At 37.7% G+C, this 237,437-nt stretch overlaps 27 protein-coding genes and 6 long non-coding RNA genes across 51 annotated transcripts in view; 15 read left to right on the forward strand and 18 right to left on the reverse strand.

Moving 5' to 3' along the window:
• stnB (stoned B) overlaps positions 1–3,886 on the forward strand; it is an 81,110-nt gene extending 77,224 nt beyond the window's left edge. Inside the window, 1 exon segment of the mRNA XM_065302769.1 lies at positions 3,870–3,886. Coding sequence (XP_065158841.1) covers positions 3,870–3,886 — 17 coding nt within the window.
• A 24,756-nt stretch (positions 3,887–28,642) lies between these two features.
• LOC135792018 (odorant receptor 46a-like) lies at positions 28,643–31,270 on the forward strand. Its single transcript, XM_065302642.1, has 4 exons — positions 28,643–29,342; positions 29,648–29,752; positions 30,017–30,172; positions 30,231–31,270. Exons 1-4 carry the CDS (start codon positions 28,701–28,703, stop codon positions 30,282–30,284), a joined length of 957 nt encoding a protein of 318 aa, XP_065158714.1. The 5' UTR covers positions 28,643–28,700; the 3' UTR covers positions 30,285–31,270.
• Positions 31,271–51,338: 20,068 nt separating this feature from the next.
• Positions 51,339–62,075, forward strand: ovo (transcriptional regulator ovo). 3 transcript variants are annotated; one of them, XM_065302851.1, is made up of 5 exons: positions 51,339–51,820; positions 58,011–59,680; positions 59,799–60,108; positions 60,176–60,459; positions 60,558–62,075. In XM_065302851.1, exons 1-5 carry the CDS (start codon positions 51,679–51,681, stop codon positions 60,558–60,560), a joined length of 2,409 nt encoding a protein of 802 aa, XP_065158923.1. In that variant the 5' UTR covers positions 51,339–51,678; the 3' UTR covers positions 60,561–62,075. The 3 variants fall into 3 exon arrangements, with proteins under 3 accessions (XP_065158923.1, XP_065158922.1, XP_065158924.1); XM_065302850.1 differs by having other exon boundaries at positions 60,176–62,075; XM_065302852.1 differs by having other exon boundaries at positions 58,011–59,611; positions 60,176–62,075.
• A 464-nt stretch (positions 62,076–62,539) lies between these two features.
• Positions 62,540–66,911, forward strand: eIF5 (eukaryotic translation initiation factor 5). Of its 2 annotated transcripts, XM_065302404.1 has the most exons (7): positions 62,540–62,824; positions 62,995–63,137; positions 64,536–64,626; positions 64,709–65,066; positions 65,127–65,308; positions 65,375–65,660; positions 65,728–66,911. In XM_065302404.1, the coding sequence occupies exons 4-7, from the start codon at positions 64,962–64,964 to the stop codon at positions 66,457–66,459; spliced, it is 1,305 nt and encodes a 434-aa protein (XP_065158476.1). In that variant the 5' UTR covers positions 62,540–62,824; positions 62,995–63,137; positions 64,536–64,626; positions 64,709–64,961; the 3' UTR covers positions 66,460–66,911. The 2 variants fall into 2 exon arrangements, with proteins under 2 accessions (XP_065158476.1, XP_065158477.1); XM_065302405.1 differs by lacking the exons at positions 62,540–62,824; positions 62,995–63,137 and adding an exon at positions 63,866–64,372.
• On the reverse strand, positions 66,908–68,536 carry LOC135791849 (uncharacterized). The gene is made up of 2 exons (XR_010548143.1): positions 67,156–68,536; positions 66,908–67,100 (listed from the first exon to the last, which is right to left on the reverse strand). It is a non-coding gene; the product is annotated as an uncharacterized lncRNA (long non-coding RNA).
• Positions 68,537–69,592: 1,056 nt separating this feature from the next.
• LOC135791845 (ring finger protein goliath) lies at positions 69,593–84,555 on the reverse strand. Of its 2 annotated transcripts, none has more exons than XM_065302403.1 (9): positions 83,963–84,555; positions 81,927–82,464; positions 75,893–76,022; positions 74,132–74,249; positions 73,548–73,619; positions 72,033–72,115; positions 71,844–71,940; positions 71,566–71,745; positions 69,593–71,337 (listed from the first exon to the last, which is right to left on the reverse strand). In XM_065302403.1, the coding sequence occupies exons 2-9, from the start codon at positions 82,453–82,455 to the stop codon at positions 71,017–71,019; spliced, it is 1,530 nt and encodes a 509-aa protein (XP_065158475.1). In that variant the 5' UTR covers positions 82,456–82,464; positions 83,963–84,555; the 3' UTR covers positions 69,593–71,016. The 2 variants fall into 2 exon arrangements, with proteins under 2 accessions (XP_065158475.1, XP_065158474.1); XM_065302402.1 differs by having other exon boundaries at positions 71,832–71,940.
• A 187-nt stretch (positions 84,556–84,742) lies between these two features.
• On the reverse strand, positions 84,743–96,850 carry Pfas (phosphoribosylformylglycinamidine synthase). Its single transcript, XM_065302398.1, has 4 exons — positions 96,580–96,850; positions 87,870–88,974; positions 86,015–87,810; positions 84,743–85,953 (listed from the first exon to the last, which is right to left on the reverse strand). Exons 2-4 carry the CDS (start codon positions 88,930–88,932, stop codon positions 84,898–84,900), a joined length of 3,915 nt encoding a protein of 1,304 aa, XP_065158470.1. The 5' UTR covers positions 88,933–88,974; positions 96,580–96,850; the 3' UTR covers positions 84,743–84,897.
• Positions 90,012–91,171, reverse strand: LOC135791848 (AN1-type zinc finger protein 2A-like). Its single transcript, XM_065302406.1, has 2 exons — positions 91,011–91,171; positions 90,012–90,934 (listed from the first exon to the last, which is right to left on the reverse strand). The coding sequence occupies exons 1-2, from the start codon at positions 91,063–91,065 to the stop codon at positions 90,264–90,266; spliced, it is 726 nt and encodes a 241-aa protein (XP_065158478.1). The 5' UTR covers positions 91,066–91,171; the 3' UTR covers positions 90,012–90,263.
• Positions 91,292–97,108, forward strand: Mtmr6 (Myotubularin related protein 6). 2 transcript variants are annotated; one of them, XM_065302401.1, is made up of 6 exons: positions 91,292–91,930; positions 93,537–93,650; positions 94,211–94,531; positions 94,668–95,801; positions 95,855–96,148; positions 96,212–97,108. In XM_065302401.1, exons 1-6 carry the CDS (start codon positions 91,907–91,909, stop codon positions 96,359–96,361), a joined length of 2,037 nt encoding a protein of 678 aa, XP_065158473.1. In that variant the 5' UTR covers positions 91,292–91,906; the 3' UTR covers positions 96,362–97,108. The 2 variants fall into 2 exon arrangements, with proteins under 2 accessions (XP_065158473.1, XP_065158472.1); XM_065302400.1 differs by lacking the exon at positions 91,292–91,930 and adding an exon at positions 91,949–93,229.
• Positions 97,029–103,756, reverse strand: LOC135792155 (uncharacterized). The gene is given in 23 exon segments (XM_065302771.1): positions 97,029–97,165; positions 97,227–97,335; positions 97,391–97,450; positions 97,453–97,716; positions 97,778–97,877; positions 98,024–98,226; positions 98,283–98,451; positions 98,512–98,669; positions 98,963–99,159; positions 99,223–99,299; positions 99,371–99,659; positions 99,767–100,058; positions 100,818–100,882; positions 100,961–101,069; positions 101,124–101,450; positions 101,510–101,609; positions 101,680–101,882; positions 101,946–102,114; positions 102,182–102,387; positions 102,636–102,832; positions 102,896–102,972; positions 103,033–103,321; positions 103,396–103,756. Coding segments are annotated over 23 exon segments (3,981 nt in total). The 5' UTR covers positions 103,646–103,756; the 3' UTR covers positions 97,029–97,094.
• Positions 103,757–104,055: 299 nt separating this feature from the next.
• Positions 104,056–106,591, reverse strand: LOC135792156 (nose resistant to fluoxetine protein 6-like). The gene is made up of 10 exons (XM_065302772.1): positions 106,483–106,591; positions 106,124–106,409; positions 105,727–106,054; positions 105,387–105,574; positions 105,147–105,315; positions 104,891–105,087; positions 104,737–104,836; positions 104,357–104,683; positions 104,184–104,292; positions 104,056–104,123 (listed from the first exon to the last, which is right to left on the reverse strand). Coding segments are annotated over exons 1-10 (1,773 nt in total). The 5' UTR covers positions 106,484–106,591.
• An 872-nt stretch (positions 106,592–107,463) lies between these two features.
• LOC135792157 (uncharacterized) lies at positions 107,464–114,047 on the reverse strand. The gene is made up of 21 exons (XM_065302773.1): positions 113,759–114,047; positions 113,385–113,700; positions 113,249–113,325; positions 112,990–113,183; positions 112,549–112,757; positions 112,315–112,483; positions 112,072–112,265; positions 111,594–112,017; positions 111,423–111,531; positions 111,290–111,366; positions 110,001–110,232; positions 109,660–109,945; positions 109,538–109,614; positions 109,279–109,475; positions 108,877–109,082; positions 108,648–108,816; positions 108,386–108,588; positions 108,225–108,324; positions 107,832–108,158; positions 107,665–107,773; positions 107,464–107,594 (listed from the first exon to the last, which is right to left on the reverse strand). The coding sequence occupies exons 1-21, from the start codon at positions 113,991–113,993 to the stop codon at positions 107,527–107,529; spliced, it is 3,978 nt and encodes a 1,325-aa protein (XP_065158845.1). The 5' UTR covers positions 113,994–114,047; the 3' UTR covers positions 107,464–107,526.
• Positions 114,048–114,611: 564 nt separating this feature from the next.
• LOC135791843 (voltage-dependent calcium channel subunit alpha-2/delta-3-like) lies at positions 114,612–119,578 on the reverse strand. The gene is given in 14 exon segments (XM_065302399.1): positions 114,612–115,456; positions 115,526–115,662; positions 115,734–116,166; positions 116,169–116,324; positions 116,398–116,577; positions 116,637–116,711; positions 116,768–116,923; positions 117,046–117,332; positions 117,389–117,713; positions 117,777–118,174; positions 118,241–118,550; positions 118,612–118,763; positions 118,766–118,932; positions 119,376–119,578. Coding segments are annotated over 14 exon segments (3,636 nt in total). The 5' UTR covers positions 119,507–119,578; the 3' UTR covers positions 114,612–114,727.
• A 4,104-nt stretch (positions 119,579–123,682) lies between these two features.
• On the forward strand, positions 123,683–124,469 carry LOC135792891 (uncharacterized). Its single transcript, XR_010548485.1, has 5 exons — positions 123,683–123,767; positions 123,833–123,918; positions 123,994–124,064; positions 124,128–124,255; positions 124,347–124,469. It is a non-coding gene; the product is annotated as an uncharacterized lncRNA (long non-coding RNA).
• A 3,680-nt stretch (positions 124,470–128,149) lies between these two features.
• LOC135792387 (uncharacterized) lies at positions 128,150–129,827 on the reverse strand. 3 transcript variants are annotated; one of them, XR_010548294.1, is made up of 6 exons: positions 129,687–129,827; positions 129,088–129,620; positions 128,844–129,002; positions 128,604–128,784; positions 128,221–128,412; positions 128,150–128,161 (listed from the first exon to the last, which is right to left on the reverse strand). It is a non-coding gene; the product is annotated as an uncharacterized lncRNA (long non-coding RNA). The 3 variants fall into 3 exon arrangements; XR_010548296.1 differs by having other exon boundaries at positions 129,088–129,615; positions 129,687–129,821; XR_010548295.1 differs by having other exon boundaries at positions 129,088–129,640; positions 129,687–129,814.
• On the forward strand, positions 129,506–130,123 carry LOC135792388 (uncharacterized). Its single transcript, XR_010548297.1, has 3 exons — positions 129,506–129,645; positions 129,711–129,875; positions 130,038–130,123. It is a non-coding gene; the product is annotated as an uncharacterized lncRNA (long non-coding RNA).
• Positions 130,124–131,572: 1,449 nt separating this feature from the next.
• LOC135792389 (uncharacterized) lies at positions 131,573–133,899 on the forward strand. 3 transcript variants are annotated; one of them, XR_010548299.1, is made up of 7 exons: positions 131,573–131,637; positions 131,750–131,805; positions 131,914–131,965; positions 132,078–132,129; positions 132,242–132,293; positions 132,406–132,461; positions 133,868–133,899. It is a non-coding gene; the product is annotated as an uncharacterized lncRNA (long non-coding RNA). The 3 variants fall into 3 exon arrangements; XR_010548298.1 differs by lacking the exon at positions 133,868–133,899 and adding an exon at positions 132,570–132,622; XR_010548300.1 differs by lacking the exon at positions 133,868–133,899 and adding an exon at positions 132,570–132,622 and having other exon boundaries at positions 132,406–132,457.
• Positions 133,900–136,775: 2,876 nt separating this feature from the next.
• Positions 136,776–138,655, reverse strand: LOC135791937 (uncharacterized). The gene is made up of 2 exons (XR_010548157.1): positions 137,888–138,655; positions 136,776–137,377 (listed from the first exon to the last, which is right to left on the reverse strand). It is a non-coding gene; the product is annotated as an uncharacterized lncRNA (long non-coding RNA).
• Positions 138,656–141,466: 2,811 nt separating this feature from the next.
• Positions 141,467–159,712, reverse strand: Nadsyn (NAD synthetase). 6 transcript variants are annotated; one of them, XM_065302428.1, is made up of 8 exons: positions 159,662–159,712; positions 144,266–144,419; positions 143,955–144,210; positions 143,505–143,900; positions 143,242–143,445; positions 142,270–143,189; positions 142,062–142,209; positions 141,467–142,005 (listed from the first exon to the last, which is right to left on the reverse strand). In XM_065302428.1, the coding sequence occupies exons 2-8, from the start codon at positions 144,409–144,411 to the stop codon at positions 141,913–141,915; spliced, it is 2,163 nt and encodes a 720-aa protein (XP_065158500.1). In that variant the 5' UTR covers positions 144,412–144,419; positions 159,662–159,712; the 3' UTR covers positions 141,467–141,912. The 6 variants fall into 6 exon arrangements, with proteins under 6 accessions (XP_065158500.1, XP_065158499.1, XP_065158503.1 ...); XM_065302427.1 differs by having other exon boundaries at positions 142,062–143,189; XM_065302431.1 differs by lacking the exon at positions 159,662–159,712 and adding an exon at positions 147,759–147,898 and having other exon boundaries at positions 142,062–143,189.
• Positions 145,661–148,755, forward strand: Nna1 (Nna1 carboxypeptidase). Its single transcript, XM_065302434.1, has 10 exons — positions 145,661–145,969; positions 146,164–146,444; positions 146,501–146,653; positions 146,710–147,083; positions 147,145–147,403; positions 147,469–147,749; positions 147,805–147,964; positions 148,044–148,271; positions 148,334–148,425; positions 148,484–148,755. Exons 1-10 carry the CDS (start codon positions 145,942–145,944, stop codon positions 148,725–148,727), a joined length of 2,100 nt encoding a protein of 699 aa, XP_065158506.1. The 5' UTR covers positions 145,661–145,941; the 3' UTR covers positions 148,728–148,755.
• On the forward strand, positions 148,792–149,871 carry LOC135791871 (uncharacterized). Its single transcript, XM_065302435.1, is given in 5 exon segments — positions 148,792–148,878; positions 148,880–149,047; positions 149,100–149,240; positions 149,293–149,430; positions 149,487–149,871. Coding segments are annotated over 5 exon segments (714 nt in total). The 5' UTR covers positions 148,792–148,810; the 3' UTR covers positions 149,686–149,871.
• Positions 159,713–160,473: 761 nt separating the features above from the next.
• sty (sprouty signaling antagonist) lies at positions 160,474–180,512 on the reverse strand. Of its 2 annotated transcripts, XM_065302446.1 has the most exons (3): positions 179,710–180,512; positions 172,819–172,874; positions 160,474–163,232 (listed from the first exon to the last, which is right to left on the reverse strand). In XM_065302446.1, the coding sequence occupies exon 3, from the start codon at positions 163,172–163,174 to the stop codon at positions 162,245–162,247; it is 930 nt and encodes a 309-aa protein (XP_065158518.1). In that variant the 5' UTR covers positions 163,175–163,232; positions 172,819–172,874; positions 179,710–180,512; the 3' UTR covers positions 160,474–162,244. The 2 variants fall into 2 exon arrangements, with proteins under 2 accessions (XP_065158518.1, XP_065158519.1); XM_065302447.1 differs by lacking the exons at positions 172,819–172,874; positions 179,710–180,512 and adding an exon at positions 165,058–165,499.
• Positions 180,513–184,752: 4,240 nt separating this feature from the next.
• On the reverse strand, positions 184,753–192,310 carry eIF5B (eukaryotic translation initiation factor 5B). The gene is given in 12 exon segments (XM_065303251.1): positions 184,753–185,077; positions 186,635–186,796; positions 186,857–187,160; positions 187,547–187,623; positions 188,588–188,851; positions 188,912–189,171; positions 189,231–190,229; positions 190,290–190,460; positions 190,463–191,098; positions 191,159–191,535; positions 191,598–191,672; positions 191,761–192,310. Coding segments are annotated over 12 exon segments (3,480 nt in total). The 5' UTR covers positions 191,808–192,310; the 3' UTR covers positions 184,753–184,969.
• A 540-nt stretch (positions 192,311–192,850) lies between these two features.
• On the forward strand, positions 192,851–196,937 carry LOC135792598 (neurotactin-like). Its single transcript, XM_065303252.1, is given in 6 exon segments — positions 192,851–193,134; positions 193,898–194,196; positions 194,254–194,371; positions 194,440–194,522; positions 194,525–195,485; positions 195,488–196,937. Coding segments are annotated over 5 exon segments (2,250 nt in total). The 5' UTR covers positions 192,851–193,134; positions 193,898–193,911; the 3' UTR covers positions 196,291–196,937.
• A 6-nt stretch (positions 196,938–196,943) lies between these two features.
• Positions 196,944–199,064, reverse strand: LOC135792599 (cytochrome P450 302a1, mitochondrial-like). The gene is made up of 6 exons (XM_065303253.1): positions 198,932–199,064; positions 198,611–198,868; positions 198,314–198,551; positions 197,447–198,252; positions 197,182–197,384; positions 196,944–197,108 (listed from the first exon to the last, which is right to left on the reverse strand). The coding sequence occupies exons 1-6, from the start codon at positions 199,056–199,058 to the stop codon at positions 196,998–197,000; spliced, it is 1,743 nt and encodes a 580-aa protein (XP_065159325.1). The 5' UTR covers positions 199,059–199,064; the 3' UTR covers positions 196,944–196,997.
• Positions 199,065–199,109: 45 nt separating this feature from the next.
• On the reverse strand, positions 199,110–200,902 carry LOC135792602 (KICSTOR subunit 2-like). Its single transcript, XM_065303255.1, has 7 exons — positions 200,763–200,902; positions 200,562–200,708; positions 200,350–200,498; positions 199,994–200,270; positions 199,755–199,936; positions 199,580–199,697; positions 199,110–199,509 (listed from the first exon to the last, which is right to left on the reverse strand). Exons 1-7 carry the CDS (start codon positions 200,841–200,843, stop codon positions 199,243–199,245), a joined length of 1,221 nt encoding a protein of 406 aa, XP_065159327.1. The 5' UTR covers positions 200,844–200,902; the 3' UTR covers positions 199,110–199,242.
• Positions 200,903–201,041: 139 nt separating this feature from the next.
• Positions 201,042–202,785, forward strand: LOC135792600 (probable ATP-dependent RNA helicase DDX49). The gene is given in 5 exon segments (XM_065303254.1): positions 201,042–201,181; positions 201,303–201,689; positions 201,803–201,898; positions 201,901–202,476; positions 202,535–202,785. Coding segments are annotated over 5 exon segments (1,350 nt in total). The 5' UTR covers positions 201,042–201,114; the 3' UTR covers positions 202,759–202,785.
• Positions 202,786–202,787: 2 nt separating this feature from the next.
• On the reverse strand, positions 202,788–204,154 carry LOC135792604 (proline-rich proteoglycan 2-like). The gene is made up of 2 exons (XM_065303260.1): positions 203,372–204,154; positions 202,788–203,018 (listed from the first exon to the last, which is right to left on the reverse strand). The coding sequence occupies exon 1, from the start codon at positions 204,013–204,015 to the stop codon at positions 203,392–203,394; it is 624 nt and encodes a 207-aa protein (XP_065159332.1). The 5' UTR covers positions 204,016–204,154; the 3' UTR covers positions 202,788–203,018; positions 203,372–203,391.
• RpS19a (Ribosomal protein S19a) lies at positions 202,923–204,619 on the forward strand. 2 transcript variants are annotated; one of them, XM_065303261.1, is made up of 3 exons: positions 202,923–203,002; positions 203,235–203,310; positions 204,179–204,619. In XM_065303261.1, the coding sequence occupies exons 2-3, from the start codon at positions 203,240–203,242 to the stop codon at positions 204,567–204,569; spliced, it is 462 nt and encodes a 153-aa protein (XP_065159333.1). In that variant the 5' UTR covers positions 202,923–203,002; positions 203,235–203,239; the 3' UTR covers positions 204,570–204,619. The 2 variants fall into 2 exon arrangements, with proteins under 2 accessions (XP_065159333.1, XP_065159334.1); XM_065303262.1 differs by having other exon boundaries at positions 202,966–203,075.
• Positions 204,620–204,922: 303 nt separating this feature from the next.
• On the reverse strand, positions 204,923–206,683 carry LOC135792603 (upstream transcription factor usf). 3 transcript variants are annotated; one of them, XM_065303256.1, is made up of 4 exons: positions 206,475–206,683; positions 206,084–206,250; positions 205,773–206,023; positions 204,923–205,716 (listed from the first exon to the last, which is right to left on the reverse strand). In XM_065303256.1, exons 1-4 carry the CDS (start codon positions 206,546–206,548, stop codon positions 205,363–205,365), a joined length of 846 nt encoding a protein of 281 aa, XP_065159328.1. In that variant the 5' UTR covers positions 206,549–206,683; the 3' UTR covers positions 204,923–205,362. The 3 variants fall into 3 exon arrangements, with proteins under 3 accessions (XP_065159328.1, XP_065159329.1, XP_065159330.1); XM_065303257.1 differs by having other exon boundaries at positions 206,520–206,682; XM_065303258.1 differs by lacking the exon at positions 206,475–206,683 and adding an exon at positions 206,324–206,447.
• A 1,055-nt stretch (positions 206,684–207,738) lies between these two features.
• Positions 207,739–211,454, forward strand: LOC135792480 (mucin-2). Its single transcript, XM_065303128.1, is given in 3 exon segments — positions 207,739–207,916; positions 208,959–210,500; positions 210,503–211,454. Coding segments are annotated over 3 exon segments (2,250 nt in total). The 5' UTR covers positions 207,739–207,895; the 3' UTR covers positions 211,190–211,454.
• A 54-nt stretch (positions 211,455–211,508) lies between these two features.
• On the forward strand, positions 211,509–218,743 carry fs(1)N (female sterile (1) Nasrat). The gene is given in 14 exon segments (XM_065303213.1): positions 211,509–211,683; positions 211,746–211,925; positions 212,177–212,331; positions 212,594–212,760; positions 212,825–213,527; positions 213,587–214,229; positions 214,286–214,545; positions 214,609–214,711; positions 214,773–214,927; positions 214,988–215,944; positions 216,002–216,201; positions 216,204–217,377; positions 217,431–218,240; positions 218,292–218,743. Coding segments are annotated over 14 exon segments (5,967 nt in total). The 5' UTR covers positions 211,509–211,571; the 3' UTR covers positions 218,640–218,743.
• A 162-nt stretch (positions 218,744–218,905) lies between these two features.
• On the reverse strand, positions 218,906–222,835 carry LOC135791860 (kinesin-like protein KIF6). The gene is made up of 10 exons (XM_065302419.1): positions 222,480–222,835; positions 222,327–222,420; positions 222,098–222,264; positions 221,898–222,045; positions 221,722–221,828; positions 221,532–221,648; positions 221,163–221,294; positions 220,430–220,814; positions 220,118–220,382; positions 218,906–219,873 (listed from the first exon to the last, which is right to left on the reverse strand). Exons 2-10 carry the CDS (start codon positions 222,393–222,395, stop codon positions 218,945–218,947), a joined length of 2,319 nt encoding a protein of 772 aa, XP_065158491.1. The 5' UTR covers positions 222,396–222,420; positions 222,480–222,835; the 3' UTR covers positions 218,906–218,944.
• Positions 222,836–237,437: the final 14,602 nt, after the last annotated feature.

Genomic DNA, 237,437 nt, shown 5'->3' on the forward strand with positions numbered 1-237,437 from the left:
AGTTACGTATTGCTCAACATCTTGTTTAAAGATTTGCTGTATGAATGAGAAACGCGTAATTGCGAAAATAAATAGATATAAATTGCTACACCTTTGCTAGAATGCGTCAATACAAATAAAAAGAGAAATATTTTTTAAAATTTGTGACGGTGCAACAGCCAATTAGTAAATAGCACAATTAAAAATGACAAATATTTGAAAGCGTCGTTGCTCTTTCTGATGAATTTGTATAAATTCACTTACAGAGCAAAAGAGAAACTGTGAAGTCAATTTGTAAACGAATACTTTATTATAAATTTCTTAATATAAAATGTTAAAATTGTTCTATTTGTATGAGTTATAATTATTCGATTAAAAGAATTAACATTACATAAAATGTAAATAATAATTTTGTTTTAACGCTATATTTTCAATGATTGCAAAATATATTTGCATGCCTTTCCAATTCAAAATGACATAGTGATGTAGATATTGATGAAATTAGTGAAACTGCCAAAGTGTCTACATGGCAAGCATTTTACAAGATATATTTTCCTCTGATACTGTAGATGAAAATAATAATTTTTACAAACTTAAAAAAACACAAAAATAGTACAACAAACCCAACGGTCAACGGTAAATGATGAGAAATTTCTTCAGATAACGTAAACGACAGAAAAGTATATGAACATTATTCACTATTATTTCTATCCTTCTTATTGGATCGATTATAAAACCGATAAAGAAACCTACCAAACGACCCGTTTACTCAACAAAAACTCCAACAAAAAAGCCACAAAACTCCTTATAGTCCAACAAAACCAACCTGATTTATGCACCAAGTTATCCAGCTTGGTATGTTAACGCTACTTTTCCTGCTCTTACAAAACAAAACTAACAAGAATTTAAAAAATCAGTAATATTTAAAACCAACCCAACCACATGTATGTTCAGAAAAAATCGTAAATAATTTTGATTTTATTGCAATTTTATCAACACTTATTTTTGCGGTATTTAGTTCGATGTCAAAATGGAAATACTTCATTGAAACTGCTCTTCAAATACGATTATCTGATACACGTGCCTTCAAATGCATATGTGAAAAAAAAGGCGTTAGGACAAATTCGACAGCTTCTTGACAAATATACACATTTTATAGTTAAGTCATTTAAGCTATATAATTGATTCTTTTATAAATAATTTAAAAGCTGCAATTTTGCAATGAAAACTTTTGTTTTTCTATGACGTGAGTAAAACTACTCAGTACTATCGATTTCATGTAATAACAAACTATGCATGTAGCGTCAGAAAAAACACTATCCAAGGTATAAATAATAATAATTCATGCCATTTATCAATTGACATGTATAAATCCAACTTGAACAACGCCAATTCGATAAAAACTGCATTCCTAAGCTTTAAATAATTTGCAGTTTATCGTCAATCACGACAATGACAAATTTGTATAAAACCAAGTAAATTTCTAAACAAGTCATTGAATTAAACTTCTGATCATCAAGTGAAGTATTTTCTCAATTTGTAGTATGTGCACTTTTAGTGCTTATTTTTTTATGCATCTATGAAAGCCATAAAATGTACCTCACAAAAGGTACCAAAATATATAAAAATAAAAAATTGAAATAAAAAATAAAAATTAAATTATTATAATTATAGCCCAATTCAGCGAAAGTAATCGAAGAAAACAAGTATTTAGCAAAAAAAGCAAGAAAAGTGCTAAAAATAAGCAAGGGCAATGTCAAATGATTTGTGAAGGGTGCAGATCCACCACCACAGGAAAAAATGTAAACTAAGTGTAAGTAATTAATTAATTTTAATTCAATAATGAATAAAAAATAAATTTTAATAAATAAAAATTTAATAGATCCTGACGGTTCATGGTCCTACATAATTCAAGTTGATAACAATTTCGCTTCATTCACATTACTACAATAGATCCACAGGATTTTCTGGCGATTTTCAACCCGCATCTTAACTTGACCTGGATGACAAATATGCTTGATTATCAGCGTCTTTAATTTAACTGGAATATCTTTTATTAGTAGATACAACCAGGAACATTTTAAGCATCTTCCCAAATATTGGTTTACAATTACTAAACGGTTCATTGGACATAATGGACTATTTACACTTCAAAGTAATTTATTACTGATAATTCATTATGAATATGGTTGCTAGATTTGCTTTCCAAGTTGATGGCTTCCTGAAATCATTACGAGAAAAAGGAACCCTAACTGGTTTTCTTCCTTGGAAATCTCACAGTTTTCAATGTTTTTAACATCAAACTTTGGTTTCTATATGAATAGTTCTGTATCAATGGATGGTTTCAACACATTTATACAACCTATTGTCGGCATTGGAAAATTCCGCACACACAAATCATGAAAGCAACATCGGTGAGTATTGAATATATGGAGTAAATTGACTATCGGTACAGGTAGGTTACATTTTTTGTTGGTTTGGGAAGAATTACCATCGATATAAACAATTTAATCCGCGCTGCAATTAGACACTCAATCAGATTCAAGTATCAGTATTGGGAGTAGTTTGATTAGACGCAGTTGGAGCTCTAGGATCGTTGTTCAATATAATAAGAGGAACGATTCATATTGGAAGGAGGTGCAGGTTTCATATTTCAACAGGAAGCAACAGACATAATGGTTTCCTGATTAATTTCAGCAATGAAACTGGAAATTATAGTAAATTATAATGCAACACATAATACACTTGGGTTTTACAATGGTAACCTTAAATTAGTGCTAATTGCGAGATGGTAATAATGGAATGTTTATGATTTTTGAATGAGACCTCTTCGGCGGGTTTTGATTGTAAATTCAACTGGGTATGGTAAACTTTTGGTTGATATTGAAGTTGACTCTGTTTTGATGGTGATAATTTGGATCTTGCTATCACGTTTTGCTATTTATGCAAAATTATTGAAAGAAAATGAAGAGATTAATCAGGTAGATGATTTGTCGTTTTGATTTTAAAGCATATTTGAATGCATATTATTTAGAAGGTAATGATTATTTTGAGAATGAGAGGGATGCTGAGTTGCAAAAGTGGAATTAGAAATTTTTGGTGATTTATTCGCTTTTATAAAGTCATAATGGCGCTGGATTATTTGCTAAAGTTGAGTTTCTATTATGTTTAATGCTGTGTATGGCGATAATGTGATTGGATTGAATTTTGCGCAATTGATGATACAATATATACGCAATTGACGCGAAGAACCGTGAAATTTTCCGTAAGAAACTTATGAAAGAAGTTTATGCTAGAGTGCAAAGTATAAAGCTGAGTAAAGGTTTTACTAAATATATTTTTAGTGGATTATTCAAAGGCTGTATCAAAGGATCTTTTCAATTTAATAACGGTTTTGTCAGGATCTGTTGGATTGGCGGAAAATGTTAAAATTGATAATTGATTGTTGAGAAAATTAATAAACATAAATATACACAAATAATTTTAAATATTTCTTCCTATCAATGAAATATTAATTCTAAAAATTTCCAATAGTGCGTTTTTATAAAATTAATAGTTAATATACGAGTAGAAAATACAAATTTATTTTATTTATTATTATTATTTCAGCAATAAATATCTGATTCATAATAAATTATTATAACTAATATTATAAATACGAATGTTTGACTGAGTTTGACTGCAATGTTAGATGAATTTTTGGATCTTGGAGAATAACGTAGACTTATTTGAATTTTAAATTACGGTTTAGTTAAAATATCTATATCAGGACTCGGTAACTAGATGTGAATGTGGAAATTAACCACTAATTGCCGCAAAATTACCAAATATTAGTATACGACGTAGACCCTACGTGCACAACGTTAAACTAACTATTTTTTGTATTGCAGTATACATTTCTTATTAGCCAGTAAATAAGTAAATAACACTCATGTAATTATAACAATTATTTAAATTATACCTTAATTATCCTTTTTTAAATACCTGATAAAACTGTTCTTCATTACGATTTATTTGAAAAACCGTCATAATATATTTACGTTCATTCTATAATTACAAAATACAAAAGAATTTAAAATAAATTGTTATAAAATCATCGTTAAGTGCTGATTTCTAGAATATTCCATATAAATTATCGTCTTGAAATATTGGAATTGCAGAATATTAATAACCAGACGTTATTAGCTGTTGAATTCGAATCACCTTGAGTATCAGTGCAAATTCTTCCATATAACTAAACTTCCCTCCAACAAACACTAAAAAACCAAATTCTTTTTTGTCATATGAAGCGTTAAACATGAGAATGGTGGGCAATTATTACAAACCGAGCGTAATGGCGCTGAATTATGCAAAAATATGTAAAATTCAAATCTGAAACATTACAAAATTCAGCCATGCGCGCCTTTTAACATTGATTACGCTATATAAATCTGAAAAAACAATGAATAACTCGTAGTTGACAGGCCAAAACCATGAGGGGCAATCACGCTGATATGTTCGGTGCTATTCTTGGCCATTGCATCTGCCAAACTAGGTACCACACACAAAAACAAATACAACTAAATAAAAATATTTTTTAATAAAATAAATTATTAGTAGATCAGCAATGCACCACCGTCTATGCCAGATGCAAAGCCAACCCAACGTGAACAACGATGGCAGCTTTGTAATCTACATGAGCGAAGATGTAATCTATTTCTATATGATCCAGTACAACGCTTTTGTAGTCGTCAACATCAAACTGCGTCTTGTAATCGTCATTGACGGCAACAACGGAACCACATAACATCTTTAAACCCCCGACACAGGTTTTGGTATCATAACCAACATCAGAAATAATCCGGTGTTTTGCCTTCACACAAAATTTGCAAATTTTCGACATCACTACCTGCATCAACAGTGGTGACTACTCAGTTGTCGTACAGATAATCGAGTATGTTTATCAATACAGTTAAGGTTGTTGGCGGTAACATCGATACCACTGAAATTGTACGCAGATTCCACTGTTATTCTTCGTGATTACTCTACAACCACAGACTTCACCCAATGGGTCTCCTACGGGAACAGACTGAGGTTGTGCAATTCTTATCAGAGCAATACACAGGTTGCCGAAATTTTATTTATTCAAATTGTTTGAAAGTCCTTGAATACACAGTTAGATAGAGGTCCTGTTATGTATCTGATTGTTGCTACAGAGGTCTTATGAAATCAATGATCGATTACTAATTGAATTCAACAACTTTTGCTTTCATTTCAATCGTGCGCGTACTCTGTATGGAAGGTTTGATAGTTATCTGATGAAGAATATTATTTGATTCTTGTCTCTCAGCAAACGCAAACTACTGAAATTACGATTGAGCAGTATAGGAACCTGACATGGGTGATCAACGGGTGGGTACCACCTATGAAACCCTCCAGATTGCTTTGAATGCATACGCAGAACAAACCGTTGTACAGACTTATGTTAGTACCATCAGTGTTAATGAAACCCATAGCTACGTGGCATACAACAGCATGCGTGAAGGTACCTGGATTTGTTCAGGGATCACCTACAGCCAACAACACTACGTTCAGGTGACAGCGAGTTACCATGATGGTTACATGGGTATTTTTGATCCTTCACAGGATTATACTATAGTTTTCTAAGTACTAATAAGTTTGGCACGATTAATTACAAAACTGGAAATGGTTTCGTATTATTGATGGATTCACTCAATCAGCTGCTTATCTTGTGGCTAATAGTGAAGAAATAATTATTGCGTTTGCTGAAGGCCGTTACATTGATGGGTTTAAGAGAGTGAAGGAATTAACCGAAAATACTGAAATTGAAGAAAATGCGTCTTTCAATGCCACGTTGTTCTTCATTGCTTTGAAAATGGAATTCCTATGAAAATATGTTGAGCCAAGAGCAGTTGGATGGTTCCAGGCAGATTTTTGCACAGCTTGCTTTACGAGCAGTTATCGGAGTTGACTTTGAGAATGGTTTTGGTATAAGTAACAGTGCTGTTGTTATGCTAGCTGGACCTAACACAAAATTCTTCCAAGACGGTTTTGTTGCTTTGTTAAGTCGCATGTTCTACTTTGAAATTGCCGGCGGACCTTTCTATAGAATCTGTTATGCTGGTATATTGGAAAATATTCATAAGAACTTCAGCGAACAGTTGTTTATGAATACCTATCAGGTTACGCTGTATGTGAAGAAGGAAAATAAGTCGAAGGAGGATATTAGTGATTTCATGGAGTCCTTTGTACGCTTGAGTACTGAACCAACTATTGATGTAACTACAGAACAGTTTACCAGAGACGGTTCTATCAATTAAAACATTCAATGTTATGTTAAAACTGTGTAGATATTAATCATATGAGCATTATAAAATAAAAGACACATCCGATTTTTTAAAACAGCATTTAAAATTGATATATGTATTCTTTCAGTTGATCTTATTTGTTCTAGCATGCAAAGAACGCAGGCAATTCTTTCCATGCGCTGATAAGCCATCACAAAAACAACAAATACAACAATCCATTGGATCGAATTGTAAATCCAGTTTAACACACCTGCACAATTTTATTGAAAACGTGCCTGCTAGCGTCCTCTGTCTACAAGATACTTAATAACAATTCTTTTAAATATAAACAAACATTTTAAAGATAACTTACATGACGCAGTGTTTTTTTAATTGTTGTCGGTTATGTTGCATGATTTAGGATTTTTCGATGTGTTACCGTTTATTTGTTGTAAGATTATATAATATTTGTGGGTATTACTTACAGTTAAAAATAAAACAGTAACATAACTGGTAAAAACGCTTGTATTTCGTAAAATATTTTGCTTCAAATGATTATGCAATCATAGATTAAACACAAATATATCCAACAGAAAGGATAAACACAAGTTTTAAGATAAACATTAGCAAACCGCCATTTAGAATAAAGTGGACAATTGGTGTTAGATCTGGTAAGACATTATTCACAGTGTTTCCGATTCCTGATGGAATCAATTTGTTCGGAATTTCCTTCAGAAATATTATCAGATTATCAATTGGTCCACTAATAAAATAGATAAGACCTGACGAGGAACTATTAAGGGTGTGTAAAAATATCTGATAGACCCTGTAAAGTCTCACACGACTCAGTAAAATTAGTTTTCTTGCTTAGTAAAGTCTGAAGATCTAGGGAGCTTCCTGTCCAACTTAACGATGTTTGCAATATTCTGTAGGTTCTGTAGACGTATTGAAAAGTTGTGTTAGATTGAGAAGATTAGTTAGGTTTCCAAATGGAAGACCGGTAGGCCAGTTCCATTCCCCGCGAGGTTTTTTTGTAAAACGTCAACGGAAACAGCCTGGAAGGTTAGTCCAGTCAGGTTACCCAGCGGTAACTTATCAATCAGGGATACTGCAGGGGTCTTGAAGGTTGGCAATTCGGTGACCTTTTTGAAATATTACTGGCTTGAGTTCAAATTTCCTGACTGTTAAATCTCCTCCACCTCCTAAAAGTCCAGTAGCCAAGCCAAGAAGATCGCCAGCTTGAGTCCAAGGATTTATATGGGTAAACTGTCAAGACCTGGTATACTCCCGTACCTACGAGTATATCAAACTTAAGCATACAGAACTATAAATGTGATATATATTTTGATTTACCTAAAGACCTTGAACTGTCCCAAAATTTGTGTAAATTGAGTCCAGATTGTAATGGTAGACCCTCAAGGCTACCACCTCTAACAAATCAGTTAATTTGCCCAATAGATCAGTTATCATTGTCAGGTTACTTAAAGGTAAATTTTCAAGGTTAATGAGGTCTTCTAAACGGTATACCACCTCCTCAGCTCCTGACAAAGCTGAAAATGTTTAATATTGTAAAAAGTAAAATCATTGAAGCCAATAAAACTCACATAACAGGTCAGTAAGAGTTCCAACCAGTGCTGTTGCTTGAGTAAGGTTACTTAGTGGTAAGTCTCAATATCTCAGCACCTCTAAATTAATTAAATTTTAAGCAAATTTTTTATTGGTTTTAGTTTTAAAAATTGAAAAGACCTAATAAATCTGTGAGTTATTCCAAGAACTTGTGTTGCCTGCATTGGAGTTACTCACTGGAAGATCACTTAAATCAGGGCAGAAGCTGCGTTTCCTACCAAATAAAGGCAACTGCTATTAGAGATTGATACGGAAAAAATAGCCAATTTAGTATAATTTACCAAGTACGCAGGAAACTGATTGAATAATGTAGTTACTGGAAGTCAGGTTACTTAAAAGGTAATCCATCTAATCCTGGTACTCCACTGTAAATATCAAATTTTTAAACTTTGTTATTAAAACTTCAAAGTTTAGATTAATTATTCTATTACCGAGTAAAAGATGGTATAGTATTAGAAGTAACGTGGTAGCCTGTGACAAAGTTACTTGTTAGCGGTATTCAAAATGGTAATCCGCTACTCCCTCCTCCAGAAGCAAATCTCCCAGAGACCACCTAAACCACCAGTTAAATTACAGAGACCTCTAACCCGCAGTTAGGGTGCTGTGGTGGCGAAGCCACCAGTACCACCGAGCAAATCAAGCTAACAACATCAAGACCTTTAAAATTCAACATATAAAAATTAAAAATATATTTAAATAATTATATTAGTATTTAGTTTACCAGGTATATCTCCATTTCCTCTATGAGGATTCCTCCAATAAAGATCCAAAAGGATTACCCCCACTAATCAAATCAGTCAAGTTCCCAAAGAAGTAGAGTAGCTTCACTATCAACATATTATTTTGTCCCAAGGCTAACAATGAATTTGGCTTCATCAGAAGGAATTCAAACCCCTGTCCTAACAATCCAGGTACATAATCTCTCCTGTTGCTAAACCCAATGCTATGTATGTTTTGAAGACGTCATTGCTCAAAGACACTGTCAGAATAGTTGTCCTGGGGTTAATTGAGTAAACCCAGTATACTGCTGAGATCTTGTGCATTTGTTACACAGTTGGAGCAGAACAAAGCGCCCGAAAGGCAAAGAAATATTGCTCCAAAGAATAGCGTTTTCATTTTGAAGGTGTACGTGCTTCAAATGACTTCTATTTGTTATTTAGAATTATAATTTATACAAAAATTGTATAACGTGATATATGTCCCTATTAGAGATATAAACCTGATAACGTTAATATTTTAATTACTGTATCTTATATTTTTTAAATGTGCATAAACGGGAAATAGTATGTGTTTTGGGGCGTTTGCATTTTGGAGAGTTTTTCGGCGGAGAAGGCATTTGACGATCTGTACCCACTTTTATCACCAATTGCATTTCCTTCGGCTGAATGTATATCAATATGATGATACAGCAACCAGTATCCTATATAAGAAATAATAAAACAGTGATTATAGTATTTAATATGATTATGAGTAAATATGGATTATTTACCACCAACGTTAGTATGTAGAACGTATAATGGGTATAGCCACCTTTAGGTACGGCGGTATCTTTGGGAGGATTAACAAAGTTTCTTTTTTTCAGTTGACCTTCTTTATCTAGATTAATTACTTATTTCTTACAAGATTTCTACCAGAGTTCACCCCAACCTAAGGCTTTGCAAATGTGTAACCATGAAGATATATGATTTGATTAGAGTGTTGCAGCATGGTCCTGAATTTAAAGTTCCATAAAACATAAAATTCAATATAGCATTTTTTTTGGTACCTATAATATTACTGTAATAACAATTTAGACAAATATTTGTAAAATAAAACACGTACCGTATAAATATGAGGGCATTGACAGAAATTGGTCTCACAACTACTATTTACCTCCCAATGTTTTTTCATTTGCAAAATGCTTTTTGATTAAATTTCAAGAGTAACCCTGGAGCAAGAGGAACATCATACTCATGTGTATAAGTTATATTAGTTTTTGAAATTGTAGCGTACGTGATTGATAGTTTTCATCAGCTAAAATCAAATTTCCATAAACATCATATTAAAATGAGTTTTAATGTAAATTTTACCTTATTTAAATCCATGTGGAAGGAATATCTATGTTTTGCTGGATAGTCTATACTGCTCTCTGTATCTAGAAACATAAAAGGCACCTGTAGGAATTTTTGAAGAAATTCAAGATGAATCTACTTTGTGTATTATTTGGATTCCTTTGAATGTAATAACTTTTATTTTGAATATCACCTTAGCATTAGCAATGCTAACTGGTTAGCAGATCACAAGTATTTGTATGAATGCGTTGGTTTTAGAATTTTTAATAAGAAATTTTATTTACTAACCACACAGTTGGGTACTGAGTAGCATATGTAGGGAAAAGTACTATTAGGAGCTACATCCAACGACCCTTCATAATGGTAGAAGCATGAAATAAGTGACTTGATAGGAACATTGAAGATATATCCACTTTAAAATCTTATGTAATAAGTGGAGTTTAGTTGATCTGCTTTCAGGATAAAGTCAAAACGTTCACCCGGAGTTGCCACAAATTGAATCAACTAAAAATTTGATTTTAAAATATTCATTATTTCAAATCCTAATCAACTTGATATGCAAATATACATGAAAAGGTTCCCAAATCTTCTAGAATCAGTAAAGGAAATGATTGTCATTTTTATGTATTTGATCAATAGAGATCTCAATTGGTAGTCGTAGAAAGCAACTTAACGAACAGCACGAAAATCTGTAACGAAATCCCTAAACCAGAAATAAAATTGAAAAAATAAGAAGAAAAAGAGCATGAAAATATTTTACACTGACGGTAAATTAGCTAAGGGTGTCGTAGTAATGGCCTTATTAGATTATTATCACAAACCGTGACACAAAGACCAAGGAATCTTAATTTTTTCTCCTCTAAAAATAAAGGTCCGAAACTTACTAAATTAAGGACGATGTAGTCCAATCCTGTAATCTAATCATCGCGGGAGATGTAGGTCAAAGTCATAGAGTTTACATGGTGATTATTCTTTTTATGTCGAATTAATCATTGGGCGCAGAAGCTTTCCATCACCACACATTGCATTTCTAAAAGTACCAAAATTTAGAAATTTAAAAAATTAAAAATACTTTAAAACTATATCTATAGCATACCAGGTAGGGAAATGCCCACTACATAGTTTCCATAATTAGCCGCAGTAAATATATATGCCAAAGTTATTATTATATAAAATAGGACATTAGCATGAAATCATCAGCACGCCATCCATATATTTATCTTTAACCATGTATTGACCATTACCCAATGAATTTGTAGTAAGATGCACCATCTATAAGATTATTCTCGACACTTGGATGACTATTTTATCTCCCTGAAGCATACCTCAATTTACTGGATATGAGTAATTTTCAGTTTTATACACTCACAGTACATTTTACTTGCAAAGCAATGATGCAATCCGGACGATAACAATCAGTGATGGAAATATTATTTGGCAATCAAAACATGCTTTGCCTATCGAAAAGAAAGTTTCAACGTTAAAATTGAAGAAATACCGTTTAATCTTTCCATCACATTGACGATACAGTGCTCCATCGATATATCCACGTGGTATAGTTGACGGTTTTGTGGAATAAGTTGGCTTTAAAAAGTTCAAATTTTTGGTTCTTGTAGGTTTTCTGATTGTACGAATAATATTGGTGAAATAATAATACAATAGAATCAAGTGGATACGCCATCATCATTTTGAATTTATTATCAACTGCAGTTTCAGTATTCACAAAATTGCAAATACATATTATATCTAGTAATGATTACTTTAATTACGGGGAAATGTTAAATATTTAGGAAATTTAGTACATTTTTAAATTATTTTTGTTTCCTAGTAAAAATAACAGCCACGTGTGCATGAAACAGTTAGAATGTTATGTATTTCTGCCAAAATAATATTATTGACTATTATCTTTAGCCACACCCTCTATGTCCACAGGAAAGAATTAATAATAGGGATGGTATAATTTGGTTGCCTACTATAATTTGGTGAACTTCCTGCATAAGGTTGGTGCAATCAAAACTACTAAATATGAACGCAAACAAGTTTTATTTTTATTTATTTTTATTTATTTGACCGGTAGCAACGAACAATGTAACAAAACAAATTGATTTAATATCTGGCCATTCGTCGCATCTTGAAGTGCACTTCAGGCACCGGCATTTCCGAGTTCTTCCAACTTAACCAATAATATCCATACCCTCACTAGCATGTACATCATCATGACAATGCATCAGCCAATAACCAATACTGTCGGCTTTGAATCGAACACCGTGTAACTACCCCAGGTACAGTCACTATCCTTAAAGGTGGATTGGACAAAGTTTCATTCAGCAGACCAATGATCCACACAAGACTCCATCAAGCGTTAGATTTCTATCAATTTCTCCCTGGTGCCCAGAACCCTGAAATGAGTAGCCGAAGATGGATTGATGCAGAGTTAGGAGCGTCATCTTGATCAAAAGAGTTCGATGAAGACAAATTCTACAATAAAGTTACTTAGGAACCCAAAGAAAATTATTACAATATAGTATTTGAAATTATTAAAGAAAATAAACTTTGGTAATTACCGAAATGACGTGAGGACATTCACAGAAAGTACCTTCACAAAGTTCCTGTTGCGTACCGTGTCGGCATTGCAGAAAGCCCCCGGTTAACTTCGAATCGAGCGGGTAAAAGCGGAACGTCCAAGTTTTATGATATACGGTTGAATTGAGTAGTGTACGGGCATCAAAAGTGGGATCAACTAAAGTTTCATAATATTAGTTGCATTTACTAAAATTTAAAAAAAAAATTTAAAATAAATATTTACCTTGATTTCGAAAGCATAATATGGATATTCAAGTGAATACAGGATGGTCTAAAACCGCTCATATTCACAGTGATATAATATCTGAAGACATTTGAGTGTTCAAATTACATTTTCCCAATGGTTCCTACTGGTAAAACCTTGATGAATACTCTGCCATTTGTCGATATCCAGTGCATTAGCAATACTAACTGGATTATAAAATAGAAATTTATAAAATTTAAAATAATAATCAAATTTAAATTAATCTTCTATCTTTTTATACTGACCACTCCAACTGAAGTTGGGCCGATGTAGTATAAGTAGGGTACCTTCCAGTTATAGCTCATTCGAGATCCTTCATAATTCTTCAACAAATCGTAGCGACAGTAAATGTACTTTTTAAGACGTCTACAAGTCAAGAAACCTTGACTCTGATATAATAAGTAGACAATAGCTTGATTAGCATACAGACAAAAATCAAATCTTTCACCAGGAACCTTTTTTGACACGAATGAATCCAATTATGGAACAGACAATCAGCAATGAATTAAGAAAATTAAAATTGTTTTATGGTCTGCTTCATACCTTCAAATGGATCCAAATCATTAGAATCAGTAGAAATAATCAACATCTTGTGTCCATCGATGGAGAACTCAAGAGACAATCAAAGAATCCCAGGTTAATAAAACGTGAATCTGCTCTGAATCCCTCGTTGAACAAAAATTAGCCGTTGGAGTGTTTGCAGATTGAAGTTGATTGGAAGCCATAACCATTGCACCAAGATACCCGTAGGTTCCAGCCAATCACCCAAGAAGTATTGCTTCCAAAAACCTCCAATCTAAGACGATCGTTCCAAATGGTAACCTGATCACATGAAAGGAGAGATCAAAATCGTACATATATCCTCCAACGGTAGTTATCCATAGAGCTTGCTGACGATCATAGCACCATAAAACACCATCACCACGTTGTATTTAATAAAAAAACTATTTTAACATTAAACCAAATCGCTAAATTTTTGTTTTTAAACCTACCAACAAGGAGAGAATGCCACCAATAAAAATTCACAGGATTATCAGCCCAAAACTCATAAGTGAAGTTATTGTTGTAGTGGATGGGAGACATTGTAAATCTATGAACACCATCCATATATTTATCTCTTCACCATGTGTTGACCATGCCAATGGATGGTGGTACCTCGCCGTCCATAAGATTATTCTGTAGGTAAAAACCATCACTTCATCACCTTCATGTACCATTGCTGACCAGGGAGTTGACGGTTGACCAACATGACAGTAAGCAGTACGTCTGTTCCACCAGCAACAATAATAACCAGGTCGGTAAAGCAAATCGTGATAAAACAGTTGGCAGTTGTGTAACAGGTTTTTGCTCATTGTATAAATGTCTCCAAATCAAAGCTGAAGAAATACTTCTTGTGGAACCATCGTAATGGACGATTGCGCATCTTCTGCCATCGATGTATCCTCGGGGGATTGATTTGGTTTGAAGAGCTTTTATATTCTTTTGCTTTGTTTTCCTCTCCAGGGTGGTTGAAGGTGGTATGTTGTTTATTTTTTACTTTTTTCACTGATTTTTCCTTTGATTTAGCTTTCATTTTATTTTTACCTTTACCGGATGTTATTGGCTGAACTTATGTCAACCCAAAGTAATATGATGCAACAGAGCAAGAAACCTTTGAAAAGCATGTATGAGACGTAGCTTTTCAGGCGCCTGAATGAAAATCAGCACCGCTTTAATATATATATGCTCGTCAGGAAAAATCGAAGTGCGGTATCGCTACGGCTAATTTCCCCGCAATTTCAAGTGAACATAGCGTACATATTTCTAAAAGTTTTTCAAATATGTTTGTTTTTTGACAGCCGATTAACTCGTATTTTAGAAAATGATAGTGGAAAATGCAACTTTGGCACATTAATTTCGATCAGAATTTGAGGGTAATACTTGCAACAATGTATTTCAAGTGGTTAATCATTTGATAACACACGTAGCGCGCACCGGTTTTATGGAAAATATGTTTTGGAAGTTACTACGCGCGCAATCGCACAAATGTACTTTTTATCAGTTGGAAAATAAATCACATGAAACATCATGTAAACTTTCTCCTTGCAGGCATAATGTGGGAAAATGGTTTTGATTTTGTTTAGCCTCACAAATTTGTCAAAATGTTTCCAAGTTGATTAATTTATTATTGTTGACTGTATTTTCTTATCAAAAGCGTTATTTCTTAGAAGTTGCTTATCGTTGGATAATTTCTGACGAATTCAATAATTTCTTGTAAGGCACGGTAAAGTACCTCCTCGTACATGTTCTATGGAACTATGTTGGTTTGGTAAATTTTTGAATACTTTAAATTGTTAAATTGTTTGGTTGCTATTATAAACGATATTTATGGAAGTAATCTTTTTTAATCATCTTATTTAAAAATTGGGGCAGACATTTATTTATTTATTTGAATCCCAAGTTTAATGCACTCAGTTGGGAAACAATAAAAGTAGAATCATAAAATATTATAGCTGAGATAATAATGATATTGAAGTTAATATTCTTTAATTATATTTAATAAACAATAATCTTTAATTTTGAAGTAAAAGTACCAATTTAAATTACAGCTCTAGATAAAAATTGCTTTTTTAAAATTTGATTGCAATTGTTTCAAACGTTTTACGAATTTATTATTTTAAAGAAACAAAAGGTAAATAAAAATAAAATAATTATACACAATAATTGTGAAGCGTATTTCTGGATATCCAACTTGTTTTACTTAAATTGAAAGAATTCTACAAATTGTAAAAGTTACTATTTTCTAAATCCATAACTTTAATTGACAATTTCTACTTACCTCCTATTGACTTACAAACTGACTGACTGTGTATAAACAAACTTACCTTTATGCAAAATTCATCAAATTTTAAAAACTTTACCCTTTGTTTGTTGTTGCATATGGTACTACAGCACCATAATAATGTGAAACATAAATTGCCCATAGCTACACCATAAACACATTTTATTTACGATTTCATAATAGCTGAAACAATTTTGGTATAGTTTTTTATACCAACAACGTTAACAGAATCTTTATTATTTTATTAAACAGGGCCACTCACTAATGGGAAATTTGGTGGTGGTTGAATAATGGTGCCATCACCTTTATTACTAACCCATTCCTTCCATTGCGTGCACATCAATATGACAATGTAAGAACCAAAACTCCGAAATTTTCTCCCAATAAAAATAATTCATTCTAACATTAAAATAAAATGATATCTCACCGGATTATTTGGTAAATAAAACGAACAATAGTTGCACCACCTCTTGGCACAATACTTACTGTAGTCCTTTTCAATGGAGGATTACAGTTGCGAGGAAGACTACCATGATTCATCATAAAGCCTGACGCGTTAGATTGGGACCTATTTCACTATAATGAAATCAAATAGCGAAACTAAAAACCATGGAGATGCATTGGATGAATAGCTGGTGCAGTCGTCTCTTGATCCATTTCATCAAACATTACCAACTCCACTACTTCATTCAAATTAACTTCTAAGACATGAGACATTCACAGAAGTCCCTCTCTGCAATTGCGATTCATCGTTGTTTCAGCAGTACAGATATTCGTATTCCCAAGATAAAATTCTGTATTTGTCATCAAATTAAAACTGAAAGTGTCAAGGTAAGATGAACCAATTGAGGAGGCAGTGGACTCTCTGGTTTATAACTTATTAAAACTATAAATAAAGCTGATCTGTGATTACAGGATGATCAATTCCACTCATGCTCCAAAGAGATGAAGAATCTTCTTACGTTGTTAGTATTAAGCCCATTGATTGTTCTGAGAGATCTTAATCTATTTCTCCATGGTAATAAATCGGCATTTCCGGGACCAGTGGGATTCAAAACCTATAAAAAATTAAATTTTAAATTTAAAAAAATTGACTGTGTTATTTTGTACCACGAATTGCGGTTATTAGTAGTATTGTAGTAGGGTACAGTACCGTGCACCAAGAGGTTCAAGCTAGATCCATCATACGTCAAAGTAGCCAACTGGTAAGTCTGTAACCTTCACAGAGTAGGTTCCTTCACACGGGATCCACAAGTGTTAACCGGCTTGATTAGCGTTGACAAAGAAGTCAAATCTTTTCCAGAGTTAAACCGACAACAGGAATCCACTTCCACAGGTTGGACATCTTGACCATCGCTGGAGATACCAGTTAATTCTTATGAAGGTTCAATGTTACCTCAAAGGACAATCGAAGAAGTTAGCGTTGACTCAATCAAAACGATGAATATTTTCTGAAAACCATAAATTCAATTGAAATTAAAATTTATGTTATGTTTTTGGCGTGAATAAACCTACCCCTGCGGACAATAAATTAGCCATTGGTGTCCCCTGATATTATCATCATTCATCCGGTCACCGTAAACTTACTATTAATAAGGATACCAGTAGGTTCCAGGAACTCCATTTTAGCGTAGGGCTTGAAAACATCCATTCTCCCGCGATTATTCCAACTGTGATAATCATGCAGGTAGCCCATCCGTGGTAAGTATTAAAGTAAGGATTATTGCAGGTGCCCAAGGATAATCATTGGACCAAAATGACCACATCACCACGCATCTGCCAATATCAGAAATTTATTAATACATTTTCAATACCTTGATGACCAACTACCCTGATGAGAATGCCACCAGTGGTACCAGGTGTAGCAGCAATAAACTCATAAGTCATATTATTCTTAGCTAAAATCGGACATTGAGTAACAAATGGCACACCATCCATATATTGAAATCTTCATATTGTCCATGCCAATGAATATCAGCCTCCAGTTCCATTTTATTTTCCACTAGAACCCCAATTACGATCACCTTCATGCTTCAATACAGGTCCCGAATCTGACGATTGACAGAGGTGACTACTGACGAATTCCACCACCAACCATACAATCAGGCCGGAAACAATCGGTGAATAATTGATGGGCAATTGAAACATGCCTTTACCCATGGTGTACATTGTCTCTACCGGAAGTGGGAGAAGAAGCAATTTCGTAGTTCTCCCCATTGCAGCTGCGACGACAATCCACACCGGCGAACCATCCACGTGGAGGTGACCTCAAACCGTGGACCTTGACTTGAATTTCCACTACATTTGTAATAAACAAGTTATACAGGAATGTTCGTAAACTCCAACCGAACCCATCTTGATCGATTGATAGAACGCGTTTGATACGTGTTTTTATACTTTTTTGAAACAAACATGGTTGCGACACATTGATAAACTGTGATAATGGCCGATAAGGTTTGCAAAATTTGCAAAAATTTGAAATTCACAAACTTCTCAAACGCTGCCGTCACGGCGTGTGTTTGCTTTGTAAAATTTAATACGAGAAGGTGCTGTTCAATTTCAGGATAATTTGTTAAATATTCAAAAATACCCAAAAATTATTTTTTCAAGGGCAATGTTTATTCATGTTAGTGTAATTCTCTCGTTAATAATATTTTTGGTGATAAATCACAATTGTAGATATTGTATTGCCATCACTTTTAAGTAGTACTGGTACTAATTATTGCTTACTTTAATTGGCAATTTTAAAGTGCATTTACTTGTAACAACTTTTTGTTTACCATTACATTAGTTTCATTGACAGACATATTTTATGTGCATAAAATATATACTATATTCATATATTTGCCTAGTTAATTCAGTTCTAAATATGATAAATTAAAAATGCACAAAATTGCTGATAAGATTCACTGAATTTAGCTATTGTTTATTTTCATTGCACAAATATTTTTGTGCTACTAACTGCGCAAAATATTAAATATTTAAAAAATATTTTTAAAAACAAAAAAACATGAAAATTTCATTAATTTGACTTATTTTTCTTATAAATTTCTAATTGTCAAATACTCTGCCTAATAATTATAGGATCACCTGTACAGTGCTCACAATATATTATGTAAACATCAGTGAATAGAATTTTAATTTAAAAATATTAATTTTATGGTTGTATTTAGAGGAATTAATAAATATTTGATATTCTTGATAAAGTAATATATTTACAACAAATAAATCCTTAAATTAGGTTAATTTAAAATGTTTAATATAAACAATCTTTGCACTAAACATTTTATAATTTGTTTTTTACAAATAATTCATGTCCCTTTTCTACGAGTAATTTTTGATTGAACTATGTTCTCATAACTGCGACATTTTGGAAAAATCTTGTGGCACAGGTTTCATGTCTTGATTGAGCCAACTTGAAAAACCATTCGCATACCATCATCGGCGTGATATCAACGTGACAATGGAAAAATCCAAAAACCTAAATTATTTACAAAAGTTAAATTAATAAACTAAATAATTTAATCAAGATTTCAAAATATTACCTGGATTATCAGTCTTAAACGTAATACAGTATAGCCTCCACGTGGAATTAAGGAATAGTGTCCTTCTTGCCAGGGATCCTTAACTTCTTATGATCAAAACCGTTTATCTAAGCTTTCAATATCTGCTCGAAGTTTACCTCTAAGGTGCTTCTCATACAATGGACATTTAAACCAAAACCGCAGTAGATGCATAGGATGATGAGTTTGACGAACACCATTGTCATAAATCACAAGTTCCACCACTTTATTTATCGGCAACTATTAAAATAATATAAAAATAAAATAAAAACTTAATCTCAACTTAATCTTTTAGATTTTTTACTTACTTCAACAACATGTGTAATGGCAATACTTTGGTACAATTCTATTCGCAGACGCAGTTTCATTATTACAAAAAATCTTTCTTAGAGAACGAATACCTTTCTGACAATAACGGAAACTGAGAGTCTTTTTGTATCCGGGTCATCATTCATTTCCGAGTAACTATTCTCAAGATTCAGAAACATTATAAAATCCATAATAGGGATACCTGTAAGAAGTTGGATTCTCCACCGGGATTAAAGTGATAACTTGATGTATCTCCGAATAAATATTTCTGGGTTTTAACTCGTTCTCCATTGGTTCATAGTGCCAATTGATTAACAAGAAGTGTTCCAGGTTCATTCTGCGAGAGGATTTAAAAGCTTTAAAAATAAAAATACAAATAAAAAGTTAGGTTATATTAGGTTAGAATTCATATAATCACATACTAAGCCCAGTTTGCAGCATTTCATAATTTGGAATTGCCGTGGTTGGTCGATCATTAGTGAATTTGCATATTTCAAGATGGCACCTTGGAATAAACCTTCAACGTCACACATTTCTAAACCTTTGACACGCATCCAATAAGCATCCTCGGTTTGATTTGCTTCCAGGATTACATCGTAACGTTCACTAAAGGAATATATTGAAGCAATCCAATTAAACAAAAACAAAAATATTAATAATAATATTAATATTCTAATATCTTCAATAAATAGAAGAAGAAGAAAAACATAAAAATAATCACTTACCCGTTTGTGGTTGAACATCATGCCCTATCAATTACTCGATAACAGGTATTGTGGTTGTCAAAACTTACAGTGAATGGACAATCAAAGAATTCAGCACACAAATCTGAATCTGTAACGTTTACCCTAAAAATATTTATAATCAATACTAAAAATAGATAAATTTTACCTTTAATTTAATTACTTTCAACAGTAAACTCTGCAATGGGTAGCCTATCATCTACTAACAAAATCCATGTAATCCAAGTCCATTAATAAGAATGCCATCTGGTGTCAGAGGTTGCCACCATGCACAAAAATCACTCATAAGATTCAATCTGAGTCTCCAGTCCAATCAGTAACGAAACTTGATGTTGTGTTAAATCCTCATCATATAAACTAGCATGAGGGGTCTTTAGCTTTGGTACGTTTACAAATTAACATACTAAACATACTATCACCTTTTGCATTTAAAAAATAGCAATATAACAATAAAAATAACACGTTAATATTAAATTTTAAAAAAAATTTAAATTATTACTTCATGCGAATGCCAAAATGTGTTCCTGCCACAGCAGCTTGCAGACGATAGGTAAAATTACATATTGGATAACACAGGACATTGCGTCACAAAGGGTACGCCATCCATGTAAGGATTTTCTTGGTTGTGTTGACCATGCCAATGAATCGTTGTGGATCATATCATTCATCATGATATTTCCAAGAGGACTTCTCATTGTATCGTTTAAACACACCTTGAAAATAAAAGTTACTGTTTAATTTTACAAGGTTTAATTAAATAGATTTTAGTTTAGTATATGTTAGGCTTAGCTACCCCATAGACCTGAAACTGACGGTTTACTGCACAATATTCCGTTTATCTGCCAGCGACGATGCAACTTCGTCGATACCAGTCTTTCACGACGCTGACAGCCATAAATACGCCATAAAGCGTCCAGGATGTAGTGTTTCAACTTGAAATGGTATTTTACATGTCATTGAAGTACCATCGTACCCCTCTTTACGGATGTATCGGGTTGAGTATTTTGCATAGGTACCAACTGTACTAAATAAAATTAAATAATTATTCAACTTAGAAGCATAAATAAATCATTTTAATTATTATTATTTATTTTATTACCACCACGTTGATATGATGATAAACCTACCAAAATCATTTTATTTGAGTTTCGCCTTGCTGCTTGATTAAACGTTTGTTCTTCCTTTTCTGAGTTAACGCCAATTACTGTAATACACCAAAGTAAATTACAACTTGTATTTATATACAAATTTGGAAATAGAATTTATCATTATGAATTGACAGCAATCGTTCACAAAAGGCGCTGCAAATATTTTGGTGAAATGTTCACTATTTAAAACCAAGTGAATTGGTATGTGAATTACGGTAAATATCTGGTGTATACCGCCCATATTACAAATTGGTGATAATGAAATGTCACAATGATAAGAAATCATTGGTGTTTTGCAAATAAAAAATTTTAAAAAGGAAATGAAAATAAACAATACAGAAAATTCCACTGTCATTTTCTTCACTTTTGAAAATGCAATTTTATGATAATTTATATTTAAATATAATTTTTATAAACAGAAACTACATAGGAATTAAATTAAATTAAAGTAGGAATGTTTTTTAATTGTTTTTGTTAGTATAACTATGGTAGGTAGGAAATTGATTAAGAACTAGTTTAATTTGTTTATTACTAAAATAACGGAAAATAATATAAAAACTGTAAAAATATTTTTGTTTAATTTTACCTGACATTGTTATACTATTGTAATTTGCTTAAAACCACTATTATATAATACTTTATTAGATACCTACCATATAATTAACTGCAATAGTAGGCAATTTTTGTCGATTAGCACAAAAGTCATAATTTTATAATTTTCACAGACATAAATAATATTTCACCATACTACCTGCCAAGTTGTTTGACTTGAACAATAAATTACACTTTTGTGTAGAGAACATAATTAAAAATCATCAGGAAGCCCATGCAACACAACGCAGCGCAACATTGGTACAAATTAAATGACTACTGATGCAGAAGCTCTTCGCCTTCTTTCGGCAGCATCGCTTTTCCATCCCATCCCAGGTTTCCTTTATTTCTTCATTTTTATTGTTGTTCCAATGCTCGATGGTATGGCGCCGCAGCACGTCCGTGGCTTAATAAGCTTAATCAATGTTTTACCTTCTTCCTTTTGGGTAGGTATATGGTTTCATTGTAGGAAACATGTTAGGTTTTTAAATTTTAGCATGACTTCCCATAATATAACAAGAATAAAACTTAGATTTATGCTCTAAATCAGCAGTAAAATTGTTATTAAAATAGAAAACAACAGTCAAAGGTCAGTAACTTGAGCTATAAAAATGGTTTATGCAAAATGCACAAAATAAGTAATATTATTTATGACTTAAGGTATCAAAAAATTGTAAAATATACCTTTATAAAAAACGGATTTTTGAGAGAAAAGGGATGAAGCACAACGAATTGTTGATTATGGAAGATTGGAAAATTCTCTATCAGATAAAAATATAAAATAATTATATTTCCAACAGTAAATGGTCAAAAAACGCCACTAAAATTACTAAAAAGTGACATTTTTTCAATTCCTGCCCAATTTATTCAATCGCGAATATCTCGTAAACTAAAAAGAGATAAATAAGATCTGATTGCAAAGGTTTTAATCTACTAATTATTCTCTAAGATAGCATAGTTAAAACGGAAATCTGAGAGATGAAATTTTCTATCTTAAGAAAAATTGCTGCAGTTTGGATACTTTTTTTTGGCGATTTTTGATAATAAGTATCCCTTCAACTAATAGCAATAGCAACCAACAAATTGTTGATTATGAAAGATTAGAAAATTCTCTATCAGATAAAAATATAATATAATTATATTTCCTACAGTAAAAGGTCGAAAAATGCCACTAAAAGTACTAAAAAGTGACATTTTTCCATTTTTGCCCATTTTATTCAATCGCGAATATCTCGTAAACTAAAAGGGATAAATAAGATCTGATCGAAGCGTTTTAATCTACGAACTATTCTCTATAAGATAACATAGTTAAAACGGAAATCTGAATGATGAAATTTTCATTCTTAAGAAAAAATTGCCAAGGGGGGGTGCTTGATACTTTTTTTCGACGATTTTTGAAAGTAAATATCACTTCAACTAAAAGCGATAGCAACCAACAAATTGCTGATTATGAAAGATTGGAAAATTCTCTATCAGATAAAAATATAATATAATTATATTTCCAACAGTTAAAGGTCAAAAAATGCCACTAAAAGTACTAAAAAGTGACATTTTTCAATTTTTGCCCATTTTTTTCAATCGCGAATATCTCGTAAACTAAAAGAGATAAATAAGATCTGATCGCTTGATAATTTTTATCGACGATTTTCAATACTTGATACCTCTTAAACTAAAAGAGATAACAACAAACAAATTTAAAAATTTTTTAATTTAAATAAAAATAATAACATGTTTCTCTAAATATTTCACAATGTACATACTAAGTATAAAAGAATGTGTTTTTAAACATAATTCTGCTATTTTAGTATTCAGCTATTTTCTACCCAGCAGTGACAAATTCCAAAGCAATAAATGTTTAAAAATATGCATCTACATAACCATTCTGCATTTACGTCGCTTGACAAATGAATTATTAAGACTTGTTTGTCTACTGCCGCTCAAAAATCCCAGGTTATCAATAACAAAAAAGCATAAACAGTAAAACATTAAAGTATGTAAAATAAAGTTGTAAATTTTAGCACTGGCTTGACACTCGACAGTCCTATGCCAATATGTACATATTTAAATATGAAATTCAATTCGCACAGCGTTCGAGTGATTCCCACGCTCGCCGGAATTGAAAAAATCGACACCGACGCACGGAAAACGCGTAGAAACACGTATTCTACATTCATACAAACTTGATACATATTGGTATGGATATAGTGGCTCATGAGATCCCACAAAAGATAAATCAACACATACTAAGAGTTTAAATAAAAAATTTAAATTATTTTTGGATAAATATTCAAATTGAAGTTTTTGTGATGAAAAAAAAATTGTTAAATCACTCAGTATAAAAGGTGTAGTATAATTGGTGGATACGGTTTGTGAAGTAACGCACCATGGGGTAGAAAAATCTCGTCTAGCCACTGATGCTAGACTAGAGGGTGGAAGATTAGACCGTTGCTATTGTTAACGGCTCGAATCGAGTTTAAAGGCACCTTACCCCAGTAAAATTACCACGCAGGTAGAAAAATTCAAAAGTTTCAGTTATAACTTGATTTATTCTACATAAACCAAAAGTTTGGTTATGTTTTTAATAAAACCACACAATAAAAAATTAAATTTTAAGGTTAAAACATGTTTTAATGCTTTATTTACCACCTAAACCTAAAATAATTCAATTATTACTTTTTATATTATTTTATACAACAAGGAAGAACTCTATTTGAACTCATGTGGAACGGATGCAGTGATATTCGAGATGACTTGCATTCTGAAAACCAACTGCAACATAACGTGCGAAAACCTAAACCTATAGTCCTCTGAACCTACATCTCGCTGATGTAGATCAAAGGAATTCGCACGGAATTCGCATCCCACCTACGAAGAGTCCAACGGCGGAACAATTCCATCTGATACCGACCTCATAGATCAACAGCTTGGACGCATCCGAGCGCAAACTAAATACCCCGCAAAGTTTTCGCTTTATTTACGTCAAATTCCCACAAATGTAGGTAGGAAATCAATATATTGAATGTGGATTTGTGGGCACGATCTTGAATGACACTTAAAACTTCCTGATGTTTCAAATTTATGATAAATTGATTTTTTGTTGTTTGAAAAAAAAAATATCAATTGGAAATAAATATTTCTATATTTAAATTTTTACAACGTTTACAATGTTAATAATATTCCCAATAATTGCCCTGTAAAAGTGTCATAAAGTCATAAATAAATTGCAATGTTGCATAATATTACAAAAGACATTCCGAAAGATTTATGATTATAATAAATAATGATGACGTAAAAACCGAAAACGAAGTCACTAAGAGTGAAGCCAAAAGCAACGAAGATCGAAAACGTGAACAGTTACACGAAACAAAACAAGTATTTGTTTAACAATTAGATAGTTGTAGACATGGTATCGCCATCTACATGTCCGTCACTAAACTACATTCGAAGAAACACAATAAGATACAATGCAAATCTTACTGTTTTTTTGTTGTGTTTATTTATATTCGATTCTCTTGTACTATAACTTTGATTTCTTTGCGTGTTTCGCACATTAGATAAATTATCCACAGCCAAAGCAAGTCATGCCAAACAAATAAGCGATAACGGTTTATCTTTTCGATTATTTATTCTTTATATTTTTCGCTTGTTTGCACCTTGCGTTTGCTTTACAAGAATATAAACTAAAGTAATTTCTAGACATGTTCAACAAGTCGAATAATATCAATCATAAAATGTCACTCTAATTTCACTGTTTTGGTTATTAATTTGAAGTTAATTTATTATACAGTTATAAATCAGTTTCACTATTTGTCTTCAGTTATAAACTCCGCAGAAACGCGAAGATGAAATGAAGATTCATCTCGTGTGCTCCTTGTGTGCCTTTTTACCGTTTTCGTCGAAACCGAAAAAAACGTTTCACTTTTCTCAAATTCATTACACGCAACTTCAACTGAAGATCAACATTTGGCTAAAAATTCTCCGAATTTCATTCTCACCGAGGCATTAACATCAAATATTAATGTATTTATTTCTATTGCTTTAATTCTAATTAAGATTTGATTGGAATGCTTGCGTGCCTGCGCATTAACTTGAACTTCCTTCGAAGTTTGTTTATTCGTTGTTCTTGCAAGCCGTTGAACTTTCATTCGCCGCTCGAAGGCGCTAACAATTTCCATGTGAAACAGCGTTTAATTAACAAGCCAGCCGAAAACGTTATTAAAACGTGAATTCGAGCAGGCGGCTTGGCGATTTTTGTGCAAGGCGGAAGGCCAACGAACAGCGACGACCGTGAAAGATTACGATTTCATCGCCGAATTTACGCGCAACAACAACAACAACAAAAAACCGAACATCTAATACATTGTGTGCACAATTTATAGAGTGTAGTAATATGCGCCATATTGTTATTCGTGAGAAACGAGCGCTTGGGTTTTTTTCGGGGCGCTTCGCAAAGTGCAAGTAACGCGTCGTAATAACACGTAACGAGGCATAATAATGTAATTTACGATTGGTCGTAAATTATTAATAGATATTTTGGCGGTTCGATGACTTCAAACATTTCCAGTGCAAAGACTTTAAAACGTTTTATATCTATCTATACTTCATTATTGAGGTTATGTTTAGAGTTACAAAGTTTGTTAGGTTATGAGGGTTATAAGTGAATAACTTTTTCCTTCTCTCTATGTGTTTAACGATTTGACATTCGACGTTGAGAATGAACATCGCGTTGGCAACATCCGCGCACTTAGCATTAACATTGAAACGCGCGGATTCGTGGTCTCGCTCGCGCGCAGGAGTGGAGTATAAGGTCAATGACTGTAAGTTACCTGGACACCGAGTTCCCTCCTGCTCGAATCCACACAGCGTCGGCCGCGGCCACGCCATGGCATTAGTATTATGCATGATGATGTGACGGTTCGCGTTACACAACCGCGACTGGTGAATTCGTAATAGCCGCGAGAGTTTCAAGATGGCCGCCGCGAATGCCAATGCCATGTTGGTTGCGCGCGCGCGTTAGACATTCGTGGAAATCAAAGTCAAAGTCAAAGCGAAACACGACTGATTATCTTTGCAAAGCCGGCAAATCACGAAAAACAAAATTGATTTTACGTTTATTAAGTTAAGTTAAGTCAATAGATAATAGTTATATTGTTAAACACTTACTTTTTAGAAAAACAGCGTTGTAGAGGTGATTGTTTCATGAATATTAACAGATTACTATATTTTTATATGATGTGCATTCTTTTATCTGGGAAATTTTTATATGTTTGATTTAAAAATAAAATTTATTGATGGGTTTTGTTTATTTTTGTCTGCAAAGGTCTTTTACATGCAATTAAGTATAATTAACGTGTTGTAACTTTGAGGTTAATGTTTTTGCTATAATTTAGAAGAGTTAAGCAATAAAATTCAATATTTAGACAAATTCTAACAAAAATGATAATTCTCTATGAATTTCTTTAAAAAAATTTAATCTATTGATTAGATTACACTTTCAATTGTAGATAAACTTATTTTCTATACTTAGCATAACCTCATTTGGAAATAGAATTAAGATAGGCAACCAACAATCCTCGCCAATCCTCAGCTATTATCCGCTAAATACAATTCAGTTATTTTGATAAAATTTTAATTGGCAAGCTCCAAAATACATTCTGACGTGTTTGATTGACAATCAAGACGGCCTTCAGGTGCAACATGTTCTTTAAGATGACGCGCATGGCGAGACCGATCCACTTCACAGTCGGCAACTTCTCGCCTTTGACACTTTCCACCATTGTTACGGTAAATTCGTGTTTTGCCTCGTATCAACTGTTATTATAACCGAAAGCGTGTGATTTGCACTTAATCAAACTGAAAACAAAAGGATAAAATATGCATTAAATCCCCTGGAAATTCTGCAACCAAATATACACTCAACACATTCGTCAATAAATTATAATAAAATATAATTGCACATATGCTGCATATAACAAGCTGTGCATATATAATAGCCTGTATTAAAATCAACTACAAGAAAAGAAAAGAACTGCAAATCAGTGTAAATTATATTTTATAATAATAATAGGTTGATATAACAGATGTTATAACGAAAATGCACTTTTTACAATCAGCCTGGAATAGCATACAATGCAAAATACACAACGAGCAAACAATACCCGAAGTAAACATGGAGATTAAACTGTAATCATAACATGCAGGCGAAGACAAAATGTAGATAGTTTCATTTTCCATGCAAATAAGCATGGGGAGTGTCTCTGAATTGGTTGGCAACACTGCAAAAAGTAGCGTACACTTAGTCCTGACTGTAAAAACAGTCATTGTGTTTCTCCATCGGTGTTCACCGTAATTTGCACCTCGTTGAGACGATAAAAAATTGATTCGCGTAAGTAGCTTATATAAAAACACCTCGCACAAAGATTTTTCTGTTAAACAAAATGTCGCAAAAGAATTATTTCGATCTGAACATAAGAATTCTCAAATTCAGCGGAATGTGGGTGCCATCCGCTGATAAACCACTTTTATATCGAAAGTTAATATTTATCTACAATTTTTTTCATATTTTTTATCCGGTTGTCTTTTTTACGATCTTGGAGTTTTTGATTTTACCAACAACAGCGAAAGATTTAAATAATTTAATGAAAAATCTTAATATGGCGATTAATCACTTCTTCACTGGGGCGAAAATAGTCACATGGTTCTATTACAGAAAAGATATTCTGAGAATCATTGATATTTTGCATGAAAATTCACTCATGTACGAATCTTTCGAAGATTTCAACCCGGAGGATATTGTTAAAGCAGATAAGAAAATTCTTGATAGATTTACACTTGGATTTGGAGCTCTGGCTGGTTTTTCAGCATTCACAGCTCTTCTAAGATGCTATGTTATACTTTTATTCGATTATGAAGATCAGTATATCTATGAAGTTGATTCTTTCAATGTTACAAAACCGATTTATAACCAAAACTTACCTTACTACAGTTATATATTCTGGGATCATCAGAAAAATAGATGGAACTTTGCTTGCGCCGTGTTGTTTCAGTGTTATCCTGTATTTTTCTATGGAATGATTGTTACTGGGTTTGATTCACTCTACGTAGGGATAATAAGCAAAATAAGTTGTCAAATAAAAATTCTTAACGAAGCGTTTAAAACTGTACGGCCACGTTGTCTAAGACGCTTGGGACTTCCGATTACTTCTTCGGGTGATGTGCTCAGAGAGGTGGATTGGGTCAATCGTGAACTGAACAAAGAGTTGACTAGAAATACGAGGTCTTTGCAAATTGTTTTGTCAATTTGTGAAAAAATGGAAGAAATTTTTACTTATGCTGTGCTGGTGCAAGTTATGGTGTCGCTACTTGTGTTTTGTTCTTGTTTATACTTAATATCTACGGTAAATAATTTTATTTTTTATTTTTTATTTTAATTTTGAGATTTAAACATTTTTTTCTACTTACACCCATTTTTTCACGATTTTGAGACACAAAAACTGGTAGTTTAAACACTGATAATCAAAGCCGGGTCAAAAGTAGTTTAGTCACGGGCTTTAGTCACGGGGTGAAGCTTGCGTGTGCACACATTTCCCAAAATTAAAAAATTAAAACTCAATAAACTAAAATATTTAAATCTGAAAACCGAAACTTACACAAAATGAATTATTTAATTATTTAATAAATAATTTTGAATATTTTTCCTTAGATGCCGATAACAGATAAACGCGTAATCGTTGAAAGTATCTTCATGCTCGCAATTGAAATGCAACTTTACATGTATTGTTATTTTGGTAACCATGTCACAACAAGGGTGAGTTTTACCATATTAATCCCCATGCTAACCTTCTACGGAGCCAACAATTCATTAAAACTTAATTAGTTACTTTTCTATATCAGTGAAAACGTAAAACTTCAGCAAACCTTCATTAGGCGTTTTCCCACATGAAAAAACCAACAAAATATAATTGATTATGCAGCGCGATTGATATTGACTCCATAGAAGGTCATGCACATGCACCATGAACTTGCACATAATAATAAAGCTGCCATTTTTGGTCTTGCTTCTTCTAATTAGAGTGATGAGATCTCCCTGGCCTTATTCGAGGGCGACTGGTTGTCAACCGACGCGGCATTTAAGCGCAGCATGCTCATCACTATGACACGGGTGCAAAAACCAATCACGTTGACTATTGGAGGATTTTCGCCTTTGACTTTAGCCACATTTGTTACCGTAAATTACATTAAACATTAAAATATTACCTAAAAACTAACAAAACTTTTATTTTTAGATTGGCAGAGCTTCGTATTCGTTTTTCGCAGTGATAAAAAATGCAAACATTTAAATTAGTTCATTGCTAAAATATGTATTGTATAATTTAACGTTTTTATTCGCATTGAAAGAGATTGTCACGGTCAAGGTCTCGGCGAGCTAAGCTTCTTTCTGTATCGCTATCTTTGTTGGTTGTTCCACCAGTTTTGCACTTCCACTTCGTCCGATGGCGAACCGGTAATGCAATAATACCATCTATTATTCAACATCCAACGAAGCGCAATGCGCAAACACACATTGCACACGCAAATGTTCAATGGATATCCCCTAGCATTTCTTTATGTAAGTACATACTCTTTGCCATTGTGGCAAACAACAGAAAACACGCAATTCGCATTAAACACTAAACACAAACAAGCTTTACATAACCTAACCTAACCTACAACTAGAAGCAGGTATAAAAATTGCGCAGACGGAAAGAAAACCGTAAATACAACTGGTAACAAAAGATGGCCGACGTACGACAAACGCCAAATGTCAAACAAGATGTTTAATGTCCAACATCGTCCAAAACTCAACACTCAACACGTTCCTCTACTGAAAGATGTTTTATTGTTGCTTAATGTAAAACTTTCAGGGAGTAAAGAACGAATTACGATTACCTACGTTTGCGTTTTGCGGAAACAGCAGTCGTGTTAAACGTAAATCTAAACGTTAAATGAGCAAATGTTGTACTGATTGCACGCAAGAACTTACCTGACGTCTGAGTTGTCATGAAACACAACAAAAGTTGAATCTAGTAGAAGTTGAGGACAAGCGACACAGCTGTAGCCTCCGCTATGGTTCGCTAATGACATTTTACTTGTTCACTTCTGTGCGTGTTCGCTTAAAACATCATTTAAAGACTTACTGGATACTTTATTTTTTGCTTTGTTGCTGGTTTTTATGGTTAACGCCGTTGCGCCGTTGTTTTCATCGTCATGTGTTTGTTCAACTTTTGTTGTACGTTTAATTGTTGTCGTTAACAACATCAACAAACTTACGAGTTGTTGAACTTAAAATTGTAAAGCCTAGGCAGATAAATTGTATTTTAACGAATATAAATTGAGAATTCTATTAAAAAATTATGTATTCAAATCAAGATCAACATTTTCAGCATCATTAGAGTTGAGTAATCCACATTATAAGTGTATAACCATGAAATCTACTCGATTCGATTTTTACGGCCACTTAAATCGCTTCTAATCACATAGTAGATGCTAAACTTTGCCGCATTCAAATGAGAACATTATATATTCATCACATTATGAAATATCGATCAACAAGCAGGTGGAAATGGAAATGGAAAAATTCTTTCAAATTATTTGCAATGCAAAAAAAAAAAAAAGCATCAACCGAATGTTTCGTGTTTTGTTCGTATTCGTAAATGTCAACCATTAACAGTTATTCTAATTACTCGTACACCAGATGCTTATATAACTTTTGTGGTTTTCATAGTTATTAGCAATAATTAATTATTAATCTGCGCGTTTTTCATCTAGTGGATATTTATTACTCTTTGTCAGAGGAATACAATTTCCTAGTTAGAGTGTAATTAAAAAATTCTGCAGACATTCCGCAAAATGATTAAATTAAGTAATAAAGTATGCTTTACAGTTAATCTGGAATAAATCAATCATTATTTTTGCATGTGATTTGAAGGTTTGAATTTGATGATTCACATTTGTGTGTGATGTTTGTGATGAATAAAAACTAACGAGCACGAATCGAAAACGGGAAAAAAGTGAAAAAGAGTGAAATCATCGAAAACAAGAACGAATCGCCTCGAATATCTACGGCCAGCGCGCGCTCGCATAACTGATGTAATACTTTTTCTATTTTATTTTAATTTCTCGGTGTACGGTGGCTGTCTCGCGATGACGCGACCGCGAAGAGATGAGAAGAAAGTCCAATTGAACTTTGTTGCTGAGGATTAATAACCGTACTGTTTGTAAAACTGTACTGATATTAAATCTTTCACAAGAAAATAGATTTAACCAAGATTAATGAAGACGCCATGTTAATTCTGTCAAATATTTATAGGCTATGATGTTAAAAACATGTCAAAAATACGTTTTGTGGTTTAAAACCTTTAGAAACAAGAAAATAGAAGAATAAAAGTACAAAGGCACGATACCAATGCACAAATCAAACAACTGCTTAGATTTTCTGTGTTTGCTGTGCCGCCTTGCCTATCATTCCGAATGCAAAGTAAAAACGTTTCGAACATTTTTGATGCCAGATTGTGGCTTCTTCGCATAGCCTCGAGTACTGATGGTTCAAACCCGACCAGTTCCAACGTTCGCAACGTCTGCAATGCACGCGAGGAGGCCATAACGGGGATATCGGCGCGTTACTAACCAAGCGACCCAAGAACCAAGAACTAACCAACAGCAACAATACTCGAGATGGGCGAATTCGTGTAAAACGGCGATGTGCGTGCCTTCAGTACTCAACCACTCGAATATTTGATTCACGTCGAGGCGAAACACATAAATTGTATGATGGTCAACAGATGAATGATGTGTTTGATTTCGTTTTAGGTCGACAGGCAAACAAATTCTAAGTAAAATTCAAATATTTTTATAGTGATGAATATAAACATTTTATATTTTTTAGTGTTGCGTTTTTTACTTTCTTCAAATTGAATAATTGCCTAGAAAACGAAAGGGTTTCTTTTATGTTGTTGGTGGTAGGTCGTAAAAAGATGTTATTGAATGGTGTGCGCCTTCTCGGCATTAATTCTTTTCACATTTTAAGCAATGAGCAGTAAAATTTTAACCACCGAGCAGTTTAACCCTTTAGGGGACCGCTTTATGCCATTTTTACGATGCGAAACGTCAGTAAAGTGTCAATAAAAACAAAATAATTAAAAACACAAGCAGTAAAATAACAAAAATTATATTTGAGACTTTTTTGTTCTGTTGTATCGCATTGCATAGATATTTTAAATAAACTTAAGTCATTTCTAAGATTAAACTAACCTCAAAACAAGAAAATTGTGTTAATCATTAATTATCTGTCTAATATTTTATTTTTTACTATTTATTTTGATTATTGAGTTTGATTTTTTTGTGTTTTTCTTAAGAATTAACCCTTTACCAGGTGTATGAATCAATAATCATGTTAAAAATGATTAATTATAAATTCTAACCTTAAAAACAACTTCAACGCACATGTCTTTACCCAAACAAAAAACTAAAATGACTTTCAATCGATCCCCATAAAGAAATTCACTTTTAAGCTCTATTTCGCCCCTTTGTCTGCCTAAATGTATTCATTCTAATCCACACTATGGACGGATGTGGACCACAACCACAAAAAACTTCCGAACGCAGTAGAAATAAAGAAAAACCGAAAACATCTCAAGGAAGACCTTGAACACGTCCAAAGAAACGAAAGTAAACTAAAAATAAAATAAAAAATAGAAGGGTTGGTTTTAATGGTAGTCGTTGGCATGGTTGGCATGGTTGTGATTGAGTCAGCTGCAAGCCGATGTGCTGGGGTGTGGGAAAAACACACAGGTGGCACCATCATAGCCCACATCCACTCGTCAGCATCTTACCTGTGTGAGATTTTCGGCATCACACATGATTATCATCGAGGGGGAGTATGGTACTCGTATAGTACCTTCAAATACGGTGCAAAGGAAGCGCAACCGGTGCGAAACAAACGAAAACGGACGCTGGCAGACAAAACATTTGATCGGGAACGTGTGAATATTTTTTTCGGATGTTTCACAATCGATTATTAGCAAAAAAAATTGGAATTTGAATAATTATTTAGGAAAATATAAAAATAACAAAAAATTGTTTCTTTTTAAAAGTAAAAATGCATGTAAAATATTTATTCAACTCTTGTATTGTTATTTTATGCTTTAAATCAATGTTTTGTTTATATTTTACTTTATTTCGATAAAAATTGATTAAAACTGTCAAAAATATATCAGTTACCTTTCAAATCCTTTTATTCATCAATAAAACTCTTTCTGTTTCTTGTAAAATTTGATTTTTACCAACAAATCAATAAAATTTTAATCATTTTTTGCCAAATAAAAAAAAACTAGCAAAAACTATTTCCTTCCACAAATAAAAATGTAAGTAAAATATTTTTTCAACCCTTCTTTTGTTATTTTAAGCCTTAGATCAATACTATTCCTTGCTCTAGTTATCTATAATCTTACAAAAATATGTTTTGTCCGTTTTCAACTTTCATTTCTATAAAATTTTATTGAATCTGTCAAAAATCTACCTGCTACCGTTCAATTCCCATTATTCATCAATAAAACTCTTTCCGTTCCTTGTTAAGTCTTTTGTATAATGTTTCATAGACACCAGTTGTGTGATGTGCCAAAATTCGCAGTTGCCTCACTTTTTTCTATGAGAATCTGAAAATTTTGAAGTTTCTGTGATGAAAAGTGAAAGGGTGTTTTTTCTTCTTTTGTTGCGCTTCCTTTGTAGTAACAGACTTTAAAATCCCTCATGGCCCATATTTGTGCCGATATATATGTGAGGGTGTGTTCTTACCTTCGAAAGGTCGAAAAAGGATCGAAGGAGGTGCTTATGACGCCGCGTAGCCTAATTTTAAGAGTGCTCAAAGTGTTGCTACATCCTCTCGCTCTTAAAGGTTTTATTTTTAAGTTTAAAGCATTTTATACCAGAGAGTAGAGTTGCTAAAGTGTGGGAACTGATTGATGGGGCATGTGGCATCCGCTGGGAAGTCGGAAACTTCCTTGAAAATAAAAAATAAAACAAAATTCAAAAAGGGTTTCTAATTTCTAAAAATTCTAATAAATTCACCTAAGTGATAAATGTTGTTGTTTGTCATCCGGCTTGTTTGCTTCTGTTGTTATTGTCCTCTGATAATTCTATTACGCTGGTGTTTTAGTGAATTAGAGCGCGACGAATTGAATTCGCACTTTACACGCTCCATGACGATAAGTTCAACAAGATGGCGATGCATGCAGCTGTCGCCGCCATTAGCTAATCATCACATAAGCGCGTTCGTCCGATTGACAATGACCGAACGAGTTTATCAACTTAACTCACCTTCGAGCATAGAGCGGAAACTCAAGGATGCACATTTTTCATCAGCATGCACAACCTAACGCAACTGCATCTACATAATTTCCAACGTGTCTCAACATAACATAATTTAGGAAGGCTTAAGTCATAGAAAGCTCATAAAATGCATATTAATCCACAGGTATTACGTAACCGTAAATTGCGCATAAATTTCCATCCGTATAGAAATGTGGAGAAAATTCAATAAGAGGAATTTCTATGGAAATTTAATGCTAATCAATCGGATAATGAGTCAAACTTATGCTTTAGTTCAGATTGTTTAATGGGCGCAATTTATTCTTCCTTATTGCGTCGTATATAACGATTTTTAGTGTGCAAGGTAGTTTAAAGACGATTTTTAAGTAAATATCTACGTATTCACAGCGAGAAGACGAGAGTACAAGTACATATGTACTTCCTGTTTTTGAAAACTATGCACGTCGAACACTCGGCGTCGTCGATACTTACGCGTATTATTGGCGTGTCTTTATTTTATTATGTTATTATGTTATTGAAAACTGTTCAAGTTGCCGAAGACGGACCGGATGCCATGCGCAAGGATTTCCTGCTTGTTATTTAAATCGTTTGATTCTTTAATAATAATTTTTACCTTTACAAATCAAGTATTAAGCGATCAAACATATGGCAATACAAAAAAACACTGAATTAATATGAAATTATTGCAAATGGACGGATTTTAAGGTTATTAAAGTATCATAACCTTAAAAATTTATTTGACAGGACGGATAGCGCATATTTTGTAATTTCCGAATGATTTTTTGAATAGTTTGGTTCCGTTAGGGTAAATAATCAAAAGTAGGGTTATATCACGTGGGTAAAATGACAGAATTGTTTAGTAGTTAATATTTTAGGTTATGTAAACGTCAATAGGTTATAAAATGGTGATTTTGCGCTAGTTATCATTACAAATGTTAATGAAAAAGTTTAAAAGTGACTTTTTACTTAAAAAATAGAATTTAAATAGGTATGCAACCGAATTTTCACATAAACTCAAAAATTTTAAATTTAAATAAATTCTTGGGTGAAATTTGCATGTTTTTCTATCTAATTACATTTTATGACTTATTACATGCAGTAGTAATTAAAGAAAATATTGAAATGCTGAATTCAGAAGCGCAGTAATGAATGAACACCGTGTGTTTACAGTTGGTCGGAAAAACCTTCTTAATTTCGCATTGTTTAAGCTCGTTTCCAGCGTGTTTTCTTGCCGACTCTGGCGGTGACTTCAACGAACCGCACGTTCGCCGGCCACCGCACAAACAAACGCGCATAACGAACTTGGGCATGTTCGCGTACACGAATGCGGCGAATGTTCGCGTAATTAAATAGCAAACAACAATTTATACAGGGCGAATGCGTAAAAACCACAAACAAATAAATCTAAAGTAAATTATTAATATATTATATTATTTTTCAATGGAAAATATTACTTTGTGGTGTATTACGTGGTTATTTTGCATTGATGAATTTATTTGTTAATAAAAATCGCGCGATTTGCAAATGATGAGGTTTTCGTGGTGCGCCGTGGCGTGGAATTGCGGCTCCTCTCGTGTCGAACGGGTTTGTTTCACTAGGCAACGTGAGGTCGTTGAATCCGTGGCCGTGGCCAGGCAGCCATGGCCCTCACCGTCACCGTCGCCATCGCCGTCGCCGCCTCTCTCGTGCGACGCAACGGCGTATAACGCGCGCGCCATGCACAGCTAGCCAAGAGCAACCAGCGTCGGCGATGAAAACGAAAGACGCGCGCGAGAAGACGCCAGAAAAAGAAGGTGAAGAAACGAAAAGGAACGGAACGATTGCGCAATCGCAAACACGCAAATACTCGTACATCAACCCGAAATATCCACAAAATATATTAACTCATCAACATTCTTAATAAACAAATTAATCAAAAGTAAAGTTTCAATCCTTTTCATACAAAAAAATCTAATTTATATAAAAACATAACCTATATAACCATAAGTTATTAAATACGTGAAAATATTAATTTTGACAATTGACAGCTGTCAAATGAACAAAAAATGTCCGCAAAAGCAGTTTCCATGTGCAAATGTTATTTTTTTAAATTCTTGATGCTTAAGAATGGTAAACAGGATGACTGCATGAAGCCGCCACACGCACATGCTAATGTGAAACGGTGGAAGGATGAAAAACGCTCTTGAACTTTATGTAGGCCAAGCGTTACGTAGCTTAACGCCGTTCGCTCGCGTGGCACTTCTCGGCGCTGGCGAGGCGCGCACAAAACCATAATCCAAGAATTGACTTAAGTCAAATTTCCGTCATCGCTAAAAATCACGAGCGCAGAATTTTGCAGGCATTGTTTTATGATTTACGCTCAAATATATTAAATTAAGAGAATAATTATAGGTTATATATTCGTTTAAGACAGGTTAAAAGTTAATTAAGTTAATTTATTTAAATTTAATAGTTTTCACAGTTTACAACCTTTATTAACGTTAGAATTGATTACTAGTTGATTTAATGATGTTGGAAGTGCTTGCATGAAAGGAAATTAGTGATAAAGTCATAAAGTCACTTGTGTTACAAAAATTACAGTGATTAATTACTTTGTACCTTGATTATGGGATAATTACACATTCTAAGGTAAATTTTTATGTTTTATAGAAGAAATGTTGTAATTTTTTAATCAAAACATTAAAAAATTGATTTTTGAAGATTTATAGAAAAATTAAAAATAAATTCAAAAATCAACTAAAGCCTTAATGCATTTATAACAGTTCCGTCGTCATCGATTTGTTATTCCACAAATAATACGCGTGCACTTGTAGTCTTTGACTTTACATCAACGCTTGACATTAACAGCATTACATTAGACAAATATGGGCGGCGCAAAACGTAAAACGCACTCTGGAATGAGGAAAATCGAAATTATGTAAGTGCCGGCTGGACATGCGAGATAATTAACTATCGGCGTAATAAATGGCTAATAAATACTTCCAGCAACACAACTGCAAGCTGAAAAGGTCAGCACTTGGCACTTTTAAGCATTATTCCAATCCACACACATTGACATTCAACATTCACAACAAACAAGAAGAGAATAATAATCAGCCCGGCAATAATAAAAGTGTAACTGTTATACTTATGTAATCACACGTTTGGTTTGCAAGTGCTTCTCAACTTCTGCATGATCTCAGATCTAATTTTGAAGTACATAAAATATGAACGCTCGTAAAATCGATCGTAAAAATTTATTCACTGTTGAAAAGTGTTTGCAACACTTGGAAATGTCTTTATCTTGAGTTGAATCTTTGGAAAACAGAAAATTACTATTTTCATGCACTTAGAAGATAAAAGTTAGAAGTTAAAAAGATAAAAGGAAATCGGTAGAGATAAATTTATCACGTTTCATCCGGATTGCGCTATTTTTATTACTATTATTGTAATTCTGTTATTATGCAAATTTGCAATGCATGCTCCATGAACAGTTAGACATTTATGTTGGATTTATAGACGCTTTGAGGATATCAGAGTAGTTTTTCACTCTGCCGCCTTGTCTTTATCACAATTTTAACACTTTTCAATGTCTTATAATAATATAAATTGAGTAGACATCACGCAGAGAAGAAAATTACAAATCTAGTCATAAATTTCAACTGATAGTGGAGCAAAATGTCAGGAAATATTAACATATTATGATTAGAAACGTAAAACAGATTTTTTTGCATGAAAATATACAAAAATCATGCAAATTATTAATTAAAACGTGATTGCAATGATTATTAGGTCAAGTTAAGTCTTGAAAAATTAATAATTGGATGAGTAATGCTTTAAACTTTGATTTCCGTAAGAGGGCGACACTGTGGCGACAAATTTAAACGCTCAATTAGTGTTAAACCTCGTCGGTGGTAAATATTATGAGTTAATCAATTAATCACTTCAATATCTCAAGTGACTCCAGACATAACTGTAGTTTCCACTAAGAAAAATCAATATTTATCATCATAACCTCAAAAATAAATGATCTAACCTATTTTTCCTATTTTTGCAACTTGCACTAAATCATAATTAGCATCGAGCCAGTTATGCGCCAGATAAACAATTATAAATCAAATCGCATGCACCGCCCGAGAGCAGATGCCAAACGCAAATTATTATTCATTATTCCTCGTTATCTAACCGGCGGAGACTCAAACAAGAACCAAATCAAGAACAGTTCCTTCTTGGCATAGCTCCTGCATCAACTCTGCAAGCCTGCAAATGATTACTTCATTTGCTTAAAGTTATTTATAACTTACACAAGTTACATGATGATTACCGCCGGTATCTATGCATGCAATAATAATTATTCACGAATCGTGATATGAAATAATAATAAGTGTTTAAACTCGTGCAAAATATCGATTAATTAATGCGCGAGATCAACTGACAAATAGAAAATTGAAAGATCAACTCGTCGATTAGACGCAGACGCATGTTACATTACTAACAGGATCGTAGTCAATATATCCATTACCTTCCATCGCTCGGTACTGCTGAGTAATTAGTTTTAATGTTTAAATGTTTATCGAAAAGCAATCCGGTGTGCCTTGGATGTTGATGAATTGATTCGACTTCCTGTCTTAATTAATCTTTTGCTACTCCTCGCTTATTCAAATATTTCATTTATTTTACTGCTTAATATTCACAAGCTGAAATCGATTACAGCGTTAACCGTAGGATGTCATTTTTGATTTGACATGGCGAATGCGAATAGAATGTAATTTGAGGTTATGTGGTGACTGAAAATAATTTGTAGATTATAGAAAAACCGCAAGTACATTCCGCACGCTGTTTTAGATGAATTCTAACAAGAATCAAAGCAGATAATATAGATTATATGATTAGACGATGAAACAAGAGAAAAGCGTGTTATTGAACTTTGTGTGTGTGTGGAACGTGCATAACTTGACGTGCTTCGTGGTCATCGTTATGATTATTACGTTTTCTATATGTCTTACTTTCAGATGATCGAATCTATAATGATATACATCGAGAATTACGGAAATGATTGTAAAGTATTTCAGAATGCCATCTAGTGGTCAGATATTGAATTAAATTTGCATAGGTTATTCTAACCTATGATTTACAATAATATTTTAGGTTATGCTTTGTAATCTTGTTGATTATTAATAATGTCATTTTGTTTCGAATGATGTAATTAACTGAAACAAGTCATAATGTCATGTTCGAATGCGTTTAGTTATTCCTTCGTCGTATTTCGCTTGTCGTGACTTTCGAGCGTGGCAACAAAAATGAGCAAAATTTTAAGCGCTACGGTGCGTCGAGTTCCTGCACGTTTTTTCGCGCTTTTGCCTCTTCGCATTTTTCTAGCAGCCATTATATTATTCTAAGCTGGTGCGCTTCGTGGCTTCGTAATAGCAAATTATGTGCTGCGAGCGTGTTCATTGTGTTTCCATGCTCCGTGCGCAAGGATTATAATAGACGACGTAATATTACAGCACACAAGCGAAACAGCAAAAGAACAGCAAGAACAATGACCTTGAATAGAGTGCTTTGATGAAGAAGAAAAAAATGTTTAAACAAGAACCTATACAAGCGGATAACATAACGACGAAAGGAAGTGTTTTTAACATCCGCCATCTTGATGCGTGAGTTTATAAGATGGCGGATGGTGTGGGCCGCCATTTGAGTCATTCGCCTGAATGACTAAAAGGAAAATGATGAATGTCGGGCCAAGATGGCGTCGGTCAGCACGGCGTCCGACTAGTCGTCGACTAGAGGACGGCAGATGCAGAATGGCATTAGCGGAACCCATTAGCGCAGCATAACGGTACGTTCGGCACGTCAGTGGCCTGCGAGTCGCCATTCCGTCAGGTGCAATGAACCTTGTGCGCCGCCAACCAGCCCAACACACACACCGGCAACACTACCATCATCTCATCCTGCTGATGCTGCCGATGCACAACTCTCAACTTTTGCCTAATTTCAAACACCCGAACCATCATCCAGCGGCCATTTTGAATTTATTTACTTCTGACCTAAAAATGGCACACATGGACGTTTACACTGCGTGTGTGAGGTGACAAATATTTGTTTATTATGGCATGCTGGTGCGTTTGGGTTCGGTCGGTGTGGTTTTGCGAAATGCTAATGAAAAATACAGTTAATAGTCAAGGTTGTTGCGCGACGACGCAATAAACGAGTACTTCGCCTTCGCCTTCGCGCTCGCGAAAAGTGAACGAGAACGCGGAACGTACCTCTACTCGTACCTAACCCCATAAACAGATATTTCATCATTCTGCTACAACTACAGCTTCAACTGTTTGTTCACACCGGTAGTGATGAACCGAAGACATTCGCTTCTCGATTGTGGAAACCTCTTTAACGTTTCATTTCGTTTCGTTTCGTTTGCGCATGGATTCGTTCCGATTTATTTGTCATGCGCTCCCTGAATTTATGATTCTCTGTGTCTTCACACGAGGTGTGTTCGAAACAAGTTGGAATGACGGCTTGTTTGTTCACAGTTCACCAGCGCATGTGGGCCGATGTCATCCGAACTGGATTTTTGACCGATGACAAACTCTTACTCATAATTCCAAAGAGAAAAAAACCAACGACGCAAAAAACAGTGGTTCGTTGTTCTTTAAAATCTACTTAAGTTGTTTATTTGGGGTTTTGGGTTAGGAAAAGTACAATTGATTGATTAACATCTTAAATATGTCAGTATATCTATTGTTACAGTGAGTCATGACCAAAAATTGCAGAACACAATCAATGTATTCATCGTTGTAAAGTTTTCACTTATCACAATATTTCACTTGTTTTCACGTGATGATAACACTGAGTAAACATTGCATAAAGTTATGGTGGGTACCGTTATTTGGTTTGCCGGTTAGCTACTTATATCTACCTAAATGTGCGAATATGTATAGTGTCATGGCGTCTTGTGACAATATAGGCAACTTTCGTATTTCCTATGTCAATCACAACAAACGGATGATTATGCAATGCATTCACATTCGCAGAAGTTCAAATTGTGCAGCCATCACAACATAAAGTGGTGCAATCATAAAGTGACATAAAATTTGTGAATGCAGGTTGTCTACTTTGACATAATTCATGTGTTGCATTAAAAACCCTCATAGAAAGAGTAATTATCAGTGATAAACACTAAAATATTTTGTTTGTATTGTCAGATGAGTCTATTTTTATTTTAAGGTTATTTATGTGTGTATTTTAAGTAAAATTAGGTTAAAATAGATTTTTGAGGTTAAATTAACTTTTAAAGAATAATTTTCACATTTTTTTATATAAAAAAAAATCATTAGTCATGCTTTTGCAATTTTCTATTAAATGTATAATAGGAAAGTAAAAAATAGATAATTCTTTGGGAAAAGCACAAAAACGTGTCGCAAAAGAACAAAAAGCACTAAAAACACACAAAAAATTATTCACCATAATCGACCGGATGATCATAGAGCTGGTGTTGACTTGATAAAATTGCGTTTGCGGACAATTCGCGCCGCACACCAGCGAATACAATTGATTTCCGGTATGTCACCTCAATGCAAGTTGATTGAAATCAGATAAATCATCAACACGACATGTTTCCAAACTTTATGAGTGTATCAAAATAAATTTGATTGTTTAGTAGGAATTTGTGGTTTTTTTTATAGTTTTGCGTTTTTTATGACATTGAACTTACACATCCAACTTGCAAACGATTAAGCTAAGGTTCTAAGTTCAAGTATAAAATGACAATGACCTCCTCAAATTCAAATTCTCCAAGTTTGTATATTTGTGTTGTTTCGGTTGTTTCTCGCGGTATTGTCGTAATGTCGACGCAATTGTTAAAGTGTTGCAAATGTCGCTATTAAACGACGTTTTTAATGGCTGTCATTTAAAAATATAATAAAATGTTTTTCTTATTTTGAAGAAAATGTATACTTAAACGGCTTAAATGCAAGATGGCGGCGAATAAAACACATTGTAGATGACAGCCATAATCATGTTTATTATGTCATTATTATTGTTTTATTCTGCAGATTTTAAATTACTGGCATGCGTAAAATAATTTTCTTACTAAAATTTTTTAGAAAAATTCATTTTATTGCTTAAAATGACTAAAAATGATGAATGTCACACTTGTTGAAGTAATATTTACTTCTCTAACCTCTAAACTTTCCAAAACCTAAAAAGAACTTTTTATTTCTTTAATCTACTTCTTTCCGACAAACTTGACTTTGACTTCGTTTTTACGATTACGTAAACACGAGCGCAGCAACAAACATTACGAGTCTTATTAAGTAACGCCCGGCGAGGAAAGAACGCAGAAAGAGAAAGAAGAATGAAAGTCGTGCGCGCGCTCGCCGCCGAAGAAGTTCAGCGCGCGAGGATGAAGATGAAGATGAAGACGGTGGAAGAGAAAGGACTTTCTTTTCGCAGCGCATCGCAACGCGCGCGCGCAAAGAGATGTGAATGCTGATGTTGGTCGCGATGATGCTGCGAGTTTTTGGGCCGATGACCAAATTCGACTCGCGGGCGGTCGGAATGTAGGTACGCAAGACGCGCGCATATTCGAACGACGAAATCAAAACCGACGGCGAAGGCGAGACCATGACACGGAGCGGAATATCCCAAGATGGCGCCGTTAACGGGACTTTAGCAGGAATATAAAGCGCAACAAACAACGATTGCATTATCAAAAAAAGACGGGCGGGGTTTTAAATTGGGTTTTACGACTTTCAATATCAATAAGATCAGTGAATTCCGAGTTTTATACGGTCAAATTTTAATATTTTTTCTCAGACGTAAGAAAAAACACTTAAAATGCAAAATTTTAAATTTAAAAAATATTTTTGATTTTTAAAATAATTTTATTATGTTTGTTGTGTTGTACCAATGAAATCATCCTCTTTCCACTCTTTCACTTGCTCAGCGTAAGTTTAAACTTAAACTTGTGTAGAGGTTAAAGTCCTGAGCGAGCAAAACTTCGTTCTACCATCGAGAGTCTCTAGTTCTAGTCTACAAGCTTAGAAACGTGAACTTCCGGTCGCGGATTCACCGTTACTTCTTGTTCTAGTCGTCGACGTAGTCGTGGTCGCGGTTGTCCTGCGCGTTTCGGCTTAGATCTTCGCCCCACCTTCAAATTCACAAGAAAAAACCTAAAACTTGAAAAAAACATAATTTTTGTTAAAAAACAAAAAAATATTTTTAAATTGGTGGAGGCGCTTGCATTTGAATAACTAGTGGTATTTCGTTGTGAAATATTATTCCTTCATAGGTCAACGTATCAACCTGTCTTACTTGAATACCTGTAAGCAAAGGATGCGCTCGCAATGCAGGTCATTCGCGGTGTTCACGCATTGTTTGCTTTCGCGTGCGCTGTTTTTTGTTCCCGTCGCGACGACTTACATGGCCGCGCACGTACCGCTCGCGTCGCTTCCAGTGACTCGCATTACAATTATGTCACCGTGTGGATGCACATAAATGGTGCAAGCGTCCGTACGTGCATCATTCGTACCGTTATTTCGGTGATTGCAACGTGCGGACATTGATCAATCGTAAAACAATCAGAAAACTCAATTAAATGATAGTTTTACGTTGGAAAAGTCAATGTTATATTGGTTGCCTATATTTTTTTGTGGTTTTTAGGTTATTTTTGTTGAATTTGAGGTTAGTTTTGCATAAATGGATTACAAATTGATTTTGCACTAAAACAATCTTGTTAGGAAGAGTAGTAAACTCCTCCGAGACGTGAAACGTAGCTCGTGCATAAAATTAACTCAATTACCCGCAAGTGGTGAGCCATCGCAACCGCCACTTTGCCGGTCATCCAATTACTCAGCGCGAACAAATGTGCCCGCACTCGCAGCCGCGTGAAACACTAACTTGGTTAGCACAAGTGCAATAACTTCATTAACTTTTTACCTCTTTGTTTTGTTTATCGGACTGTCTTGCTTATTGTATTATTCCCACTGTTACATTGTGTGCGTATTGTATACACGAATTCGTTTTTTATGACGCTTACAATATCTTCAAGTTCATTGTTGAATATAAAATAAAAATGAAGAAAAAAGACGGCGAAGGGAAAAAAGTAAAGCACGAATTCATTAGCGGATTTCACAGCGTGCGAGCGGAATTATTAATAATGTGAACTCAGAAGTTGGAAAGAAAAATTATTATGTGAGGTGTTTGAACATTGTGAACTTTACGAGGATTATGAACGAAAGCTGAGAGCAAAAGCTTCCAAAGCATAACGGATTTGCTCTGTGAACAATATCATTTTTAAATTTTAGAATAAAATGTATTATTGAATTAAAACAGCAATTAATACGTTCTGCGCATGCGCACTCACATAATCTCTATATATCTAAATATACCTAAAAGTTTAATTATTATGTTAAGTTAATTTTAGATCCAGCGGCAACGATGCATCACGCAAATCGCGCTGCACATCAATGCAATTTGTTTTCGCGGATTTCAAATAAAACGATGCGCGCTAGTAAAGCGCGTTTCGGGGGGCCCGCGACGGGATTAAACAAAACCAAACAAAGCTGTGCCAACCGGCTCAGCTTCCCACATCCACACTACGCAAACATAAACAACTTTACTAGCGAGTGAGTAGCTGTAGTTGTCGTAGAATACTCGTCCGCAGAATGCAAAATGCCATCGCACTGCGCGACGCCGCCGTCAATGTCAAGGCCAGTCGGAAATCTCCTCGCATCGTTTCATCACAACGCGCAGCGTGTACTCGCATTTGCATTTCCTATTTGTTGATAATGATGAGATGCAATAATTTGTCCGAATGCAAATGTGCACGCAGCTGTCTCAGCGCATTGTCTACGACGGCGAATAGCCGACGAATCTTTTATAATCCTTTCATCGGCGCGTCGTTCACGTCGCACGTCTTCCAACTGTCGGCGGCATTTAAATACGCATACATAATAAAAAGTCATGTTAGAAATGCGATTAAGCGAGTAAATCTGGAATTAAATGCGAAATTATTTACACTGCATCTTGCAATCGATTGAATCGGTTGAATGTTATGTAACATGCGGCCGGACAAAAACCTCAGGAATTTTAATGAGATGCATACGGCTGCATCAAAACAACGGAAATCAAGTTGGAAATGAATATGTGTGAGTGTGGGAATTATAAAATACATAAATATATGCTTTATACGTTTTTAAAAAGAAGGTAAAAATTAAAATTTCTTAAATTCAGTAAAACTTGAGAATGGCTTGGCCGATTTGGCTAAATTTGGTTTTAAATTTATTGTAGAAGTGTAAGGAAAGTTTCGAAAGTGAGAAATTATAAAGAAATTGCCTAGAAAACAGTTAAAACAACGATTTTTTAAAGAAAATTTTCAAATTCATTTTTTACTTTTTGTTACTTTTTGTTGTAAAAATATAATTTAAAAGGTGTAAAATAAGGTATGAAGGTTGATATGAAGACTAAATCTTTGTTATTTGTTGTTATATCAGTGAAAATTGCAATAAAGTGAATTTTTATCATTTTTCATTATAAATTCTAATAATTTCCGAATTTTATTATTGAAATTGGAACATAAAACTTCAAGAAACAAGAAAATAATGACTTCGGCTGCATTTTATTAAAATCTCCACCTATATAAAAAAGAGTTATGTTAGTTTATTTTGAACTTGCACACATGTTATGATAAGGAAGTTAACCGTGAAATAAACTGCAATTTTCTATTTCAATAGCATTGACATCTGCGCGCGTTGAAGTCACCGCCACATGCGGCGTACATCAAACAGATTTAAAACTTTATGAATGTTATATTTTATGCAACACAAAAAATTAATGTAAATACCTACATCGTAGAATAAACTGAAGAAAACTGAAACAAAATTACGAAAACCTACAAAACGCGTTTTCTATTCTCTATTCTATTCCTAAACCTAATGAAAAACTAAGAGTGCAAAACTGCAATCATTGCTGATTACACCGCATATGCAATCCGACAAATCGGCAGCGACATATGTTTGACGGTTAGCTTTTACAGTTACCGATAGTGGAGTGATGCGCGCACTGTGGACGCAAATAAGAAGCGGCGTTGAGGACAAACTGTAAGTGTAAGCAAATGCGCGTAAGAAAAACGATTGATCGAAAAGCGATTGCGTATTAACACTAACAACAAGCAGCTAACGATAGAACTGTTCGCATGACAGCCAGATGAAAAGTATAAGCGCATGTGGGAAAAACATCAAAACACTATTAAATACAACTAGATAATTAAAATTCAATCAGTGTGTTGTGATGCGGGTATCACGGTGGGCATTTTTGGGATTTTCAGCATTTTCAAACGGTGTATGAGTCGAAGAAAAACGGTTTATGACTGTTATAGTTGTCATCGCCAGAGGATATGATAATAAAACGTTAGGGTTATGAGTTTTATGGATAAAAATGTAAAAAGTAAAAATTTTAAAGGGGTAAAAATTGAAAGTTATAAAAAACAGTATAAAACATTTTTAAAAATTTTACTTTTATGTTGGATGCAAAGAAAAATTTATTTTTTTACAGTAGTAAAAGTAGAAGTAATAAAAAAGGGTTTTAAATATTTATTTTATATTTTTAAAGGGTTGAAAGTTGTCAAATGTAAAGATGCCGCAAAATTTTATGAAGAAAAATATTAAAAAACTGCTGTATATCAAAATTGGCAATTTTTAGAAAGAAATTTCAAGATATTTCTTATAGAAAATTGCACAACCTACAATTTTTAACTTAACTATTTTTTGATCAAACTTTACGTTTGATTATAAAATGCAAAAATCAATTTTTGTCTTTTTAGCTTTTATTTTCAATATTTTTACTAATTTTTCGCAAAAATATGGAATATAATTAAGGTTTCCATTGCTTTTATAAAATAATACCTCCCAAAGAGTCTTTTTCTCTATAACATTGTTCTCGGTGTGTTTTTCAGCTTGTAATTCTTGCTCCACACATGCAACACCATCAATCCGACCAAAGCTCGTTGATCACAAAACGGCAAACACCTTTCTTTCCACCTTTGAACGCCGTCTGCCTTTTCATCGCCTTCTGCGGCTTTTTTCCGCGTTTCCTCTTGGTCTTTAGCTCTTTTGTGAGCGTCGGCACGCAAACAACACCAAAGTATAGGTAGGAAGACACGTAACAGGTGCGCAATTGACGGAAGAACGACGTGGAAGCGATCGTCCAGCACTCTGACCAAGAAGGTGCACGCTTTGCACTTGCCCACCTCATCCACATCCACATCCAGAGAGAGACTATTATAACGTACACAGCAAGTGTTAAATGTGTATACGTTTGAATATATGCTGCACCTTGTTGTTCCTTTCTGCTTCTTATTGTTCCACAGTCCATAGTCATTTCAAGCCGGCGGCGATATTACAATTAGAGTCTGAACGTATTCAAGACATGACTCTCACGTTATGCAACGTGCAGTGTGCGCTGGGTGCGAGCTGGGCAAGTTTTGTGCAATTTTATGCAGACATTCACCAACACTAGTAGAGTAGATATACCGTGAAAGTATGCATCATGCATGGCGGCGCATGCACACACCAAGATCACCGGGCTAAGATCATGGTCTCGCACGGAGCTCTAGGTGAAGTTTACATTACACGCGAATCGAGTTAGGATAGAGAAACAACAAATGGAAGGAGTAACAACGTTTAATGGCAGTGCAAGCGTAGACAGTGTGCATTGCATGTGAGAACCGTTCGCTGCGGTACTGCAACGGGCAGAGAGTCGCGACAAATGTTATCTACTGGCGAGACATGCAGGATCAGGGACATTTCAGTCAGCGTAGGTGAAGCTTTCCGTGTTTTTATGATTCATATGTTGGTATTATAACTATGACGTATATAAATGTCTTGAAATTTTAAAATTTTCATAGTTTTTGTATAAAAATATGAAAATTTTCATTTTTTGACATTTGAGTACGTAAAATGTTATTTTTAAACACTAGTACTTAAAAAAACAATTGCAATTGTTGATTTTTATGTTTTTTTCTTTGAATTTTATGTATAAATGTGTCAAATCGCTGTCAAAACTTATTTGATGTTGAATTAACCTCAAAAAATTTCATTTTAAAATCTCCCTCTTTGCTCTTAACCTAAAATTTAAATATATTTATGTTATGGTAATCCTCAATTAATTAATAATGTTTTTCTTGTTTGTTTTGAATGCTTTTTGACTTTTTGGTGGGTTAGTCGCTTGTGCGCGCGTTGGGCTCTCGTTTCGCATCGCAACAGGTGCTTCGACCTGCGCGATCTTCTAGCGTTTCAAGCGGTGTGCGCGCGCTTGGTTTAATTATTCCTAATAATCATGATAATTGCGCATTGCCACGACCGCGGTGTGCGGCCGACGTGCTCGGCGGCACTCGATCTGTCAACGAACGCCTCGCAAACACACGGAAAGTTCTTTGACTTTACTTTTTATCTAATTTACTACAAAATTTCGAAATAAAATATTTTTAAAATTACGGAATATTGGGCAAGATGCCGACACTCGTAAAAATTCAAATTTGAATGGTTTTTTCTTTGCTTTTCGAGCTGTCATAAAACATCCCTTAAATGTTAGGTACTTTTGGGCAACGCAATTGTCATAAAGCAAGTATGCAATACACACAATAAAAGTTGTAAAGTTATATAATCTCAGGCTGTGTCCAATCGTAAATATTTAACAGTACATTGGGGGTGATTTGTCCGGAGACGCCCATGTTTACATTTCGTGCTTTCACAATATTTTCCGTTCGGGACAATTGCGCTCATAAATATTTTAGGACTTTTCAGCACGTTTCATTGAAAGAAAAACACCGCTCAAATGTAAAATAAAAGCAGTAAATAAATATAAAATATAAATAAATTAGTAACATTTTGTTTTTTGTAAAAAAAAATTGAATTTTTTCTTGAATAAAATTTTCAAAAAATGATTCCTTTCATTTTATTACTGTTACTCTTATAATAAAATCCCAACTTGTTATTATCAATTAAAAATCATTCATTTGCAATATTTGCCTAACCACAATCAAAATTATACGCCGTGAATTTTCGACAATGCATAATTCCGTACGCATAATAATCGCGCACTCCAAATCATCGACTCGATCAAGATTATAGCAATTAGAAATTAAGAGATTCAAAGACGTTGATATCATAATGGCGAGCGTGCGGCGCTCGCGCTTCATTATTATGGATTACCGCGCGGCGCGGAATCCTAGCTGTATCTGGTCTTAATTATAATGTAATTAAACGCACAACGCAAACACACAGCCGCGCATCTTCTCTTCTTGTCGAAGCCAACTAATGCGAAAACGGTGTTTCATTCTAGCGTGTTCACATTCACGCGCACGGATTTTAGTCAACGCCCGAAAGAAGAAAGGAAGCGCCATTACGTAACACGAGTACTTAGACATTACGCTATTATATTATTATTATTATTATTATTACACTAAGGCAATTTTGTAAATATAATTGACATCATGTAAGTATTTTTAGCATAATTAAAGCAAAATTTTAAGGACTTAAGTCAATTTTAATGTTGAAAAACAGTTTTTAAAATATAATATAACAGTAGTGCTAAAATAGAACTCCTGCAATGTTTAATGTGTTTATGCTTATCAAAACCAGACAATACACGATCAGTTTGTTAGTGTAACAAGTTGCAACAAAAGCCCTTTTCTTCAAAAGTGTATAAATCGAGCAACAGGTAGGTTGTTGGAACTAGGTAGGTAGTACCAACATGATCAACAAGACTCATGCAGAAGTTTCATGCAGAAGCATAAAACTAAAGAAATGAAGAACTAAAGAAATGCGCCACACATGCACGAAGGTAAGAGACGTGGGTCTACCTGCATCATATGTATGGTCGGGTCGTCACACGACCGCGACGCAGGTAAAGCCAGAGAGCCAGGTACACCCATCGGTGGTACCCATCGATGGGCATGCCGCGCACGTAAAAAAATGCGCGAGTGGTAGGGGGGCCCCGGAGAGCGGTAACACCGGCGTTTGCGGAGAGACACAACGGTTCACCGCGATACCTTGGCTAGCGGTCAACAGTCTTGGTTGCGAGCTCGCGTCGTGCGCACGCACGCGTTTGATGGTACACCACCAAACGAATCTGTGAACATTTGACGTTTGGCATCGATCCATAAACACCCCCACAAATATTTTTAATCAAAGTGTAAAGGATTTTTGAAGTTTTTGGCGTTGTGACATCAGGAATACCAGGAAAACATTTAAAAAGCAGTGAATTTAAGGATTATCAGTGTGGATGCGCGTGGCATCGCGAGGATATGCGTCTAAGGAAGTGACTCTTCGAGTGCTCGAGAACGGCTTGGATATTACCAGCGCATAGCCGGCATATTTGAGTGCAATCATGCCGAAGATATTTCTGATCAAAAATCGACTCCACCAGCAACAGTTACGGCTGCTGGAGTCACAGAACGCCGCCAACAACAAGAATGACCTTCTGGGTGATGACCAGAAGCCGTTGTCGCTGATAGTCCAGAAGAAAGAAGGTAAGTCTTATAAGTATGATTCCAATGCCGGCATAGAACACGAACCCAAACATTCTCAACGCTACCAATATAATCATCAATGGTAACCTATAAAAAAAGAACCGTGCTCATTATTACACTACGAATGACAATAAAGTAAACTTAGACGTATCTGCGATAAGTTGCTATCTATCAGGTGCGTTCGATTGCGTTACAATAGGCTTGTTGTCTTGCAGTGGGCACTGCTGATAAAAAGAACTAGCTTTTTTCTAGACAATAGTACCTTTCATTCTTCGACGCGTTTGTTTAAAAAATATATATGTATCTATGCACACACTTTGTTCATGGCACACGCGCACGCAACGAAGGTGCGCACGGAGAGCGAATACCAAGTTACTTACGGTGAGACAAGTAAAGTTGGTGCTTTGTTTTTCGTTTTGTTTAGCGATTTATATTCGGTTCGCGGCGTTGTGAGCCAGCTGAGGTCAACCAGAACTTGAGAAAATTCACAAGGTGTTACAAATTATTTTAGTTTTAATTGGTATTAAGGGGAAATACCAAAAATATTGTAAATTTTGGTTTTAATTGGGAAAAAATGCGTTTCTTTCTTTCAAATTGCATTATTATGCAATATTATCTCATAATACATATTAACTGATCAAGTTGAGATGAAATATTGAGTCATATTGTCAATAGTTTAATAAATATAGCAATTTTTATATTAAAATGCCGAAAACACGTTTTTTTCTTTAAAACTGTTTTTATACACGAATTATTTAAGAATTCTGGAATAATTATATCAAAATTAAAGGAAAATTAAATATAAATTTAAATTCTGAAAGATTTATAACCGTATCTTATCAAACTTTTGAGCTATTAGCCAAAAACTTTGAAAAAATCGTAATTTTTTGACTGGTATTCAATTTTTTGTTGTAATTTTTGGTTATTGCTTAATCTAACACCCAATATAGAGTTACGTAAGTATTCACATCTTGTGTGATCTGTGGTTAGCTAGGAATCTTTGTTCCTCCGTTTTTGTGCCCGGTTTGCATAACTTGCGGACAAAACAAGCAAAAATCCAGCATCCGATTTCATCCGCTGGTCAATAAAAAGATCGAATAACGGAGCATTGAGTGAAGTTGTTATTCAAACTGTGCGGTTACCAGAATTGCCAAAATAATTCAAAGAAAATCAACAAAGCAAACACAAAATCTTATTGGATTACATTTGTAGGCATTTTTATCTTTTAAATTCTAAAGAATTCTTGAAGCAAATGGTTGTTTTTATGATTTAAAAGCTGGACTCATGTATCATAAAAATTGATGGTTTTGGGATGGGATGGTCTGTTGGTCAAATACTTTCACTAATTTTACGCTCGGACGCATCCCAAATTCCTCCTCATTGCTTTATTACCAGCCCGACGAAAAATTGCGTCACGTTCAAACCTCACCACAAAAGTCTGCGACCAATACATATTTGCGTAAATTTGCGTAATTTTTGAGTTTAAACTCCCGCATTTTGGAGTCTCTACCTGCTGCAACAAAGCATAATATAATAGCTGGCGTATTGATTGTCATGCAAATCTGGTCCGGAGCACAATTTGAATATTTGCCCAAAGTATCATTAGGTACATTTCGGAATGATGTTTTGAAAGTTTTGACGCATGTCAGAGGAACACGGGTCGATGGTAGCAGTAAAAAACACTTTTATTACTGTGCATGGCAAGAGGCAGCTCAACTGCTAGACTTGCGCAAGTGTGAAGCATTCGACGTTTCGTCCGTTTCGAACCGTTTGGGGTCCGAGTGGCGAGAGATCTCTCAAGGCCAACGTGATTTCAATGCTTGCGAGTACACGAGACTTTTCAGCTTTTCTCGCTCGCATTACAACTTACAACTGCAAGTACCGACAAGAATTCACATCGGTTTGCGGTTCTACGCATGCGCAGTAAACTTAAAACAACAAGTAAAACTAAGTATAAGTAAAACAAAAAGACAGATGAAACAACACAACGGTCGATATTATTTCTACCTGCGTGTGCAACTTAACTGTATCAATATCAGACATATATTCTGCTCAACCAACGCATTTTTATCTTTTGTTAGTGTTATTATTAGTCACGCCGCCAAAATTATACAAAGTATCAAATTTCATTATATTGCAACATGTGATGTCCACACAACATTAAAATTTCATTCATTAATAACCCATACATTTAGTTATGTGAATGTAAAATGCAATGCGCAAGGTTTTGCTTAGTTTACCGGCAATTAGAAGCGAGAATGCACTCTTGATCGTGACCTACTCTTCCGCAGCGCCGAGCGATTATATAACGTGACATTGTATTAGTTTACCAACTCGTACCGAGCTTTCTTTTACTATTCTTGCTTCTATTACCTCGGAGAAAGTTTCATTTCTTCTTCTGATGTTGTTGTGCGATGCTCGCGTTCCCAATTCGTATGCTGTAACGCATCGAACTTTCTAAATCAAGTTCAAATAAGAAAGTATTGAGTAATACACGTGAAGATGATGCGCTGATGTCGTAAGATGTATGCCGGATGTATTATCATATATTATGACATTCAAATAGAGATGACCGCCGGTTGAAGTGAAATTTTCTCTGATTTGAGGCCTTGAACTTTTCGTCACAGCTTTCTCCTGCATGCATTCGAAATTTGGTGTGTTCTTACTCAATCACAGCCTAAAAATATTTAAAAAAACACAAATTTGTTTAATCTGGGTCGTATAGTGATTTAATGTAGTTGTTGTCTTTTGTCACTTTTGTTATGCAGAGTATATGTAACAAAGGGTGAAATCAAATTTCACGCTCTACTAACGCCCGCGTGTTGGGTTTTGTTTCGGCGGATTCACGAACAAAAGTGAAAATATGTAAATGCGCGCCGAATTAGGGCCAAAAGTGTCGTCGTTACACAAGTTACACAACGATTGCGGCGAGTTGAAATTACCAAACGCATCGAATTTTTACAAAATTTACAAAATCATCTATGTCTATTTGAATGAAATTAAAGTGCGAATTACTTGCAAAATTCTGCGTGGTAACGGATTTCAAACAACGCACTATTTCGCAAAGTTTCGCACTTGCGTGTAGTACGAATGTTTCGCAAGCAGACAAGGACATTAAAACATTAAACACAATAAATTTCGACTAACGCAGACAATTCCAGTGTCTTGCGGTTTGTAAATGAAGTTCTGCTGTTTTATAGCACTATACTTGTTAGCATTGAAAGAACAAAAGAATTTAAAAATGGAACGTTTTCTGCAGGCGAGTCTTGTGTCTCTGGGTAATATACCATTTTGGCACTACTCGTATCAAACTTGACATTGCAGTCTTGCCGACGTTTGCATCACATCCTATCGGCCAGACGTTACGCTGTCGCACGACTCGCCGCGGCCATTACCAACTAGCGCGCGGTTCGGGGCTTGAATTGCTCGGAATGATGTCAAGGATGGACGCCACCAACCAACGAATCTATATCGAAGAACGTGCGTACGTTCCAATGCCGAATAAGTCCGCCAGACACCAGTATATCACGTTAATTATGTGTATTTTTAAGTTAAACTAACCTCAATCACGATCTACACTAGTAAGAGTAAAATTTTAATGTAGGCAACTTTTTATGCTCTTAAATTATCATTGAGATGACATTGCCGACCCTTTTCTAGACTTTTCAGCCCTTAAATGGCAATGAAAACCATATTAAGAAATAATCAATCATCAATTCAGCGCGGTTTTTTGTTGGGTGTCATTTGGTGTTGTTGTCGTTGACACCAAATTCGGAGAGACCTGCCGCGAAGCCAAAAAGATAACCATAATCATGGCTGGCGGCGTAATTAGAATTAGTCGCCGGCCGGCCGGTTCTTCGGCGACTTGGACGAATATAATTACCAACGTGTACAAGATTACGAGACACTTAATAAACGACAGGCCGGTTGGTTTTTTGCCCGCACATTCCAGCTAACCGCTGAGTAGCCTGCGAACGAATTAATTATTTATTAATTGTGAGTCAATGATATCTAATTTTTATGTGCATATTTCTTGCACGCTGAATAAAATATTCCGCGCTGTGAATGGAATGAGAAAAAAATTGTCTAAAATCGTGTAACCTTGACGGCGTCGCTTCGGTTCCACTGACCCCGGCGCGGATTCTGATTCCGAAGTGAGGTTTACAAATTCGCACAGAAAAAAACACTGAAGCATCCTTGAAGTGGTTCTTGTCCTCTCTGTTTGGTAATAATAATAATAATATTGAAAATAATGAACAAAAATTACACTGAATGTAAGATGATTAGTTAATTGATGATTTGAGCCAATTTATTGCGTTTTGAGTAGACACATGCAAGTTGGTTATCGAAGATTGTGATGAAGATGAAGGAGCAGGTGAAGAATTTTTTGGGTGGTCGTAATTTGGCTAGTGTGGTGCATTTCAAACTGATGCAGATGCAAAACAAGTCGCTAAACTAAAGTGCCTAAAGTGGTGCACCTTTCGCGCAGTGGACAAATAAAAAAAACTTACTGTTGATGCCATCAGTGGCAGTTGCATTTGGTCTTCGCTATACTTTTTCGTAATTGCGTTGCAAACAGGTGTAACGCGCCTAAAATAAAAAAATTGTCAAAATTAAACTTAAAATAAATTTTTTTTAAATAAATTCTTTGTATGTAGGTACTTTGATTGAATTTTATTTTCGCTTGAATAACTGTGAACCTTGAGACACCGTCTTAAGCTAAAAATAAGCTTAAAAAAAATAAACATAACAGGAATCGCTTCGGTTCTTCGCTGCTGCGTGCTTTGTGCGCCTCCGATGGTTTGCCGCGAATAAAAATACATACACGTACGACAAAAGCCGACACAAAGAAGCACAAAACGGGTCGCGACGGACAGGAAGAAACGCGTCTGAGCGCTCCGAAGGTTTTTCGACGAAGACGCAGCTACAGCCTCGCGTCGGCAGTCAAACGAAGAAGTTCCAAGTTCCTACATTCAGTGTAGGAATAAATCGAACCCCGAATGCACCTGCGGGGTGGTTAACGCGCGATAAAATGGAATTAACTTCATTGGCGTCCACAGTCCGAGCGTGTGGACTGTGTGCACGCCACAAACCGGTATTTAAGATGGCGTTACGAACAGTAAAATGTAAGACGGCGCAAAAAACACCCAACTTTCAGTCGGAAAAAAATAAAACACCGAAGAAAAGTCCGTTTACAGTTGGGTCAAGTCGCGACACACATAAATATTGATGTATTTTTAGTTTGTTTTTTGTTTTTTGAGGTTTTGTGATCATTTCGCACACATTTCGTAATTGGCGGGTTAAAGTTCGGACACGTGGCGTGTGCGTCATATTCATTGTTACATTTTCGGTGGTAATAGTCACAGGAAATGTTAAATATTAAATATTCAGTCATTCTATTCCCTAAAATTGCCTAAGATATTAAAAAATTGACGCGAATTTCAACCTTGGTATGCCAACGATTGGCATATTGCTTGTTGCTGGGTTTTAATTTTTATTTGGACTAAATTTTATGCCCACACTTTGAAAACCGTTTCGGACTATTATCGATATGTTATAATTTATGTTAATCAGGGTCAACGAAACTTGCGTGCGCTTTGTCGTGTGTTTTTTTTTTCGCTGTGCGCGCGCGTGCTTTGTCTATGAATTTGTTATTAACATTCTAACACTACCGAAAACCCACAAATTGTCGAAAGCGTTTTCGGTTACCGTTGTTCCAGCGATAAGACCGATGTTAATGCGTCAGACTAGTAGCAAAACATGAAGGTACCGTTTTTGGTGATAATTTCGATTTCAAAATAGAAAAAAAACGAATTCGGAGTAGAAATTAAAAATTCGAGCATATTGATTAGGAGTTAATATATCTAACAGTAATTTTCACACCTGATAATAGTACATAGTTTTTTTAGAGTAGGAATAAAGTGATGCTTAACATTTAAAGGTGAGCAAAATATTAAAATTAAAATCAAGGTTGTTTTGAAGTGTTTTGCACTGTTTGTACAAGTTTGCAAGTTACAATAATAAATAGGGTACTTGAGCTGCTTGACAGCTTCATGGACAGCATAAAACCAACAAAATAAATTTACTAAGAGTCACGATTAAATATATTTTAAAGATTATACACGCTACAGACACCACATTGTTTTTTTTCAAGGTGACCAAAAATTTACACGATTCATTTGCTTTCCAGATCGTGAAAAATCCGAAAAACATGAGAAACCCACGAAATCGTCTTCGGAGGAATCACCACCGTCACCAGCGAAAAAAGAATCCGTCCCCCCGAGACGTTTCATATCTTCTATTCTCGGTGGGGATGTTCCTTATGGAAGCCGAGGACATGTCCTCACCAGAGCAGAGAGAAAAGAATACGCTCCCATTGTCCCTCCGGATAAGATAACCCTACCCGCTGGACAGAAACCTACTGAAACAAATGTCCCTTCAGTCCCACAAGATTTAGCCCCTGTTCGCTGCTCTGTCATTCAACGTACGCCCAAAACAAGCAAACGAGATGAAGACGCTGACGCGCGATTACCCACCACTCCTATGGTTATCCACCAGGAACCCGAACAGGATCAACCTATTGATTATCACATTCCCAAGCGGCGTGGTGAGAATGAGGATGAAAATGATGAGAGGCGAGATCGTGAACAACGAAGAAGCAATTGCCACAAGATCAGCAAACCTTTAATCTCAGTGCGGTCTATTGTTGGTAAATTACCATCGGTGATGTCGGCGGCAGCAGGGCATGGTCGTGGCAGTGGAGGTTCCGCTCCTCAAGGAGGATCAACTGGACAACAATCAAATGGATCTTCAAGTGGAGGTGGAATAAGTTTTTCATCTGTTTCCTCTGGAGGTGCAGGTGGTGCCCTTGGAGGTGGGACAGGTGGAGGTGGAATGAACCCAGGCAGAGATGGGCGTCAGAATTATGGACCTAGTAGTCCACCTACTGGTAGTCTTCCACCATTCTATGAATCTCTTAAAGGTGGTAACAATAATAATAACTACAACGCGAATGGGAACTTTGGGTATAGTTTACTAAATGGTCACCAGAATACTGGGATGGACACCGGGCAGGATCTCGGACTGAATATGAATGGAAGCCAAAGCCCACCAAAGCAATACTCCACGCTGCAAAATGCTTCCTATGGTCTTGTGATGAAGGACGAAGTAGACTTAGATATCTACGAAACTAAACTGGATCAAATGAGTAATTTGCTGCCTAGCTCCTACACCGGATACGATGATAGTATGATGGTTGATATGGTCACTGGAACCGTAGTGGATCCATTGCAGTTTACTGCAACCTTAACCTTCTCCAGTTCAGCTGAACATGCATTGCTAGAGAGTTTATCAGATGCTGCTGATTTAAGTACATTCCTCCAAAGGTTGCCGAATGATGACAATGATGAGAACGAGATTATCCATTCATCCCCATCGATGACCCCCGACACTGCGCAGTTACAGAACGTTGAAAACATGGATCAATTCTCGGATCATTTACTAAACCGGAACTATCAGAACGGAGAGCGGTACCCAAATCAACCTCAGCAGCATCAATTCTCAAAAATGTATCAAGATAATCTGCCGTCGTATCAAGCAGCTGTGAATGATAACATTAATTCAGTGAACATGCAACCTCAAACGATGCTATCTCCGAGTTTGAGTTTTAATGGATCTGCGTTGGACTTAGATTCTCCAACAACGATGTCTTTACCATCGCCGGGAGCTGCTTCTTGTTCACTTGATGGAAACTCGCATAATGAAAACGGCAGTCTCAGCCCACCAGCAAACGTGAGTGGGGGTGGTGCGCGCAGGGACTCGTCTTCGAGCGAGGTACCTGCTCGTGCTATGCAACAGAGGGTAAGCAAACTATTTTGATGTGTTGCAAGCTCCAAGCGTTGACTATCAAATGAAATTTGCTTTCCTGGTCATTGTTACATATAAATTAATATTTTGTGTTTTTGTTTGTTTGAAATAGTTGGGGTTATCATCAGAAGTTCAGCTTGAGTTTGTTAATGGTGGTCATGGTATCAAGAACCCACTGGCTAGTCAGGAACCAGCAAGGGCCACGACGCGCACAGAGGAGAAACCGAAAGTCGCTGCAATCACCACCGAAGACGGACAATCGCATTTCTGCTGCCGTATTTGTAATAAATCATTTGCTCTCCAGCGTTTACTCAATCGACATATGAAGTGTCATTCGGATGTCAAGCGGTATTTATGCACATTTTGCGGAAAAGGATTCAATGACACTTTCGACCTAAAGAGACATACGCGGACACATACAGGTACCATTTAAGTTTACATAACCTTACATAACCTCATTTTAACCTCAAATTTATTTTTGTTTTAAAGGTGTAAGACCCTACAAATGCAGTTTATGCGAAAAGTCCTTCACGCAGCGATGTTCACTTGAATCTCACTGCTTGAAAGTCCACGGAGTGCAACATGCGTACGCGTATAAAGAACGCCGAACCAAAGTCTACGTTTGCGAAGAGTGCGGCCACACGACCAGCGAACCGGAAGTGCACTACATTCACCTAAAAGAAAAACACCCCTACAGCCCAGCGCTGCTCAAGTTCTACGACAAGCGACACTTCAAATTCACCAACTCGAATTTTGCTAATATGCTCTTACAAGTACGTAGTAACTGACCTCAAATCCTCTCTCTGATCCGTGCATCCAAAAATTCAAACCGAAGAGCATAAATTACACCGTGTGTTTCTATTGTTTCCAGTGAGATGACACATTGGAAAAATCAAGAAAGAAAACTCATGTAGGGTTTGTGCATTTTAGCTGTAACAAAATCACAAGATGGCGGCTAGCGCACAATCCGCTGCGTTTCCATCTAATGCATCTTTTTTGTTATTTTGGTTACTTCTGTGATAATATTAATTTTACTTTTATCGATGACGATTTTTTATTTTTGGTCGATGGACCCTTGTCGTTTAACTTGTGCTTCACATGTATGTACTTCACAAGAATAAGCAAGATGGCGGCGAAGCGAACTGATAATGAAAACATACACACACACTCCACATACACACATTTACACACTCAAGATGAAAGACATGCCCATTGCGGGCACACGACGTAATAATATATTTTAATAAACATTAAAATCGGGTTATTTGTGCAATCGGTGACTGGTTTTGGGGTTTATTCGTATTGTGTTTTAGTTTAACGCGTCTCACGGGACGCTAACATGAATTTAAGCGATGGCGACGAATGCAGGCAATGCTAATGATAGTAATTAACTAATTTAAATGATGAACATAGGCGAAAGACATAATGTGTATAGTATTATTCCAAAAATGAATCAAACTTTGTTTTAAAATATCGAATATCGTTAATTATGTAAGTGCTAAAGTAATATTGTAATGTAATATTTAAACGCTGTATTTAATTTATCTAGATGTAAATGACAGTAGCGGGACAGCGTTAGAATTTCGAAAATTCATCTTTTCATTTTAATACGCAGTAATAAATTTATTTTTTGGTAATTGATGATTGTCACAATCAAAATTTGGTATTCGGGTGCATTTTAAGGGGTGTATACGATTTTTCTCGACTTTAACGTGTCCCGCTACAAACAAACACGTAAATTCTGGTGCTTCAAGATCTCTCTGGTGCTGCAGAATTTCATTATTTAATATTTAAGCCGCGCGCCCGTCCGGCTGTCCTTTTGCACGCGTCAAAATGGCCGCCGCACGCGTCTGTCTTTATGTTTTACAACGAACGAAGCTGCAATATTTATTTTTAACGACACGTTCGAATGAAATCACATTCTTCTTGTATATATACCCGCTATATCGTAATGTGTAAGCACGAATACTTTAAGTACCTTTTGTTTATTGGTCAATATTTCGGCCGGAAGTATTTGCATGGAAACACATAATGTTTGCGACTGTACTAGACTATATGAGACATTTTAATTCGTAGTTATTTAATTAAATCGTTTACTTTTATTTTAAGCGATGATCGGAGGGACATCACACGATTAGCTTTAAAAAGAGAAAATCACGAAGGCAAACGAAGGAAACTAAGGAATTTGTATCATGATTAGGCCTGTAGAAAATTGACAGTGAGGCGATTATGTAAACACTTATTTACAATGTACATGTATTCTATTAATCGACTTACCCATCTTTTATTATTATTTTATTGTGTTTTATTATTGTAGATCAAAAAATGTTCATTTTTCCATCTACAACTTGTTACATTATCAAATAAATTATATAAATCACTTTTAAAACTTACGTATAATTATTTTTTATTTTCCAATACCCCTGGATTTATTATATTAAGTGTGTAAAAGCTGTTTTCCTTAAGAATAAACACTTTGTTGGTGATGAATTCAACTATTTCCTGCAATATTTTGTGTAAAATTCAGACTTACAGTGTCATCTAAGAGATTTGTAAGAGAACTGTACAACGCAAATCGTCCTCGTAGCGCCATCTGTGGTGAATGATTGTTACTTGAAAACAAACTTATCGTTTACTAATTGGTATATAAACTCATTATGAACTAAACAAATTAGTAAATAATGGAAAATAATAATTTAAAAATTTGTGAATTAATAATATTTGTAATATTTTATTATTTCTTCCAGGATTCAGTTAATATTTGTTTTAAATGTTAGTTGGTGGCGCCACTTAGGTGCGAACATTGGAAGCTCAAAGACTTTAGTAACTTTCCAGTGCTTTCGATTGCTGCGCAGTGTGCACTGCTACTACATATGGCGATTTCGTCAATGCGGTGTTGAATTGCATCGTGGACATTCTGCCGCCGCACGATCCGGAAGGGCCCCATCAAAGCCGCACACACGCTCACCGCCGCCGACACCGATCAACCGGCTCACCTGCGCGTCCTCTGCGATACAGTTTTTTTTCGCACGCCTGCTATCTGCTGCGTTGCTGGTGATAAGTGAAACGCAGGCACAGTCGTGCACCATCATTGCCACCGTGCGAAACGTCTACCTTGTTGCTAAGTACAACCATAGGGTAAGTCACCATTTCGCACTGCGCACGTTGCATCCAATGGCGACTGCCACAATCTGAACTTGCAATAATTTAATATACAGGATCGCCTTCTAACTATATTTCGCATTACAATACAAGTTGCCCTCCAACATATGCTTCATGTATAAATTCAACTTCAATTATTGTTTCAGGATTGTGGATAGTTCCATACCCAGCAGGTTGAGAGTGGTGTTTGTGACACACTCAGCTGGATCTTTTTAGTTTCTTTTCTGGTCACCGGCACACCGTCCAAGTGGGACGCAAACTTCTTATATGACTTTAGCAAAACACAAAGGTAAATATGTTTCATTATGGTTATAATTAATCAAAGCTTGAGTGCATTGACTGAGTGATTATGATTGTTGATATGATTTTTGGTCTAATCTGTTGATATTTGTGGTTTTATGTAATGTTGTGATATACAGCTTTGGAAACTAGATAATTTAAGTACTTAAAGTAGATAACGCAAATGCGTGCATTAGATAAGCATTGATTTTGATAGCAGTCTATTTATTTCGATTTGTGATTTGTTGCAAATTTACTTCTGTATGTGCGCACAATATTCGTTACGCGGGCGGAATTTGCGCTATATTTTTATTGATTTTTTACACGCATTGTGACGCACTTGAATCCGGTGAAATCGGCGAAGCGTTAACATAAAGTAAATGTTTAAAGTTTTAACATTGCGAGCTTCTAGAAAGAAAACATTATTTTTGCCCGGCATTTTTATTGACGTAAAACTTGTTTATTAATTATGCATATAGAACAAACAGGTTAAAATAAAATATTCGAATTTATTTTATATCTACATGTATATATTATCAATGGTAATTGACCTAGGTTCGGTAACTACTCGTATCAGAAAACGTGATTTTCCTCCGGTAATATTTCCGCACTGCCTGCGTAAGTGCGCACGTCCGCGAATGATCGATACTCCCGCCACGACACCAGCTGACGCACTTGCGCCCCCGCCGCCTTCACTGCGGCACTCGGCGGCGCAGAGAGACCGTTCGAGCCGCCATTGTGCACATACGCGTCCGCCTCCGCGTTTGTTCTCCGATGGTGTCCCGAATGCGAACGCACTCAACGCCTCCAAACGATCGCAGTTTGCCTGCTTCAACCGCCGTCGAGCGGTACAGGTTGTCAGTCGTGGGTGTAGTAACTGCACAGTCAGTCAGTGCAAACGGCGTGAGTTTGTCTGCAGGAAGACGAGCAGATGTAGCAGCGGGTGATGCGATTCATCGTCCGCCGGCCACCGCAAGAGCACCACCGTGCTAAGCTGTTGAATCCTTATCGGATGATGCGCCTAAGAGTCTTTGCAGCCGACGATAATTGAGCGACGGGGCGAGAGCTGGGGGGTGGCACAAGGTGCCCGCCGGTGTGCTATGACCACGCCAGCGATTCGTTGTTGTGATGGTGTTCTTGCAATTCCGCAATCAGTAATTTTTGATGTACAGCGGATGTATTAAGTTTCGTTAAGCGAGTGTGGAATGAATTTGCGATTGCTTCTTTCCACGGACATCGGAATTGGTAAGCTAATTTCGGCTGGCGGCGTGTTTGATCTGGGGTACCACTGCTCTGCTTATTTATATTTTTGTTTGACGTCAGTGTCAATTTACATAGAATTTTTACCACGAATGATCAACACCTTCGACTTGATTCGACTTTTACAATCGTTATTCTTTGATTTCAGAGACATTATTAAACAAAGGCATAGTTGGGAGTACAGGTACTGCGCAGGCGGGGTGCATGACTTCGCTGCGACAGCCCACCACCTGTTATAGGTAATTGAAGATTTGATTTATTTCTCACCTTAAAAAGACTACGTTGGAGTTATATTTATGAACAAAGTGGTTGTGTCTTTAGGAAAACAAAATTTTCATCCAATAGGCATCGGAAACTGCAGCCTTTTAGAGAAACGTGACTGGCGCTGGCGAGAACGATTGACCTACGTAAAGATATCGAAATAGAAGGCCATCACCATTCCCGGACCAACATCCCGCGCTCATTACCATCATCATCATCGCCGCGGGCGATAAGCTAGAGGGACGGCTCCCGGGCCACCACCAGCAGTCAGTAAGAACATCTAGAACGAACGCAGCAATAACAACGCGACAAAATGGGGAGCGTCAACGTAAATCGCAACGTCAGCGATGTCTTCTATCGCTATAAGATGCCCAGAATTATGGCCAAGGTTGAGGGTAAAGGCAATGGCATCAAAACTGTATGTTTCAATCTTAAAACATCAAAAATGTGTCAATTCTATGTATTTATTAAATTCAAGGTGATTGTAAACATGGCCGAAGTGGCAAAGGCACTGGGTAGACCACCAACTTACCCAACCAAGTACTTTGGCTGCGAATTGGGCGCCCAGACGCAGTTTGACTTCAAGAACGAGCGTTTCATCGTCAATGGCAGTCATGACGCCGTCAAGTTGCAGGATTTATTGGATGGATTCATACGGAAGTATGGCCCATTACTACTTTTTAATATAACTTCCATATTCTAGGTATTTTTGGTTTAATTCAATAGGTTTGTATTGTGTCCGGAATGCGACAATCCCGAAACTGATCTGATCGTTTCGGCGAAGCGCGGTACCATCTCGCAAGGTTGTAAGGCATGTGGTTATCACGGCATGATTGACTCCACTCATAAGCTGATCACGTACATTCTGAAAAATCCGCCGAACTTGAACCCCGCATCCCAGGGGTCTTCCCTCACCGAGGGTAAACGCTCTAAGCGCAGCAAGCGCACCAACGGTGATGCTACCAATGGCGAGAACGAAGAGTGTGACAACACTGTCGATATTTCAGCTACTGTAAGATTAGTTTACATTTATTTAAATTCATACTTATTTTATATTAAAAAATTTATTATATCAAAAGGATAATGGTGATGAAGATGAGACCGAATGGGCTGTAGATGTATCCGAGGAGGCTGTCCGAGCACGTATGCAAGATCTAACCGACGGTGCCAAGAACATGACCGTCAACGACGATCTAGAGAGGCCCGAGAAAGAGCGCATGGACATTCTCTATGACCTGGTGAAGAAGAAGCGCGACGGTGGTGAGCTGGACTCCGCCCAAGTGCAGAAAGAGATCCTCAACGAGGCCGAGCGTCTCGAGATTAAACAGAAGGCACCGCTGGTCCTCGCCGAGTTGCTCTTCGATCAGAACATCCTCCAACAGATGAAAAAGCACCGTATGCTCTTGTTACGTTTTACATTGCAGGATAAGAAGGCGCAGAAGTACTTCATTGGCGGCCTCGAGCAGATCATCGATTTGAACAAGGAGTCGCTCATGACCAAGGTCCCTGTCATCTTGAAACTGCTCTACGATCTGGATATTTTATCCGAATCTGCCATCTTGGAATGGGCTGAAAAGGTATCGAAGAAGTACGTCTCCAAGGAGACTTCCACCGAGATTCATAAGCACGCAGCACCCTTCATCAAGTGGCTGCAGGAGGCCGAAGAGGAAGAATCCGAAAGCGAGGAGGAGGAGAGCGATGTCGAGATTGAGTACAACGACCGTGCGCCTATCAAACCCATGGTGCAGGTGAAGCAGCCGCCGAAGAAGGTGGACGAAGAGGGCGAAGACTTTGACATCGATGCCATATAGAGTAGCGCGGAGCTCGCGACCAACCGGCGGCAGGCTTACAGATTTCCCATGCATGGTACAGGCGTTCTGATTGTATACAGGGTAATAAGTTAAATGCTTCTTGCCGCGCTTTCGTTCGTTATCCCGCCCGGATTTTATTTCACTTTATTCGTTTATATATCGATTATGATTAACCCAGGTTCTTTAAGCATTTTAACCACTCTGCCCAGCACCGAAACTTAAACTTAATCGATTTTCTCACCTACTTCTCTACCAGTTTCGATATCTTAAAACTTATTTTAGCATCTTCCTATTACCTATCGTTTTGTTTATCTTTTTTCTCTCAATTCCCTTCTCAACTCGCAAAATTTAATATTTTCGATGTATATTATTATTATTACAACATATTGGTTTCTGTTTACTGATTGTGGAAATAAATGGCATTTTAAAAAATGCTGCGAGTCAAAGCTTAATCGGAATAGGCAGTTTTATTCATCTAAGTAATGTGACAAGGAAATATTTCATTTTGGAAACTTGTCGTCTCCGGCATCTCGCGGCTTGATGGCTTGGTTATCTCGATACCTTCCGTAATAACTGGATCCGATGTAAAACACGACCGCGGCGAATGTCCCCCAGTAAACCATGGTGATCCCTTGAGGATGCTTGGAATAATTTCTCATAGATTACACGTTAAAAGCAGAATATTTAGATTTGTACCATAACTTGAAATTTCGTATCCCAATGGTAAATATCCCGCAATTGATTTAATTTTGATGAATTTGACGTTCAGAAAATCCCCGTGAGTGATTATTTTTTTGTTGAATCATCATTTCGACGTCTCGCAGCTTCCATATCGATTTCGCGCTGTTTTTCCAGCCGCAATTTGCGTCCCAACAATCCTGGCGTCAACATATCCACTGTAATGGTAATCATGGCCGTGAGAATAAGCAAACCGAACATGAACCTGAATAATCTACGGCTTTTCGGGTTCATGTCATTGTTTCTCCACATTTTTCTAATTTTGCCATTGAAATGTCATGAAAGCAAGTAAATTTAAACGAAAATGACACATCGTGACACGGTGCTTAATAAATTCATCGTGTGACATCGCTATTTCTCAGATGAATCAGACTTGTGACGCTTTTCCGCCTGTTTTCTCAACTCGGCTTTCCTCTGAAGCATCCCTGGCGTCAAGGCATAAACGGTAATGTGCATCACGGCAGTTAACAACATTAAACGGTACATCCAGCGAAGATAGCGCTGTTTCTGCGGATCCATGTCCTCGTGCCCCATTTCCGCGAGTTTTTACGTTTTCATTGCGTTTATGACGTATGACGCTACGTGACTGGTCGTGACGACGTTTTTGTGTAATTACAATGCATAATGAAAGGTTCTACGTCGTTTTCTAGGCGTGTAGCTGTTCATTTTCAGCATTTATTTTCGCACGTACGATATTATCCTAATGTGACCAAATGCTAATGTTGTTTGTGTTGTTTCTCTGCGGCGAAACACGCTACGAATTTAGTTCGTAAGTTATGCGCAACGTGAGAAGCGTGAAAATGTCGCAAGTGAGCAAATTCGCTGCTTAGTATCGGTATGTTAATCGCAAACGACGATGAACACTAATTAGCACCGGACAGACGCAGATATCGTGTCGAATAAGGCATAAACTGTTTACAGAGTAATATTAGATTTTGTTTTGACTGCACAGCGATTTGATAAAGTAAAAACATCGATTTTTTACATGGAATGTTATTATAATTGAAGCACTCGTCTGATTAGCCTGATAGTTATAGCTATGTGGTTGTCGCGGTTGAGGGCACGGCATAGTGTAATTAGAATTGCAGCGGGAATTCCGTGTTTTGGATGAAAATTTGCAAAAATTCGCTTGAAACATTAAAAATATCAGATATGTCATAACTAATATCATATACACCAAGGTATATAATTACATTTACCAACAAAGTATTAATTAACTCATAAATTTCATTCTATATTATAAGCAATGACGCGTTTCGCACATTTTTGAATTTTTGCTAATATGCGCATGCGCCAAACTGATTACAATGCTGCCACTACGGCAAATCAAAAATTAAAGTTGTTTACTAATCGTGAATTGTATCGTGGTCGTTGTTTTTCCGCTAGAAAACGAAAAAACGTGTGTCACACTTGCCCTAGAGAACCTCGAACCTCAACAATCAACGCCGACTCACTCCAACGCGTCGCAGACGAACAAAAGCAATTTAAGGTAATTTAAGATTACTTAGTATGCGTAAACGTATAACAGGCGTGAAGATAAATGCACCACGCCGCCATTAGTCGCCCACGTGCATGAAGCAAGTGACGAATGATTTGGTGTTTTCGCTGGTTAATTACTCACAGCGTGATGCGTGTGTTTGTATGAAACAAATTCAATGCGAGCGTGTGCGTACCGAGCTGCGTTTAGAACACTCGGCGACGATTTCGAAATTAAAGCGGCACTGACCTCCGACAATCATTTAATGATTATCGCGTTTGCTGTGCGACACAGCAAACGAAACACCCGCGTGCACCAGATTTTAGTTTATAAATAAACACTGCGTTTACCGTGCGCATGGGACAAAGAATTGCGTTTTGAGCTGCGAAATTCTCATCGTCTCACAATTTGAGATATGTAGATTTCGCACGAACACGGTTTTATTTATTGCGACAACAGTTTCAAGTAAAGAATGTGCTGAATTGATGGAATGGAAGGTCGTAACTGTAACAGAGTCGAAAAGCACTTAATTTGCGTTTTTAAATGCTCTATATGGAGAAGATTCGTTATGCGAAGAAACAGAAATATTGTGATCACATGCACACAATACATTTGTGTACACAATAAATTACAATTAAATTAAATATTTGTGTGCGTATTGGAAATCATTCAATCAATATCTTAATCATAAATATCTAATTTGTTTTATGAATGTTTTACGTGTAAACAGCAAAAAAATAACATTCAGCTGCTAGTCGGACACGTTTTGCGCTGATATCGACACCACAAATCGCCTTATTATCACTTTAATAAGGAGATATAGATAAATATGAGAAACAAGACGACGAGACTAAAAGTCAATAAAAATTTGCGTAAAAATGCTCTAAATCAAAGGTAGAAAACAGCACAGGACACAACTTGTATTCAAATTATTTATTCACTATGTATAATATGGCTGTTTGTCGTTCGTCTGTCAATTAAATTAACAATTCGACAAAACTCCCGACACATTCTTAGTCAATCATCTCTTTTATCATTTTATTCCGTTCGAATTTCGTTTTTATAGCTACCTACAAGTTTCGTGAAGTTTTAAACATTATCGCAACTTGATTTATCGTTATCATTAAAAATACAACGTGTCACACGTTTCTCATTTGAATAATATCATCGTTAGTTAGTGTTTAAATCTATTAAGATGCATTAAGTATCTCTTTATTTAATTTCTTTTCATTTTAGAGCTTTTTTTTTGTTAGATTCTCGACCAAAATATAGAGAATTCATTCGGAAATCATTGGGATATTATACAATATTTTACAGTGTTTTTGTTGGCCGTAGAAATATAATATTTGAGTGTTGAGAGATAATTTCGAGAACACAAATTACAATAAAAACTAGCTGTCGTTAAGCACCATTTGATTATCGAGAATTATCAGCTTCATCGCACCGCGAATAAATTTAAATTCATAATTTCAACATTTATTTCGATCGAGACATAAAAAATCGGATAATATCATGTAACACGCGATTAATTGTGTTTTACCGGGCTGATAATCGTAATAATGAACAATTGCGTTCAATAAAAGCTGCCTTCTGCAATCAGTCGTCATATTTTTTGTGCGATGTCGCCGCAACTCTTGTAAATGAAAAAAAAAACAACAATAAAAATCATACAAAGATTAAGTCATAAATATAAAACCGACGCGAAAATAAATCACCGCTTCGAGCGCGAGCACAGAGCACGTTTATCACTACGATAATTATGCACTTTGCGTACGGCACGAAACAGTCGAATACGATAGTTGATAGAGTCGATAGAGTACAATGTGATGATAAAAATACCGCGTTAGTTGTGTGTGTGGGTGTGTGTGTGTGTTTGCCTTAAAACTAGTCGTCACGTATTCTCACATATTTCATGTTATCACTTAGCGTTACTTAACATTAGATCAGTATCGGTAATATCACAAAAATAAATATGCGCATTCTTATGTAAGTTACGTCGAACTTGGTTGCATCGTGCGCGCGCAGCTGCGTCGATTTTATAAATTAATCGTTTCTGCAAACGCCCTCAGCGCAACGCGATGCGTAAATGAGAATATCTATTCTTCCTCATAGCTTAACCTCATTTAGACTAGGCACTTTTACAAACTAGTACCTTTTCTTTTATCTAGTGTTAGTTGTAGGGGCGCGTGGCAGTCGAGAGAAACGAAAATGCAATAAGGAATGTTCTGCGCGTTCGCGTGGGTGTGTGAGATTTTTTTGTTAAGTAGAGTACCTTCGCACACTCTGAAACTGTCGAGCATTTCATGGATGCGCCATCACACGGCGGTGATGCGGGCGAGAGTTCATTGCGTTGCACGATGCACCACGCCTGGGGTGGGTTCGGAGTCGTCATCTTCATCGTAGTCGATGTGACACACTGTTGACGTCGTCGTGGCCGCCGCCGCTCCCGTTGAGATGGCGTCATTAACGGCGGCGGCGGTGGTGGTGGTGGTTGTTGTGTGCGGCGGGTGGGTCACGTCGCGCTTCACTTTTACCTTCGTTGCTGCGGCGATGCACGTCACGCACAGGTCCTGCCGCACGGGGAGCATCCGTTGATTTGGTAGGGATGGTGTCATTTCATTAGGGCTCGATGATCGGCTACTATGTTGATCCGAATCGAATCTCTGAAATATAAAAATTAGGTTAATTGAGGTTAAGTAATTATGCGCATGCGCAAGCTTTTAAAGTATTAGATTATTCCGTGAAGATAAAAATGTATTATTAATACAAATTAGGTAATTAATCGTTGATAATTTCTTATTTACTTTATCTGTAATGTAATGTCAACGTAAATTCCGTTGTAAATTAAATTCGCGTGGGTCAAGTTCCGGGCGCGTTTGCATATCGATTACCTGATTATCGTCGATGCCGGCGCGTATCTGCGGCAGCGGACTGATACCGCCGCCGCCGGCGTTGCGTCGCGCCGGCCCGCCGCCGCCACCAGCGCCGTCGTGGTCGTGCTCGGCGCCGCCGTCCAGCGCCACCGCCTCCTCCGCGTCCAAGTGCAATATACTCTCCTGACTGCCGGTCAACTGCAAGCAAAATGCAACACAAGAGATCATAATCGCGCTCCGGCGGCGGCCGCGTGTTGGAGGCGCGCGCGCGCCGCGCCACCTACGTTCGGACTCACTGCGAACCCGTAGTGCTTCAGGATGTCCATCTTGCACATCGGGCACGTGCGATGCTCCAGCAGCCACGGATCGATGCAGTTCTTGTGGAATTCGTGGCTGCAAACATTCATTTCAACCGTGACATTATTAAAACAACAAAAATTTCAATTGAAAAAACAAAAAAGAGAAAAGTGGTTGTTTATGCTTGCCTGCAGGGTAACATCCGTAGGACTTCCGGGACGCGATAGGGCTCGATGCAGATTGCACAACACTCCCCATCTCCCTGCAATTCCTGGAACAGTCGATAAAATCTATTTATAGACAACCGTATCACTTCAAACGTAATTAAATTTATTATTTAGATAGCCACTCTATACGTAAACGAACCGGATGTAAGCGCACAGAATAAAACCATGTGCGCTTTCATAATAATAAAATGTATTGTGCGACGTTTTACGAAATGCTGCTGGCATTCCATTCAGGTGTAAACTTGAACGTGAATACGAAAACCTCAATTTCAAGTCTGGTTTTGCGTAACAATTTCGTGTAACACACATTTGAAAATTATTCACTCGAGTTTGCACAATATTTTCAAACCGTGAAATTGAAATTAAATAACGCCGAATGTCAAAACATGACGAAACATTCGGTGTCGGCCTAATAACTTTAACTTTGAAAAAATATAACGAGCGGTGATTTGAATCAACACGCCCAAATTAACGTGTCATTCGTTTAACTCAATTATGCCAGGTCAATTACAGTAACTTGAGTCAATTGCGCCAAGATAATTTAATTACCTAATGCGTTAATGCGTAGTTTTTGTTTATTTTTGAGCGTGCGAAGTGTTCAGCTTAACAATTCAATTACGCGTCTTAATGAGTCTATAAATTGCGAACGGAACAGCGCTTTGATTCGCCACCAATGTTTTCCAATGCGAGTTCGGTTTTAATTATGATTCTATTTTGTATTTTCGCCGTTTTGTTGAGTGTTTCAAGGGCGTATGGTCAATTGTGCAATTGCTTGACTTTCGATTTCGCCTATGAACGAACGTGTGTCGACGCGTACGCATTATTTGCAAGTGAATCGTATCAAAGTGTCGAAATTGAATGGTTTGAAAACGGAAAAACAAGCCAAACAGGTTGATTAACATTGTTTTTCCATAATGTCAATAATTTCAATCAGCTTGAATGGTTTCAATCACTTTTGACGACAGGCTGGTGTCGTTATGAAATGTTTGTTTTTTTGCTTCGAGGAACACTATGTTTTAAGTACAAAAGTTATGAGTGTCTGGTTTTTTAATAATAGAATCCACATAAAAAAACTTATGAATAGAATTTTGTGAGTATTATCTATGATTAGCAGAAAATTATTTTTGCAAATAGTATTAGATTACAACTTTAATCTCCTAAAATTTTCGTTGTCACTTTTCATAGAATTTATAAACTTTAATCCAACTTTATATTATCGAGACTTTAACTTTCGAAAGTTTGATAAAGTGGAAACTAATCTCATTTCATTTGTCTAAAAATTGATATCAAAGACAAAATAAAAGCAAAATTACACAAAATTTACAAACAAGTATAATAAAATATAACAAATAATAAATATTAACGCTATTTCAATCAAATTTTTACTAGCAAACGTTTGACAAGGCCGTTTTCGTAATACCTACATATTCGACATACCAACCTAATAACCGTTATTATTGCCGTTGCGAGGCTTACCTTATCACCAGCTTTGATGTTTTTCGTGGGAATCTTCGACAATGCCTTTTTCGCCGCGTTAAACAGCCGTTTCTGCAAGAAAAAACAACATAAACAAAAGAATAAACATAAACAATTAGTCTACACGTCGACGACGCATGCAATCTATTAATTATTGCATTGCACATGGCGACATGGCACTGCGCAATATTACTGCTATGAACAATCGACTTTTAAACTCGTCGAAATGTTTGTAAAACGTCATCTAACTAACATCATGCAATCAACATCGAGACGCGCAACGCACACACGATTGAATAAACTTAGACGATGCGCAAATAAATATGATAATCATATTTTCATTGATGCAAAGTGATGAAAAACCGTAGACGTAGACTAAATGATGATTTTTATCGATCAGTGTGGAATAACATCAATATTTGCATTTTGATTAAGATGGATTTGAAAATTTCTCTAATTTCTACGTTAAAAAAAACCAGTAGTCGTAGGTAGTTCATTGGTTGAGTGCTTGTGCAATGCGGCCGCATCGCACTCTTCATAATTAAATATTAAAACACAAAAATGCAAATTCACGCGGGACTCACCTCCAGCCTGTCCTTGGCGTGAATGTATCTGAAGCGCTGGACGTAGTAGAAGACGAGCCACGCGATGGAAATTATCATCAGCACGATGAACGTAATTGACACGAAGAGCACCGACGTCCTGTAAAAACACAAATTGCAAAATAATTTCAGATCACATTGCCCTGTAGATTAAATAAATAACAATTTAAACATATTAGTCGTTAATTAAATATCATCGAGTGGTTGGCACACGAAACAATTTAGTAAATTATTACACAGATGTGTCATTATAACCACTTTGATTGCAATCAAAACTAATATATTAACGTTATGCGTACAACGAAACAAGTTATACGCTCGTATATGGGTACAATCATTAAGATATGTTTTGTAAAAAACGTTTAGTATGCAAATTGCGCTAGGGCCTTGCGCGTAAAGCCTTTGAACTGGCAAATTTATTGTTTGTCAGGACGCGGAGTTTTATTTTAATTAAAATTTAACTGTTTTTAAACAACGAATCGCGCATATATCGGGTCATTTGTTTCGGTTGGGACATTTGGGACGCGTTTTGAAAATACAAAAATCGAAATAAATGCGTCATTGGCGTTTTAATTAAATTATTTGGAATTTAATTTCGTAGGAAATTTGATTGAAAGTACTTGTTTATTTTAATGTGCAGTTGATGTAGCTTCCGGTGCGTTGAGTTGTTTCGCGTGGTCGTTGCGCTTTTTTCGTTCACTGGCACGAGCGATTTCGCACTTGAAAACTTGTTAGCGCGCGAGCAGCGCACGAATTTATTACGCGCGCGACGATTTATGACGAATCCACGAGATTAATATTTATCGCGTTGTGTGAGGATACCCCGGAAGAGCAAACCAAACTTGGCGACTAACTAAACTTTGTCGAATACTTGGCATGCTTAAAACTTGAATAAAACATGCGGAAAGCTTAAGTTTATTTACTCCTATAACAAATAAAATTTTATTTGATTAAATAAAGAATATAATATTTTATCTCGCAACGAAAATTTGCTTTTTATAATTACGGATAAAAATTATTTAGTTGTGAGTTGTCGTCCTCGCAAATTAATCTCAATTAAGGTTATTTTCTAATATTTTTGACATTTTTTAAAAACTATAAAATTCTCATAATCGCACACATATTTCATGCAAATTCCCATACGTAAAATACATACACGAACAGTAGAAACACCGGAAAACACCACGGAAGCAAACTGAACACAGCGCTGGCGATCAAGAATAGAACGTGTCCGCACATTTACGTAGTTTTATTTTGTTTATTTCACTTATTTGTTGCTTGACAAATTAGCAAGGAAACGCTGGTCTTTAAATTTTAATTAGTTCCTTGATTGCAGCGCGACTGCTCGAAGTGCGAGTAAAAGTTGGCTTACTTATAACTGACATGCACCAAAGGCAAATGACGCGCTACTAAACCAAAGAATAATACTAAGTTATTGCGCATGCGCGCGCTTTATACACATACTTCCGTTCTTTCGCGTTGGACAAATATTAGCACAAGATGTTGATATATTGGTAAGCGTCGTACAGGCGAAGAATTGTCTGGTGTCTTGTTGTGCGTAATGGACTGGTGTACAATGGATATTTATAGGCGCGTGATAAGATTAGGAATTATTGTTTTGTGACGCAAAGCGCGTCAATGAAATTCCATCAAATAAGTTAAGTGGACAGTTTACGTAGGGCTGTATTGAGGTAAGCGTTTTTAGGCGATTAAGTCAATGAAAAATCGATTTTCTTAGCTTACTTGTTGATAGTCGTCCGGGTTAACGTGTGACTGGCAATCGTGATGTGGACCAGAACTTTCGAGTTGTTATCGATAAGTTTTGCCATTTCTTCACCCATCGACTTATAGGTGAAAACTCCGCTTATATTACCTGCAACAAAAGCAAATTTAATTAATTTTCTTGTTTTGCGCGCATTAAACATTAATTTTCGCGTTGGTGACTAAAAAATAACGTAGGTATATTTGCCTTGAATAGTTTTACCATTTTTAATTGCTAGAGCAAAAGCATAGTGAGTATTCAACGGGCGTTAAATGAAAAACTCATTAAATGTAAATGCAATGTAAATATAAATACATTTGTAGATATGAGCACAAGTTTTAATTAAAACTAGAGTAAAGTGCTTCAAACATTGATTTCTGCCGGCATGTTAATTGCGATAATTAGCTGGTCTAACTGTTGCGTCTGTTCGCAACAGATAAATCACAACAAGCGTCGATTCGATGCGATCAGAGTCTTGATGCGAAAAATAATCGCAATATGGTAAACGTAGCGCCGAATTTAACGACGGAGCGCGCGCGCTTGTAGCGTAAACAATGTTCACATAATGCGCTCTCGCACACAATGCGAAAGTGCAAATTAATGCATGCGCATACATTTATTCATTCGCCGCCCGAAACAGACGGGACGCGGACGAGCATTGCATTGAATATGAAATATGAACCATGAAGCTCGCGCAGCGCTCAACAGACGACGGCGCTGTGACTTGTTGGCTGAATTGTGATTTCTGCTCTGCGGTGAAATGCTCTTTACGTTGGGTGAATATTCGTTTCAATAATTCACAATGTGCATGTGGATCGCGCTGTCAAGTGATATTTTTGATATGAAAACAGCAACATGCGAAAGCATTATTCTCTCACCGAAATAAAATAAAAATATGACTCGAGTTTTATTAGATGAGCTGAGTGAGTTGATGATTTATATTTATATTCATTTGTTTTGAATATAGTAGAGTGTAGTAGATACGCGGTAAACAAACGTGTTTTGCACCGAGAGACAAAGATATGTTTAATATGCCGAACGCGTCGCGCTGCTTTTATTTTATTTTTATTGCGCGCAAATCGGAATAAATTTAATTAGCATTCGGTGGGCGCGCGGGTGCGGCGCGCAAGATTCCGCGTCTTTGTCGCCCGCTCGCCGGCTTTTGACGTGTGAGAGATTCCGCGCGCGAACAACAGCCCAGCTGAAAAGCGGGAAACGGTCAAAGTTATTCGGGCGTGATTTATGATTTTTTAACTCAAACAAATCCCTGAATAAATAAAAATCAACAGTACAACAACCCATCTCGAGAGGCAAAAAATTTATTAAATGGCATGAATTACTGTAAATTTAACAATGGAAACATTTTCCCGGAAAAATATTAAGTTTAATTTTATTTTACAGTTGAATTGTAGATGTCAGAATTCATTTTTGCTTTTCAGAGTGTAAAAATGTCTTTTATCATCCTCTAAACATGCCTGTTCTGGTGACTTAAATTTCACTCCTCTTTTACTTAAGTAACTCTACACCCCACCACTTTTTGCGGGTCGGGCGCAGGTACAAAAGACCGCTCGACGCTAGTACGGTGCTCAGTCGTGTCTGAGTCTATCTAGCGTTATCTGCACTTAATGTCCTTCCGAATTTTTCTTTTTTCGTTAAATTAAAGAACTCTGATTGTTCTAGTGACTTTTTTTGGACTCAATTCATAAAAACCTACAATTTGTTTCTGTTATTCACAAACAACAAATGTTGACCAGGTAAAATTTACCTACACAGTACCAGCAATTAAACCTGAACATATGCTGAATGTATCATGCCAGCTGATCGTGCAAATCATTACGTTAACGATGTACAACTCCGAAAAAATCTGCCGTTAATAACAATTACCCACTCACGTAATGCAACAATGCGCACTCGCATGAACCGAACGTCGTAATACTACGTAAATAAATAAATAAAGCTATAAAGTCGAAAACTCGTACACAAAGTTTATATTAATATAATGTTGCAACAAATGTTAAAAGTTAATTTGCTCGCATTACATCAACGGGTATAACGCGCGCATAATTTAATTATTGCCAATTATTTATTAATTAAAGTAAAGGCTTAATAATGTCAATCAATCGCCGATCTACAACGTCGATATTAGAATGATATCATGAAAGAACCGAAGCGTAAGAATTAAATTAAAGAATCGTGAATATTTTGTTGCCAAACGCATTATTTTGCAGCATGTCTGCATTTCCTGGCTTATCTGGCAAGCGATGTCGTCTAACCTTGAAAGTCCGGTACTTACTGTGTATCCGAGGTCACATTTTAAAACCCTTGCATTTTTTTCTTTTTCGACAATCATACAAATACCCATTTTCCTGTCACACCAACAATTTATGACGACTCGTATCGATTTCCTTAGCACGCGTGCAATTTATTTCCGACGATTAGAAATTATTATTGTTGATAATGTTGACGTTTACACCACGATATATTTCCGATTTACTTTGGACTTGATTGAAAATCGATAAGCCAATCAACCTATTAATATTCGAAATTATTCTTCTTGGCATTCGAAAATATTCCAAACACTTTATGATCGGCCAGCTTTCATTTTGTTTTCGTTTTGATGTCACGTCATGAACTTCTAAACTTTTGAACTTTTTTCGCCGCGAAAAAAAACGTAATTGTGCAATTTATGTCTCAGTCCACTTAACGAGCGTTAGGTGTGGCTGCCAGCGCTCGATGTTCTATTTTTAACTCGTTTATTAATCTTCTGTGGTTTGATGACATTTTATTCTTTGATTAACACGAGTGATACTATAATATACAATATACAGCCACCATCTGGCTGTGCAGTTAAATTATGTGTTTACTCTAAATGTCTGGGTCAGTTTTGTCTTTAGAGCTAAAACATACTTTTAATTGTTGTATGTACGTGCAAGTACGAGTTTTGAAACTTTAAAGTGATAAATGCGCACTTAAGTTGTCAAACATTTATAGCATTATGAATTATATCTAAACTATCAGTTGTTTACGTCTAATGAGTAGAAATATCAAGTAAACACAATTATTACGTTGCGTGATAACAAGCAAATTATTTTAAGTTTTTAAAACATGCGTAAACTATGCAAATATCGTTGCCATGTTATTATCAATAATTTCGAGTCGAAAGCGACTGATTTCAGAACTAGTATTTCGCAAACCTCCTCAATGTGCCGTTAACGATTCAGGAAATTAAGTATTCGTGTGTTTGTAGGTAACCCAGGGTGGTTGAATTATCAGCGCCGAACAAATTCGTGTGTTTAACATGCAAACGAGCGTGGTTTTTGTCGAATAAAATGTCATCGTGATCGTTAAATTAAACTTTAAAAAATGTGCCAAATATCAAGACCTCAATACGCATATCAACTTAAAAAATGTTTAATAAAATTTGGTGAGAAGATTTCTGGCGTTATAAAACATTCACTTCCGGTATTCACAATTAAAGATAAACCAATTGGATTTGCTGTTTGTTTTTAATCGTAAAACTTCTCAAATTAGCAAATGTTTATGCCAAATATTTGAACATAATATTTTTGTTTTCAACGCAGTTTATAATTCCAGATCATTGCCATGCACATAAACAATGAAATTATATTTTATACGCGTTATAATCATGATTTAAAAAAAAATATGATGTTTGCGATAAACTTCGAAAAAATAAGCCGCGTGAAAATATTTGCTCGTGGACTCACAGTTTACCCTTGATGCACCACGCTGCATGATATGTGCAGCATGCATGCGAGATAAATTGATACAAAAAAAAAACAGCAAACCGAGGCAGGCGTCAAATATGCACATGCCGCCGTTGGGCGCATCAACCGGCGGGTCTGGCGCCTTGCCAAAGTTCATCAAACCCACCGCCCCGACGAAAACACATTTTCACATCCGTGCGTCCTTTCCGCGAAGGTACGAACAGCAGCAAATGTGGATGGATGCAAATGCAAAACACGCACCAGAATAAACGCAACTCGGCAGTGTATAATTGAGAGAGCATGCAGCCAGAAATCAAAAGCACACCAAAGCAAACAAAACACACAAACAACACAGGTAGAGGAGCAGGAGCAGTGTACGATGATGTAAATTTTGTAGGTACATTCACATGATGAGCGTAGTAAAGCGAAATGTAAAGCAGCAGTCGTTGAATTTTATAGTTCGCATAGTTGTGATGCTTAAACAGATATAAACAAAAATGTCGTTGTCGTCTGTCGCGTGTTTGCAGATTATTGCATGCAGAGTGTGAGGTGGATGACTCGATATATGAGGTAGACGCATCATCTAGAAGGGTACAGTAGCGAATACCGTATAAACTTCAATTGTATCGTTATGTTTCGTCGCCATGTACTTTTTGCGAACGCGCGCGCTGATTAACTGCTTAATTATGAGTCACATTAACGGTGCGCGCGTAAAATTCGCGGATGGGTGGACCTGGCTAGAGTTTATTAACTTTTTTCTGCGACGAGCGTTTAATCGTTATTTTTCATGGTGCATATGAATACAATTGAGTTATTAGAGAGTATAATTTAAATTAATGTTCTACTAAAATTATTTTAAACTAAATTTAATTTTTTTTTTTTGAAGTATTATACATCAAAATCAATTTTTAATTTTGTTTTAAAGAAATTAATCTTTCAACTCTAATTTTACACCCTTTAAGTTATATTTTCGCATCAAAAAGTAGCCTATTTGCTTTTCCTTAGTCAAAAATATCTCAATTTTAAAATTTATCAAAATTAATTCAATAGTTTTTACATAATCGCGGAACAAACAAACTAATATTCGCATTTAAAATATTACTGATGATTTACTATTCAACATGAGTTGATAATTCATAGTTAGGCATCTTGTCGTATGCCTCATTCTCAAAATCTAAATTTAGTCCTCATCGCGAAGAAAACGCACATGTGGTCGGCCCTCCCGTCGACAACACACACGAGTTTGAAGTTGTCGATGATGCACTGTATGCGCTCGCCATGTGTAGAATACTATCATCCTGTCACGCTAATAATACGCGCACAAAATGTGAAATACAAAACGTTCATTGTCTACAACTCTACGTCACAACGTCACTATGCGCATCGCATCGGATGCATTGGTACGTTGACAATCAACAGATACTCTTCATGCGTACGATTTCCATTTATAAAATTCATTTCAAGGCTCTCCTCGCGTCTCGTCTCGTTTTGCACGCCTGCGTTTCACCACAGAATACACACAAGTTGACATTTTTCACATTCAATTTTTCTCGATTTTGAAACGTTATTTGCACATACTCTATTTGTAGTAAAACACGACAACAATGAGTACAATGGCAAATTAATTAAGATGTTTGCACATCTTAGCAACACGCCTGCATACTGCGGTCGTCTTAATCGCCTTGCACATTATATGTGTGCAATGATTGTTTAATGTGTACACTCTTGCAGTGCTAATTAAATAAGCGCATTGTAAGCGCAAGAAAAAACACAAGGAAGTCAGTCAACGCCGTATTTACATTTTTTATCAGGTGGCGGTTCATTTCCTAGGCTAACCTCAAAGGTTGACGCATTGTTACGCTTCGCGGTTTGCTTTAAAAATATTTTAAAAATAATTCACGCCAGACAACTTAAACTTCAACTTGTTATTGCGTTGAAATTGATATTTATATAAATGTCGATGCATCGCTTCCGCAATGCGCTCTCGATTCGCATGCTATTGATTTATCGAAGCGCACTATTTGATTCATTGATTTATGCAGTGATTATAAAACGTGTTTATTGGTTTTGTCGTGTTTTCGACGCACGACGTGAAATATTCGCGCGACGCCAGAGCAGGAAGCTGTGCAAGGTTGCGAAGATTTTTCTGGAGGTCGTTGGCGCACAATATATACGTGTGTGTATGTGTGTGTAGGTGTAAAAATGAAATGAGAAAGAACTTGATGCCTTCAAGTTTTATTTCCAGCCGGAAGTAGAATTAAATTAACTTTTAAAATAACTATCCACTTACGTCCATTGCCCGTGGAGAGTTTCATCTTATCCAAACCTTTGGCATCGCGATCATTGTAAACGATCACGCCGACGGCGCGACTGTGATGCGCGTTGGCAACCTTGTCCTCGAAGTTGCAGCCGCCCCTCCGCACCAGTGCAATCCATGGCTCCCTGGGCAGCGCGCCATCGGGCCGGCCGAAATTCCTGAAGGGCAGCGTGCAACCGGAATGATCGTCGACGCGATGCGGGCCAGATACGTGCACGAGGAGGCCGGACGCCGAGCCTATGTAGCCGCTCCCGTAACGGCCCGTCACGCTTTTGTTCGTCTTCCACACACCGTCCTCCTCCCACGTGACATTTATATTAGCCGCTGTGATCGTTTCGGCGCCCGGTTCCTCCGACATGATCGCTGGGTAATTGTACGGTGCGCTCACTGCCAAATCTTCACCGGCACACACCTCCAAATAATCCATCGTTAGTGTACCCAGCAGGACTATCCAGCCCGGAAACGTCCATCTTGTTCTTCGTCTTAGAGTTATGTCTACCATTGTTCTAATCTGCGAAAGAAAAAGAAAAATTGGTTAAACATTGATTAAGTAGTAGATTTCAACATTTCATCACGTATTTAGTAGTACGTGCCGAAAACACCTCACCAGAAGCAAAAGCAGCATTAGTAACTTTACGCGTCTTAAATAATAAATTTGATGTTTCGTATTCTGCTTTCGAGCCTCTTCAAAGCTTTGGTTAATTATTTCGAAGCCCTGTTACGCTCCGCAACGCTGCTAAACAGCATTAAACACCGCGCGTTAACACGCGTTATAAAAATTAAATAATCCGCAGGTAACGTGGATAATTCAAGCACTCCGTGAGCATTTTGTTTGGTTTGTGCAATGGACATTCAAGAGGGCAGTTGGCTGTGAAACGTCATGCACTAGTCGGCGGCGGATTAGTATCGGAAATCTATAATAAAAACGCGCGAGGAGTGTAAACACGAACGGAACAATGCAACGCCGCACAATGGCAATTACGACTACTTGATTGACGAACACACAAATCCGATCCGGGGATAAATTAATTACCCCCTTGAAATGCGTGCGAGAGAAAAAAATCACTGCGCAAAGTTTAATTTCAACTTTTGCGCACCTGAAAACTTTTCATTGGAGGAAAAAATATGCTTTAACGCAATTAAACAGTGTAGTGCTCTGATTAAACCATTTCCTCTATCTGAAAACATCACATTCCGCGATGAAAACGCACAAATTAACCCGCCTCTTTAACAGCATTAAAGTTTAACTCTAACTTCATCTTCGAATGGCGCTCGCTCGAGAACTTTCCATTCGGTAAACTTTTAATTAGATTTTCTGCGTAAACCGAACGTTATCACCTCGTACGAAACACGCGTAAAAACTGCACTAGCGGTGGACTTGAGCATTGAGCATATATCGACTGTTGTGTGTTTTTGTTTGTTATAATCAATCCGGCGTTATTTTCACGCTCATGCACGTATGCGTCGTGCGTGCGATTCGTGTGCGTGCGTGCGGCGAAAAAAAGAAAACACGATGAGGAAACGTGTGTGCGCATGCAGGCAACAATAAGATTTCCACTTTCGAATCGAAAGGCAGGCTTACTTATCGAATGAAACAACGTTAAAGGACGCACGGCTAGATACTGGTCGTGTGGTCGAAACTTGTGAATAAATAAAAGGCGGCGTGTTTTGTTTGTTTGAAGGACAAGATTTACAAAAGAAACAAGACTTAAGTCTTAAGAGTTTTCATGTGAGAGTTTTTTTGCTAGTTAGTGAACCAGGAGGAATTTCGAGGTGTTGACCTATTTTGCAAGGACCTATATTTGCATCGCGGCTTTTGTTGCAAGCTCCTCTCATTCCTGCAGTAACGAGCGACCGAAACAAAGAACGACGGGCGTTAAATATAAACACAGCGCGTTGCGGTTCATATACACAGCTGTGTTGTGATTGTAAATTTTCAACTTTACGTCCTTTGGCTGAACGGCTCGAAATGTCAGCGAAACTGGTAGGTTCAAGCATGTTTGGTTTACCTGTGAGTCTTCGCTCTCGAAAGGCGATGCCTTCTCATCGCCGCAGTCGACACTGAAAAAAATCTCCTGTCCTGCTGCAGCTGCAAAAATTTATTGCACCAAGAGCACCACTAATAATGTGCGCGCACAGAGAAAAACGTCCCAATAATTAAGTCCCATATAGCAGGATTTTCTGTTTGGGTTATAAGTACTCGCTGCAGGCGCCTGTTCGCGTACGAAAACCGAGCCCACCGAAATCGAAGGGCCACTTCCTATCCACTGGTGGACAAGAGAAGTCGGAGACACAACACGAGTCACGCACACGCGCACGCACTGGTCTGCTGTGTGCTGCTGCTGCTGCGGCAACCGGAGAAGCGGTTGATGCAAGAGACGATGCGGGCGTTCTTCGCTGCTGCTCGGACCGGGGCGACGGGTTTTGCGGGCGGGTGTGCGTTGTGCTTTTGTGCGGCGGAGTGTCTGCCCTCCTGCGGAATGAGCGACGCGACCCCGTGTGTTTGGTGTGCGGGCTGGCCGTGCGTCGACGTCGTGAGCGCGCACTGCGACCTGCGAGAGACCCAACCTGCGACTGCTGCTGGCGGCGAGACTGCGTCGCGTATGTCTCCTCGAGTCGCGGTCTCGCTCCCACACGCGACCATTCGTTCTCCTGCCGTTCATCGAGCTCGATTACTCGAAATCCTGCTGCATGGAAATCGCTAGCGACATCTACCGGCAGCAGGGTTTGTTTACATAACAAGGACACTCGCAATATGATACCTATGATATTCTAGGAAACAGGACAAATTTTTATTTAATTTTTTAAATTTATTTTAAATGAAATAGGAATTTATTTCATTACATTAAACCAATTTGAGTAGTTTTACTACTTCACCTGTAGTATGCAATTACAAAACAATTATTAATAATCAAAAATATCGCGAGCAGCAGCGTGTAAAGTTTTAGTTCTTGCGACACCATTGGTACGCGTTGCTAAACATACGCGCCCATGGACTCGTTTCGTACGCGCACCATTCCTGCGGCGCGTATGCGCACAGATGCATCTGATCGCAACGCTCCGGATGCGGCATCATCGCCAAATGGCGTCCATCCTTGGAGCAAACCGCAGCTAAACCTTCAACACTGCCATTCGGGTTCATCGGGTAGATTTCAGTAGCCTGCGAATTATCATCGACGTATCTCAATGCAACACAACCACTAGCGACAAGGTCCTTATAGATTTTATCGTTACTGAAGGTAAAGCGACCTTCCCCGTGGGCAACCCATACACCCATCACAGACTCTTCCATTCCTTCAAGCATCATTGCTTTGGACTTTTGGATCTTCACCGTAGACCAACGACATTCAAAGCGTTCGGATTTGTTGTGTTCAAGGACAATGGCGGGTTTGTCAGTGCAGGTGGTTTCTCCTACCCAACCAATTAGGGCCATCAGTTGACAACCATTGCATACACCCAAAGAGAAGGTGTCTGGTCGTGCGACGAATTTCTTAAATTGATCTTGAACCTTTTCGTGGAAGAGGATACTTGCTGCCCATCCTTTAGCAGAACCAAGGACATCAGCGTAACTGAAACCTCCGGGGAAGATGACACCTCGGAAAGAATCTAAGGTGACATCCCCGGAGATAAGATCTTGCATGGTGACATCCCAGACTTTGAAACCAGCACGTACTAGAGCGGCCGCCATTTCGCGATCTCCGTTGATACCTTCCTCGCGGATAACAGCTACCTTAACTTCTTTGTCCACCTTGAACTTCTCATCAGGGTTGAATGTTAGGGAATATTTTGGTCCGGTGCGTGATTCTAGAGATTTAAATTCTGAATCAGCACATTCTTTGATTGTTTGACGCAATTCTAAACGATAGCTGGTCTCTTCCCAGAGTTTCATCAAAGGAAGTACCGTTGATTCAATGCAGGCGTTGTTTACGGTTATGGCTATTTTGGATTTGATTCCATGACCAACGCTGTTACCAATTTTATATACTGGTACTTTGAATTTCTGCAGAAAGGAGAATTATTAACATTTGCAAATAAATAGCGAAATGTATAGGTATATGTACCTGGAAGACTTCCAAACAATGTTTGACATCCTTTGGAGCAACCTCAAGAACCCAACCCACTTCCTCAGCAAACAAAACTTCCACAGCTTTACCCTTCCTGTGCGTAAGATTGACGTTGATACCCGAAATACCCGCGAAACACATCTCCAACAGACAGGTGATCAAGCCACCATCGCTGATATCGTGACCAGAAAGGAGCGCGCCCTCTTTGATGAGTTGTTGAGTTGCGTTGAATGCATTAATCAAATCCGTGACATTCTCTACATCGGGGCTTTCCTTGCCAAGTTGTTTGTAACACTGCGCGAGTGCAGAACCTCCAAGACGGTTCTTGCCATTAGAGAGATCCACGAAAATCAGGGTACCTTCCTGGTTCATGGCTGGTGCTTTGAGGTCAGGTGTGATAATTTTCCTAACATCTGGACAAGGCGCGTAGTTGCTGACCACTAAAGTTCCAGGTGCTTTGACGGTGTCTTTACCAACTCTGGCTGCCATACTCAAGGAATCTTTACCTCCATCAATGGCAATACCCAATTTGGACATGATATCAGTCATTGCAACGCAAGCGTCATACAGACCGGCTCCTTCGCCTGGTAACTTAGCAGCCCACATCCAATTTCCACTGCACTTTACATCCTTGAGGTCAGATATCGCAGCAAACACCAAGTTACTAAGTGATTCTGCTACTGTCATGCGGGCACCAGCGGCGACATTGACTAAACCTTTGATTGGCTGTTCGCCAATTGATGATGCGATACCTTCGTATCCAAAGTGTGTTATTGCCGTAACGGCAACGTCGGCAAGTGGAGTATGCAAAGGTCCTACACACTGCTGCTGGGCAATTAAACCTGTGACACAACGATCTACTTTGTTGGTCAGATAACGCTTACTGGCAACTGATGGTAGTCGCAACACGCGCTCCAAAGCTTTATAAATGGAAATGTCATCGGGGAGGACCAACTCCTTCAAAATATTCTGATTCCTGTCAAGTTTGAACACTTTACGCGGCATTTTACCCAAAACCATCTCCAAATCCAAGTTGAATGGAACCACCTTCTGTTCATCATCAAGAGTGAGCACTACGCGACCAGTATTGGTCACATCACCTACAAAGTTGACAGGGCATCGCTCCCTTCTACAGACAGCCCTTAATGTTTCCATGTCTTCCTTACTGCAGAGGAGAGCGTTGCTTTCTTGGTATTCAGCACCCCAGAGTTCCAAAGCATTGATTGTGGGATCTCCTAGATCAAACCTTGATGCATAGATTATTCCACCAACTGGTTCCACTAGTTCTTTCAGGACATTACCGTTACCACCAGCACCTTGATCGTGAATACTCAAAATAGGGTTCTTGGCCCCTGATTCAAGACAAGCTCGTACAACCCTGTTTAGTTTGTTTTCCATTTCGGCATCTCCTCTTTGCACTGCGTTAAAATCTAGTTCTGCTTTATTATCGCCTTGGACCTCGACTGAACTTGCGGCGCCTCCACCAACACCAATGCGGTATACGGGACCACCTACTTTGACGATTTGGTTTCCCACTTCAGGTTTAAGTTTTTCAGTCATGGCTGCTTCCATGCTGCCGATACCGCCGGAGAACATAATTGGTTTGATCCATTCACGACGTTCTTGGTTACCATCGACAAGACCAAAAGAGCGGACGAAGCCAGAGATCATTGGTTCGCCGAATTTGTTGCCGTAATCTGATGCACCATTTGAAGCTTCAACAAGGATTTCAAGAGGACTCGCAAAGTTGTCAGGGTAGACGAAGTTTGGTTCCTCCCATTCAAAAGGATAATCTGTAAAAATAGGTAAATCAGTAAACTCCTGATAATCGGGATTTACTAGAGGAGCATACCTGGAATGTATAAGTTGCCAACCGAATATCCAGCGGTACCAGCAATACAATAACCACCACGACCAACAGATTGGACATCTCTGATCCTACCACCTGGTCCTGTAGTTGCTCCACTGAAGGGAGCAACTCCCGTCGGGAAATTGTGAGTTTCGGCGGTGAAAATCAAATGAGATTCCGCATTCTCTGTTCGTAGCTCAGAAGGTTTTCCAGGAGAACTAGGTCTCAAACTCTTATGTTTGTACCCTGTGATGGCACTACTGTTATCACTGAATTTGATAACATTGTTCTGGTTTGTGTGTTTCTGGGTCTCAATGATCATATCAATTAGCGATTCTTCGTGTTCAACCCCATCTACAACCATCTTTCCCTTGAAGAACCAATGACGACTGTGTTCGCTGTTACTCTGCGCTAAATCAAAGCACTCCACAGTGGTCGGATTCCTCTTCAGGACATTCTTAAACATATTGGTGTAATAATCAAGGTCAGCTTCGTCGAACGCCAAACCCAATTCCTTATCGATTTCAATCAATGCATTCTTGCCTTGCCCCATAACATCAACTTCTTTGATGTTTTCGACTTTCTTTAGTTTTTCGTTGAAGGACCTCTTGGGCATGTTCTCCGCTGTGTAACGACATTCTGTCATGCGGTCATGTAACAACGCCACCAATTTCGATTCTTTCGAAGCAGGAATCTTGCCATTAAGGGCGTATCTCTTACTGACCTCCAAGCGGGTGACATTCGTCAATCCCAACGAATGGCAGATAGACACCGCGTTGGTGGAATTTGAAGTGGAGAAGTTGAACCTCGGCCCGGCTTCTATCAAAAGCCCGTCTGTTTTGAGCACTGACTTCTCGGTGAGTTTGTGAGGGTTGAAAGGATCTTGGAGGACCCATTTCAGCGGGCTGACGTTCAACTTGCCGCCGGTGTACTCAACATGAAAACACAGCTCTGTATCAATAGAAGTGATCTCGGGAACCTCTGCACGTAGTTTCAGAAGGATTTCCTGGCTTTTGGCGGTGGTGTAACCCGGCGTACGGTACAGACGGTAAATGGCGGACTCCATTTCTTTGGGGCGGCCTCGGCGACGTTACGGTGCTAACTGAAACTTGAGCGGATCGCGTGTTAGCAGCAACGTAGTAACATTATACAGAAGGGTTATCAGTGTTATCAGTGTATCAATTGACCAACGCACTAACAACGAAGGCGCAATAACAAGATTATGTAATTGTTGCCTCATAAAACGATGCTGGGATGGAATATTACACACCGGGAGTGTAAAAAACAATTCATTTTTACATATAAAAATAAAGAAACATAGAGTAATTCTCCTATCACTTTGTGTTACTATGGGAATTTTCTTGCGAATGCATAATAAATTGCTTGCGTACTGCCACAACTTGTAACAAATACGCCCTGTCAATCCGAAGTTGAGTTTACATCACTCTCATGCGATCGTCAAGTTTTAACAAACAAATTTGACGTCACTGTTGCGATCTCATTATGAATCTCCACATCGCTAGTATCAAATTACAGAAAAGAATAAAATGTCTAATTAGCGGCAATCTGAATTTAATTGTATACATCAAAATGCTGTGAGTAGTAGTTGCAGTGTTAAACAGTGTTAATACATACAATGATATGAATTAATGTGCAAATATGCAGCAATATTTAACATTCACCTTAATTTATAATTAATTGGTCACGGCGACTTGCGCAATTCTACAATCGAATAAATTTTATTTGAACTCAGAAATGCACAAGTGTGGGGCTTACACGCATGCGTGAATAAGGCAATTGCTGGAGTTTTACAATAATTATTAACAAGAATATATTATGTTTTAATCTGTGAATTTTAAACTTAAAATAATGTTGCAATCGTATTAGTAGCGCCATCTGTCGGGTTTTAGGGGAATTTACAAATTAATTTCTCGTAGTTTGCGATTCTTGTAGATTTGGTATAAATTCATTTGTTGTAGGAGTAAAATAATAAGTTACTATACCAAGATTTGCTTGTAGCGCGATTAGCAATCAAAATTTCCCCGTTTTTTGTTTCTGGTTAGTAAAAGGATAAAAATAATTATCAAAAAAAGATTTTTATTATAAGTTAAACACCAAGGCAAAGGCAAAGAAAGTGTTGATCAATTGGATAGATAAATATTTGTTTTATTAAATTCGTATGACTTAAGTGTCTTTTTATAAAATGTTACACATAAATGCAATTAACAACTTAATACTAGTAAAATTAGTTCAGAGTAAACATAATAAACATCTGAACCATAGTTTACAACATAATTAACATTTAAATAGTATATAATGAGATGAAGTGTTGATTTATTAAAATTTGTGCTATGCCCAAAGAATCAGTTCAATATTCTGAGATACAAAACTCATCAATCATTGAACATCACACCTTTGATTGCTCCCCTGACTATTTCTGGTACCACTGGCAGTTGTGGCTGTGCCTGCATTAGTGCCTTCCATCGCTTGCAATTGTCTGGCTAACTGCAGGTCTAGCTCCTCTTGAGTCATCTTATTATGGCTTTCTTGCATTGACATTGCTAATGCTCTTGCTAATTGTTCATCTTCACTCATTGTACTATCATTTGTTTGGGTTTGTGTTTGTTGTTGTTGTTGTCTACCCATTGCAGCTTGTAATGCTCTGTCTCTTAAACTCATGGGAGGGTTACTATTTGTTGGTGTTTTGGTAGCTTTGCCAGTGCAGGCATGATCTTGTGGATGTCTGTGTTTCAGGCAGTAATTTAACTTGCAATCAACACAAACTACAGGTATGACTTCTTTGTTCTTGCAGCCTTTTTTCGTACAACGATTGGTGAATACTTTCCGGCGTGACACGGCTGGATCGGACTGGCAGTCATTGTCAATGTGAGCACCAACTACAGCATCTGGTTGTTGACCAAGTGCAACTGGAATAGGCTTGTTGCACAGTGGACATACAGGCACTTGATTGTTCTTTAGATAAGAGTTAGGACAATTGTGCCCGGAGTATGTGTAGTGTTCGTCGCAGAAAATATTTTTGCAGGCATCACAGGTGATTGGCAAGAAATCTATTTGAATTAACAAGTTCAAATTGTTATTATTTTATTAAACTTTTAAAGTTACTTTATAAGTGTTTAAACTTACCTAATTTATTGCAGAATTTTGCTGTGCATTGTTTCCCGATGTGGGGCAACTCCATGATAACAATTACAACAAGAATTTGATGATTTTTGATGAAGAAAGTTGAAACTGTGGTCGAAACCAGAATGACGCAAAATCGACAAACATAAAGGTTATATAGTTTGACATGAGTCATCAAAAATACATGTCAGAACTAAATTTTCCCAGATACAAAATTCTAGACTTTTCTAGAACTTATAAAAGTTTTTCTAGCCATTTTCAGCACTTGAAAACACAATGTTTCTCTCAAAATTTAATTTATCTTTAAATTTTATTTAAATTCATCCGTTATTTCGCTTTTTCTTTGTTTAACTTTAACTTTTCTGAACTTTTACATGACTTGCCGCAGTGACTTGCTGAGTTTACTGATATCCCTAAATAACTAGGTTTGCAACACTGTCATCTGACACAAACAGCTGACTTCCATTCACTCACGAACTCATATGCAATTGAATGATTAGCATAGCTGGTGTGAATGTGTCTGTGAACATTCACCGCGTTTACGTGTTTACGGCGATTTATTCGCCTTCAACGCTCACACTCAAAACCGTGAAACGGGGAGAGCGACCGCAGCGACGGCGGCGACGGGTCGATCGCCCAGTACCTAGTTGTAGCGGCTGCATGTAAACGCTATCGCCGTTGCTTCGCTTCTTTCCCGATCGCATTGTTTATTATTGTAACTGTATATTGTTAATAAACGTTGTGCACGTCGCGCAGAGCGTCGGCGGCGGTACGCCTGCAACACACCGCGAAATACGTAATTCATTTGCATAAAAGCACCTAGTCATTCGGTGTGCATTAATTAATTAAAACTCGCACACGAGACAGCACTGCAACTGCAAACGCACACACTCGTTTAGATGGAGCATATTAAAACACCAAAGGTGAGTAATTCATAATAAGCGATTAGAATGTGTACAAATATTGTGAATGATGTTTAGCAACTGTAGTTATAGATGTAAACTGCTGAAAGTTGACGTTTAGAAGTGCGTGGATTAGTAATAATCGCCTGAAACGCAATATGTTTCATTATTACACATATTAGAAATCGTTATCTGCTCATCTTCAATGCACTACGCGCCGATAGCGTAATATTTCATGTTTGTTATTATCAAGTTGTAAAAATGCCCGGCAACGAAAACAAACATTGAGCGCATGAGGGCATTGTGTTTTGTTGATGTTTGATATTAATATTGTGAGAATAACGTGGCAAGGTATAACAAAATGTACAGATTATTGTGACTTGCAAGAAGAGAAACTTTTGAACAAAAAAGAGAAAATTTAAGACGAGATTTATAGAAAGCAAAAATTAGATTATATTCGAATGGAAGACAATAATCTAGATGTTTATTGCAAATGTGTAGTGAAAAAAGACAACAAAGACACATTATTCACTTCTTTTTGTTGTTGTTAACATTATGATGAAATTCAAGTTGAAAATTACACGTTCATGAAAATAGGTAGAGAATTGATATTTCAAAGGTGATTTTATCGTGATATTGACATTTCGCACATTTTTGTGATCAAAAAATTACATTTTTAATTTGAAACTGTTTGTTTTTAATTATTTTAACATAGCGGCATGATATGCAACTTTATCTTGAATTGAGTGTCCAAAACACCGATAAATGTATTTGTTTGATTACGATATTAAGTGCACATATTTAATATGAGATAATTGAGTTTTTTATCAGTCGCCTACGCATCAAAATATTTGATTAGCTTTTCAACATAAACTTCAGCTTCAGTTTCAGCAGAAATTTCATGAATTTAAAATGCGGTGTTCGTATTTGCGCCCGTTGATTGAGCTTATCAGTATTCGTTCGCGGTAGTCACCAAACAGCGCTAGAGGGTGCTCTCGCCTCTCGGGTGGCAGACGAGAGTAGACAGCCGCGTCGCGGGGGCGGTCGTCGACAGTCACGATCCTGGTGGCGTCGCGTCGATAGCCGAGCAGCGCGCGCCCCAACAACCCACGCATTCGCGGATTCACAAACAAAAAAAAAACACGCGCGCGCGATTCCGACAGGATGCAGGAACAAGACTACGAGGAGCCGTCGCTGACACCCGCGTGCAAGATCACCAACTCGCCCTCGATGTACGTCAAGTTCAAGTCGTGGCTGCTGCACTCGGATGCGCAATCCATCGAGCCGGAGAATATTAACGGCATAACGGTTGATGTTAAGGTATGCCAAAACCACAAAAACCACAATATTCGATCATTCGGAAACTTATTACAGCGGATTTAATTCAAACGCGTCAATTTAAATTACATTAAGGTGTTGCGTATTCAATTGTTACTTGCGGTGTGAGCGACATTGACCCACTTTCAAGCAAATCAGCGAATTGCAAAATAAGTCAAGTTGAAGGTCATCCTAGTGGTGCACCCCTGCTATGACTGGGATTCCAAAGAGAGAGATCAATAAACACACAATACGTGTATACATTCCACTGCTAAAATCGTTTGTGCGTAATGTTATTTATGAGTTGCAGGTCGAGAATGTCCGCATGCTGGATCGTTATTCGAAAACGCCATCGCAGGGCACGCTCTACGTAACCGCCACGCATCTGATCTTCGTCGATCCGGATGATAAAAAGGAGACATGGGTATGTGTGCGCTGTTGTCTCTGTCTATTCATCCTGTTTTTGCATCTCGGGTTAGCCTAACATCCCACTCGACTCTCGGGAGCTCATTTTATAGGGTTATCCGAGAGAAATTTACATATTTCATGGTCGGCCAACTGCTCTAACGCGTCGTGTAAAGTGAACTTTTCGGATGTAAACATCAAAAAGTTTTACTTTTATGTTCGAATAAGAAATTTGTTTGTAACGGTTGGAAGGTTAAAAGTCTAATTTTTCTAGTGTAAGGATTTTGTTTATTTTATTTTGTTTTCCGCAGTTGTAAAACTTTCATTTTGAACATCTTGTTATTTATTGCTTCGACGTCTTATACATTTTAAGATGCTTTCAAATGATTTGCTTCGTAGGGAATGTTTCCCGGCCGGCGGAAATTGGGACATTTCAAGAATCTTTATCCTATTACATTTTCCAACTTTATAATAACTATACTCGCTTTCTGAAAACGCCAAAACTCATAAAATGATATTTTATTGATTTTATACTTTTCCGTTTTCCTCTGAAATACCAATTTACGATTTTTTTTCTAGATTTTGCACATGCACATCGCAAATTTAGAAAAACTACCTCTCACAACTACCGGTTCGCCATTATTGATACGCTGCAAGACATTTCTATCAGTCACGTTCGTAATACCGCGCGAACGAGATTGTCACGATATCTACCAAACCCTTCAGCAACTCTCTCAGCCGAGCAACGTCGAGGATCTCTATTGTTTCCACTACACCTCGACATCGGAGGATAGTAGTCGTTCCAGCGGCTGGGAGTCCTTCGACTTGCAGAGCGAGTATAAACGCATGGGTGTTCCTAATGAACAATGGAATTTGACCACATTGAATAAAGAATACGAGGTAGGCAACAAATCGATTTTCCTAATCACATCAAAGGTGTGGTTAAGTAATTACATTGTTATTTTCTAATCCTTCATAATTGATTCGTGCGAAATGGCAAAGCTCTCAACATAATCAAATTTATTACTCTTTCTAGCTGTGTGACACATACCCACGTTACCTCTACGTCCCACAATCGGCCAACACGACAATCCTTATGGGTTCGTCGCGTTTCCGGTCAAAAGGTCGCCTACCCGTCCTTTCCTACCTGCACAACAACAAAGCAAGCATATGTAGATGCAGCCAGCCACTTTCGGGCTTCAGCGCACGCTGCGTTGAGGACGAGAAGATGCTCAATCACATTCTCAGGACGAATCCGAATGCCAGTTATATGTACGTTGTAGATACGCGACCGAAAATCAATGCTCTCGCAAACAAAGCCGCTGGCAAAGGTTATGAAAATGAGGCGTTTTATGAGAATATCAAATTTCACTTCCTCGGCGTGGAGAACATCCACGTGATGCGTAACAGTCTCGCAAAGATAATGGAGACATGCGAGCAGAAAAATCCAACCGTGAATACACTTTTGAGTGGATTGGACTCGAGCGGCTGGTTACGCCACATAAAATCGATTTTAGACACTTCTTGGTTCATCGCCCAGGCGGTGGATGAAGGTGTAAGCGTCGTGGTGCATTGTTCAGACGGCTGGGACCGCACGGCGCAAGTTTGTTCCTTGGCCTCGATACTCTTGGACCCGTACTATCGTACGATATCAGGTTATCAAGCGCTTATTGAGAAAGATTGGCTCGCGTTCGGACATAAGTTTACTGAACGTTGCGGGCATATTCAGGGTGATAACAAAGAAGTCTCGCCGGTTTTCTCACAACTTCTAGATGCAACATGGCAGTTGATGCAACAGTTTCCTCTCACATTCCAGTTCAACGAGCGATTTCTTCTAACGCTGCACGATCATGTGCACTCCTGTCAGTTTGGTACCTTCGTAGGAAATTGCGAAAAAGATCGTGTGGATTTACGCCTCGCTGAACGTACATTTTCGATTTGGGGACACATGGCAACGCATGAAAACGAATATTTGAATCCGCTCTACGAAGAAGCAGAAACGCCCGGCCTGCTGCGACCGAATCTATTTCCGCAGAATATTAAATTCTGGCGGGGGATGTATTGTCGGTTTGAGAGCGGTATCCATCCGCGTGAACCACTCGGTGATCTGTTACTAGCCACATGTGATCACAGTTCATCATTGGAGGATCATGTCAATTATTTGGCAAAAGTAAGTTTTATTTTGATGTTACAATACGAATTCATTACCGATTGGGTTTGCAGCGCATTTCATCATTTAAATCACTACTAAACAAAGTCAATGGGTCACATTTCAAGCCGGATAATTCGAATCTAGTCGACAATAAACTCTATTATGAGAAGACCACACTCAGAGAGCTACAGAACGCTGACGATGATCATCCACTGAAAGTGGTAACCAGCGGTGACTTTGAAACGAGTGACGTGAATGTTAATACGATTAGCAAAGATCTCGAAAGTGTTGCGCTCGATTGGAAAACGCTTCGGAACATCAAAGAGTGCGGATGTTCCACGCCGTTTGATCAATTCAGTCGTAAAGTAAGTCGACATATAAACTTTGTTTCGCTGATAATGCAGCATGTGCTTGTTTTTTGATTTCAGTACCATTGTCGTAAATGCGGCGACGTATTCTGCACGCGTTGTATCGATAAACAAATTGTTCTGCCGGGGCACTCGACGAAAAAGCCGGTGCCTGTATGCCGCCCCTGCTACGACAACATGCAGGAGCTGGAAGCGTCAAATCGGTCGTAATGCTAATACTACGTACACGAGATTCCAATTGAACGTACACTGATTACGTACAACTGAACTTACATTTAGTTCATTTTGTTAATATATTTTTATGATTTATACTTTGTTTGGTTTCGCGGAATCAAGCGCTAGTTGTACAGAATAGATAACTAGTTAAAACAGTTTCGCAGACAAACAGAAAACACCCAGTAAGAAATAATAAATCAACGGTTACTTACAATTTACGATTTAAAATTGAACACGATACACACTGGCGAATGATGAATGATGCTGAGTAAGATGTCGCAGGAAGATGGATTGGAGGCAACTGTAAAAACGTGAGGCATGTGCGCAGTCTGCTCTCAGCCACGAGGAGCGTGCGGGGGACGAGCGGCAAGAAACTAGAACTCGCGTGCAACTCGCATATGTGTGTTGCCGCTGATATTCGAATAAGACTCAGGTGATTATCGCGCGCAATTCATGGCGCATGCGTTAACGACTTTGTTACATTGCCGCGACTTATGGAACGTCCACGAGGTGTCGCCGTTAGTATCATCATTGAACATTCTTATAAAGTCCATTTATCCACCAAATATAGAATACTTAAGTAATACACGATATTATAATGTACAAAAGCTTTAATAACACATAGAAAATGGAAGAAACTCAAACTATTGTACAAACATTGGTTAAATTGAGTAGTATATGGAGAGTTGAAGGATTTTTATCCTTCAAGAAATGTTGATAAATAAATCTATGCTTGCTGAGCGTCCGTTTTGATCTCTGGCTCTGGCGTGGGTTTGTCGTTTGCTTCATTCTTTTTTCCTGCAATTATTTAACAAAGTGTTATGTTTTATTGAGCTCATTTTACGTTAATTATACTCACCACGGCCGAATATAATTTTCTCTATGATAACAATGGGTGATTCAAATGCCAAAACCCAAATTATAGCGAAGACAATTGTAAAGATGTAGTCACCGCACGCACGATAAATCTATAATTTAAATGTAAGCTAATATGATCACAATTTTAATATTGACACTACTTACAATTTCATATTCAGAAAAGTGCATTGATGTCCGGCTGTATGACAAATAGATTCCTTGTATCAGTATATGCAGTAGATACATGCTGAATGACACCGGGTCATGATCTGATGAATTGATTTCGATAGTAACCAGTTTATTGGCCCGCCATAACCGAAATGGCAAGCAAAGATAATCCAGCAGAGCGCAAGCGACCACGCGGGCCGGGTAAACGTGTGAAACAAGGTTCTCTTAACAATAGTAGTGTCGAGAACGAGTGCATCCATGTACGTCAACACAATAGTTAAGAGTGTTCCAAGTGAAATTGCCCATAATACAAAGTTTAACGCCTGAAATATAAGGAAAAGTGTATGAATATTAAGAAATAACCTGAATAATTTTAATATTTACATGGTTGATTCGGATTTTTCTATTCAAGCAATCGACAACAATCATACCGAATAGAATACCCAAGGTGTAAACAGATAAGCGTGGATGTGTTGCATATTCACTGAAAGTCAAACATAATTCAACATAACATAAGTAAACATAAATATAAGTTGTAAAATAGTGCAAGCATCACGTTGCTAAACGTTGTCAAACATTTGATTTCGTGAACTCTCGTGACTAAAATGCTATTTATAAGACTTAACATACTTTAGAGTAATTGTCGGATCATCATCCCGAAGTATATCAGGTATCATCGGAATGACTATACATCCTAGAACGACAGTGCCAGTGAAAATATAAGCAACGCGTTTCTTTCCTCGTAAAATAAGTTCACCGATTGGAATTATTACCAATGGCGACGCTAGGAACATCTGCATGTTCGCAGACAAATACCACGTGATTGGTAAGCACTGAAAAATAATTTTAAATTAATTTAACTGCTTTCTTTAACTGTAAAGTGACGGACCATGTTTTCGTAATGAACGTAGTTCTGAATAAACAGAAAGACACTCCACCAATGCTCAAAACAGGGATTGGGTCTTATGACGCGCGTATAAGGCACAATGGGACCTGTTGTCACATGAATTAACAATGCATTTCCAATGGCGTAGAAAGCAGCAAGTGGTGGCAAAATTCTAAAATATAAATTTTAATATAATTAATTAAATTTCAATATGCAAATTAAGAAAGTTAACGGATTTTCAGGCCGTTGCGAGTGCTTTTCAGCTGTGGCTTGCGCGCGTTGAACATTTTTCATATAGTTATAAGAAAGTAAAAATGCTGAGAGGAAGAAGAACGTGTCGACTGCATAATTTCCAGCCTGAACATAACTCGATTTTTTATCGGTTACAAACTGGAAATAGGAAAGTTACAAGATTACCATTATTGTATATGTGTTTAGGTATACATAAATAACATTGAAAGATTACAATCAGTGTCTGAACTGTTTGATGGGCCGAGAGATACAAAAAAAAACTATTGCGACTTAATTACTAATCAATGTTTACATCGTTTTCGTATGAGTCAATGTGATTTTATCGCTCACTTGAAACACACGTGCAACTATACAGCTGCCCACGCAGGTGTTTGGAGATTCCTTATATTAAAAAAAATATATAAATTATAAAATTATTAATAGTAACTTACTTGATAAGCCGCCAACAAATTCATTGTGGGATACAGCATTTGAATGGAAAAGGAATGTCCCGAGATAACCCACATTAAACTAATTGTGCGAATACCATTGAGGCAGGCTACTTGACCGGACGCTTTCGAATTAGTTGCGAATAATTTTTTGGTGTTGGTTAGAAGGGAAAAAGCAATGTACAGTTGTGATTTGGTTTCTAGAATTAACGGAAGAATGATATTAATTTTACCTCTAAAAAATTAGGTAATAGTTTACTTACTTGTTTGGGTATAATATAAATAGCAGTCATAACAGGTACTTAATATCATCAATGCCAGAACGATACTAAAAATGGTCCTAAACGATACGAAAAAATGTTTATAGTATAATTTAATTAATTCAATTGTTAGAAAATATTAGATATTTACCCCACAACTATATCAGCAGTGGTAACTTCAGAGAAAGTATCACTAGTTTGGCAATAATTGGGATTGATTTGAATAAGTTCCGATGATCCTTCTAAAGGTTCCAGTTCACATTCGCTAGGAATGCATAGAGCTAGAGTCAATTTGTCGAATACTTTTAATCCCTTTTCGCAATATTTTCCTGAGACTTCTACGGATTTTCCTTCAATGGCTAAACATTCGTCGAATTGGCCCAAATGGTTGACATTGCCTTCCATAATGCCACTTGGGATTTTACCCCAGGAATCCATCACTTTAAATAAAAGCAAAAAATTTAAACATTTTGATTTTAAACATTTTTAATAATTTTATAATAATTTTAATTAAACTATTATAAATTGTTTTTTTTTTTATTCTTACTTGGAATCAGCCAATCAGAGTGATTTTCGAATATTTCTTGATCAAAAGGGTTTTCCAAGAAAGCCCGAAATATTTGACAGGCATCAGCGTCGCCTCTTAATTGTTTTCGAACAGTTGCAGGAAATAACTCCGCAGTTTTCTCAGCATTCCCGACATTAACTTTGGATAGGTTTTCTAAGTCTTTAACACGAGTCGCGGATGCACTTAATATTATGGCCAGCGCCAAAGCAACTTTTAGCGTCAACGTCATTTTATATGGTTTACACGTTTTGAATAACTTCGTTTGCAAGGACTGGAGTCACAGTAAACTGGTCTCCAGCTTTCAGTATTTATATCACTCTTAACTGCCCATGAACGCGAGCCATGAAACATTTTTGTTGGACTTATGATGTAAGATTAGATAAACACTTGAAATTTCTATTGTACATTAACAAAATTTGAATATGAATCATTGGAAATGAATCATGAATGATTGAGCTTAATATTAAATTAGAGTAAAAATCAGGGTAGTTTTGTTTTGGTTCTCTTAATAGGTTTTGACAAAAATCTAACTTTCTTCTAATTTCAAAAAATTGCATAATAATAAAGCACTTACAATGTCATTGGTGATTTGTCTGACATAAATATAATTAACTATTACATTCAAGCATTTTGGGTAGCTATCTACAATAGAAACATTTTAGAAAGGAACGCTTTATAATATAGCTCTCTCGATAACATAGAATTTATTTCACTAATTGACTCTGTATAATACAACAACTGGTGTACAGGTACAGGTAAAGGTACAGTTGTAGTTAAAAATGCAGTTTTGTAGTTAAAATATTTAATATTTTATTGTTTGACGCTAAAGAACAGGATTTTCATAAGCGGAAAGATTCAAATTATTTTTGTTTTAGTTAGTTGTAGGTTTGAAAATTACGTGTTTATTAAATAATATACGAATTAACATTACATAAAAGTATTTATTGAAAAACTAAAGAAATTTGCTTAATATAAGTTGATAATAGAGTATCAAAACACAGAATGTCGTTGCTTAGCAGGTTATTTATGCTTGCTGAGCTTCAGTCTTGTTTTCCAATGGTTGTTGTGGCTTTTCACTTGATTCCGTTTTCTTACCTACGAATATATAAATTAATTTTAATAATATTACTATTAAATTAAAGCTGCTTATAATTTTGATAAGCTAAAACTCACCACCGCCGAAAATAATTTTTTCTATGATCATCACGGGGGACTCAAATGCCAAGACCCAAATTATAGAAAAGACAATCGTAAAGATGTAGTCACCACACCAACGATAAATCTAAAATTGAAATTAATATTAATACTTATTTTGATTATCATTGGTATGACTTACTATTTCATATTCAGAAAAGTGCATCCCTGTCCTAGCATACGACAAATAAACACCCTCAATTAACATGTGAAGTAGATACATGCTGAAAGAAAGCCGGGTCATCACTTGATGAATGGATTTGGAAAGCAACCAGTTGATAGGTCCACCATAACCGAAATGGCAAGAAAAAATGATCCAACTTAGTGCAAGGGACCAAGCGGGTCGCGCAAACATGAAAAACAGTGTATTTTTGAGAATTGTCGCGTCGAAAACGGTTGCGTCCATGTATGTTAACACTATCGTTAACATAATACCAAGGGAAATAGCCCACAGGACCATGTTTACACCCTGAAATTTATTTTATAATTAAAAACACTAAATGAAAACATAAAATGAGGAAAACTTACATGCTGGATTTGAATTTTCTTATTCATACAATCAATTACAATCATACCGAATAAAATACCCATGGTGTAGACAGATAGACGTGGATGTGTAGCGTATTCACTGAAAGTAAACAAATAGTTTTTAAATTCAATGTAAAATTAAGTATGAAAAAAATTATGCTAATAATTACTTTGGAACATATGTTGGATCATCCCTATTTACTAAATCTGGAATCGGAGGAATGACGATACATGCCAGTACCACAGCACATGCAAAAATATAAGCCAATCTTTTCTTTCCCTTTAGAATAAGTTCCCCAATTGGAATTATAATCAATGGCGACGCTAAAAACATTTGCATATCCGCAGACAGATACCAAGTCGTCAACAAACACTAAAATTAAATTTAAAATAATAAAAATTAAAATAGGTATTTAATTAAACATTAAAATTGTACCATATTCTCGTAATGCACGTAGTTCTGAATAAACAAGAAGAAACTCCACCAATTCTCAAAACACGAATTGGGTCTTACTGCATACGTGTATGGAATAATAGGCCCTTGAACCATGTGATTAATAAGTGAATTTCCAATACCGTAGAAAGCAGCTAGCGGAGGCAAAATTCTATTATAAAATAATAGAAATTCATTATGAAAATTTGGTATTAATTAATAATTATAAAAATTATTACCTAAGTATGCGATGTACGTAAAACATTGGTACTTTACTCAGCGTTAAAGGATTTTCTGCTTTTTTAGAGTTATTCTCAGCCTGAGCTTGTGCACGATGAACATTTTTCATATAGTTATATGAAAGTAAAAATGCTGAGAGGAAGAAGAACGTGTCGACTGCAAATCGTCCTGCTTGCACATAAGTTGATTTTCTATCACCCGCAAACTAAAAACAAACAAAAATGAAATACAAAAAGGTGTCATAATCTTGTTTTAATATTTTAGATATCATGCAACAACTATTTTTGATTTCTAATCAATGTTTACATCAAGTTTAAGATGAGTCAATAATACTTTCCAACTACTTGTGATTTTATCGGATACTTGAAACACAGGTGTACCAAGCGACTACAGAAACGTGACTTTGGGAATTCTAATTTTAATTGATTTAAAAATAAATAAAATTTTGCTTACTTCCAAGGCCGATTTGATGTTAACCGTAGGGAACATCATTTGAATACCAAATGAATGTCCTGAGATAATCCACATCAAACTTATGGTTCGAATTCCATTTAGACAAGCAACTTGCCCAGACGATTTGGAATTAGTTGCAAATAATTTTTTGGCGTTGGTTAAAACAGAGAAGGCAATATATAATTGCGATTGTGTTTCTAAAATTAACAAAATAGAAGTTTAATCTATGTTTTTTACAATTTACGCAAAAAAATACTTACTTCTTTGGGTGTAATATAAAAAACAGTCGTAACACGTGCTTAGGATCATCAATACCAAAACTACCCCAAAAATTGCCCTAATCAGGACAAAAATTTATATTAGATTGTTTTAATAATTATATATGTTATATACTTACGTGACATATACATCTGCACTGGTAAACTCTGAATAAGTATCGTTGGTTTGACAAAAACTGGGATTTACTTGAATAAGTTCCGATGATTCTTCTAAAGGCGCCAATGTGCAAACACTCGGAATGCACACTGCAATTGATAATTTCCCGAATAGTATTAATCCTCGTTCGCAGTATTTCCCCGACACTTCTTGGAATTCTCCTTCGACCGATAAACATTCATCAAATTGTCCTAGATGGTTAAAGTTTCCTTCTAAAAGTCCACTTGGAATTTTACCCCATGCATCAAACACTTTTAATAAACACAAGAATTAAAATAAGTTAATTAAAAATTAAACATATAATTTTTATTAAATAACTACTTACTTGACAAGAGCCAGTCTGTATGATTTTCAAACTTTTCAATTTCTAGAGGATTTTGTAGAAACTCGTTAAAGATTTGGCAAACATCGTCTTCGCCTCTGAGTTGTTTTCGTACTGTTTCGCGAATTAATTCAAAGCTTTGTTCTGGATGCACCAAGTTAACATTTATTAGATTTTTTAAATCATTGCTGGGTAATGCCGATGCACTTAGAATTACCGATAGTAATATACATATGCTCGTATTTAAAATCATTTTGACCGATTTACGCTTTTCTCTAAACTTGATCAACGGAGAATATGTTTGGAGTAAACCGGTGTTTAAGAAAGCCGCATTTATAGTAATGTTGCTTTACTGAACGTTAATGAAAAAAATGATGATGTTAGATAAGATAATTGTCAAGTTTTTGTAGTACGTTATTAAAATGGATCGTGAATCATGAGGAAAGTATCGTGATTACATTTGGTATTTGAAAAATTGAATAAATGGAATTTGACTTGCTTTTAAAATATTTTCCATATTACGTTGCATATTTACACTGAGGTAATGAGGTTAAAGAACAACTACAGAATATTTCATCAAAAAATATATTTTTCAGTAATTGAATTGATAAATTGTACAAAAGTCTCATAACAAGTTACAAACAGTAAGATTTATTCTAAAAATTAATTTTTAGACTTGTTGAGCGTCGGTTTTGATCTCCCTGGTATTTTCCCTTGATTTAGCTTTTTTCCTATATTCATAAAAAATAAGCATTGAAATAATAATTTATTTATAAACAAATGATATTTACCGCCTCCGAAAATAAGTTTTTCCAATATCACAACAGGTGACTCAAAGGCCAACACCCAAATGATAGAAAAGACAATCGTAAAGATGAAATCACCGCACCAACGATAAATCTAAAATGTAATTTAATAAAACATAGATTTTTATTCTTCTCAGAATAAGAATAACATCACTTACAATTTCATACTCAGAAAAGTGGAGCGCAGTCCTGGCGTAAGCCAAATATCTGGTCTGAACCAACATGTGTAAAAGATACATGCTGAAAGAAAGTCTTGTCGTAACTTGATGAATTGATGCTGAAAGTAACCAGTTGACTGGCCCGCCATAACCGAAATGGCAAGCAAATAAAATCCAACAGAGAGCAAGTCCCCATGCCGGCCGGGCAAAGGCGTAATACAATGTCTTTTTAACTATTGTTGGATTGACCACGGCGGCATCCAAATTTGTACAAACTACGGTTACCAAAACTCCAAGAGAAGCCACCCATAGTAACACATTCAAAGCCTAAAATATTTTTTTAATTGTAAACGCATTTTTAAATGTTTATTTAAACTTACATTATGAATTTTAATCTTTTTGTTCGAGCAATCGATGACGATCATACCAAATAAAATACCTAATGCATAGATAGATAATCTTGGATGTGTAGAGTATTCACTGAAAGTTTAAGTTTTATTATAAAAGTGTTGAATTAGCGATTATTTCATATACTTTTGGAAGGCATCCTCTTCCTGAAGAATATCAGGTATTATTGGAAAAGCTATACATGCAATTATGACAAAACTAACAAAAATGTACGCCAATCGCTTTTTTCCTCGTAAAATTAATTCTCCAATTGGAATGATTATTAACGGCGACGCTAAGAACATTTGCATGTCAGCAGATAGATACCAAGTCGTCAGCAAACACTTGAAAATAATTTTAAATTGCAATTTAAATTAAAACATATTTAAGTGGGTTTACGCACCATATTTTCAGGATGCGTATAATTCTGAATAAACAAAAAGAAACTCCACCAATGGTCAAAGCATGCATCAGATATATTTGGATTCACACTGACACTTAGAGGTCCTTTTGTAGTATGGAATGCAAGTGTATTTGCCAGTGCATAGAAAGCAGCCATAGGTGGCATTATTCTAAAAAATTGAACAATTGTAGTTATTATCTATTATTGCAATCTTGACTGTTACCTTAAAATGCGATGCACGTAAACATTGGTACTTTGCTCAAAGTTAAAGGATTTTGTGGTTGTTCTGATTTCTTTTCAGCTGATGCTTTTGCACGTTGAATATTTTTTATGTAATTATAGGAGAGCAAAAATGCGGAGAGGAAGAAAAACGTGTCGACGGAAAAGTGCGCTACTCGAACATAGCTTGATCTGTCATCCATTACAAACTGTAAATAAAATCATACATATACAATTAAATTTATTTTCGAAAACATATGTATGTAAAAATCATTTAGTAGCTACTCGAATTTGTGGATATTTGATAAATTCAAGAGAAACACATCCATAATAAATTTTATTAATTATGTGAATAACTTACTTCATACGCTGAGCGAAGATTGACATTTGGGTATGATGCTTGCATCACAAACGAGTGCCCGGCGATAATCCACATCATACTAATCGTTCGAATTCCATTCAAACAAGAAACTTGTCCTGACGATTGTGAATTAGTCGCGAATAATTTCTTTGTGTTTGTCAAAACGGAAAAAGCAATCAAGAGCGGCGAATTTATTTCTAAAATCATTGTATTAGCGTTTTTTCTTATCAATTTAAGAAATGCTTCTATTACGTTTTGAGTATAATGCAAACAACAGTCATAACATGTGCTTAACACCATCAATGCCAAAATTATGCCGAAAATGGCCCTAAACAAAAATAAACGGAAAAAAGTTATGATTTTATAAAAATATTATTAAAATGTAATAAATACTTACGCAACAATTATGTCGCCAGTGGTAAATTCAGAACCCGTATCATTAGTTTGGCAAAAACCTGAATTAACTTGAATGTACGATGATCCTTCTATAGGGAACAGTTCGCAATCGGTGGGAATGCAAACTGCAATGCTAATTTTATTAAATAATGTTAACCCCTCCTCGCAATATTTTCCGGAGACATCTATGTTTTTTCCTTCAATGGCCATGCATTCGTCGAACTGACCCAAATCATTGACATTGCCTTCCGTAATTCCACTCGGAATTTTTCCCCAAGAATCAATCACTAGAAATCAATTCATGTGTACATATTATTTATTATTCTTCAAAAAGTAAATCAATATATAATTATAACTTACTTTTTATAAGCCAATCAGAATGATTCTCCAATGTTTCAGGATCTGTTTGATTAGCAAGGAAATCTTTAAATATTTTACATACTTCTCCTTCGCCTCTTAGTTGTTCACGTACGAGTATAGTTCCATTAAACAATTGTTTTTGAGACTGCCTCACATCATACTGTGGTAATTTATTAAGGTTTTTAGCACTTATCGACGATGCACTTAAAATTACATATAGAACTGAACATATCTTCAGTAGAAAAAACATTTTAATGTGGAGTAGTTAAAAGTAAAACATTTAATAACATAACACCGCATGTATAATCATTTTATACTAGTATTCTCTGCTATTAATAATGCCCTTTTCCCTGCAGATTAGATAACTTTTTCCATATTTTTGGGATTATGGAACTGATAATGATTGAATAAACAATCAAGTTTGTGCAATTCCAACTACTTGAGATTCTTGGTTTGATTCTTATTTCTCATAGAAACGGATATCTTAAAATAACAATACTTTAAAATATTGTTTTGCGTCAGCAATAAAAATCAATTGTTTTACGATATATTTTTAGTTTATTTTTAAATAAACTTGAAAATTCTTATCCACAACATACAGAATTAAAATTTAATTGTTATGTTTTCAACATATTTCTTAAATTGATTGCAAAGTCAAAGATTGTAGAAAAAGTTGCAATTTTAATTCGGGTTGAATGTTTTACCGTTGTATAACTGACCACTAACTTATTAGAAAACGTATCAACAAAGACATTATCAAAAATATCGAGTACATGGGCGAATAACTAGACAACTGAGTGCGGCAAGCGATTGAGATAAGCGCACACGTGATGTACTTTTGTTAACCATGCACGACTAATTACGCAATCAAAAATTAGATATCAATTCATTTTTTATATAAATACAATAATATTATATACAATTATCATAATAATAAGAGAATAAATATCAATTTTATTGCTTCAATATAAGCTTCAATAAGTTGAATCCATTTCGCAAAAGTATGTAGTCCATTAGCTCGTCATACATGACAAAAGTAATAATTTAGGCTTGTTGAGCCACAGTTTTATTTTCCACACCTTGGGTCTTTTCGCTGGATTCACTCTTCTTTCCTGCATATATTATTTTAAAATATTTTAAAATACTATTGAATATAATTTTTAAAGGAGAAATAATACTCACCACCGCCAAAAATTAATTTTTCCAAAATCATCACAGGCGACTCAAAAGCCAATACCCAAATTATAGAGAAAACAATCGTAAAGATATAATCACCACACCAGCGGTAAATCTAAAATAAAAATTATAGCTTATAATTTAATATCTCTAGCAACATTTGCATTACTCACTATTTCGTATTCGGAAAAATGCATCGCTGTTCTGGTATAGCTTAAAATTCTTCCTTGAACCAACATATGTAATAGATACATGCTGAAAGAGAGCCGAGTCATTATCTGATGAATTGATTTTGATAGCAACCAGTTTATTGGTCCACCATAACCAAAATGACAAGAGAAGACAATCCAGCAGAGTGCAAGTGCCCATGCTGGCCGTGCAAACGTGAAAAACAGTGTCATTTTGACTATAGTACGATCAATGATTGTGGCGTCCATATTTGTCAGGACTATAGTTAGGAGTACTCCAAGAGAAACTGCCCATAATAAGACATTTAAAACCTGTAATATAAATATAATCGTATTTATTAACACGTTCATGCAAATTTAGATTTTAATTAAACTTACATGATTTATTCTAATCTTTTTGTTCAGACAGTCTATGACAATCATGCCGAATAAAATACCCAAAGTGTAGATAGATAATCGTGGATGTGTTGCATATTCACTACAAATAAAACATTATCATAATCTCCAAAATGTTAAATTCTTAAATTAGTAAAATATACTTTAGGAGGATAGTTGGATCATCTTCTTGAAGAATATCGGGAATCATTGGAATAACTATACAAGCAATTACAACAACACCAGCAAAAATATACGCAATTCGTTTCTTTCCTCTCAGAATAAGTTCACCAATTGGAATGATAATTAATGGTGACGCCAAGAACATTTGCATGTCAGCAGATAGATACCAAGTCGTCAATAAACACTAAAAAATATTTATAATTAAAAATATTTTCTATAATATTTTATGCTAAATTTACGCACCATGTTTTCATAATGAACGTAATTCTGAATAAACAGGAAAAAGCTCCACCAATGATCATAGCATGCATTTGGCATTATAGTTTTTAGGAATGGATCCAATGGGCCCTGTGCTATATGAGCAATAAGTGTATTCCCTAATCCATAAAATGCCGCAAGAGGTGGCAGTATTCTAAAACAATCCAATTATATATTAATTGTAATAAGATTGTAATAAGTTTTTGGATATTACCTTAGTATGCGATGAACGTAAAACATTGGTACTTTGCTCAAAGTTAAAGGATTTTGTGGCCTTTCTGATTTTTTCTCGGCTGTTGTAATTGCACGATGAACATTCTTGATATAATTGTAAGAAAGTAAAAATGCCGACAAGAAGAAGAACGTGTCTACAGAAAAATGTCCTGCTTGAATATATTGCGATTTTTTACCGAATTGAAACTGAAAATGGTGAAAAATACAAATTAGTGAATGAAATTGTAATTAGATTGAGTAGACAGTCAACAATGAGAAAGTGAAAACTTTATCAGAATGATATTCCAAATTGAGATTTGAGTAAGTGATCTAATCAGATACTTAATGCGCCAAACCAAAACAGATTTCATAAATAAACAACCAATAGAAATAATCAACATACTTGAAGAGCCGATACCATGTTAACAGTTGGATAGGCCGCCTGCAATGCAAACGAGTGTCCGGAAATAATCCACATCAAACTAATCGTTCGAATTCCATTCAGACATGTAACTTGTCCGCTGGCTTGTGAATTTGTCGCGAATAATTTCTTTGTGTTTGTCCAGGCAGAAAAAGCAATCAGGAGTTGTGAACGTGTTTCTAAATTTACAGTAGATATTATTTATCAATTTATTAAGAAGAACTTAGAAAAAGCTACTCACGTTGTTCGGTGTAATGTAAAAAGCAATCATAACACGTGCTTAATACCATTAATGCCAAAATTATGCCGAAAATTGTTCTACACACAAGAAACCGGTAAGTGAAACAATCATTAAATACCTACGCAACAATTATGTCGCCAGTGGTGAACTCTGAACCATAATCAATAGTTTGGCAATAACCTGGATTAATTTGAATGTCTGATACTCCTTCCAAAGGCACCAGTTCACAATCGCTGGGAATGCAAAGTGCAATATAAATTTTTTGAAATAATATTATTCCCTTTTCGCAATATTGTCCGGAGACATCTATGTTTTTTCCTTCAATGGCCATACATTCATCGTATTGACCCATATCATTGACATTACCTTCCAAAATTCCACTCGGGATTTTTCCCCAGGAATCAACCACTAGAAATAATATGTTATTCTCCAAAATATAAATAAATATATTATAATTACGAACTTCCAATGAGCCAGTCAGCATGATTTTCAAATGTTTCAGGATCTGTTTGATTAGCCAGGAAATCTTTAAATATTTTACATACTTTCGCTTCACCACTTATTTGTTCACGTATAGTTTTATGAAACAATTGCATATGTTTTTGTGAATGCCTCACATCATACTGTTGTAATTTATTCAGGTCTTTAACACTTATCGCCGATGCACTTAGAATTACATGCAGAACTAAACATATCTTTAGTGTTAAACACATTTTAATTGTTTAATATCGTTTAACAAGTTAGGTTTTACGTGGATTAGTCTAGAGTAAGGGATTTGACTAATGTAAAATCGCATTTATAATAATGCGATATGCTTGAGCATTGATTAGGTTCTGATGAAATTATTCTACGAGATTAGATAAACTACTATTTCAAATTACAGCTGCAAATTTATTATAAATATGAATCATGGGACTTTGTTTACGATTTTATGAGATTTGATAATTGATTATAATTAAATAATCAATCATGTCGAGATAATAAGAAAACTTTGCTTTTGTTATCTTATAAAAATGAGTATCTATTCATCGTAAAAATCAGAAGTGCACATTGTTCGGTTCTTGAGAGTTTACAAATCATTGTTTTAAAGTAGCAATCAAATGTGATAGGTTACTTGTTATACAATATTTAGACGTTTTATCATATATAATTAATAAAAATTGTAATACATAACCGCTAGTTTTGATTGACAAATCATATTAAAAAATTAAAATAGGCCCTTAATATTTTTCGGGATAACGAACTATCACTTGAGATCCGCCGAATTACGAATAAGCCTAAGAGAGGAGAGGAGACCCTAGGGACCGGCGACTGGACTGCTGGACGACTTAGGCACGACTGAGCCGGTAGTCGCTGCGCGCTGCCCTTTTATACCTGCGGGTGACCCGCAAAAAGTGGTGGGGGGTGAGTCGATGCTATGTGATGCGCGCTACGATGATTAGGTACTCAGTCGTGCCTGAGTCGTCCAGCAGTCCAGTCGCAGGTCTCTAGGGGAAGGGGAAGGTTCACCTTTCCTGCTCTTATGCCGTAACGTACGAAGTTGCAAGGGGTGCTAATAAATTTGATGAGTCACCGCATTTTTTCGCTCAGGTGAATTTGAGATAATAAATCACATAACAGGAAGAACTAAAATTATAGTTCGATAAAAATTCAACTTATATTTCCGGCATAAATAATAGTATTTTATATTTGTACAAAGAATGCATGATATGATTCCCGATGATTGTGATGGATGATGATTGCATATTAAACAGATTTACTGGTCGATGGAACTCCTTCTTCAATTTTAACCTCCGGTTGAGCAGCTGCAGGGCGTGCAGGGCGTTTTCCTAAAATATTCAATTAATACTCTTTACATCATTTAAATATAAATAAATTTCATTACCTGTGCCGAAAATGACTTTCTCAATGCCGACGACAGGAGATTCAAAGCACAACACCCATATGATTGATATCACGATCGTGAAAATGTAATCACCACACCATTTATAGATCTAAAATAATCATTATCACAATTTATTAAGATTTTACTTACAATTAAATAATAAATACTTACCGTTTCGTACTCGGAAAAATGCCCAGAAATTTTACCAGTTCCAATCGATAGTGTGATAACTAAATTGTGCAGAAGGTACATGCTGAAGGAGAGTTTTGTCATAATTTGGAAAATTGATTTGGAGAGGAACCAATTGACAGGTCCGCCATATCCAAACTGGCAGGCAAAAACAATCCAGCAGAGTGCCGCTGACCATACAGGTCGTGTGAGGGAAAAGTAAAGATTGTTCTTTTCCAGTTCAGGATTCACTTCCGTGTCGTGCATTGTAATAACAATGGCTAACATAACACCAAGTGATACTCCCCACAGAATTAGGTTTAGGAAGGGATTAATTTTAATCTTTTTATCGGTGCAATCAATCATAATCATTCCGAAGAGTATACCGATGGTATATACTGACGCACGATGATGAGTCTCGTAAATACTGAAAATGTTTATCAAATACTAAAAAAACAACCAAAAAAAATTAAAAACTTACTTTAACGGATCAAACTCCCTGAAAAATTCAATCGTCATTGGAACTATTATGGAAATAGCAATGACAATACACATTAAAATATAAGCCAATTTCTTTTTGCCTTTGATTACGAGATTTCCCAGTGGAATGATAAGAAATGGTGACAATAGATACAATTGCATGTCAGCAGATAGATACCACGTAGGGACGATGCACTGAAAAATATATTTTTTAAATCAATTCAAATTAAAAGTAAATATTTACCATTTCTTTGTAGTTGACGTAGTTTTGGACATAGAGGAACAAAGACCACCACCATTCTGTACACACTGAAACACTCATATCGATAATCAGTGGCCATAATGGTCCTTCGCCTATACGACGGAATAGCGTGATTTGTATGAAGAATGTAGCTGCCAGAGCAGGAGTTATTCTGAAATTACAATAAAAATAAAAATAAATAATTTACATTTTTAACATTCGCGATATTTGTCGTACCTTAGAATTCTATGAACGTAATACATAGGAATTTTTGCCAATGTAAGCGGATTCTCGACATGAGAAGACCCTTTGGCTTCTGCTTTAGCAATGGCGGAGCGAACACCTTTGAAGTAAATGAAAGATACCAGAAAAGCAGAAAACATAAAAAATGTATCAACTGCGGCACGTGCGCTGGAAATATACGACGATGCAATATCGTTTTTAAACTGCAAAAACAAAAACAGATCAACAATCAGAGTGCATATTTCCTATTAACAAAAAACAACAGAGATTTATATCGGGATAAACAATTCATAGCAGTTAAGTACCTACTCATAACGGGGTAAAGTTCACGGTTATGTTATCAACCGGAAACTCTCACCGTGACTTTATAAAAATTAACTTTTAGACATTTAAATCTAAATAAGTTTGATTGATTGAGAAATATTTTTTGCTTACTTCTATTGCTTGCACTAAATTAATGCTTGGTAGTGCGCTAGCCGAAACGAAACGATGGCCAGCGATGATCCACATCAAACTTACGGCGCGGATACCATGCAGACATCCGACTTGACCAGGCGCGTTACTCACAGAAAACAGTTTCTTGCTGTTGGTCACTAGTGAAAAAGCAATGAACAGTGGATTGGAAGTCTCTGAAACGTAATAAAATTGATTTAATTGGTTAAAATATCAACTAAATAAGTCGATTTTAATTTACTTTGATCTCGGTAGTGTAATAAGCCATCATAAATAGTGCTGAAGAGAATTATAACCAGAATAAAACCAAAAATACCACTGAAAGTATTAAAATTAAATATTTAGCTTTTTTAGATTTTTGTTTTGAAAATACATACAGTGCTAACCCATCATCCCATTCCAACTTATTGAATGAACCGTTCGTTTGGCATCTGTCACCAGCGACACGAAAGTTGATATTTGGTGCGACCGGAATAAATGTTTCACTTATTTCGCAGGCTTCAGGAATGCAAATTGCCCAAGTAAGAGACAAGTTACCTATGATACCAGTCACTGCATATGCGCAATATTTGCCTTTTATATCAGCAGCATTTAGTTTTTCATGCCCAATACTAATACATTCATCAAACTGCCCATAATCTATAACATTTCCCGTGAAAATTCCACTTGGAATTTTGCCCCAAGAATCAAACACTAAAACAAAACTCAATGTAGTTTATATTTATCTCATTATAGTAATAAATATACTTACTTGGCACGGCCCAATCAGAAATCTCCTCCAAATTAATATCCTTCTCATTCAGAAAGTCCTGAAATTGGTCACCCACCAAGCCTTCGCACTGCAAAGCTTCACCAACAGCTCGAACCGCCAAATTTTCATAGTGCACAACTTCTGTTGGTGTTAAATACAAGGAAGTGTCTACATCACTTTTACATAAAGCAAAAATTGCTAGGAACACAAAAACCTGAAGCTTTTCTAGAGCCATTTTAAGGCTTACGAACGAAATCACGACTGGAAGATTATTAAATCCGCGCTACTACATAGCTCTACCTAAATTCGGTGATAAATGCATATACGTTTGATTGATGATTAGATCTACAGCCGATAAGATTATGTCGAGTATTGTGATAGAAATTTCGAGGATAATTAAACGTTCATTCATTTCTTTTCGTGTTTCGTTATTATATTTATATTGTATAGTAATGAATATTTGCTAGTCCTTTCTCTGCAAATATAACCTTTGTTATAGATGTGCAATATTTGCTATACTTGGTTATCTCATTAATTATTTGAATTTCTATAATTATTTACTTCACGTGTTTCTATCTGCGACGCATATTAATTTTTTGTAAAGTCAAGTGGTTTAATATCTTACAAATTATCATAATATTGATTAATGTACATGATATTATTTGACGTAATCAGTTTGATTCATTGTGAAATTATTAACTTATAGTTCAAATCATTACTAGGAATATACGTGATTCCAAAGTGTACCTACTTACCTCCTAATACTTTCATTGGTTTCTGTTTTGATAAATAAGGTAATTCACGTTACTTAATCCTATTTATCTAGATTGTTAGATTGTTTTTTAACAAATACTTAGTAGTAACGTATATTTAGATCAATCATAGCATTATCATACATAAATTGAATTTGTTATAACAATGGAAAAAGCGTATCTTAAAAACAGGAAATGCTATGCATCCGTCGCCTGTTTACTCCAAAGGTGCAATCGGTACAATACCCTCGCTGCCACAATATTTCGTATCTTCATTGAGCATATATTCAGCACGATGATTAGTGATGCAGTTAGTGTAATGCCTCTTTGTGAAATTATTTTTAACAGCTATATGACAAGGCAGCGTGAGATTATAGGTGATTTCCTTCGGATATTCATTTTTAGGTACTGCAGACTCTTGATCGCAGCATTTATCGTGCAAAGCCAGTAACAATAGATTTGTACCCTTAATAGGTTCGGTAATATACGGACATGGACAATCACGATGGTTCTGCCGTTGATGCAAATGTGATAAATTACGAAACATATAATTATACATTTTGTGCTCCATATCGCACGGCGTTGGTGTGGTTTTATTCAATTGCATGCGTAAAAACTCAATAGTTTTGCATTTAATCGCCCAGATTGGTTTGGAGCAGTCTATTCCAGGAAAATCGTTGTTTTGTACTTCCTCCCAAGTTGGACCGTAGAAAGGTTTATCAGATCTTGTAACCGGAAAGCAAGTACCTTGGTAGTCATACATTGTAATCTCTTTAAACACATCATCGCGCACGAGAGTTTTCATCAGGGCGTAGTCAACGTCAGCGATAGATTTCCCAACGTTATCGGTGTTATTTGCTAGGATTATGTATCCGTCATTGTCTATAACGTAGCAAATCCAGGCATCAGGGCCCGCGCAGGTGATTTTACACGGTGGTTGTTCACACTGGAAATGATTTAGATTATATTATTTATTTGAGACAGATTATGTCTCGTCTACGAGTACTAAGCTTACAGTGAAAGTTTGAAGGATCCTATTGAGGGTTTTGTGTAATATTTGATAACCCACGGCGGCAATCGGTGCTCTTTTACCTTTTCTCTCACGAAAAACGACGTGACTCGCCGTAATCAAAGTTTGCTTCTCATTATAATCTGTAATAATTTTAAAATTTTAAAAATTTACTAAAAATTTTAAAATAAAAGAATTTTGATGTTAAAAGTACCTTCAAAAGGAACAGAAAATATAAACATATCTTTGTGTTCAAGATTATAATTCATTTCTGCACCTCGCCGGTAATAAATCTCATCAGTCGCCTTGTTGTGTTTATCAGAAAAGTGCTTCACGCCTCTTAACTTCTTCGATGGGAAATCTTTCCATCTTGTTAGGCCTGTATGTGTTGCCATAAACGTTAAAATCACTCCTTCGTAGTAATTTGATTTTCGTTTAACATGTTGAAAGATGGGTTCGGTATTGTTGTTCCACCATTCAGTCACATAGACATCTTTAAGCAGATCATTCACAACATCATGTTCTTTACAATTAGTGGTATTAGTATTTAAAAAGTGACGTAATTCTTTCTCAGGTGACTTTTCTGCTCTTGTAGTATTACAAGTGTAAAGCCATTTTGGATGCACGCGCCAGTTATCATTGTTTTTAAACTTTTGCGTAGGTCACGTTGGATGCGCTCCATTTTATCAGCGCTCACTTCCATACGTGAGACGAGAAAGCCGTAACCATCTGGAAGGGCAATTGCCATACTGAAGGGTTCTATTTTGGTGTAGTAGTAATGGCGACGACTGAGCATCACACGTTTCTTGATATATAAAAAATAATTAAAAATAAATTATAATAAATATAAATTACATATTGGTGAATTTTATACTGACCATATTATCAATAGGAGCGCGTATTCTTAAAGTACGTTTGCCTTTCTTTTGCAAAACAATATTATGGCGGAGATCAATGATATTCTGATCAAAATTGCGGGGTTCTTGAGTGTCGTCGGATATTTCTACTTCAGTGAGGTCTACCCGATTAAATGTTGGTTTTAAAACGTGATCAGCAAACTTAAATCAAAGAAAATTATTTTAAAATTAATTTTTATCTGTTTATATCATATTCCTACCTCTGTTAGGTGATCAGGATGATGCAAAACATATCCATTATTTGTAATGACAAATGAATAACCATTAACACCAATCTAAAAAATATTTAAGAATTAATCATTATTTAGGGTTTTCATGTGAGTTTTCTTACTCTGTGGGGTTCTGCAAGCTGCTTTAAAAAATCCAGAGGAACATCCACTCCGGCAACGCCTAGTAATGTAGTTTGATTTGCTCTTAGATCAAAAACCGGCAGAGACACAGACGTCAAATACTGATAGTCAGGAAACTTGAGATATTTTTCATACGGCTGCAAAATAATCTCATAAGTACGAATTTTTAGTGGATTTAGTTAATTTATTTAATAATAGTAATTGTATAGTGTGTGCGTGCAAATTTGTATTTATATATTAAAGTATAAATTGTGCTCACGTGTGAGGTTTGACTTGCAAAATGTGTGTGGTTCTCATTGAGCAGCAGCCCATGCTTCTTTATGTATTGTTTTTCGTAATCAATGTATTTGTCTCTCTGCTTATTACCTTCGTACTTTTTCCACAACCAATTCGAAAGCCGGCGATCAGCTAAATGAACATAGAGTGCTGTCCATGCTGGTTTTGGTTGTATATGTGGACTTAGATTAATGGGCCGGGAGAGTACTTCTAGATACTTGATTACTTTTTCTCTCACTTCTTCAACTACGCTGATATTTACATAGTATCCTTAAATTTAAAAAAAGTTTTAAAAAATAATAAATTAACAAATACGTGTGTTTTACCCATGTTTGCACATGCAATCCACTTCATTCTCTGAGCATCCCTAGCTTCCGTTCCCAATAAATATGTGAAAACACGTATAGGTCGATAGTAATCTTGATTGGGAATATGATTGTATATCTTAAAGAGCACATCTCTGTAATCATAATCCAATCCTTCTGTAATTAACATTATTGCTTGATTGCACACTATGCCACCGCGTCTTGCTGATCTGTATTTCCATAAAATAGGAAACGCTTTCTCAAGACCTAGAGAAATATCACTGTAAAACTCGTCTTTGATTTTATGCAGTTGCTCACGGAGCAATCGGAGATTTTCTTCATTAGCCTTAAAAATTAATTCACAATAATTTTAACTATTAACTATAAGCAAAAATATATAAAGTATTACCTGAACCAATGTATCATTAAAACAATCGACTAAAGACTCTGTTGAATTAGTAAACGTGTAAATATTAACGTAATCATTATCTGTAAGAGTGTCCAAGATTGAGTTAACTATTTCATTAGCTGTGCTACGTCTGGAATTGCTCAGCATAGATCCAGAACGATCTAATAAGATGATAATATCTTTTGCAGATGACATTGCTTCTATGTACCATGAACGTATGCGGAAATCTATTGAATCATCGTATGTTTCAGATGACCATTGAGTCGCTGGGTAAAATCGCATGAATCCTTTGGGGCTGCCGAAATATTGATAGGTAAGTGTTGGATCCCTACGAAAGTTACATTTGAATGTTAGATCTAGTGCCTCGGACCAACGGATTTCGTTTAACAATTCATCATCTGAAACAATAAAAAATAACAAAAATGCGATTTTTAAGAAATTTAAGTTTTATTATGATTGTTTACCTCTGTTGTACACACTGGGTGTTACCCGGACAATGCTATAGTTTAAATTAACTGCAGTTTCAAATTGTGGGTGATCCTTTAAGTTCATATCGCGATAATAATCTTTCGGACGATATAGAAATGCGATTTTGTCGCACCGTCCAAGAAAACTGTTTGATTGACTAGTTTTGCGGTAATTAAATGCGTCGTATTCTGTTGATGCATAAGCATATGGAGCATCACTTTGATAGGTGTAACTGTTATCAAAACACAAGTCTGCCGTGCTGTAATTCAATGTGGTAGGAATTGAACATTTCCAAATTTTCTCCGCCTGAAACATTATAAAAAATAAACAATTATTTTTGTGATGAAATTAAAATTGAATTTATTACTTCTTCAATATCTTCACTGCGATCTTCTACATCTTCGGTTTTTGTTAAATTATTTGCATCATAATAATCGTAGGATGAATGTCTGGTGATGTTTTCTTTGCGATACAATGATAAAAGTTCAGCATGTTGTTTGATTGCTTGTACTGCTTTGATTTTTCAGCCATCATCACGCGGATATTGGTTGCAACTTCCTCGACGATGTTGTCCCATTTTTCGTCGTAAATTGCGTAATTTTCAAAGCTTTTTTCAACTTTTTCTCGTCGCGCTAATTTTGAAAGTGTTGCGAGTTCTTGACTTAAACTGGATGCCCATTGTCGCATGCTAAAAGAATGATGTTATGTAATTAGAAGGAAATGTGACGATAATGAGCAATAAGCATGTTAATGGTAGATAGATGTTAATGTTATACCAGCGTGATTTAAGAAAGTTGGGAGAAACGCAGGAGGACAGGAAAATTGGGGGCGCGCGGAACTACTCTCTTTCAGAGAGATGTAGACAAGTTCAGGATCAATAGATTGTAGACAACTTGGCGCCAAAGATACGAGTTGTATCTTTTATTTAACCGTGGATTGTTTATATAATTGTTGATTATTTAATATTTTGAAACTTTAATTGTATATTTTAATGAGAAAAATATTTGAAATTTGGATTTTAAGTGATAGTATGATAATATTTTTTTGTATTTGTCCCAGAAGATTAAAAACTAAATATAATAATTAAATTTTAAAAAATTATATTGATTGTGAAATATTTTTTATACTTACTAAGCGGAAATATTGGCAACTTCTGCGTTTTCATCAATTGTAATGTCTATTAACTCACTTTGTACAAATATTTGTTTATTATTAATGAATATCACAAAATAGCACATGGAAATTATTATTAATTTATTCATTTTTAAATATTTGAATTGTATTTGCAGTTAGATTAACATTTTTGCACCGCGCGACTTTGAGAACTGTTTCAAACTTTGTGTGCAGCGGACTGAACTACTGAGGCTGGATCATCAAGAGCAAATACGGCGCATGATCATGACAATCCTCATTTTCCGATGTATCTACCTAAATTGCAGAATAGAATCGATGAAATTTAAAAATAATGTTTGAAAATGCTGATAATAATTAAATTAAATTTTTTAATTTATACCTATTCGTGTTGTTTTTTTTTTAAATAAATGAATATTATTCAGTAAATAATGTTGCGTTACACTTGTTAATTTTAATTACTCGTACACATTTAAGCCTTGTGTTAACGTATTGTTTCAGGTTAAGTTTTAAGGCATGTTTAACACGAGTATCAGTATAGGTATAGTTTTATAAATCTGTAATAAGATTTCGTATTTGTAATTATATAAAGTTGAAACAAGTAAGGTTTGATAAAAGAGAGTTGTAGCTCAGTGGTACGTAGGGTGTGCTGTGGTGCTTTGGGTTGGTGGTTCGATCCCCAGTTCTGGCATACTGGCATAATAAATGATGAAATGTGCCATGCGTGTTTTATTTTCTTTTTGTGTAGGTTTCGATGATTTTGCACCAGAAATTAACAACTTTTTAATATTTATGACTTTTTCCAGATTGATTGATTTTTTTTGAGTGTGATGATGATTGATTGAAGAGTTTTCTGTTGTCGCCAGCTCCCAGTCTTGTAGGAACTCCAAGTACGCTCAAGAAGAAAAAAATAAAGAGTAATGACGCGCAAGTAATTAGAGCCGAAGATGAACAGCGCATCATCAGCGCATTTGGTGACAACACAATGGTATACTTTGGGTATGGAGAATACCATCAGGGCTTTGCGTTGCGTTGCAAGAAGTTTGTGAAAATGTATCACATTTTCCTACTTTTCTTATTGAAATATTTTATTTGTTAAGCTGACTCCCAAAAGACCCCTGCGATCAGAAGTGGAAAAGAAGAAACAACAGAGTCGTTCCTCGAGTGGTCAGTTTTCACCCAGGCCATCGAGTTTATTGTTAACTTTTAGAAGAACTTATAGAAGTTTAAAAGTATAAGATAGTGTAAGTTATCATTATTGTATTCTCATGTTTAGTGCATAACTAATGTATTTTATTGTATTTCAGATAAAAATATGTTATAACTATATAAATACATTTTATAGAATTCAATGTTTGTGTTGTTTTATATGTACAAGATCTAGAGAGGGGCAATTTTGCACCGCTAGTTTACGACTTGTTTACGATAGTATCACCTTTGATATCAATTGTTTATCTTATTTAGTCGGTCGTGCGCTGTGGTGTGACATGCACGTGTTTTGTTCATCAGTCGATCTTCATAGTGACTTAATATTCTTGAGAATTCAACTAGTTTAATAATGGAAGTGAATAGATGTATCCTGTGCTCCTATGTGTTGTGATTGCCAAGTGTTAGATGTCTTCTGGAGGCTAGTAATTCCTATTGGATTTATTGTTCATTCCTGTTACATTAATATTGTCAGCGCAAAGGTAAGTGAGATAATCGCAATCAAAATCTTTGCCAATTTTTCGTTATGATCTATTTTCAATGCCTCTTATTCTTCTCTATAAATTATATTTTCATCTCTTCGATTCCCAATAGAATTAGCTTATCTTATTGAGAATTTCCCGTAGCTTAACAATTTTCAACGCGTACATTTCTATCTCTTATAGTTTGCGAGCCACATTGTATAAAAATTTTCAGAAAAACTTACAGATATATAATGTTTTTCTTTATATTCTGTTACATTACGTTCTTATGTTATGGTTGATATTCTTTGGTCATTTGCATTATTATACATGCTTAGGCTTAGGGGAAGAATTTACAGAACTGGTTTTATCTTTTCTTCCTCCCCATATGATTAATGTCTTGATATTGTTCATTGGTGCAATTACCACATTTACAATTTGCAACGTAACATAAATAATCCAAGTGACATATTATCTTAACTATTGCTATTTAATAATCGTTATTATAACAGTGTTTATACAAAACCGTCTAATTAGATGAAAAATAAATCATTTTTACACTTAACTTCTAAAATTAATTACAAGCAAGCAAACTATACATTTACAGGTCATTTTAACTTCATCTTTAACAATTAAAAAATAAAATCTACCTCTTTAAGTACATAGTACACACTATATAATAATTCTAAACATAACTAAATAGAATAACGAAATGAAACATATACAGGTAGAGCGAATGCATTGTTAATCCGTTGACCGTAGTCAACTCGCTCAGTCAGGTATCTCAAACCCAACTTCTATTGATAAGATTAAGTCTGACCTCCCATCTATGTTGGCTGCTTCAACAGTTGTGTATTTACATGAAAGGCGTGGCCTTGCCGTCAGGTAGGAATACCTGAAGACGTTCCAACTTGAAGCATGGCGAATGACCACCCCTTGTGCTGCTCTTACAAACCTAAAACAAACACAATTAGAAACCAACTAGAAACTTGTTTATATGCTTACACCTGTATTTGGACCCGCTGAATCAGATTCCGCAATCAGAATTTCAATATTCTTATCACATCCAGAGTTATCATCAAGAATACACCAAAATAGTCACTTCGAGCACTAATTCCTGTCCAACCCATGAAGTTTAAACTAAATTCAATGCTCCATAAATGCAAACAAAACGTTTATAGGGGTATCCAAACTTGTTTAAGAACCACGTGCAGTCAGAATTGCGAATGTCTCTCTCCTTTCACTGTTATCAGCACCAATAAGAGTACAGGAGATATCAGATGTCACACTGAGTCTGTAACAGAAAAATATGATTTAAAAACACAGAATCTTCGCTAAAAACATTCATTAGACATTATTTCACGTTCAGAATATGTTTTCTTGAATCAAATCGGTATTAAACTATTGTTTTAAACAAATAAAATGTGATTTTAAGGTTGTGAAGTTATTTTGAGTTATATCTTTGCATATATAATACCATTTTGTGTTTTTCAAAAAGAATTTTGTAGTTTAACTAAGCGCCAAGCTTTCTACACCAACACACATGCAAAACAATCACTCGTTAGGATTAAACAACTGAAAAATCAGCCCCCAGCCCTTCTCATGTATATGCACAAAACTCACACCCACATAAAAAGCTCTACACACCTTCATAACTGCAACAAATGCATTGAGCATTTAGCTAAGGTCCTAATTGATGTCTCCAAGGCTGATTTTCCTGCTTCTGAGTTGTAATTAACTCTTGGGGGCCCATAACAATGTTGCAAGTTGAGGTTCAGGCACACCACGTGTTTCCAATTCGATCACATCATCCACAGAACGTTTCAGCACCATACAAAGGTTGATATCGATAGTTTATGAGTTGATCTAGCGATTGCCAGCCTCGGATTTGCGGGTAGCACCGCAGGAAAGCTGTGAGACTCCTGCAAACACACCTGGTGCACTTAAAATTAACACTTGGCGTATCTTTTGAATTAAAGTGAGATTCGTGAAAATAACACTCTCCGGGGTGTATTCGACTGCGAGGATCACGATGCCGCACTTGGATTTAACTCTTAACGTAAGATTGAAGAGAAATTCGCAAAAGCATTTTTGCTGTCAACGATTTTTCTTCTTGAAATTGACACGTCAACGGTCAAAACTTCTCTCGCGATTTAAAACCAAACCTCACTATAAATCCTGAAGTGTGATACATCATTGAAAAGGGCGCAAAATTCTGCACATTTTGTGTCATTCCCGATCTAATTCGTTAATTTTTTCGTGAAATAATTTTTCTTCCATAAGAGCCCGGGTAAAAAAGTACGAATTTTTAAAAATTTATTTCAGCGGATTTAGACCATCTTGAAGCGAAAAAAATGTATCAAAATTCATGATATTAATCCTAGATTGTTTTCATAAAGTTAGAATTATCACATACTTTCTAAATAAAAAGTTAAAATTTTTGTTTTTGCAAATTTTCCTCCACCACCTCGGAAACTATATAAGGCGGCAATTTTAGATCGGCTCGATCACTTCAATTTCATACTTTTTCGGGTGCACATCGTCACGGTCGCTCTGCGCAAAAATTTGCCTTGAATTTTTGGCAACCTCGCCCGGGTTAGTTTTTGTCAGTTGGCAGCAGCCAATAGAATTCGTCCGTAAGTTTTAAACATGGCGATTAACCCAACTTGAACAAAGGAACAAAGAGTAACACATTTAAACTACTAGTGTAACCTGAAATCAATTGGTGAGTATTAAAACGGAAGATACGATAATTTAATTAAAAAAATTTAATTTTTATTTTTATTTTAGTGTTACCTACTATGAACGAAAATAATAAAAACAAGCTTATTGTGAAGAAAAAAACGAATAATTTCTAACAGCCCACTGGTTAATTGGTAAGTATTATTAACGAAAATAAATATCAATATCATTAAAATATTTTAAATCAATTTTTTTTAAATATTTTTTAGAGCTATGAACAAGAATACCTAACAACCTATTGTGAACAGTGAATATTTTCTAACAACTCAGTGTGAAATTGGTGAGTATTAAAAAAAATAAACAATAATACATTAAAATATTCTAAATTAATTAATTTTTTTAGGAGTTATTATTAACAACAGACAACCGAACAAAAGAAGTGAGCATAAAGAAACTAAAGCAATTTTGCTGATTGAAACTTACGTACTTACCGCTTAGTGTGAGAAAACAAATCCATTCCCAGTGACTTCGGTAAATTTTCTATAATTTTATAAGTTTTTCACTTTTCTGTCTTTGCATGCGATATTAATAATTAAATACAAATATATTTTGTTTACTTTAGGAAACAACAATCAAATGAGACCAAGTAATGGAAAACATGGAATAGATCGACAACCGAGAAAAGGACCAATGGTTAAGGAATAAACCGATGTGTGACAAAGGGACCAATGAAGGAAGGATGGACCAATAGGCCCCGACTCTCGACACCAAACTTTCCCAAATCAACGATGGATTCTCCTGCGAAATGTTGCATTGACATTGTAGTGCGACATTTCGAGGAATGGGATTAAGGTAGGCAGGGGTGATGTTACTGATCAGAAGGCTGGCGTATGCATGACACTCTTGTATCTGGGGGTGGCGTGTGTAACCAGTACTTGGTCATTCGACTAATCCTCCCAGCATTGCTAGAGACGCCGGATGTCTATACGCAGTGAGTTTACATTTATTATTCCTATCGCGATCGCGGTAGATTCAATCGCGTTTTCAAACTCAAAACTCAAAGTTTATTAACAGTTTGTATTAGTTTCATTAATAATAATGTGTCACCGTGAACACTTTTCTTGCACTTTACTAATTTGCTCATATTCCAACCGAATATTGTTTATTATCCGTTTTCGCACGAAAGCACGTAAAATCTCACACACACACACACGCACACTAAACACAACACAATCACTTACACTTTTGCCCTGTTCGTTTCGGCGAGCGTCTGGGTTCTTGGGTCTTGGTGTGTCTAGGCACATCTTCACCTTACATTCTCAACACAACACTTACACGTTCTGTTCACGCAGAACACCACAAATAACACTAATCAAATCAATGCATCGGTCGGGGCATTTTTAGCAGAGTCAAATCTGCAACTGTAAACAATTTTAAGAATGAATGGATTGATTGTTGAATGGATTATTGCTTTGTATGATTGTGTGTTGCACTTAATGACTAATATTTCATTTCATTTGTGTATGTCGTGTTAAATTTTGGGCAACCAAAAACCGGCTGCTGCCGCTGGGATGTAAGCGATCGGTCACTTTTGTTTTCGTTGCAAAATCGTTTTTGCATCCGAGCACAGATCGCCAAACGATTTTGCAGATTTCTTCTATGTTTTCAGGGCGTTTTGTTTGAATTGATAACTAATATTTTAATTTATGTTGCAGGATCCTGGATGCTAGGCCGTTGTGGATGTTCTATGCTGTTTTGTGTTTTAATCTTGAAATTTACTAATCACAACTTTGTTTGCTTGTCTGTTTGATACAGGTATTCGAAGTGCTTGGTGCACTGGTAGAATCATTGATATGAGTGTATTAATAATCATTTATTACTAGTCCTTGTGTCTTATTAAAAACTGTTAAAATTTATGGAAAACCGCTCACAGCGAACTCGAAAAGCTGAATGCTTTGCTGCTGCAAATGTCAATCCATCATTATTCATCAATCGATAAAGAAGATAATTCAAGATACGGGATTCTGATATGATGGGAAAGGATTTCTGCAATATACCAAAGGAAGAAGATCTTAAATGGATAGAATAGATTATAGAAATGAGAAAATTGACGAAATTGCGTTTAAAATGGGACGGCAACCAAGAACCAGTCAGTATCAATTAGAAACAAAATCTGCTTTAATTTCAACTGAACTTCATTTCAATTTTGCGTTAAAATACTTAGAGTCAATCGGTTAACAACTACACACACACACACACACACACATACACTTACACTTTCTGCCCTGTTCATGATCATTGACTGGGCTCTTAGGGTATTGCTGTGCTTCGGCACGGCTTACCTAACATTTTTAACACAACTACACCTACACATTTTTTACATCATCATAAATAACATAAATTAAAACCATACAACATTGGGTCAGCAACAATAGAAACCGAATAAAATGAAGAATGATACTCAAATATTGAATTAGATTTCATATTCTGGCGAAAACATTTGCAGGCAGCCAACTTTAAATTGCATAATTTATAATAAGACACGAAGAAACCAAGCAGATGGAGAATTTTCTTCAAGATGTACGTGGATTCCATTAAGAAAATGGAAAATATTGGCGGACTGAATTATTCCAAACGAGGAGCGAAGTCGAAGATAGAATGGGTCCTGAATTAACAGGAACAACTAAATAATGAACTACAAGTTAAATACAACGAGTAAAATGGAATAGAAAAATTTGATCAAAATGAAAATAGAAATTGGATATGAGTCTCAACTGTCATAAATAATTGTGTTTGTGCATTTTTATATAGTGCGCGTGTGTTGAATTATAGTGCGGGAGTGAAAATCGAATTTCATCAGTTTTTACATTTACATACACACACACACACATACACTTACACTTTCTACCCTGTTCATGATCATTGTCAGGGTTCTTGGGTAGTGGTGTGCTTCGGCACATCTTACCTTACATTTTTAACACAAAAACACCTACATATCACATTTTCAACGTATCAACTTTTGTGCAGTGATGTGCATTATTAATAGTGCGGGAGTGTTGCAATATTGTGCCCGAGTGTTGAATTATAGTGCGGGAGTGAAAATCGAATTTCAAGAATGATACTCAAAGATTGTATTAGATTTTATTTTCTGGAGAAAACATTTGCAAGCAGCCAACTTCAAATAGCATCATTTATAATAAGACACGAAGAAATCAAGCAGATGGAGAATTTTCCCAAAGATGTATGAAGATTAAGAAAATGAAAAATATCAGCCAATCGAATTATTCCGAACGAAGAACGAGAAATTACCAGAAGTCGAAGATATAATGGATCCTGAATTAACAGTAACAACTATGGAATGAACTTCAAGTAAGATACAAAGAGAAAAATTGAACAATTGAATCAAATTGAAAATTGGAATTGGATATGGATAGCAACTGCATGTAAATTATTACAAAAGTTTGTGCGTTTTTATATAGTGCACGAGTGTGTTTATATAGTGCGCGAGTGTGTTTATACAGTGTTTTAAAAGAATCAACAACTATTTAGAAGTATAGAAGACAGAAGACAAAACCCCAGAAGAAGGAACTTATCAAGAAAAATATCATCCTCAACTGAAAATAAATGGAATTGGATACATCTCAGAAAGAGAAATGAAATAAAATGGAAACGTTTTAAATGCTGATATCAACTTATAGTGAAGTAAGCTGTGAATTATTAATAGCACGAGTGTTGAAGTATGTATAAAGGGCCGTTACACAAGTGTTAAAAAGTGAGTAAGTGGGAGTAAGTCGTGAAATATTTAATACTCCTTTACAGGCTCTAAACAGTTTGGTACGATTGCAGAAAAGTCACTGGTTTGAAGCTAGTCATGTTGCACGCTGCTGCTCGTTGTTGAATGCGAAACAAGAAGATCCTTCCATCCGAGGCCAAGAAGAGATGAGGCGTTTTATTGATATATAAGTATTATCAAAAGAAGTTGAGGTGAGCTACATTTACAATAAATTTGGTCGCAATAATATTTATTTTCATATATATATTTTAATGTTAGCAGAAGATGCCGAAGAAGCAGATGATCCGTCCACGCCGAGGTTGGATTGTGAATGTCTCAGCCCAGCCATCTTCCGCCTTGGGGGTCAGGGCCTGATGTGTATACCCATCAAGGAATGGGCTACTACCCTCAGGGTCAAAACTGAAAGAAACTGAGGTGAGTTTCTATTACACAATTTTTATCACTAGATTTTTTTATTTCATTTATTTTATTGATGTTAATTTCAGCTGAAGACGAAGAAGAAGAGGCTGATGTGATGCAGCGTTCCACTAACGCCGATGTCGATCCTGAAGGTCTCTGGCTCAGCTATCTTTTCTGCCTTTAGTCAGGGCCTGAATGTGTATACCCCATCAAGGAATGGGCTACTGACCTCAGGGTATGCCAAACTGAAAGAAAACTGAGGTGAGTTTTATTACAACATTTTTCTTATCACTTTTTTATTTACTTATTTTATGGATGTTAATCTCAGCTGAAGACGAAGAAGAAGACGCCGATATGATGCAGTTCCACTAACGCCGATGTCGATCCTGAAGGTCTTGGCTCAGGTATCTTTCCGCCTTTGGGGGTCAGGGCCTGGTGTGTATACCCATCAAGGAATGGGCTACTGCCCTCAGGGGTATGCCAAATTGGAAAGAAACTGAGGTGAGTTTTATTACAATCATTTTCTTATCACTAGATTTTTTATTTACTTATTTTATTGATGTTAATTTCAGCTGATGTGTATACCCATCAAGGAATGGGCTACTACCCTCAGGGGTTTGCAAAACTGGAAAGAAACTGAGGTGAGTTTTATTACAATCAATTTTTTATCACAAGATTTTTATTTACTTATTTTATTGATGTTAATTTCAGCTGAAGACGAAGAAGAAGAGGCCGATGTGATGCAGTTCCACTAACGCCGATGTCGATCCTGAAGGTCTCAGCTCAGCTATCTTTCCGCCTTTGGGGGTCAGGGCCTGATGTGTATACCCATCAAGGAATGGGCTACTGCCCTCAGGGGTATGCCAAACTGGAAAGAAACTGAGGTGAGTTTTATTACAACATTTTTCTTATCACTTTTTTATTTACTTATTTTATGGATGTTAATCTCAGCTGAAGACGAAGAAGAAGACGCCGATATGATGCAGTTCCACTAACGCCGATGTCGATCCTGAAGGTCTTGGCTCAGGTATCTTTCCGCCTTTGGGGGTCAGGGCCTGATGTGTATACCCATCAAGGAATGGGCTACTGCCCTCAGTGGTTTGCCAAACTGGAAAGAAACTGAGGTGAGTTTTATTACAATCATTTTTTTATCACAAGATTTTTTATTTACTTATTTTATTGATGTTAATTTCAGCTGAAGACGAAGAAGAAGAGGCCGATGTGATGCGGTTCCACTAACGCCGATGTCGATCCTGAAAGACTGGTTCAGCTATCTTTCCGCCTTTGGGGATCAGGGCCCGATGTGTATACCCATCAAGGAATGGGCTACTGCCCTCAGGGGTATGCCAAACTGGAAAGAAACTGACGTGAGTTTTATTACAATATTAACTACGAGTAACAACTAATACAAATAATTCAATATTAATACATTTTAAAATAATTATTTCTGTTTTTAGAACTTTCATGAACTTCCGATGTGTATACCCATCAAGGAATAGGCTGCTGTCTCCCGGGGAATAAATTAATATTTGTTCGTAATAATATTTGATTAATTTTTTTTTGACTGTTAACAGAAGTCAAAGAAGAAGATGTGATCCGTCCACGTCGAGGTTGATCCTAACGGTCACAAATTAGCCAGTTGTCCAGCTGATCACCAAGGGTCAGGGCCTGATGTGTATACCCATCAAGGAATGGGTTCCTACCCTTGCAAAGCCGGAAAGTAACTGAGGTGAGTGTTGTATTCATTTTTTATTATATAATTTTATTTACTTATTATATTATTGTTAACCGTAGCTGAAGAAGAATCCGATGTGATGCAGTTCTATTCATGCCGAGATCGATTCTGATGTATCCAGCTTCCCAACGAAAAAAAAGCTTTTGGGGCAGGGTTCGATGTGTATACCCGTCAAGGAATGGGCTGCTGCCTCCAAGGGTATGAACAGTCGGCAAAATGCTGAGGTGAGTGGATTTACAATTAATATCAATTAAATTCTACTCACAATATTATTAATTTTCGTAATTATCAAATTTCAATAATATTTTAATATTAACATGTTTTGAATTTCTTATTTGATGTTATATAAATTACGTCTTCATGAGTATTTATAAAATTATTTACAGAAGTTGGATGATGGCATCATTTCTCTGGGGATGAAGATGAGGTTTTAAGTATATGGGGGCATAGCGCAGCAACATACACACTAATTATAAATTTTTTAATTGCCTTAGTATTTTTTGTTTTTCATAGATTTGTGAAGAAAAATGAAGAGTGAAGAAGACTAAGAAGAAAGAAAATAGAAGAGTAAAGAAGACTAAGAAGAAAGAAAATAGAAAAGTGAAGAAAACTAAGAAGAAAGAAAATAGAAGACTAAGAAGAAAGAAAATAAAAGAGTGAAGAAGACTAAGAAGAAAGAAAATAGAAGAGTAAAGAAGACTAAGAAGAATGAAAATAGAAAAGTGAAGAAAACTAAGAAGAAAGAAAATAGAAGACTAAGAAGAAAGAAAATAAAAGAGTGAAGAAGACTAAGAAGAAAGAAAATAGAAGAGTAAAGAAGACTAAGAAGAATGAAAATAGAAAAGTGAAGAAAACTAAGAAGAAAGAAAATAGAAGAGTGAAGAAGACTAAGAAGAAAGAAAATAGAAGATATCTTATTCTACAAAAAAGAATACAGAAGAAAAATAATCAAATCTCAGAATGAGATAACTTTGAATTGTGTTTCATATGTTCACGAGCAGTTCGTAGTGTAGTAGTAGAATGCACGTAGTCGTAGTAATAGAAAGTAGTAGTAGTATTAGTTGTAGTTATAGTGGACTGCAAAATGAACATTGAAATGCAATCAGTTATCATTACCTTCTGTTGCTGATTTCCTTAATTCATAGATGTAACAAAGCCGAAGTAAGTTGACTTTATTTTTGGTTATTACTCAGTTTTGTCACTTACAAATTTCAATGTGACTTGTATTTTCAACTGTAGATAGTTGAAAGTAATAATTAACCTTATTTTGTCTACTTTAACACCTTCTACAATATATTTATTGTTTTAGGAAGGAACACGATGAGTTTCTGCCAACGTCGAGGTGTCTACGGGGTATGGGTAGTATCATTTCGTTTCTATATCGCGAATTTTAGACAAATAAAATCAAGTCAATTCTTCTGCGAACAACATTAAACAATACGAACAATATTAAAAATTATCTATATTCGAATTTTAACAACCGCGCCGCGTCTACCGCGTGGTAATCAGGGGCGCAACATAATTATTATTAAACAAACACTGCATGTTTCCGCATCAATCAACATACTGCCTTTGGAGGTGAGGACAGAGACTGCACCCATCTGGAACCTCTGAGGGTGGTCGCCGCGTTCATCATCATATTCATAATTATAAATTTGATATAATGGACAATCGGGTTGCATGTCCATCGCGAGCGACAGACACTACACAACCAACACTACACTAACACATACACACACATTACACTTACCTTACACATATCGGAAGGGCGGTGCAGCCGATGAACACATTTTTGCCATTGTTATCTCGATTATTTGCTTTGATTTATTAAAAAAATAATCGAAATAACATTAACCCGGCTCAGGGGATGGTTATTGAAAACTTTCCACCTGGGTAATTCTTGTCAGGCGAGGACTAATTTTTGCTTGTTTTAGGGATTTTGCATCTGAGTCTGACATCGTAGAAGGACCATTCTAGTATCAGATTGTAAGTAATTAATTCCTTTATCATTTTTCTAAATAACTTTTATGATTATCGTACAAATTGACCCCCAAAATTGCATTTTTATGTTTGAAGGACTAATTTTTGCTTGTTTTAGGGATTTTGCACCTGAGTCTGACATCGTAGAAGGACCATTCTGGTATCAGATTGAAAGTAATTAATTCCTTTATCATTTTCCTCAATAACTTTTGTGATTATCGTACAAATTGATCCCAAAAAGTGCATTTTTATGTTCAAAAGACTAATTTTTGCTTGTTTTAGGGATTTTGCACCTGAATATGACATCGTAGAAGGACCATTCTAGTATCAGATTGTAAGTAATTAATTCCTTTATCATTTTCCTCAATAACTTTTGTGATTATCGTACAAATTGATCCCAAAAAGTGCATTTTTATGTTCGAAGGACTAATTTTTGATGGTTTTAGGGATTTTGCACCTGAGTCTAACATCGTAGAAGGACCATTTTGGTATCAGATTGTAAGTAATTAATTCCTTTATCATTTTTTTAAATAACTTTTATGATTATCGTACAAATTGACCCCCAAAATTGCATTTTTATGTTTGAAGGACTAATTTTTGCTTGTTTTAGGGATTTTGCACCTGAGTCTGACATCGTAGAAGGACCATTCTAGTATCAGATTGTAAGTAATTAATTCCTTTATCATTTTTCTAAATAACTTTTGTGATTATCGTACAAATTGACCCTCAAAATTGCATTTTTATGTTCGAAGGACTAATTTTTGCTTGTTTTAGGGATTTTGCACCTGAGTCTGACATCGTAGAAGGACCATTCTGGTATCAGATTGTAAGTAATTAATTCCTTTATCATTTTCCTCAATAACTTTTGTGATTATCGTACAAATTGATCCCAAAAAGTGCATTTTTATGTTCAAAAGACTAATTTTTGCTTGTTTTAGGGATTTTGCACCTGAGTCTGACATCGTAGAAGGACCATTCTAGTATCAGATTGTAAAGTACTTCAATTCTATCATTCTCACAACTTTTGTGACATTCTACAAATTGATCCCAAAAAAGTGCATTTTTATGTTCGAAGGTGACCAATTTTGATGGTTTTAGTGGATTTCCGCACCTGAGCCCAACATCGTAGAAGGACTATTTTGGTATCAGATTGTAAGTACTAATTCCTTTATCATTTTTCTATAACTCCTTTTGTGACATCGTACAAATTGATCCCAAAAAAGTGCATTTTTATGTCTAAAAAAGACTAATTTTGCTTGTTTTAGGGATTTGCACCTGAGTCTGACATCGTAGAAGGACCATTCTAGTATCAGATTGTGTACTTCAATTCTCTTTATCATCTTTTTCTAAATAACTTTGTGAATAGTCTCTAAATTAACCCTTAAAATTGCATTTTTATGTTCAAAAGACTAATTTTGCTTGTTTTAGGGATTTTGCACCTGAAAGTCTGACATCGTAGAAGGACCATTCTGTATCAGATTGAAAGTACTAATTCCTTTATCATTTTCCTCAATAACTTTGTGATTATCAAAATAAAATTGATCCCAAAAGTGCATTTTATGTTCAAAAGACTACTTTTGCTTGTTTTAGGATTTTGCACCTGAATATGCATATCGTAGAAGGACCATTCTAGTATCAGATTGTAAAGTAATTACCCTTTATCATTTTCTCAATAACTTTTGGGATTATCGTACAAATTGATCCCAAAAAGTGCATTTTATGTTCGAAGGACTACCTTTTGATGGTTTTAGGGATTTTTGTACCTTGAGTCTAACATCGTAGAAGGACCATTTTGGTATCAAATAAAGTAAATGAACCTCTATCATTTCTTAAATAACTTTTATGATTATCGTACAAATTGACCCCCAAAATTGTATTTTTATGTTTGAAGGACTAATTTTTAGCTTGTTTTAGATTTTGCATCTGAGTCTGACATCGTAGAAGGACCTCATTCTAGTATCAGATTGTAAGTACTAATTCCTTTATCATTTTCTAAATAACTTTATGATTATCACAAATTGACCCCCAAAATTGCATTTTATGTTTGAAGGACTAATTCTTGCTTAAGTTTTTAGGATTTTGCACCTGAGTCTGACATCGTAGAAGGAATTCATTCTGTATCAGATTGAAAGTACTAATTCCCTTTATCATTTTCCTCAATAACTTTGTGATTATCGTACAAATTGATCCCAAAAAGTGCATTTTATGTTCAAAGACTAATTTTTGCTTGTTTTAGGGATTTTGCACCTGAATATGACATCGTAGAAGACCATTCTAGTATCAGATTGTAAGTACTCAATTCCCTTTATCATTTTCCTCAATAACTTTTGTGATTATCGTACAAATTGATCCCAAAAAAGTGCATTTTTATGTTCGAAGGACTAATTTTTGATGGTTTTGTGGGATTTTGGTAGCAACCGCAACGGAAGTACAAATACTACGTATTGCTAAGTGTGTTACTGGTTTCCGATTCAAATTTAATCTACTTTCAGAATCCGAAAGCAAATTTACAAATTCAATTATTACAGAACCTGCATTTTGCTGAAAAAAGATTTCGTCATAAAAGGCAAAACATTTTTCTTTTTTATGTCGAATGTTGTTTTCAAAATTGCAAATAGGGCCCTAAACGGTTAGCATAAAGCCAAAAAGTTACTAAAATAATCGATGTAAAATTAAATTATCAATCACATAATCCGAAAACAGAATTTAAAATTCAACTTTTAATTTTCAACATAAAAAAGAGAAATCTTTTGCCTTTTTATAACAAAATCTTTTCTTTAAAAAATTTTGTGCCATTTTTGGTTTTTCAATAATGATGCTTATCTTGTCCAGGAATTTTCCTGGGATCAAGAATATGCAATTATTTTTATTCTAGCCCCTTTTAGTTGTCGAGATATCTCACTATTTAATCTTCATAAATTAGCTATCTCGACAACCAAAAGGGCTAGAATAAAAATAACTACATATTCTTGATCCCAAAGAATTCTAGACAAGATGGCATAATTTTCAAATGAAGAAATGGGCACAAAAATTTTAAAGAAAAGTTTTATATAAAAAAGGCAAAAGATTTCTTTTATGTTGAAAATTAAAAGTTGGAATTTTGAAATTCTGTTTGAGGCTGCTGATATATAATTTAATTCTATACATCGATTATTTTAGTAAAGTTTTTTCCTAGCATTAACCGTTTAGGCCCTATTTGCAATTATAATAAAATACGTGTATCCCGTCGGAATCGTCTAATTTATGAAGATTAAATGGTAATTATCTCGACAACTAGAAGGGCTAGAAAAAAAAGAACTACATATTCTTGATCCTTGAAGAATTCTGGACAAGATGGCATCATTATTGAAAAACCACAAACATGGCACAAAAAATTTTGTCGACAAATTCCAGTGAAATTATACACAAAAATCTTTTGAATATTAGGATCGCAGAAAGTGCAGTAGGCTGGTGAATAGCAGGTAATTTCTAATAGCGACGTAGTTTAGTGACTCATGGATAGATGGCACTAGTGATACCGTTTTCAAATTAATATTGATACAAATTGACTTTGAATTATTTCCCATATCTAACAGTGACATTACCATTTAAGTTTAAGGAATTTATAGATTAATTAAAAGAGTAATGATGTTGCGAGCTATGTTCTCGGTTTGGGACAAATAAAACAATAAAAATTTATAGTTAAAAATATAAAACTACAATTTTTATTTGAACATGTAGAATACATATACATCACAAACTCAATTTTTGAATATATACAGCATTTTTAAAAATACAAGCATAAAAACAGGATAATATTATACAATTATATAATGCTCTTTTTATAACTATTAACAAAATAAACAAAAATGATATCAATAACAGCTTCAAAATGTTGTAAATTCATTCAATCGTATTTGGAATCATCATCAACACCGGCAATCCAATCTTTAATTTCTCGGACTCTATAATAAGTATTAGTATATATAAATCTCGCAATAAATTTCAATACCGAGAGACACAGAATTAAATGTTCATCTGGGAAAATTAATTCAAACATATTCTAGCAGCGCGTTCGCGTGTTATACTAAAAAAAACTACAATTCCTAGCGCAACGAGTACTACGGCGCAAACACAACTTTCATTATAACTCGCGTTACGGAATTTTCTGGCAAAACATTTTTATACTGGGAGATGCAAAATTAAATTCTGCATCTGGGAAAATTAATCCGAACTAATTATGACACCGCGTTCGCGTGTTATAACAAAAAAACTACAATTCCTAGCGCAACGAGTACTACGGCGCAAACACAACTTTCACTATAACTCGCGTTACGGAATTTTCTGGCAAAACATTTTTATACTGGGAGATGCAAAATTAAATTCTGCATCTGGGAAAATTAATCCGAACTAATTATGACACCGCGTTCGCGTGTTATAACAAAAAAACTACAATTCCTAGCGCAACGAGTACTACGGCGCAAACACAACTTTCATTATAACTCGCGTTACGGAATTTTCTGGCAAAACATTTTTATACTGGGAGATGCAGAATTAAATTCTGCATCTGGGAAAATTAATCCGAACTAATTATGACACCGCGTTCGCGTGTTATAACAAAAAAACTACAATTCCTAGCGCAACGAGTACTACGGCGCAAACACAACTTTCATTATAACTCGCGTTACGGAATTTTCTGGCAAAACATTTTTATACTGGGAGATGCAAAATTAAATTCTGCATCTGGGAAAATTAATCCGAACTAATTATGACACCGCGTTCGCGTGTTATAACAAAAAAACTACAATTCCTAGCGCAAGGAGTGACAAAAATCACCCTTTCATTCAAATTTTCGCGGGTTCCTACGGTGCCCTGAACACGAGTCACTTTTACCGCTAGCCTCGTAAGGTGCCCTGAATCGAGTCACTTCTACCGCTAACAAATACCACCCGGCGGAGATTTCTGGCAATTCTGCTTTTTGAAATCCTCGCTGAAAATTAATCCGAACTAGGTATGCCCGAGTTCGCGTGTTATAACAATAACGCGCAAATATACAAAAATTTAACTATAACTCGCGTACCTAATTTTCTGGCAATCAGAAGTATAAACATACATGCAAAATGTACATATATCTAAGAAAATAAAAATAAATTGAGACTTACCAGGAGTGCAAATCCTGAGATTGAGAATCGTAGAACAAGTATTGAAGCCAAGTAGGAAACATATCAGAGAATGGATTTGCATTAAAACCAGAATTGTTCGCTTGAATCGACACTACAAAACCCGAAATTTTGAACTGTACTGAAGAGAAATTCCCGATCAAATAAAACTGCGGTAAGAACAAATCAAAATAATTCAATGAAATATTTAATCAAAAGAATAGAAATACTAACACCGATAAATAAATAGAAGTCAAACAATTCTCGTGTGCAAGTTGTAGGGTACGGAATAAATATATTTTTATCTGTTTTATTTTCATGCATCAACCGGCCTAGCATCTCGCATCAGTCGGGGGAGCAAACCGAAAAGAAATGTCAATAAATTCGCATATCAGGGGCATTCCAGTGTAAACATTAAACATCAGTAAAAATAAGCATATCCCAGGCGGGCAATGTATTAAATTTATAGTAATTCAAACCGGAATGACAATTACAATGACGCGAAACTGAACTATGCCCATGAAATGAAGAATTTAATTATAATCTCACCCATGTACTCTCTCCACGTGTATGGTAACTCATGGCCCTCACTGGTATTTCTTCAATTACTATAATAAATGAATAAAAGTTAAAACATGTTATATAAATGCAAAATAAAAGAATGTTATCAATTCGTGCATCAAAACACGATGTTTGTTGTCGAAATGTGGGTGCACGGTGCATTCCACACGGCGAACGAGATAAGAACACACTAGTTGTAAACAAACACCGATAAGCGTCAATAGTCAGAAGATTGAACACAATGCTAGCTGGCAATGTCGGCACAAGTTAGAAACGCTTAGATTTTAATTTGAATTTAATAAAAGATGCAAACGTTCATATGAATTTACTGTATTAATTAGGTTTTAAGACCGTATTGTTTGCAACAGAGGCGCAATACCGGCAGCGGCCATGATGCGCCTGAAAGGGGAACACATGCACGGCGAACGCGACGTTATATCGGATACCGACAGGCGCATAGAACGGAAAACTAAATCAATTACATTTATTATTCTAACTTTAAATTAAGTCCAATGTTATTTACGCAAGTGCAGAATAAAATAAATAGCAATTCTTACCAATTGGAAGATGGCCGACGGCACTTCACAACAGGTAAACAACATGGCCGCGATACACTTAGGTACGCGCAAATAATAAATAACAGTACTAAAGTTACTAAAGTCAAGTTAAAAAAATTAAATAGTCAATTGATGATCGAATATAATACGAACTGGAAAGTAGAAGTCCGGATAAACGATACGAGTCGCACAAAACACGTCTGAATCAACCAGAGACCGACACGAAACTGGTCGCAAGCTGTATAAGCAACGATGAGGCAGTTTATGATAAGAAAGCAAGAGATGCGCAAAGCCGGCGGTGCGTCGATGAAACGCGACCATATGCGCGAATTGCATTTGGCAGTTTACCTGGGATCAAAACTAAACTAAGATGCAGCAATATGCGGCGTGAGGTGTTGGCAACGACGACACACGGCAATGCGATAAGAAAGTGTATATTGTGTTCCAATAAACACAATGCTTTATTTTACAATTTTTAGTCCATGCTATTGCGATATATAAATGATACAGTGGTTTCGAAATTTAGATTAGTAAGGATAATAAAAAATTAAAATTCGATTTGCGTATTTCTGATTTCTTATGCTGACAGATTGCCAGATTTAGTGATATTTAATTTGAACATGCATCGTTTTTCGTTTACCGGGTAACACATTAGTCCGTAATCATCAGTTGATAATAAAAATGTATTAGAATTAATATAAAATTGTTAGTCATATTCATGAAGGAATTGAAGAATATTTGCTTAAATTTACGATCCTAATATAATAAACAGCAACGGTGTGTTTTGATTTCACGAAATAAAGATTCGATACCTGCAGGTAAACAAACTTATCTCTTGCGCGAAATCGCGTGATCCACACGGACACGGTGTGCACTCACTACCACCAACAAGCAATATTTAATGCAAAACCATAAATCTTAGCGCCATCTAACCTTTGAAAATATTAATCAACTACAAAACAAATCATCAAATTATCAAATATGCAACAAAAATATGCAAAACAAGTCAATACATATCTGGAAATGAGGTAAATAAATTTCAATACAGGGAGACACAGAATTAAATTCCGCATCAGAGAAAATGATTTCGAACTTATTGTGACACCGCGTTCGAGTGTTCAATCATTTCATTTTATTCAACCGCGAATATCTGGTAAACTAAAAGAAATAAATAGGATCTGATCGCAGCGTCTTTATCTACGGACTAATCTCTATAAGATAAGATAGTTAAAACGGAAATCTGTGAAATGAAATTTTAATTCTTAAGAAAAAAATTGCCAAGGGGGGCTGCTTGATACTTTTTTTCGACGATTTTTGATAATTCATATCTCTTAAAATAAAAGAGATAGCTACCAACGAATTGCTGATTATGAAAGATTGGAAAATTCTCAATCAGATAAAAATATAAAATAATTATATTTCCTACAGTAAAAGGTCGAAAATCGCGACTGAAAGTGCTAAAAAGTGACATTTCTCTATTTTTGGCCATTTTATTCAAACGCGAATATCTCGTAAACTAAAAGAGATAAAAGTTAAGATCTGATCGCAGCGTCTTAATCTACGGACTAAAAGAGATAATCTCTATCAGATAGAATAGTTAAAACGGAAATCTGTGAGATGAAATTTTCAATCTTAAGAAAAAAATTGCCAAGGGGGGGTGCTTGATACTTTTTTTCGACGATTTTCAAAAATTCATATCTCTTAAACTAAAAGAGATAGCTACCAACGAATTGTTGATTATGAAAGATTGGAAGATTCTCAATCAGATAAAAATATAAAATAATTATATTTCCTACAGTAAAAGGTCGAAAAACGCGACTAAAAGTGCTAAAAAGTGACATTTTGCAATTTTTGCCCATTTTATTCAATCGCGAATATCTCGTAAACTAAAAGAGATATTTAAGATCTGATCGCAGCGTCTTAATCTACGGACTAATCTTTATAAGATAAGATAGTTAAAACGGAAATCTGTGAGATGAAATTTTAATTCTTAAGAAAAAATTGCCAAGGGGGGGTGCTTGATACTTTTTTTCGACGATTTTTGATAATTAATATCTCTTAAACTAAAAGAGATAGCTACCAACGAATTGCTGATTATGAAAGATTGGAAAATTCTCAATCAGATAAAAATATAAAATAATTATATTTCCTACAGTAAAAAGTCGAAAATCGCGACTGAAAGTGCTAAAAAGTGACATTTCTCAATTTTTGCCCATTTTATTCAAACGCGAATATCTCGTAAACTAAAAGAGATATTTAAGATCTGATCGCAGCGTCTTAATCTACGGACTAATCTCTATAAGATAAGATAGTTAAAACGGAAATCTGTGAGATGAAATTTTAATTCTTAAGAAAAAAATTGCCAAGGGGGGGTGCTTGATACTTTTTTCGACGATTTTTGATAATTAATATCTCTTAAACTAAAAGCGATAGCAACCAACGAATTGCTGATTATGAAAGATTGGAAAATTCTCAATCAGATAAAAATATAAAATAATTATATTTCCTACAGTAAAAGGTCGAAAATCGCGACTAAAAGTGCTAAAAAGTGACATTTCTCAATTTTTGCCCATTTTATTCAAACGCGAATATCTCGTAAACTAAAAGAGATATTTAAGATCTGATCGCAGCGTCTTAATCTACGGACCAATCTCTATCAGATAGAATAGTTAAAACGGAAATCTGTTTAGTTAAAAAATACATACACAAGCTTGATAGATCTTTCTTAATGATGAGAATCAACATGGCGGCGATATATATCCGATTTATTTCGTAACCGACACCAAACACAACGCTGAGTGAAGAATGTTATCAAATCCACTATCACGTGACTTGTAATATACATAACAAACGCAATCAAACCGGCATTTCCAAACATTAAACTAATTACAATAGTCGCAAAGTACAAATAAATAGTCGATTGACCTTTGAGTGTAACACAAATTTAGAATATTGAAGTCTGAATAAACGATATAAGTCTCTCAAAACACGACTGGACTAACCAGCGACCGGCACGAAACTGGCTGCAATCCACCGATGGGGCATACCGAAACTGCGTAAACAATGACGAGACAGTATATGATAAGAAAGTAAGCGGTGCGCAAAGACGGCGCGTCGACGGTACGCGATCTTGTGCGTGAATTTGCAATAGGAACATTACCTGTGATCTAAACTGAAGTAGACTTCGCTGCATGCAGCAAGTTGATGTGGCGCTAGGAGATAGCGCGCGAGACACATGCGATAAAAAAGTTGTTTACACCGAATCGCAGATAAACGCATTGTACGAGTACACAAAACTATTCTCGTGCCCACGTTTGTCGATAAATATAAAAATAAGCCGTATAACTCGATTTTATGATTTTCAGTGCATCCTAGTACCATCTATGAAAGCGATAGGTACTAGTCCCACTATTTAGACTATTATAATTATTCATAGCTGATATCTTCTAAACTAAAAGAGATAGCAACCACAAAATTGTAGATTATGAAAGATTGGGAAATTCTGTATAAGAAAGAAATTTAATATAATTTAATTTCATGGGGTAAAAGGTCTAAAATCGAGACTGAAAGTGCTCAAAATTTCAATTTTTAATTTTTGGCTATTTATTTCAATTGCGAATATCTCGTAAACTAAAAGAGACAGAAAGAAACGAATCGCAAATTCTTAATATACGGACAATTCTCTATCAAATAAGACAGTTAAGTTGGAAATCTAAGAGATAAAATTTTAATTCATAAGAAAAAATGAGCGAATGAGAGTCAGTTATACATTTATCCACGTAAAGTGCCCTGAACACGAGTCACTTCTACCGCTACCCTCATACGGTGCTCTGAACACAAGTCACTTCTACCGCTACCCTCATACGGTGCTGGTAACACGAGTCACTTCTACCGCTACCCTCATACTGTGCCCTGAACACGAGTCACTTCTATCATCTATTATATATTTAAAATATCTAAGGGCAGCTAGAGCAGTGATTTTAAAATATAAATAAAAAAGTATGTAACAAACTAATTAATATCATCTACACAGGCACACCCGGCCGTTGTTTTGAGAGCTCTTGCCGTTTGTTAGGCCCTCCACTAGAAGTTGTCCGTTTCACTTGACCATTATCCACCTGAAAAAGATGCTTACATGGTACAAAGTTACATGAAATTGTAGAAAATTCCATACCAATGAATCTATTGCTTTGAACTGCCAATACCAACTTGCACGATACAAAATTGGACGATGATCAAACCTATTATCATCAGGACTGTACGCTTCTGCGTGATAGGAAGGTGTTAGCACAGTCATTTTGTGTCTGTTGATAGCATAACATCTGAAGAAAAATAAAGAATTAACCACCAGTAACCAGAAATGTTCATCAGACATAATTAACCTGAAGAAGTGTTTAACTTTCTCAGCAACTTCCCTTGGAGTGTATGTAGTCGACCAGGTCTGTGTGAGTTTGCAGAACATTGAATAAGGTCCACAATATTGCTGCTTCCGTAATTTACCAAAGGCACTTAACTCGGCATAGGTCATGCCCATTTCCTGCTCGTCAGTTTGTGCTAGTTGACCTTCAATCAAAGGCTTCAATTCAGCCGTTGGGGGTGCTTTCACTATATCCGCAATGATTGAAATTTTGAACTGATCTTTAAAATAATTTAAGAACGAACGCAGATCAGTTTTTGAAATGCCACCAATAGGATTAATATCAGCGCTGGAGCAATCGTATTTTGTCATGTATCCCCTCAGAGCTTCATCAACGTTGGCTGATCCTAAAACCAACAACCCACCGGGCCTACCTCTCACCCACAACATCAATTGCGCAAATAAATACGATAGAACCATTCGCAGTCTAGCTTGGATATTTTGCAGAGCAATGTTTTGTCTTGGACAACCACCTTGATTATCAAATTTAGGAAAATATCCCGTCACTGAACTAAATATTGCTAGAACCGAACTAACAACTGAATCAATAGTTATAACCATGTGATGACTCCCAATTTGCGCGGCTAAGGTGGCTGCGCGATGTTTTGTCTCTTTCGTCGAGTTTGTAGTACCCATGTAACATGTTACCAAAAGACGTTGACATAATTCGGAGGCGGATGCCGGAATGTATTCAGGATTAGCCAGGATTCTTCGAATGTCCGCACGGACTTTGCAGTCACCCGTTTGAACTGCTTTCACTATCATGTTACACATTGAATACACAATTAAAGCTGTGCTGCTTGAATCAACACCACCACTCAAAGGAAGGAAAAAGCCACCTTGACCTGAACGACGAAGGTAATCCCACAGCCAACAAGCAGGACCCTAAATAAAAAAAAAGTTACTCGGTTGAACCAAATCTAACAAATTGACATACTTGTGCAATTTCCTCTTCTGGGCGCAAATAATTCCATTCAATTGGCATCGCTATAGGTAGCATAGCATCATCATCACCAGACAATGAAAAGTCAACTTGAATTCTAGGATAAGCGGGGCTCGCCGAACTCATAGCGCTTCTCGAACGCAAACTGTTACGATACGTACGAATATCTTCCAAATCAATCGTAGAAGTTGTCACTTCCTTCTCACATACAAGTTCATCAAAAATAATTTACAAACCTTTAAAAAATTCGCACTTACAACATCCTGCAATGAAAATTGCTTGGCATAGTTCAACAAATCACCGTTCAAAGCAATACATGAACCTCCATTGAAATATACTCTTTGTCCATCACAACCTCTCAAGTTACTGAACAAGTAACATCCTCCTGATTTAAATGTGGCACTCTTTACCAAATCACAGACAACATAAGCCTTCCTCAACTCTGTATAACTGCCTGAGCTGTTCACAAAAATCTCCACTCCATCCAAACCCATTTCAATATGTGGACTATGTGGATTCCATAACTCCTCACAAATTTCAAACCCAATACAAGTATCAATTGTTGACAGAACTGCATCACCAAAAGGCACTATTGTCTGACCAGTTATTTTAGCAATCATCCGCGGCAAAAAGAAATCCTCAACTTGTCGTACCTTCATTTATAGGTATATGTATGAATTTCTTAGTTAAAACTTAATAATTTTTACCTTTTTCCAACCAGAAAACCATCTTGTCTCCCGATAGTTTCCTCCATCACACATCATTAATTTGGGTCTAATTAAAAGTATTTTTTGATTAAGAAAGAGTACTCTACAGTTGTAAGCTGTATTTTTGTGCATAACTGGCATTCCAACATCAACTATAATGTTCTTACATCTTGGAGCCTTCAGCAAATCTGCTAGTACTTCCCAACTATGTAAAAATGTGTCACTTTCATAAAAGTGGTCTTCACAGCTGTAACCACTACAATAAAAATAATACATAATTATTTTGTTTTAGTAATTTATTGAATGCATACCAAATCTCCAATTCAGGACCAGTTCGAAAGGCTGCACCTGCATCAATTGCTTCAAGAATACTCTCAAAAATCCTCTCCTTGTTACCATCAAAGTCCAGAGCCCATTGGTTCAGGGTAGAAACGGCGAAAGTTGCTTTCCTTCCCATTTTACTATCTAAAACATCCAAAAGAAAACTATATTTCTAACCCTTAAGACTTGTACACTTGTTGCACTTAATTTTATTAATTAAAATCAAACTTTACCGTATAATTACTTATGTATTTTTACCAGAAGTTTTTCTTGCAAAATTTTTGAGACACGTTATGTAACTGCAAACCAAGTTGAATAGGAAATTATCGAACAAACATTGTGAACAACTGACAACGAATCAAACTCAAATATTAGGTTAGCCGGATCTGTAAACGAAGTACACTTACATGCACTTAAACCACTAGCATCTTACACATATAAATTGTAGGTACATATGGTGTAAACAATATCCGGTTTTCAACGCGTTTGCCCGCCCAAATGGTTAATTATTTCAAACTTTATTAAAAATCAGAAATATGAAGAATTATGAATGTTGATTTGTTCGGCAAATCTAAGTTACTTAAGTTAATTTATATTATACTTATATTTCATAAATTTTATAATTTCTGGCGATAATATTTATTTTGAGTCATAATATGTACATAAGATATTAAAATTGAATAATAGGCTATTTAAAAACTTCTCTGCCACACCATATACACGTTTTTATATTAACACTTTCCATTAGTTTTTCGCGCATTTGCACGTTAATGCCAATGCCCTGAACAACCGGAACTATAATTTAAGTAGCAGCAGGCAGCCTGGCACCAAACTCTTCCATTATAGTCACGAATTACGGCGTCTTTCAGCATTTCCGATGAAAATTCGATGGTGCATTTTCCCATTAAGCCCGTCTGACAAAAAAAAATTGAGTGGATTGTAAGCCAACAAATTAGATAAGAATGCGGAGGCATTTAGGATTTCCGGTATGGCAATATACGACCGCGTCAAACTACGGCAAACTAGGACAAACAAATTTTCATTTTAATTGCATTTCGGAAAATTAACAACCGCAGCAGAACAAGGAAAGTTCCAAACAAGTTTTCAGTTAGAAACTTTTATGCATTTCCGAATGAAAGCAAACACGTTTCGCTGATAAGATGAATGAGCACGAGGGCATTATAATGAGGGTGAAAAGTAAATGTAGGCGCTCTTTGATGGAACGTTGAAAAAGAACATCGCATTAATTGCAGCTGAAAAATGGCTTCACCCTCCTGGATGGACTGCCACATGCATGTCCCTATCGATCTATCAACATTTTCGTCATGGTGACCAATGTTCCCGACGGCGGTCGTCTAGTCGACTGATGTTTACCGCGATTACCATTATAATATGCACGGTAATCCACTCGAAGACGGGTGGAAAACATTTTTCACAAGCTGCCGCAGTGACGCCGCGACATCGGGTGAATGAACATCGGAATCGAAAATATTATCACGTTGCATACGAACGAAATGCGAACGTAAACAATCAAATATAACAATTAATTTAAATTATTTTTCAAAAAAGTCAAATTAAATGCCAAAAATGAACAACAGATGATAACCATTGATGAAGCCAAATTAAAAGTTTATATAAGTGTGTCTAACAAGCAGAGTCGGCAAAGATGGAGCCTGAAAAATCTTCATTTCCTGGTAAACAAATTCACTACTCAGTCGTCACATCTTAGCTTTCAAATCGAGCAAAGTTTAATACGATTAAAATACGAGTCTTTGACAAGTTCAAAACACGCAATCGTGCATCGATTTAATACCTCATGAAAATAATGCAGTTATTAAAATGGGGAGATGTGTGCGTGCGCTTATGGTTTTCCAATTTTCCAATTTAGTGTCACGTGCCTGCTCCGATACGTATCTCACCACAGCCGACGGAAACCCAAGGACGGTTAAGGATTTGCAAGATGATTTGTTTCCGCCCACATCGCCACGCAAAGCTCATTCGGCAAACAGCTGCTACTATATGGAACATGTCTTCGGAGGGCGGCGATTTCAGGAAGATGAGACTGCCGCAGATCGAGTCACTAGTTGGTTTTTAAAGTACAAGCAAAACCGAGATAAAGATATAGAGGTTGAAGGACAGCAAAAAGCACGATGGCCCTCCGAATGCCAAGTGAAATTAAATTTCTCGCAGTAATAAAACAAAACTTTGACTATATTCCATTTAAGGTATTAGACGAAAGAGTAAAACACATCCCTTATAAAATATGTCCTCCTGAGCCTTATTATAATATCACTGGACGTGAAATTCAGCCGAAACCAGTAGGAGAAGAAGCTGGAATTTTAATTTATCAATATTATCCGATAAGTTCAGTAGATTATGTGCGTTTTAATTTATTAACATATATAAATGACATATTGCTAAACTATTGTTGTAGTTTTCAAGATCAAGCGTAAATGGAAGTAAATATTTACTACAAACCTGCCCAACGCCCGAAGAAGAAGGTCTCCGGTTTGAGTCTCGCTTTGAATCCGGGAATCTAGCCAAAGCGATCAAAATTCATGATACGTACTACGAATTATACTTAAGACACGATATGTACACCAATCGACACATGCAGTGGTTCTATTTCCGTGTCACCGGAATGAAAAAAGGCCTAGTTTACCGCTTTTCGATAGTTAACTTTACAAAAAATGAAAATTTATACGAGGACGGAATGAAGCCCTTAATGTATAGCACCAAAGATGCTCAGATGCATTCAATAGGCTGGAGAAGAGTTGGTAACAATATTGCGTATTTTTGTAATGATAGGTAATGAATTTTTACATTATTTAAAAAATAAGAAAATTAATCGGTTTTGTTTTCGCAATAGTGTTGATGATAATTCAGAAATGCCAACGTTTTACACACTCACGTTTACGTTCGATTTCCCGCACAACGACGACGAGGTGTACTTTGCTCATAGTTACCCGTACACCTACACGGATTTGCAGGAGTATTTGTTCAGCATCGTAGCACATCCTATCAAAGGTACTTATACCACTTTGAGGCTGCTCTGTAAGTCACTCGCTGGGAATAACGTGTATTATGTTACTGTGACCACACCACCAAATGAAAGTAATCCAAACAAGGTGAAATTAATATCTTATTCTTTAATTAACAAAAATTTAAAAATACTCCTTTTATATTTGATTAGAAAAAGAAAGCTGTTGTAATAACAGCCCGAGTTCATCCTGGAGAAACGCCAGCTTCATGGATAATGCACGGAATTATAGAGTATCTCACAAGTGATTGTGGTCCAGCGAAAGAACTGCGCGACAATTTTATTTTCAAGCTTGTGCCAATGTTGAATCCTGACGGTGTGATTGTAGGCAATTACCGATGTTCACTCACCGGCAGAGATCTCAATCGTCAGTACAGGACTGTGATACGCGAGTACTATCCGACGATTTGGTATACGAAATTGATGATAAGAAAGTAAGTTACCTGGCAATACTTTTCAAAAGTATTCTTAAAAATGTAATTTGTGTAGACTTGTGGAAGAATGTGGTGTAGCAATGTACTGTGATCTGCATGCTCATTCGAAACGCAACAATATATTCATCTTTGGTTGCGAGAATCGTAAAAATCCGGACAGGAAACTCTACGAGCAAGTGTTCCCATTGATGCTGCACAAGAACGCACCTGAAAAGGTAAAACATTGTTAAAATTGGTCTATGTCTTCAAACGACGATGATTTATTTAATGTTTTCTTCATTGTCTGCCGAGTAGTTCTCGTTTCAAAGTTGTAAGTTCCGCGTGCAGAAGTGCAAAGAAGGCACAGGGCGAGTCGTGATGTGGATGATGGGCATTGCAAACAGCTTCACGCTAGAGGCGTCCTTCGCCGGATCAACGTTGGGCGGACGCAACGAGACGCACTTCAACACACTGGATTTTGAACTGATGGGCAAGACCTTCTGTCAAACGCTGCTCGACTTTTACGACGAGGATCCCAGAAAAGTAATAACCCTCACGCCTATATTTTTTTGCTTTAAAATGGGACGCGTTTTATGCTTTTGTAGGAAAAACTGCGCGTCAAGATTATGAGTCGCCTGATGCACGAAGGGTCCAATGCGGACGAGCCGGCTAATATTGACATCTCCGATTATTCCAGGTAAAATTAACTATATTGTTGTTTTGTGGTGGTTTTATGTGTTTTTTCAACTGACCAGCGATGATGGAGATGATTCCTCCTCGAGTGCCGACGGAAAGGAACACGTGGAGGCCGTACCGACGGCTGCACCACCACCTACCCCCGAAAAGAAGAAGAATCTGCGGCCGGTAAAAGCGCACAGTCAGACGCAAATGCAAAAACCACAAGCACGAAAACCTCTGAGGGTAGGGCTAACCATGACTTATTTTATTTCTACCTTTCCGATATCGAACGAAAACTATGCCTTTTTCATCGAGGCGTAGTTTTAAACAATAAACTATTTTTTGGCTTTTTACGTGTGTTTTTCTTTGGATGCTGTTAGGTGCGAAAAGCAAATTTAGATCTTATGAATTGGAAATACGAGTGCAGCGACGAATCTAGCTCATCCTGCTCAGAAGCACCAAAAACTAGGAAGGAAAACACTCAAAAACAAAAAGAAGAAGAAGAAGCGAACTGCTCCAGATCGGAGCATGCAGACAGTTACCACCAACGAGTTCAAAGTAAATGAAATACTGCCTGAAAAAACTCCTGTGAAACATTCAAAGAATAAACCAGCTAACATTTTGCAACCGATTCAACACAGGTAAACAAATTACAAATACGCCAGACAAACATACTAAATACTTTCATTATAGAATGCTTGGCGATAGTGCTTACAATCCTCAAATGATTAAACTTATTGAAATTCAAAATAAATTGATTTCACTCAAGAATAAATTGTGGTTTGGTGTGGGTGATATGGATCCACAAAATCCTCTGTCATGGGGTCTGAAGAGGTAATTTCTTTTAAAATAAACAAACTGATTTTAATTTATTTAAATTTCTTAGTGATTGCAAAGATAAAGAAGCCCTTATAATGAAGACACAGAAAAACGAAAAGAAAAAATCAACGCACAAAAAAAGTCATAAACCAAAAGACGATAAAAAGGAGGAACCAAAAACCAACAAGAAAACTAATAATATAACGTAAATTTATCACTAATTTATCAAGTTTCTTTTATGCTTAAGTTGTATGTTTTTAGTATAAAGCGTCAGCAGACCATTGACCAAATCAACAACCACAAGGTTCAAAAACCGAGAAGAAGTCCAACGTTCCGAGTGATCAAAGTTAATTTTGATTCCAAACTGCCCCAGGAAATCAGCCAAGCAAACGGCAAAACTAAGAAGAAGAAAAAGAAACCAGCTAAAAGTACCAAACTAGCATTGATGCCAAATGAGTAGTATCATATTATACATTATTTATGCAATGCCTGCAATGTTATTCATCCGAGGTACAAATTTGAAGTCCTGTGTTGTCCAAGCCACGACAACGAAATAAAGTGGTCAAAATTAGACGGACATTAAAACTAATCACATCTTGTCAATATCATGTGTTTTACAATAAATGTCATGTGTATGTATGTGAAATAGTCCTTTTTATTCCAATTTTGAAATTATAAGAATAAAATGAACAAAATTGTGATTTGGGTTGCCTATCATGAAACCTGGATTGTAGGAAATAAAATAATTGTGTTCGTAAAAATGAATATGCGCAAAACTCCTGCTAGAACACTGAATGAAAGTTACGCAACAAGCAGTTGCCAAAACGAGGGCTAAAAATATTCGACAGTGGGAAACGCACTGGGAAACCACCAAAAATACATACATTGTTCAGCGCAGTTTTCTAACTCGCGCACGAAGCGCACGCGGACACTGTGCGCTCGGAAACAATGAAAACACACAAGGCGTCATTGCCAAACGAACTGTATCGCATATTTGCGAAAATCACGTGAAACGAAAATTATTTTCTTACGGCGCGTGCGGTAAAGCGCAGTGCGATCTAAGTCAAGGCAATTGCTGGACGCACAAAGAGCAAACATGCAACACCAATCCAACGAATCCTACGACAAACTTGACAACTCTCCTGCTGTGATTTTCGCAACAACTTCGGCTTGTTAATTAAACGCCATAAATTCGTGCGAGTTTTCCCGTTCATTCGTATCGCAGCCAACGCATTGGAGAAGTTGAATCAAATAAGTTAATGGCAGTTGGAAATTGAACGTTGCATTTAATTAGTTTTCAGCATTCGGAATGCCATGCAATGTCAGCTTGCAGACATCAATAGTTGATGTCGATGTCGCGGTTGACGGAGGCCGTCACTCTATTCAGAGTCCGCGGTGCTCAGGGACCGTCCACGCTGCGCGCGCGTTTCTTGGTATCGCCTTTGATTCGATCGTCGCTCGAGAGCTGTCCGCCGTGTCGTTTGTCGCTGGAAGCATTAGTAATATTGGAAATGAATGTGCGTGTGCGTCGCATTATGAAAAATAATGGGACACCGTCGTTGTGTCACGGATTTCTCGGAAATCGACGAGCCGTAGTCTCGCGCGCCGATCAATCGACACAACATTCGCCGTTCATTCGCGTGTGCGTGATTATCAAACCGAAAAAATCAGAAACACACTACACAACAATACAAACATTCAAATTTTAAAATATTGCACAGCCAGAGGAGGAAAACATGTAAAACCAAATATCAGCCTAGCCGTCCGCAGGAATGATATATTTTCTCATTGTTTTCGAGCGTCTTGGTCAAGCGGAGGAGAATTAAATATTTAAGCAATGCGGTCGCGTGTATTATTTATTCCTCAGACTGAGAGGAAGCTTCCTAGGTGGAGGAGAGTATGAATGCGAGTACGCGTTACACATAGGTATATGCAGACGAAAGCGCGCTCGCGCCCGAAAAAGACGTCCGAGTCACGTCGGCGTTGTTGCGCGCACGAAGAACTCGTACCACAAAAAGTGAGTGGAACGAGGAACGACAACGCGTATCCATTCGAATATGAATGAATCGGACACCTACCAGCGTTCGGGGAATTTAGGTTCGACACCCACACTTTGCAGCAATTTAGTTGTATTTTTAACCCGCGCTGCCCACTCGCGAACGAACCAACGCCAACATATTCACGAACGGCCAACAGAGACCAACAACGCATAGGTGTAAAAAATCCATCGGCCGCAGAAAGTTTTCAAAACGTACAAAAATAAATTAAATATTCAGATTAGATTATTTTTCTCTCTCCTAGTGGCAGTTGCGGTTGAATTCATCACTGCACTGACTATTTGAAGATGGTCTTGGAGTGACAGACATTGTGTGATTATCGATGAGAGATTGCGCTCATTCATCCGAACGAATGTCCTCTGAATCTCTGTCAAGTTCCCTGGCTCGCAGCTCGTAGTATAATGCTTGATTGATCATCGATTCTTCGGGCGAGACACGCCGACTGCTCGAATGAAAAACATATTCATACTTCACGGAATCGATAAATGCGACGTTTCACATCGATCCGCGCCGGAGCAATGCGGCAACGTAACGCGACGTAACGTACAAGAAGTCATTGATTATCGTGTGTGCGGATGCTGGCGTGCCAGAGCGCGCTAACATAAACAGAAATGCGGCGGCCTTGAGAAGATGTGTACGAAGAGATCCAGCGGGCCGCTCACGGCGCGAAGCAGAAATGTGAGCCACGATGTGAGCGAGGAGGCTGCTCTTGTAAAACGTTCAAGTGAAGCTTCGAACGACGTTGCAAGTTTCTTGTACTATAAGCTCATCTCGGTTGTTTTACTCTGCTGCCATTTACAACAACATTTCTTATTTCTCCCAAACAACATTCGTAATGTTTTTGCACTCTGGTGCGTTATGCGATTGCATAACGCGATGTCACAAATGACCCTGCCTCGCTGTGAAGATGACTATCAGCAACCACGCGTCAAAAAAAACAGCCATCTCGAATGCAAACGTGAAGATGAAATAGAACGCGCAACGCGTGCACGTGAAAAACAAAACATTGAGAATCAAAGAAATCCAGCCAACAACCAACAACGGCAAGAGACTGGCACGGTCGAAGCAGAAGAAGTTGTGTCCGACTATTATTCCTTTTCTTCGGCGTTTGTGGATGTGGTCGTGGCCGTGCAAGAGCCGTGCGTATACCAGGAAATCAATTATATCGCGACTAGCGAGCGTTATTCTTCGCTCTCCACCATCCTCAGCGGTGCGGTCGTTCATTCGTCCTTTCGTTCGTACTTGGCCGGCATCGGCTTTCGACGGTCTCGGGTCTCTCAGAGGTCTCAATGGTTTGTTTTACCATCTTTACCAACTCTCGCCACAGCCGCAGCAGCTCGTTTTCCACCTCGGCTTCGTCGTTGTTTTCGTTTTGTTTCAATTTCAAAATCCGCTTCGCTTTCGACGATTTGTTTCTTATTCCACGGCGTGGCGCGCGCGCGCGCGCACCCCGTCGAGCTTTTCATTCTTCGCTCGTCGTTTCGAAGCGCTTGGAGCGCGATTACGAGTTGGCGAAGCCTGAATAGACGCATAAAAAAGTACGTGCGCCGAGCGATTCGGAGGGATATATTCAGGTAGCTACCGGGCTACTCGCCACCGGCGGGATACACAATGAAATGCGAAATCGAGCGGGAGCGCGAGCGCGTGAGGCACAAACGAGCGGAATATTAATGAACGCGCGCCACAGCAGCCGGGACGAAAACAAGCGTGAAACAAACGTTTTGCGTTACGTTCGTCTCTTTTTACATTTCATTAATTTTTACGACCAGATTCATTAATAAAACTTTGCACAAGGGAATAAAAATCACCAGAATTTCAAACGAGTTATGCGCATGTTTTAAAGCGCACTGCTGTTCACCAAAAATATACCAACTAAACATTTGATAGTCTACATAATAATTATCAATTTCCGGCGGCGATTTCCTGCGTGTGCGTTTCGTCGCGTGTGTTTGCGCATTATAAAAAAGAAAGAATTCTTCAAGCGGTCGCGATTAGCGCGTTTATAATTAGCGCGCGTAACTCGTAACCAGCTCTCGCAGTAACAATGTGACACTGTTTATTCGGAATGCGTAATACACAATTCAGCGATAGCCTAGAAGCAGTAGCGCGCGAGCCACGTTTGAATGGCCCGGCCCGATGCCGCTTAATTAATGGGCGCGTTTCATTCGATTCGGTGCCAAAACGCTGCCAGCTCGTCGAAAGTTCGCTGCCAATTTTTGTCGCCGATGAAACTACGCAATTTTATCAATGACTGACACACTCGCCACAACAAGCACGAAGACAATAGATATTCGGCGGGCCGCAGTGTTGACACACTTGTGAGTCATTTTAATTACGGCGCGCATGTCGGCAATTAATACACCTATAAAAAGCATCGTAGTGCTGCGCGGAATTGGTGCAAAAATTTAATTCGTTAATGGAGCGCAGCTGAGCCGTTCGCCGCTAATAAAAATGACAAAACCAAAACGGAATGAAGCGTGAATAATGCGCCGCTAGAGGAGTCACGAGCGCCGTGCTTGAGCCGTGTCCGAGAGCGTCGTCACGAATGCGTTTTATAAAAGTGTCCTTGGCCAAGCGAAAAACGTATTACGGTTAATCACGCAGTCATTACACGTTTTCATTTGTTTTTCGTTTCGCTTTGCGCGCGTTGTGTAGATATTTTTTGTTCGCCGCGACCGGCGGTCACGTCGCGAGCTGTCTTTTGTTTATTCATAATCGTCGCTTCCTCTCTAATACCAAAATGATTCTGCTTTTCTAAGCACAAAACGCATTTGGAACATCATGGCACATCGAGCGGGACATCAATGAGCGTTCATACTTTGGTGGAAGCATGAATGAATTCCATTGAGAGCCGGAAGAAGTGAGAGAGGAGCGTAAGATGCGAGGGAAGGAGCGAGTGTATTAAATTCGTCATAAAAGAAGCGACGCTTTTGTACTTCCGGTCGGGACGGGACGTACGTGCCTGTCGAACAGCGCGCGATCCGAAGGCGTCTGGATTATCCGCTTCCTGTCTATTCAGAATGCCGCTGCTCGCTCGACACACGACGCCCAAAGAACTCATTCAATCGCTTCGAACCCTAAAGTAACTTCCTCGCTGTTATTCCGAGAGATAGCCGGACTAATCGGATGTTATATTTAAAAACCGTTCTAATTTTATATTTTATATCTGCACGAATGTGTTGCTTCCGCTCGGCGCTCTCTTTTCGAACGTTTTATCTCGGTGCGAGACGAAATATTGCACCGTCGCACGCATCGCAACGCCAAAAAGGAAAAGGAAGCTCGATGGCGACGCGAGGCGACGCAAGATGCGAACCGGTTGAACGAAGATATGAGAGGAAGTAATGAAGTAAAGTGCTCTCCTCACTAGCTGCGTGCCTCACCCAACTCCAGCGCATCGAGTGTAAACATCGCCGCATCCAGCGACAAGAAAAATTAATTCCACCCAATAACAATCCCTAATTCGCCGCGAAATAAAAAAAACCAACAACAGACAAGTAAATATTTTCGTGCGCCCTCGATTAATTACCTACAGCAACACATCCAACATGCCGGTTTTAAAAAAACAAACAAATTAGATTGATTAAAATTCCAGCTGTTTATACCGACTTCACGCCACAAAGGGTGGAAATTTCTCACTGCATGTCTGTCATCGCCGACATTAACTAATCTGACGAGAAGAGGTTCTTTCCGATATAGCCACGAAACAAAAGAGGATGTTATGTAATCCCTTCGAGTGCGCTGTCGTCTCACGAGTGTAGATGCGGTCGGTATTGAGGACGACGCGTTCATAAACTAAACTAATAACAATAATAATAAAATTATTCAAATCCGAAGTCGCCGCTCGCTCGCTCGCTGGCTGGCTGACGACGGAGGAAACCGCTCGCCGGCGACATGTGCGCTGGAGGATGCGCAAGAAGCGCACCATCCCGTGTCACGGCCATGCATGAAGAATTCTTACTTCCTTCCTTCGAAAACAGCCGGTCGGTCGACTCGTCGAGTGTGTTCATTCATTAATTTCGTTCATTCACAAAGGCATGAGACCTGACGCTGCTCAAAGTTTCATTCATTCATTCAAACATTGCAAAAAACTACCGGCGTAGAAGCGCAACTCTTGACGCCGCCGCCATGTTAAAACTTGAGTCATTCCCAACTTCGATAAAAGTTGGTGCGCGCGCTTTTTTCGTTTACGTTTTTAGCATGTTTATTGCTTAGGTTTAGAAGTTTAATGCGCTAGTAAGACGTTAGTTTTTGCTGGCTCTGGCTGTTGGCGTGTTCCCACGGCATCGGCCCGGCTCCCCCGCCACCGGAAGTGACGAGTTCGAGACGATCCGGCCGAACCCCGACTCCACTCCACACACACACACACACTCACACCACGCACGCTCGGCGGCGCGTACGCGGCCAGAATAACCAAACGCATCATCATCATCAAACATCATCAAAACAACATGAGCGAGCGGGCGAAATTGAAGTTGGTGTGCGCGCGGTGCATTCAATGTATGAAACATGAAACATTCAACTCTGGTAAAGTGCCTAGCTGCTGCAGGTCAGCAGGAGAATGTGCAGAGGAAAATTTCCTATGACTTACACAAACATCAACATCAACTTTGATTGATTGTTATTTCAATACCATCGCAGATAATGTAATAGAAGATGTCTCATTAGAAAGGGAGTGAAATAAGTTAACCACTATTAAAATCTAATCCAACTGCGGCTATCGGAAATGGTTTATTTTTAAATATTTTATCAGAGTTGATTTTCACGATCAAAAAATTTATTTTCGGATGGTGATGATGAATGAAAGCATATTCGACGTTGGCCGAGGACGATTCGTACGCAAGTTGTTTGTCGCTTGAGTGTCGTAATGACGTGTTTATGAATGGAGAGCTCATCGAAACGCAATACGCGCTCGGCGCGCGTACAATCGGAATCGATACGGAATATAATGCCGCATTATGCCCCGCCGCGGCGGCCCGCGGACAGGAAGTGCGGCGCGTAATATATTTAGTAAACATCCGCCACCGAAATAGCTCCCCGAACGAGCGCGCCGACATCGCGGCGGTCTATTCTCGAAGCGACTCTCTCGCAAAACAAAAATAAATCTCATTGATACGCCGTCCAAGTCGTCGAAGTCTTCGATCGCAACTCATCGATGCAATTGCCGCGCACTCGAACAAATTAGGAAATTAGAGCGCGTCGAATAAATATTTGTTCAGCGCTTAGTGCACACACAACACACACACACACACACGGAACGAACGCGTTTGCTAAACCAACAATAATCATCAAATTAATACATATTTATTTATAGCAAGCGAATTGAATTGAAATTTTGAGCGTTTGTTATTATATTAGCTGTGTGTGTGGACTGTGGCGCAGTCGGAGACATTTGGTTTGGGCGCGTAGGCACACAGGTATGCAGACGCAAAAGACGGACACACGTCCGTCGCGTAGTAGGCCGGAGTGTGAAGGAGTTTCGTGTGGCCAGATGGTAGATGGTGACCATAACGACGACGAGCGCGCACGCATCAGGTAGGAACCCAGCAGGGCGATAAGCGCACGAAAGCGTCGGACCACGTAAAGGACGTGTAAAGCCTCGGTCTCGCGGTCGCGCACACACACGAAAATCTCCATTCCGGGCGACGCGCGCCGCTAATCAGAAGACATTCGTAGAGAAAGTCACACCGCGCAGAAATATAATATATCCTCCTACCTCCGCCTCAGAAATAACAATTCGTATATGAATGAAAACGTATGGCGGCGTAATTCATAAATTACTCGCGTTTATAGTAAGCGAAGGAGTGAAACCACGCACAAAACGAACATAAAATAACGCAATAAAAACCTTTAGCTGGCGAGGAAATTTGAATAAAAATCTTCGGCCGTCCGTCTACGCACCGAACCGTCCACTCCACAACTGGAGTACTTAACATTTACGCCCGGCCAAGAAAGGAAATTTTATAAATTACTTCATCGGAATTCGTTCGTAGCAGCAGCGGCAGCGGCGCGCAAATCTAATTAAGTCGAGACTTTCGCTCTTTCTATATTTGCAAATTTAATTAGATTCGACTTGTTGAGTAAATAAAACAAAAACAGAAATAAATCGACGCGCGGCGGGGAATGATAAATGCATTCGAGTCTATCAACAGGAAATCTATCTGTCGAATTAATGCCAAACGGAAGAACAAGTTGACATGAGTACTACCCGAAACCTATAGAACCCAGGATGAAAAATGCGCATTTAATTAATGCCATTCGGATTAGAATGATGAACAGAGAACGATTTTCAGTTTGCTTGTTTCTCTTCGGTGGTCGTAAATCCACAAGTGGTCGCAGCCCTCAAGCGCAGATTCGGAAGACGGTGCACAACCTCCTCCTCCCCTTGTGGCCGTATATGTGTGTGTGTGTGAACGCCGTCGACTTCCCAAAACAACAGCTGCAGCCGCATCCACCCATCGGTGCAGACGGTTCTCAAGCAAGTGCCCTTCAAAGAGTACAACACGGGGTGCAGCATGTGCAATGCGGAATGGAATGATGCCGAGGGCAGGTTGTGCGCTGGCGAAGAACACACCATCATCCGAACCACCCGACGCGAGAGAAAAATTCCGCCTTCCCGGAATCGCATTCGGCATTCCTATTCAGCTCTCGGAGTTTTAATTCTTCGCCGGTTTTTCGAGGGCTTAACGTCGACTTTTAACGGCGCGCACGGCACGGACATTCATAAAGGTCGAAAATGGACCTGCGAATTTATTCTTTTCGGCCCGGGCCCTTTCAGTCGATCGCATTAAAAGCCCAGCACTTTTCGCTGCTGCCATTGTGCGGTGTGAATGGAATGTTTGACTTTGTGTACTTTACCTATGCCAAAGTGTAATTTGTACAGTTCGACATAAGCTGCGAATAAAAAAAATAACACAACACAACAAACAGTATCGTGAACGCCCGTTTTTAATTTATTACATCTGCTGTGAGTGTGTGTCGCGTATGTAATAGGAAACCGGATACGCGCCACATTTGTCACTAAAATATTTCACAACTACGCACTTTTTTCTATCCGCTTACAAACAAACACACATCGAAACTCTAACGACAATTATGTTGCATTTCCTTATTTGCCACAAACCGATAACACGAACAAAACGCGATGTTATTAAAAAACATTTTCTAACGAGCTTGAAATATTAAATTAACTAACCTATTACGGGCTAGGCCAGCAACGAAAAAATAATAATAAAAACGATTTCCGTTTACGCTCAAGGTCCATCCCAATCGAAGATCTCAATCGAGAATGTGAATGAGAATCTAGCTGATTAAATTATCGAACGCTATTCGTGTTTTTCTTATTTACTAAAACTCCGCGCCACGTTTCTCGACGTGGATAACTACAGTCCCCATCCTGTGGAACACGTTCGTCATCATCGTCAGCCATCGAACGGCGGCGGCCGGGACGACGAACCAACTTCCGTTTAATTTATTATTATTATACTCAATTACGATACTCTCGGAGCGCGACGTCGAATCGCCGCGCGCTCGTGAATTCCAGCCGTACGCACGCATTCCTAATCCAGTTTTTTGTGCGCTCGCATTTTTTAGCGTTTATTATTCATTTTTCACTCAGCGCGCAGCGAGCGGATTCGAAAAAATTCAAATGTAATCGACGGCCGGACCACTCGACCAGTTTAGAAGAGCGTGTGTGTGCGAGAAGCCTATCCACGCACGTCGTCAGCGGAAAACGAATGAAAACAGAAAACGTTTTCGAGGCGAAGGAAGACTAGACGCTGGGGAGCAAACACACGACGGCGCTCCGAGACACCGAGCGATGCTAAATTTGCATCGGAATTTAAATTATGGGAAATTATTATTGCACTTATACGCGTACGCGAATAACTTCTACTTTTACACGTCGTAAACGCAGCAGCGTCGCGCACCGCCGAGATTTACAGATATTGCACAAAAATCATCGTACAGAAATCGTATAGAAAAACAAGTTGTGCACGTTGGGAGTCGCACGGCGAACGAAATTAATGCGGTTTTTATGCACTCGCCGGTTATAATTAGCCGTGCGTTTGAATGAAAATTCGTGCGAATTGCAGTCTGCGGACGCGTCTGGCGTGTGGATGAGCGTATATTAAGAACGACGGGCCAGTCAGCGTAGTAAAACGTTTTTAAACATCACGACGCGACAGGAAACGATCTCGAAATAACTTATCATCAACCCTATCAGTTTCAGATCAGATTTAAGTCATCGCGCAGCAGAAATACTCTTGATTCGTTTTTAGGTTACGTTTGTGCCTGCATCGAGTTGAAAGTGTTTCTATATTGTTAGTTTTGAGATTTTGCAAGCTTTTATTAATGTTTTGCGTGTGTGTTTCTATGAATTACCTGGTGTTGCTTGTCGTTGGTCTGTAGGTTGGCTGCGATCACTGCAAGAGGCTATAAAGTCGTCACCCACGTTTCGGAATGCGAACAAGCGGCAAACACGGCGCGCAGACTGCGCGCCACTCAGCTGAAATCGGGGATTGAGCAAAATACATGTACTACTTTGTAATTGAACGCGAATTCAAACATCAAATAAAAGGCGTTTTCAATATACCCACACAACAGACATTCAGTTATTGCTAGAAATCCAAATCGGTTTTTCACGTAAGCACCCAAATCCCACATGCTACGTGCGTTGAGCTGCTGTGCCTTGATGAGGATGTAACCAGATGGAAATCATCCTGTGGCGCGGCGGTCGCGCGCACGCACATAAGTAGCGCTTCCGGTCATGTGACCCGGGCCAGGGCGGCCCTCGCGCGCCGCGGCCGTGCTCGTGCATTTTAATGAGGCGGATTCGAAGAGTAGTGCCCGAGCGATTCGCGTTTCGAAAAAGTCGCCCGTCGACGACGAGGACGACGCGACGACACAATCGACGCCTTCATCGCGCTGCGTCCTCAATGAATGCCACTGTGTTCAGAGTTCACTGCGAGCGCGCCAATAATGCATAATGCATAATAGAGCGAAGTAAGCAGCACCGCGCCGCCGAGGAGGTTTTTGTGGTCAGTGCAATAATTCATCAATCTTCGACCGGGCGAACAACGCGCGCCACTGTTGTTCTCATCACAAATTTCGCTCGGCTGAAAACCGCGCGCAGATAATTTCGGCGGCTGGAAGTGATGAAACAGAAAATAAGAAAAACACAAACAACAATGATGTAATTTGTTGACGATGGTTTCGTGTTATTTTAACATTATTAGATAGTAATATTACAGTTTTTGTTTATTTACAATTTGTTTTCTTCATATAGCTACAAATGTGTATTTTCACTGCGCCTTTTGCTTCAATCATGTTTTGGCACCTCTTGCACGCTTCCGCATCTCGCTCTCTGGTTTCGCATATTAGTTCTGAGAGTACTTCCTCGTTCCGCTTTACAAAAAAATAGAATATATGTTTGGCGACGCGACAGATGACACCAGGAAATCAATTTCGGAAAAAAAGTGAACGCAACCCTTGCACACGTGCATTTAATGCACTCGTCCTTCCGAACAATGGAAAGACGAATTGGATCGCGCGAGTTTTTTCATTTCATTCAAGAAACCAGCCACGACATGCGCTCCGATGAAATGCGACAAGTTTTCCAGGGTTATAACTCGTATAAAAAATATACTCTCATTTGAAAAATTTGTTCCTACCTACACATATATTATAGTCTATACATTTTTCGATAAACTGTCGAATTTTACTCACTCTCACAACCCTCCATCATCGCATTTCAACGTTCGCAGGTCGGCCGCCAAACTCGTTTTTGTAATGTTTACAAAACTTACTACATGTGTTACATCACTCTCGTGTAATAGATAATTTTGTAAGTTAATATTATACGGCGTGATCGCAGCGCGGTGCACCACCAAATATAATTTATATTTTGGTTTGCGTTCGCAATGCGAGCACACCGCGTTAAAAAAATCCAACCACTCGCCGTGTTTTTTGCATTAATATCGGTTTCGCTTGCTTTTCCACTTGCCCACTGCGTACCAGTTTATCTGTCTCTCTCTCTGTACCAAATTTAATTACAATTGGATATTAAAAATTGTGTTTCTGAAGGACCTCATTCATACAATAAATCGTAGGATTCGCATTCGCACGCACATTTTGGTTCGCGTTTCATTTCGAACGTCGGTCGAGCTACGAACGCCGCCGTTGGCGGCAACCCTCCGCGCGCCATCCCGTTTTTTAACTAGACATAGTTACACATGTGTACCTCTACGTATGATACATTGAAGAATAGAATAGTAGTAAGAGTATTTTCTTAACAATATTTCAGTTCTGTTTTCTCTTAATTATTAAAAACAAAAAAAAAAACGTTTAGCTATAATATACAATATGTACTTAGTTTATACTTGTAAGGTAAGATATTCATTTTTAGAATCGTTGCGGGTCGTTGCAAGAGGGTTGCGCGCTTTGTGTTTTGTGTTCCGAGTTGTGTAGCTCGACGCGTTGTGAAAGCGCGTTTTTCATGTTTCAACACGCAGGACTAGATAATACTGGAGAGCCGTAACCTCGGCGTTCGGTGCGCGTGCGCCCCCTGCTGATGACACACCACCATTCACCACCACCATACCGCAGATCATCGTTGCGCGACGAGGCGCGTCTTCCCGTTTCGTTATTTTTTCGTATATGATCTTCGCAGGGGACGCGACCATCGCGACGTCCTCGAGGCACTGGCGAACTCACAAAAAGCACTTTGCATTATTATTATTTCTCATTTTTAAATAATTTTCAACAGTCGTTTAAAAAAAAACTTTTTACATTTTAGTTATACATCCCCGATATTTACAAAAAAATAAATTAATATAAAGTATATGCATTGTAGCGCCGTTGCGCTGATGACTACAACAACGTAGTGTTCGTTTGAATTTGTGTCAGTTTTCAGCGCGCACCACTAGGTTCGCTACCACTAGGTTCACTGTAGCACTGCACGCCCGATTAAAAGTCTGGCGTCGCGTCTAAGAGACGCTTCTCGGGCGTGTTGATAGTCTGTGCGGTGCCGACCAGGGAGGTCGTCGCTTTCGGCCGACACCGGCAGCCAAGGCGTGAGTGCCGCGCATAGCATGCCTCCACCACATGCTTGCCGCACTGCAGCGGCCAGTAGAAGAGGAGGCAGGGAAGCACGCAGGAAAGTGCGGTGAGACAACCCCATCGTGCCGCCCGACGATCGGGCCCGCAGTTGCATGGCTCGTCGACGCAGGCGTCGCCGCCGTCCGCCTCCGAGCAGTGGTAAAAGAGGCCCTTGACGCAGCATAAGCAGGATGCGTAGTCGATGATGGTGTCGGCTGAGCAGTGATACGTACTCGTCCAACACTCGGGAAGCGGCCGCGGCTGTTGACACGAAGGGCAGCTGCAACGACCGCACTCGCCGCAGATGATCGACGGCCTCGTATCGTGGATGGCGGGCGATGGCACGGCCGCCTCCTTTCCGAAGGCGCCGGCCGACTGGGGCTGCTTGGTGACAGGCGGTAGCAATTGCGCTGCCGGTGGTGGCGGGATAGGCAGGCGCGTCGGCCGCTGCACGCGTGGTGGCGCAGTGCTTGCGGCAACAAAAGCCACCGGTGGTGGCGGCGGCACCTCGCGGTGCGCGGGCCGGATGGGCGTCTCCACGTACACATTGTCGCTGCGCTCGGTCTCGGGGCGCGGCGCCAGCAGCGACACCTGCGGCCCTCCGGCTGCTGCGGCGACGAGGCCGGACAGCGGCGTGGGCGCGCTTGTCACCGGCGTCGTCGTCGTCGGCACGAACGTTGTGGCGGGCGGGCTACGTAGGGGTGCTAGCGGGGCGGTCAGCGGCGCCGGGGCGCTCATGATGGGCGCCCGCGGTCGGTGCGCGCGCGGCAAGGATGTTGGGCCACCATGGTGAGCCATGTGGCCTTCGGATCTAGCGCCCTAACCACGCTCCACCTTGATCCGTCATCGTCGCCAGCTGGAACAAAGCAAACACACACCGATTATTGCACCGATCTCACACAATTCACCTACAACTACAATAGAATCACATCACGTACGCCGCCGCACAGTGCGCGTTACTCACGCCGTGCGATAGACGATTATTCACCTTGACATTTGATTTTTACGCCGCGGCGCGTCGATATCGCGAGTCGAGCGTGCAATTTTTTCCAATCATTTTCATTCCGAGTCATGTGAATGAATTCATTCATTCATCGCGCAGCGAAACCCAAACGAATCATACGCGCTCACCGCGATTAATGACGATGCAAAAATTAACCACAGCCGTAGAAAAGATGCAGAAAAAGCAGAAAAATTCGCTTGCAACACAAGTCACTCCTCGATAGTAGGAATAATAATAATCTCCGAAACGTTAATTGGTACATGGTACGAGGAGGCATCGCGCATCGGATCGCATACCTACTTACACAGAAATATTTCCAGCACGATAGCGAGGAGATAGACGCGTCTATAAGCGACGATGCCCATAAGAAGACACGATGCGCGCCACGAAACGAAATGTACCGTTGAAAGTTGTTTAGTTAAATTGTTCCGAACGGAATTCCAAGAGCTAGGCATAAGCCAACCAGCGCAACAATTTGAGACATTGAATCTTTTGCACAACTACAACTCTGGAAAGTCTGTATGTATCATCAATCGATTGATACAGAGGAAGTACATCCGGCTAATGAATAAACCAGTCGAGTTAAGAATTAAAATCTAGCCGAGACTCGGTTTGAGTTGGTTCAAGTTTCGGTGGGCGCTGGAAAATGTTGTACACGTACTAAATCTACAACCCCGCACTTTTTACAAAAAAGAGTGCGCGCTCGACACTCATAAATATGCAATAATACGACTACGACGACGACGACGGCGGAGAGCTGGAGTAGCTGAGTATGTTTCTCGTTACCGGTCGGGCCGGCGTGGGCCGCCTCGCGAGCGAAGGCTGCCCACTGAACGAGCGTCCGCGTCCGACCGACCGACGCACACATACCACCAGCGCGCGCGGCCAGGAAACCAGGAGATCTGTGGGCGCGCCACGGACCGATCAGCACTCACACTCGGCCGTCTCAGGCAGGCATACACCTGGTTGTGTCTCTTGTGTGTGCTCGAAGCGCAGCCAACGCGCCACGCACACGCATCTCGCGCTGAGAGACTTCAACGCGCCGCGCCGATTGGGTGGAAACCAACAAAACAAGTCAACAATGAATGAGCGACGAGCACACAAATGGCGAAAGCCTAGGCGAAAAAAAAAAGGACGACATTCATAAATCGCACCGAGAATATATACAAAGAATAAGCAGACTTTCTGGACGGATTTTTAGAAGCCGAAGAAGACGAAGATCATGAGAGAGGCTGACTCTGCGTTCGCCGGCCGTCGTCGTGCGGCGCGCTCCGGCGCGCATTCCAAACGTTTCCTACCCCGAATCGCCTGCGGCCTTTCAACATATTGACATCAGATACGGATACCACGAACCGTGGAAAAGATGAACCACGAAAACCTCAACGTCTCGGAACGCACTCAGGTCGATATAACTACCAACTGCATGTGTCGCGAACGTCGGTTTTGCAAACGTTGAGGTGCTTCCCGTGTTGATGACTTCCCTTGAATGAAAGCGTATATGCGCGCACATGACTGCGTTGTGACTTAAGTGCGTGTGCGTGCGCCAGCCGAGCGCCTACGTTAGAGTATTTAAATAAGAAAGTTTCCATCGCGGCTGGCGTCGCGCGCGCACTGACTTAAAATAAGTACACTTAAATATACACATGCGCGCGCGCGCGTTTGCTCGCGGAAAACTCACTTTTTATTGCGGCCGTTGCATGCGACACGTAGGGTCCTCCCTGGCGCGAGGCTGCATTCGACGCGCTCGTGCATGTTTCGCCAGGAAGAAGAGCCGGAGAATAATCCCAAAAGGAGCGGCGCACACGTACGGTGTATCCAACAGCACTAACGCATTCGATATTCGTGGTTTTTCAAATATCGCAATACACTTGGCGCGCACACGCACTGTTTCACTGGATGCCAGTTGTATGTATTCAACACTCACTCGCGAGCCAGTTTTATAATAATCCTAGTTTTGGCTTGGGAGGACTGTGAGCGTTCTCGGGTGCGAGAGCGGCGTGCGGCGCACTAACTGCTCGCTCGGCATTGTCGTCGGATACTGAAGCGCGAGCGAGGCAGGAGCCGTAGTAGAGCGAGCTGTGGCGCGCGGTGGGAGCGGCGCCCCCTTCGCCTGACAAGCACGAGTGAGTACGCATTATACCAACACCTAAGATTAGAATGAGAGCAAGCGAGCGCTGCGGATGCACGACGCGATCTTGCGACGCTAGCGACACTCGGCGGTCGTTCCATGCGTTTGGAGTGCGCGCGCGCGCGCTCTGCCCGCACGGTTTTTATGAATGAACCCGGGGCAGCCATTATGAATGGAATACGTAGTACATTCAAAAGCGGCCGGACGCACGACGCTCGCTCGTCCTCGTCGCGCGCTGCCTGCCTACTCGCTCGCGCTCACGTACTCCTACGTTTGCGCTGCTTTCAACATTTTCAGCTAGTTTTAGTGCGAAAAAAACTTGAAAAAAACAAAACTTGTTATCCGCCATTACAATTTCGTCTGCACGTAGATGTAAAGATTTAAAACAGTTTTTAAACAGTAAGCAGTAAAACAACAAATCAAGTGGTGTTGTTTTGCTTACAGCGTCGTCGCTCTGGTTCTCGTTGTCGTGGTGATGGTGATAGTTACGTTTCGAAATTCATTCATTCATCGAGCGTCGAGCACACGCACCAACACACGCTCGCATGCAAACGAGTATTCTCGCGGACGCAGCCCGTTCGTCGTCCGCCGCGCGCGGCAGAGTCAAGTAACCTTCAAGAAATATAAAATTCGACCTCGAAAATAATAAAAATATGCTATATGGCGATGGCAGCGAGTGCACCGTGTGTACACTGTACACAACACACACACACGGTTATTACTTACATGCTTAAATACAAAACACCTACACCCAAGTGCAGAAGAAAACATTTTCACCGATTTAACTGTAGTCGTGCACAGGCAGTTTTCGCCTTGCGCGCAGTTTACGATTCGTTCACGTATTGAAACACAATCCGACATCGATTCGACGGAACTCGTGTAACATGTAACACAATTGAGTGTGTTTTGTTTTTTGGGCGCGCGGATGTTGAACGAAAACGGCACGTACGCCGATGATGACGTAAAGCACGAACGTCCCCAAACGTTCGTCCTTTCTCAACGGGTTAAGAACACAATTAAAAATAAAAACATTAAGATGGGTTGAATTCTGAGAAACCATCCAGTGGACATCACTCTAGTGCAGAGGAAGATAATCCTCGGCTATTAAAAGCGAACAGAATGTATTGTTGATTGTTGATGGTGAAAACAAGTTTAAATAAGTTAAAAATGTCCATCTTCAGGTGGTAGCAATTATCGTTGGTTCAAAAATTATGCCATTATGTGTCCATTTTTTGGCCCGTCTAGACGAGATTTGTGCGACGCCTGTTTTGCATCTCACGCTTGATTTCTTTCACTTCCTTTTTGGGCCTCGCCTGTGCTCTGCTCGGCTGGCTTTATCTCCGGAGGGAAAAGCACTTAGCCTGAGCCGGCTGCCTCTCTATCAGCAGCGTCTTCTAAAAGTTGTAATCATTGAAAATTGCCATCGTCGCGCGCAATAAAAGCATAAATATTTAAAGTGCTCATAAAATATGACGCGACGTTATTGTTGGACGCGCGCCGAATTTCAAAACCTCCACAAAAGGCAAAGATTTTAACATGACGACGACGCACCGCACCGGAAGATGTTGTAAATATAATTGTGTGCATCCGGCGAAGGCGTTTCCGGATTAGAAACTTGCAAACAATTCGATTTTTTCTTTCTTGTCTAAAATCCAAACCAATACGTGTATATGTATACCAGAAGATGAAATGAAGATAGTCCGAGAGGAAGTTCACAAATGCCCCTTGTTTCCGTTTCCTTTACGTGTTTACGGCGCGGCGTTAGGCAAACAAGGAGCTTCCTCCCAAGACGCACAACACAATCCATACAAAAATACACTTGAATGAAACTCACAGTGTGCTAAAATTTACTACGACTACGCCACTGCAGCGAAACTCATTCAACTTCTAGGAACCTGATCGTGAGAGATCTTCATGCGAGCGGAAGCATGCCTACACGTCCCCCGGACACACCACACCCCTCACGCCCATATATAATTTCGGACTTCCGGTTTTTTTTTCTTTGCCTTTTCTCAACAACGATGTGTGCGCCAGATGTCTTTGCCTTTCACAATCCACATCCGCAAGTAAACTAAACCCTCGACTATTCATTCATTCATAATTTTCACGATTGCAAACGAAAATCTAACACAAATTAAATAAATTTATCTTATCGGGAGCAATGTGCGTACAGTGCGTTCGACGTCCGTCGTCCACTACGATTAGTCGAAAAATTGACACGATAAAAGCAAAATTAAGCTTCTTATCTGTATGTGAGTGTGAGTTGTTTTTAACGACGCTGACGTTCGCGAACAACACACACTCCCGAGCCGGTTACAAGGTGTAATTGTTCACTTATCTTACAATGTTGCACGAAATTGCTCAAAATTTACATACAATTATGATGATCGACGCTTGCGGTTTTTTTTTTCCAACGCGTTGTTGTTTTCGCTATCACATCCAGTTTATTGCTGCGTTTTGTTGGTTTTTGTCGTTCGGCGTTGACAAAAACGGATGCGACACATCCACGGATATTACGCGCGCGTTGTAATAATTTCTCGCGAGGTCAACAAACTGAAAAATGTCTTCCACACACTTAAATACACTCAAATTTTGTTGGCATACGCATGAAAAATGTGATTGAAACTAATTGCTTGTTTTCCTCCGAAAAGTTTTTAAACAATATCCAGTTTGGTGGTCGTTAAAACTAAATAATACTTGTTATCAGCGCTGATAATGAACCAAATTATGTGTATATATTGTGTATATTGTGAAACGATTAGAGGCGGTTAATCAATGAACGCGCCACAAACGATGAATGAATCGAGGCAATTTTATTAATTTATGTTTACCATCGGGCTGGCGCAAGCGTAATGTCTTAATTTATATTTATAGCTGGATCGTTGGCTCGCTGCTCGTCCGACTGCGCCCGGTCGGTCAATAATTGGCAATAATCATTGTTTCATCGGAGTCAATCAGAAACGAAACTCGCTTGAATTGCCAACAAAATATATTTAATCAAATCAATAAATCCACAATAAAAAAGAAAAATTTAGTAAAAATAGAATTTTCGAGAAATTTACGTTATGTTTGTGTGTTTGTAACGTGTACAATCCGAAGGAAAAGCACAACACTGAAGCCCACGCCAACATTTTCCAGAAGATAGTAGAATCACTGCGTTACTGCATAGAATACCATAAGATAGGCGTGTTGCTTGTATAGTCAAATACGAAGAAAATAAAGATGAATAATGTCCAAAGGTGAGCGGTGCATGCACGAAACGGAGATGCCGAAGGTGAGGCGCGTCTTCGGTTCTTCGTCGCGCGGAGTGTACACGCGGCCTCTGGAAGGTCGTGCTGCTTGCTTCGGTATATGTGTGAGTGTGTTGTGTGCGATGCGATGCGTGTCGACCAAAACACGCACGGTAAATATTCACATAATCACGGTTTCACATATTCAGCAAAACAGTACTTTAAATTTAGACCATTTTTTTCTTCTTCTTCTTTTTCTTGTCTTAAAGTTATAGCTATGCGGTGTGACTTATTTGATTTTTTTAGGCAGGTTTACCTTTAGACGTCCTTTGCGCACACAAAAGGGATGATTGTGTTCATCTCTGTCTCACATACATCCACACAACTTGATTTTGTCCAAGACAAAAAAAACAACAACGAAAAATCGACCGAACGACTACTGGCTGCCGCTCTGCTGCTCGCTTGGCTTCGACGATATAATAATTTACATCATTCGACCATTTCCTGCATTCGTTCTTCGTGTTTTTTTTCCTCTCTGCGCGTACGCCGAGCGTGCATCGTGAAGCGTGGAAGGAACGCGCTCGTCATCCCACAAATCTGTCCAGTCACGTAAATATCGAAACGGTAATTTGATTACGAAACTGCTTTTTTGCCCATATCCCGAGAGTCGCAGCGCGCGAGCCTCACCTTTGGGTCTTGGTAAGTGGTTTTTCGATCACCTTGCGTTTTACGCGCGCTGGTGTTTTTATTTTCTTCACGTCTCGCGCACGTTTCGCGTTAGTTCTTCCGGTCATTATGTTTCGCTGCCAAAAACTTGATTTTCGAGTGGAAAATAAAACCCACTAGAGAACTGGAGGCAATTTTAGCGTTGATGTGCGCTTTGCAAGCTGCCACAAGTGATTAATATTAATCCGGCAAGGAGCGGCCCATTTCGACTTGACCACAACATTTAGCACCCTTTTTCTTGCCACCGGTTTAAGCCGATTATGGGAGCGGCCGAGTGCGTAAGTAGCGAATGCACTTAAAAGACAATAAAACGACACTTTCGGAACGCGCAGCACTTCTTCAAACCGCTTGTAATCCCTTTAACGAGTAGATTCCGTGAAGGCAGATCGGTTCCAAGTAAATTTCGGACCGGAAATAGTTTTTTCCCTTTTTTCCATCGAAAATCTCAAAAGCATCATATTTATAACCCTCTGGGTTGGGGCCTACACAGCCTACCTACCCATTTAAAATTTATTTTGATGCTTTTTTTCGTCGATGCAATCACGAAATCGGTAGGCGACGCGCGATGAATGGACCAGCATCCTCTTCTTCGGATGATGGTTGGTCGCATCGCGCGCTCCGATTTCGATTCGGTTTCGTTATTATTCAGTTATTCAAGGTAAATCGTTTTTCTGAAGCACACACCAAGCGTTTAACACCTGGCACACACTGGCGGAACATGTGCACGCCACGGCGCGCACCGCATCGATAAACACACACTCCGGGCTTCGGAGGGACCTGAAAACACGACCGACACGATTCGGAGAGAAACACCTGCACGACTCGGGCGCGCACCGCCGCGGACGTGCAACGTGGTGCCCCAGCATACATATCCAGCGCCTGAGAGACGCTCGGCTGCTGCTGTGTTGATGCACATGCAATGCATTGGGTGCGTTTTTAAATTGGCTTTTGTCCGCACCACACGTCCATTCGTTATGTTCAACTCGGCAAGCGGAGACGAGAAGACGCGATCAGAAAAAAAAAGGAATGCCCCGCGTGCCGGAAATCGACCTTTCCTATATAGAGGCCATGCGGGCAAAGAAATAAATATGATATTTTTAGAAACAACAAGTTGCCAACACACTACTCATTGAAAATTCGTATTTGTATTTTCTGTGCGTGGTTAAAGCGTGTAACCCGATTAAAGACGATTTTGAAACATCAGCATTTCCTCTTTTAGGACACAAATAGAACATGCAGAGGTAAACATATCGGATTTACGTTCGGCTGCGTTGTAAGCAGAAAAAATGTTAATTTTCGTTTTTACGCTCTACAAGGTGTTCGCATAAGAAATCCAAGCAAACCGCAGGCAGCTGATGTTGATTATGTACTCCATCTCACTGCACAACCCCTTCTTATTGCGGTGCACCGCAGCACAGACCGCAACCCTTGATCAAACTAGTTTTTTGCGCTGGTGGCTCATTGTTCATCATCTTTCTGGCGCGGTAGCAGCGGCTGGCCGTGTAGCGACCGGATCGGATGGGCGCATCGGACGCGCGACGGCGACGCGAATGAATGAATCGAAGCGGGATGGAGCGCGTTGACCTGCCGCCTTGGCTCGCCTTCCTCGCCTCCTTGCCGTGCGCCTACCGGACGGCTACCGCGCTACGCATTCAACGACGTACGTGTGCACGCGGCTCGCGCCGAGCGCGGGGGGCGAAGGACGCGCGGCGGCGACGGCTCTCCGAGAACGAGACGCGAACGACACGACGGCCAAGAGACCCGGACCACGGGGGCACATGCATACACATACACATACACACACAACCCGCGACTCTCTTCTCAGGACCGGATTTCTTGCGCCAAGCACGTGCTATGATTACTTATGCACCAGGCACGGACTCAACGCGAAAACAATCCACCGTATTATAGTAACAAAAAGCCAAACTCATCATTCAACAAACGCTGCCTTGTTTGCGTCTATATCTAGAGCGGATGTGCCACTCGAGAATACAACAATTAATCTGCCGATTCAATCGAGACCGAAACAATTGAACGATAATTATTATCGATAAGTACTCACTCCAATTCTCGATGACAAGCCTAATTCGTATACATTACGCGATGTGTTGGGAAAATTTCACTGCGGTGATATCAATTTTTATGTTTTGTTAGTACGTCGCTGTACGGTTTTCTGTAGTTTTGTAGTAAGTAAAAAGTCATTTCGCCGCGGGTTATAAATGTGGGTTCGGTTATACGGCATGGCCGCGCGTCGCGCGCGCGCGATACAGGCGAGATTTTTTCGTTTTCTTCCTTCGAGAACCACGACCGAGACGACCGCGTAGCGACCGACGACGACCAACTCTTTCGCTTCACTGGTCGACTTGGAAATTTATTATTTACATCTCTTCAGCCGGCTGGAATCGGGAATTCTATGACTGGAAAAGTTTTCAACTAGGAAATTTACGTTTAGGTACCTTTAAAAAGTCCACGAAAACGGCGTGATTTCTCTCGATAAATCGCTTTATAACGACGCGCGGCCTGCTCCGCTTGTTGCTGTTACACTTACATTCCGTGCTCTTTCGTAAGACGAAACGGATGTAAGTAATATCTGATTATCTCCAGCATGCACGGCCATCATTGTATGCGCACATGCATATATAGCCTGCGTATCGCGATATTAAACCGCACGTTTATGTTTTATTTAGTTTGTAATTAAACTACGGGCCAACAGGAAATTGTAGATTTGTCATATCCTCTTAATACTAGACTTTAATAACGCGTTGTGCGTTTTATTAATGAGCTAATGTTAACGTTAACTTGAAAAATGTGCGTTTTATCAATTAAATACAAAATCACCTGATCCATGAGAGTCTACGAATTTATTTAAAGCCGTAAATAACGTAGCTATTTTTGTAATATCTACAAGTATTTGTTATTCGAATCGTTATCATGTCATTGCATCGTTTACTCGAACGATCAGAAATTCGAATTGTTTACGTGCTCGACTAGTATTACTATTATTGTGCCGGCAGACAAGTGATAAGCGCAGTAAATGCGTACGATTACCACCTATTACCTCCTATAATTAGCACAAAGCACTTGAATTCATGTCGCAGGAGGAGCGCCCGCGCCTCGCGCGATAAAAACTAATCGCCGGTGACAATCGTCACAATAATAGCTCGCGTTTCTTTCCAATTCCAGCGGAGGAGCGCTTAGGTTTTATGCCGGGCGCTGACGATAAGATAGCGCCGCGAACAATGCGTAATTATTTACATCCTGTCGACGCTGCCCGTTCATTCAAACTTTTCGCGCGGATCGAATCGCTTATCAATTTTCGTGCCGGCATTGAATTGCATGTGCAACGGATACTTACTTTGATTACGCTGTGATGGTTGTTTTCATCGGTTGTATCCGTCATGGAGGTAAATTCTAAAAAATAAAAAACAATTTTTTATATTTTTTTATTTTGTATCAGAAAAATGTATGTAAATGTGCGTAGTTAATATCAGTGTAATTAAAAATAACCGAAAACGACTTGTTATTCATTCGAAGCGCGTACGCATAACATTTTTAATTGATATTTAATTTTAACCGCCCTATCAGCTCGCACGCATGTTTGGTGTTTTATGTTTCCCCAAAAAGCAGCAACAAACGCCGAATGCCGTAATCGGCGTGGCACCGCGTATAGTGTGTGTAGTTTTTATCGTCCGCGCGGAGCATCCAGCACGGGTCAACTCGTCGGCCAGACGGTTTTCGATTACAAATTATTATGCCTTTTTTTCCTCTCTCGAGCGAACTGCCCGGCGAGCCCCATCGGGCGGGCAGCGTGTGTGTGCGTGATGTATCGCTTGTTTGGTTGTTGTATTAAGAAATTATTAAAAATTAGCATCGCATTATGCTACGCGCCGATAACGCGCTTACTACACACATATTTCACATAAATAATCATCGCCGATATAAAATAAAACATCTAGAGTAGAAAATCACCGAAAAATGATTAACAATCACTTTTTACCAAACAGGTAATTACATCATGCGTCACACACGTGGGAAAATTACAACAATTTAATTTTCCACACTTAGCAGGCAATAATTACAACTTAAACTTGAAAAATCGTTAAGGAATTTGATTTGATTTCGATGCTGATGAAAGTAAAGTGTGTTAGCGCCGTGTTTTTGTTGATTTTTCGTGGCCGAGCAGCGTATGTTTGCAATAACCCCGGTTTGTAACCTCCGGCGTGGTTAGATAAGTGAGCGCACAGCGGCGAAATTGTGCGTGAGGAGCAACACATCGCTTTATCGTTACACATTTTAATATCGCAATCTGCGCGTCGACAATGATATTATTGTGACGAGCGTGACGACATCTCAAGACACACACACACATGTACTCAGACGCCACACCATCCATCCAGAGGAGGTGATAAAACGGCGCTATCGCACGACGCAAATTGCCAAACAGGTAAACGCACGCACATAATATCGCAAATAACGTTCGACTCACGCGAGACGCCCAAAGAAAACGCACTGCGCGTGGAAAGAAAAAAATGGAAATAGCGCGCATAGTGGATGGGATTGTTTGCCAGGGCCCGGATATATTTCGAAAGAGATAACCTCTTAGATATAATAAAACCGCTCTCGCACACATTCGAATAACGATTCGACTATACACCAAGCGAATACGAATATGGACAAAACTTTTCTGGGCATTTAAATATTTAAAATTAAAAACTAAAAACAATACATCAATTTAAATCGAATAAAATTTACTTATTCTATGCAATATTAATTTATAAATACAATTTATTTAAATTTAAGTAAAAATATAAAAAAATTAAATTTTCTAAATAATATGCTTGGGATCATACCGCTAGTGACAACAAAAATAGAATAAAACTTGATTAGAATCGAATCGAGAATCAAATAAACCAAAAATTTCGATAAACACCGTAACCGTTTTCTGTCTGCGAGCATGAGCGTCGGAAATGTTTATGTAATTTCGTTTGAATCGCGCGAGTCTCGCACAGTGCGTGTGCGTGCGTTTGTGCGCTTTTTTTTTGCCCGATGAATGCGGCCGTTTGTGTCTGTGAGCCGGTGCGTTGCGGCTGTTTGCATTCGATTGAGTAACCTCATCGAAAACGCTCGGGAAATTATGTAATGCATAATAATCAACTAACTTACAAGTATATTGACAAAATTTGACAACATTACAACACAGCGCCGCGGATAACCGAATCAAAAATTCAAAGCGATTAAAAGTCTCCTAAAAATATTTAAAGAAATTAAATTTTGATGTGAGTGTGAAGATTTTTTTATGAATCAACACGATTGTGTCGGGATTGGTCGCAAACGGAACAATAGAGCGACAGCATTGATTCCGATTCATGTCGGCGGTGGAGAGAAGACGGTGGTGGCGGCGCTGTCGGCGGCAGGCTGCCATGAATCGCGAGAGGCGCGCCTCTGTGTTGTCAGCCTGTGAATGGAAAGGAAGGTTTGCATCGTTTCGCATCATAATGAATGGACTGCTCTCGCGCGATTTGAAGGTTACGCTCGTATTATGTTATAATACCACACAATCTCAATCATCTAAAAAAAGTTTCCAATTCATTTTCATTTCGTGTGTTCCTTACACACACACATATATTGTGAATGTGTATGGTTTTATAGACCGACTAAATTGTTGTTTGTCTCGCGCGTGACGTCCGAATCTAAGGTAAATTACTTGGCGTGGGCGTGAAAAACTATCCGTCTTTAGTCGTTTCCGACGGCCGAAGGCCCAGCGCAAACATTCCGGCGGCGAAATAAGTTGGAAAAATATGTTTTCGCGTTTTCTCGCACATTTCGGTAGAGATAAGAGAGGAAAATGCAAGGCAGGGCGCGGCACGGCGTCGCCGGCTGCGGCTGGCTTGGCCGTACACACCGCGACGACGCCGTGTTCTAAATTCGTCCTCGTTTTATAAATAGCCGCACACCGGATATATAAAAACAGTTTTGTTTGGATTACGTCGAACGAATATCTTAAGCGGCGAGCAAACGTGGCTTTTCAAAATGCGTTCATAACTTTAAAATCGAACTTTTTTGCGTTTTCGATCAAATTCCAAACACATCGAGAGGTTTTTTTTTGCTGTAAACTCGGAAAATACGCAATCAAGGTGTGTTTTGCGCCTAATTAATTCGCGCGCGGTAATAGATTACACCTCGGCGTTTCGAGGCGCCAACCGGCGCACGGCACGTCATAACAAAAATCCGGCTGTGGCGCTCGCAGCGGTAGGTACGCAGGATGTGTTTTTCAAATATGTATAACGGTGTTTAATTTATGGGTTTCTTCAAATATCTGCGGGCGGAATTGGAGCTGCGCGCGATGGCACGCCATCCGACGTCCGAGCGGCGAAAAATTAGTTCAATCTACTGTACTATCAATTATTTCATCGAGACGGAGCGCGCGACGCGAGAAACAGAAACAGAAGGCGAAACATGTTCTCGAAATTTGTAACTCAAGTCGAGCGCGGCGTGGAATTTTTACCTAAATATAAAAGATCACGTTACAAAACAACAAATTCCACCAAATTTACGAACCCCAGGAGATTATGAAAACACAAAGCAAAACTCGTCGCAAAGACTAATTAATCATCGAACGACTGTTGATTTTTACTACGCGAATCGCGGGCGTTTGGGAAGAGATGTTTAAACGAGTGTAATTGCACGTCGAAGCAAACGGCCGCGAGTGAGTTACGTGCACGAAGAAGACCAGATTTATCTTGTAAACAGGATGGACGCGGAATTTTATTTTTAGCCGCGGCCCGCGCGCAGAAAATCAGCAAATCATCGGCGGGACCGAACACCGATTTACAAGCGCGCGCTGGCAAACGTTCTCTCAACTATGATGGATATTACTCGCTTGCATGCACCGCGAAATATGCAACAAAACACCACTTAAATAAAACCAACCGAAAAGAAATTACCGCCGCGTTTATACAACAAAAAGTGATTATTTGACTTTTTAACGACACACTATGCTGTGCTTTTAGCATACTAATTTCCGAAGAAGTTTTCCAAGAGAGGATGTACGCCGCCCAGGCGCAGGAAACCAGAATGCAAGCAGCGACCGGAAGGAACCTCGACCGCCACCACTCTCTTGGCATGCACTCCCATGCGGCACGGCATAATCTCAATGACAGGAAATAGCCGAGACGCGGCGAGATTCGTTAATGCAATCAACACCACCGACACAATCGGCAAACGGCCAACAATGTGTCGATAATGTAATAATTACCACTACTTATAAGGTGAATTGACTCGAGTCCATCACACCACATACAGACTTAAACATTAACAAAACTAATTCGTACAATAAGTTAATGCATAAACAATAATTGTGTGCAGCGCATGCATAATTCATGCGTTTTACACTCCAACAATCTTTTATTTATTCATCATTTGTCCGTCGTACGTTTCTCGACATACACAGTGTTCATATAGCGCTCGGCCGCGTTTTGTTTACGATGTGCTAAAGACACCCCTGAGTAGTTTGTGCAACATGTCATGCGCAAATAGTTGCTGCGCATATAATAAGCGCGTTTATAAAGCGATATGCGATACGTTTCGTCAATGACGAGCGCGTTCGAATAATGAATGAACACACCGCGGCGTGCAGATACGCGCCGCGCATAGCTAATTAACTATGCACATTCGCGCGCATACGAATTGCAGCGCCGCGCGCGAATGTTTATTTATTAGCGGCTGCAGGCCCGCATTTCGTTCAATTAATATTCGCCGGCGTTCGCTGCTTCATTCACACACGACGACGGCACGGCGCGCGAGTGTAATTGCGGTTTACCTTTTTTGTCAGCGAGCGCGAACGCGAAATTTCAGCATGCTAATGAATTGCAATTAATATCGCGCGATAATTATGACGTTACCAGCAGAGCGCATTGAATGAACGCGCAGCAAAAACACACCAATAACACTGAAAAACAAAACGTTCGCGTTGGCAAAACTATGAAAACAAAGATATAAGAATAATTATGTCGATTTGTGTCGTTTTCTTATCGCTTATCGCGGCGTGTTTTTCACGATTTTTGTTTTGCGGTTTGCTTCCACGGGAGCGCAGTGGGAGCAGGAAACCACAATACTGAATATGTAAAACTTTCCGATCACGTCTGTATGCTATGCTGTGCATTGAATGGTGGATTCGTGCGCTTTTTTTGTAAGGTTTTTCGTAGGTTCGTCAGTGGGTATGTAACATGTGCACACATGTTCGTTAGGCGCGTTAAATTTCGAAATTTAGAGTGCCGCCTGCCGCCGGCTTCGCGAGTGTGTGCTCTGGTGATGCTGACGGACATCCTACTTACTAGTAATGGTCCGTTTCCCGGGAATAATGGCGACCAACAACCGTCATGCCACCGCGGCCGAATGCTCGAGAGCGCAGCAGCCGCAACCGCCGCAAATGCTGGCTGCTCTGCTGCCGACTTGTCAAAACGACATCAACGCATCACAATACGAAAAGAAGACAAGAAGAGAAAAAAAACACACACACACAACATACAACGCGAAATTGATACTCGATCCGCGCGTTCTCTGCACAGCTGCAAGGAAGGCTTGAAAAGAAGCTTGCTGCTCAGATAAGCATCGCCTTTTCATGCTTTGATTTTAATTTCTGTACACACGAATTGAATTCGATGCACGGGGCGCACGCACAGAAGCGCACATTACGTGCGCAAACAAAACCAAAACAATTCGACAACACGTGCACATCAGTAGTCTCGCTTCAAAGCACAAACGCAACCAAAATAGACGAGTCATAAAAACAGGAATATGTGCATCAAGAGGAAAGAAATGAGTTAAAAATCGTCGCCAGTCGAAATTTTTGGTCGAGTTTTTGTTGGTTACGAAATTGATCGCTTGTTTTCCAGAGCAAAAGCTGCGCGCAGCGAACGGAAGCTGTATATTTAATACTCGTTGCCATGGGGCATGTAGATATTACGATCTCTCCTTCGGTCCGGCTGTGGCTGCTGCCGTGTGCGCGCACACCAAATCTCAATATAAACTTTACCGAAGGAAGAATCGAATATTATTACGCGAGACTCGCGACTCGCGGCCGCGGTGTGTTTCAGCTCCGCGCGCGGCTCTCTCGCCTTCGTCGGCTCAGCATCAGCGCAGCAGAGCGGAGAGAAACTCAAATGAAAGAAACTGGCGCAAACGAGACGGCCGCCGGAGCGGGAACAGAGCGCGATATACAAACATGACGACACATTGAAAGCCCTTCCACGCGAGAGCGCCGCGGCCGCGCTTCGCTCTCTCGAGTGCTGCGCGGCGCGAGAAGTTGTACGCTGCGTTTTTAGGGTGAATGAACTACTTTATAACGAAACGAATCAATGGGTTCGGTTTAGAATCACAGTGTGTGCACGCTGAGAGAACCTACGCGCGGCTCTGCTCATCGCATATCGCCGCTCTCCCAGAGCACTCCCGGCAGCCGCATCCCGACACAGATGAAAATCATCAAGAAGACTAGAGCATAGATTCGCGCTTGGTCGCACTCGGAGGCGTAAATATCAAAGGGGAAACCTTCGAAAATTGGAAAGTAAAACGCCTGCGAGCAGCGTGTGTCGATGAATGAACGCCGAGCGAGCCGGGCGCGAATTTGAATGAGTTTTTGGCAATAATAACGCGCCGGCGAGGCGAGGCGGTGTTGACTGTTGACGTTAGTGAAACGGGAAAAAAGCAACGCGACGGAAATAGCTGCGCCGCGAGTCGCGCACGAAATTAGCAGGGAAATTTCGTGAATCGCCCCCGCGTTTTGGCGAAAGACGCGACCACGTGCTCCGCGCCGTCATGTTAATACGCGGATTAGCATGCAAGACGCACTTGTTTACTACCTGAATCGGTTTCCCAACCGCATACGCACCGAAATGATCGAAACCATGTGAGCAGCAGCTAGTTATGCGCTCGCTGCCTGCCGCGAACGGAAATCGGGCTTGTTGATTTCGACCGCCACGAATAAATATTATGGCATAACAGAGCACACGATAGAGCGAACAAACAAAATCCGCGCCAGCGAGCGGCACGAAAATCGAGCTAAAAAAAAAAACGCGCGCTGACCAAACGAGAAATTCGTTACGAGGTCATGCAAGGCTATGTATGTAATTCATGCGGTCCGTATGAATGAATGCTGGTGGCGTAAAACAAGTGCTTTAAAACAAACAGATGTTTGTTAATATAATTGCTGGGCGCGCGAGGAAATGAAATGTTTGGGTCGCGGACTCACCTAAAGTTTGGCACTCCACATGAGCGGCTGGTACAGACGCCGATGACGACGTGCGAAACTCATCAATGCGAAATGTAATTGTAATCACTGTCGTGTTGTTGCTGCTGCTGCTGCGGCTGTGTTATCAATATTTAGCGCACAGCACGGGGATGTTTGTTCACTTGCTTTTAACTCTCCTGGGCACCGCACAACAAAACTGGCTACAGCGACGAGCGCTTTTCTTTTCTTTTCACACTCGGCTCAGTCAAATATGCGTGGTCGTAATCCCAAAATCGTGTATCGAAGGCGTCGATGATTCCCGTGCGTGCCGCGGCGCGTCGTATTCGTACTGAAAAACGCACTAAGCTGGTAAGCTGGTACTTTCGACTCCGAGCGAATGACGCGCATCGCGCGACGCGAACGCAAACTGGCGCGCCGACGTGCGCTGGTGCCGGAGCGCGGTCGAGCGCGAGAGCCAAGTGTGCGCGGCGCGCTCTCCTTGCGCTGCGCGGCGCGCTTTCCGCGCCCGCGTATCGCTGGTTGCGGCGCGCTATTCGCGGAGCGCGCGCGTCGCCGCCGGTCGAATTTCGGGTCGTGCGTGCATCGCGACGCGGCCCGCCGGCGATCAATATGGTCGATCCGCGCACGCACTGCCACACGGTTGCGCGAGGGTGCGAAGGTGGTCAACGGGTACGGGTGGTTGGGGCACGTAATCAGGCAGATGTTTGTGACACACAGTGAGATGGCCAGCGCGACCACAGCGCAGAGCGTACGTACGCCCGTATCTGCTGATGTTAGTGGTGTTGTTGCCGCTGCTGCTGCAGCTCCTGCTGCCTGCCGCCCGGCCACAGCTGCGCCTGCGCCAACCTCGCCTTGCTGCGGCTTCCGTCGCGCGGCCCGCGCGCGCCCACTCGCGTCGATATATTCATTCATGTCTCTCCGTGAGTCCATGCCGATGCCAACACGCGAGCGCTCGCCGCGCGCGCAGGCAAGTACTTATACGGATGTATTAGAAAACATGAATGGGAATTCACAATTTTATAGCGGGCGCGACGCACATCGGGGCATCGCGACCTAGTCTAACGGAAGTGGCACTCGGAACGCGAGCGCCCGCTTTTTCTTTCGCGAATCCTAGTCGTCGTCGTCGTCGTGCGGACTAATGAACCGAGCGGTAATTACGATTCGCGGCTATTGTGGCGGCCGGAAATGGGCCGGCTCGCCGATGCGATTCTGATTTCTTTCAGCCTCGCTGCTGGCGAGCGGATCAGTTTCTTAATCGGGCGATGGGTGGCGATTACGTCCGACGCCCGCCGCAAATCGCACATCGCGCACGTTTCTAAATGCTAATTTATTACGCACGCAAACTGCCGAAGAGAATTCACATAAAATTCGCGGGAAGGCGTATAAATCAAGCAATAATCGCCTGTAACCACGAATAAATACCACGAAATCGACAGTTTCCGAGAAGTTAAAGGACCTAGACAAAATTGTTTTAATTGGAAAACAACATTTCGAGGAAATGCTAAATTTAATGATGGATAGAAACACGTGAAATCCGTCAACGCAATTTTTACCTAGTAAATTTCGCACCTAACCTTAATTACACGCTATTATTATTTTAAAAAGCGTGCCAAACTGTGAAAAATGTAATATTGAATGTAAAACACATAAAAATTTTATGAAAAACTTGCTCCTTGAATATCAAAAGTTAACATTCGTTGAAAAAAATAATTTTGCGCACTAGTACGTAAAATGTGACTTCCTACATGAAAACATTATAGATTTACGCACTGCCATTAAAAAACTATATAAATGATTAGCAATTGCTAACATATTTATCATTCCACATAATAACGCCAAATAAAAAGTGGCGATTATATGAAACGGATGCGATATCCCGGAAGTTACGTTCATTTGAATTTAAATAATACACGCGTTCTCTTCTCGCGTATAGAATTATCTCATACACACGAAACGTGCAACACATTTGTAGGTTGAATACAGTACGTTCTCGGAACCGCGGTCAATAAAAATTGAATTACCTACAAATTAAAGCAGAAAAAAACAAGAAAAATATTCAAGAACATTTAACATTTTAATACCTATTCGTATATTACTTATTTCTAGAATTGTAAAATTATATTTCGAAGGTTTTTCTGTGGTTGTTCATCATAAACTTGTTAATTTTGCCGTATCGCTAACTCGCTTTTCATTTATTTATTTATTTACAAATTCTAATGTCATAGAATTAGCGAACGCTTCCGGTTTTTTGTGCTTATGATTTTTTTGATGCGCATCATGCTAATTTTATCCGTTTTTCAATAGCGATGAAATTCTGCGAAATGAATTATATTCCGTATAATGCATTATACTTTATGGATGTGTTCGTATTTTAAGAGATTAGTTAGCAGGCGAGGTTTTCATTACTTACCAGATGATCCACGAGCAAACCCTAAACCTCCTCCGCCCTCGTCAAACTTTGAACACAATCTCGCCCCGAATGACGTCAGATACTCGTATCACTCCCATGACGTGTGCTAACAAATCGCATTACAACTTGATCGAATTCATCAAGAGGCGTTGCGCGCGCCCGTTCATAATCGCGTTTCATATCGCATAACGCCATCAACCGGCCCGCAAAGTCTCCAGACGTGCGAAATCTAATTTCGTTTGGAGCAGTGTGTACAGTGTACACAATGTGGGTTGGCACACGCAGGAAAGTTTGACGGGCCGGTGGCATTAACTCACAGCAGGAGGCGGCCGACGGCGCCCACGCGGTGTTCGCGGGTTGGCGGTGGTAGCTGGCGTGTGTGGGCGCCGCGAGGGTGGGCACACCATCGGCGGGGTTGGCCTAGTCCCACGCGTTCACGGTCGTCGCCACGGCAACACGCCGATTTTCAATGTCAAAGGCAACCAACCCCGCGGAAGGACGCAATAAGGACGACGCCCGCGTCCTCGCCCGCGCTGCCCACGCGCCTGAAAATTATTGCAAGCACCAGCATTATGTATGCATGGAGACGGGCGAAGCCGAAAATAACAACAAAAAAGTTTAGATGTGTCGAAATTGGATTGCCTGCGCTGCGAGCGCGCGGCTACTAATAGTTAATGGACGCTTTTACGACCTCCTCGCGACGATCAAAAGCGATGTTAAACAACATAAAACCTGCGCGTTCGAAAATTTCATGCAGAAGTCAACAATTTCGGCAAATAATGGCATAACTTCCGAAAGACACTAAAATGTACAAATTTGCTTATCTTTACTTTACGCTCGGTGGAAGAAAAAAACAGCAACACTATAAACTTTTACGTCAAACACATTTTTAACGATTAACAAGATAATGGTGCGTTGGGTGAGTGATGGTAACATTTTTATGTCCCAGCCCAACATTTCATTATCTGCTAATCTAATCTCCACGAATCGAAACTAGATTACTCGTCATTTTCCACACCTTCTTAACGTTTGGGTGCCCGTTTGGGGACGAATTTTATAGTCCATCATGTTCAGCTGCCATTTCGCCATCGCCAGCGTGTGAAATACCACAAACGACAAGTTACAATCTTGTGCGATGCGATGCGACCGTGTCGCTGTTGCGCTAGTGTTCGTTAATCACGTCAGCACACGGTCGCACAGTCAGCGTGCCGAACAAAACGTCAAAGAGACCAGACCAAAGCCAAAGAAAAACCGTATTCACCGTTACCGTTTACTTCCTGTTGACAGCGGACTGCCTGTACTCACTTTACTAGAATAGTAAATGTTTCTCTCTTACCTTTAGTGCTTTAGAACCGACTAGATATTTCATTCAAAACTATACACAATTGTAGCGAGTGCAAACATTATTCTGCTTTTTAGCGTTTTGAAATAGTTTTTAGTGTTTCAACGCAAACAAAAGCTGGTAATTTCGTATGGTTTAAATTAAATTGTTAGCTGTTTAATTTAGTGTGACAAATAACTGCTACATACCGTATTTTCAGTGTTGTGCACTCCACCTGGTCGTTCCATTGCCCGTTTTGTAGGCACGACATGTGCGCTCTTCTTGCAGACGCGCTTCTCTGCGAAATTGTTGAATGAAACTCACAAGCGGCGCACCAGTGCGTTGCATATTTTACTACCAACTTACAACATGCCCACTTGGCTAGGCACGGCATGTCATGTCATGCCAGCTTTGGTGCTTGTCTAGTATGTGTGTGTTTGTGAGTGTGAGATCGGTTTCCTCTTGCATACGCGACGCACGTTTCCTCGTTTCTTGCGTTTCCTCTCGGCGGCCTCTGAAGAATGCCGCGGTAGTTTATGAATGAAATGCGCGAAGAATGGAAACGCGCTCGACCTAAACGTGGCCGTCCCCCTTTCGGTGTTTATGTGTGTTTTTGCCGCATCTAGTTTCTATATCGCAGGACAAGAATGCCGGCAAGAATGGCGTGTCTTCTTGCGGCCAAAGCCACCGGTAGCACTTCCGGTGCACAGCGACACTCGAGCATGTGTTTTACGGCCGTAGAAATCTCTGCACTTTATGCCACACCGGAATGTTGCATGGCTTCATTCATGTTGGTTTCTCAAGCGAGACATCTTCGCAGATAATTGGGTTTTTGTGGTTGTACATAATTTGGAATTTATGTAATGTATATTAATGAAATTTTCATTCAATATTAAAGATACTGCAGGAAATTAATTTGTAATTCTTTCATTGATCTGCTCCGTGTGCATCTGGCAAATACGCGTGCGTGCAACACATTGATGCCGCCGCTGCCGTCGCCCGTCCATTCACCAGACGCAAATGCACACGCCGCCGGCCGATTCATACCCGCACAGCGAAATACGAATGAATCGCATACACCAAGTGTGTGCGAATTTAGGCCAATGTCGTTTCAATTATTTTCTATCGCTTCGCGTCCGAACGCCGAACGAGATGCCACGCACACGTACAACTGCACAATGAATACGGATTTATATTCGTTGCAATCACAATGGGCCGCGGACGATCATTGAAGAACATTGAAACGTTTCAATTTCTTTCAATTGATTTGTTATGTCCTATAGTGGTGGCAAATCAAGCTCGTAACATCATATTGTTGCACAATTCCTTTTTTATTTTACTGGCTTTCATCCAGTATCCGCCAAGGGCATAAGGATCGCATAAGGATAAAATCAACCAAAGATGGTGTCGGTTTGACGACATTAATCATAAATCAAAATAAAATTGATGAAGAATCTCAAATAAACATCATGTATAAAATAGCTATGTCTTCATTCCTTCGTCGAGTCACCGGGATTCTGCATGGCGCGTTACAGAATCTCAAAGGTCTTCTTCAACTCCACCATCAGTTGCCAGTCGGTCTTCACCAGGTCGTCACGGAAGTAATCCTTGCAGGCGTCGATCGACTGCCGAGATATCTGCACAGAGATGTAAAATTTTCCGGTTGTAAAAACATTTCATTTGCGAAATGCAGCGGGACGAAGTAAAATGAAATGAAATTGCTGCGCGCCTGGGAAGTAAGTGGCCTTTGGCATGACCCGAATCCTGCACGTGTTCTCGTTTCGAGTAGGTCATCCCGGACGTTCCCAGCGCGAAGAAGTAAGCCGTACACGTGCGAGGCAAAAAGTGCAAGCAGGGGAATAGAGACATGCCCATTCATCGATTCGTTCGGGTTCTCCCGGGTGCAGAGATGCATGCACACGCGTTTCATTCAAACCAGGCGAGGCAAGGCAGCCCCCAGAGAGGCGGCAGTGACCACGCCCCCAACAGCCACAATCGATCGCCGCGAAACTGGGACACTGGCACACCGCACGCGTGCACTGCACCCCCTGGAATAAATTTCTAGAACAATTTCGCAATTTCATTCACCCAGACGGCGGCGAAAAAGCGCCAGCGAAACTTTTTCAGTGTTTCTCATTCACACCCAGTCTGTGCAAGATGGAAAAAATCGAATTTGTACAAACAGCGTGCAAAGAAAACGCATAGCGCAACGTATTTGGTCGTGTTTTCCAGTTTGCTGGTTCGCGTTCGCCGTTTTGCACATAAATGGCAACTAGTTATCGGAATCGGCGACGCAACTGCGACTTCATCAACGCACACACACGTCGCGCCTGTCGTTCATTCATTAATTCATCGATTTCAGTCATTCAGAGACAGCGTCTCAGAGCAGCGCTTCATTCATGCCGAGATGTCGCGTAAAAATGCATTTTCCACGAGCAGCCAACAAAAAAAAACATACACGCCACGCAACCGACTTGAATGAACAATGACATTTAATTAAAAGCGTTTTTGTTTCTACACCACACCAGCAGAGAGACAGACAACTTCAATTCATTCAAACAGGTGCGCTATAAGAAGTTGCACTCATTCATCATCCGCCAGCGAAAATAACATCGAGGGGGAGTCCGAAGATATTTGCGAAGGAAAGTCTCGAGAATTTCAATCGCAAACAGAGAAACGCTTTCAAATACGCACACACATCCAACGCAACGTAATCGTCGTCGCGTCGTCGGTTTGACCCATATTTGGCAAACGCAAAATCAATATCGCATTCGCAGACCACCCATACGCTTATGCAAAATGGCGAAGCATGGCGAACGCATCCGCTTCGTTGAAAATGGGATGCGACGAGCATACCGTAAAGAGGCAAAGAATTTGTCTATAAATTATGCCGGCATACGATTACACGACAATGCGACCGACAACGTGGCAGCACGAAGCACTTTCGACGCCGCAATCAAACCGCCGCGCGCGCTGCTATATGGAAGAAAATGCAGGCGTTTATCAATGAGCGGAGCAAAGCGGATGTCGGCAAACGTGCCGGAAGTAGGACACGAATGACGTCAAGCACTTAATGTCAGGCGAAACTGGTTCACAAACAATGCCGAACTTTTGTCCACGGAATCAATCAAGTTGAACAACAAGTTTTCGTAGGTTTACACTGAAACAAATATCGCACACATCTTCACACTAACCTTGCTGACGAGCATATCGGTTTCGTCAAAGTGCCGGCCGAACATCTTCGGCGATTCGCCCGGAATCGGTTCGATCTTAATGCAAATCTCCATGCCTTTCCTTGCTGTCTCGACGTTCTTGTGATTACTTTCAATACTGCTCACAAAGCCAAGCTCAACAAACTGTAACAAACCAATAAAAACGCTCCATATTTAATCTCAAACTTTATAATTCGTTTTTACCTCTTTACTGGGAACACAGAGTGGTGTTCCTTCTTTGATAATGCCAGCTTCGACCATGACGCCCATTACGATGGGATCACGCGAATTGAAGATGAACTGTGGCAGAACTTTCAGCTTGCATGGGAAGACAGCAATGTGTTTGAACTCTTCGCGCTTTCGCGCCTTCAATTCATCGCGATAGGCAATGAACATGTCGAAGAGATGATAGATGATATCGGCGCGGAATATCTTCACGCCCAACGAATCAGCGAGTTCCTGCGCGTCCCGCTCGACTTTGACATCGAACGCCAAAATTGTGGCGAATCTAGCGGGAGAGGAAGAAAAGAAAAAGTTTAGTCAAGCGCAAAAAATGCCACAAATGTGTTCGCCATGGACAAATAAACGCGCGTCACACACACCCGAGGAAGGAAAAAGCAGCGCGACATTACACAATTTTCACCAAGCATGCATTATGGTGTTTTCGTAAGAAATATTCGGAGAGTGGCTGTTTGTTTAGGATCGTCGGTGGCTCGGATGGCAACATGTTGGCTATTAGTTCACCGCGTGAGAAAAAACACCAGTAGCGCTCGAAATAGATATCGATTGACAAATATACAATGTGTTTATAATGTAATCATAATCATACATTCTTGCATTGCTTAAATATCGCGCTCTTTGCTTAAAAATGTCAATAAATATAGGAAAACTTACTGGCTTTCATGTTCCAACATGATGGAAGCTTTCATCACATCCTTCTTGACGACTGGACCAATGCGAATACCGGAATACTGCAAAATTATTAAACAATTAATTAATTACCATAAATGTTGTTGGTTTTCGTTGATTACGCCCAGTATAAATAAAAATGTACACAGAAAGAAATGACTGCGCATAGTTCATAGACCCGCATTAAATTTGAAATATTCGAAACTTTTTACAATGATTACGAGTACAACGCGCAAGTCGAGTTAAGTGTAATTAGAGTCGTCGACCAAGATGGAGAGAAAAAACCATGTCCAACACATGCAAGCGTTATAAGATAATAACAGCATACATACGACACATATTCATGCGGGGACATGGGACATTAGATGACGTCGAGCAAAGGACAGAGCAAAAAAGTCGAAAACTAGCGTCAAAAAACGAGCGAAAATGTTAGAAGCGTCCAGCCAGATGCGTTTGTTTGTCGCGTATTAAAAATTAAAGGCGACACAAAAACACGCACAAGTTTTATAGCGTCTACAGCGTGGATACTAGCTGAATTAGCAATAGATTTTAGAATATTTACACACGAAATAAAAATTGATAGCATTTCATACGATAATAATGTGAAACGTTTCCATTGGGTTTAGCGTGTGCTGTGTGTGCACCGGATACCGGTGGGTGTACCGCCTTCCCAGAAAGCCGACCGGACGGCCCACACTCGGTCACACACACGCCCGTGCAGATGCACACACGTCTTGCGACTATCTAATCGGGCGGCGCGCGCGCTCGTTTGCTCGCCAATATGTGAAACAACATCGACATCATGCGACCGACCTACTACAATTCCACAATTTCCAAACCACTACCCGCACTACCTATTATTGTGCGCATTACCATATTACCTCGCCGTGAGTGTACGTTTCTAATCTAATTTAATGCGAATCCTACTCATCATCAGCGCCGCAACCGCAGCCAATTTATTGCATTGTCACTAATTGGATGCCGATTTGCGCGCGGTGATATGGAGATAAAAAAAGCTGCACTCACCGGAATTTTGCTGGTGCGAAGGAACTCGAGCAACGCTTCAAGTGAACCGAGTGTGGACGCCTGCACGTACACACCGCGGTCCTGCAGCTTGATCTTAGACAGCGCTGATTTTAATTCCTTGGCGACGATGTCGCGGACAATCTCCACCTCGTCTTGTTTCTGTGCAGTGTACAGATTCAAGCCGGCGATGGCTTTCTCCAATTCCTTTGCGGCGATCTTCACTCCTTGGGCGGCCTTTATTTCTTTATATTCTATATAGGCATTCTGCAATTTAGACGATTATAAACCAACAGTTTTTATTTATTTACGGAAAAGTGTACGTACTTTAACTCTAAGTTCTTTCATAGGTTGTGGCATTAACAGTGAGCGAATTTGTGTAACAATAGGTCCATCGGTACCAGCCAAAACCATCGTATCACCTTCCCTAAGTGTACCATTAACCAAAATGACATCAATGGTGGTGCCCAAACCGGAAATTGCCTTAACTTCCAGCACTGTCGCTTGCAAATCGTCCGAATACATCAAACGCTTCGCGAGCAAATTCTGTGATGATTCAACAATCAACGCCAACAGATTACCCATACCTTTTTATAGGAATAAAACAAAATAAAATAACAAAATATTTCATTGTCACATAAATTACCTTCGCCTGTAACAGCACTAGTGGGAACCAAACTAACATAACTCCTAAAGTCAGGATTCTCATAAAACAGCGCTGCGTTTAACCCCTGCTCGGCAAACTGCACAATCGCTTCCTTGGTGCGCTGCTCAAACTCCAGCTGTGTATTCGCAGCCTGGCTCTTGATAACATCCCTAATATCCTTGCGATTCATCGTCTGCCAATCGTACAATCTATCAATCTTATTCAACGCAACAATAAACGGCGTTTTCCGCGACTTTAGCAAATTTATCGACTCGATCGTCTGCGGTTCCAACCCGTGCATGATATCAACTACTAAAATAGCGATATCACACAGTGAAGAACCGCGACTACGCAAATTACTAAATGACTCGTGCCCTGGTGTGTCAATAATCAACAAACCAGGTATTTTCAGCAGCATATCAGCAGCGCCTTTTACGTTTTTAATATTTTCCTTGATGGCTTCGATAGGAACATTCGTTGCACCAATCTGTTGCGTAATACCACCTGCCTCGCCGTCCTGCACGTTCGTACGTCTGAGTTTATCGAGGATTTTCGTTTTGCCTGTGTCGACGTGGCCGAGGACACAAACGATGGCTGCGCGAAGGTTGTCTAAGGTGCGGTTCTTCTCCGCCTCAAGTTTGCGCTGTTCAATGCGCTCCTTGGCTTTATCACGACGTTTTTCGGCGTCCGTTCGATTGTCGTTCTCGTTGTCGTCTTCAGACTCGGAATCGTCTTCGGAATCATCATCCTCATCGTCTTCGTCGTCTTCATCGTCGCTTTCGTTACTAGACTCTGGTTGTTCTTCACTTTTCGCAGGTTTATCAGTATCAGCTTTAGTTTCGGACGAGACTTCCTCTGATTCTTCTTCTTCGGAGCTTTCAACATCCCAGGAGTCTTTGATTTCTTCTTTCGGAGATTTTTCGGCAGGTTCACTGGTAGCATCAGGTACTGCTGGTAATGTTTCTTCTTGTTTTATTTCGGTGTCTTCTTTCGTTTCGTCTAAAACCAGTAAAACATTTATTTAAAAATTGCGTATATAAAAATTTATTAGCACTTTACCTTTGTCGATGCTTGTTTGTTGTTTTAATTTATTAGGCTTAATTCTTGTTCCTAATCTAGGCTTCCTTTCACCCACATCAGGCAGATCCAAACCCTGAGCCTTCCGTGCTTCAATTAACGCTTGAGCTCTCGCCCGATCAGCTTTTTGTTTCGCCGATAACAATTTCCCTCTGCCTTCAAACGATCCTTACGATCTTTCTCGCGCTTCTTTTTCTTATCTTTCCGTTCCTGCTCCAAGCGTAATTGTTCCAACCTTGCTTCCTCGGCTTCCTCTTCCTTTTTAATTCGTTCTTCTTCTTCGCGTTTTAATCGCTCTTCGTCTTCCTTCAACTTTTTAAGAGCTTCCTGCATAGCAGCTATCGTTTTCTTGCCGGGTCCTTTCTTTGCTTCCTTCGCATCCTTTTCCTCTTCCTTACCCTTCTTTTTCTTCTTCTTTTTACTATCGGCAGCTTCTGCTTCATCAGGTTTTTCTTGTGATGCATCTGCTGCTTCAGCAGAGACTGCAGGTTCTACTTTCACTGGTTTTTCATCACTAGCATCGGGTTCTTGCGAAGCCTCCTTGGCAGGTTTAGTTGTATCATCTTTCTTGGCCTGCGCCTTTTTTAATTTTTCTCGCTGCTTCTTTTCTTTTTTCTTCTGTGCAGCCGTTTTTACAGTTGAGGATGGTTCATCATCAGCTTGCTCACCATCAGCCTCCTTTTCTTCTTCCTTATCATCTTCCTTGGGTTGACCATCATCCTTAGATTTCTTCTTCTTGCCCTTTTTTTCTGGTTCAACTGGTTCTTGAGTAGTTGCTTCTACTTTAACACCTTTAATAAAAACATCATTTTATTTAAAAAAAAATTCTTATTGGATATCATTTATCATACCTGAATACTCCATTTCCAATTCAGCTAATACTTTATCTATATCTTCATCACTGTCATCCTTTTTCCTTCTGCCCTTTTTGCCTTTCTTGCCCTGTTCTTTAGTCCTTTCATCACTATTACCCTTTTTCATTGTGTTCTTTTTAACAACTTTAACTTCTGGTTCACTATCACTTTGATCATTATTGTCTGATGGTGCAGATTCTGGCCCACTATCAACTCCTAGCAGAGCAAAAGACTTTGCCACCTTGCTGACTGGTGCATCTGCAGCTTCCTCATCATCAGAATTTGCTTTCTTCTCCTTTTTCTTCGCATCTTTCTTCTTCTGCTTTTGCACTTTTTCTGCTATTTCATCTTCAGAATCACTTGCAGCTTTAGCTCTAATAATAAATAAGATAATCATAGAATTATTGAAGAAAATGCGAAATTAACATTAACTTACACTGGTTCAGGCTTAGTTTTTTTCTTATCAACTTTCTCCACGACCTCAGGCTTAGTTACCTCCGTTTCGGACTCGCTACAAGCAAAAAAAGTTGCGAAACATTTGCATAAATCATGTAATCACAGATACCGCTCACGAAAAGTGCACACGTTGCGCCACTCACCTGTCGTCCCCCTTGCCGGTCTTGCGCCCTTTCTTGGCTTTCCCCATGCTGATTCTTCAAATTGCTTCACACCACACGACGCAATCTGCACTCCAATTCGCATTCGTGGCTTTTAGAAATATTCGAACCGCTCCACAAACAATCTGGTTGACATGCTCTTTTGAAAGGTTAAGAGCAAAAATATGTGAGTGTAGCGTGCGTGTTCTGTCACATTACTCCCAAACGGTACAAACCGAGCGAACGTAGCTCGGCAGTCTCGCAGGTAAAGCAAAATCTGATAAATACGAAAGCAAGGAGCAGCGACTCGTGTTCAATTCATTCGACTGATTTGTAATTCAAAGTGAAGTTTCCTTCTCGTAGGGCGGCGACGCGCAGCAACAAATTACGCATCGCTAAACTTCGCTTTTTAACTGAAATCAAGACAAGACCGAATAAAACCATAGAATTTACATCATAGAATAAAACCGTAAAATGTTTTTCGTAATTTTCGAGTATTACACCGAATAAACATCACTTGTGATTAAATTTCTAGAACCTTCAATTTAAAATTAAATCTGACTGACATTGCAATGCAAACATACCTGTCGGTCATATTCTTACTTTCAATTTGACAAACTAGCGCCATCTACAAAATTTGCTAGAGTCAAAATAATTTAGAAGCGTAAAATGTTTACTCAAAACTTACTTACAGTACTTAGTACTGTATAATATCGTATTTTAAGTATTTTATTGTTTACTTATTAATTTGAAACCAAATATTCTGTAGTTTTCAATACACTTAGAAGCGACACGTTTAAAACTCAATTAATGCATGCTAGTGTGGCGCCACCTAGTCATTAAATTTGGAAATGCTTCCATGCATTTAAATGATATGGAGCTTTTAACTTTGTTCTAAATTTGTAACATAATTGTTTATTATTTCTGTGTTGGGAAAGTCAAAGTTAAAACCATGGTTTTCATCTTTTAATAAAACTAATAAACATTTTCTACTTACCCCAGTTTTCCTAGGGTGCCTCTCAAATCATTTGCGGTGAGAAGCCCCTAAATAACCCCTAATCTCTCCATTTAAATTACTCGGGGTTGCGCGCTTGAGTGAAACAGCGCAAGCTCTTCGCCGGCCGTGTTCTGATTCGCTAGCAACGGGGCGACACAAGCCACACGCGTGCTTCTTGCGCTAGCCGCGCTAACCCACAGCGCGCAGCGTACGTTCTTCAACGCTCTTCAGTCGTTTCACTCGTTCGCGTCGCTCGGTCCAGACAAACCAGACAAACCTGGGGAAAACGCGCGCGTGCATTCAGTGCAACGGGCCGAATCCAAAGCCGACCGTTGATTGAAGGTCACACAATTATAGCCGATGTGCATCTCCAGTTAAAGGTATGTACTTTTAATACACTACATACATAAAAAGATATCAAAGTTATTTAATAAAACCGCGCAGTATTCGTAATTTCGGGCAAGTTCAAACAAAAATCGATACGGCACGCCAAGCTTTGTTGTGCCCTGTGCCGGCTATTGTGTTTATGCGTGCGGTCAGGGCGAAAGCGCACAAAAAAGCCGTTATTACCCATCAAAGAAAATAAATTCCACTACGAAAATAATAAACAAAGCCGATACAAAAAGAAATGATGAGAAATACGTCTGGGGCGTAAATTTAGCTTCCGATTGTATTTCTTTTTGCCCTCCAATTTCCTGAGCAACACGACAGGCAGATGTGCGGTGCGTCTTTGCGAGCGAAACGCTTAATTTACTTATGATGCTGCGATGCATCATCTTTGCACAGTTTTTTTTGTGTCCGTTTGTCACTGAGCGTGGAATAAAACGTCGAAAATAAAGATATTCATTCACACTTTAGCGACGTCGACTTGCATTGCTCTTTAGGGTTGAATATTGTGTTCTAATTGAATTAAATCAACGTCGCCGACTCCGCCACGCACAAACGACGCGTAAATTGAATGAACCGCTTTACTTTTTCATGTAAATGAAGCCCACATTGGGTCGTAAATAATAAATTTCCATGCAACGTATTTATTTTATTGTAACTTTATTAATATCCCAACGGTTACACGTGTTTGAACATTTCTTAAATGTTTAATATATTTTTTGGAATGTGCTGATGTGTTAATTATATCACTCTCAGATAAATTGCCCACGATGAGTTCGCCAAACGAAGATAAGAAAGACATCGAGATGGAAGAGCGTGAAAAAAAGATGAACGAGGAGAATAAAGCGCACGACAACATCACCAAGGCAGATGATGCAGTCGTCAGCGAAACTGAAAACGAGAAAGATAAAAGCAAGGAAAAGGAGGCCGAAGCTACCGGCAAGATTAAAATTGATGACATTAAAGACAAAGAGGTCAAACCCAAGAAGATTCCGACTGGTGGCATCCAACTACCAGGATTTTTCACGAGAAGCAAGTCCAGAGAAAAGTGCAAGGTAATTAAACAACTAGCTAAAAAATACAAAACTATAAACATAATATTTAATGTTTAGGATGCAGATGAAGAGACTGGGGAAGGTACAGAACTCGTAGAGCAAGAGAAGGAGGCACAACCAACAAGGATAAAGCTTCCTAATCCATTCAGAAAATCAAAACTTGTCAACGAAGAAGGTAAAAAGATTCATGAATTTATCAATGCTCAATTTAACACATTCCCAAATTGTTTTTCTTTTGTTTAGATGAAAAGCCAAATGAACCCTCAGGAAGTTTCAAAGAAAAAATAAACAAACTATGCCTTCCAATAACGACGGTCCTCCCTGGCTCAAAAAAGAACCCGAGCAAAACCTGGAAAACCAAACAAAGGCCGGTCTTGCCTCAATGGAAACCCTCGATGACAACGATAAAACCGCCGATGCGAAACCCGACGAAATGAAAACTATCCCACTGGACGACAAGGCCGATGATAAAGATAAAGATGTTGAGAAACAAGTCGAGGACGAACCAACATGGCGGCACAAAATGAAAGCATACCGCTACGCACTCAGTGCACTCCTTGGATTCACGCTGCTCTTTATAATTATTCTCGCGATAATCATCCCCAGCGGTCGACGCGTATACGATGCCCCGATCCGCGACGGCATGTACGTTGAGGCAGTCACCAGTTGTGGATTAGTGGAAGGTATATTGAACGATGGCGCAGTCGCATTCAGAGGTATTCCGTACGCGCGGCCACCGTTAGGCGATTTACGTTTTAAACCGGCGCAGCCCTTGAACAGCATCGACTATTGTTGGAACGGCACGATGAAAGCTCACAATGCGACCGAAACGTGCTTGCAGATACATAGCAATGGTACCTTGACCGGAACCGAAGATTGTCTTACCATTGACGTTGTAACGCCGTACGTGCGTTACGAATCCCCTCTACCGGTGATTGTACTCATTGGCACCGAGAGTTTGAACGGTGGATCACCTGGTAAGATGCGTCCTTCTGCAAGATATGCACGTTCTAGGGATGTATTATTCGTCAGACCAAACTTCCGAATGGGTGCGTTGGGATTCATGGCTTTGGACATTTTGAGTAAAGATGTTTATCCTTTCACAAGCGGAAACTACGGACTGAGCGATATAATCGAAGCTTTGAAGTGGATCCAGTTAAATATTGAGCATTTTGGTGGTGATCCCAAGCAAGTAACTTTGTTTGGACATCGTGCAGGTGCCACTCTTGTAACTGCTCTGTCTACAATCAAGAAAGCTAATACTTTGTTCGCGAGGGCCTGGGCCACCTCTGGGGTTCTCTATTCCCGAATAAACTTCTAGCTGACGCTGAGAAAGAAAATGAAAGCTACCTCGCTGCAGTAAACTGTAAGGATGTCGAATGTCTGCGTAAAGCTGATGCGGGTGACTTGATGAAAGCCGTTGAAGACACATGGCGTCAACCCAATGCTGATTTACCTTCCAAAGATGAAGATCCCAAGAACAAACACGAATGGCTTGTTTTAGACGGTAAGATACTTCTTGAACACCCTGCTACCATTTGGGCTAGTGAAGAAGGACTTCCTGTCAAACTTGTGTTGGGTTCCACTGCTCATTCAGCCGCTAATGACAAACTACTTAACAAAAACAAAGAATGGACTGAGGATCTCGTTGCGCATCATGTTCGCTCTTCTCTTTTGGGTAATTTAAGTCTTGCTGAAGAGGCACTGACACTCTATCCGAAAACATATAAAGGTCTTGCTCAAATGGTTTCTGACATCCGTGTAGTCTGTCCATTATTCGCTATTTCAACTCAAATGGCGAACTCTACATTTTATGTTGTGACGCAAGTGCGTGGAGAGCAAAATTTAAGCGATGCTGATTCCGATGTTGACGCCATTTTAGGCCGATATGAACCACGAACACCCGAACAACGACGCTATTTCTCCGCGATTCAACAACTCTTCTACCACTTTGTGTGGCATGGGAAGATCTCATCCGAGGTGCACACTAAGGTGTTTGTCGTCGAGCAGGATGTGATGCCAGCACAAAACTACTCTCGCTGCGACTTCTGGATCAACAAGGACGTAGTGCTCAAGTATGCTCAACTTGATTAAGTAATTCTAAGGGCCAATTGAAGATTTTGTACATTTTTGACCGTAAATTCATATTAATCAGACTAAAAACACACTTTACGAACCAAAAAAAAGACTGCTACATCCATGCCAAAATATGAGAATGAGAGCTTTTTATTGGAAGCACACAAATGATCTCATATTTTTGATAAATCTAGATGTAGGCCACACTTGCGCCAAACTTGCACCGCATTAAGTTTGCAACAGCAGCTGACGAATCTAATTTATTGTAAAATGTAAGTTTTTCTTTGCTTTTCTCAACGAAAAGCAACTTAAGACACAACGACGACTGAAAGAGGCAAAGAAGCAAAGCGACCAGTGAGATATTTACATGTTTTTTTCGACTTTTCTTTATGTATATCAAAACGTAAATATCTAATATCTAGCTTTAGTTGTGTAAGGTATAAAAATTGTAAGTTAAGTAATATATTTATTACGTCCTAGTTTATAGTTTACCCCAAGGAAAACAAATAATTGAACCAATCTTTGAACGGAAGTGAAGGAGGCGCATATTTTTTGTACGTAATGTTTGCTACGTTTTACTTCCGCAACGATATGACATTAGCTTGATCAATCAAAATGTAACTTGTAAATGTAAACCGTGAAATATAACATGCTGTGGAAGATAACCTGCCTGCTCAAGTATTAAATTTTATTAATTGAATATTATTAAAACTGTAACACAAGAATTAATCGCGTTCGACAAAACGGAACTTCAATGGACGACTCGGCGATGAAAGTAACTTGTTGTTGCTGTCGATATCGCCGTAGTGATATTCGATGCGAAATTTGCGCAAGACCTGTAAAACATGCAGAGAAAACATATAAGCCACCACCCCAAACATGCACTAAATAAGAATTGTTTTTTCTTACCTTTACAATAAGGTAATAAATCTGTGTCTCGGCCAATTCCTTCGCTATACAATTCTTCGGTCCGTGTCCAAATGGCATCGTCGCGACACTACTCATTTCTTTATTGCCCAGTCCTAACCAGCGTTCCGGCTTAAACTTCAAAGGATCTTCAAAGTGTTCTTCGCGCAGACTGGAGAGATTTGTAGCAATCAACACGAATGTCCCTGCAAAACAACAAAATGGTTGCCATGGTTTTATACAAAGTATTGCTTATGTTAAATGTCACCTTTGGGAATTTTATATCCGTAAATCATCACATCCTTGTTCAAAACGCGATTTAAAATCGGCATCGGAGGCTTCAAGCGCAGACTTTCAAACAAGCACGCTTTCAAATAGGAAAGATCCTTTAGATGCTCGCGAGTTAAATCCGCAGGTAGTGATTTAATTTCACTATACAACATGTGCTGTGCGCGCTGGTTCCTTGATAGGTGATACATTAAGAAACCAGCGGTGTATGCAGTCATGTTGACTCCCAACAGTGCCATATCAAGCAACACAGTTAAGATATCATCGCTATTCATTGATTCCTTCAATAGAAAATAGTCAATGAGCGAAATATTCTTCTCATCAGTGACCATTCCCTTATCCTGTCTTTCGCGTAATGATTGTTGAGCCTTTCGAAGATTAGATCCAAGGATGTGATCGATTGTATCACAATGAAGCACCAATTTCTTCCATGCTGGTGTTTCGACAAATTTCCACAGATGGAAGCCAAACTCACAGCGTTTAATGGCGCCTGTCGCTTCGGTAATTGCATTCAAGAGAACAGCATTGTCCGAAGTCGCACTCAAGCCTCGTGGATCAAGGAAACCAAAACTTTTGTTAAATGTAATGCTGCAGAGACACTCAATGCTCCATTTTTGCAGCTCGGTAAGAAAAGTTGGTGGAACTTCCAGTTGCTGGTTGCGGATCGCTACCAAACGCTCAATAAACTCATCGGCAGTCTTTGATATACGAAGACATTGATGTTCAACAGAAAGTTTTAAAGCTGGTTCAATGTTTTGACGCATTTTCTCCCATTTAGGACCATGCCTAGTAAAGTCCAAGTAAGATTTTCAAAATGGCCGACATAAAACATGATAACTATGCATACATGACAAACGGGCCGGCATTTTTATACTTTCGATGATGTAAACGATATTTCTCGATGCAATCCAAGCTAGATCTGACTGGATAAGGTCCGTCACTGTCAAATACAGCCGTAGCATGTTCCGCTCTGCTCAGAATCACCACGTCTCCCCCGAAGGGGCCATGCAGTCTTACGATTGGTCCGTACTCGTTCAGCAGATACCGGAAAATCGCCATATTATTTCCCCAGCTCAATTGGCTGCCTTTAAATATACTTTTTATTATTTTTTGTTATATTATTTTAAATATTCGCAAATATTACCAAAGATTTTACTTGCGCTGAGCACATATTGCAGTGTACGAGCTGTGACGTGATTTCCAACTATCGGTACGTAGCTCCAAGCCCTTGCAACCTTCCTCAAAACTTCCGGCCCAGGTACTTCATCGAACGAAGCAGCACGTCTGATTTCATCAGCAGCCGGAAGCCTGCTTTCAGCTTGCATGGGAAGCGCATTGTATGCTTTACCCATATTGGTATTAGCAAACGCTGATACATTGTCAGAAGTCTTAATTTCTGTTTCTGAAGGTAATTAATTCATCACTACATTAATATCTAAAGTTATTATAAGTAATTATTAATTACCAGCGGCGTTGGGATCAAATGCCTGATCAGTAGATGTTGGAATCGCTTTCTCGGAGACCTTCTGCAGCAGCGCGGTCGATCCAGTACGATAAAATCGAAGCTGTGAGAGTTTTAACAAACGCGACATTTTTGCTTGGATTTTTTTGATTTCCCCAACAAGACGAACTTTTTTGACCACTTTTTGTACTAAACAAACGTCAAAATTTATTTTCTGCAAAGCCTACTTGATTACACAATGTCAAATATAAAAACAAATGAAACACATTTGATCTAGAAAATTCCAAATGTATAAAATATAGTACGGATAAAATTTATTTAGAAAGAGTTTTTAAGCTAGCAAAAACTTTCGTGCAGCGTAAATTTTGGCAGGTTTCGTTGAGAAAGTTACTAATATGCGCGTCTTTTTCCGTTTTCTTGCCATCGAATAAACATATGAGGTAAATGTTTGGTTCGACGACGCTGTAAATGCATGTGAGCTTCTCTTGCGAACTGTATTTGTAAATCACATCGGAGGATGTTACCTCCGCCGGCACATCCATTATCATTTTTAGGATTAAATCAACTTGCGATGATGGCCGCTACAAAGTTGCATATAAAGTAAAAAGACTGCAATTGACAATTAATAATATTATGGTAGACTCTACTTACAGGTGGACATGATACAATAATTGGAAAACAATCATATGCTGTAGTATCACAACTAACTTGGTTATCAGAAAGAAGTAAAACAGCACCCGCATCATATCGCTTCTGGAATTGTTGCATTCTACAACAGAATCCATATAATCCATCACATCAAAACACATCTTGAGGAAAAACTCACTTATTGTAGTAGTCATACTGTAATTTAGCACATAACTGCCTCATTTCATTCGAGGCAGTTTGGGAAGACAAAGTATCATGGAAGAACAAACTGAATTTGCTCAGAACAGCAGCCTTGAAGTTTAAATGCCATTGGAATAGAGCAGGTAAGTAATTTGTTTTAATAAAACCCAATTTACGAACCTAAATGTAAAACAACATTAAAAATTTATACACAAATGAACAAATTAAGTGATTTACCTCGCGGTTTTTAATTTTTGTAGCCTCCCATGCCTGCAGTCTTGTATGAGCACCATGAATATGAGCCAAAGATGGCAAAAACTGCAATCTTTGTAATTCCATCAGTGAGCGAAATAATTGCTCCAAGATGGCACATTCTAAACTGAAAGCAGCTTTCATTGGTGTTAAGCTAATGTCAGCAAATTGCAAAACACTTCTTTGGGTTAACAGCTCAATGTTTTGTAGGAATTCATTGAACTTTGTCTTGGATGTGTTGCACAAAAATATTTGCTCATAACTAAACAAATTTAAGGAAAATATTTTCCACAAATACTTACAATATTAAAAAATCTTTGAATATATTATTAAAAGGATACAAATGCATTAACTTGGATCTGGCAGACAGAAACTCTTCAATGTTAAGACAATGATTCTGCACCCTTTTATCACATCCATTATTCTTGCACAGCTCTTCAATTCGTTTCAAGTCAAAGTTAATTGTGTCATAGACTGCTTGCAATGAATTCTACAATAAATCAATTATAATATTCTAATTTTAAGCTTATAACTAGGATATTGTTAATGTTACATCTTTTCTAAGAAATCCTTTATTCTTATTCTGTAGGAATCCAATTTCCATGTATGATTTTTCAGCTAAAGCAATTTGCAATAACTGATGAAGGAGGGCATTCCATGTAGCAGTATCATAGATTGATTGTTGCTCCTTTTCCTTTTCCTACGATTAAATAATCAATTAATTCCGTTGTCACCTGTAACTCTTAATTCTTACCACATGCTCTTTTGCTTTATCAAAACACAGCTGTGACACAAAAACAAAGTATCCATGCAGAAATTGTTCGTCTTTTTCCATTGCAACACACACAAATTAACATAGGTGCATAGTACACTGCACAACAATCACTACTTATTCAGTAAACTAATTTTTAACATACATATTATTCCAGTATTTACGCATCTCGCCTTGATAAAAATGATAAGTTAATCAGAGGTCTGGAGCACGTGCTAGTGGGGGTGTCGTTTGACGGTGATCACGCACGCGCAGTTCTCAATGCAACTATTTTTGTTGAAAACACGTTTTGTGGAACAATAATATTGTTATTAATTGAATAAATATAAACAAAATGAGTGACACTACTTTTAATCAACTTAAACTAAATCCTTGGATCACTCGACAATGTAATTCTATTGGTATGTATTGAATTTCTTGTTAATTTAAGTAAAAATTATTCAATTTACTTTAACCTCTTTAATTTTATTGTTTAAATGAGTAATTTAATAGTGTTTTCATATGATTATTGTTATATTTTAGGTGTTACAAAACCAACACCCATCCAAACAAACTGCATTCCGAACATTCTTGCTGGTAAAGATGTGATTGGAGCAGCAAAGACAGGCAGTGGCAAAACACTGGCTTTTGCCTTACCAATATTACAGAAACTCTGTGAGGATCCATATGGAATATTTGCCCTTGTTCTTACTCCAACAAGAGAGTTGGCTTACCAAATTGCTGATCAATTTGCAGTGATTGGCAAGCCTATGAATTTGAGACATTGTGTGATTGTTGGTGGAATGGATATGATCAAACAAGGAAAAGAACTTGCTACATTGCCCCATGTTGTGGTTGCTACTCCAGGAAGACTTGTTGATCACTTGAATAGTTGTAATACTTTTACATTGAGTAAATTACAATTTTTAGGTGAGAATTATATAAGATTTCTAGTAAATTACTTAAAAAATCTTAAACTATTTTGCATTTATGAGCAAATGGCATTAATACTTAACTATTTTACTAATTTCTATTGTTTTTAGTCTTAGATGAAGCTGACAGACTTCTTGGCGGACATTTTGATGATCAAATCAAGGCAATTTTCAAAGAACTCCCCAAAACTCGCCAAAACCTATTTTTTCAGCAACAATAACAGACACATTGGAAAAACTTAAATCAGCTACCGGTAAAGAAGTGTTTCTGTATGAGGATCCTGCTGAAGTTGCCACAGTTGAGCAACTTGATCAAAATTATGTTCTGTGTCCAAAAGACGTTAGAGACGCGTACTTAGTTGAAGTTATCCGCACATACCGACAATCAAACGAAAGAGGAAACATTATGGTATTCACTGAGAGTTGCAAGAAGTGTCAAATTCTGTCTATGATGTTGAACGATGTGGGTTTCGAAAACGTCGCACTGCACGCAATGATTCCACAAACTCAACGACTTGCAGCACTTGCAAAGTTTAAATCAAACAATGTGAAGATATTGATTGCCACCGATGTAGCAAGCAGAGGGTTAGACATTCCAACAGTTCAATTAGTTATTAACCATTTGGTTCCGAAAGTGCCAAAGGAATATATTCATAGAGTTGGTCGTACAGCGCGTGCAGGACGCGGAGGAAAAGCCATTACATTGATTAGTCCTTTTGACATTGAACAATTACAAGCGATTGAGGCTTGTATTAACACGAAATTGACTGAGTTCAAAGTTAATGGTACGTTTGATTATCAACACATGATATTATAATACTGATTTTTATATTTTTTGTGCAGATGATGAAGTAGGGAAGATTTTTACTCAAATATCCGTCTCCAAAGGTGAAGCACACATAAAACTAGACGAGAAAGACTTCTACGAGAAGAAAATGATTAATTTGAAGAAGAAGTGGATCCTTGAAGGCCTGGATCCCGATGAGGAAGAAGAAAAACTATTAAAAAAACGTGTTAAACGCATGAAACCAGAAAAGAAATCAAAAAAGATTCAAGATGCTTTGTGAAATATTAAATAAATATTATACACGCAATGTTTTAGTTTTACTTCACGTATGTATTATTATTTTACGTACAATTGACACAAAATATTCCACACGGTCGAATTATCACGAGTTATTTTGATTTCGAGCATCCGGTATATTCAAAAATTCGAATCAGGCGGGTTGTGCGTGGCGCCCTCACACAAACGTTACGGCTGCAAAATGGCGTCCTTTCCTTTTCCGTTCTGATCCGTAGTCGGGTTGACAGGTACGTGTAATGTTTACTGGAATAAATCGTCTGGTTTAACGAATTTTACTAAGTTTTCACTTAAATTAAAAAGGTAACAAGTAAATCTGTTTGTGAAACAAGTGTAGGAGAGTTTTTCTGCGTTGCGAGTTACTATTTTTGAGTGAAAAAGTTTTGGAATTTGTTAACCTCGAAATTGCACGCAGATGCGTTCCTCACATGGTGTGTAATGTAATTTTTTTATATTTTACAGACACAATGCCGTCGGTTACACTAAAAGACGTTGATCAAGCCAAATTTGTGAAGGCGTTTTCGTCCTTCCTCAAAAAGTAAGTTTTTATCATTTGTTTTTTTTACCATACATCTTTATAAACCTCAATTTTTATTTACCTGTAAAATTGTGGGCTTCTTTACTTCTTTCTTCCTAACTTTTTACCTGAGCTGCTCATATACATAGATTGTTGATTGCAAGCCGCATTCATTCCGTTAGGAGTCATCCCATTTTGTTGCATTTGAAGCTGCCCTTGTTGAATCTGCTGTTGCTGCTGTACTTGTTGTTGCTGCTGCTGTTGGGGTTGTTGCTGTTGCTGCATATAATATGCATTGTTGCTTGTACAACTGGATTGGCACACTCCCGGCATTTGTTGTGGTGGCCCAGTAAAGTTGTAATTCATGCCCACCATTGATGGCTGCACCATCATTGATTGAGGCTGATTGGGTTGCCATTGTTGGGGTCCTGTTGATGGTCGTGGGCCCCAAGGTCCCGGGGCACATTGACAATTACTTGCCTGCATTGGCTGCAGTCCATGCAGTTGTGGTGGGCTTTGCGACGGCATCATCCCAGTCGGTGGCATGCCCATGTTTTGCCCCGGCGGTGGCGGCGGCATACACATACCTCCCGGTGGCATCCCCATCGGGCCGGGCATACCTATTGTAGGCATGCTTCCGGGCGGTCCTCCCATACCCATCATATTTGAACCACCTGGCCAACCAACTCCACCACCTCCGCCAGGTTGCATCTGTGGTCGGAACATCTTTCTTATTAGTTTAGATTAATCGTAAATTTATATTAACTTATAACTCTTGAAGTGATGTGTGCGTGAAATACTAGAAATTTGTTTCTGGCAGGTTTTGTTTGAATGTCAAGCCCCACTTTGTCAATTTCGCACAGCACACTTAACTTTCGATTTGTTTTAGAACCGGAAAACTGCGCGTACCGGAATGGGTTGACATTGTGAAGACGTCGCGCGCCAAGGAGTTGGCACCGTACGACCCCGATTGGTACTACGTGCGTTGTGCGGCCGTCATCCGCCACATTTACATTCGCTCACCAATTGGTGTCGGCTCCGTGACAAAGATCTTTGGCACACGCCAGCGCAAGGGCACACATCCATCGCATTTCTGCCGCTCCGCCGGTGGTGTTGCGCGTAAGTGCCTGCAGAGCCTGGAGGCTCTTAAGCTTATCGAGAAGACCCCCGATGGTGGGCGCAAGCTCACGCAGCAGGGCCGTCGTGATCTTGACCGCATCGCTGCTCAGGTGAAAGCCAAGGAGCGCAAAGCCATCAAGGCCGGCATCTTGACTTTGTAGATAAAGATAAGTTTTTCAAATAATAAAAAAATTACATAAATTACACACAATGTTTACAATGCTCGGTATTTTAGTACTTGAGGAGTAGTCTTTTAGAGTACGCGCGTTTTTTTAGATAAATTTCTATATGCTTCTCATATGAAAACAAGAAATTATGTTTTTTGTCCTGTTGAATTTAAAATTTGCTGAAAAAAATTGTAGTTTGATGATATGTCACTAGCGGCACTAAATTGATTGAATTAATATCAAAGTAGATGAAATTTTTCTCATTTACTGGTAGTAGTAGTCAAATTTTACTTCCTACGCCTCAACAGTAGTAATTCTTATGATTTATAGGCCAGAAAAAAGAACAGTTTAAAAGTAATTACATTTATATTAACCAATCGTTGTGTGTAAATAAAAATAACAAAATAACATCCTAATATGTAGAATATAACGTAAAATGATCATCCTCACGAAATAATACATGTGAGTTAGACTTGTACAAATGACAGATAGATTTAGTACAAATCGGGGTGAAGTCATCCCAATCGAAGCAACCACAATTTATACAAAATCGAGGTGACATCACGCCACCTTCGACCAACGCATAGCTAACAAATTCATATACATAAATGATTTGGGCGATATCATATCGTCGCAGCATTTTGCTGAATTTTAATGTAAAATTCAACACTAGGTGCTCTTTTTTGATTTATATACATCATGTTAATGTACTTACTCAAATCTCACCCAGTTTATGGCTCCTTCACACTCCAATTGTCCTTAAAATGTTAAAATTCCACGTCTCAAGCTATGACGATTCGTCGAGCAGCTGCACGCCGTGCTGTTGCAGTAATTCTCGCAGCGCCTTATTCTCCATATCGAGACTGGCGTTTTTCCGCTTCGCATCCTCCAGCGCGTCTTCCAAACGTTTCCGCTCCACTTCGGTTTCTTCCAGCAAACGCTGTGATGCGCGTAATTCTGCGATGTATTCGCACGCCTTGGCAAGAATACCGCCTTTCGATTGGCCATCGTAGTGGCCATTGCTCTTCATCTCGCCTGACGTCTCGGGGATGATCTTTGCTAACTTGTTGATCCAATTGTTAATTTTATCACGCCGACGACGCTCCACTTCATTGTGGGTTGCTCTTCGACGTTCGTCCCTCTAAAAAATATAAATCTTTAATATTTATATATGAAAATGTTTAGTTTATAATTTACTTTAACTTTTTTATTGCTTGTAACAGGCACAACTGGTGTAGACTCCACCATTGTAGCCCTCGGCACGATTGGTCGCGTTCCTGTCGTCGCCTGATGACTGACAAAAACGTCTGAAGCGTTGCTTATCACATATAGTTGACCATTGATGTTGGATGTGACAAGTTGTGGCACTGATGCACTTGTAAATGTTGGTATTGCCAGCTGAGGAACAGTTTCCTCCTCAACTTTTAATACTCCATATGTTACTGTCCCTAATAAATATAAATATTTAAATTTCAGTACAAATATATTCATAATAGTTGTTTATTTACCTTCTGGTGTTCTAAATGAATATTGCACATCATCATCAGGTGTCTCCAGAAGAGTCTGTGGGGAAAGGTGTTCTACATGTGGATCATCAACATCATCACTTCCTATACTGTGGTCTTCCATCGAAAGGCTCTGTTGCAATATTGCCTTGTTATCATGTTCTTCATGACTGCAATACAAAGCAGTTAAAACAATTGTAAATAAAATCTTGATTCATGTCGAGTTTTGTTAACTGATGTTACTTTAGAACTGAATTAAATGATGTGCATAAAGGGCACTTGAGTGCAGCGCTCGCTTATCAATCACAACATTGTTATGACCTTGCGATTGTCGCGATCGGGATCAACTAACTAGCAGTAACACCAGCAACAGCAAAGTTACATAACCACGTACGATTGTGTTTGACGATTGGGGGTTGAAGGAGGTCGTGAGACATACCTGATGTCCAACGGATCAAGCATGTCCATTTCGTTGTCGACTGGCCGCCGATTTCGACTCGCTCCGCTCGTGGATATTTGAATTTTCCGTCAATTTTGGTCACGGGAACAACGGCGGGTCATGTGACGCGACAGGCGACAAACGGAGAATTGCGCCAGCGAGTGCGCGTATTGCACGCATGCGCACGAACTATCTAACTTGCAAAACAAAACGAAAGTTGAATCAGCAAAATGTATTATCAGATTGTTTACAATATAAAATGAACTATTAATTTGGTAGTTTTAAAGCTAGTTAAATAGTTTATTAAATTTAACATATACAAATCATTTAGTTGCGGGAGATTGAGTTGTAAATATAAAGTAGAAACCGAAAATATGAAATAAACGAGGTGTATTTTTGGTAGCCTAACTTGTAACACTGTTTGACGATTTAAAGTTTTGGGAAACTTGTTCCAAAGTTAATATTTAAAGGATATTATATAAAACTTTCAACAGCACGGAAGAATATCCAATACGGATCAACTTTCATTTAATTATTAGTTATTTTTGGTAATACTATCAATAAAATTTTAAAGTATACCAACGAAATTTAACTGATTTGATGTTATTCACTTCATTTGACGATTTTTTTACGTTTTAAAGTGTTATATAACAAAATCACTGTTACAAATAATAACAAATAGTTTGTAGATGTATAATTTATGATTTATTGTATTTTGTCTTCATATTTGTATTCATATTATTTATTTTTTATGTAATAACGTTTTACATAAACCTAAAACAATCAAAGATGCAAACAGTTATTTATTCCACTAAAAGGCATTATAAATTAAATAATATATAATATATACATAAACAAATACAAACAATAAAAAATATTTCACATTAAAACCTTCATAAATCTTCATTCAAACTTATCTAATAATGTTTTTATTCATAACTTCTCTCGCGTTGCCAAAGAGCGCAGAAAAAATCTTCAATTAAAAAGTAGTTCAAGTTTATTCGTCTGGTATAACATTAGCACGCGTAGACACACTACCACAAGCAGCGTGTAAATGTAAATATAATTAACACTCGCAAGAGGGGATCATGCAATCAAGCCCAGAGCCGAAGAAGAAGGTGAAACTACCGGCTACTCGTGGACGCGGCGAATTCTTCACTTAACGCAGGTGGGGACTGGAAGCATATTAGTTTATAACCAGGTGAGTACTTTCAGTCGGAAAAAGAAATTCAAACGGCACGAACGCGATCGATATCTCAATCCAAAGACATTGTTTGTACACTTATGTCATGTAAACAATATTCAACTTGTTAAACATCAACTGATTTTGAAATAAAGTGTTTGAAAGTATTGTGAAATAAAAGAAAAACTTCAAAATGGGATTTCACATCAAACAGGTAAGAAATTAATTTAAAAAATTGGTGTCAATCAATCGACTATTAAATATCCGTTATAAATGTTTCAAAAAGAATTAAAAACTTATTTTTATTCACGCAATAAATCATAATTGAAATCTAAGTTCTTATTTCTTGTTTGTTGCTGCAGAAATTATGATGAAATGAATGTGCAACCTTCAATATCAACTCCAACACACAGAAACATATTCTAATGCATTCAGTAATTGATACTTCGATTTAATAACGACGTTTGCAAAGCAGTGACTTTTACTTTTGCATTTTGCTCACGCCCTTCTGTTCATATTTATAATTTGCATAATTCCGTGCGTTTTAAACCATTTCAAACTATGATCAAATCATTAGAAAGTTTGATTTTTACGTGATAAAAGATTAAAGCAATACAAATTGTAATTTCGTACAAAATACTTATTTGTGGCGTTTAAAGAGTTTTCATCTTGGTCAATTTTAGATGTAGGTTTATGACTCGGTAACCCAGAGAACTAAAGAACTTGAAAACGTCGAAAACACATCACATAACAACATACAGCACCATTGAATCATTTAATTAACCGCTATGTCAACGTGCACGAAGCGTTCATTCTTCAAATGCTTCCAACACCTGGAACGCGAACGCAAACGCACAAATTGATTTGACATCTACGATTATTTGCTTTACTTGAGTTCGTTGTTGGACTACTTGCTGTAATAAACTATATATTATAGTAATTTTTATAATATTTACGCGATGCATCTTGCTTATTGAATGACGCAAAGTTTCATTCGTGAAAGAGAAAGTGCACACCTTCGTTCTTCGAAAACAAACGAATGCATGACATGTTGTTGTGGTTGTGGTGTCTTCTTTTCATAGAATAGAAAGTCCAATGAACTTGGAAGCATTTTGAACAACTCTGAAACCTTTAAGTTTGCCTAATCAACTGAGAAAAACTGTACAAAATTGTTGCTTTTTTTAATTGCGTGAATCGCTGGAATATTTCCAGCAAATTTATCACATTTAACGGTAACGCCACTTTTTCTGTTGCAGTTTTTTCTCATGGCGACGCTGGTCGCGTGTATCTTTGACTCGCGGCCAATTAACGCCTCGCCGGTGCCGATACCGGCACGCAGAGCCTTCGACACGTCGCCGGCTGGCGGAAACAATGTAAACGCGAACGGTGCCCGGCTTCAAGATGTCGACGCTACCATCAAAGAGGTCGAAGGTTTGCTAAATTCAGATCCGTCACTGCCACGTTTGACACGTGGCGAGATATTGGATATCATTGAAAATTTAACAAGAACTGATGTTCAGAAAGGGTTAGTAAGAGATCCTAAAGCTATCATGGTAGTGTTACCATATTCCGCGGATAGTGCACAGAATGGAGATGTGCAGTCTTTATACACGAAACCACCAATGACACATCTAGTAGAGGATAGTGATGATGAAAGAATTACCACTAAGCCGGAAGTTCCTCAGAAAAAACGAAGACCTACGAAGAAACCATATCAGTCTAACTATGAAAACAATCAAGGAGTTAAAATTGCGAAAGTTCCAACTACCGAAGCTAGTGTTGTGAGTGAATCAACAAAAGTCAATGATCAGGAAGAGTTTCAACAACAGAAGCAGCAACATAATACTGATGTTGTACAGAAGCAAAGAACAACTACAGAGAACCCTTTTACAAGGTTTATCAACAGAGGGCGAAAGACAACAAAGTTACCGCATAATCATAAACAAGAAATTTTAGAATTGGCTCCAAGTACAACTACAACAACCACAACAACAACTGAAGTTCCAAGAACTACCAGAAAGAGGAAAGCTACTAGGAAACCAACTACCACCACTACAACAACAACCACAACAATAAAACCCTTTGAATTTATGCCTAATCAAGGTATCAATATCATTGACCCACCTTCGTTTCAACCTATGCCTGGAAAACCATCTGTAGTTCAATTCCAACCAATTCCAAACAGACCTGCAACAACTTCAACAACAACAACTCCAAGATACATTCCTCCGCGTACTACTACCACTACATCAGTACCTGAAGCTCCAATTCAACCAATGATGGTTGATGAAGTTCAGATCCCCGAAGATTTTAAAGAAGTCCTTAAGAGTTTGGACATTTTGATCAAACAATCTCCTACTGAAGCTCCAGCCACATTTAATGACAACCCAGTTCCTGAACAACTTTCTGAACAGGATAAACTAAAATTATTATTTGCTTCCCTCGGTGTTCAGACTACAACCACCACTACAACAAGCACCACATCCGAACCTGATGTCATGCAGGTTGCCAACAACCTCACACCGGAAATGAAGGATTTACTTATGACATTTGGATTGATTCCGGATCCCAATAAAGATAAAACAACTACACCCAAAGTTGAAATATTCATGGAGCCCAGTTCAGTAATAAGCCCCGATTCATACAGTAGCTTTAAACCGTTACCAGCTGGTTCCAACTCAAACCCCAATGAAGACATGGAAGATTTCCTAGCTAAATTTGGTCTGGTAGATAAAATAAACCACAAAGTAACAACAGAGAACAGAAAGCAATTTCAATGTCCAAGCCACAAAACGAACTCAAAACCAACCCTATCCAACCAAATTTAGACGTCATCCCGGATAAATTCAAGGATATCATTGCTGATATCGGATTTCCTATTAAGATAGACCCTTCAAAACCTCAAAGTGACGATCAACAAACCGAACAAAGTAGACCTAAAGAACAATCAACAAAAAAACCTGATCATGTTTTTAACCCTGCAACTTCCGGAACAGAATACGCTACCCAGGACGAAATTAATCGGTTAAATCAACTTATGGGTGTAATAAAACAGTTTGAGAAACTCAATGGAACTGCAAGTGAGGAGGACCTGAAACATATCGACCTTGATGGCCTGAAAGACTTAGTAAACTCATTCAATGTTCCTCTGGATCAACAAGAAGGTCCAAACCCATTGGATTACGATGTTGGTCTGTTAAAGAATGAAGTAAAACGTCAAACATCTACAACTGAAAAATCCACCGCGCCTATTAATCCATCTTTAGCATTACTAGAAGATTCTTTCGGTGGTAATTCAGATTCTACATCTGAAGCAGCCGCTGTGGAAACAACAACAACAGAAGCACCGAAAAAGACAGGCTTTTATTATCTTCTTGATTGGAATTCATTCTTTGACATTGACAATCAAAAAGGAAAGCGTGTGAATCTGCGATTCCAGCCGAAGGTTGGTGATCCAAAGAGATTCTTCTCTGTGAATGTTCCATAAGAAAACATTTAAGTTAGTTATTGTTATTTAAATTTGTGGTGAAATGGGATAACCGGTTGTGGTCCAATATCTCATTAAGGCGCCTTTAGTTAGCTACGAAATTGCTCAATACATATTTATTTTTATACTTTTTCTTCAAATTCCAAATATGCTAGGGTTTATCAAGAAATGTAAATAAATTTGTTGTAATTGTTATGTTTATACTGTTTTTGGTAACACCCAGTACATGTTTTATATAAAAATAAACAATGCCAGTGCGCAGGAATATTATTTCGTCTTTATCTTATCGCAATTCACGTTTCTGTAAAATTTCGTTGAATCCACGTGCGGATTTGGTTCTTGTACATCGTGTGATCGGCAGAAAATGTTATAATTTATAAACATGTGTCGTAATTATTTAATGTCGTTGTTGCTTTATTCGTTTGTGGGAGTTTCGATTCAGGGAGGTCTTTGGTACTCGTATCAATTTGATAGTGGTCATGGTAATCGCCGAGGTATGATTTAATTGAATTTCTTTATCAATTTTCAATGATTATGTAATATTTATGACTCTTAGAGTTGCATATCAATAAAGTGGACGCGGTGGACAGTTTCAAAACACAGGAACACGTTCTGGAATGGCGTAGCTTGTCGCTGAAGAACAAGAGCATCGCGTTGGGCCTGACGGCGAACGGCGTGACCATTCTGCAAGTCGATAAGATCGGCGAAAGTTTCGCGACCAACGAAACGCACACGCGTAAGTACAGCAATGCATAAAATTTGAATTCATTACAAGACAATTTACGTTCAAATTTTGACGCCAACATCGAAATTTATTCATCGTTATTTCACAACTTGGACAATAATTATTTCTTGGGTATTTAACGTAATTGCTTTGCTATTTACGTCGGTTGAAACTAATTGGTTAAACTCGTGTAGTTATTAAATTAAATATATACGTGCTTTATGTTGCAATAAATGTGTAACTTTACAACTTTTTATTTGCAGCGATGAATGCAACCATTTACGACGCGGCCATCTTCAAATATTGGAAGAGGGACGCCGCGAAAAGTGAAATCATCGCTGTGGTCGCCGTCGATGCGCAACATTCGAACAACTCTGTTGATTTACTTTGGTTCCGCTTGGATTCCAATAATAAATTAGTGAGTACCAAGTTCATTAATGATTATGGATTATTAATACAATTTATTGGCTATTATTGGATATTTTTGGATAAATTTTGATTAAACACCAAATATTACTTGATTAGGCAATTCTACTTTCTTGTTTCTTAATTTTAAATTAAAAATATTCTTAATTTTAATTCAAAGAAATGAAAAATGTCTATAATGCACTTCAGCGTGTCAATAATTCATGATTAAAGATGGCGACACTTGCACATTTTAATTTTCCTGAATTTTATAGATAAAAATATGGAATTGGCCGCTGGGAAAGAAAATCACGCACTTAAACGTATTTAAATTGGTCGACGACGGCGACAAGTACAATATTCTGATCGCCAGCGACAGATACACTAATTACACAACCGCCGATTGGTATCAGTTTCATTTGGGTCAGCACAACGACTTTTGGTATGCTTAATTTATGACAAATTAAATTTTTGTAATCTTTAATTTCCAAATTAACTCTTAAAAGGTTAAAACAAGCTATACATTTGGATTCTCCAACGAATTCAACCGCACTCACAACACACGGTACAAAAACGTATCTCTCAATTCCACAAAATGACAAACTGCGCATCTTCTCCCTTGAAGACCAAAACACGCATTTTGTAAACTGTTACAATTTCTCAGTTGGTCACGTAACTTTTGTGACCAGTTTCAAAGTTGCTTTCCAATCATATATTGCAATCGATGGTTATGCGGCTGGTATATATAAATTCGTTAATAAACCAAGTCAGAAACATGGTTATTTCACTAAACAAAATGTCGATAATGCAAATCTGCATGGAATTGATTTTTGGTTGGCCATTCCGATAAGTGCCTACCGAGATGAAGAAGTGTTAATTGCTGAAAGATTGCTTGACTTCAACACGCACAAATCGCATGCTATTCAAGTGATAATCCATCATGGCGGACGTTTTGTGTTGCACGAGGAGATGACCTGTGATTACTACGGAGAAGTATCGAATGGTCTCAATTGTTTGGTGGAAGAAGACGATGATAAGAAAGGAATCAAAGGATCGACTTTTATTACAGTTAACGATACTTTAGGGTTTTTAGTTCCGAGGTATCAGAAAACTTCCGGATTGTTTGTGGTTCACACTGAGATGAAAGAGCTGAAAAGTCCTTTGGAGGAAAAAATGATTGCGTATGAAGATCACAAGAAAAGAATTGAAGTAATTTAATACCACATTAAATTAAAAATCATTTTTAAACTTTTTGTGTGTTTTTAAAGGAAAAAATCAAAAATCTCAAAGAAAAAATGGCTGAAGCAGAGAATTTTCCACAGAAAAAAGTTCTTCCACAAGAAAAAGAAAAGCTCCAGGCTGCACCATCTGCCCAGGCTGCCCAACAAGCTCAAAAAGATCAAATTCTCACTCAATCAGCACCCATGACATCATTAAACATGGACGACATCACAGCCAGAGTATCAGCGCTTCAAGAAACCATCAACGAAATGATGAGAGACCTTCCAAAAATACCTTCTTTCGAACCAGGTCGTACCCAGTACGACACCTTAATCCTCAATGGTTTGGTTGAAGTCCAAAGTCCCAGTAATATTCAATTCGTTACTACCGATTCCTTCAACGGTGCTCCGACAGATAAAATTACCGCAGATATCTACCACATACAAAACGAACAGCCGTTATCAGGTCACAAAACATTTACTAATCTACGCACAGATGAGATTGAATTTGATTCTGTTAATGAAATACCATCAGAAGCTTTATTGTTTAAATCAGAACCTTTAATATTACAAGGTGATATAGTTTTGAATGGAGAGGTCATTGTTGAAGGAAATATAGACACTCAACAAGTTGATAATATGAATCTTCAGGAAGAAATAGTTTATATTCCTAGTGAAAATCAATTTAATGGTAAAATAATCAAGTTTATATTGATTAATATGTTACATTCTTTATTGTTATTTCAGGATCACTTGAATTTGAATCTTTGAATATTCGCCAAGCTTTGAATACAGACAGAATCAACAAGTTTCCTATCCATCATAATTATAAAGATGTCATTGTTGAAGATAATCCTTCGTTGGAAACTGTAATGTTTGACGAAATTTATTTACCTGGAAATCTTAGTGTGGAGAATATAAATGGAGAAAATTTCAATCAAACTTTAAAAAGTTTGTGTATGAAGAATATTAATGCTTTTATACCGAATTTAACTCGAATAGAAGGCGTAAGTATTTATAAAACTTTAATAAACCTAAAACAGAAACTAATAAATATTTTTTATTTTTAGAATGTTATTATAAAAAATGATTCAACAACTGAGTTTTTAAATAAATTGAAATATCCAGAGGACTATGTATTCAGTAAATCGAATGATTTTACTCATATTACAGGTGAGTAAAAATTTAATTTTGATTTTTTTGATTTTTAATGTAATTTTTGTTGTTTTTGAAGGAGAAAAAATATTTAATAACGTTGTGGTTGGTGAATTGACTACTCGTGGATTTATCAATGAAATTGACATCAATGATGTTGTTACATTATCTAAACCACAAACAATTTCTGGTAAAATGTCTTTTGCAAGTTTGGATGTTACAATTGGTCTTCAGGTATTTCACACAGAAAATTCAATTCCCATAAATTTTAATTTTTTTTATACATTTTCACAGTTGGATGGTGAAATAATTGGATTACACTCTCCACCCCTTTCAAAACCTACCCTATTTGATTCAAACAACATAACCAGTGACATAAACTTCAAATCCCTCGAAGTCACCGGCAAAATAATCATCGAAAACAATTTCAACGGAACTAATCTCGAAGCTCTCCTGTCCGACGTCGTCTACAAAAACGAGCAATCTGTCGAAATAAACTCCGTGAAGACATTCCGGCACGGATTGACAGTGATGCAGGATCTGCGCCTTGCTTCGGCCGCGATCAATAGCGTCGACGTAAATAAATTAATACACAAAGACACCGAAGGAATTCTTGATGTGCGCGAGTTAAACGGCAGCGTCACTTTTGAAAACCTTCTCATAACAGGCTTGTACAATGGGGTGGACATTATAAAACTGGATCAGGAGGCTGTCAAACTCTCCGGCGAGCAATTCATATCGTCTGAGATTATTTTCGATGAAGATTTACAGACTGACGAGTTGGATATCAAAAAAGTTTTGAATGACATTCCAATCAAGCAGTATTTATATTCCAATGGAAAGATGTCAATGGATGCTTTGAATATTGATTCGTTAACTGTGGAAAACTTGATTGTTCAAAATGATCTGGTTGCACATGAAGAAAACTTCAATTTAAAACAATTTGATGAGACACGTTTCAGTTTAACAAAGGAGCAAGTTATTGATGTGCCGTTTGTTGTGAAAGCATCGCGAATTCCTAATTTAAAGATGAATTTCATCAATACATATGATGCTAAAGATGTTTTCGATTTAGATGTATACACAAGAAAGATAATGGAGTTATTAATGGACGGGAAACTTGCGATTAAAGAATTAGTTGTTCATGATACACTTCAAATCAATGAAGTGAATGGAAAACTAATGAAAGATATAATGAAGTTGTATTTCAGTACAAAGGAAGGTGATCAAGGAGTTGAAATTAACTTCCAGGTCAGTAATATCCATTTTAAAATAGTAGTATTAAGATTTAATTTATTTTTAACTTAGGATGTGCGATTTGGTGACTTGCAAGTCGAAAAACTCAACAATATTGAATTTTCATCATTCCGCGATAACTTGGTATTCAAAGACGATCAGAACGTGGAAATCCTAGGTCACAAAATTTACTTCAACGGATTCACAGTGAAAAACTACATCCAAACGTCAGCTTTAAACAACATTTCCGTGTTTGACATCTTGCGCAAGAACGAGAAGCAGGAAATTGCGTCTCCGATAGTAATCCTGGGAAAGTAGCAATCGAGGGCGATTGCCAATTAAAAAGCACATTCAATCACATTCCGATTGATAACATCACCAACGCGTTCCGAGTTATTGACGAAAACACATATCAAATCCAAGGCGATGTCTTATTCTCCAAAGGACCTATAATTGAAGATCTCCAAGTAAAATCAATCAATGACATTTCTATGAATGGATTCTTTCATAATTTGGTCTATCGCCATGAACAAACGATTCAAAAGGTTCAAAATTTAACTTTCGTGAATAGAGTTGACATAAGCGGAAATTTAAACACTCCAAACGTGAATGGAATTGATTTGAAGAGTTTCAAAGAAGATGTTGTGCTTATTACTGAAGATCGTGATGTATTGTCTCCGGTAACATTCACAAATGATGTGTATGTTAAGGAAGAAGTTCAAGTTGAAACGGATTTGTATACAAAAGATATTCAAGGCGTGAATCCTGCTGATTGGTTACAGAAAGCCATCTTTATTAATAAGGGTAAAATCCCTCAACATTTGAACTTTCAATCGGCTGTTATCGAAAGTGATGTAACTGCGAATTACCTCAACAATATCAACTTAACCTCACTTATTCAATTGAAATCTGATCTGAACATTAACGAACAATTAACTTTTGATGAATTGTCTTCTATCAAAGACATAAAAGTTGGCAATACAGTGAATTCTAAGAAATTAGAACCGGAATACTTGAATACAGTTATGGCAGATCGTATTCAGCAGGTTAAAGATAAGGTTATGTTCAAAGGTAATGTTGTTGTTCGTGAATTCCTGGATATTCACAATTCTGTTAATGATCAAGACCTTGGAAAGATTGTCACAACAGATGAAGACCAACAACTTGTTGGGACGTACAGATTTTTAGATCGCACAATTGTTAATAATGATATTATTGTATCAGGAGAGGTTAATACTATTAACATGACAAAGTGGATACAAAATGGCGTGAAGAAAATTCTACCGGAAGCACAAGTTGTTTCCAATGAATGGATTTCAGAGGCAAACATTAGTTTCAAAGATAATGTCACCGGAAATGGATTGATTAATGGCTTGGACATTCACAAGATGGCGGTGGATGTAGAAAATCGCAGAGCGTTTAAATACACTGTTGAAAAAGATCTCGTTGTAAGTATTTTCAACTAAAGAAACATTTTGTGTTGTAATTTATGTTGTTTTAGGAAAACTATCAGAAAATCTGCGCAGACATCAATTCTGTGATAGATTTAACAAAGAAACAGATCTATACGTTCAAATACCTGAACAACAAACAAGTTATTGAGTTACCAGAAAATATTGAATACGTCCATCAATTTGTACATCAATCGAAACATTATTTGCTTATTAAGGACCAAGGATGCAATGCAAAGTTATATCTCTGGGTTGAAGAGTTTTTCACTTTACAGCAGGAACAAGACATTGGAACAATTGAACAAATCGTCACTGTTCACCATGGGGAAGATGTCTATTTGATAACGCGTGAATCTCAGAATAATACATTGCTTGAAAGAGGTTGTATTGAAGGAAGTAATGTATGGAAGTTTGAGTCTGATGAAGAAAAACTTGTTTTGATTCAACGACTGAATGATCAAACATTGATACATGAATCTAGGGTACCAGGAACTTTCTATGGCATTGAAAAAGGAGTTGTTTTGGAATATAGGATATCTCCGTCTGATCATCTTTTCTATCCTGTGCAGAAATGGTCTGTACCGATTGACAACGCAGCGTTTTTGGAACAAGGACTCAAAACAGGTCTTTCTCTTCGTAATGGACGCCATCTTTTCAAATTGCATCGTCAGGATATCCCAATTGGTATACCAAATGATGAAATTACGATTGGAAACTTTACTCAAGTTGAAAATAACTTCATTCCTGGAAGAAAGGAAGAAATGGTACTTTTGAATGTTGGTTATCCACGATGGAAGAAAATGATGGCAGTGGCCATTCATGAAGATACAAGTGTCATGGGAAAACTTGATATTATTAAGGTATACTAATATTTAAATTGCTTTTTAAAATTTAATTTTTATTATTTAAAGATTTATGAAGATCCAATGAGTGGCAAAGTCTTCCACAAAATCTCTACATACAAACCCTCATCAATGATCTCTTTGGAATTTGGAGAAAACGGTGAAACATTGCTAATATTCCTCGAAAATAATGAATTGCTTCAGGTCTATGAATACCGAGGAGTGGAAGGTTTTAAATTCCGATCGAAAGCCAACATTGAAGGTGACAAACTAGTGAAAATCAACCTTCCATGCGGATCTGAACGTAAACCTCGTTCTTTTATCGGTCTCATCAACAAGAAACATTTGAATCTTTTGGAAGCTGTCATGGAAGGTGACCAACCTGATTTGGAACAACTTACATGCAATTTATCATAATGCAAATTGATTTTTTTTGTGTTGGTGTGTTAATTAATGTTAGTTTGTTATTTGTTACTGTTTTATCATTTGTTTTAGATACGATATTAAATTCTAACCAATTATTTTAGTTTTTTGTATGTTTGTGACGCTTTCATGCATACAACTTTAAAGCAATTTTGATAAATTTTGATATTAAGATATTTTTGATTAAGGAAAGGCAAATAGGCTATTTCTGATGGCCGAAATATAACATACAGGACGAAAAATTTAAAAAAAATCAAAAATGTACTTATAATTAATTTAATAATTTAAATATTTTAAGACTAACATAATGATTGTGTTGGTCTATGATATTTTATCCGGTAGAACTTGATAATTTCATCGTCGACTTCATCATCTCCAGTTAAAGGAATTGATTTTAAATACGATATAAATTCAGGAGTATCACTTGCACGTACAAATTTATAATAAGGCGGTACATCATTCGAAAATTCATTTTCCATTGCGTCTAAACTGTCGACTCGTCTTTGATTTATATAATCAGCACTTTTACATTGCACCAGAGACAATTGCGTATGTCTTTTTCCCACTTTTACTGATCTCGACGATTTCGTATAAATTTTTCGTCCTTTTTTATCTTCATAATTCATATTCGGCTGTTTATTTTCTTGATTATCAAAAGTAACAACGTTTAAACTACTGCTTTTCTTTACTTCTTCCTTCTCGGGTAACAACTGTATATATCCTGTGATTGGTTTTGACTCATCGAAATGTCCAAAGTGTGGATTCATGTTGCAATCACCTGCTACGTGATTATCTCTAACAATCCACAGTTTATAATCATCCATTATTTTGATTTTGAGTTTGTTTAATTGTTGTATTAGTATTTCAATGTCAGCACGTATGTCGTGCAGTTTGTAAAGTTGTTCACAGTAGAATTCTTGATCTGAATGCAGTTTTAGTTTAATATCTGTGCTTGGTCCGTTGATTTGTAGTAAATTTTTTAGAGTGGAAATTTCTTCTTGTTTATTGTATAAATTTTCAGCTATTTTTACTGCTTCGTTATATTTTCGTTTGATTCGTTTGATGCATTCTTTTAAATGCGGCTTATTTTTGTTCTGATTCAGGAATATTTTAAACTTTTTGTGCTCTGACATTTCTTGATTTTTTGAGTTTTCTGCTGCGGTATAAATTATTGTAGTTCGCGGAGACTGTGGGTCGATTCTTTGATTGTTTGCATTTATTAAAACAGCTTGAGGGAAAAATTTAAGAAAAATTTACTTAGTTAATTAATTTATTAATAATTTTAAACGTAAAATTGATTAAAATACGACTCAAAAATCATATTATTCACCAAAATTAAGTATAATTGAGGTTATTTTACGTACAAACGTATCATAACCTAAATATTTAACCTCAAAGTTAAATTAGTTAAGTTTTTTTAACACCGCAGTTTTAAAAATTGCGTTTTGTTTAAGTTTTATTTAAAAGGATACAAATTTCTTCATCTTTCTGCTCGATAATTTGCTTATACTTTGATTCCATCTCATCCATACATTTTTTCCGTTTAATATCAAGCGTTGAACGTAAATTCTGCGACTCCAGTTCTTTAGTCATCAACGACAGTTTGTCCCTCATAAATTCTATACAATATTTAACTTTTCTCATATCATTTATCATGACAAAATCATCCTCGCCCAATAAATATTGTTTTATAGCAAACATGCACTCGTCTTTTTCTTGTTCCGTCAATTGTTTATTCTAAAAATATTTCAAAAAATAATATTAATTATTAATCTTACACTCACCGCATTATTAGTTTCGTTAATCTGTTTCTTCAATCGTTTTATCTCTGAACGCAAATAATCAATTTCCTTCTCCGGACTAGGTAAATAGTTCACATTAGCATTCATCGTGATAAGACAAACGCGCTGGGCAAATTTACACGTACTGATGCTTTCATCCAGATTGACATGCAGCATACTCAAAGTAGCCAACATTGCTGTCAGACAATTACCACCAAGAGAATCTCGTAGGATGAATGTCATCATGCTGTTTCGGTATGGCACGTGGTGGGTACCTTTCCGCGAAAGTGCTTGAATGACACGTTCTAAGTAATGTAAAGAGAGATTGATGTGACGTGCTTCATTGAGGGTTAATCCATGGAGATTCATACGGTGTAAACGTTCAGAACTAAATTAAAATATTTAAGTTATGTATTATAATAAATAAAATATTAGTATATTAAGTATCAAGTGACTAAACTGGAGTGTTTGTCACGAGATTGATTAAAAACGAGCGTTTAATCAAATGAGTGTATAACAAAGTTTAGCCACGTGATGTTTATGCTATTTTTTCTGCTTCCACCCTATTTCAACGTTGAGATTTTTCTGTATGAACATTTGTATGCGCAGGCGCAAGCGCACCTCGTGACTAAAGTACTTTAGTCACAGCCTTGGCCATCCGTGTTTAAATTACCACTTTTTATACATCACAACCGTGTCTAGCGGTAAAAGTTAAAAAATGTATTTTTATTCTTACCCAGCTAAATCAACCAAATTTAATTTGGATTTCGTAATTTTTCCGGTGGCAGTGCACTTGGAAATCACATGAACAGTAAACACACAATGCGATCGTGATGAGTAGTCATTGAGGGGCGTCTCGGCAATCGTCCTACAAAAAGACAACGTATTTAATAGAACGCAGGACCACTACATTCTCATCTATCCAAGGGGAAAGTGGAAACCTAAGACGTGCCTCAATTACGAACGGTCGGGGATTTTTACGGCGTTTGCTTGCGTTTCCGGCGTCCCCATCAATTTCACCCGATCGATACCGCAAGCGCGCGGATTACTCACGGCGGGTGGAAGACAGTACAAGTTAAGAGATGTAAGGGTGGATTATGCTTACCTGTTATTGTCACCCGTATAGAGCAAACGCATGGCTTCCTTCTCGGTGTTCACCTCTTTGAGGCATAGGTTTTTGTAGTGCGCCTCGCCTTTCGCGTCCTCCAGCACGATGACTCGTCTAGGAAATTCCCCAAAAGCACAAAATTTAAGGGGTAGAGAATTTAATTAAGGATAGGCTGTGAAAGTCTTACGGTAATTCCTCTATGCACGTTATATTTTGCTTCGGGTTGAGTAAATCATACGCGTTTTCATTGTAAATCTCCAAATATGATATGAAGAACATGTAATTACTCATTTTCTGAAATAAATATAAATATATTGTTTATCTGAAGCAAAAATATATTTAATATTGTATATAAATATTTACATTTGTAACCAATTGAAATAAATATTCGATTGTTCGAGGAATAAGTCCGCGTTCTTCGTATTTTGTCTGTGAACCGGTTAAAGTATAAGTTTTTCCGCTTCCAGTCGCTCCGTATGCAAAAATTGTTGCGTTGATTCCGGAAAATACACTATTATTTATTTTAAAACAAAATTGAATACAAAAATGCATTTGGAACTTACTCGTGTATTATAGGTTTTGCAATAATGTTGAAAATATCGTCTTGGGATGAGTGTGGTTCAAAAACTTTGTCAAACTTAAAAACGCGTCGTTTTCTTTTGAAATTTTGACCGCCGTAATAGGTTTGCAAGGAGTCATAACCATCTGGACAATCAGATATTAATTCATACTAAAATAAATAATTGAAAATGGATAAACAAATGAAGAAAAAGTAATTTTTTTGTTATTTACTCGTGATGAATGAGCCATCTGATTTTCTCTTTTAATTCTTGCATAAACTCGAATATGATTGTAAGCCATATTAATATTAAATTCTGGTAAAAAACTAAAAATACATAAAAATTACGTAAAATAATCGAGTTTTGAATAAATAAATACTTATACGTGTAATAAATGCAGAATATAATTAATCTCTTGTTAAGGGAGCTTCTTTCTTTGATTTAAACTGTAAAACTATAAGTTTTGCACTTTTCTTTCTCTGGACAACAACTTTTTGAGTAAAAAAATTATTTAAACGTAGAAATCTCAATATTATACTTGGCTTCAACACACAAATTTAATCTGAGTTCAATGTAGGTGCTTTATTTGAACTTTTCCGACTTTTAACTTGGGACACCTTATTATACGATGAGGATTTATTGATTTACAGTGATTTGCATGTAATTTCTTCTCGAAATTCACATTAATTTCGATAAGATCAAACTGACGTGTGAAACTCCTCGAAAAATTTTGACAATTTTTGAATTTCCGAGATTTTACCTGTCATTATTGTCAAATTGAAAATAAAATAAAAATATGAGTATGCTGCGGCGGTCAGAAAATCAGTAATTACCAATCTATTCAGCTTTACTGTAAACATTTGAACAGGGGTTTAAAGAAACAGACATTTTAACGACTTGTAATGTTAATAAAAAATTTTCTTATCCAAATTCACAAATTTAAGAATAGTAATACATAAATAATCTGATTTACATAATCTTACGTTTACATTAGGTAAACAATACAATATTTATCCACTCTAAATGATAATACAGATAAGCCGCCCGCTGTCTGTACACTGCAACAGTTTCCATGTTGTCTGGTGCATTGTCGATGCATTGTATCTGCTCACTCCCTCGCAGCGGTGCTGCCGGCCGGAAAAATCAATGCGGAAATTGCTGCGCAGGATCCGAACGCAGTCCTGCGCCTTTGGCTCGCAATCCGTGTAACCACGGGTAGCTCCCAAAATGTCCTCAGTAATAAACTACAAACGAATCGTGTGACAACTTATCCCCACGACATTTTTCAAACAACAAAAACTCATAAACAAGATAACATTAAAGGTTAAAAGACGAAATCAACTCCAACAAACGGGTGAATCAGTTTGACACTGTCTGTTTGTCAATTCTATGTTAAACACACGAATTTACCGATTTCCTCGTCCGAGAAAACCCAACCAAATAGAATTTCCCAGCTAGTTTGATTCTATCCTTCACCGGAACAAACATTCTTAGCATTCAATCCAATTTTCAAACTCTGGTTGTTAAATTTGCTCAATTATAATAAATTGACGCGTGGAGTGTTGTCTCCGTTGTGTAAACGTAATTAAAGTGTAACTGTGCATCAGTAGGCGTCTTTTCAATCATCTTGATGGCATTTACGACTTCTTAAACTTACCTACATTGGACACCAGTAAAATGTAAGTCGAAAATTTATTCTATGCGTGAATTATGCGAATAATTTAAATAAAATTAGCAATTCTATTCAGGCGATACATAATCGAATATTATTCGTAAAATTGTTTTCGCCAAGCGTTGAATTTGTGTACGGTAACGGTGCAGCTATTCCGGGAACGTAAATAAACACATAGATAATTCTTCAATTGACGAAAATCATTTGGAGGTTGTTGATGTTGAGTTGAATTGTTATTTTATGTCTTTCGGTGTTTAGAGATTAGTTTCGATGACACCAAGCTGCTACTTTTGTTATTCCTTCTGTCTTTTGACTTTCAGGCCTTCCAAATAATTATTTACATTTGTGTGAGCCAATTTAAAGGTTCCAGAGACTTTAAAGTAGCAGTAAAGTTGCATAGCATAACACAAAACGAAATAAAAACTTAACTTTGAGGCTAAAATTAAAAGTTAAAAATAGAGCACGTTTAAAACTTTAAATTAAGCTAAATTAAGGTTGTATCTTTAATTAGAGATGTATTTAAACACTAGTAACACAATTATTCAACGTTAGATTTAATTTAAAGTTGATTTCTTTATTTAGAAACAGAAGAAGTGTTTTATTTTTATTTAAAAGTGTTTATGTTATAGTCTATTATTAATGCATTGGTGCTATTACAGTTGCCTAATATAATTTAATACGATGAAGTAAATATCGAATAATTTCAAAGATGCAGTGTTGTTCGAAGTGTTTGTTGGCTAAGGATCGCTAAAAACTTTATTTTAGGCATTCTACTAATTTAAAGCAACATTTGTCCTCTGACAAATGAGTTGTAGGTGTGACCTAAACCCATTATATGACAGAAAACAAGGTAATTAATACGTTTGAATGTTTTGTAAAGCATTTTTGTTATAGCTTATTATCGAGAAGTCATTTTTAGGGGAAAGCTTGTTATTTCTATTATTTTGTGCCCATGTGGCTGTAGGGAACGTGTGTCATGACAGCTGGTGAAGTGTGGAGTGTGTTAGGAAGGGTCCGCTATGTGGAATAAATGGGTATCGAATTACGATTAGAAAAACAACAGTACTACCAACATTCAACACTTGCATTCTAATACTGCGCATGCGCATCATCGTTTTCAACCTAACCTTTGTCTTAACGTACTTTTCAGTTTAAAAACTTATCAAATCGTTATTAATCTTTGTCATAGTCTGACAAACAATTAGTGCAACTAAAACACGCTGTAAACAATTAATTAAAGTGATAAAATTAGATTTTCCTCGTCCGAGAGCGGTGAGTATTCGAAGAATTTGAATAATTCTAACGATGTTTGCTTTATATCAATGTCAAGCGCCATAAAGTTTAATTTTCGGCTGGCTATGAAAGCGTTTGATGTCATTCTAGTATGCAGCCGAATTGCAGTGTGTAACCCTTAATGGGGAGCGTCATTAATTAATATGCACCCTCTGACTTCCTGACGGCAGCCTGTCGGTGTCCTAATAGTGTCCTGTAAGCCTTCGTTATTGCATAAAATATATCGATTAGCATACGATTCGAAAGCGGCAGGAGATGTCGGTTTAACGGTTTAAATCCGATAAGAATAAGCGATTTAACCGAATGATATTGAATCAAATATGCAAGAAAAAGGGTGAAATATAAATAAATAGGCGTATAGAGGGCGTTGGGCGTAAAAGGAGGCGTGTATCGTGCGTGGGTGGAGTTTAATATTAGCATTGTACTAGATGCAGTGCAGAAAGTATAGTTCTGTGTGGGCGGAGCTTTTTACATTTTGTGCAGTTTGTGCATTCAATTTGACTTGAAACGCGTTGAATTGTAAAAATTTACTATCATAGGGAAGAGAAGCACTCGTTGAAATTAGAAAGGGTGGCACAATACAATAAATGACAAAACCGCATGGGATTGCACATTCCCACCCTTGAAAACCCAAAAGGGTAATAAAATAAATTCACTTGAAAATGAAAAAAAATAAACCCTCGAATTTATTTATTTTATTTATTTACACATACACAGTTACTAAACTCGTGCTTATTAAACCAATATTTGCTCCCTGAATTTTAATGCGGGTATCTTGTACCTTTTGCTTCTAAAAAATAAACCATAGATAAGCGTAGCAAAAACTAACCGATTCTAATAAGTTGTTTCTCTTTCTCTTGCATTTCTCTTATTCTATTGCCTATTGGGGTTTCACATCCAGAGCACAAAAACTATGCCGACGTGCCGCATGTGTGCGGAAAACGGGTGGGCGCAGGGCGTGGAGGGCACACGCGGGAATCGAGGGTTCCCTATCGCAAGAGGGGTCACACACGTTCGGGCACGAGCCAAACGCGCATAGGGAACGCGCGCAATGCTTATGTGTGTGGGTTGTATGTGTGCTCTAGCCGCTATTCTCGGGAGCGATCTCTGAATGCGTTCGCATGCGTCGCATTTTCGGTGAACTTCAGTTACACGCAGATGTTGTGATAGGGTGGTAGCGCGTGCGGGACACTACGTTTTATACTCCGCGATATTTTCATATAATAATGACAATTTTTATTGTTATTACAAGTTAAAACTGGTTTTATTAAAATGTGCTAGATGTTTACAGTGCAAATTTGGATTATCTCACAATTGGATATTCAACAATAACAACACCGATATTTTCATCGATTTGACCTGTTCATTGCGACATCACCTCTTGCATGACCCGCACGCACCGGAAATAACGTTCGGGTAATTAATACTAGATAATATTTACACTTTGAATCGCATCGCGCCGTCATCTGCAGTATCTTTCTTGTTTCTTCTTCTTCATCGAGCGCAAGAGATTTTAATTATAGATCTCGGATTATTTACATTCGTTTGCCAGAACTACACGCGCACACAACCGCGTACAGTTAGCTAAGCAAATAAGCATTTTTAATTAAATTATTAATCAATCAAAGCCTGGCCAGTTTCATGTTGCACAAAAACATTAGAAAGTGCTTCGGAGGCTTCGGAAAGATGCATTTAATTTCACCGTGTGTAGTATATGAAAAAGAAAGAGATGAAATATTTTAGTAGGAAAAATTAAAGCGTATTGTCAAAAAAGTCACACCCTTAACATGTTTGCTAATATAATTTATAGGCTATTGGAGTGTCGAATGTGTTTCTATCATTATTCTAATTAATATTATAATTGCGAATGTGAGTTTGTTTGTTTGTGACGCTTTCACACAAATGCCATTGGACCAATTTTAATAAATTTTAGTATTTAGGTAGTTTTGATCCAAGAGAAGTAAATAGGCTACTTTTTGTTGCAAAAGTTTAACTTGAGGGGGTTAAATTAGGGTTGAAAGTTATATAATTGAAGATATTGTGTATTATTAGTTTTGGCTTGCTTGGCTGACTGCGCATGGCATTTTATAGGTCCCGTGACTAAAACCCGTGACTAAAGTATTTTAGTCACGGCCTTTGCCGTCGGTGTTTAAAATACCACTTTTTGTGTCTCTAAATCATGGAAAAACTGACTGTTTAAAGGTTGAAGTTGAAAAACGGATTAAAATTTGGAGTTAATAATTATTATATTTCGGCATTTAAAATGTTTATCATTATTAACATTTAAATGCACAGTTTGCAATGAATTTAATTTTAGGACGGACCATCAATATATTAATATATTTAAACTTTTAATGACCGAAATCAAATAAACGTGCTTTTTCACCAAAAAAATCTCAAACATTTTACTCTTACTTTTATTTTCACGCGGCGTGAAACAAGCAAGATATTAAATTACCCGAAGAGAAAACTTTGCTGCGTCTCCACACCAAAATAAAGGTGTAAAGATTTTACGGTAAGCACGCATAGTTTCATCTCCTCCGCATTCTGGCATTCTGTTCCGTTTACAATCTTAATTTAATTTATCGCCAGCGCGCGCGCGTATTTCACGTTTTATTAATTAATAAATTACGTTGCGATTTTTACGACTTTGAAAACCACCCAAAACAATCACATTACATCAGCACACATCAAATGCCAAAACACTACGAGTTTTATCACTTTTCAATTATTCGCAGAGCAAAAATGTCCATACCAACAATTCGAGACATGTAGTTAATAATTTCCTTTCTTTCTTCGCGTAGAGATTGTAATAATTTAATAATTTTATTATCGTATGCTAAGAGCCGTCCATAGAGTGTTATTATCGTGTAATTTATAACGACGTATTAAACGGTCTCGAATTATTATTTTTTAAGCGAATTAAACGCGTTTAAATGTTTTTGTGCCTTTCTGAGTTCTCAATTGCGAGCGATCAAGCATCAAACAAACCGGAACTGAATCGTCGTCATGCGTACAGACTAATGTTTGTGTTTAAAACGATTACAAGCCATTATTTAAGCCAGCAATCCGTGGTTTTGTTTCTTTATTAATGTTTAAACAGCGTGATGTGGAGGTGAGTCTTCTTGACGGGAGGAAGTCAAGCGGAGAAATTTTTTAGACGTCTTAATAAATTTCAGATGTGTTTTTGTTTGAATTTCCTATTAAAAAAGAAAATTTTACTTTTTGAACGAATTCGGTCTTCGTGTGCCATCCATACAAGTCATGCGATTTTTACGCGCTTGTACTCGTAGGTAGTTTAATGACATCGCTGGTTGAATATTAAGCACCTGAATCGATTTTAACATAACATATTAATGTCCACGTTATTAATACTATTCCAGTGCGCACGGTGAACAAAAAGCGTGAGCTAAATAAACTGAAAAGCCAATGTACTCAAGGCGATCAGAAGGAAGTAGTTCTTTCTTCGGTTTTATTACTCGCATCATGATGAGACTAATAAAATAAAAATGTAGTCCTTTGATGTTTTATTTTTTCAATGCTTTTCGAATTTGGTGTTGTCTACGAGTGGATCAAGTTCAAGTTGACATTCCATGATATTCTCAACAATTTAAAGTGTACTAATGAAGAATTGCGTGTGCGTTGACACGAAAAGTTGCCACTTGTTTGATATATTTAACATTTAAAAGTGTCACTGTTGAATTCATTATCGCAACGGAAATATTTAAATGGGAAGGTGAATAAAAACGTTGAATTCGTTTTGTTGTATTAAAATTAAAATTTTTACAGAGAAAACTGTTTTCAACGGTTTATTTTTATCAGTTTTGTCAGATTTTGTGACTTTTATTAATTTGAAATGAAATTATGCTCGTTTTACTGCTTTTTCTGACGTAAAACAAATTTTTTCCTGCTAAGATTTCATAATTTGCTTCCGGTTGGTAAATTTCTGAATTAACAACAATTATTGATCGTCTATAAAACAGTTGTAAAAAATATTTCTAGGATGACAATCACTCCGTTTAGCTATCATCATAAAATTCGTAAACATTTATTCCGATGTTAATTTATTTTACCACTGTGCGGATTGTGCGTCGATATGTCGATCTAGGCCACACGCTTAAATTTATTCTTCTCTCGCCCATCGTCGCGCTGCTGATTGTAGAATTCTTATGGGTTGGCGCGACCCGCCGCATAAATTGATTGGTGTTAATTGCTTCCAGCGGCGAGCATGACTTTTATGATTTTTTATGAATTGTTATTAGGGTTACGTATCACCACGAACAAAAAAGAAGAACTCCATCCAATCCCGACACTAGTCTAAAACACGCACAGTTTATTGACATCCTCTTGAGATTGGAAACATTTAGTATGTTGTGCTGTGTTGTGATGGCGCATTAAATAAATCGCGCTCGTAAAACTCGGATTCATTAATAAAATTGGTTTGTTTTGCGCTTGGGGAATCTTTACAGATCAGCAGCGCTCGTAAAACATATAATAATAAACTGTATCGCATCGCAGTCAGAAATTCATAATACCGGAAATTCAAAACCAAAAGTTTATTTTATTTTAGTGAAATCTAGTCTAGTGTAGGTAATCATTTTTATCTCGAAAGATTAACAATAATAAATTAAATTCTTTAAGTAGTGCCAGAAGCTAGCAACATTTATTTGTAGAAAGTTTGTGTGTCTTTGTTAAAATTGCTTGAATGTTAGAATATCAATCAAATTTCTGCCATCCACCAAAAAATGTATCTGTATCACTACTACTAATGATAAGTATCATGCATTTTTTCTTCTTCGTCTTCATTCTGTATTATGATTGGAACGGGCTAATGTTTGACTGCTTCGAGTGAAAAACATGTCCGCGATGATGATAATATCGACAACGCACACGAGCAACTTTTCGGTTGGGCATAATCATGACTGTGAGCAAACAAATAAATCAAACGAATCATGAGCACATTGTTGTGAACGGTTTTCGGCGCGCTGCTCAACGCAGAAGGCAACCAACTTTCATCTTGCGAACGCGAGCGATTTTTGAACGAGGAATTGAAGGAATTTCGTATTGCTACGATTATTTTAGATTTAAGTTTGGAGTTGTTGTGATTTTGGTGGGTGATAAAGTCGTGGAAAAATGTCGAATCGTGATGACGTGATGTTGATAATATAATATTTTTATAAATACAATCTTAACTTCCAAATATTATATTTTAGGTGCGTAAATTGGATTTTTTATTTCTCAAATTTAAAGAATCAAATGAAAAATGATTTTGAGTGTGGAAAATCCATTTTAACAAAGAAAATTTTTATTTTTGAGACAAAAGTCTTATTTTCTCACTTAACAAAGAATAAACTATTGATTTTTCAACTTGTCTGGCCCGTCTGGTCCCGAGAGTGAAGTCTGCTAAGTTTTGTCAATTTGCTCCTTTTGTTTAACATCTTTCTTCTCCATTTATATTATACAAGGTGTTTTTAATAACAAAAATCTCATTTCTTAAATAAAACAACTCCAAACTTTATAAAATTACTTCCACACCTTGTATATTTATTTCTATTCGTATATTGAAGTTTTAAAGTTTTTGCTGCGCAGACCGGGGTCAAGAGACTGCAAGCTGCAGTTGTGTAATGTGCAATGTGCACTTCTGCAGTTCCGCACTCACCACCACATAACCCAATAAAAACATATACGTACACACACCTTATGCGGGTATTACACATGAGCACCTTCGATGGAGGTATGTACTTGTACAGCTGTGTGCCGCGTCGCGGCGTCTGGCGAGCCGTGGAGGGTTGAAAGCACCCTCGACGTGCGCGGACTCGCCCACTGCGTTAACTAGTGCGATGCGAGCCAGCTGATCGATAAACACGTCTGGATTGCGTTTTCACGTGCAGCGGAAAGTGGAAACCACCCTCCGGAACTTGCACGCGAAATAAAACTAAAATTAAGAGCACCTAAATGAACGTAAATGAAAGTAAATAACATTTAGTAATGAGTAAGCAAATAGTAGTTTCGGTGATTACCAAATTGTAGCAGAAAAGTGTAGAAATAAAGAAAAACAGAGTTAGTTATCCCCTAATTCTGTTTTTCTTCACTTTGCGATGAAAGTAAGAGGGTGGCAAGACTTTGAAAAATGACACGGCAAAGAAAAAGTGCAGGGGAGAATGTACATTACTGAAATAATCATTTTCATTGCTCCATTCAAACATTCCGGGTTTATATTTATCCCAAACCCACGCAAAACTTTTAAAACTTTACCCAACTCTATATGATAAATAATTCTTTCTGGGGTGTACCCACGGAAGTAATTTTCCAACGTCACACAAGCAGGAAACTTGTATTGAAAATAATTTTACTGTAATTGACAACAATAAATCTTGGAACAAACAAAACTTAAAGTTTAAGTGCTGCGTAATCATTGGTCTATTAAATTGTTCAACTGTCGGAGACAGTACAATGCTCACCAGATGATTTGTGGTCACTTAAATCATTCGTAATTCGTAATTCGTGAATTGAATGTGATTTCAAAACGAAAGTGAATCGTCCGAAAATGGCAACGGCAACAGACCACCAAATTGCTATAATTTGTAAACAATCAAAATTTTTTATGCAAATCAATTTCTTTTCGAGTGCAATCAAAATAAAAAAGAAAGTATGGCGTACATGAAGATGCAAATTGTAGCAATTTTGTCCGTAATCAATAAACATTTCTTTTTACAGCATCTTTATTGACATGCACATTTTTTTTGCTGAAGTTGTTGACTGGTAGACGCAATTATTTTGATTTCGTTCGATGCGCGTCGTCGCCTCATCATAAATTTGCATTCGTTTTTTTATGTACCAGCGGGTGAAAGTGATTATTTTATTGCGCGTGCGCACAAATCGTGCAATTCAATACGAATACATCATAAAAATACAAAATCCGTTGTGCTTCAACACGCAATAAATAATAAAGACGAGTGTGAAGCATTACACAAACATGAATTATTATATTAATTCAGTTTTTATAGTGACACGCATTTCAACCGAACAATAATTATGTTCATGTTGTATTATTACCAATCGAAATTATACACCTATGATGTTGTATCGATAGAAAATCAATGTTTGATTACAAACATCAAGCCGGCAATCGATGGATTGCATCAAAATTTCAGTTTTGAGTTTTAACAATTCCGTCAATTAGCTTTCGTTCTGTGTGGCCGCGTGGCATCATTCGTTATTACCAAATTTTTATTTTGCAATTATTGAAAGTCAACAATAACAATGCCAGGAAAAGAGTGATGCTGAGTTTTATGCTGAATTCTGACACTCGAGGTGAAATATAATCTTGGTTTGCATTAAAACAAAGAAGTTGCAACATTATCTAACGTTGAAAGAAGATCTGCAATTTTTTGAGTACCGGCGGACATTTCGTCATTTCTTTTATTTAATTTCTTTAATTCTATTCTTTTGTTTTTTACGTGTAAGTAATGTTCAAGAGTCTAGTGACGCTTGTTCTTAATTTCATTCTGTCTCCAAGTTTAAGTAGGTATATTCAATTAAACATTTGTAAAGTCATTATATCATCATAATCGTACATAATAAGTGTAATTGAGGTGAAGAGGATAATTTCAAGAGATTTTTGTCATAAAACCGCATCTGAAATAACTGCGCATGCGTAGTCAACTTAAAGTCAAAATAATTTCGGGTTTAAGCTTTATCTGAACTTATTTTATCTTAAAATCTTCTTTATTTCCGAGTGGTACACATCATTTATTTTTGAAACTTTTTTGTTTGTGACTCAGAAGAAAACGTATAAAATAAAGCGATTTTTAGCACTTTCTCGCAACTTGCAGATTGTAAATTCCGTTTTTTATTGACGCTTGACTTCCAAACTACCACCTACATTAACCGAATAAAGAACATGTTTTCTTTTTATTCTTCTCGTTTTTTATTTGGCAAATTTGATAGTTTACGATAGTTGAATAAACAAACAGAACTGCAGGTACTTAAGTCATATTGTTGTAAGTACATACTTTCTTTTTTTCTTTTTTGCACATGATTACAATTTGTTTTTGAAGCACGCAGAGACAAAATGACATCATACGCAGCGATAACATCTTAATAATCATACGCTTGATGATTTATCGACGTTGTTTCTTTATTTTGGGTTTTGGGTTTGGTCGCTCACTTGTTTTACGGCGACGCGCACGAAATTATTATATTAAAAGACAATATAATAAATAATGCCAAAAAATAAATAATACAACATGCACAAGAAGAATGGAATTTCGTCTGATGAATAAATTTTAATAAAAAGCACCAGTAATACATTTTTTTGGGTGTTTTAATGAAGAAATAAATTTGAAAATATTTTTATGGTATTTATGAGGTTCACGAAGGTCGAAAATCTATTGTTACTAAAAGTTACCTGAAGCCACGGAGGAGTTATAGAAATTTGTACAAATTAGACGGAAATAAAGACATAAATTATTCTGTTCTGGCATTTTTGGTCATCTTCACTAATGGAAGTTACTTTCTTTAAGTCAGAAGACAAATGAATATAACACCTACGCGAAACAACAAATATAAATACGAATTAATATTAACGCATGCGCATTACAATGTGGGCGGAGCTCAGCACACAAAATAAACGATCATTTTATTAAATCTCTTCGTGCATTGTAATTACGCGTATTATAAATGTATTATGTTTGCATTACAAGTGTAATACAATTACAAGAAGAAACAAACAAAACGAAATGCATTAATGCATACATGAATTAATCTCTGGAAACGTGCCGGCGGCGCTGCGATGGAAACACGACGCAGAAAAAGCATGATGTTTGTAAATATTTGCAATCGCTTCAATTACAATAACAATGACAATTAAACACAATGCGCAGGAGGTGCGCACTTGCATCGTAAAGTTCAAACTCAAATATCGACGAAATCACAAGACCTCCATTCGTGTTTGATGCGCATACATTGTTTATTAATGTTAACAACATTAACTACAGGTCGAAGAATACACACCCACATAAATATTATTTACCAATCAATGGGAAAATTGTTTTTTTCTTGCGCATGCGCATAGTTTAGCTGGGCGTGGCAAAAATGCGCCAAAATTGTTTCAAAACGTTTGTTTTGAGGAAATTGTGTTTATTTAAAACGTTTTCCAGAGCATACTTAAATATTTGCTCACTTTGTGTTTATTTTAATAGTTTTACGTATTTACAGAGTGTTTTTAGCAAATTTCTTTCATCCTGTCTAAATTTAGCACGCATACATCCTTGTGCAGATTAGTAACCAGCTGAAAATATCACTGGAATGCCGTAGTCTGGCGATGGAAAGCAGGAAGTTGGCTCCGGTGCAAATTGCACATCAAAACGTCAAGAGGCTTCATTGAAATTGCAAATTTCGCCAACTTTTCCTGCTACAATTTCAGCGTTTACCAAACATTGTCACAACTCACTTTACATAATTCAATAGCAGCTAACTGTACTTGTCTGGTCTGGTGAAACGCCTATTTAAATCTGATACTTATTTTTGTTGTTTGTTTATCTTTGGCTCGTACTTGTTTTCGCATCGATGAATGAGTCAAAAGTTGGAACTAGTCCGGATACCTGTATCGTAATACGTTCGAATGACGAATGGAATCGATTAGTTATTCGGTCGGCGAACGTGGACGCGTACCAAAAACGCCTGAAAACGAAAACGTAAACTTTAAAACGCGTCTATTTCGAAATACTAATCCGCGTGGTGTGTCCGTTTGTGTGGACCTGTGCGGTTCACTTGAACTTGAATCATCCACAAATCGAATTTTACTACACAACGAGTTCTTGCATATGTTACAATCGCGATGCGGGTCATCAGTGCGCACGATGCGATGCATTTTAATTCGTTTAACTAGTTTCGGTCGATTTGGTATTGTAATGTAAATAAAGTTGTGATTCCTTTCTAAACGACCTCGAAATGCGTTTTTACACGGTTTTAAATTTGTGTCAGGATGAAATCAAGACAATGTTCATCATTGGCAAATCTAACCTCAACTGAAGTTAATGCGCCATCTGGTGGCAGAAAACCGAATCAAAATATGTTGAGGTATGGACAGATTTACAAAAAACAAATAATAAATATTTTAAATCTGATTCACTGTTTTAACTATGAAAAAATATTTAACAACATTGACGTGTTGATAAGACTCGTGTGTTTATTTGTTTGCGATAATTGTAAGTAAGCACTTAATATTAACCTTGATTCTTTACTCAACTGTTTAATGTTGTACCTGAATAACTGCTGTATTTTTACGACAGTTTTTAATCATTTGTAAAAACACTGATAAGTCACATTCTCAGTCTTCGTTGAATACTCACCAAGCAAATATCGCACACAATTTCTACGCGAGGTTAATAATTTTGAGTGAAAAGTGTAAAGAATGTAAAAGTGTGCCAAAGGTAAGAACAGTTGAATAGTGCGATGTCGCGCTTTGTAATTCAAACATAATTGAATAATGCAATAATGGAAGATGATTCGGCCGAATGCCACGAATTACTGCTAATGCTGTCGGTGATCATAACCTTCGAAGCGTCTACGATGAAATCCAGCGATGGATGAATGAAAAATTAAAAACTAACGAACTTGTGTGGATGGAAAAAGAGAATAAGAGTTAAAGTTCAATGAAACGCAGAGAAAACTTAATTCACAATCATTTCGCTTGATATTTACGAATAATGAAATAATTTGAAGAATTCGACACTAGGTGATTGTTAAATTTGCATACATAATTTGATAATTAGCATTACATTCCATAAAGACAGCGAAAGTATTTTCTACGCAGGTAAAACTTAAAAAATAATTTTTGCATACTGAGAAGCACAATTTTACGTTTCTTCAGCAATATTCACTAATATTGACTAAAGCCCGTGACTTTAGCCACAGCTGTGCTTAAAGTACCACTTTTTGTGTTTCAAAACTGTGGAAAAACTTATATTTTAAAAGTGGAAGTAGAAAAAGTGCATTATTAGTATTTTTACTAAAATCCACGCAGATTAAAGCAATAAATAAAAGTCAAATAACAATAAATATTTTTTTGCAAAACATGTTATGAAGAAAATAGAAATGAGAACACCTTGATTTGGTATTAATTTTTTAATATTCTATTCTCTGTTATGATTAACAAGCTAATAAAATCAGTTATTTCAATCACATTTTTATTATCACGTGTGATTGCAACAAAAACGTGGATTAATGAATTAATGCGAAACGTGCGAAAGTAAAACATGTGAACATAATAATTAATACGCAGATCACATTGCAAATTGTCTGGAAATTATCTTTTTACTGCACTTTTAATAGTAATTACCTTCCAGCAACAAATGACAAACGACTATAAAGAATAAGAAAATTGATGCATTGCAATGCAGTGATAAACGGGTTTGCAATTAAATGTAACGGTGTAATTTAATAAACTTCCATACTTCATGCTTAATTAAGAAGTTTAACTGTGTATTCAACTAAGAATAAAGTCTAATACAAGTGCCTATTTAACAGTTTAAAGCGAGGTAAATAGTTTACCAGTTAAAATATTTGTTCCAGTGGTCTACATTTCACATTTAACGACTCTGGTTACGTCGAGATTATTGTCGATGCAATTTTTATATTGTTCTAGTTAATTACGTTATTATTTATCGATAATACCGCTGATTAATCGCTTGGTTAGTATCTAATAATATCTATTGGATTACGTCGGCGCGTTGTTGTTGACGTCAAGTGAAATAACATTTTAATCGTTCGCTATCACCTTTCCAAATGGGGGCCAATAATGGTCCGCTGCGCGCGATCGATAACTGTAACAAATTCAACAAACAATCAATAACTAATGTGAAAACTACCAGTTGAACGATACTACTTGTTGCGCATTAGCACGTTATATAATATACACCATGGTTAAATATTTTAGAAAAAAAATTACGCAATTTTTTGATGATTTTTTGGCAAAATCTTAAAATTTACTTAAATAAAAGGAAGAAAATTATTTCTTCTGATTAGTTTAGGATATACTAATGTACATTCTACCTATTTAATATTATAAATGAAAATTTTAGGTTATTTGTTGTTTGTTACGTTTTCACACAAAAACCACTCAACCAATTTTGATAAATTTTGGTATGGAGATAGTTTAGACTAAGAAAAATATCATAAGCTACTTTTTATCGCAAATATATTTCTTAAACAGTGAAAAATTGAAAAACATTGGTATAGAGATTTAACCATAGGTATAATTATATAATTCAAAGCCAGAGGGCGGTAAAGCGTATTATTTGCATTTTTAATAATTTTAAATTAAAATTGAGAATTTTATGAAATTTTTAAAACTTTTAATGATACCTTTTGATT

Source organism: Atheta coriaria, unplaced genomic scaffold (genome assembly GCF_025399875.1).
Source record: "Atheta coriaria isolate IRGN ID8LTWV9N9 unplaced genomic scaffold, Caltech_Dcor_3.1 hic_scaffold_5_pilon, whole genome shotgun sequence".
In the NCBI taxonomy this organism is placed as follows: Eukaryota; Metazoa; Arthropoda; class Insecta; order Coleoptera; family Staphylinidae; genus Dalotia; species Dalotia coriaria.

What these genes read in the sequence shown, in the direction of transcription:
- LOC135792018 (XM_065302642.1), top strand. Translation starts at nt 28,701, where the DNA reads ATGTACGAATCTTTCGAAGATTTCAACCCGGAGGATATTGTTAAAGCA. An exon ending in GTTTATACTTAATATCTACG is followed by an intron (nt 29,343 to 29,647) that starts GTAAATAATTTT and finishes ATTTTTCCTTAG; the next exon opens with ATGCCGATAACAGATAAACG. An exon ending in CTTTAGCCACATTTGTTACC is followed by an intron (nt 30,173 to 30,230) that starts GTAAATTACATT and finishes TTTTATTTTTAG; the next exon opens with ATTGGCAGAGCTTCGTATTC.
- ovo (XM_065302850.1), top strand. Translation starts at nt 51,679, where the DNA reads ATGCCGAAGATATTTCTGATCAAAAATCGACTCCACCAGCAACAGTTA. An exon ending in CTCGTGCTATGCAACAGAGG is followed by an intron (nt 59,681 to 59,798) that starts GTAAGCAAACTA and finishes TGTTTGAAATAG; the next exon opens with TTGGGGTTATCATCAGAAGT. An exon ending in ACATACGCGGACACATACAG is followed by an intron (nt 60,109 to 60,175) that starts GTACCATTTAAG and finishes TTTGTTTTAAAG; the next exon opens with GTGTAAGACCCTACAAATGC.
- eIF5 (XM_065302404.1), top strand. Translation starts at nt 64,962, where the DNA reads ATGGGGAGCGTCAACGTAAATCGCAACGTCAGCGATGTCTTCTATCGC. An exon ending in AAGGCAATGGCATCAAAACT is followed by an intron (nt 65,067 to 65,126) that starts GTATGTTTCAAT and finishes ATTAAATTCAAG; the next exon opens with GTGATTGTAAACATGGCCGA. An exon ending in CTGTCGATATTTCAGCTACT is followed by an intron (nt 65,661 to 65,727) that starts GTAAGATTAGTT and finishes TTATATCAAAAG; the next exon opens with GATAATGGTGATGAAGATGA.
- LOC135791845 (XM_065302402.1), bottom strand. Translation starts at nt 82,455, where the DNA reads ATGGTAGACATAACTCTAAGACGAAGAACAAGATGGACGTTTCCGGGC. An exon ending in ACCCGGACGACTATCAACAA is followed by an intron (nt 74,250 to 75,892) that starts GTAAGCTAAGAA and finishes GTGTTTTTACAG; the next exon opens with GACGTCGGTGCTCTTCGTGT. An exon ending in CTACGGATGTTACCCTGCAG is followed by an intron (nt 71,941 to 72,032) that starts GCAAGCATAAAC and finishes GAATGTTTGCAG; the next exon opens with CCACGAATTCCACAAGAACT.
- Pfas (XM_065302398.1), bottom strand. Translation starts at nt 88,932, where the DNA reads ATGGAGTCCGCCATTTACCGTCTGTACCGTACGCCGGGTTACACCACC. An exon ending in TGGCAACTTATACATTCCAG is followed by an intron (nt 87,811 to 87,869) that starts GTATGCTCCTCT and finishes CTATTTTTACAG; the next exon opens with ATTATCCTTTTGAATGGGAG. An exon ending in ATTGTTTGGAAGTCTTCCAG is followed by an intron (nt 85,954 to 86,014) that starts GTACATATACCT and finishes TCCTTTCTGCAG; the next exon opens with AAATTCAAAGTACCAGTATA.
- LOC135791848 (XM_065302406.1), bottom strand. Translation starts at nt 91,065, where the DNA reads ATGGAGTTGCCCCACATCGGGAAACAATGCACAGCAAAATTCTGCAAT. An exon ending in AAAATTCTGCAATAAATTAG is followed by an intron (nt 90,935 to 91,010) that starts GTAAGTTTAAAC and finishes TAATTCAAATAG; the next exon opens with ATTTCTTGCCAATCACCTGT.
- Mtmr6 (XM_065302400.1), top strand. Translation starts at nt 93,074, where the DNA reads ATGCAGGAACAAGACTACGAGGAGCCGTCGCTGACACCCGCGTGCAAG. An exon ending in GCATAACGGTTGATGTTAAG is followed by an intron (nt 93,230 to 93,536) that starts GTATGCCAAAAC and finishes TATGAGTTGCAG; the next exon opens with GTCGAGAATGTCCGCATGCT. An exon ending in CATTGAATAAAGAATACGAG is followed by an intron (nt 94,532 to 94,667) that starts GTAGGCAACAAA and finishes TACTCTTTCTAG; the next exon opens with CTGTGTGACACATACCCACG.
- LOC135792156 (XM_065302772.1), bottom strand. An exon ending in ACTGGCGACATAATTGTTGC is followed by an intron (nt 106,055 to 106,123) that starts GTAAGTATTTAT and finishes ATTTTTGTTTAG; the next exon opens with GGCCATTTTCGGCATAATTT. An exon ending in ATACGCATCCTGAAAATATG is followed by an intron (nt 105,088 to 105,146) that starts GTGCGTAAACCC and finishes ATTATTTTCAAG; the next exon opens with TGTTTGCTGACGACTTGGTA.
- LOC135792157 (XM_065302773.1), bottom strand. Translation starts at nt 113,993, where the DNA reads ATGGCTCTAGAAAAGCTTCAGGTTTTTGTGTTCCTAGCAATTTTTGCT. An exon ending in ATTTTTCCGAGTACGAAACG is followed by an intron (nt 111,532 to 111,593) that starts GTAAGTATTTAT and finishes TGATTATTTTAG; the next exon opens with ATCTATAAATGGTGTGGTGA. An exon ending in TTTACATTACACCGAACAAC is followed by an intron (nt 109,476 to 109,537) that starts GTGAGTAGCTTT and finishes CTGTAAATTTAG; the next exon opens with AAACACGTTCACAACTCCTG.
- Nadsyn (XM_065302427.1), bottom strand. Translation starts at nt 144,411, where the DNA reads ATGGGAAGGAAAGCAACTTTCGCCGTTTCTACCCTGAACCAATGGGCT. An exon ending in AATTTTCATTGCAGGATGTT is followed by an intron (nt 143,446 to 143,504) that starts GTAAGTGCGAAT and finishes GTATGTGAGAAG; the next exon opens with GAAGTGACAACTTCTACGAT. An exon ending in CAGAAGAGGAAATTGCACAA is followed by an intron (nt 143,190 to 143,241) that starts GTATGTCAATTT and finishes TTTTTTATTTAG; the next exon opens with GGTCCTGCTTGTTGGCTGTG.
- Nna1 (XM_065302434.1), top strand. Translation starts at nt 145,942, where the DNA reads ATGGAGCCTGAAAAATCTTCATTTCCTG. An exon ending in ACAAGAACGCACCTGAAAAG is followed by an intron (nt 147,965 to 148,043) that starts GTAAAACATTGT and finishes TCTGCCGAGTAG; the next exon opens with TTCTCGTTTCAAAGTTGTAA. An exon ending in GACATCTCCGATTATTCCAG is followed by an intron (nt 148,426 to 148,483) that starts GTAAAATTAACT and finishes TCAACTGACCAG; the next exon opens with CGATGATGGAGATGATTCCT.
- sty (XM_065302446.1), bottom strand. Translation starts at nt 163,174, where the DNA reads ATGGCTCACCATGGTGGCCCAACATCCTTGCCGCGCGCGCACCGACCG.
- LOC135792599 (XM_065303253.1), bottom strand. Translation starts at nt 199,058, where the DNA reads ATGTCGCGTTTGTTAAAACTCTCACAGCTTCGATTTTATCGTACTGGA. An exon ending in CAGCGCAAGTAAAATCTTTG is followed by an intron (nt 198,552 to 198,610) that starts GTAATATTTGCG and finishes GTATATTTAAAG; the next exon opens with GCAGCCAATTGAGCTGGGGA. An exon ending in AATGCCGGCCCGTTTGTCAT is followed by an intron (nt 198,253 to 198,313) that starts GTATGCATAGTT and finishes GGACTTTACTAG; the next exon opens with GCATGGTCCTAAATGGGAGA.
- LOC135792602 (XM_065303255.1), bottom strand. Translation starts at nt 200,843, where the DNA reads ATGGAAAAAGACGAACAATTTCTGCATGGATACTTTGTTTTTGTGTCA. An exon ending in AAGGATTTCTTAGAAAAGAT is followed by an intron (nt 200,499 to 200,561) that starts GTAACATTAACA and finishes GATTTATTGTAG; the next exon opens with AATTCATTGCAAGCAGTCTA. An exon ending in CAGTATGACTACTACAATAA is followed by an intron (nt 199,698 to 199,754) that starts GTGAGTTTTTCC and finishes ATTCTGTTGTAG; the next exon opens with AATGCAACAATTCCAGAAGC.
- RpS19a (XM_065303261.1), top strand. Translation starts at nt 203,240, where the DNA reads ATGCCGTCGGTTACACTAAAAGACGTTGATCAAGCCAAATTTGTGAAG. An exon ending in TTTTCGTCCTTCCTCAAAAA is followed by an intron (nt 203,311 to 204,178) that starts GTAAGTTTTTAT and finishes GATTTGTTTTAG; the next exon opens with AACCGGAAAACTGCGCGTAC.
- LOC135792604 (XM_065303260.1), bottom strand. Translation starts at nt 204,015, where the DNA reads ATGTTCCGACCACAGATGCAACCTGGCGGAGGTGGTGGAGTTGGTTGG.
- LOC135792603 (XM_065303256.1), bottom strand. Translation starts at nt 206,548, where the DNA reads ATGGACATGCTTGATCCGTTGGACATCAGGTATGTCTCACGACCTCCT. An exon ending in TTCATTTAGAACACCAGAAG is followed by an intron (nt 206,024 to 206,083) that starts GTAAATAAACAA and finishes TATATTTATTAG; the next exon opens with GGACAGTAACATATGGAGTA. An exon ending in CAAGCAATAAAAAAGTTAAA is followed by an intron (nt 205,717 to 205,772) that starts GTAAATTATAAA and finishes TATATTTTTTAG; the next exon opens with AGGGACGAACGTCGAAGAGC.
- LOC135791860 (XM_065302419.1), bottom strand. Translation starts at nt 222,395, where the DNA reads ATGGCTTACAATCATATTCGAGTTTATGCAAGAATTAAAAGAGAAAAT. An exon ending in TATTTCAATTGGTTACAAAT is followed by an intron (nt 221,829 to 221,897) that starts GTAAATATTTAT and finishes TATTTATTTCAG; the next exon opens with AAAATGAGTAATTACATGTT. An exon ending in TTAACGAAACTAATAATGCG is followed by an intron (nt 220,383 to 220,429) that starts GTGAGTGTAAGA and finishes AAATATTTTTAG; the next exon opens with AATAAACAATTGACGGAACA.